Below are 288358 nucleotides of genomic sequence, written 5' to 3' on the forward strand. Positions count from 1 at the left end.
CTGCGAAACCATAGCTTTGTGTGACTCACTTTATTGTGATAGCTATTTTATTGTGATGGCATGGAAACAGACTTGTAATATATCTGAGGATCTGAGGTATGCCTATAATTCTATTTAGAGTGTGTGTGTGTGTGTGTGTGTGTCTTCCAGTCTTCCCAAAAGCAGTTATCAAGAAGGAACAAGGTACATAGGACAGTTGTTGGAGGAAATGCCTGTGAACAAAGGGTAGAAAGCAGAGGTAGTTGTGGAGACTTCAGACCACAATGCAAGGTTGACCCCTTTGAAAGCAGAGAGAGGTGTAATGAGGGCTGCATAGAAAGAGCCTCTGATTAGAGTGCAGTTCTCAGAGAATTTCAGCCAGGCTAATGAGGATCTTCAAAGCAAAGACTGCCTGTTGACTAAGTCCTTCATTTGTCGGGAATGGTCCAGCTCCAATTTCCCTGCTTGCTTAACCATTGGCTGGGAGCAGCCCAGCATATATGTGAGGACAGTGTAAACTCTGCAGCACACCTTGAAGGTGCAGCCGCTGGAGAATTCCAGGTTATCAAACTTCCCCCAGCATTTCCTCCCTTTAAGCGCAGTCTCCGCGGCATATTCCCATGACTGCCACAGAGACCTGGGGGGTTGTATGCCCTTCTGGCCTTTAGCCGTGCCAGGCTGGCTGACTGATTATTCCAGGTATAAACCCACCAGCATGAAAATTGACCCTGGGATCACCGAGAGAATTTTAGACTGTAATCAGGACCTTATATTGCCTATTCCCCTTTATTTGGCTATGATTAAACAGCCAGATACCCAGTCCTCAGAGACGAAGAAAGAGTTTCACCACTAAATCAACTGCAAACCAGTTCTATTTATACTTTTCTAACCCTATATTCCATGAGAGTCATTCTTTGCCCAACACCATATTCAACAGAGTACTTGATATTCTGTGGATATATATGTGCTTTGTCTTAGTAGACATTTCCTTGCCACTTCTCTAGTCATTGCCAGTTACTGGAGTCCTTAAGTAAATAGATTTTTGTAAGTGCATCTATATTCTCCACTGGGCCATGACTTTCAAGACAAAAATAAAATCTAACTCATTTCATAGATTTTGTTCAATTACTGGAGCTAATTTTTCAAATGAAAAGAAAAATAAACAAGAAAGTTTTTAGTCTGTTCGTTAGGCACCAAAATAAACCATTTCACCTTAGAATCATGATCCACTATTTGACACTAAAGATATAAAAGTAAACATATTTTACTCTCTAGTTTTTAAGTTCCTACATTCCATCTTGTAAAAGAGTCTTTTAAGTATACCTAATCAGAATATTCCATGCTCTTATCCTCAGCATTTAGTCTACTGAAATTAGAGCTAATACTACTGAAATCTATTTTAACTGTCAATTGCAGCTTCACAAAGTGTAATGAGTTAGAGAGATGTAAAAGCAAAAGCGGCAATTGGTAACAATTTTCTGAATGAGAGGAGGAAAGTTCTTGTGCAACTCAAGTACTGTGCATGTAATTATTGTCTTTAGAATGATTTGAATGTGCTTTTTGTGATTTAAGTTCAAGATAAGTACACAATCTTATTCCACATTAATGCAAGTAGGTTAGCAGATATATTAAGAAGATTGTCAGTGTTCCATTTGAACTATTGCCATCTCTTTTGTACTTAATTTATAATCACTGACTCTTGATTTGCTACCTGAGCAGAAAAGTGTAGCACATGTGGTACCATGGATAATTCTGTTTCCTATTCAAGACTAAAGAACATATAAAGAATTTACTGTACTTATGTTTTTGAAAGAACATTGGGCAATATAAGATCAACAGCACCTGGCTTTCAGGGGAAAAAAATATGTTAAAAAATCAATTGTCAACCAGCCACAATGGCTCATGCATGTAATCCGAGAAATTTGGGAGGCTAAGACGGATCACTTGAAGTCAGGAGTCTGAGACCAGCCTGGCCAACCTGGCAAAACCCCGTCTCTACTAAAAATACAAAACTTAGCTGGGTGTGGTAGCATGGGCCTATAATCCCATCTACTTGGGAGGCTGAGGCAGAAGAATCGCTTGAACCCAGTAGGCAGAGGTTGCAGTCAGCTGAGATCGTGCCAATGCACTCCAGCCTGGATGACAGAGCAAGACTCCATCTCAAACAAAACAAAACAAAATAATGCATTATCCAAAATACATTTCTTTGTAAATATAAGACATGCAATAAAGATAATCAGCCCCATGGAGTAGTCAAAGTAGCATAGTTACAAGAGTTAGAGAATTTAGACTATAATCTCAGTATTTTCATATTATTGGCAATAATTTTTGTATTTAAAGTGTTTTTGAAATCATTACTTTTTTTTTTTGAGATGGAGTCTCTCTTTGTTGCCCAGGCTAGAGTGCAATGGTGCAATCTCGGCTCACTGCACTTCTGTCTCCCAGGTTCAAGTGATTCTTCTGCCTCAGCCTCCCGAGTAACTGGGACTACAGGCGTGCACCACCACGCCTGGCTAAATTTTTGTATTTTTAGTAGAAATGGGGTTTCACCATATCGGCCAGGCTGGTCTTGAACTCCTGACCTTGTGATCTTCCCACCTCGGACTCCCAAAGTTCGAGGATTACAGGCATGAGCCATCATGCCCTGCCTTGAAATCACTATTAAATCAATATGTTATCTTGAGGTGTGCTACGATTGGCACCTTAAAGAAAATGGTTGATTCTGTCCTTTCACCTGATCTCTGTGTTGCTTCTCTGCACATGCACCAAGAAGTAAGAGATTACATTTCTAACAGATATGTAGGCTTCATGATGCAGAGAATGTGTCTCTACTTACTACTCTATTCTCAAATATCAATCGTGTTTGGCACATTGTAGGTACTTAATAATTACTCGTTTAGTAGACTCAATGTACAATTATTGCAAAAAATAAACCTATTTTAACTAGATTTTTCAGATAGCTAATGTCCCCCTCATAAATATGCTGGGAGAATCTGATTTTCTAAAGCTGAAAAGAAAATCACTCTAAAACTTAATAAAAATAATCACTTTATATTTCTTACAACTTTTGTGGGTCAGGAATTTAGAAAAATCCTTACTAGGATTTTATGCCCTCTGCAGTAACACAGTGACTATATCTGGACTGAAAGCGACCAGAGCTGCTGCAAGCTTGCAAGCATCTCTCTCAGTCTCTCTCTTAGTCTTGGTGATTCCAGTCTAGTCTTTTCCAGTGGACTATTTTTGGCATCTTCACAGCATGGTGGCCTTAGGTCAGTAGGGTGTGTATATGCTGGCTGAAGATTTCAAGAAGGAAAACTAGTGTGAATATCACCTTTTATGACCAACTCTCAGAAGTCACATAATTTCAGTTGCATCATAAACAAAAAAGTTTCATTTGTAGAAAAAGTTATAAAATCCAATCCAGTTTCAAGGGGAGGTAACAAAGACCACTTCAACATTCACTGTGAGAAATGTCAAAGAATTTTTACACAAATTTTAAAACTACCACAGAAATTAAGAGGATGTATATAAAGAGGTCTTGGGCATAGTCAGCATTTAGTAGTCATTTGACAATATATGATTAATTGAATTAAATGAGCTGTGTGAATTTCTAAGGAGATCATCTATATATGACTATCCAGTCAAAATAATAAAATTAACCCAACAGCTGTTGTAAACTTAAAGTATAAATTCCAAGCAGGATTTTTGTATAAGGGTAGAAGTTTCCTATAATTATTAGCTTAGGTGTATGATTAGATATTTTTATAATCAAGTTGATAATTGAGTAGAAGTTTCAAATATTCATCACGCAAATCAGATAGTCATTTTAAAAAACCCTAAATAAATAAAAATGTACAAAGCTGTTGTTTTGTATCTGGGGGGTCTCAGATTTCCCTTCTCTCTATATATATTTTTTAATTTATTGACCATATTATTCAGGATAATGGAGAGCGACCAGTATACCTCAATGCTCATAATGCCATTTCCAACAAAAGAAAATTACTAGCAAGCCTTGACTCCAATAATTACATTCTCAATAAAAATGTAAGCTGGAAGTTAATTCTGAGTTAAAAGTAATAAGATTGAATCCACTGAAACTATCATATAGTAACTCTGTGTCTAAGTGACTAATGTTTTCAAATGAGTAAGAATTATGTGCAAAAATTCTTCTCATCTAAACCAATTTATTCTAGTAATTTTTTTGTTCCAATTCCCAGCCACAATCATGCTGAGATCAAAAGACAGACAAAAACAAACAAAATAAAACCTCCTAAAACTGTCTCTTCTTTAAACTTGTGACACAAGCCTTCCTTCAAGGGCACCCTTGAAAACGTATACAGTAGCAAAATGTAACTTGCTGCTAAGATTGACGCATTCTATCAGCCAAACCATCACAAGGAGGAAACAATCTTCTCTGAAGTCAACCCCCTAGGGCTTCTTTTTATATGAGTTGCTGGTACACTAGAAATAAGGCATACAGAAAAGTCGGGCACTGCATTTTTTTGTTGTTTAAAGAAAAGAAATGGCACAAAAGTAATTTAATATTAAATCAAGATGGCAACATTGTATTAACTCCTCTGGTTGAACCTGCCCATGCACTGAGAAGTAAGAGATTACACGAAAGGGGTCCTTGCAAACCGAACAAAGAATAGCAACAGACAATGTTCATTTGTGATACAGCATTTATCTATTTATAGTAACAATAGCATAGAGAGAGATGGTATAGTTGGCATCATAGCTTTCATCTAAAACATTTTGAATGATGAGAGGGATAAAGTGATACAAAGGCTGTATTTCTTTATATCTGAAATCCTACAGAAGTCCTAACACTATTCCCAATAGCTTGATTCTGAGTCCTTTAAATATTTGACATTTATATTTTCCTCAAAGATTATCTAAAGATACGCTAGTGGAGGGATTTAAGCTATATATATAAAATCAGATAAAAATCTGGTTATTTAGCATTGTATAGGTAGAACAGATTAGGGGCTGATATTCAACATATTGTTTTATTATCTCAGAGAAAGTCTTACTTTCCCTTTTAAAATATGACGTTTGAAATTAATAATTATGCATTTTCAAGAAAAGGAAAATGTAGTTTTATGGAGCAACCAAGAAAAGTAGGTAATTCCTAGCCACTCTTTATATATTAGCTGTTTTAAGAAGTTTAGGGGAAAAATTACTCATATCTGTCATTAGATAGTTACCAGTGCTTTGCTCAATGGGAAGGAAAGAGTTAACTGCAGTCCGATAAGCCATTTACTTTGTATCTGGCACTGGGCAACCAAAAGAAATGAAGAGCCTCAACTATATCTCCTCATAAACATAGTAATGTAATAACCCCCCACCCTGCCTTTTCCCACCAGATCTCCTGGTCAAAGTGCTAATTTTATTTACTAGTGGACACTGAAAAATTATCAGAGTTACAATCAGTTAAATGTTTTAAGCAGCTTTTACCAGATATGATTAGATACTTTATTTGTAAGTCAACTTGGAAGTTAGGAGTTTGTAGGGAATGGCTGGCTGGAGCCTGGAAGCTAGTCAAGTAAGCTGTGTATTAGTTGGGCATAGCTGGGCATGCCTGTAGTCCCAGGTACTAGGGAGACTGAGGGAGGAGCATAACTTGAGCCCAGGAGGTTGAAGCTGCAGTGAGTCAATGATTGCACTACTGCACTGGAACCTGGGGGACAGAGCAAGATCCTGTCTCAAAAAAATAAATAAATAAATTAATTAATTAATTAATAAAGTACACTGTGTAATTAATGGATTATAGAATAAGAATGTTCCAAAACCTTAAGCACTCCCTCTGTGTGATTGATCCCTCTCCATAGATTTCTCAAGAAACACATCTCTTAAACCTAAAATTAAAATAGCTCTGAATCTGGGAGAAAAGGTGCATTTTTGATTAGTCTCAGACTGCTGTAAGAAAGGAGTGTTTCTCCTGACCTATGAATTGCTTGTCTCTTTTGAATTATTAGTCAAGTTTAGCATTGGGTAAATCTATTACTCATGAATGTGTGATATACAAATAAACAATATGTCAATATTATAAAAAGAGGTAAATGTTAAATAACCTAGTTAAAAACCTGCCCAGCATTCTGACTCTTGAACTAAGCTCAGTCTCCGATACATCATGTTGACCTTAGCATACAGAGGTAGAATTCTTTATTTGCACACATTTCTTTAGACAACAAACTATGAAACCAGACTTCAATGCAAAATATAAGTTCTTTTGCTAAAAATTAATCAAAAATTGTCATAGTTGATCCTTTGATTTATAATATTAACTTATGTTGAGATATGATTTTACAAACTTTTAAGTGACTCAAGTAATATTCTCTACACTTATGTATCTTGTGATATTTAAATGCTTTAATGGAACAATTACCAAAATTTGGAAAAGCTGATTTTAACCAAAGGGGGAGAAATAGGTCAACACAAGAAGCAGCAATAGATTTAGCACCACTGGCATAAAACATTGCTATCATTAGAACACTATTAAAAACCATATTTCTATTTTGCCTTTTGGGCTTTATTTCTTTGGATAAAAATACTTAATAAAGAGAAAAGAAATAATTCAATGGAAGCTTTAGGCAATCTATAAGAATACGGGTTACAATTACTTTTTTCCTATTTGGAGTATATTTCATTATTATATCTCATTTTTCCCCAAAATGTTATAGTCTTCAGTGCAGAATCATTTTAAATTAAAACAAAAACGCAAAAGCAAAACATAAAAACACTTCATCCCACTTAAAATATAAATGAAAGGAACATTTTGTTTCCTGTTTTTTGGTATTATAATCTATTTATTGAATCCCTAATGATAAATGTCATACCCCATCCTAGGCTCTGAGAATACAAATATAAACTAATTAGACACATTATGTTCTTTGAAAGCCTTTATGGTCCAGTGGAAGGGACATAGTGGAAATAAAAACTGATAAATGCAAAAAAAATGTAATTGCTAACCATATTGGATGATATAAAAGAAAAAAAGCTCTCTGAAAAAGATTAAAGTAGATCCTGTATCCACTTTATTTAATGCTTTTAGAGAAAATCCTCTGAATGGTGACTATTGTTAAGTATGAACATAAGCTCACTTATTTTTATTGAATACAAACTGAATTGAGTTACTTTCTCTGTATGTGGAGATTAATAATCTAGTATCTAAAAATCTGTTAAAATATATGCAAAGGATTTTAATAGGACATTTTTGTGAGAAGTCTGACATAGAACACAAACTATTTAATTTTTATAGGTTGAGAAATATCAATAAATATTGGACTCAAAGTTTTTCAAGGCAAGGCCAATATCTTATTAATTTTGTTCTTCTAGTATTAGCTTAGTGCTAATTCTCAATATGAAACAATGGAGGCAATTCTACAATAGAACTAATCAGCAAGTTCTCATTATTACCCTCCTCTAATAAAAGTTTTACCTTTTAATATACTTTAAATATAGGTGATATTTCTCTGCTTGCAATGAATATAATAATTCAACTATCATAAGCTACTTCACTCTATGAGAAAGTTAAAAATATTTGAAAATTATATTTACACTTTTGCATATGCCATTTTAATGTAGTCCTCATTGCACCTCCAAGCAGCAATCAAAATGATTTGGTCACTAAGGACTGTGTTGTTTTGTAGAAAAATGTTTAAATAATAGCTCACTGCCCCCTGAAAAATAGAACATCAACGTTCCCACCCAAATATCATGTCGAATTGGAGGAGGGGCCTGATGGGAGGTGACTGGATCATGGGACCAGATTTCCGCCTTGCTGTTCTCATGATAGTGAATGAGTTCTCACGATAGTGAATGAGTTCTCACAAGATTTGATTGTTTAAAAGTGTGTGACACTTCCCCCTTCTCTTTCTCTCTCCTGCTGCCATGTAGAAAGGGACGCTTACTTCCCCTTCACCATTCGCATGATTGTAAGTTTCCTGAGTCCTCCACAGCCAACTGTAACTGAGTCAACAAAACCTATTGCTTTCGTAAATTACCCAGTTTCAGGTAGTTCTTTATAGCAGTGTGAAAATGGACTAATACAGAAAATTTGTACTATGAGTGGGGCACTGCTATAAAGATACCTGAAAATGTGGAAGTGACTTTGGAACTGCGTAGCAGGCAGAGGTTGGAACAGTTTGGAGAGCTCGAAGAAGACAGGGAGATGAGTGAAAGTTTGGAACTTCCAAGAGACTTGTTGAATGGTTGTTATCAAAATGTTAATAGTGATACGGACAGTGAAATCCAGGCTGAGGTGGTCTCACAGGAGATGAGGAACTTGTTGGGAACTGAAGTAAAGACACTCTTGCTACGCTTTAGCAAAGAGACAGGTGGCATTTTGCCCCTCTCCTAGAGATCTGTGGAACTTTGAATTTAAGAGAGATGATTTAAGGTATCTGGAAGAAGAAATTTCTAAGCAGCAAAGCATTGAAAATGTGACCTGACTGTTTCTGAGCGTGTAAACTCAAATGCATGAAGAAAGAGATGGTCTGAAATTAGAATTTATATTTAAAAGGAATAAAAGTTTGGCAAATTTGCAGCTTATCCATGCAGTAGAAAAGAAAAACCCATTTTTTCTGGGGAGAAATTAAAGCCTGCTGCAGAAATTTGCATACGTAACAAGGAGCTGAATGTTAATAGCCAAGAATATGGAAATATGTCTCCAGGGCATTTCAGAGATTTTTACAGCAGCCCCTCCCATCACAGGCTTGGAGTCCTAAGAGGCAAAAATTGTTTTGTGGGCCAAGCCCAGGGCCCTGATGCTCTGTACAGCCTCAAGACATGGCACCCTCTGCCTCAGCCATTCCAGTTCCAGCCATGGCTTATAGGGGCCAAGGTACAGCTTGGGCCATGGCTTCAGAGGGCGCCAGCCCCAAGCTTTGGCAGCTACCACAATGTGTTGGACCTGCGGGTACGCAGAAGGCAAAAGCTGAGGTTTGGGAACTTCCACCTAGATTTCCGAGAATGTATGGTAATGCTTGGATGTCATGGCAGGAGTCTGCTACAGGGCTGGAACCTTCATGGAGACCCTCTACTAGGACAATGCAAAGGGAAAATGTGGGGTTGGAGCCCCCACACTGAGTCCCTACTGGGTCACTGCCTAGTGGAGCTGTGAGAAGAGGGCCATTGTCCTTCAGATCCCAGAATGCTAGCTCCACCAACAGCTTGCACCATGTGCCTGGAAAAGCTGCAGGCACTCAACACCAGCTCTGAAAGCAGACAGGGGAGCTGTACCCTGCAGAGCAATAAAGGCAGAGCTGCCCAAGGCTGTGGGAGCATACCTCTCACACCAGTATTCTCTGGATGTGATTCATGGTGTCAAAGGAGATCATTTTGAAGCTTTAAGATGTAACAACTGTCCTGCCGAGTTTTGAACTTGCCTGGGACCAGTTTCCCCTTTCTTTTAGCCAATTTCTCTCTTGTGAAATGAGAGTATTTACCCAATGACTGTACCCCCTTTGTATCTTGGAAATAACTAATTTGTTTTTTATTTTACACACTCATAAGGCAAAGGGACTTGCCTTGTCTCAGATGAGACTTTGAACTGTAGACTTCGGTGTTAATGCTGAAATGAGTTAAGACTGGAGGACTGTTGAGAAGGGATCATTGTATTTTGCAATGTGAGAAGGACGTGAAACTAGGGAGGGGCCAGGGACAGAATGATATGGTTTGGATTTTTGTCCCTGCCCAAATCTCATGTTGAATTGGAGGAGGGGCATGGTGGGAGGTGATTGTGGATCATGGGGGTGGATTTTCCCCTTGCTTACCTCATGACAGTGAGTGAATACTCACAATATCTGATTGTTTAAAAGTATCAGGATTTTTGAGATGAAATTTACCTACTCCTCATTTAAGAATCTTATCAAAAATTGGTTTCAATGCCTATATCTGAATTTTCATCATATAAAACAAATTTTATACATTTTAATGAGAGCTTGCATGATTAAAATTAATGATAAGCAAAAATAGTTATCTGATTCTGTTCTATACATTTCCATTTTATTATGATAGACTAAAAAAATTAATGGAAAATGAAGTCCAAGACTTTATTTTCATTGCTCAACTAATGTATTTTAATTACTAAATACAGGCACATGCATACTGACATACCATTGGCACTTTTCTGAAGAATTAAATTAAAAATTACAAAGTGCACAAGATTAAAAAATTGGGAGAAATGTATAAAACTTTTTTGTCTTTTATTTAATTTATATATCATATCATAGTTCAGCTCTGACACTGTTCCTAAGGAATCACATGGACACAATTATGTGCACACAAACAAAATAAATAGATTCATGGATGCAAATAATTTATAATGATAATAGTTAAAGTTTGTTGAAGAGTTTAAACATTTTTTTAAAAGTGCCTCCTGAATTTTTTATATTTTAGAATTGATTAAAAAATAAGGTCCAACAGGCAAAATTTTAATACATGAGACTTTACTATCTTCTCCTGTAAACCCCCAGAAGGGCCACAGAAAACTTTTAGACAATAACTGCATCACTCCAGCCAAACCACAGAAAACAGCAGTCCTACCCCAATCCTCACCATGGTGTGACGCCTACACTTTCATGTTTGTCTGACTACAGCAGGCACCTCAAACAACCTGGTGGTGTCAGAGAAGGCATATTCATTCCTGTGAGGCAGTACCAAGCCCCTCTACCTAATGTCAGTCGAGACCGGGTGAGGAGCCTGCACTTCTGATATGGACAGGAGAGAGGGAAATATTGGGTAGAAGAGGGCAGATTCCTGGCAAAGGCCCCACCGTAAAGCCTGAAGACCTGTGACCCTAAATGAGAACAGTCTTTTCTGTCTTCACACCCAAAAAGTTGCCTTTTGGCCCACCATACCTTCATCCTCCCCCCATATAAACCTGAGACCTTAGCAGGCACACACACAAGTGGCTGAACGTTGGGACCAGCAGATCAGCAATGGCGTAACAATGTGGCAGAGAAAGAGAGAAGAGGAGGGATGTCTGGATGCAGAGGGGAGTTCAGTGGGGGTGGTCAGATAAGAGTCCGGTGGCTGGGCAACCTGACACCAGGAAAAGAACATCTTCCCACTCCGTCCACCCATTCTGGCTTCCCATCCATCTCGCTTCGAGCCACATCCATCACTCAATAAAATTTTGCACTCATCCTTAAAGCCTATGTGTGATCTGAGTCTTTCGGTACACTGGGCAAGGACCTGGGATACAAAAGGCTGTCACACTGGTGCCTGCCCTTGCAGTAAGACAGAGGGTCCACTTAGCTGATTAACACACAAGTGGTCTGCAGATGGCAAATCTAAAAGCACTTAGTAACATGTGCCCACTTGGACTTCGGGAGTCACAGACACCACCCCCTAGACGCTGCTGTGGGGCTGGAGCCCAAAAGCGCTCCTGTAGGCCTCTCCATCTGTTGTCTGCATGCATGCTTTCCCTAGGAGTTTGAGCTGCAGGGTGACCAAGCAGGTGACACCCTGTCACACATCCCGCAAGGGGAATCAGGGAACGCTCCCATTTCACTCCCACAGGTACTCAGAGGTAAAGAGACACCTTTTGCCCTTCCTGTTGGGGTAGGTCACAGTAGAGGAGTAGTGGAGAACCAGGGTTGTATCAAAGCAGGCCTTCAGGAGAGTGAAACTCCTACACCAGCAGCAATAATGCAAATCTCCTCCCCATCAGGGTCAATGGAGGCCAAAAGTAAAATCTAGACTTCCATCAACACTGGGCAGTAATGTTAATTAACTTACTATGAGTCATAGATAGCTTAAAAGTAAGGTGAAATGGCTATAGAAAATAAAACAATAGGACATCCATAATATTCCAAACAAAAATCATAATCATCCCTCATAAGTTTATTCAGTTCTATGCAATTGATTTTTGTCCCACAAAATTTTGTGTTAGCAGTCTCACGAACCTATCTGTTTTCAGGCTAGAGTTTTCAGTATTCTGGGTCAATCCACTTGTATCACTAAGAGTTGTTTTTTGGTTGTGTGTGTGTGTGTGTGTTTGTTTGTTTGTTTTGTTCTGCTTGTTTTGACAGGGTCTCGTTCTATCACCCAGGCTGGAGTGCAGTAGTGCAATCTCGACCCATTGCAACCTCTGCCTCCTGGGCTCAAGTGATCCTCCCACCTCAGCCTACTGAATAACGGGGACTACAGGCATGTGTTACCATGCCTGGCTAATTTTTTTTTTTTTTTTTTTTTTTTTTTTTTTTTTTAGAGAGATATGGGATTTCACCCTGTCACTCGGGCTCGTTTCAAACTCCTGGACTTCAGTAATCCACCTGCCTCAGCTTCCCAAAATACTGAAATTGCAGGCATGAGCCACCGCACATGGCCTGAGAGTTGTTAAAGTGATGCTATCAGAATCCTGAGGCCAAAATCACCTGGCATAGTCGTGTTACATGGGGCTCTGAGACAATCTATCTATTAAAACCAAAGCATGCTGGCCTGCAGCTGATTGCAAGAGCTTGCAGGAAAGCATCAGAGCAAAATAAAATACTGTCTATAGATCACAAGACACTTAAAATGTTCACGATTATATGTCCATGATGTGCTATTTCATACAAATTGGATGACTTTTTGTAACCAGCAAAAGAACCCTGAAACTCATTTCAAAGAAATAAAGGGACCAAAAATAAATCAGTGTAGTTATTGTTCCTCCAGACCTCCATTTCGAGCAGCACACTTCTTTCTCTGCACACTTGTACTGACAACCAAGAGACAATGATGGCAGCAAATCTCAGAATCCTCTAATGCTTGAATTTATGGGAATAGCCTGTTCTTAATTTGATAGAATTTGGAGGAAAAATGGTGGCACATGCTTAGACATGGCAATGAATAAAGGGCCCAGGGGTTGTTTGAGAGCTATTTTTCCATTTTGCAGAGACAATAAAACCATCTCTTTCTTTACTATCAAAAAAGGAAACAATATTCAAAATGTCTACTGAATTCTGAAGCCAATGAACACATATTTTCTTCTGACTCTAGCACACACGCAGCCTGTAAGTTCATTTTATTGGTCATAATCTGTAAAGCGGTTGCACAATGCCGCACTGTTTTCAATAGTGATAAGGAAGTAATGATTTCTATTGTGACTGTGAAATTTCTTTAGCATATCACAACTAAAAATGTATGTATTTACATCTGTATGTGTATATATATTATTAAGTTTTTGTGTGTGGATAGGTGCCATCATTAAAAACAATACATTCTGTTGTTTAAGTAACTTTGACTTTTGGTAAGCTCATCTATAGAAGTCACCCAACAGGTTCTGCAAGAAAAGCTAGTTTTCAAGATAAGTCTTTAATTTTTTGTGTGTTTTTAATATAGCCCCTCCAGATGAACACAATGGATTAAACAACAATCAATTCAAATGAAATTTATTCTCAGTCAATTATAGAATGTCTCATAAGACCTTCTATTTATATACATACCTTAGTAAATGAATCACAATATGCAATGTTTTAATAGAGTATTTCCTAGTGTGAAACAATTAATTTTAAATGAATCTTTTTTTTTTTTTTTTGAGACAGAGTTTTGCTCTATATTTAATCTGTAGATCACTTTGGGCAGCAATATGGTTTGGATTTGTGTCCCCATCCAAATCTCAAGTTTGAATTGTAATCTTCAGTGTTGGAGGTGGGACTGGTAGAAGGTGATTAAACCATGGGGTAGATTTGTCATGAATGATTTAGCACCATCCTCCCTTGGTACTGTATACTGATAGAGTTCTCACAAAACCTAGTTGTTTAAAAGTGTGTAGCACCTCCCCCTTCTCTTTCTTCTTTCTGTCCTGGCTATGCAAAGTACTGGCTCCCCCTTGGCCTTCTGCCATGATTGTAAGTTTACTGAGCAATCCCCTAGGAGCTGAGAAGATGCCAGTGTCATGCTTTCTGTACAGACTGTGGAACCACGAACCAAGTAAACCTCTTTTCTTTATAAATTTATCAGTCTCAGGTATTTCTCTATAGCAATATGAGAATGGACTAATACAGAAAAATAGTACTGAGGAGTTGGGCATGGCTATAAAGATACCTGAAAATGTGAAAGCAAGTTTGGAACTGGGTAACAGGCAGAGGCTGGAAGAATGTGAAGAGTTAAGAAGAAGACAGGAAGATGAGAGAGAATTGGAACTTCATAAGGACTTGTTGAATCATTGTGACCCAAATGCTAATAATGACATGGAAAGAGATGGCCAGGCTGATGAGGTCCCAGTGGAGATGAGAAAATTATTGGGAATTGGAACAAAGTTCACTTTTGATATGCTTTAGCAAAGAACTTGGCTGCATTGTGCCCCTGCTCTAGGAATCTGGGGAAAATTGAACTTGAGAGTGATGGTTTAGGGTATCTGGAAGAAGAAATTTCTAAGAAGCAAAGCATTCAAGATGTGCCCTGGGTGCATCTAACAGCCTATGTTCATAAGTGTGAACAAAGAAATGACTATTACAGGTAGTATGAATATTTTAATGGTATTTATTTTTCCACTCTATGAACTTGGGATATCTTTTCATTTCTAGTTGTGTCTTGTTCAACTTCTCTCATCAGTGTTTAATGTTTTTCAGGTTACAGGTTGTTCCTTGGTTAAATTGGTTAAATTTTTCCTAAGTATTTTACTCTTTTTGTTGCTATTATAAATGGGATTGCTTTCTTAATTTCTTTTTTGAGTTTCAATTGTTTTAATAGTCCTAATAATTTTTTGAACAGTCCCAATAAACTCCATCCAGCAGTTTAGTAGCCCTTTATATTTGAAATAATCCAAAATATTTATATTTTGAGATACTTCCAAAATGTACCTTGTTCCAGCTCACTCTGTGTAGTATGGAACTCTCAAATATTTTTGCTCTTCCAACTTTTATTTTAGGTCCAGGTGGTACATGTGCAGTTTTGCTATTTGGGTAAACGGTGTGTTGCTGGGGTTTGGTGTACAAATGATTTTGTCGCTTAGGTAATGAGCATAGCATATGACAGATAGCTTTTCAATCCTCACTCTCCTTTCACCCTCCACCCTCAAGTAAGTCCCAGGGTCTATTATATCCTTCTTTGTGACTATGTGCACTCAGTGTTTAGCTTTCACTTACTAAACTGTGAATAGAAGGTATTTGGTTTTCTGTTCCTACATTAATTTGCTTAAGATATTGGCTTTCTGCTGCACCCATGTTGCTGCAAAGGACATGATTTCCTTTATAACTGTGTAATATTCCATGGTATATATGTACCACATTTTCTTTATCCAACCCACTCTTGTTAGGCTATTGTGAAAAGTGCTGCAATGAACATATAAGTGAATGCATCTTTGTGGTAGAATGTTTTCTATTCCTTTGGGTACATACCCAGTAATGGGATTACTGGAGAAACCCTAGTAAATACTATTCTGGACATAGGCCTTGGCAAAGATTTCATAATGAAGATTCCAAAAGCAATTGCAATGAAAACAAAAATATAGCCTAATTAAACTAAAGAGCTTCTGCACAGCAAAAGAAACTATCAATAGAATAGATAGAAAACCTACAGAATGGGAGAAAGTATTCACAAACAATGCATTTGACAAAGGTCTAATATACAGAATCTATAGGAAACTTACACAACTCAAAAAAAGACCCCATTAAAAAGTGGGCAAAAGACAGGAACAGACACTTCTCAAAAGAAGATATGTAAGCAACAACAAACAGATGAAAAAATGCTCAACGTCACTGATCATCAAAGAAATGCGAATTAAAACTACCATTAAAATTAAAATGAGATACCATCTCACATAAATCAGAATGGCTATTATTAAGAAATCAAAAAGTAACAGATGCTGATGAGGCTGCAGAGAAAAGGAAACACTTATACACTGCTGGTAGAAATGCAAACTCATTCAGTCATTGTGGAAAGTGGTTTAGAAATTTTTCAAAGGAGTTAAAACACAACTGGCCGGGCGCGGTGGCTCACGCTTGTAATCCCAGCACTTTGGGAGGCCGAGGCGGGCGGATCACGAGGTCAGGAGATCAAGACCACGGTGAAACCCCGTCTCTACTAAAAATACAAAAAAATTAGCCGGGCGTGGTGGCGGGCGCCTGTAGTCCCAGCTACTCGGAGAGGCTGAGGCAGGAGAATGGCGTGAACCTGGGAGGCGGAGCTTGCAGTGAGCCGAGATTGCGCCACTGCACTCCAGCCTGGGCGAAAGAGCGAGACTCCGTCTCAAAAAAAAAAAAAAAAAAAACAAACAAAAAAAAAACACAACTACCAAATATTTTAAATGGTATATTTTAGCAAATAGAATAATACTCTATTAAAAACAGCTTGGAAATTACTTAAAGAACTTTTGATTTGTAAAGTGGTTTGGAAATTTCTCTAAGAACTTAAAATAGAACCACCAAATATTTTAAAGGGAAGATTTTTAGCAAATAGAATAATACTTGGCTTATAAATATGAAATAAATGAATATAGTTCTTCCATGGGGCAAGTTTAGTAGTGAAATAGGAGGAAACTTCAAAAATATCATAGTTGTTATGAACTGAGTGACATATTTTACTTTATTTGCCTTAAAAACTGAATTACCTTTCCTCCTATTTGAATACTCTTTATTTCTTTCTCTTGCATGATTGCCCTGGCCAGAACTTCCAAACTATGTTGAGTAAGAGTGGTGAGAGAGGGCATCCTTTTCTTGTGCCAGTTTTCAAGGGGAATGCTTCCAGCTTTTGCCCATTCAGTATGATATTGGTGGTAGGTTTGTCATAAATGGCTCTTCTTATTTTGAGGTATGTTCCTTCAATACCTAGTTTATTGAGAGTTGTTAACATGAAGGGATGTTGACTTTTATTGAAAACCTTTTCTGTGACTATTGAGATAATCAAGTGGTTTTGTTTTTAGTTCTGTTTATGTGATGAATTACATTTATTGATTTGCATATATCAAACCAGCCTTGCATCCTGGGGATGAAGCAGACTTGATCATGGTGGATAAGCTTTTTGATGTGCTGCTGGATTCAGTTTGCCAATATTTTGTTGAGGATTTTTGCATTGAAGTTTATCAGTGATATTGGCCTGAAGTTTTCTTTTTTGTTGTATCTCTGCCAGGTTTTGGTATCAGAATGATGCTGGCCTCATAAAATGAGTTAGGAAGCCAAACTGCCTTTGTTTGCAAATAACATGATTTTATAGCTAGAAAACCCCATTGATTCACCTCACAACCTTCTTAAGCTGATAATCAATTTCAGCAACATCTCAGGATACAAAATCAATATGAAGAAATCACAAGCATTCCTATACACCAACAATAGACAAGCAGAGAGCCAAATCACGAATGAACTCCCATTCACAATTGCCACAATGAGAATAAAATACCTAGGAATACAGATAACAAGGGAAGTGAAGGACCTCTTCAAGAAGAACTGTAAACCACTGCTCAAGGAAGTCAGAGAGGACACCAGCAGATGGAAAAACTTTCCATGCTCATGGATAGGAAGAATCAATATCATGAAAACTGCCATACTGCCCAAAGCAATTTACAGATTTGATGCTATTCCCTTTAAACTACCATTGACATCTTTCACAGAATTAGAAAAAACTATTTTAAAATTCATATGAAACCAAAAAAGAGCTTGTATAGCCAGGACAATCCTAAGCGAAAAGAGCAAATCTGGAGACACCATGCTACCTGACTTCAAACTGTACTTCAAGGCTACAGTAACCAAAACAACATGCTACTGGAACAAAAACAAACACATAGACCAATGGAACAGAAAAGAGAACCCAGAAATAAGGCCAGGAACCTACAACTATCTGATCTTTGACAAACTTGACAAAAACAAGCAATGCGGAAAGGATATCCTATTTAATAAATGGTGCTGTGAGAACTGGCTAGCCATATGCAGAAAACTGAAACTGGATCTCTTCCTTACCCCGTATACAAAAATTAACTCAAAATGGTTTAAAGATTTACATGTAAAACCCAAAACCTTAAAAACCCAGAAGAAAATCTAGGCAATACCATTCAGGACATAAACATGGGCAAAGATTTTATGATGAAATCACCAGAAGCAATTGCAACAAAAGCGAAAATTAGCAAGTGAAATCTAGTTAAACTAAAGAGTTTCTGCACAGCAAAAGAAACTATCATCAGAATGAACATACACCCTACAGAATGGGAGAAAATTTTTGCAATCTATCCATCTGACAAATGTCTAATATCCAGAATCTACTAGGAACTTAAGCAAATTTACAAGAAAAAAACCATTCCCATTAAAAAGTGGGCAAAGGATATGAACAGACACTTCTCAAAAAAAAAAAAAGGCATACATGTGGCCGACAAACCTATGATAAAATTCTCTACATCACTGATCATTAGAGAAACGCAAATCAAAACCACAATGAGACACCATCTCACACCAGTCAGAAGGGCGATTATTAAAAAGTCAAGAAACAGGGCTGGGCACAGTGGCTCCCACCTGTAATCCCATCACTTTGGGAGGCCGAAGCAGGCAAATCATGAGGTCAGGAGTTAGAGACCAGCCGGGCCGATATGGTGAAACCCCATCTGTACTAAAAATTAAAAAAAAATTAGCCAAGCGTGGTGGCATGCACCTGTAGTACCAGCTCTTCGGGAGGCTGAGGCAGGAGAATCACTTGAACCTGGGAGTCGGAGGTTGCAGTGAGCTGAGATCATGCCACTGTACTCCAGCCTGAGCGACAGAGCGAGAATATGTCAAAAAAACCAAAAAAAGTCAAGAAATAACAGATGCTTGCAAGGTTGTGGAGAAATAGAACACTTTTACATTGTTGGTAGGAATGTAAATTAGTTCAACCATTGTGGAAGACAGTGTGGCATTGGTGGTTGCCAGGGAATGGGAGAGGGGCAAATAGGAAGTGACTATTAATGGGGTTGGAACTTACTATTGGAGTGATAAAAAGATATTCTAGAATTAGATAATGGTGACTAGCATACAACCTGTGCACCTTCTAAAAGCTCTGAACTGTTCTCTTTAAAAGGATGAATTTTACGGTATGTGAATTGTATCTGCATAAAAGTCTTATAGAAGTATCAACCATGGCCAAGCAAAAAAAAAAAAAAAAAAAAAAACCAAAACTGATTAGTTAAAAAAGGCGAACAGTTTATTTCTTACTCATGCACATGTCTATTGAGGATTTACCTGGGGATCTAGGCTGACTGAAAAACACTTATATGAAATATTGCAGGAATAAATTAAAGAAAAATGGCAAAGCATACCCTGGATCTTAAGGCTTCTCCTTCAAGAAGCACAAATAACTTCCACATCCATTTCACTAAATAAAGCAAGTTTCATACTGATACAAATAGAACATGTTATATTTACAAATTCCTGTCATAAAACCTTTTAAATAATTGTTTGAAAAATGATGCTTAAACATTATTACCCAATACCAAGAAATTATCTGGTAAATACTCTTCAGATGAGGTAATAGAAATATGATTACATACACTTCTTACCTTTTCTTCAAGTAACCAGAGTATGTGAAAATTAACTTTCCACTGCTCCTTTTAAGCAGATGACTTTCTGTTGGCAAAATCCTATTTCTGCTCCACTCAGGGGACCTACTTCAGGTCGGACATTAAAAAAGATTGAAATCTCACAGAGGGACAAAAGCAGTATGGTAATATTTAATGTATATAAGTAAATACATATTTAAAAAATAAGTAGATATCATCTTTTTTTAGTAGAGAATAAAGGGACAGTGGACCTCTTCTGATGTCTACAAATCTGATATCCTAAAATTTTCTTCTCATTATTTATTTTTAGATTAATCAAGTAATAAGATTTAATCTAGAGATAGGTTTTACCTTTGATTCTAACATTTGGAATTCTGGAGAGTAAGTTTCAAATTATCACAGTTTTTTCTTCAGTTTAGTTTAGAACTATAAATATTAAGGAAGAATAGCTTATTTGCCTTTGACAGACCAATCAACACTTGGCCAGGGAGGACATTCCCTGAAGTCGGAATCTTTGAGAAAACTGCACAGTAATGAAACCACACTGGCACACAGCAGTGAGGCAGTGATTTAAAACAAATATATGAGTGTTTTGTTTTGTTCTTTCTGCAGGGAATATGGTTAAACACTTGTTTGTATTTATCCTTAGAGTTCACTATTTTTATTAGCATATGACTAGATGTGTACTTCTTTTTCTAATTCAAGATGATTTTGGTGTTCCCCTTTGATCTGCAGTCCTCTTCAAAGGCCAAGGACCTTTTCTCTGAGTATTTGTTTAATAATTGTCATTCTTTGGATGGTTAGGTATATATATGTGAATATCCTCTATGTCTCTTGTCTTTTATAATTTTTGATTTTTAGTATTTTTGTTGCTTTCTTTGTGAGATTTCCTGTACTTGGTTTTCAGGTTATTATCTTGGGTCTCAACAATAACAGTCCTTTCCCTTAATTCATGTACCATTTTTTTTTTCAAAATCATTGTTGAAGCCCCAGAAATGCATACACACATACACATTATGCTTGAATCTTTCATTATTATCATTTTCTAATTTAGTTATTCAGCTCTTTCCTTCAGCAACAGTTTTATTTCACTGGGTATAACAGTTTGTTATAGCCAGTATAGACATACTGCATATAGCAAAATAGACATAGTATATGTATTTTGGGGGATATTCAATATTCAATATTGTGGTTTACGTGAATATTGAAAAAGCTGGAGAAATGAAAGTCAAGGAAGATGCCAAAGAAAATCAGTGAATCTGTAGGTAGAAGGTCAGGAAAATATTGAGAAACTGAGCCTGAAGTATCTAAGCAGCTTGTTCCTTAAAGCACATTAGGAAACTACAGTCATTCTCAAGATTGCTGAGAGAATTCCTAAGATCTCTCTCCATCTGCGGCAGTAAAGTACTCACCAAGAAGCTGCAATTAATTCCATAGTTGCAACTTTTTCCAGAATATAATAAAACTATTTCCATCCTACCTTTATAATGTCACTTAAGTTTCTCTCATGGAGAAAATTCCACCTTCAGACTGAACAGGGAAGAGGAATCTGAAAAATACAGCTCTAAGTTTCCGCTCTTAAATGTAGAAGAGGTCTTAGAAAGAATGAGTGTGGTAGCAAATTAATGAGAGACAATTCAGGACTGGGCACATGGTATAATTGTTCTACTTGTGTCTTTTCTGTCTCAGATTGCTGGAGTCTTTTTTTTTTTTTAAGTTGAATGCTATTTTGCTCAGTTTGCTGATTTGAGGGTCTAATCTCTTAACTGACACATTCTTAATGGCGAGGATTGTGTAACTCGTGAAAGACAAAATGCTAGCTCTCTGAAATCATGTTGCATGGTGAGGTTTTGTTGCTTGATGGGATTTTGCATTCTAGATTAGTAGTCAATCTTCTAGATTAGCTTCTAGATTAGTAATCAATAAGACCTTATCTTAGCAGCTAAATCAGTCTCCACCATCTCTGCCTGATCCACACAAAGCTGAATGATCAGCTCACTCCAAGCAAGCCACATTCCTGTCTTTGAGCTCCACTCAACACTCCTGTAGACTTGTCAGCCCATGAAGAAAGCTACACTGGGTCCTACCTCTGGGGCCCAAACAACCGATGGCCTAACTCGTACCTAGTCAGCTGATGTTCCCCGTAAATGCTTGGTGCGAAGACAATTTAGAAGTTGGTGGGAAAGTGAACAACAGTCAATTTGTCATATTCTAAGATTGACTTATGAAATATGATTTTTATTTTCGCTGGTCAAGTATTTTTTAAAGGAAATAATATGAAGGAAAAAACTTTAAAACATTTTTAGGTATAGGGGAAGATGGTCTACTAGATGCATTTTCTTCTCACCTCCTCCACTAAGAAGAGCCAAAATAATGAGTAGATAATCATACTTCGAATAGATCATCCAAGAGAGAACACTGGAATTCTACAGAAACGTGACAGGAAACACCTAAGGCAAGGAAGGAGAGGGAAGTGAGGGAGCCTACTTGACCTAGTTCAGGTGGGAGACAGGAGGGACTTCCACATATGAGGGAAGGGTAAATGAAAGACCCTCAGTGGTCCACATTCTCACAGATATTTCTGTAATCTTAGTCATGAGACAGCCTCTTGATCCCCTGGACCTTGAAACTTACATAGGCAGCTGTGAGGAGATGGTGCAACAGCACCCAACTATTCTGGGACCCAATAGTTTTGAAGCTGAGGCACAGGAAAAGTACAGGCTATTCCCCCTGGAGCTGAGGCATGAGTGAGACATGGGCCACTGTCACTGGAAGTAAGGCTTGATTGCTGCAGTGGCTGAAGCACAAGCAAGGTGCATGTTCCCCACCTGCTAATCTGGGTTGCTGCCACTGAAAGAGGTCCAATGCTCCATAGTGGCAGGGCCACAGTGTGGTTACTACCATCCTTCAACCTGAGTATTCTGCCTGAGGCCTGGGGATCATACCTTCTCTGCCCACCATGGCTAGCGCCTGCCCACACCAACAGGGGGCCTCAGGACAAGCAAGCTCAGCCTGGCTTCACACTCCTCCCATGCCATGGCACAGAATCCAGGGCCAGGGGATTACCCAGCCTAGTCTGCCACTGAAGAGTGCACCTGCACACTCTTCCCATGGTCCTGAGCCTGGGCCTGTTCACTCTACCACTGCCATCACAGCTGACACCTACCTAAAAGTGCCACCTACGGATCTGGAGACTGCCCCACCCAGTCCATCACAGCCACCACCAACACCAATGTGCACTGCTTGGGATTCAGCAGGTTGTCTCATCATTGCTACTGTCATCACCCACACCATGCTAGCCACCAAAGAGCCCAGGGATCTGCCCACCTGCACGGCCCATTGCAGCCACTACTAGCATCCGAGCAAGCCATGTGGAGGCCCAAGAACTAGTCCACTTGGGACTTGCTAACACTGATCTCAGAGTGGTCTACTCTGGGTACAAAAAAACAGGCATGGTCAGTCTATTTTTGCCACCACTGGAGGCTAAAGACTAGCCTGCCAGGCATCCAAGTCCCCAGAAAACTTCACCACAGCCTCCACTAATAAGTGCATCCTAAGCCACTGAGAAAAATAACTTATACCACTGATGCTGTTTACAGTGAAATAAATCATACATATACTATACTACTGCATGAACCCAGAATTAAAGCCAAAAATCACCTACCCAACCAAAACCATAGATACATTTTCAGGAAAAAAATCTCCTCTAAAAGCAAATTCAAAAACATTAAAAGAAGCAACTGTTAAAACCAGTGCATGAGTATCAATGTAAGAAAACTGAGAACATAAATAAGGAAATATGATACCTCCAAAGGAATAAAGTAATGCTCCAGCAACAGATCCCAATTGAAAACAAATTTACAAAATCTTGTAAAAAAAATTATTCATTTTAAACAAGTTTAGTGAAATACAAGAGAATGCTGAAAAGCAATACAAATAAATCAGAAAAAAATGGGATAGGAATGAGAAATTTACCAAATACATATTAATAGAAGTGTAACAAAGAACCAAATAGAAATTTTGGAGTTGAAGAACTCAGTGAATGGAATACAAAACACATACGAAAGCTTTGACAATAGATAGGATAAAGCAGAAGAAAGCATCTCAGAACTTGAAGACAGGTCTTTTGAAATAACTCAGTCAGACAAAAAAAAAAAAAAAGAAAAAAATGATTTAAAAGAATGAGCAAAGCCTTCATGATCCATAGGACACCATAAAGTGACTAATTATTCTAGTTATCTGTTTTCCCAGGGGAGTGAAGAGAAACAGAAGGATTAGAAAACCTATTTAACAAAATAATAGATAAAAACTTGTCAAGGCTAGCAAGAGATTTAGACATCAGATACAAGAAGCTCAGAGAATCCCAAACAGGTATAATGCAAAAAGGTCTTCAAGGCACATTATAATCAACTGTCTAAAGTCAAAGACAAAAGAAAATTCGAAAAGTGATAAAAGTGTTGAGTAACCTTTAAAGGATTCCTCCATTAAACTAGCAGCAGATTTCTCAGCAGGAATCTTACAGGTGAAGTGAGAATAAAATTATATACTCAATTGTTAGGGGGTTAAAAAAACCCCATCAGCCATGGATACTATATCCAGCAAAATGATCCTTCACAAATGATGGAGAAAGAAAATCTTGCCTAGAAAAACATAACATGAGGGAATTCATCACCACTAGACTGAACGTCCAAGAAATGCTCAAGGAAGTCCCAAATTTGGAAGTGAATGGACAACATTCACCATCATGAAAACACATGAATATATAAAACTCACAGGTAAAGGAAACACACAAATTAGGAAGAGAAAGAACACAAATGGTGCCACTGCAGAAAACCATTAAATCAGAATGATGAGCAACAAAAGAAAAAGAAAGAAACAAACAAACAAAAAATCAAAATAACTAGAAAACAATTAGCATTAGGAGAAATACCTAATGTAAATGACTAATTAATGGGTGCAGCAAGCCAACATGGCACATGTATACATATGTAACAAATCTGCATTTTGTGCACATGTACCCTAGAACTTAAAGTATAATAATAAAGAAGACCAAATAGATATATATGTATGAACAAAACTTCACATATCAATAATAATCTGGAACATAAATGGGTTAAATTCTCCACTTACAAGATATAGACTGGATGAATGGAGAAACAAACAAACAAACAAACATGATCCAACTATATGCTGCCTATAGGAAATGGATTTTACCTATAGAGACACATATAGACTGAAAGTAAAGTGATGAAAAAAGATATTCCATGCAAATAGAAATTGAAAGCTAACAGGAATAGTTACACTTATATCAGATAAAATGGACTTTAATTCAAAACTAGTAAAATAAAACAAAGAAGATTAATATATAATGATAAAAGGATTAATCTAGTAAGAGGATATAAAAATTGTAAATATGTGTACATACAACACTGGAACACTCAGATTGATAAAGCAAATATTACTAGATGTTAAGAGAGAAATCAACTCCAATGCAGTAATAGAGGGGGACTTCAACATCCCACTCTGACCATCAGACAGATCATGTAGGTAGGAAATTGACAGAAAAAGTTGCATTTTAAATGGATTTTAGACCAAAAAGTCCTAACAGACATCTACAGAACATTTTATCGAACAGCTACCTAATAAAATGCTTCTCAACAGCACATGAAAAATTATCCAGGATACAACATATGTTAGGCCACAAAACAAGTCTAAAAAATTTAAAATATAAAAATAATATCAACTGTCTTCTCAGACCACCACAGTGGAATAAAACTAGAAATTAAACCCCATAGGAAGTTTGGAAAATATACAAATAGATAAAAATGAAACAACATGTTCTTGAATAACCACTAGGTCAATTAAGAAATTAAGATGGAAATCAACAAATTTTGAAACAAATTAAAATGGAAACAGAACACACCAAAACCTGTGGGATGCAGCAGAAGCAGTGTTAAGAGGGTAGTTTTTAACCAAAAATGCCTACCTCAAAAAAGTAGAATGATTTTTAGTAAATAACCTAATGATGTACATGAAAATAACTAGAAAAACAAAAATGAACCAAACCAAAAATTAGCAGAAAGAAGGAAATAACACAGAACTCTTTGGTATAGGATATATACACAAAGACTATTAACTTCAAGTCACTATACCATGCACTTGCTAGTTACATATTTAGATTTTTTACTACTTTATGATATGGTTTGGCTCTGTGTCCCCACCCAAATCTCATCTTGTAGTTTCTCTAATTTCCACGTGTTGTCAGAGGGTCCTGGTGGGAGATGATTGATTCATGGGGGCGGGTCTTTCCCATGGTGTTCTCATGATAGTGAACGGGTCTTACGAGATCTGATGGTTTTAAAAATGGGAGTTTCCCTGCACAATTTCTCTTTTTGCCTGCCACCATCCATGTAAGATGTGACTTGCTTCTCCTTGCCTCCCTCCATGATTGTGAGGCCTCCCCAGCCACGTAAAACCGAGTCCAATTAAATCTTTCCTTTTTAAATTGCCAAGTCCTGGGTACATCTTTATCAGCAGTGTGAAAACAGATTAGTACACTTTATATAGTATCCTTTCTTTCTTTTTTTTTTTTTTGAGGTGGAGTCTCACTCTGTTGCCCAGGCTAGAGTGTAGTGGCGTGATCTCGGCTCAGTGCAACCTCCGCCTCCCAGCTTCAAGCGATTCTCCTGCCTCAGCCTCCCGAGTAGCTGGGATTACAGGTGCCTGCCATCACACCTGGCTAATTGTTGTATTTTTAGTAGAAACAGGGTTTCACCATCTTGGCCAGGCTGGTCTCAATCTCCTGATCTCATGATCCACCCTCCTCGGCCTCTCAAAGTGCTGGGATTACAAGCGTGAGCCACCACACCCGGCCTATATGGTATCCTTTCTAAATTACGGGAATAATTGCGAGTTATTTCTAGAAAGTATGTGAATTAAAGATAATGTATTTTATTAGAAATTAGAGTATTAAATAAAAGACAAAATTACACATTTTGGAAAAATTAAATGATGGTTATATATACATGTTATTGTAGGTTTTAAGCAGTTAGATAAAATCAAAACAGTGCTTTATACTATGTCATTTATTTTGCTTTGACTCAAAATCCTTAAATGCATAGTATTAATAGAATTATCTTTACCCAGTTTTTATTGAATGTCTACCAGAATTAAGTATATTATAGAGAAAATGTTCTAGCAATATTAAAAAACACCATGGAAATACTATCAAAATATTTCCCTAAATTTTTGCGAATAAAGAGTTAAGGAATATATTTCAAAATATTTTTAATGATTTTGCTTCTATATTGTAAAAGGCAACTATATGCAGTAAAGTTTTTTTCAATTATGGCTGACGAAATGTTTGAACTATTTACAGCCTGCAAATCTTATCTACCTCCCACCAGTGGAATTTAATGACAACTTGTCTGTTGAATTAGCTTGTTCAGTGAACAAATCCAAAATGCAGCAATTATGCAAAAGCAATATCATACATACAGTGACATTTCCATAAACAAGTACCTACTGTGACAAAATTTTTCTATTATTATTTTTGATGTTTCAGATTCAATCAACCTGGAATACTCAATTTTGTAAGGTCAAGTTTTGCATGACTTTCTTTCTCATAATTGTAACAACCTGACTCTGCAAAAGTCATATAAGAACTGCTTATGACTTGGAGCTTGTTCTTAATTGTAACTAACATCTTCAAATGCACACAACAAGTCTTTCCACACTTGTAGTAAATTACTCAAGGCATGGCATTTTCTAGATTTCAGGAGATAATAGAGTATACTAACTAGATCTCTGACTATACAGCTTGAATGATGGGGTGCAATTTCTAGCTCTTGGAAGTAGAAACCAAGAGCTAGAAACACTAAAAGCCAGGTAACTTTAAACACATTAGGTAACATCTTTGAGGGACAGTTTTTTTATTTGTAAAATACCTAGCTACTTTGAGTATCTTTGTTCTAATTTGTAAAAAATATTATTTAATATTGTTTGGTAGATTAAGTATGGTAAAATACACCAAGCATGGAGAATATAGATAGCTCTCAAGTTATCTCAGTGACAAAATTATTATTATGAATGTAATTTGTATCAAAATCTAATTGTTTAAGAATAATTTGGGTACAGGGAATTGCTGAAAAACAAAACACTGCTTTGGGATAATGTTGGAAGGAAAGAAAGAAACCTAATATCCCTACCTGACACCTATTCTAAATAGATTTAAAATGTGTGTAAATCACTTTATGACTTTGCTTCTGATTCCTTTATATGTGATCTAAAGGGCTCAGATTTGATGATCACTTAAAATCCTTATTTTTCTGACAACCCTAAATTAAATGCACATTATAAATTAGTTAGGCATGTAGATGATATATGTCACATTTGACTAGATAACGCACAGATTGTCTGTGGGAGATCGTCTTATTATTCACTATAAGAAATTAGTGCTGTAAGGCTGATTAGAGCAGCTGAGTATTATAAATCTCACATCAGAAATAACTCTCCTTTCATGACTACTAATATCTACATATGCTGTTACCATAGAGACCATATAGATCTGCAGTATAGAAAATTATATCCCATATATGATGACTATTCAGTCAGAAGGACTTGCCAATGCCTTCCCTTCTGGCAGTATAGTTGAGAAGCTTTCTTCCCAGATCCAAAGAGCCAAAAGCTTTGTCACTGTTCCGTCTTATATATATCAGCAGAGATTATTGCTGGAAGGACACTGATTATCCTCAATCTTAAAGAGTCAAGAGTTGAGTCAACAAAATCTTGTGTATTAAGAATTTTTCACAATGTATCATAGTGACATTTGTAATATTCAAAGAACAATTAAAAATTTTATTTTTGATAAAGTATAAAAATACAAAACCACTCTTTGTTAAATTTATCTTTTTGAATAACAACTCTTTTGATATGTAATTAACGTAACTTTCAAACTCTCATTTTACATGTACGATTCAGTCATTTGAGTATATCCACAGATTTGTGCAATCATCAGCATAATTTAATTATTGAATATTTTCATCCCTCTAAAAAGAAACCCTGTACAAAATTTCAGTCACTTTCTCATTTCTGTCTTCCCCAAGCCCCTGGAAAACAGTAAGCTACTTTCTGATTATATGTATTTGCATGTAAAGAACATTGCATATAAATGGAATCATATAACATTATTTTTTGTATTTGTTTTCCTTCACTTAGCTAATTTTTAAGGTTCATCCATGTTGCAGCATATGATATATGTATATATATACACACACATATATATACACATTTACAAATTTATAAATTTCTTACAAACATGTTTACATTTTATGATTTTTATACATCTTCAATTTCAATATAAGGGGATACTTACCAAGTTGATGCAAATGATAGTCACCTTTTTAGAAGTGCTATTTTCTAAGCACTTTGTAACTGGTTATCAAACAAGAACGTTAAGGCCAGAATATACTCCAAGATCAACCACATGCTTGGCCATATAGCAAATCGCAATAAATTAAAAAAATTGAAATCATACTAGCCATATTCTCAGATCACAGTGGAATAAAAATAGAAAACAACACCAAGAAGATGTCCCAAAACCACACAATTAGATGGAGATTAAACAATTCCCCCCTGAGTAACTTCTGGTTAAACAATGAAACTAAGGGAGCCATCAAACAAATCCTTAAAATAAATGAAAACAGAGATACAATATACTAAAATTTCTGAGATGCAGCAAAAGCAGTATTAAGCGAAAGTTTATAGAACTTAATACATATCTCAAATAGTTAGATCTCTAACAATCTAACATCACATCTAGAGAAACAAGAAAAATAAGAACAAATTAACTACAAATCTAGCAGAAGAAATAACTAAAACCAGAGCAGAACTGAATGAAATTGAGAACCAAAAATTCGTACAGAGAATCGAAAGAACCAAAAATTGTTCAGGGTGAGTGCTTCTGGGTACCAGCAGGAGCAAATTCCGTGTGGCCTCACAGTGGCATCTAGGGGGCTGCCTGCTACCCCTGAAGCCTCTCAGGGTGTGTTACAGTGCTCTTTTAGCTATGTCATCTTCAGATGGCTTAAATGTTAACAGCTCAGTGGGCCCTCTGTCTTTTCGTGTAAGATGCCTTCCTTCTACCAGCGAGGGCACAGTGTCAGTGTGACAGCCTTTTGCATCTGCACTCATGGCTCCCGAGCTCTTGTCCAGCATCCAGGAAAAATAAAGTCACAAGAACAAACTGAAGGATAGTAAGTGCAGGGGATTTTATTGCTGATAAAGTGGCTCTCAGAGGGAAGGGGAACTGAAAAGGGGATGGCAGGAGGGGTAGGTAATCTTCTCCTGAAGGCTGGCCATCTCTGGCCAGATTATTTACAAAAGATACACCATCAAGCTGTCCCTCTGAAGTCAAGCTGTTTCTCTCCAATGTCCAGCTGTAGTTACCAATGTCCAGCTGCTTCTCCTCTCTGCCAGCTGAGTCTGGGGTCTTCATAGGCACAGGATAGAATGGGGCGGGGCCATGCATGTTTCAGGAAAAGGCAACATTTAAGTGGGAAAACAGAGATGTAAGTTCTCACTTTGGGCTGCAGTTTAACGCTTCTTGGATTGAGGGTGGGATTTTGTCAGGACGCACCCTTTTCTGCCTAGAATTTCTCTGCCTGCTGCAGCTATCAATATTAAGCACCTTTTTGTATACCTTGGGGCCCTTTGTTTTCTTTTGAAAAATGTCTACTGAAGTCCTTTGCCATTTTTAAATAAGTTGTTTGGTTTATTTTTGTTTTGAGTTGTGGAAGATACTTACGTGTTTTGGATATTAACCCATTATCAGATAGATGGTTTGCAAATATTTTCTCCCATTCTGTTGGTTGCTTTCTCACTCTATTGAGTGTTTCCTTTGCTATGCAAAAGCTTTTCAGTTCAATACAGTCAATCCTACTTGTCTATATTTATTTTGTTGCCTGGGATTTTGGTATCGAATCAAAGAAATTATTACCAAAAGCAATGTTAAGAAGCTTTTCCTTTATGTATTTTTCATGGAATTTTTTAGTTTTAGGTCTTCATTTAAGTCTTTAATCCACTTTCGGTTAATTTTTTGTGTATGGTGTAAGACAGAGTTCTGATTTTACTCTTTTGCATGTGGGAAACCTAATTTTCCCAACACCATTTGTTTAAGAAAAGATCCTGTCCCCATTCTGTTTCTTGGCACTCTTGTTGAAGATCAATTAACTGTATATGTGTGGGTTTATTTCTGGGCTCTCTATTGGCCTACATATCTGCCTTTATGCCAGTACTGTTAGTAGCATTCCTATTTTTATTTATCTGTATACTGTAATTATCCAATGCATTTTACTATTAAAACAATACAAAGTTATATTTTAGATCAATTAAGAATAAGAAAATATATATATACTTTTTACATAAAAATCTTTACCCTGGCCCGGCATGGTGGCTCACGCCTGTAATCCCAGCACTTTAGGAGGTTAAGGTGGGTGGATCACCTGAGGTCAGGAGTTCGAGACCAGCCTGACCTCACCCTCACACCTTTCTGAGTCCCCATTGTCTATTACTCCACTGACAGAGGCACATCATGCTACCATTTTTCAATTATATTTTCAGGGAATCAAATTGTGTTACCTCATAGCTTTCAACAATGGTGATTTAGTGGACTCATCTTTTCTGGGTCTTCTCTAAATCAGCTATCCATCAGCTTTTCAGCTTATAAAATTTTACTGGTTCTCATCTTCCACTTTACTTATCCCTGTCATTTAATGTTTCTAAAATCTATTTTTCTATCATTGTAATGGGGGTTCAGGAGGAAATAAAGCTAGATGTAGTTGTTCAATTCTCTACCTACAACCAGGACAGCAAAATGTGGTTTTGTTTCAAAAATATAATGTGCATATATGTATATGTACGGTAATTGTAGTAAAAAATAGAATTCCTAAATAACCTTAGTAATTGGAATATTTTATGTGTTTATTTATATAAATTGTTATGAATATAGATTTGTAATTATAGAAATTGCATCTAGCTTTGTATAAGAAAATTTTCAACACATTTGTTATACAAGTCTAAAATAAACGTGTCCTAAATTTTACTTAACTAATTAAGTGAACAAGTAAGATGTCACAATATTGTCATGGTAAAATTTAAAGAACCACACACTTAAAAGACGAAGAAGAAATGCTAAAATGAACTTACTTATGGTTGCACAATGTGTCTTTCCATTGGGCAATAGGCAATTCAATTATATTACACACAATTAATTTGCATTTTTGGAATAATAGTGATATTGGTTAACAGATTTTAACAAATTTTAGAGCTGACATATAGCTGAAATCAAAGAAAATGTTATGTAACTATGATGTGTGTACTAGACAGGACATACAAAAGCCTTTGCCCATTTCAATGTCATTGTCACTATATAATTAGTCAAATAAATGTAAATAATTTTAAAATATTATAAATCATTTTGTGTACTATGAAAGCTAAACAAATGTAAAATATAGTTTACTCAAAATATTTTAAATATTTTTACTTAAAAAAATGTTAGTTTGTGATGCAATCTCTTTTGTCTATTTTTCCTTTGATGCCTGTGCTTTTGGGGCCATATCCCAGACACCAAAGTTACTGTTCAGGTCAATATCACAGACTTTTTCTTCCATGTTTTCTTCTAGTAGTTTCAAAACTTTAGGTCTTAAATTTAAGTCTTTAATCCATTTTCAGTTGATTTTTGTATATTATGTGAGAAAAGGGTCCAATTTTATTTTTTTGCCTGTGGATTTCCAGTTTTCCCAACACAATTAATTGAAGAGACTATTCTTTTTCCATTGTATGTTCATGGCACCTTTGTCAAGAATCAATTGACCATAAATACATGAGATTTTTTTCTAAGCTCTTTACTCTCTACCGTTGCTCCATGTGACTGTTTTCATGATAGTACCATGGAGACAGTACCATGGATTAATGTAGCTTTTTAATATATTCTGAATTCAGGAGGTATAATGCCTCTGGTTTTGTATTTTTTTTCTCCAAATTACCTTGGGTATTCAGAGTCTTTTGGAATGAGAATTAATACAGGCATTATGGAATGCAGTATGGTTTTCAGTATGGATTCTCAAAGATCCTAAAAGAACTATCATATGATCCAGTAATCTCACTTCCGTGAATATACGCGAAGGAATTAAAATCAGTATGTCAAAGAGACGTCTACACTCCCATGTTTATTACTGTATTATTCATAATAGTCAAGATATGGAATCAAACTAAATGTCCCTCAGTGGATTAATGGATAAATAAAATGCTATATATATATATATATATATACACACACACACACACAGAGTAAAATATTATTTGGCCTTAAAAAAAGAAGGAAATCCTGTTACTTGTAACAACATAGATAAACCTGAAAGATATTAAGTGAAATAAGCCAGTACCATAAAATAAATACTGCATGATCTCACTTATACATGAAATCTAAAAACATCAGACTCACAGAAGGTGGCTGTCAGAGGTTGGGACAAGGGAGAGGGAATGAGAAGAGTTTTTCAGAGGCTACAAAGATTCCATTGGACGGGAGGAATAAGCTTTGGAGAGCTAAGTATGGTGACTATAGTTAACAATGTATTGTATATTTGAAAATTGTTAAAAGAATAGATTCTAAATGTTCTCACTACAAAAAATGTAGTGAGGTGACAGATACATTAATTAGACTGATTTAATTATGCTACAGTATACATGCATGTAAATATCACATTGTACCCCACATATACAACAATTATTTGTTAGTTAAAAATAAAATTAATAGAAATAAAATGGTGAAATTAAACAATGAGAAATCTTTACTTCATTTTCAAAAGTAACGACTATAAAATTCCAAAGTGAATGTAGAAATTGATTAAAATAGCAATTAGTCCACCATAGAACACTTAATAACACTTGATAGGCTCATAATTAGGTACAACTGAAAGAATTAACTAATTTAGCAAATCACACAAATAGCAGCATCTGTGTGTGTGTGTGTGTGTGTGTATGAGTGTGTGTGTCCATGAAGAGATAGACTGTTGTGTTTGTTTCACTAAATGTTGTGTCATATTACAAAGTAAAACTTCGCAAAATTTTATTGTATGCAATAACATATAATAGAAATGTAACAAAAGAAGTTAGCATAAAATAATGGCTAAAACATAGGATTTGAAATTCTCAAAATATAGCTTTGCCACCTATAATGTAAACTTTCCATGTCTCAGTTGTCTCAACTGTAAAACAGAAATATAAATTACCACCCTAGAAAATTGTTATAATTATTAAATACAACTTATTTTGGTGCAATTCTAAAGGGTAAACTATAACACTTAATATATTATGAAACTTAAAACATAATAGATTAAATAAACATGTCATTAAATATTGCTAAGTATTGGAAAAACTAAGAATATGTCAAAACCAACAAAACTGTGAGTGTAGACATCATTTAATAACTATTGTTAAAAAATAAAATGACTGCATACACGAGGAACTCTTACTCCTCTCCATACACTCAATTTTAGATAAATCAAACATTTATGAAAATCTTATTTTAAACGTCCATGAGAACACAGGATAAAACAGTTATCCTGGTATAGAAAGAGAAATAGAAAAAATGGTGGGTTTGATCATTTGGCACACCAAATGTATGCAAATATACAATAATAAAGTTTATATATCCAATATACATAAAATATATAGATTAAACGGCTACACAACCAAGTAATATGTTTGACAAAGTTCTAACCTGTATATGCTATCCTTTGTAGCAGTTTTCCATTCAAGTAAGCTTTAGATATGTTTGGACATGTCTTTCAAGCTAATCGAGAGGACTCTCTGTACTACCCACCAAATAACTATTTACAGGTAGCCTGAGGAACTTCTTGGTACATTTCATTCTTCAGAGGGTGGCATGGTGACTCTAATTCAATAATACCTTTTTAATGGAAGGGACAGCATGTCATTCAGATTATTTTGGAAACTTGGCTTAGTCTTATATGTAGCATAGTGAGCATAAATTCAACTGAAATTAAAACGTAAAATTAGCTCTGCTAAAGTCCTACTTTGCCAGGGTCCATTACACACCTTTGGTACTGTGCACCCAGTGATCACTGGGAGCACTGGAGACCAAGGTGCCCATGCAACTGCAGTGCACCTTAGAAGGCACTGGTAAGACACCCTTGGTGACTGTCACACGTGTTTCTCTGAGAAAGGAATTTATAGGGGACTGAGTGACAGTAACATCCTTTGTTATTCATTTAGATGCAACGCAACAGCAAAATGTGTGTTAATAACTGAGTTAATATGTTCCTATTTGTGCCCAAAGACTAGTACAATCTGGTTAAATTCTATATTCTAAAAGAAAAGGGATTAGGCAAATATATTATTTTCTGCAAACATTTTATGGGGAGGAAGAGGAGGAAATAGCTAGATATATTATTACTATAATGATGTTATATTATAATTATATATAACTAATAATAATATATTAATTTCTGATATATCAGAAATTACAGATTTAAAATTAGATTAATGTATAGACTTAGTAACACTTATAGAAATGCAATTAAAAGAACTCTCTAGCACAATTTCAGATTTCATTAAATTAGCTAAAACAAATAAAAGTGATAAAAACCAATATTGGCAAGTTTTACCAGTGACACTCAAATTTGGTTTCCTCTTTCTGGGGAGGAACTGAGTATCATGTAACAAAATCTAAAACAGCTCACATTTTTGCCAGGTGAATTTGACTGTATGTATCAGAAAAAACTCAGAGATATTTTATTAAAAATATTGTATCCAAAGACCCAAAGACAGTATTGTGTATAATATCCTAAGATCAAAACAACATGGCCAGACACGGTGGCTCATGGATGTAATCCCAGCACTTTGGGAAGCTGAGGCGGGCAGATCATGAGGTCAGGAGATCGAGACCATCCTGGCCAACATGGTGAAACTCCGTCTCTACTAAAAATACAAAAATTAGCCAGGCGTGGTGGTGCGTATCTGTAATCTCAGCTACTCGGGAGGCTGAGGCAGGAGAATCGCTTGAACCTGGGAGGCAGAGATTGCAGTGAGCTGAGGTTCCGCCACTGCACTCCAGCCTGGTGACAAAGTGAGACTCCGTCTCAAAACAAAACAAAAACAAAAACAAAAAGCAAAAAAGCAAAACCACCACAGAAACATACATTCCATAATTCCATGATAAACAATGGTATTCTATAAATACTAAAGTCCACAAGGAAAAAAAATCAATTGTATAGTGAGTTGTACCAAGGTGGTATGGTATCTATGTTAGCTCAAGGTCAGGTGGTTTTCAAAGTGTATTGAATTAATCCATAGGAATAGTAATAGTATGGTGATGCTGGAATTTAAATACTGATAATTTTATTTTCTTAGTATTAATCCCAAAAATGTAGTTCAGCTCCTGTGCCAGTTACCTCAGAAAACCATTTGATGGAATGATCACTTTGTGATGCTGCTTGGTGAAGGTCATTTAGGTCCACAGCATATGCAACTAACTAAAATCAACTTAAATGCATGCTGTGAATTAAGATATGATGTCTGTGTGTGTGTGTATTTATTGTTTGTTTGTTTGTTTCAAAACAGGGTCACACTCTGCCACCCAGGCTGAAGTGCAATGGCACAACCTTAAACAATGCAACCAATCTCTGCCTCCCGAGGTCAAAAGATCCTCCCACCTCAGCCTCCCAAGTAGCTGGGACTGCAGCCTAGCTAATTTTTGTATTTTTGGTAGAAACGGGGTTTCACCGTGTTGCCCAGGCTGCTCTCAAACTCTTGGGCTCAAAGGATCTACCCATCTCAGCCTCCTAACGTGCTGGAATTACAGGCATGAGCCACTGCGGCTGGCCTGCAAGAGTTATATTTTAGCAGATTTCATTATGCCTTATTTCTGAAAAGCATCCTGCAAGGAAATAATGAAGTACTAAAGCAGCAAAGAAAAGGTTTCTTCTGCTAAATCAAAATAGACAACAACCAGGCCCCTGGAACAAATGCCTCCTGCCTCCTTCCCCTATGTCCTTAGGCAGAGGTGTTCATTGGTCTGCTAATCTTCATCCAAAAAGCGGGCAAGGCTCATTGTTTCAGAGTTAGTGTGGATAAAATAATATTTCTGGCTTTTTCATCACTTGCCATATCCTACCCTGTGATAAGACATCAAACTCAGGACAGGCAACACAGTAACTTGATATAAAAGAGGAAGACAGGTAATAGTCAGATAGCATGTCCCTCTTAAGCTGAATTCTTTAACACTTGTCAACATAGTTATGAGAAAATTGACATGTTCATTTATACCACATTAACATCTGTTGGCACAGTCCTCAGGAAAATAAAAATCAGTGTGCAGAACTAGGTGATTGCATGTGACAATGTAGCCAATATTTGTCAGCTTTAGTTATTGTCTTTTGAAGTTGTATTTCTTTTGTTGTGTGAAGTAAAGCATCAAATTACACTCAGGGGATGGTGTATTTTTGTAGATAATACATTTCCAATTGAGATAAAAGTTATTGGTGACTTGAATTGTCCAGTAAGATGACTAATGTCAGAGGCCCAAAGGACATTTTATAAAAATGACCAGAAGCCTGAGGGATCCGTTTTAATTGCACCATTCCCATTTTTATAGACATTCTGCTGGTATATGGTATCACATGATCTCTGCCCTTCTGCTTTTATGCATTCTATTCTTAGAGCTGAGGAAGGAGACCTGATCTCTTACCTGTTAAGTTCTGTTCTGTCACAGAAATGATCCAGTTGTTTCTATTCTTAGCACTAGTCTAAATAAAATACGTTTTAATTGACCAAGGTTTAGGTAACAATGTAAATGGAATGGAAAACATTTGGAGTCATAATGTAGAGCCATTGATTGTAATTGTTGGTTTGGGTTTCCAAATCTTTGTCAGCACAGGCAATCTTCACCAGGGAAAGCAGATAAACACATGTATATGTTGATACATACAACTTGGAGTAAAGAGATCTACACTGAGCTGATTATTAAAAAATGTCCTAATGACATATTTTGCTCAGCATATTTTTGCTAACCCCACAGAATTCATTGTGTGAAATTGCTTATCATTCATTCTAAAACATTTCTAGACGTTGACTCATGACTTCTGGAATTTGCTTTATCAAGACAACTGGAGAACTATTTGAGAGGCAACATGAAGAGTGCTGGGCATACTGTGTAGTGGAAGAATGACACAAATAAAAATTAGACGTGGTTTCCACAATGAGTCCTTGAGATGAGGGTTTCGTACTCCAGTAGAATTCAACGAAAATATTTTCACCCGTTTTGGAAGTTGAGTAATAAAATTAAGTACTCTTTTCAACAGGAGAGCCCCTAACTTTAATTCTGGCCTGGCGCAGTGGCTCATGCCTATAATCCCAGCACTTTGGGAAGCCAAGGCAGGTGGATCACTCGAGGCCAGGGGTTTGAGACCAGCCTGGCCAACATGGTGAAACCCCATGTCTACTAAAAATACAAAAATTAGCTTGACATGGTGGCACAGGCCTGTAATCACAGCTACTCAGGAGGGTGAGGCACGAAAATCGCTTGAACCCAGGAGGCTGAGGTTGCAGTGAGCCAAGATCGTGCCATTGCACTCCAACCTGAGTGACAGAACTCTGTCTCAAAAAAAAAAATTAATAATTAAAAAAAGAGAATTTAAAATTTATAAATAAATAATTAAGTAAATAAATAAATAAATTCAAGTTGCCAAGCTCTGATAAATGACATCCACATGCAGGGCAATGGATTGTTTACTTTAGAGGGCAATGGATTTTTTACTTTAGAAGCCAATGTCCCAGTTCCATATGAAGATGCTTATTCTGAATATGATACAGTAGGGCACAAAATATAATAGGTACTTCCACATACTATCTGTCACTGACGTTTGATTATAGATGCATTGAATATCCTTCTTAATGAATATTTTTAAAAAGGATAGAAAATCTGCCCCTATTACTTTATTTTCAATAAAGTAGTTTCCCCTGGGTTCCAGAGTTTCTGCACGGGTTACGTAGCTAAGCACCAACAAAAAGAAAAAAATGTTATTCATAATCTCTAGAGTAGTGACTGATTGAAATATACACACATTAACTGTATTAATAAACTGATTGAAATATCAAATAAACTGATTGAAACATCAAATAAAAATATATCTACTGAGTCAGTGCCCCTCCCGCCTCTCTCTCTCTCTCTTTCTCTGTCTATCCACCTCTGTATCTATCTATGTAGATCTCTCTCTTTACATATTGATACGGGAGTGCTGCGAAGGGAAGAGCATGGTCTCTTTAAATGATAGGGAAGCAGGGAAGGGAAGTGCTGGGTAGAGGAGGGCGTGGTCCTGGCTAAGGCCCCACCCCCACAGACTTAAGTGAAGGCAGGCATTCCTACTTTCCATCCCAAATGTTGCATTTTCTAAGACCACTCTGGCCCGCCACAGCTCCATCCTGGGCCTATAAAAATCCGAGACCCTAGCAAGACAGAAACAGAAGCTGCTGGACTACGAGATGAAAATACCGGCGGCCGAAGATGACAAGCCACCGGACATTGAGAGGACGTCGAGGGGAGACCCCCCCTTGTCGCACGCCCTGCCACCGGGATGAGAGAACCTCTCCAGTTTCAATATGTATGTATATCTATCCACACACATATATAGCCATATATGTATATATAATTAGCTTAACAGTCTTTAGTAGTAAATATTATTGAGAGGTGACAGCATGTTAGCAGCCCTGGTAGCCCTCTCTGGCTCTCGGTGTCTCCTCGGCCCCGGCGCCCACTCTGGCCGCGCTTGAGGAGCCCTTCAGCCCGCCGCTGCACCATGGGAGCCCTTCTCTGGGCTGCCCGAGACCGGAGCCGGCTCCCTCAGCTTGCGGGGAGGTGTGGAGGGAGAGGCGCGGGCGGGAACCACGGCTGGGCACGGCGCTTGCGGGCCAGCGCGAGTTCCGGGTGGGTGTGGGCTCGGCGGACCTCACACTCGGAGCGGCCGGCCGGCGCCACCGGCCTGGGGCAGTAAGGGGCTTAGCACCCGGGCCAGCAGCTGCGGAGGGTGCGCCAGGTCCCCCAGCAGTGCCGGCCTGCCGGCGCTGCGCTCGAATTCTCGCGGGGCCTTAACTGCCTCCCCGGGGGGCAGGGCTCGGGACCGGCAGCCCGCCATGCCTGAGTCTCCCCGCCGGCCGTGGGCTTCTGCGCCGCCGCCGGAGCCTCACCGACGAGCGCCGCCCCCTGCTCCATGGCGCCTGGTCCCATCGACCGCTGAAGGGCTGAGGAGTGCGGGCGCAAGGCGCAGGACTGGCAGGAAGTTCCACCTGCGGCTCCCTGCAGGATCCACTGGGTGGAGCCAGCTGGGCTCCTGAGTCTAGAGGGGACTTGGGAGAATCTTTATGTCTAGCTAAGGGATTGTAAATACACCAGTCAGCACCCCGTGTCTAGCTCAGGCTTTGTGGATGCACCAATCAGCACTCTGTGCCTAGCTAATTTGGTGGAAACTTGGAGAATCTTTATGTCTAGCTAAGGGATTGTGAATACACCAATCAGCACTCTGTATCTAGCTAATCTAGTGAGGATTCGGAGAACTTTTGTGTCTAGCTCAGGGATTGTGAACACACCAATCAGCACCCTGTCAAAACAGACCAGTCAGCTCTCTGTAAAATGGACCAATCAGCAGGATGTGGTGGGGCCACATAAGGGAATAAAAACAGGCTGCATGAGCCAGCAGTGGCAACCCCATGAGGTCCCCTTCCACACTGTGGAAGCTTGGTTCTTTTGCTCTTTGCAGTAAGTCTTCCTGGTGCTCACTCTTTGGGTCCACACTGCCTTTATGAGCTGTAACACTCACCGCGAAGGTCTGCAGCTTCACTCCTGAAGCCAGCGAGATTACGAACCCACCAGAAGGAAGAAATTCCGAACACATCGGAACATCAGAAGGAACAAACTCTGGACAGGCAGCCTTTAAGAACGGTGACACTCACCGCGAAGGTCCGCAGCTTCATTCTTGAAGTCAGTGAGACCAAGAACCCACCAATTCCGGACACATCATTTCCATTTCATAGAAGGAAAAAGAGAGCTTAGCAGAGTTAAGTAACATTACCATGGTCAAGAAAATAGTTGTACTGAACTAATAAACAAAGTACAAGGCTGTCCAAGTACAAAGCATTGCTTTAAAATCAGGATATTATTTGTAAAGTCATTTCTCTTCTAAAGGAAGAATGATGTTCAGATTTTACAAATAATTCAGGGTCAGTATTAAAGATGCTTGGGGCCGGATGCAGTGGTTCACGCCTGTAATCCCAGCACTTTCGGAGGCCGAAGCGGGTGGATCGCCCGAGGTCAGGAGTTTGAAATGAGCCTGGCCAACATATTGAAACCCTGTCTCTACTAAAAATACAAAAAATTAGGTGGGCGTGCTGGCGGGACCTGTAATCTCAGCTACTCAGGAAGCTGAGGCAGGAGAATCACTTGAACCTGGGAGGTGGAGGTTGCTGTGAGCCAAGATGGTGCCATTGCACTCCAGCCTGGGCAACAAGAGCAAAACTCCATCTCAATAAATAAATAAATAAATAAAGATTCTTGGAAGCCACTGACAGTGCACTGGTATCTTAGCTGAAGAACATTTTGGTGGCACCCTGCTAGTTCTCTTGTCCAGATATAAAAACTTACTTATTTCGTGTATACAAAATAAGTAAAAATGTATCATATAAAAATCATATATGTATTTATATATGAGATATATGTCTAATATATATGTAGTAGATATAAATATCATATATATCAATTATATATAGCAGCAGTTCTTATGTGACTATGGTTAATGATCTTTGAACAGTATTAAACAATAGGAGACATTTTCACGTCAATAAGATTGCATATTAAAATGCACAAGAAAACTTTAAGACAACTAAGCTGTCTTCACATATATGGATACACATATTCCAAAATATATTTTTATTTTTCAATAGCATGTAACATAAAATCATAACATATATTTAATAGGCCCTACTTTTGCAAGATGACGTGAGTTTCTTTGCTTTGGAAGATATTCTGAATTCATCTGTGACCCTCCAGTGCTTTGTATAGTGCAATGGACTGGAAGTTTGCCCCCTAATTCATATGTTGAAAGCTTTTTCCATAATGTGACGGTATTTATAAGTGGGGCCTCTGGAAGGTAATCAGGATTAGATGAGGTCATGAGGGTGGAGCTCTTCATAATTGGGATTATGAGTGTTCTTATAAAAGCCCAAAAGTAAGCTTGCCTTTCTGCCCTTCACCATGTGGCCATACAATAAGAAATCAGGGCCAGGCGAGGTGGCTCAACGCCTGTAATCCCAGCACTTTGGGAGGCTGAGGCGGGCGGATCACCTGAGGTTGGAAGTTTGACACCAGCCGACCAACGTGGAGAAACCCCATCTCTACTGAAAATACAAAATTAGCTGGGCATGGTGGCACATGCCTGTAATCCCACCTACTTGGGAGGCTGAGACAGGAGAATCGCTTGAACCTGGGAGGCGGAGGTTGCAGTGAGCCAAGATCGCTCCATTGCACTCCAGCCTGGACAACGAGGGGAACTCCATCTCAAAAAAAAGAAAGAAAAGAAAAAGAAATCATCAGTCTGCACAAGGAAGTGGACTCTCACCAGAACGCTACAGTGCTGGTACCCTGATCTGGAACTTTCAGCCTCCAAAACTGTGAGAAATTGATGTCTGTTGTTTATGCACCACTGAGTCTATGGTAGGTTGTTACAGTAGCCCCAACTGACTAAGACACAGTATCAGGACCCAAATTGTAATTCTCAAGTTAGCATTGGTTTAAGGGCCAAAGACTTCACTTTGGCTTCTACTTTTTTACATTTCACAATAGTAAGGATGATTAAATTTCTTTCCTGATTTCTAACCTATACTTTATTAATAATGATAGTACAAGTAATAATTATTCAAATAGCAATACTATAGCTAAGATTTAACGAGAGTTCACTAAAGCAAGTATTTATTAAGTACTTTATATATTACTCATTTATATCTCCTAATAACCCTTCAAAATGCACACTATTATTGTGACTATTTTGCAGTTGAGAAGCTCAAGTTCGAATTGGCCAGAGCACAGAGCTAATACCTAATGAAACGGTGTTTTGCCTCAAATATCTTCCTATTCCTCACTTGTAGATTCATCCTTTAAGGACTGTGTTTCCCAACTGAAGGATTCAAGATCCTGTTCCATGTAGTTCATGTTTTTCAAATGTATTAAAGCTTTATTGCTGTTTTTTAAGGTAGAAATGAAATGATATTTAAACATTTTCTCATAGAAGAAAAAGAAACAAGACAAATACTACTTGTGTTATTTGTCATAAGAAGTCATCAGCAATGGTCTTAATGAATCCATTATCCTTTGGACCTCTTACTCATTTGAATACAGCTTACAATAGTGATAATTTTGATAATTATGTTATTTTTAATTGCATTCTATAATTTGCATGTATTGCTTAATTTATTCCACTATAACCACTAGTAAATTAGACATCAAAATCAAATAAATAAAAATTCAAAATAAATACAAATATTTTTAAATTAAAGAAATAAAACCACATACCAAAGATTGGCAAATATCCACTCTTTTTTTTTCCACTTATATAAAGTTTGGGTTCCCTCAGAAACTAACTGTGATATGAAGATTAAGTATTTTATTTTGGGAATTGTTCCAGAGAAAATAGTATGGAAATAGAAATACATGGCTCTTAATACTAGTACATCTGGCATTGAATAACAGTGCATTCGAAGCTCTATATATTGTATATGGTGTGATATCAACTTTCATTGGAGATTTGGAGAAAATAGAATATACTGAGCTGAAATTAGACCTGTTTCCATTTCTATTACCATGGCCTCTTCATATCTCTACTATTTCTTCTTTACTCCTGACATTCAAAGTGTTTTGCCTTCTATCAATATTTCAGAATTAATTTATTTAACCCTGTTTAGTAACTTCATAACTGAACTAAAGATAGATGACAATACTGTCAAATAAAGCAATGGAATAAATTCTGTTAAGAATAAAGAGATAGCAAATATCGAAATTGATTCATATTAGCAAGGACAATATCTAGCAAATTAGACATTTGGATTTCTTTCATGTACTTAGAATAAATAGCTCCTTTGGAGGGATAGGAGCAGTAAACAGATTTCTGGGGACGTAAGAAATAAAGGGGAGATAAGAAGCAATAATACCCTTTCAAGAAGCTTATCTATAAGAAGAGAATATAGTACCCAGTGGAGAAATGAGGTCAAAGGAGATATTTCTGGACTTATTTTTAAAGCCCGTATTGCTTTTTATAAAATTAAAAAGAATTCTTGTTGATTGTACAATACTGAAAATCCAAATGGCTTTTGGTTAATATAAGGAAATATCTTTTTTTAATCACTTAAAAATGGAAAGAGATGATTTATTAGCAAGTGAATTATCTAATGATGCTAATGATTTTTCAAATAAAAAGTCATTTCCTGAATCAAATTCCTTTCTAATTATGTAGAAATATCCTCCTGTATTGTTTGCTTGGAGCTGTTTAGCTATAGATACACTAAGCTGTGTCTATGCTCAAACACTTCTAGTTTGTGCTACAGATACTTTTTAAAAAAATATTTATGTTGTTTTCTATGTGGTAGATGAGAGTTACACTTCATTTTTTAGTATTTATGTAAGAGATTAACGATGTGCTCTAAGAATAACCACTGAACAGTATTTTAAAGAAAAAAGTTAGACTTTATATGAAGAAGAAACAAAAGTGTATATATAAAAGAGAAAACATAGAGATCTTTTTCATGGTTAATTTAATTTAATTTCCAGATGAAAATGAAAAGTGGGCATATCATCAACTTCTCTTAGTACTCCACTTAAATTTTAGGTTTGTTACATAGTATAAACATTTGTACTAAGAGCTCAGTCTCAAATTCTGGGATAGAGTTTTGTTCCTCAGAGCCTACTAAACTTTTGAAAAGCTGAAAATATTTCGCACAAGGGAAACTTTTTATTTGTTAAAGAAAAATGTTGAAAACTCCATTGTTCTCTCTCTATTTATGCCTATGCTGACACATTTTTCAATTTTTACATAGTAGGAGCTGGGATGAGTAAATAACTCAGGGCTGGTATATGATTAAATATATTTTACACTGCGAGAGGTTTTTATTTCTAATTTAAGATTATGTTGGCAAATTGCTTGAATAATATTGATCACAGTTTTCTGACCCCAAAGTCGTTTAAAATGAGTACAAATAGAAGAGTTACTGTGATGGTAAATTGTATATGCCAGCTTGATTGGGACATGGGTGTCCAGATTAAACATTATTTCTGGGCGTGTCTGTGAGCATATTTGCTGATGAGGATAGCCTTAGAATAGGTTGGCTGAGTAAAGCAGATTTTCTTCCCCAATGTGGTTGAGCAGCATCCAGTCCACTGAGAGCCTGAACAGAACAAATAGAACAAGAGAGGGGACTTCTCTCTCTCTACCTCACTGTTGAGCTAGGACATCAATCTCCTCCTGCTCTGCACTGAGACAACATCAGTACTCTGATTTTCCTAACTATGGTGCTAGTTTTCCTGGGTCGCTAGATTGCAGAGAGCAGAAGTGGGACTTTTTAGCCTCCATAATTTTGTGAGCCAGTTCCTTATAATAAATCTTATATATACTCTCTCTGTATATTTGTATATGTCTTTATGTGCATGGCTTGTTTCACTTAGCCTAATGTCCTACCAGGTCATCCATGCTGTATCATACGACAGCATATTATTTTTCAAGGCTGATTATTATCCTATTATATATGTACTACATTTTCTTTATCCATTCATCTTTATTATTATCCTGTTATATATAGGTACTACATTTTCTTTATCCATTGAAGGACACTTAAGCAGATTCCATATTTTGACTATTGTGAATAATGTGGCCATGAACATGGGAGTGCAGATATCTCTGACATACTGATTTCATTTCCTTTGAGTATATATCCAGAAGTGGGATTCCTGGGTCATGTGGTGACACTGTCTTCAGAAATATGAAAATTCTAAATTTATATGAAACCACAATAAAACCCAAATAGTCAAAATAATCTTGATCAAAAAGAACAAAGCTGGGTACATCACACTACCTAATTGCAAAATATGCTACAAAGCTATAGTAACCAAAATAGCATGGTATTGACCTAAAAAAAGACACATAGACCAATAATAGACCAATAATAATAGAATAATAGACCTATGGAACAGCATAAAGCTTCCAGAAATAAGTGCATATATTTTACAGCAAACTGATTTTTGACAAAGGTATCAGGAGTACACAAATGGGGAAAAAAAACAGTCTCTTCAATAAATAGTATTGGGGAAATTGAATATCCACATGCAGAGGAATGAAATTAGCCCATTATCTCACGCCACATACAAAACACAATTCAAAATGGATTAGAGACTTAAATGAAAGACTTGAAACTGCAACATTTGGAGAAGAAAACGCAGACAAATTGTATAAGTCTGTTCTCACACTGCTATAAGGACATGGCCGAGACTGGGTAATTTATAAAGGAAAGAGGTTTCATTAACTCACAGTTTTACAGGGCTGGGGAGGCCTCAGGAAACTTATGATCATGGCAGGAGGGGAAGCAAACATTTCCTTCTTCACATGATGGCAGCAAGGAGAAATGAAGAGCAAAAGGGGAAAAAGCCTCTTAAAAACCATCAGATCTTATGAGAACTCACTCACCATATCAGCAGAACAGCATGAGGGTAACTGTCGCCATGATTCAATTACCTCCCAATGGATCCCTCTCACTACTTGTGGGGATTATGGGAACTACAGTTCAAGATGAGATTTTGGTGGGGAAACAGCTAAACCATATCGGGAACATTCTTGATATTCCTGTAGGGAATAATTGTGTGTCTCTGACTCCAAAAACACGGGCAACAAGAGGAAAAACAGCAAACAGAATTGCATCAAACTAAAAAGCGTCTGCACAGCACAGGAAACAATCAACAGAGCGAAGAGACAACATATATAATGGGAGAAAATATTTGCAAACTATCTATCTGATAAGGGGTCAATATTCAACATATATGAAGAACTCAAGCAACTCGACAGCAACAAAGCAACCAGATGAAAAATTAGGCAAAGGACCTGAATAGATGTTGCTCTAAAATGGCATCCAGATAGCCAACATGTATATATTAAATATGTTCAACACAATTATCAGGGAAATACAAATCAAAACCACAATGAGATGTCACCTCACACCTGTTAGAATGGCTTTTATCAAAAAGACAAAAGTTTTGGCAAGGATGTGGAGAAAAGGGAACCCTGTGCACAGTTGGTGGGAATGTGAACTAGTATAGTCATTATAGAAAAACATACGGAGGTTCCTAAAAAAAATTTTGTTATTTTAATGTTAGACAAAAGCATCTCATTTTTTATATTAGTTTTATCACATGAAAGATGTGTAAAGTTTGTGTTGGTCTCAGAGCTTTGTCGCTAAAATGAAGGTTAAAATGAGATGAGCCATGTAACCCCCCAGAAACAGTGTCTGACATAGAATAACCATGATGGTGAGTGGGGAGGAGGAGGAAAAGGTGAATGCAAGTCTGTTATGGAATACATGGTTAGAAAAGCGGCATCAATGGTGTTGCCTTTCTTGAGAATTTAATTTCTCACGTTATATTGCCTAACATTAAGTACAATGAAGTATTGGACTTCAGGAGCCATTTATGGCACTTTGAAAGCCATTTTTTGTTTTCTCTCCTTTTTAATAATTCTGCTGTGGCATTTCTCTATTCATTATGTGTATACATGTCTTATGTATATTTTAAAAAGCAATCTTGAATTTTGTTGTCTAAGAGATTGGAATTTCTAGTTTTATTTTTCACTTTGTATTCATATTTGGCTTTATTACCATTTTTTTTTCTTGAGACAAGCCTCACTCTGAAGTGCAGTGGTGTGGTCTCAGCTCACTGCAACCTCTGTCTCCTGGGTTCAAGCGATTCTCCTCCCTCAGCCTCCCGAGTAGCCGGGACTACAGACCTGTACCACCATGCCTGGCTAATTTTTGTATTTTTAGTAGAGATGGGATTTTACCATGTTGGCCAGGCTGGTCTTGAACTCCTGACCTCAAGTGATTCACCCACCTCAGACTCCCAAAATGCTACGATTGCAGGCATGAGCCACTGCGCCTAGCCTTTTTACCTTTTTTAATGACTGTTGATATTACTTAATTACTTTAAAAACATTGTTTATTATATGTGTGTACATGACTGCATATATATATAAAGTTTGTGATAAAAGTTAATTCCCTTAAAGAGAGTTATACAATCTTAAGAGAAACCAGAGTATGTTTGTTTATTTTAAACACTTCTGCAGATTGTATTTTATTATTCAAACTAGTAAGAATTCATTTCCCAATGCATATCTCAAAATTATTGAGGCATTCATTTTTGTATTTCAAAACACAGAGTACTTTTATTATTTGTAATTTTCTCCTCTTCTGTTTTATACTAAGACAATTTAATTGTTGGTTGCTTTATATATTTTCTTTTGCTTTCCCTTTTTTCGTAGAAAGCTTTATTTTCCAAACTGTTTAGAGTTCAAGATACGACTTATTTTTTATTTTAATAGATGTTACTTTATTTTTTCCTTCCCTTTTACTCTATGTTTTCATTGTTGCTCAGAAAATGAAAACAAATATAGTAGGATTGCTGTATTTGGGTCTATATGAATAATGAACTTGTAATGTACTTAATCTGTGAGGCCATACATAGTAACTCTAACGCAGTCAACTTAGTGAAAATTAGTGCTCTAGACACTTTTCATACATTATTTTATTTAATCATTAAAGTGGCATCATTATTCCCACTAAAAGAAAAGTAGGAATGTGAGTAACCTTACTAAGATTAAATAGTATTCCCAGCAACAAATAGTTAAGGGAAGGGTTGGAGTTTCTAACCCGTATCTGTCCCATTCTAAAGATGGTCCCCTCCCCTCAACCAACCTCAACAGTCCATTCTTTCCTTTCAGCTGTGTATTTGCTTATTTCATTGATTTTCCAACTTCCTTAAACATTTAATGTCCTCGTTATAGGACTCATAATTATCCATGCTTATGTAACTTTTAATTAATGCTTATTAACTTCCTTCCCCATAAATGATTTAAATGTGTCCATAATACTGAAAAGTATCATTTTTAAACTAAAATATTTTAACTCCCACATTTATTTGCCACTTTTTCACTCCACGTTTGTTTAATTTTTAACTTGTTACACTTGAGAATATTTTGAAATTGATACATTCTTATTTTAGTGTCATTTTCTTTCTAAATAAAATGGAAAAAATATATATTAGACTTTCCCTGCTTTGCAATCAGCCCATTTTCTCCACAGTCTTGATTTCTTTTCCAGTTCATCTGTAGGATAAATTCTGCTGTTCTTAAAGTTCACAAAACCGTCCCTGCCAGGATTTGAATGATGGCCCTTCGGCTCATCCCACTAAACTCTCCCCCACAGTGGCTCATGCGCCAGAAGCCCACAGTGAGTTCCTTCCCCTTGCATGTGCTCCACTTTTTCTACATTTTTTTCTTTCTTTTTTACTTTTTGTTCCTCTGGCCTTTTTGCCTTCCTGTGCCCGAGACAAAGAGGATTTTCTTGTTGTCTTTCTACTTCCCCTCTTGTATTTCCTTCTCTCCATTTCGCATCAAACTTCCATGTTTCCCCATCTTCTCTGTTCGTAGTTAACATTTTCACCTTGCTGGTTTCATAAGATTAACAGTGAGCAATATTTTCTGAGTAATCTTAAAGAAGTTCTATAACAACAATTTATTTTCATTGTTTTTTCAAGTTCCACTGCCAATGTGCTCTTCCTTTTATTAAGTGAGCCAGACCATAGACACATGAATCCAAGTGGCAGTTGGTAAAATAGTGTGTACCACAGTATTAAGTATAACTTTCTGTGACAGGTCCTGGTGTTGGGAACATTTCTCCAGTAAACTAGGCACACTCTCAATGCAGAGACAAGCTCTCATTCACTTTCATGCTCAAGGTGCCTAGCAGTGTCAAGCCTATGGACATATTTGTTGAGTGAACAATGCATGAGTGGAAAAAAAAACAAAATCAAATCCGAGGATTTCCTCATAAATAACCAACTATAAAGCTATAGACTAACAAATGCTTGTCATTTTATAATTAACACTAGTATTTTTTTGGGGGGTGGGGGAGAGAGTCTACTCTGCCTTAGGATAAAATGAGCTTATTTAACTATATAATTCCATTGAATCATATGGCATGACTTTATTTTAGATAATTATACAGTCCAATGTATCTGGATATATAAAGTATCATATGAAATATTTACTAATATTTTTAAGTAGATGTAAATTTTCATGTCAATATTTAATTTGGATAAGCTTCTAGCCATTATTCATCATGGTTTTATTTTATGCATACTTTTATAAAGGTGTGATCAGTAAAAATTCACCCATATGAGAAGATTATAATATGTTGCAAATACTGTAAAGCTGAAAATGGCAGAAAAAGTAAAAATGAAATTATAAACTGAGATTTTGTTGTTAAGACAATGTGCTGTAAAGAGGAAAGGAGCAATAAAATAATAAAAATACAAAATATTTTTGTTTTATAAGTTTATTTTGGTAATTACATAAAGCTCTATAAGATGGTTCTACCTGTCATTTAGACAAGCCAATTCTAATGTCACCATCTGTGGAAGAGAACAGAAAAATAAAAATAAACAAATAAGCCAATTCCACCCCACACACTTGCCCCATGCATACACATACATACACATCTTTTAGTTTTATATTAACCTGATGCCTATAACATACCCATTAGGAAACTGGCGGATAAACAGTTTTCACATTCTAAAGTCCAAGACTGCATTAGTCAAATTGAACCCTTCAGCACTTACGCCTTTTCTGTGTTTTCTGTCATCAAACTGCTTAACTTAGTTTAAATTTTTATTTAGTTTATTTAACTATGCATACATTCTAAAAATTAAAAAGTATATACTCATATAAACTATCGAATTAATGAGTTTCTTCTAATTATTTGAGAGTTATTTTCTTTAAGGAAGAGAAAGAAAACCACAAAACTTCACTACTGTTTTCTTGTTAGATGTTAGACTCTTTTGTGTTTGAATAAATGGCCACTGAATGAACATTAAGCAAGGGAGGTTCATTTTTATGATTGAAGGCATAACAAAATATAGGACATAGTTTGCAGAGCACACCTTCAGTGAAAACAAGTCAGCTTTCCTTATATATCTATAACAAGAGAGAACAACCCAGTCCTTCTCTGGCTGCAGAGGTGAGCTACCTCATGGCCCCAGGCATGCTTTGCTTTCTCCTTTCCTGATCTGCCACTTTTGTGGCTCAGCTGTTTTCTCCTTATGCTTGTGGTGCTTTATGCTTGTGATGCTGACTCACTCTAGTTCAAATTCTAAAGGGACAAGGTGGCTGACTGTATTATTTTCAAAATATTCACTATCATGACCTACCATGTCTCTTCTATGGGCCGCTCTATGGAAAAACTGCACATGCCTGCTCTCTTGACCACACCTATGTCATGCCACTTGCTTGGCCAATGTAATGTGAGTAGAAGTGGTGTACGTCATGCCCAAGTAGGTGCTTCCATAAGTCAGAACGTGGTTTACTATGTCCGTTTCCCCTCAACCTGGAGATTGACAATGTTCAAATAGAGGCTTCTCTATCAATCTGTCTCCTGGACTGAAGACACTTGGAACAAATCTACAGTCAACCACAATGGATATGTACCATGAGTAAGACATTCTTGATTGTTATTTTCCACCACTGAGATTTTAGGGTGATTCTTCTATCATAGAATAATATAGTAAATCCTGATAAAGTCTATGATGGCCAGGTGCGGTGGCTCACGCCTATAATCTCAGCACTTTGGGAGGCTGAGGTGGGTGGATCATGAGGTCAGGAGTTCAAGACCAGACTGACCAACATGGTGAAATCCCATCTCTACCAAAAATACAAAACAAAACAAAAAAATTAGCTGGGCATGGTGGCACGTGTCTGTAATCCCAGCCACTCTGGAGGCTGAGGCAGGAAAACTGCTTAAACCCGGGAGGCAGAGGTTGCAGTGAGCCAAGATCACACCACTGCTCTCCAGCCTGGGCAACAAGGCAAGACTCCATCTCAAAAAAAAAACAAACAAAAAAGAAATTACAAGATCAGTTGCCTAGCATTAACCTAAGGAATTTATCTTGGATGGTGCTATTGTACCAACTTATGAGTTGATAGTCAGCCTGTACATTGGCTACCTTTTAGTTATACAGCTATTCCTCATTTAGTCATCTATGGCCAGCAGAGAAATTTCAGGTAGCAACAGACATGATGATCTGGTCATAAAGAATATCTCAGAGTAGAATTTGGGCATGGCATACATCCTTAAAAAAAAGGTCATTTAAATTGAAAGGCAACTTACTTATTCAATATTAATCCAGTGATACATGCAGTGTTTTGGAAGTAATTATATATAGTCTAGAGAAGAAATTCAGATATTAGGACATAGGACATAGCTATAAAAAGCATTTTTAAATTTAGAAAATAAATCCCTTTATAATTCCAACTATATCCATGTGCTAAATGTCATTGTGACATAATTTTAAGATTCACAAAATGAATTTTAAACTGTGAAGATTATATTTATAATGAAATCCTTTTTCTTCTTCTTTGTGAAGTAAAATGTCATTGAAGTAGGTTCAATGCGACCTTTACTCAGAGTTGCAACTATTACTCTATATAGAATGTTCAAACTATGCAGTGCCAGATGAAATTATAGCAAGTGAAATCATTAAAGCACTCGTAGAAACATTCAGACCATTATGTGTTTATACATTTTAATTCATTTAGCCATTCATTAATTTCTCCGTTTAATCAGTGAATAGTTATTGAATGTTTATTATGTGCCAAGGACTATGCTAACTATTCAGAAAGCATCAGCAAAAAGCATACAGATCTGTTTGGAAGTCTTCCTCCTGACAAATGTCTTTAAAATAATAAGCAGTAACTCTAGTTATGAGCATTCCACATTCTAAGAATTTCAGACAATTAAAACAAAACTAGCGTTTTAGACTAAGAGTAGACCAGAATAAGAATATGTCATAAAATATTCAGAAATATATTATATAATATATATTATATAATATATATAATTATATGTAATTATATATTTTATATAATATATATTATATATAAATATATTATATAAACATAATAGCATTTATTTACTTTCATGTCTATGAGAAATACATTGATTAATAGATAATATGTTCTAAATAGTACTAGTGAATATCTTTTTTGTAGGTAATTTTTTTTCTTTTTTTATTATTATTATACTTTAAGTTTTAGGGTACATGTGCACAATGTGCAGGTTTGTTACATATGTATACATGTGCCATATTGGTGTGCTGCACCCATTAACTCATCATTTAGCATTAGGTATATCTCCTCATGCTATCCCTCTCCCCTCCCCCCACCCCAGAACAGTCCCCAGATTGTGATGTTCCCCTTCCTGTGTCCATGTGTTCTCTTTGTTCAATTCCCACCTATGAGTGAGAACATGCGGTGTTTGGTTTTTTGTCCTTGTGATAGTTTGCTGAGAATGATGGTTTCCAGTTTCATCCATGTCCCTACAGAGGACATGAACTCATCATTTTTTATGGCTGCATAGTATTCCATGGTGTATATGTGCCACATTTTCTTAATCCGTCTATCGTTGTTGGACATTTGGGTTGGTTCCAAGTCTTTGCTATTGTGAATAGTGCCGCAATAAACATAGGTGTGCATGTGTCTTTATAGTAGCATGATTTATAATCCTTTGGGTATATACCCAGTAATGGGATGGCTGGGTCAAATGGTATTTCTAGTTCTAGATCCCTGAGGAATTGCCACACTGATTTCCACAATGGTTGAACTAGTTTACAGTCCCACCAACAGTGTAAAAGTGTTCCTGTTTCTCCACATCCTCTCCAGCACCGTTGTTTCCTGACTTTTTAATGATCGCCATTCTAACTGGTGTGAGATGGTATCTCATTGTGGTTTTGATTTGCATTTCTCTGATAACCAGTGATGATGAGCATTTTTTCATGTGTTTTTTGGCTGCATAAATGTCTTCTTTTGAGAAGTGTCTGTTCATATCCTTTGCCCACTTTTTGATGGGGTTGTTTGTTTTTTTCTTGTAAATTTGTTTGAGTTCATTGTAGATTCTGGATATTAGCCTTTTGTCAGATGAGTAGGTTGTGAAAATTTTCTCCCATTTTGTAGGTTGCCTGTTCACTCTGATGGTAGTTTCTTTTGCTGTGCAGCAGCTCTTTAGTTTAATTAGATCCCATTTGTCAATTTTGGCTTTTGTTGCCATTGCTTTTGGTGTTTTATACATGAAGTTTTGCCCATGCCTATGTCCTGAATGGTATTGCCTAGGTTTTCTTCTAGGGTTTTTATGGTTTTAGGTCTAACATGTAAGTCTTTTATCCATCTTGAATTAATTTTTGTATAAGGTGTAAGGAAGGGATCCAGTTTCGGCTTTCTAATAGGAAATTTATACTAGTGAATATCTGAAGTGAAATGTTTTCCCTTGAATCATTTTGGAAATTACATTTTTCAGTTAGCAAATATTTTGTTATATAAAATAATTTTAGTAAATCTCAGGGTATATTAAAATATTAATATTAATCACATAATATGTATGTTATTTTAGTATTATAAGATTTCCTAAGATGACAAAAGCAGTCTAATTTACTCCCTGAAGAAAGTAATATTTTAATATCAATGATGAAATAATATTGCATAGATTTTTAATACAAATAAGTCTATAACAAGTATTATAAGGGAAGTACAGGTAAATCATAGACAGTTTAGAGAAGAGCAAAATCACCCTTTGAGGTAAGATTAGAAGATATTTTTCTCGAAGGTAACCTTTATGTTTTGCCTTATAGATAAGAACAATTTCAATAGTCACAACAAAGCATAAATAAGAGATTAACGTAGGGTAAGATTGGCAAGGCTGTAACACAAGTGTGAGAAAATGTGAATGGTTCACTTTGTCTGGAGCATAGTTTTGCGTAAAGTGCAGAACAAAGTTGAACTGACGGGAGGAACTTGATGATAGGGCACCTTAAACATTAAAGAAACTCATTCTATTGGAAATAGGGAAACAGTGATAGTTTTTTCATAGAAAGCAGGATAAGCATAAGTTTTTCACTAGAAAGTTTAATCTAACAGCAGAGTACAGAATGCATTACAAATGGAAGATGGTAGCACTAGGAATAATATAAATAGAAGCAATTGAGAATCTTTAAAAATTTAAAGGAGCAGATAGGAGAAAATCAAAGATATTAAACATAATGATGAAGAGAAAATAGAGTAAGGCAGTAGAGAGAGGGAAGGTCAGAGATTCTTGTCAGAAAAGGGAAACTCAAAGTTCTTGATTCTGAATATCAAACAATTTCAAGAAATAAGTTTAACAGGTGACTATGTCTGAATCAGAATCAAAATATGTCTTGACTTATAGAATAAAATTAATTATGCTCATCCTAAGCTTATTATTTTTTCATAAATAAGGGTTTTCTCTTGACAATAGAACCAGATTGCTAAATACATGGACCTTAAGCTCAACATTTAAAAAAATAAGTTATATGAGGATATCAGAAGTGTTCCTAATATGATAAAACTGACCATGTATACAGTACACATTATTGTTTGTCCACATTTCGTAAGCATATACACACTCCATTATACTTTTTTCTCTTTTGAAAACTTTCTTGTTCTAAATAAGCAAGAACATAACAGCCAACATAATACAATTGGATTTTGATATGTATTTGAGTAAAAGACAAAATAATTTGGGAGCAACATTCTTGTCTAATAAAACTTGTGGCCAAATTATTTGTAAGTGGTGAAATTAAAAGTTCTTTGTACAAAAGACAACATGATTTCACCTATTCCAGTAGTCTCCATTATATTTTTCTCCTGCCTTGCCAAATATGAAGAATTCATTGCGAAATAAATACAAAATGCTAAGTCATCTTTTTAATGAAAAGATGAATACTTTTCTAGAAAATCCCCCTTAGTACAAAATCTTATAAAATAATAATTCATTAAATGAGATTTAGAAGAAACATTTTATTAAACATGCAATTTAAGCATCAAGGTCATATTTTAAGTAGCTAAGATGGTAATAAAGTGGTTGTCTAAAACTTTAAACATACTCATATAACTTTATTTTTGTCCATTTAAAACATAAAAATAAAAGTTCCTATTAGATTATTTCATATATATATAGTTGTTTTTTCAAAGGCCTAAATTTAACTAATGTTTCCCATGCTTACAAATACTGTTTAAACACTTTCTAAAATGATTATCTGGTTGTTTATAAGATTCAGGTGAGTGGTTACTGCTGAAGAAATATTACAATTATCCTTTACTTTATATCTAAATTAAGTCAGTATTTTAGAATACAATTAGTAGTCCCGTTTAATTCTGGAAGTTCTCTATCTTAAGAGAAGTAAATTGTTGCCCAAGTCACTTGAGACATCTAAGGTCTGCCACGTGGGACATAACCTCAGAATCTTGGCTGCCCTCCACTCTGGGCAAGTACTTTCTTCCTGCCTCAATTCTTTCTGCCATCTCAATTCGTGTTGTTTTAAAAGCTGCCCAACTCTGCCCTGCAGTCTTGTACAGCCTTTAGAATTGCCCTATAATGTTTCTTCATCTCAACATTAAAGTATCTACTAGTTAACTTTTCCTTCCAATTTTAGGGTGCAAACACATGCTTTAAGATAAAGGTTTTCATTGCTGTATACTTCACAGTGATTAGGGATATGGACTATACTAAACGACGTTTGCTTCACCCTTCTAGCCTGCCAAAAAATGGAAGAGTGCATGCCACCAAAGTCCATTTTAATGACAATTCTATAGGCTGTTTCAGATGATAGTAAATCTGTACTTTTCCTCTTGTATGATTACCTATTTCACACTTTATTAAATAAAATTTTTCTAAATAGTCTATTTCATTGTAGATACTTTTAGAAACAGAAGTCATAAAGTGCACTTTTGATGGTCATTTTGCAATAGTAAAAATGCCTAAAAGATGCATAGTTTTCTAGAGAAGAGTGGACTGTTCAAAAACAATTAAGGTGAAATAATTAAAGAGAAGAGATGCCTGACATAATAAAAGTCTGAATTATAAGGCTTGTAAAACTCTATTCAATTACTTTGAAATACATATAGTAATCTGAGTCAAATACTAATTAAGTGAATACAGATTAATTATATTAAGAGACAAGGATCATTTACAATTGGGCTAGTCAAACTTTTATGGTGGAAAATGGTAGGTAAATATACATTTTTTTTTCCCCTTTTCTTTCTTCGTTTTTTTTCTCTTTTACTATACTATTAATGAACAACCGCTTTGAAACCTGGGAATAAAGCTAAGTAGAATAACTTTACATTTGGAATTTAATATATATTTTAAGACACTTAGGTGTTATAAGGGGCCATTTTATTTTTTAAATAGCTCACAATTAAAGGCAAAGATATATTTAGGGATAATGTATTCATTTGTTTTCCTTCAGCTATGAGTAACAAATAGCCTTTTTCAAATTGGCTCTGGGAAAAATGGCAACATTATCTCATATAGCAGGATATCCAAAGGAAGGGCCAGTGCCAGATGTGGTGAATCTGAGTCCTAGCTCTGTTTCTCAGATTTTCACCTTATTTATCATGCCAATCTTCATTCAGTCTTATTGTTTTCATATTTGCAAGATGGCTATTAGCAGAACGTAGGGCAAGTGGCCTTTTTTTTTCTTTTCATGTCTAGGATGGAAAAAAAGGAAACTTCTCTCATAGCCAAGAGATTAAAGTTATTTCTTTATATGGATCAGGTCAGTATAGGAATTGTACCTACCTTTAACTACTGACGTTTATCTTGAGAATATTCTCTTCTGTGTCCTGATTCAATTTAGCCTGTTTCTATATCAATTACAGATAAGCATGATTGTTTAGACTGGTCAGGACCCACCTCTGGACAGAAGGATAAAGTTAGCTTCCTGTGATTTACAAAGTCTATGTAGGACACAAGGAGCCAGATGAACAAAATTGGGATTATTTTACAGAGAATAAGAAGTAACTAAATATCAGGTAAACAACCAATTATATCTACTACAGAAGGAATTTTATTTCTTCACTTTAAAACAAATACTTAAAAATGGTCATTTGGAAACAAATTTCGTAAGTTTCTGATATTTGCAAATAATTATATGTTCTCAGAAATATTTGTTTTTATTACTTATTCAATAAATATATTTTTACTACTTAATATGTGTTGGGCACTTATAGATATTGATAATATAACAGTAAATAACGTAATACATGTAGTCTAGCGACGGAGTAGAAAATGTTTACGATAAAGTAATAGAGTGGGGACCACACCAGTCCATGACCTAAACCTTTGCTGAACTCACTGCGGGGGGTGTATGCATATTACTTTATGACCCTCTTTCACATAGCCATCATGGGTGGAACCTTGGGCGAATATTCAACCTGAATATAACCACCAACTTACTCTCTTTTCAGACAGCGTGTTCTTCTCCTAGAGAAGATCTAATTTAGAACATTGCCCCCAAACACTGAATTTGAAATTGATTCCTCATGTTCAGGATATTCAAAACAGTTTTCTAAACTTTCTTTTAAAAAGTAGCCAACCACGTTGACCACTTAAGAAAAAGAAGCCTTGTATTATTAAAGAAGAATAAGGAGGAGGAAGAGGAGGAGATGGAAGAGAGGAGAAGAGAGGAGCAGGGGAAAAACATACAGACAGAAGAACACACAAAAGACTGAGAGTTGATTCTGATGACATTTTCTTTCTTAGGTAGTTTTTTCTAAGCTCCAGACTCATTATCATCCTTGTTTTCTACAAGCCACACTAATATCATCTCAATAAATTATTTTATTTTTTGCTGAAAAACATCTTGAGTCCTTTTCTGTAACTTGCAATGAATTAATTCCTAATTCATAATAATGCAGGTCACATGTGCTAATAACTATTGTTATATTTGTTGTGCACTTCAGGCAGTTTACATAAATGATGGGATATTAGGTCTGAACATTTATTCAAGCCAACCGTCTGGGACAATCAGTGCCCTAATCAGACATACCCACTTCAGGAGTGTTCATCTATTAATGAATCACAAAGGCCACTCTTGGGGAGATGACTGCAAGTCCTTCAGCTCTTGCTAAAATCCGAAGGAAAATAAAAGAGAATTTCAAAACAAGTGTGGCTCTAATGTTCGGGATGAAAATGTGAACCTGTCTTTAACTATATAATGTATTTTTCCAAGTACTTATTACCCCTTGAGGTAGTTATTAACACAGCTAAGAAATATTTACTACTTCTTGCCTCTATCCATATGGTGAGATTTCATGTCCAGCCCCCTATAATACAAGTGGATATATCAACAAGTTCCAGCTAAAGAATTATGAGTAAAAGTGACATGCTTCATGACCTATCATCTCCCCCAACTTTGCCATGGACACCAACAATGCTTGGGATGATGGCTGCTCCATCAACATAAATCCTTAAGAGAAGATGATGGGCTGAGTTGACAGCTAAACTCAGTATTAGGTAACAGAATATTTCATTTGATTGTGAAAATTTAGGGTGTATTTTTAATGAACAGTAAGTCACTAAATTCTATCATATTTTTCCATAGTTTGATAAGACAAGCAGAGTTTTTATCTTAAGATGACTATTCACAGCACAGATATACATATCAGTTTATCCCTGTATGATGCTTTACAATCATTTCACTGCCAACATTCAGCCATTGTCTCTATTTGTGTTTTGAAAAAACTTCACCTGTGATTAATGTGTACAACTGATTTTTGTTTATGTGTAGTTAACATTTGAGAAGTTATCCATTTATGAAAGTAACAGCACATTGAAAAGATTGGTCCTCTGGGTTTCATATAGCAAGGGAAAAATAAATGGAGCTGTGGGAAATTTCAGGAAGACTAAATAAACCAAATAAAGTTCATCTTCCATCTGGGTCCTACTAGTCAATATTTTAAGCCATCTTCCGGATGGAAAGGAAAGATGGAAATTTACACTATTGTACAGTTGTTATTTTGTTACATACTATCTGTACTAATAAACTAAAGGTCTCCTGTTTGGGGTGATTTGATATGCTATTAAATATAAGGAAATTAGAATGAATTATATTAAATCTACTGTGAGAATATGCCTTGTGACTTTTCAGATAAAGTCCAAAAATAATTTAAAATTTGGGATAAAGAAGAGGACGCTTATCATTGGCTTTTACTAGTTACTTGTTAACACATGCACAAAATCATATTTATTCATTTTTCAAACACTATAAATATTTTTCTTCCCTCTCTGTTGTGTGAAGTTAAAACCATCTCACCATGACCTTTTCAGTATTCTGTAATTTGATTTGCTTGCCATACCCACCTTTCCCTGTTTACCATCTCAGGAAGTGTGATTGGAACAGACAACCAGTCAAAATGGAGAATATTAAAAAGGTCAAAGTAGTAAAATTTACTATCCAACTTTTCCAGGAAATAAAAGAATATTTACAGTTTAATATGTGCCTCAGATGACAAGGTGTCCAAAGAAACAAAAGTGAGCAAGATTGTATTTAGCTTATGATAGCAAATATAACAGGCAAAGGGATTCAAGAAGGTATTATAATTAGTAGTTATCCGTATGTTTACTATTTTGGATGTTTAAAAGAAACCCTTCTTGTCGATATGTCAGAAGTAACTTTGAAACTTGAGAGGAGAAAAAGATAAAACAACTGCCTTAATTTTACAATTTTCTAACTGACAATGCATGAAATAATTCATGTTTTCACGGTTTACCAGAATTAAAATCATCATGTCCAATTAAATTGAAAAAATGCATACATAAGATAGAGCTGGGTCGTCAATTGACACTTATATTTTAGAGTGAGGAATTATACAGTTATATTTATTTATTTATTTATTTTAATAACAATTTTTATTGTAAATTGACAATTTATAATTGTGTATATTTCTGGGTAAAAAGTGATGTTATAATTTATAACCTATGTACATATTTTCTTTTCTTTTTTTTTTTTTTTGGTTGGGAATGAGGCTTTTTTTTTTTATTATACTTTAGGGTTTTAGGGTACATGTGCACAATGTGCAGGTTTGTTACATATGTATCCATGTGCCATGTTGATTTCCTGCACCCATTAACTCGTCATTTAGCATTAGATGTATCTCCTAATGCTGACCCTCCCCCCTCCCCCCACCCCACAACAGTCCCCGGAGTGTGATGTTCCCCTTCCTGTGTCCATGAGTTCTCATTGTTCAATTCCCACCTATGAGTGAGAACATGCGGTGTTTGGTTTTTTGTCCTTGTGATAGTTTACTGAGAATGATGTTTTCCAGTTTCATCCATGTCCCTACAAAAGACACGAACTCATCATTTTTTATGGCTGCATAGTATTCCATGGTGTATATGTGCCACATTTTCTTAATCCAGTCTGTCGTTGTTGGACATTTGGGTTGGTTCCAAGTCTTTGCTATTGTGAATAGTGCTGCAGTAAACATACGTGTGCATGTGTCTTTATAGCAGCATGATTTATAGTCCTTTGGGTATATACCCAGTAATGGGATGGCTGGGTCAAATGGTATTTCTAGTTCTAGATCCCTGAGGAATCACCACACTGACTTCCACGATGGTTGAACTAGTTTACAGTCCCACCAACAGTGTAAAAGTGTTCCTATTTCTCCACATCCTCTCCAGCACCTGTTGTTTCCTGATTTTTTAATGATCGCCATTCTAACTGGTGTGAGATGGTATCTCATTGTGGTTTTGATTTGCATTTCCAACTATGTGGTCAATTTTGAAATAGGTGTGGTGTGGTGCTGAAAAAAATGTATATTCTGTTGATTTGGGGTGGAGAGTTCTGTAGATGTCTATTAGGTCCACTTTGTTTAGAGCTGAGTTCAATTCCTGGATATCCTTCTTAACTTTCTGTCTCGTTCATCTGTCTAATGTTGTCAGTGGGGTGTTAAAATCTCCCATTATTATTGTGTGGGAGTTTAAGTCCCTTTGTAGGTCACTGAGGACTTGCTTTATGAATCTGGGTGCTCCTGTGTTGGATGCGTATATATTCAGGATAGTTAGCTCTTCTTGTTGAATTGATCCCTTTACCATTATGTAATGGCCTTCTTTGTCTCTTTTGATCTTTGCTAGTTTAAAGTCTATTTTATCAGAGACTAGGATTGCAACCCCTGCCTTTTTTTGTTTTCCATTCGCTTGATAGATCTTCCTCCATCCCTTTATTTTGAGTCTATGTGTGTCTCTGCGCGTGAGATGGGTTTCCTGAATACAGCACACTGATGGGTCCTGACTCCTTATCCAGTTTGCCAGTCTGTGTCTTTTGATTGGAGCATTTAGCCCATTTACATTTAACGTTAATATTGTTATGTGTGAATCTGATCCTGTCATTATGATGTTAGTTGGTTATTTTGCTCGTTAGTTGCTATAGTTTCTTCCTAGCCTCGATGGTCTTTACAGTTTGGCGTGTTTTTGCAGTGGCTGGTACCGGTTGTTCCTTTCCATGTTTAGTGCTTCCTTCAGGAGCTCTTTTAGGGCAGGCCTGGTGGTGACAAAATCACTCAGCGTTTGCTTGTCCGTAAAGTATTTTATTTCTCCTTCACTTATGAAGCTTAGTTTGGCGGGATAGGAAATTCTGGGTTGAAAATTCTTTTCTTTAAGAATGGTGAATATCGGCCCCCACTCTCTTCTGGCTTGTAGAGTTTCTGCTGAGAGATCAGCTGTTAATCTGATGGGCTTCCCTTTGTGGGTAACCCGACCTTTCTCTCTGGCTGCCCTTAACATTTTTTCCTTCATTTCAACTTTGGTGAATCTGACAATTATGTGTCTTGGAGTTGCTCTTCTCGAGGAGTATCTTTGTGGCATTCTCTGTATTTCCTGAATCTGAATGCTGGCCTGCCTTGCTAGATTGGGGAAGTTCTCCTGGATAATATCTTGCAGAGTGTTTTCCAACTTGGTTCCATTCTCCTCATCATTTTCAGGTACACCAATCAGACGTAGGTTTGGTCTTTTCACATAGTCCCAAATTTCTTGTAGGCTTTGTTCATTTCTTTTTATTCTTTTTTCTCTAAACTTCCCTTCTCTCTTCATTTCATTCATTTCATCTTCCATCAGCGATACCCTTTCTTCCAGTTGATCGCATCTGCTACTGAGGCTTCTGCAATCTTCGCGTAGTTCTCGAAACTTGGCTTTCAGCTCCATCAGCTCCTTTAAGCCCTTCTCTCCATTGGTTATTCTAGTTATCCATTCTTCTAATTTTTTTTCAAAGTTTTTAACTTCTTTGCTATTGTTTTGAATTTCCTCCCGTAGCTCAGCGTAGTTTGATCGTCTGAAGCCTTCTTCTCTCAACTCGTCAAAGTCATCCTCCATCCAGCTTTGTTCCGTTGCTGGTGAGGAACTGTGTTCCTTTGGAGGAGGAGAGGTGCTCTGTTTTTTAGAGTTTCCAGTTTTTTTGCTCTGTTTTTTCCCCATCTTTGTGGTTTTATCTACTTTTTGTCTTTGATGATGGTGATGTACATATGGGTTTTTGGTGTGGATGTCCTTTCTGTTTGTTAGTTTTCTTTCTACCAGACAGGACCCTCAGCTGCAGGTCTGTTGGAGTTTACTAGAGGTCCACTCCAGACCCTGTTTGGCTGGGTGTCAGCAGCGGTGGCTGCAGAACAGTGGATTTTCGTGAGACCACAAATTCAGCTGTCTGATAGTTCCTCTGAAAGTTTTGTCTCAGAGGAGTACCCGGCTGAATGAGGTGTCAGTCTGTCCCTACTGGGGGGGTGCCTCCCAGTTAGGCTGCTCAGGGGTGAGGGACCCACTTTAGGAGGCAGTCTGTCCGTTCTCAGATCTCCAACTGCGTGCTGGGAGAACCACTACTCTCTTCAAAGCTGTCAGTCAGACAGGGACATTTAAGTCTGTGGAGGTTCTTGCTGAGTTTTTGTTTGTCTGTCCCCTGCCCCCAGAGGTAGAGCCTACAGAGGCAGGCAGGCCTCCTTGAGCTGTGGTGGGCTCCACCCAGTTCGAGCTTCCTGGCTGCTTTGTTTACCTAAGCAAGCCTGGGCAATGGCGGGCGCCCCTCCCCCAGCCTCGCTGCCGCCTTGCAGCTTTATCTCAGACTGCTGTGCTAGCAATCAACGAGACTCCGTGGGAATAGGACCCTCCGAGCCAGGTGCGGGACACAATCTCCTAGTGTGCCGTTTTCCAGGCCAGTTGGAAAAGCGTAGTATTAGGATGGGACTGAACCGATATTCCAGGTGCCGTCTGTCTCCCCTTTCTTTGACTAGGAAAGGGAACTCCCTGACCCCTTGTGCTTCCCGAGTGAGGCAATGCCTCGCCCTGCTTCGGCTCGCACACAGTGCGCTTCACCGACTGTCCTGCACCCACTGTTAGGCACTCCCTAGTGAGATGAAACCGGTACCTCAAGCAGAAATGCAGAAATCACCCATCTTCTGTGTCGCTGGGGCTGGGAGCTGGAGACTGGAGCTGTTCCTATTCGGCCATCTTGGCTCCACCCATATACAGTTATATTTATAACCAGCCAAAGTTTTATGAGAAGGATTTACAAAATTTTGTATTTCTGCTAAGTAGAAATTATATGCTTTCTATGAATATTTTTTAAATATGTATTTAATTTGCATAAGTGCCTTTGATATTATTTCAAACCATAGAAGCTCAGCACAGGCTATCATAGCCTAGCATTTTATAGAGGTAAGACATTCATCCTCTTACACAGTAAGTGTTTTTTAATATTTAGTACTGTATGTTCTCATAATTCTTTGACTAATTTGCAAATATATGGTAGCAGCCAAGATGATTTACATCTTATTAAGACATAAAACATTAAGGAAGTTAAGAAAGAAGCATAAGCTGATAAAAAATCACCAAAAAAAAGAGGATAAAAAAATCCTCATAAGGGCATCAATATTTGTTATTTAAAGCCTACTAATTTTTAGTTAGAACTTGAAGAAACAGCATTAACCAAGGTACAGTTAAAAAAGTGAGAATTTTCAAATTTGAATAGAGGAAAGAGTATACTATAAGAATTGGAACTAATAGAAGCTGTCTACAAAATGTAGGTTGGGCTTGAATAGATTGTTTTCAATATCAATCTCCAGATTAAACAACAACTAAACAAGTTCTAATCATTTTGTAAAAAGGATTCCAGTGAAAGAACATTATCAGAAAGAAGTCAGGGTATTTTATTACCTGAAACACATAGGTAGTAGTAAATGTAGGTCAGATTCTTGTCGTCCATACCAAATGGGTAAAATGAAATGCATATAGTACTCTTTCTACGACAGAAGCAAAACTGAATGACAATCAAGTTGTATAAGGAATGCTGCCATACAAAGACCATTTTTAGAAAGTGGTGTATTTATTTTTAGAAAATCTTCAAGTTCAGCTGTCTTTATTAAATATAAGGCTACCATGAGAAGGCAAAGATGGAGATAAGTGAACAACGCAACAAAACCAAAATTGCCGTGGGTGTAAAATCTTCATTGCGGGCATAAAATAGAGAAGGTAATTGAATTACTGATGCATAAAACAATAATTTAAAAACTAAGAAAAGTTTCTAGATTTCACAGGAAGTTAATTTTTTAAAAATTGAAAATAGTAACAGATAGAGTACACATGGAACCAACCAATATTGGTTGAATAATTAGTATCCCCATAAAGAAAAGAGATAGTAAGAATGAGGCCATGATTTAAAAAAAGAAAGAAAGAAAGAAACTAAAAAGCATTTTAGACATAAGGAAAGCATCCATCGGCCATTGAACAATCATAAAACAAGCAAAATGCATACCAAAGCAAATCTAGATTTAGAGAATGCATTGAATAGTCAAACAAACTAATGTAAAGATAGTATGCTATGAAATATTTTGAAAAGTGTTGAAGCAAGGAGAGAATAAATCCCATGCAACAGGATAAAAATCAAATGAAATTCAATTGAGGATACTGAAAAGATAATTTCCAACGTGTGATTTCCAGTGAAGTTGTTTGCAATTTATAAGAACATTAAAGAAATATTGTCAGTAAATACATAATCCACCAACTTATTATTCATTAAATATGAAATAATTTTTCCAAATTACCAAAAAAGTTTAAATTAAAGATCTCAACATAGAAAAAGTTTATAATTTTTTTAAACTACCTTGCAGAAGTTAAGCAACTGTAAATGTTAGTTGCAATTATATATTTCCATGCAGGACTTCTACTGGAGTACAAAATTTTTGTGACAGAAGCTGTGTTTTGCTTTCCTTTAGTCCTAAATTTTTAGCAGAATATCCCTAAAAATATATTTTAAATGTTAAAAATATATACATAAGTGAAATGCAATGGAAAAAAATCTGTGTACATCTGCTATTTTATAATGATTTTTTAAAATTTTTACATTTATTTTACAAAGAGAGTAAATTAAAAAAATGTCAAAGGAATTGGAGAAAATCTAACTAAATAAGCGGAGACATATGCCAGCCATGTTTACGGACAGGAAAATATTGTACATGTTGCAATTCTCTCCAAATTGATCTATAATTGTAAAGCAATTTTAAAGTGCATATGAATGTCTAAAAAGGCAAGAGTAAGAAAAAGCCCTCTGAACAACAATAAGGGCTGGGAATGTTAGCTATAAGGTATCAGGGTCCCTAATAATTCATAATGGATTTCTCTGAAACATGATGTACTAAATTATCCATGAAATAGAATGAGTTCAGAAATGTGTATCTGCATGGACAAAATATTGATACATAATATAATTGGCCAGCCATATCGTAGACCACAAGAAGGATTTTACAATAAATGGAGGTAAAATATAATTATTCTTATAAAATGAAATTAATCCCCTACTTCCCCTCATAAATAAAAATGAATACATTCCACACAGATTAGGGAATTAGATATTCACATAAGACCTCAAATAATGATAAATGTATTTATGAAAATGTGTTTAACACCACAGAAACACTGCTGACTCTAAAACTTGATGAGTTTGCTTAAACATAAAATAATTCAAGACACTTTAAGTAAAATGATAATTGTTGACCTGTGGGAAAAAACATAATTGAAGTTAAAAATCCAGAGGATAAATTTCATAGTAGGTAAGACAGCTGTAAAGACAATGAATAATCCAGAAGACAAGTTAAATAAAATACCTGACTTAAGTATGGGAGAGGAAAAGAATGTGATTGAGCAGATATAATGTTTGAAGAGAAAATGGCTGAAATTCAAGAAACATGAGAAACCAAAGTAGGATGAATGCAATAAACTATTCTTAGACTCATCATAGTAAAACTACATGGAATCAACAAAGAGAACAAATTTAGGACAGTTAAAGTGCAAGGTTATTATTTGCAATGGGATGAAAATTATAATGATAATGGACTGAAGGAAAAAAATAGGAAGACAAATGACAATGGAATGGTATTCTGAAGTACTAAACACAAAATTTGGCAACCATTAATTCTACACCTGATATAAGTATCTTGCAAGAATAAAGGTGAAGTAAAAGCATTTTCAGGGGAAGAAAGAGAGACTTTACAAATATTGATTGCATAAATCAACAATCCAACAACAGCACCAAAGACAATAATAATATCTAGTGAGTTTTCAAAATACATAGAACCAAAATACAAAGCAAAAATAGCAAGTAATTCAGGAAGGAAGTAACCAGTTAAAATGATGTATGGTCTTTTTATTGTCTGAGAAGATCTAATAACTCTTATTTCAATTAGACTTTGTTAAGAAAGATTCATTTTTTTCATCTCCAAGTGTTGACTGAATAAAATACAGTCATTCATTTGTCATTGTTAGGCAATTATGTCATTGTGCCAACATTGAAGAGTGTACTTCCACAGATTCAGATGCTATAGCCCACCATACACTAAGACTGTATGGTGTAGCCTATTGCATCTAGGCTGCAAACCTGTACAGTATGTTACTGTACTGACTACTGTCTACAGTTGTAACACAAGGGTAAGTATTTGTGTACCTAAACATCTAAATGTAGAAAAAGTACAGTGAAAATACAGTATCATATTCTTAGGGGAATGCTGTCATATATGTGTCCAGTCTTGACTGAAATGTCCTATGGGTTGCATGGCGGTAATAAGTAATTCTTGGTGTAACAAATGATCCCCAAACTTAAAACAACAAATATTTATTTCACATGGTTTCTGAGAGTTCAGAATCCAGGAGGTCATCTGAGTCATCCTGAATTTGGGTCTTTCATGAGGGTGGCTGTGCTGCACCTTTGGAATTGTAACTGGGACTGGAGTTTTCCGTTTCCAAGATGGCCCATTCATATGGCTGTGGCTGCAGGTTACAGAACTGACATAGGACTGCTTCGATGTCCTCAATACACTGAAGCTACTTACTTGAGAGAAAGAAAATCCAATAGAAAGCATAAAGAAGAAGTAATAACGTCTTTTATTTCTAAATCTCAAGACACCATGCAGTCATTTATACTATATTGTATTGGTTAGAAGCAAATCAAATAGTACCACCCACACTTAAGGAAAGAGGAATTGGGTTCTGCCTTTTAAAGGGGAAGGCTATTAAATAATAGGTGAACATCTTTTAAAACCACCACATCATCCTGCCAGAAAGTCCAAATGAGAGGTCATCTACAGACACAGCTAAAGCTATTTAAGGCCAAGAATGTCTTTCAGTAAGGAATGATGTGCTCAGAATGAATTACTGAAATGGGTCAAAACTTAAAATAATAAGGCCAAAACACAAATAGCTTGTCAAGATTCAGCATGCATTACCCTTCTGCTTAGCCGACACAATCACTAGCAAAATTAAGGAAAATCCTATCACTCTCCCTCCATATAATATAATTTCTGGATTGTTTTCACAAGGACTGGTTAGATTCCTTAAAGATTAAAATAAGAGCTATTTAAAATTATATGTGCTTTCATTGTAAATGTCCTACTAGCCAATCTCCTGTTTATAACATAAAGAACATACATTAAAATTATGTTTTTGGGGGTAATAAAATGGTATTTTACAGCAATTGTGATTACAATAACATTCTTGGCTTATACTTTATGCTCACTTTTTATGACTATGCTCACTTTTTATGACTTTACATTGGGCAAAGGAAAAAAATGCAGCTATTTTACTAGGATTGTATTTTAATAACTTGAGCTAACGGATTTTCTACATTTTGTGCACAGAACAGAACTGATTTATGAGTAAGGATGAAAGGGTGTTCATCTTTTATTCCCCAAATACTCCTGTTATAGCAAAATGTCAATTTAAATTGATTGGTTAGCTAGTGCAGCACATTACAGGATACAACTCAGGGAATGGTATGTTCACCTAAAGCTTGTAAAGCTAACATTTTACTAATTCCGAATACATTTTCCAAAGGTTTAAATGAGTAGTCTTTTTATTTTACATGTATTTTTTATTGTAGTCTGTTAGTTAAAATGACAACTTGTGCTTCCTTGATTTGACTACTAGTAATCATTTCATATGAAGTTATTTTTATGAAAAATTTTATTTACTAATTGATATTCATTATGAGTTATAAAAGATCAAGTACTATAAAAGTGGATAAAGTAAATTTATAATCAGAAATTGTATACAGTTATTTTACCACACTGTTAAGTTTCATGAAAATATAGAATCCAATTTTTCAAAATAAAAATGCAGTATATTTTAGACTATATTATTATAATTAACATGCATTTTAATTCTAGTTTTTTTAGTATCAATGTGGTTTAAAAATATTTGTGTTCACTGGAAAAATTTTGTAATCAAGTTAAAGTAACAAACATGTTAAAAGCTCCTAAGATGCTTTCAGTCTTAGTAAAATAATGCCGATTTTAAGTTCCATGGAATCAAACAAGATTCTAGGTGCATATGCATGATGATCGATAGTTGATGCATCTCAGGAATGAGTAGCAATAAAGACATCTATTTTCATGTCATCATTTTCTTAATTTTTCAAAATACTCATGAAGTTAATTTCACTTGTTTACTATGTTACTGATAGAGAATTGGTACTCCATATTTGAGTTGGATTTTTGAATTGCTCTAAAATTGGATAGTCAGTTATTTTCATTAATTATGAATGTTCTTTCGCCCACTTTGATTGTTCTACTTAAAATTAATGTATTGGTATATGAACATTAGACATTTAGATGGTTTATTTTCACTTAGTTTACTCTAACAACAAAGAAAAATATACTCCTTAAATTTAAATGAAAATATTGAAAACATGCCAAATTTGATATACTTTCATGCTGCAGAGATTATTATAAATATTTTACTGGGTTTAACTGGATTATAATGAAAATTTATGAAAAATTCTGAAAACTTTCTTCTTTTTATCTTTCCTAATGTTAATACTAAAGATGTCTTCTCACTGTTTTGTAAATATCACCTTTTTATTCAAAGTAGTAACCTATGTGGTGCATCCATACTATTACAAACTGATCAACTTAGAAAATAACCAATGCACATCTTTCAAACCTTTGCATAGCATATATAATTCATATTAATATTAATGGGTTATGTTCATAGTATCATGATGATATTCAAGCCTGTTCTGCAGTGAAACTTAAGCACTTATTAAACAAGATAGTAAATAAGCACTTGCTGATCCTAAGTCATTTGGGAGCAGCATGTCTTCATCTTCACATTGGTGTGCTTCAGTAAATAGAATTAACTTCAGGCAGCTTTGACCTTCTGTGCTGAGGGGTCACAATTGGCCAAATTCTTTATACTCCATCATTTTCTTAAGGAACCATTTCTGAGTTCCATTTTCACTCAAAAATCCTCAGCTTTTCTCTTTGTTATACTTCTGCTTTTAGTCTGTAGAGTCAGAAAGTAATGGGAGTCTTATGCTGCTTCTTATAAACTATTCAAATAAAGTCAATTGCAAAATTACCAGAGTCTGCCAACTTTTCAAAGTTACTTTAAATATTCTTAAATCTTATATTGAAATTTGGATAATTTTATTTTAGTTTGTTGATGGATTGATAGTGGTGTTTGAAAGCATGTTACTCAGTGTCATAGCATATGATCATCTGAATCTTTTCAGGCTAGCTAAGATTTGTCCTATTTTATTTTAAAACACTCGGAATTGGTCAGTAATCTTTTCCTGTGTATAACTATATTTTACTTTCATATTTAATATTATTTATTAATAGAATTTAATTCTATTTTGAAAAGTCACAATTTAGACTATATCAATCTTGAAAACTAGAATTCATCAAGTTAAGGGGAAGCATGATTGTTCAAAAAGGAAGTTAGGTGTAAAACTTGAAATGAAAATAGCTACTTCCAAGTCATATAATTATAAATTATAAACAGTTTTACAAATCCTTCTATTATTAAAATACTGTTTTTTTATTTTTTATTTATTTATTTATTTATTTTTGAGAAGGAGTCTCGCCGTCTCCCAGGCTGGAGTGCAGTGCGGCTAACTGCAGGCTCCGCCCCCAGGGTTCACGCCATTCTCCTGCCTCAGCCTCCTGAGTAGCTGGGACTACAGGCGCCCGCCACCTCGCCCGCCTAATTTTTTGTATTTTTAGTAGAGATGGGGTTTCACTGTGTTAGCCAGGATGGTCTCGATCTCCTGACCTCGTGATCCGCCTGCCTTGGCCTCCCAAAGTGCTGGGATTACAGGCGTGAGCCACCGCGCCCGGCCCAATATTGTTCTTTATATAGCAAAACAAGAGCAGATACTTGGCTTGCTTCAGTTCATTTTATGATTATATAACATTTATATTTAGTGCTGATATGAAACGTTGTCTTAATCCATAACATTTAATTGTATTAGAGTAAATAACATGTATCATTTAACAGCTGCACACCTACCCCCGATTCCCGCAGAAATAAACAGAACACAATCGCAGCTCTGTCAGGGAAATTGTGCCCTTCTCTTTCATACCTTGGGCACATACTCAGTGAACCACACTGCCATTGTTATTGTTGCTGTTTTCTTGCTTTGTTTTCCTGAAAAGCCAAATGATTTTTTCCCTTTAATTTTATCAGTGTTTGCTTTGTTTTAACCAGTATTTTCAGCTTCATTCTCTTATCTCTTATTATTGATGACATCAGTGCAGGATTTTATAATTTCTGATGAGTTATTTTTAGAATTTTGAACCTCACTATAACAGTGGATAGAATGAATATTCTTTCTAGCTCAATTTCTATGTTTCTTTTTTTCTCTCCCCTTCCTCTGCTCTAGCCTTCCTGTCCTGTCATGATGGGCAGGTTTAAAAGTGATTTCATTATTCATAAAATGAATGATTACAAGACATGAGAATTTCATGTTTGTGTCACGGTTTACTATTGATTGATATATTTGCTGTGCAAAGTAAAATTGAAGGTGAAATAGCTGGGAGAGTATCTGTCTTGCTTTAGATAGAAGATAAAATGAAACTTTCTTAGAGGGAGAATATTCTATTATTTTGGAATTACTTCATTCTATCATTTTGGAATGTTGGCCTCTGGCTGTGATTTTTCAAATGCTTGTTAATGCCTGAATCCATCTAATGGACTCTCCATTCACTGGATAGCTCACATTCTTTATGTTCTCCTCTTGCTTAACTTTCATTTTATTTCCATATGCTCCTTAAATTTCAGTTGTGGCCCTAACTTGTTTGCTATCAAACTCCAAAATGATGTTCAGAAGAAACCCTTAGGACCATCTGATTTTAAGGAGCAAATGCTCTTTTGCATGGCCTAATCATATATAGAGACATATAAGTTGAAATTTTAAACCAGAGATATTTCTCTATATGTACCTGTTGTTGTTTCTTGCTCCTTTCCCAAAAGATCCACACACACATGTACACACACACAGGATATTAGCACTCATGAGAATTCTATTCTGTATTTTTGCTGGTGAAGTGGCTGAATGTAACTTTCTAACAATAATATTTCCATTGATATGTCTGTGACTAATGCAAATTTCTTGGGTAAATATTAATCCCTCACATTATTTTTTCCATTTTATTATATTATTTTACATGGTTGTCAAAAAATCTTCCATTTGTTATTTATTGAATACTGATTAAATGAATACATTTTTGAAAAATCGATTTAACAGATTTAAACTACTACTACCTTAGTGTATATGGTGTTCTGACAAATTATCATATCTGATCTTTATTTCTTGAAAACCCTATATATATAGGAGGAAATATTCTCAGATAAACTATTAGAAACATACGTTAAATTTTCTGCTTGTTGCCCACATGATACTTCTAGCCATGTGTCCTGGAATGATTATCTTCATTTCTATAATCAGTACATCCAAGCCTAGGTTAACTTTTTTCTTTCTCATCCACCTTTCTTTTAGTATTTCTGGTATCTACTTTATTCTCTTAAATCCATTTCTGTTTTTTAGGTGACATGTTACTTATATTTTCTGATTGCTGATTTAATTTTCTTTCTTTGCAAAATAGATACAGAACAAGATTAAATATTTTTCTTCTGACATTTTTTCATATTTTAAGTAGTTTTCTCAAACTAATATTTTTAAATGTTTTTGTTTTAGATATTACCAACTTTTGGAATATGAAAAAAATTAGATCTTATAAACCTCCATGTACTATATTTTCCTCTAATTTTCCAATATTGCCATTTCGAGCTATTTTTAAAATTCGTATTTAATTTGGTGTTAAACAAAATTTTAAGATGGTCCCCAAGATGTTTGGCCCTTGGTGGTACATCATGTAAAATCACCTCCTCTTGAGTGTGGATGGAACCTGTTACTTCTAGCCAAAGCAATGTAAGAAAGATAATTGGTTGTGAGCCCTTTGATTTGATTACCTTATATGAGACTCTGTATTAGCAGACTGCAGAAAGAAACACTCCTTCTGGCCTTGAGGAAGCAAATAAACAATGTGTTAGCTGGGTGTGTTTCTTCCTGGAACTCAGGATTGTTTTACAGGAAGTAGACAGGACCACATGGTAGGGAACTGCTGGTGGCCTCTAGAAGATGAAAAAAAGACACGAAGAAGCCAGGGCTCTCCGTCGTACAATCACAAGGAAATGAATACTGACAACAATAACATAAATCATACATGTGTATGTCTTTAAGATGCTACGTTTTCTAATAATTTGTTATACGGCAATAGACAACAAGTATTAATACAATTCTTTACACTATCATGGCTAAAAATATAAGTTGCAGCTCAGCTTTGCAAAATAAATTTACATTTTCTTTCTTGTACAACATTTTTTTTCCTTGAAATTAATGATTAATGTGCATTTCTGTTGTTTTTAGTTATCCATGTGCCTATGATTAATTATCACACAATTCTCTGCTAGGCGCATAATCCTTCTCTCAAGGTATTCAAACACCTACACCTGGGGGATTCTCTCCTAGAGCCCCTCTCTTCATGCTCCTGTAGAGAATGGCTTCCCGTATTAGGGTTAATGAACAAATGCCATTACAGCATTTCATTTTCACATCAACCTGGAATGTCCTTTTTCTCTCTTCCATGGTGAATTTTTTGTTTCTTATTGAAACGTTCTTGTATTTGTTCGAACCTCGAGAGCGCGCCAACAGACATTAAACACGCTGTTTTAATGAGCACCTGGGTGCAGACGGGCTGAAGCCTAAAATGGCGTCAGCCCCAAATGAGGATGGGGAGGAGTTTTATAGTCCTCTGTAAACAGGAAGTGTCCCAGTCTGACGTGACTGCTACATAGTATCGGGTTGGCCTCTTCCTCCATCTTCAGGGATTCGTGTCTTCCGGGCAGGGTAGGTGTTTTCTGGCGAGGGTAGGTGTCTTCAGGCCATGGTAGGTGTCTTGGCTGGCTCTCTTCCTGTTTCTGCTGTCTTGCTGACGCACGCTGCTGGCACAAATAGCCTTGTGCCTTGGGACTGGGCCTGAGCAGGGAGGAGTTACTCATCCCTTCAAGCTTTCAGGCCCCTGGGAGAATCTTTCACTTATGTCTCATGTGTTCTATTACTTCGTTTACTTTTTGTGTTGGCAAAAGACAACCTCCAGTAGTCTCCCAAGAAAGTGTACAAGGGAGATACACTTTGTAGCACAACCAAAATCTTCAGATGTCCGTGCAGCACTGACAGTCACTCTGATTAATTTTCTCCAGAATGAACTCTCACTCCTGTTTCAGAAGACAAGCATTCCTCTTCCTGAGACGACTGAGAAAAGAAATCTGAATCTCCCTACTTTCAGTACCCCTCCCCCTCCACATTAAAAGTTTTCCATGGCTACCAATTCCTGAGGCTTTCAAGGATTTCATCTCAAGATCAAATTTTTAGAGTCTTCCATGCCTTCAACTTCATCTCTCTTAGATTTACTATTTCAGGCAATATTTACCCAACTTTCTTCCAGCTTTCAAATGTTGTTGCCATCTCTTCTCTCATTTTCTTGTCATCAAGGATTTCCACCTTTTTATTTGTATCCAACTAGGATAGTTTCAGTTGGGTTTTAGGGAGTGAGAAGGCATTCATGTGTTCGGTGTGCTGTTTTACAACATAAGCTCTGAATTATTTTACAAGACTCATAATTGTTCAGCCAACCACTCTGTGCTAGGATATAGATATTTTTTGGATTAACAGTCCAAATGCAGATCATTATTTACGAATACAAAGATGTCACACTGCATACTGTATATATAGTATATTTTTGTTCTAAATTATTTTGTTTCAAAGTCAAAACAAAGCTTTTTAACAATACACATTGTCTATTTGGTTAAATCATGTGTGACGTACATGTTTCTAGTTTCTAGAAATATGTTATATCAGTTTTGCAATTCATCATGGAGCTAATAGGAAGAAATAGCACAATGTTTTATTCTGTTGTATCAATGTACTTGTGATGGGAACATCTTTGATTCAATGCCTTATTTTAATGAAATTGCAGTTGCTTTGTAGCTTGAGGTTTCAAAACTCTTCAAATTCACAATAACTTGCTAGTTGATGATGCCAGCTACCTTTTATTACACTATTCAGAATAAATTATTGCTGCAAGAACTGCTCTATTAATACAGAACACATTACCTAAAGCTTGGGTAATTTGGGCTTAGGAGTTCTTTGTCATCTTTACAGTCTAGTGTTGCATTCACTGAAATAACACATTAAATTTGTATGTTCTTAAGCACCTGGCTTAGTTGAAACCCATGGTAGTGACAGCAAAATAACTGGCCTGGATAATAAATTATAGACAATCACTGCAATGAAAGGTGTCCAAAACATGTTTATATGGAGTCAAAGAACAGGGGCCCTTTATTTGATTCAAAAGTAAGGGCAGAATTGGAATTTCTATCCCAATATTAAAGTGCAGATTGAAAGTGTGGTAGCTTGATTTTTTAATTTAACATTGCTTTGCTTTAATTATGCATCAAAAAGGCATGAAGATGCTGATATGTTTTTATTTCTTTACACGCAGTGTCTATTCTGACTGAAAAATAAGGGGCCATGGACTTATTTAAGGCATAAGAATCTGTGGAGCTTGAACACAAATAGTCCAGAGCACAAGGAGGCTTTGGGTCTTTTAATAATGAGTTCTATAGCTAAAATAAGAAGCAAAAAGCAAATGATTTGGGAAGCCTAATAAAGAATCCAGGAGTTGTAAGTATTTTATTAAAAAGAAGATCAATTCATGACAGATATTCCCTAGATGGCTCTGAAATTACATGGAAAAATTTTCAAACATTGTCATCACATAGAGTAATTGGTAATACCAAAACCCTCTAATTTCTTATCAAGCTCTAATTGGGCTCTAGTCCCATATAGATAGCACCATAATTTAGCTGAATTATAAACACATTTTTTCCCTCACCAAATCGAGTTGTTTTTGAAGATATGTTTTCCCAATGAGGCAGGAAAATAGGATCTGGAGGCAGGAAACATAAGGCTGATTCCACACTTCAGCTATAACAGGAAATATCTTCTCCATAAGGCGTAGGCCAAGTAAATGACCTTGTAACTTAATTTCATCCTCTCCTTTTACATAGCGTGTACCCCAGTGGAATCCTCTAGGGGGTTTTTCACTCCCCAAAATTCTGTAACGGGGCCTTTGAGCGCCTATGCGCAGGCCCGCTCCCACACTGTGGAGTGTACTTTCATTTTCAGTAAATCCCTGCATTCCTTCCTTGCTTTGCTTTGTTTGTCTGTTTTGTCCAATTTTTTTTTTCAAGAACTGGACACCCTTCTACCGTTAGCATATTTTGGTGAGCCAGCCAGAAGGAAGTGGTAAGCCCAAAGTTTGGAATTTATTCTTCTCCTTTCTCTTTTTCCTTTCTTCTCCATACAGGCAAGCTCTTTTCCTTTCCAACCTGGGACCCTTGGTGGGCAGCACCTAAACATGGAAGCAACTGCAGGATTCTGGCCATGGCCAGTGAAACTGAGGGGTTTCCATGTGGAGAATCCTGACCACTACCACCCAGTTTACTTTAGGAACCCAGGTCTTTTCCAAATTTTTTTTTTCTTTCTTTTTCAGTCTTTCAGAGGCTGTTTCCTAGTAGCTTCTTGGAAATTGAGGGCAGTTGGCTGGAGTGACTCCCTAGTACTGCCTGAAGGGCCTAGAAATGAATGGGAATAATTGCCTTGCCCCAAAGTGGGAAAGACTTTTTTTTGTAATCTTTTCCACTTGTGGTCCCTGATCCCTACATGTGGCACAGCTTGAAGCAAATTCGCACATGTTTCAGGAGACTTAAACCTTCTTTTCTTTTCTTTTTTTTTCTTTTTTTTTCTTTTTTTTCTTATTATTTTACTTTAAGTTTTAGGGTACATGTGCACCCATTAACTCGTCATTTAGCATTAGGTATATCTCCTAATGCTATCCCTCCCCCTTCCCCCCATCCCACAACAGTCCCTGGAGTGTGATGTTCCCCTTCCTGTGTCCATGTGTTCTCATTGTTCAATTCCCACCTATGGGTGAGAACATGTGTTGTTTGGTTTTTTGTTCTTGCCATAGTTTACTGAGAATGATAGTTTCCAGTTTCATCCATGTCCCTACAAAGGACATGAACTCATCATTTTTTATGGCTGCATAGTATTCCATGGTGTATATGTGCCACATTTTCTTGATCCAGTCTATCGTTGTTGGACATTTGGGTTGGTTCCAAGTCTTTGCTATTGTGAATAGTGCCGCAATAAACATACGTGTGCATGTGTCTTTATAGCAGCATGATTTATAGTCCTTTGGGTATATACCCAGTAATGGGATGGCTGGGTCAAATGGTATTTCTAGTTCTAGATCCCTGAGGAATCGCCACACTGACTTCCACAATGGTTGAACTAGTTTACAGTCCCACCAACAGTGTAAAAGTGTTCCTATTTCTCCACATCCTCTCCAGCACCTGTTGTTTCCTGACTTTTTAATTCTTATGTGAAATTCTTCCCTTCCCCTATTCAACTGGCTAAGGACAAAGGAAACCCACCCAGGCTCCAGTTCCTATCATTAAAGTTCATGGAACAGGAAGCATGGGAAAGCATGGCCTTATCAAATTATAAAGATGCTAAAAGTCGAGGATTACACCCAGGTACTGAAGGAAAGCTCATAGCAGACTCTGGTGGGAATGCATGCAAAGTGGCACTGGTTTCCACCTAAGTAAGGTCAGAGACATCTGAAACTCTAAGATTGGACCCCACAAGAGGATGCTCTGTGGATCCTGCAGACCTCAACCTGCACAAAGGGTTCGTGCTTGGCAGAGGTTCTGAGGTCTCCTTAGAAGTCTATCTCACAGTTGCAATGCTGCTTGACCCTAAAATTGTTTAGAATCTGAAGTTTACTGTCTATTAGGATAGTGGGATGGTGTTGCATGTCTCCAGGCTTTTGTGCTGCTGTTGTAAGTAGGGGGCCTGCTTAATATATGGTGCCCTCCTTTGGTACTGTGTTAGATATGAGTTCTAAATTTCTCTTCAAAGAATGAATGTGTCAGTATGTTCAATTCTTTGCCTTCTACTTTTAAACTTGACTTCCTCATAAAGCAACCTTTTTCGATTACCTGCCCACCCTGACTCATTCCAATTACCTGCTCCACCCTGACTCATTCGGATTACCTGCTCCACCCTGACTCATTCCAATTACCTGCTCCACCCTGACTTATTCTGATTACCTGCTCCACCCTGACTCATTCTCATTACCTGCTCCACTCCGACTCATTCCAATTACCTGCTCATTCTCCACCTTGACTCATTCTGATTTCCTGCTCTGCCATAACCATTTTTCCCACCAAGCCACTCACCCCATCACTCTCTTTAAAAATTAGCCAATCAGAATTAGTTTAGCCTGTGCGGTCTAACCCTAGCCAATAAGGAAATGACACAGCTGCAGGGGCCACATTTATCAGGGATAAGACCCTCTTCCCCTCCATTGTCCAAGTGTGCACTCACCATTGCTCCATCTGTAAGGGTGCACCCTTCTATAGAAGTACATTGCCTTGCTCAGGATTAAAAAGAAAATTTTATATTCGAGGGCTTTTTCTTTTGCAGCATCAAAACTTAATTTATAACAACTGTTTCGTCCCAGTGCTCCTTGGAGTCTGGGAAGATTTAGCCTTTAAAAATCAAACTGCTGGCTGGGCGTGGTGGCTCACGCCTGTAATCCCAGCACTTTGGGAGGCCGAGGCAGGTAGATTACGAGGTCAGGAGTTCCAGACCAGCCTGAACAATATGGTGAAACCCCATCTCTACTAAAAATACAAAAATTAGCGGGACATGGTGGTGCACATCTGTAGTCCCAGCTACTTGTCAGGCTGAGGCAGGAGAATTGCTGGAACCCAGGAGGCGGAGGTTGCAGTGAGCCGAGATCATGCCACTGCACTTGAGCCCAGGTGACAGAGCGAGACTCCATCTCAAAAAAAAAAAAAAAAAAAAATTCGAACTGCCATGGAGACTGCTTTAGCCGAAATTTTGGTTTGCAGCCTTCCTTGGATTATGTATTAGGGTAAAGTAAAAATGGCAAGCTCATATTGCTATCTTATGGCTAAGATTCCTAGCTATCGGATCTTCATTTATGTGTGTGTATATATGTCTAAATGTGTTTATTTGTATGTATACTTAATGTTACATGTTTTGTCTGCCAAAATGGCTTATAAGTAAAAGCACTCATAAATTAAGCAAATAAGACTAAGCAATTTTCAAGGCCATGGGACCTAAGTATAACTTTACTAAACAAGCTGTCTTTAAAATTATTTGTGGAATAAAAATAGAAAAGCCTTCAGAATTGTCAGCATACATTTTGTCTGAATTTTATGTTTGTCTTTGCTAGATATTTTAAAATGTCAGTGTTAATTCAAGCTGGGAGCTTCTTGGGGCGAGCCTGCCTCCCATTCTGTTCAAAATCTCAGTGAGATAAATGCATATCCGACTGCTTCCTTTGAAGAAAGGCTAGTCAGAAACTCAAAGGAATGCAACTGTTTGTCTCCCACCTGTAATCTGAAAGCTTCCAAGCCCCCTCCTCACCTCAAGTTATCCTGCCTTTCCGGACCAAACCAATGTTTGTTTTACCCATGTTGATTGATGTCTCATGTCTCCCTTGCTAAAAGTAAAACATTAAGTCCAGTGAATGGGATAAACATTTTAGGTAAACTTTCTTGTAAATTAAAATCTTAAAGTTAATTTTGATACTCAATATCTCGGTCATTTCCAATTAAGAAAGGGTTATGATAGGGGAAATAGTTCTAAAATTGTGGAATTATTATTATCTATAAATGCCCATATCTATGTTGGAAATAAATTTTCAGTGCCACAAAGGAAATAGCACTTGAACATGAATTTTCTCAAGAAGGCAGTTTTACTTCTATAGAAGTGTGTGTCTCACAGATGGAACAATGGCAAGAGCACACTTGAACAAGGGACAGGAAGGGGTTTTTATTCCTGACACAGGTGGCCCCTACTGCTGTGTCATTCCCCTATTGGCTAGGGCTGGACGGCACAGTCTAAGTTAATTTTGTTGGCTATTTTAAAGAGAGCAGGGGTACAATCCAGAGTGGCAGAGTGAGTAATTTCAGTGGGAAAGACGGTTATGGACTAAAAGTGACTCAGGTCAGAGCAGGTGACTAGGGGTGACTCAGGAGGGAACAGGTGACCAGGGGTGACTCAGAATGGAGCAGGTGACCAGGGCTGACTCAGGACAGGGCAGGTGACCAGGGGAACAGAAGTGAACTACTGAGTAGAACTGGTGGGGAGGTAGTTTACTGAAACTAGAGGCAAGGAGATGAGGAGAACGAGGAAGTTAAACTTTAAATTGGAAAACAAAGAACTGAACACACTGACATACTGATTCTTTGAAGAGAAACTTAGAACTCACTGTATTTAACATCTAACAGTTCAACAGTTCAGGATTTCTTGCTTTTTAGGGTCTCACTAAAGTTTTAGGTTACTATGGATAAAATTCTAGTTAACACATAATTCTATATACAAAATATGCCAGAAAGGGTTATGTTATTCATGGAGCAAAAAGAATAATTTTGTCTAATTCAAAAGTTATCTAAAAATTAGTTCAAATTACAGATTTGAAAAGATTATTTATGAAACAATGTAGTAAGGAATAATTAAGCAGAGGAGAAAGATGTGATGCGGAAAAAGTTTAAATAACAAAATATTCTTTAAAACCTGATAAAGAATTGGAAACATTTGGCTAATTAACATTTTCATAGTTAAAGCTGTTAGTCTTGATTAAAGTAAGAAGTATTGTAAATATGCATCACCAGTTTAGCATTTCTTTTTTAAATATAGTTAAGCATGAAGCTGGGTTTAGTGTGGAGCCAAATCTCACATACATGCTTACATTGCTTCACACTATGTTTACTGTTTTGTGTGGATAGTGCTAAGGTAGTTATTGGTCACATGCCTAAGGTGAATTTCTTGATTGCGCAGAATTTGTAATGATAATGGTGAACTTAAGGATATCAAATTGTATATCAGGAATAAAATATTCAATATGTGTGGTTTTTAGGGCCCTAGATAACACTGTAGGCTCTAGGGTAAATTGAGTAGGAAAATGTAGGGTTGGTTTCCTGTTTATTTGTTTTTGCTTCTAGTTTTCATTCATTTGCTGTTTATTCTCTTCTGGCTTTGCTTGTGTATGCATATATATATGTCCATGATGCTTTTTAGTTTCTAATGGAAGGATTTTATTTTGTTCTGTGAATAGTTACTTTATTTCCTATGCATTTCTAGCATGTCATCATTTGTTCCATTTATCTGGAATTTCTAAGCTACCTTTGTGAGGCTACAGTAATTTATGTAGCACACGAACTTTTCATCCTTAAACTAACTTTTTGGCTTTAGGCTGCCTGATACTTTAAGTGTGTGGAGTATACTCTTACAAATAGAATTTAAGTCATATTTCTGTCTCTGCTTAGTTTCTCCAAAATTTGTACACTATATATGAATATTCTTAATTCATGGCGATGTGTCTGTTTGCATACAGTCTAGCAGGTTGCCAGAGCCACTCAGGGAGAGAGAACACAGAAACCAGGCATGCCAGCAAAAGGATAACAATTTCCTACTAGTCAGTCTTTGGCCTCTTTCTCTCTGTGTAAACTGGATAATCAAATATTTTGTCAGAAAAGTAGAAAGTGTAATGCATTTTAGTTCACGTGACTTTAGCAATCTTTGGGAAATAAAACAGCTTTAAAGATTATTGGTAAAATACAATTGTCTTCCAAATGTAAACATGTGGTCTAAATTATGTTCAAATACTAGGTTTGCTAAATGCTTTAAGGTCATAAACTGCTTCTTTGAATTTTAAAAATTGTTTAACTTGCCTGCCTTCCAGCTAGGTAAGGCCTGGGGACATGTGGAGTTGGCCATGCCCTAACTGTGCTGGAAACAGTCAAACTATTAGAACATAACTTACCTAATTTTACATTAAAGTTAAAATTGCTAAGAGTCACCATTGTAACATGCAATTAAGACTGTTGGAAACAGTTTTACATGCAAGGTATGTAAAAACAGTAGAATGTATTTTTTAAATTTTTTTTAAAGATTATAAAAGGTTTTTGCTTCTTTACAATTTCTGAGTCATCATTTTGGTAAAATAAATAATATATAGTAATCTGAAATTCCAAAATGAAGCTTCAGTTTCAAAATTGAATTTCCTAATGCCTGACTTTCTGAATGGATGTTTTACTGAAAACATTCAGAAAAGAGGTAAACAGGATTATTTGCCATGTTTAGGTACATGGGATTGCCAAAATGATGTTCAATCTTCTTTAGGTTATATGTTGTGAATAATACTAATATATATACCAAAGTTGTATGGGATTTCTAAAATTCTAATGTCTAAGTGCATGCTACCAATCACAATTATAGTTATTATGTTAAGTTATTGTAAACTACAGAAATAACCAAATTTCCTTGTATAAAGCTACTAACCCAAGTAAAACAAAAATTGAATTAAATATCAAGAAAATAGTTTCGTGTTAAACAAGCTAATACTGAAATTGTTTAAAATAGCTTATAACCAATGCTTGATCCCATATTTCTGGAAAAACAATTAAAGCTTCAGGTACATTTGGTCACCTAGTGGGCCATTTAAACATTTTATAAAGGGATTTCATTCCGTTGTTATTTTCAATGCATGTTTTCTGGTTGTATAAAATCTTTCCCATGCAAGAGGGTTGACGTTATAGCAGTAGATTAGTATGCTACAGTGTATTTTCACCAGGTAAATAAAGCTTTTTATGGTTTGAATCTTCTGGCAACATCAGAGAAAGACTGAAACTTCAGGACTTTGGGCTTTGGGTTCATGGTCTCGCAACTGAGAAGGGTCCCTCCACGCTTTTGGAACTGTGCACCCATTGGAACCCTTGAGGTAAAGCTAACCAGGGAAATTTCTCCCAAGAAGAAGGTGGCATCCTTGATGTGAACAGCTTTTCTCAAGTTCGCAGATTAAGATTTTTATTGTCATGAAACTCTTATCTTTGAACGTTTTTTCTTGCTTATGCCTCTTTGAACAATAGAAGTGGAAAAGGGGTCTGTTATGTGCACTAATGGGGTGTAATTTTATTTGTGTGGAGTTTGCAGCAAACTAGACAGAACAGGGAGTTCTGTGATCCCCAATAGGTAGGGACTACGCCCCAAGCCAGCATAAACCAGTTACAGAAAAAAGACCATTGATTCCTCTGCCTCCCATAAAGATTTATGGGGATCACATTTCTCAGAGGGAGATGAGGCAGGAAAATAGGGTCTGGAGGCAGGCAACATAAGGCTGATTCACACTTCAGCTATGACAGGAAATATCCTCTCCACAGGGTTCAGACCAAGTAAATGAGTTTGTAACATTACTTCACCCTCTCCTTTTATATAGGGTGTACCCTATGTAACCAAAGGATCCTCTAGGAGGTGTTTGAACTCCCAAAATGGTGTAACAGGGCCTTTGAGCCCATATGCTCAGTCCCACTCCCACACCGTGGAGTGTACTTTCATTTTCAATAAATCTCTTCATACTTTCCTTGCTTTGTTTGTGCATTTTGTCCAATTCTTTGTTCAAGATGCCAAGAACCTGGACACCCGTCTACCATTAACATCAATACCAGCATTATTGTCTGTGCTAATGTGTATGGTATTTTGTTTGTTGTTCTCTGATAGGTGATCATTATTTTTTCTGGTTAGGAAGAAAAGAAAAACAATATCAATATTATGACAAAGGCTGATATTAAGGGTTAGAGAAGAAAAAAAATGCTTTGGGGCCAGAAATTGGTAAATCACAAATTTGAATTTCAAAATTCAAATTTGAATATGAATGGAAAGTATATTTAATTGTGTTTAATAAATTGAGACATTACTTTTGAACCTGTAGCTAAAATATTTATTTTAAAATATTACATCTGGGGCTGGATGCAGTGGCTCAATCCTGTACTCCCAGCACTTTGGGAGGCTGAGGTGGGCAGATCACTTGAGGCCGGAAGTTCAAGACCAGTCTGGCCAACATGATCAAGACCCATCTCTACTAAAAATGCATAAATTAGCTGGGCATGGTGGCACACACCTGTAATCCCAGCTACTTGGGAGCCTAAGACAGGAGAATTGCTTGAACACAGGAGGTGGAGGTTGTGGTGAGCCAAGATCGTGCCTTAGTGACAGAGACTCCAACTCAAAAATAAATAAATAAAAATAAAATATTACATCTGATACTCTAATTTTGATACTGTTGTTTATGTGTTTGTTTTTTTAGAAAACAAAAGAATACATTAAAGTAGTTTCATACATTTTCATTTAAAGAGTATATGAAAAATGGTAAGATCTACAACAAGAAGACAGATGATAGGGAGCGGAATAGATGACAAATATTTGTGAAGATAACATATACATGTGGCATTACAATTTCAGATACAAATAAAAGAAAACCAAGTAAAACTTGATCAAATCCTAAGAAAAATTGTGGGCAAAATATCCAACTTACAAAGGATGTGAAGGACCTCTTCAAGGAGAACTACAAACCACTGCTCAATGAAATAAAAGAGGATACAAACAAATGGAAGAACAATCCATGCTCATGGGTTGGAAGAATCAATATTGTGAAAATGGCCATACTGCCCAAGGTAATTTATAGATTCAATGCCATCGCCATCAAGCTACCAATGACTTTCTTCACAGAATTGGAAAAAACTACATTAAAGTTCATGTGGAACCAAAAAAGAGCCCGCATCGCCAAGTCAATCCTAAGCCAAAAGAACAAAGCTGGAGGCATCATGCTACCTGACTTCAAACTATACTACAAGGCTACAGTAACCAAAACAGCATGGTACTGGTACCACAACAGAGACATAGATCAATGGAACAGAACAGAGCCCTCAGAAATAATGCCACATATCTACAACTATCTGATCTTTGACAAACCTGACAAAAACAAGAAATGGGGAAAGGATTCCCTATTTAATAAATGGTGCTGGGAAAACTGGCTAGCCATATGTAGAAAGCTGAAACTGGATCCCTTCCTTACACCTTATACAAAAATTAATTCAAGATGGATTAAAGACTTACATGTTAGACCTAAAACCATAAAAACCCTAGAAGAAAACCTAGGCAATACCATTCAGGACATAGGCATGGGCAAGGACTTCATGTCTAAAACACCAAAAGCAATGGCAACAAAAGCCAAAATTGACAAATGGGATCTAATTAAACTAAAGAGCTTCTGCACAGCAAAAGAAACTATCATCAGAGTGAACAGGCAACCTACAGAATGGGAGAAAATTTTTGCAACCTACTCATCTGACAAAGGGCTAATATCCAGAATCTACAATGAACTCAAACAAATTTACAAGAAAAAAAAACCCCATCAAAAAGTGGGCAAAGGATATGAACAGACACTTCTCAAAAGAAGACATTTATGCAGCCAAAAAACACATGAAAAAATGCTCATCATCACTGGTCGTCAGAGAAATGCAAATCAAAACCACAATGAGATACCATCTCACACCAGTTAGAATGGCCATCATTAAAAAGTCAGGAAACAACAGGTGCTGGAGAGGATGTGGAGAAATAGAAACAGTTTTACACTGTTGGTGGGACTGTAAACTAGTTCAACCATTGTGGAAGTCAGTGTGGCGATTCCTCAGGGATCTAGAACTAGAAATACCATTTGACCCAGCCATCCCATTACTGGGTATATACCCAAAGGACTATAAATCATGCTGCTATAAAGACACATGCACACGTATGTTTATTGCGGCACTATTCACAATAGCAAAGACTTGGAACCAACCCAAATGTCCAACAACGATAGATTGGATTAAGAAAATGTGGCACATATACACCATGGAATACTATGCAGCCATAAAAAAATGATGAGTTCATGTCGTTTGTAGGGACATGGATGAAAGTGGAAACCATCATTCTCAGTAAACTATCGCAAGGACAAAAAACCAAATGCTGCATGTTCTCACTCATAGGTGCGAATTGAACAATGAGAACTCATGGACACGGGAAGGGGAACATCACACTCTGGGGACTGTTGTGGGTTGGGGGGAGGGGGGAGGGACAGCATTAGGAGATATACCTAATGCTAAATGACGAGTTAATGGGTGCAGCAAACCGACATGGCACATGGATACATATGTAACAAACCTGCACATTGTGCACATGTACCCTAAAACCTAAAGTATAATAATAAAATAAAAAAAAAAAAAGTGAAAAAAGATAAATAAGACAATTTTTTACCCCAATATGGAAAAAACAAAACAAAACAAAACAAAAACAAAAACAAAACCTAGCCCAGTGATATCGAAATTTTATTCTAGCACTCAAATTGTAACTTTGTGGGTCACTGAGGGAAAACCAAAAATGCCACTGCTTTCAAATTCAGTTCTGAATTATATTTCTATTCGTAGAAAATAAAAAAAAAGTTAAAAGCACTCAGTAATAGAAAAGTTAATTACAATTAAACATACGTACCAAAAACTTATACTCTGGATAACATTTATGCAATTATGAAAATGTCTTATGCTTATCAAGTTAAAAAGCCAAGAAATCAGAAAAAAATAATACTTTGACACTTTTGTTTTAATAGATGGAATAAGGTAAAAGTCATTGACCTTAGAGTTAAGTAAATGAAGGAGTAAATCCCAGTTCTGCCAGATTTTAGCCATATTCAGGATTATTATGTTTCCAAGTGACAGAAATCCAATTGATCTACCTTAAGTAAGAATGGAGAAGTAATATTCTATATAATTGGAAAAGCTAGGTTATATTTGGCTTACAGTATAGCCAGACCCCAGGAATGCAAACAATATTTTCAGGAAGAGTGAACATATAATCCATTTTAAGACATGTTTCAGAGTAAGAGACAATTTCTAAAATTAATTTTAAAAGCATGAATTTTTCTACAACAAGGGTAAAATTCCCTGGCAAATCAGCATGTATGGTTACTCCACTTTTTTCTGTTTTTTTTTTTCTCTGTTTGTCAATCAATCTCTCTCTCTCCCCCTCCTTCCCTCCCCAACTCCACCCCTCTCTCTCCCTGTTTCTCTCTCTGCCTCTCTTCCTATCTGAATTGACTTGAGATGCTGGGCTTTAATCTTCAAAGACACTTTTGCATTTTAGGCAAGATTGGTATTATACCTGCAGTTACTGCTTCATAGTTTTTTAACTTCCCAATCATTGGAAGAAGAGGGCTTCTCTCTGCCAACATCCATATATCTATCAGAGAGACTACTTGGCTCTTCCTCATCTACACATATACTTGAAAGAAATGTGTGTTTTCAATATGAAAGAGTAATACAACTTGTTCAAACTAGGGACATTATTATACCAGCAAAATTGATAGACTCTGTAGCCAAGACTTTTTGGAATCACATTTTACATCGGAAGAGTAAGCTTTCTCTGTTTTTTTTTTGTTTTTTTTTTTTTTGAGATGGTGTCTTGCTCTGTAGCCCAGGCTGGAGTACAGTGGCACAATCTCGGCTCACTGCAAGCTCTGCCTCCCCGGTTCAGGCCATTCTCCTGCCTCAGCCTCCCGAGTAGCTGGGACTACAGGCGCCCGACACCACGCCCGGCTCATTTTTTGTACTTTTAGTAGAAATGAGGTTTCACCATGTTAGCCAGCATGGTCTCGATCTCCTGACCTCATGATCCGCCCGCCTCGGCCTCTCAAAGTGCTAGGATGCTTTCTCTGAAAAAAGAGATGATGGTTAAAAAAATACAGAGAAGTGCTATAATTATTCTTTGCCTTAAACTTACTAATTAAGCCCTCTTCAGTCCCCACTTCTAATTAGAAGGTAAAAACTAACCTACTATGAAGTAATTTGTGCAAGGTTTAAGTGACTTAATGCATGGAAGAACTTCCAAGCTTGCTTCATGAGGAAAGCATAACCTAATAAAAAAAAAATGACAAGAATATTATGAAGAAAGAAAATTGCAGAACACTTCAACAAATGCAAATAATTCCTCACAGAATTTTCTGATGATAAATCCATCAATATGTAATAGAAGTAACACATACTAACTGATTGGTGTTCATTCCTAGAATGTGAGGTTGGTTCAATGTTCAAAAGTCCACCGTTGCAATTTACTGTATTAAGAGATGATAGGAGAAAGATCCTGTGATCACCCCAACAGGTATATATAAAAGACCTAGTTTCTATTCATGTTTAAAAAATTTGATAAATTAGAAATACAAAGGGATTTCTCAACTAAGAGGACTCCATGAAAGACCTATGAATCACATTATAATTGTGGTGAAATAATGAATGCTTTAAGTTTGGGAAAAAGGCAGTAAGGCAAGAAAAATATAATTGTATGTGGATTGAAAACAAAAATATGAATGTATCTCTATTTGGGGATGGCATGTTTATTTTTTTTCAAATTTAAAATAAGCACATTTTAATGATCTACTCATTTAATGTGGTTACCAGACACATGTTATAACTGGTTCAAAGCAAATGGTATAAGCAGGCACATTTATATATCAGGAATGTTGAAATAAATATGTAAAGGGTGGCAAAACTGGTCTTAATACAGAGTGGAAGGGAAGTGTGTTGAACCTCTACTATGCAAGACATAATTTGCAGGTCTATTAGAGACCTACAACTTATAGAGTTGAAAATTAGCTCAGTCAATAAAAGGCTAGAATTAAGTAATGCTTGGAAGATTTTCCTGTATGGGGCAATGCGTAGTTTTCTGTTGAAAAGTTTCCCCTCTGCCCCCACAGTCTCCATTCAAATAGCATTGTTTCCCTAAATTCTGATCTCCTCTCATTCTGCATACACCCTGTGCTTATTAATACTTAATTTAGATATGTTGATAAATTGCCCAGATTTTTTCTTTTTTTTAATTATACTTTAAGTTCTAGGGTACATGTGTACAACATGCAGGTTTGTTACATATGTATACATATGTAATACAACCACCATCAACAACAACAAAAACTGTTAGCATTCTAACATTCATGAGCCCCACAGAGTTCATGCTGTGTGATAAACCCAGACACATGTTATAAACATTTATAATTCTGTTTATACAACTATTGGGAGATACAAATTTCATTAATAGTTATTTTAAAAACACAGTTGTCTATGTTGTATATTTACCTAAGAAAGTAATGAAGAAAAATTCAGTATTTCTGTAGACATATGACTTGCACAGGTCATCACATGGCCAAAGCTCAACATATTACACAACGTGCAACGTATTGCACATTGAAGATCTGTGCCTTCCATATTATATAAAATCAACTTCAAAAACAAGCATCAATAACTATTAAAATCTAGTTATTATGTGCTTTTCATGGTGGTATGTATTGATGATTTTGAAGTGTGTGTGTGTATTCTGGGAAAGTACTTAAATATATTTGGAATATGACGGTCAGGTTTTTTTTCTGTTGGAAAAGGGAATTGTAAATATAATGATAAAGAGAAAAGGGCAGCATATATCCTATAGTAAAGTATTAGAATGGGTGGTACCAGTATGCTCATCATTTTGAATAGATAAATGGGTATGTATATATAGATAGATACAAAGATAGATCACAGATGACAGACATATGGAAACACAGGTATATATACAGAAGTACATATACATGCATTTCTTAACTCTGCCCCCCTGAAACTGATTGATTCAATAAGCACACACCTTGGACTCAGATCTTGGTCTCTAAATATAAGTATCTAGTGAAAAGAACAAGAGTTCTTTTGAAAAATAAAAAAGATGATTCCAGGAGTAAGACAGGGGAAGTATACAATGACTTGGTAAAATCTGCACCAGAAAGTAAGAAAGTGCTCAAAAAAAATGACAGGGACACCGAAATGACACAAAAAAAAACAACTTTAAATGGGTCCCTCTGACCAAACCTGGGACATTTTGAGAATCAAAAATAAATAGTTATTGTAATGGTCTCTAGCCCATTAGATAAAAAAGAGTCTATCAGTTAATAATTACATTAAGTAAGTAAAGCAAGAGAAAAGAACTTTCTTTCAGTGGAATTCCTGTTATTAAACATAGGAGGAATGTGGAGTTAGAAAAATCAGTGCGTGCTAAAAATAACATGGAAAGTTTTGATGAGGAACAAAAGTTTACTCAGTCTCAAAGTATTGCATCAAAAGTTACTTATCAATTACAAAGGAAAACATAATCAAGGTAATCACCACCAATATTGTTTTTCTTTATATGATGCACTGAGGACATATTATCACTTCTGTGATATATCTGGCGAATGTATAACTAAGTCTGATAATTAAGGGAGAACCTGGTAAACAAGCACTCAAACAAAACAAAACAAAAAAGCAAGCAATCAAATAAACAAGAGCCTGGACTTTGTTTTCAAATAGGTCAAGGCCGAAAGGAAAGAATAAGTGTATTAGGCTGTTCTTGCATTGCTACAAAGAACCATCTGAGATTGGGTCATTTATAAGAAAAGAGGTTTAATTGGCTCACGGTTCTACAGTCTGTTCAGGAAACATATTGCTGGCATCTGCCTCCTGGGAGGCCTCAGGAAACTTAGAATCACGGCCCAAGGGAAAATGGAAGCAGGCACTTCATCTGGAGAAAGCAGAAGCAAGAGGGAGAGACAGTGCAGGGGTGAGGTGCTACACATTTTTAAGTAATTAGATCTCCATGAACTCAGAGCCAGGGCTCAGTTATCACCATGAGGATGGCCCCCTTTGTTTGGATTTAGTTTTCTGTTCTTTTTTTTTTTTTAAAAAAAAAAAAGAAAAACTTTTTAGAACACATAACCAGGTTATCAGCTTTTTGTTTTTCTATCATAATAATAAATGTGTTTGTTTATAAACTTTCCTCTAATTCTGATATATAGTATTTTTGTTATCAAGTTCATAATATTTTCTAACATTGTGACTTTTTGCTTTGACATATTAGTTATTCAGAATGAATTGCTTACGTTTCAACAATATAGACTTTCTAGTGATTTTTTAATTTTATTTTTAACTTTATTTAGGTGTTGTAAAGAAAACATATTCTGAATGGTTTCAATCATTTCAGATTCTTATAGTTCAAAATATGATTTATTTTGATAAATGTCTTCTGTGTACTTGAAAAGAACATGAAATCTTATTGTAAAAAAATGTATCTTGCTTTTATTGTTTTTCTGTGGATGTTCTCTCTTTTGAGAATTAAAATCACCAATTATAATTGTGAATTTTCAGTTATTTTATTAGTTATTTATTATTATTTTATTAGGCTATTTTTTGTATTTTAGAATTGTTTTTATCTTCTTAGTGGACTCAGCCTTTATAATTATGCAGTTAGTTTTCATGCTAACTAATGTTTCTTGCTTTAAAATCTACTTGGACAAATATTTGTACAATTATATGATTATTGTCATTAGTTTTTGCATACTCGATCTCTTTTTTTTCTCATTATTTTACTTTCAACCTTTCTACATCCTTTTATTTAAAGTGTGTCTCTTGTAAGAAACATATATTATTTTATTTTAATCCAATCTGACAATTTATGTCTTCTAATTGGAATACTTAGTTCATTTGCATTTCATGTAATTACTGACACATTTGCATTCAAGTCTACAATGTTGTTATTTTCTATTTATCATTATGCTTCTCTAATTTTTCCTCTACTCTCTTGCTGTTTCAACTATCTACTGCAGTACAGGTAATTCTCCTACAAAACAATATTTTAAAGAAAGAACCATTATATTTTTCCTTGTAATTTTCAAGGCTGGTGGACTAGGTATAGTAGGTGGTTCTTCTGTTCTTTGTGGTATCAACTGGAGCTTTGGGGCCAGTCATGTGAGGAATTGTCTGGCCTGGAATATCCATGATGGTTCACACTCACATGGCTGACAGTTGATGTTCAATGTCACCTGGGAACACAGCTGGGGCTTTTAAGTGGAACACTGTAGTTTTCTACAAATGGTTATCCACATGGCTGGAGCTTATTGCAATATTGTGACTAGGTTCCAAGGAAGGACATCAGAGTTGTGATTGATCCAAGAGGAATGGCAGTGAAAGATGACAATAATCTTAAGGTCTGGGCTCAGAATTTTTTCTTTTGTTTTTTCTTTTTTTTTTTTGAGATGGAGGCTCACTCTGTAGCCCAAGCTGGAGTGCAGTGGTGTATGATCTCGGCTCACTGCAGCCTCCACCTCCCAGGCTCAAGCAATTCTCCCTCAGCCTCCCAAGTAGCTAGGACTACAGGTGTGCGCCAATACTCCTGGCTAATTTTTGTATTTTAGTAGAGATGTGGTTACACCATGTTGCCCAGGGTGGTCTCGAACACAAGACCTCAAGTGATCCACCCGCCTCGGCTTCCCAAAGTGCTGGGATTATAGGCATGAGTCACTGTGCCTGCAAGAATTTTCAACCTGTGGTCTCTACTATATTCTATTGGTGAAAGCAATTTCAGAGATAGCTTCAATTCATGGAGAAGAGGAATAACCTCCATCTCTTGGTGTGAGGAACAGAGAAGGGAAGAATTGCTCTGAGTCATTTTTGGAAATTACCTATAACATCCATCTTCTTTTTTCTTTTATTTATATCATTATTCCTATGTATTACCAAGATAGTTATGTGTTATTTTATTATTCTTTTAAGAATAATACATTCTTGGATGGCAGTTATTTTTTAGCCTATTAAAGATATTATTACCTTGTCTCCTGACTTACTATTTATGGGGAAGAATTAGCTCTGAAGTTTTTCTTGTGCTTTAAAGGTAATATTTTTCTTTAATCTCTGGCTGCTTTTAAGATGTTATTATATTGTTTAGTTGTCAGAGTTTTATTGTGATTAGGCTAGTTTTTGTTTTCATTTGTTTTGTTTAAACTGCTATTTACCTAACTTAAAATTTATAGTGCTTCTCTTATCTGTGACTTGATTTCATTTTTCAGTTTTGAAAAATCACCAGAAATTATCTCTTGAAAATTGAATTTCTGCTTCATTTTCTCATTCCTGTCTTTTTGAGCGACAGAATTTCCATGTATTCTTTTGGGTATATCCCGGATTAATGCAGATTAATGGTTTATTCCATTTCATTTATTTTGATTGTATCTGTTTCTATTCAGCTATTAAATTTACTTATTGAGTTTTAAATTTCAGTTATTCTAAGTTCCAGAGTTTCTATTTAATAATTTTTTCATAATTTTATATACTCTGTTGAATTTCTCCACTTTATCTTTAATTCATGTTAAATGTATTGAACATTATTTTGAATTCATTATGTGATAAATTTATTTTTTGAATATGCTATGATTGTTGATTCTACTGCCTATTTTCTGGATTTTCTTTTGGCCAAATCTTTTTATTTAGAAAAGTGTTGCAACAACTTGAGGCTTTCTCTGTTTTATTTTATTTGAAAGAACCAGATAGAAATGACAGAATAGCAGAGACAAAATAGACTGAAAAAATTATCAGCAGAGTCTAAGGGATTTTGGGGATTGTATCTAAAGATTTGGCATGTATGTTATTGGATTCCCCAAAGACTAGGAGAGAGGAGGGATGAAAGCATATTCAAGGAAATAATCGTTGAAAATTTAATTTTGCTTTTGTCAAAAAGCACTCGTCATTATAGATCGCATGTTCCTACTCAATAACTGAAGTAATTTGAAGCTGGCTTTAGTCCTGAAAGGGCTGGTCTATGTTTGGTTCATCTTAACATCAGTTCCAATGGGAAAGCCTGGAGTTGTTAACAATGCACCTCATTTTTATTTGGCTTTGAGCTTTATTTTTTTGAATAATCCTCCCTACCACAGTTCTGTGTGTAGGTTGAGTTTGCTGAACTTCTCTGTATCTGTCTCATAGTTTTGAGATGGACAAATACTTCAAAGAGGAATACAATATCAAACACCAGCCTTGCCCTCTGGAATTATTTTGCTCTTTGATTCAAATTCTAAAACTCTTCTTTCTTTGGAAATACCTATTTCCTTGATAGTATTCAGAAATATTTGTAATCAATTCCTCAGCTTTTTAAATTGTTTTTCATGGAAGAATTGATCTGAAACACTCTATTCTCGTAGCAAGTGTAGTTTTCCCAGTGTGCTCTACTCCTGTGAATTTTATCTAAATTATTTTTCCCTTTGCTTTAAGTAACACTTAACTTACTGTACTATTACAATGCCAAGAGTTGGAAGATAAGAAAAGTTTGCATTCGTTATTTTATCTGCTTTTTAGAAAGGGAATGGATCTCTCTCTCTTTTTTTGAAGTGTTTTTAGAAATTGGTCTTCTCTCTCCAGTATGTGACCTCAGCCAGAACTTAAAAATAGAAGAAAAATTCTCAGGTATGATCCTACTAAAACTGCAGTGATAAGCAATTCCCTATTTGTTGTTCGTTCCCACATGGTTTATTCTCCATTTCTTTCATTACTCTTTAATATGTATAAAGTAGAGGATGGCGGGTTTGATATAATGCCTTTGATGTGAAAAATATTTTCCTCAAAATAGCCTAAAGCTATTAAAAATGTAGATATATGTATGTTTTGTACCTACCTTCTATACTCTTTCTTTCCAGAAAATAAGAGCACTCTTACTTTAGAAAATAAGAAATATCTAGTAATTTATGTCTTTCTCATTATTATTAATTATAAATATTTTAAAGCAAGACTATCCTCAGTAGTAATGATTGTCTTTAAGACACAATAACCAAAAACAAAATAGCAAGAAAATTAACACATAAGTATAATGATACCATTTAGTCTTTATGATAGGCAGTGTTAATCCCTTTATATACATTATCTAAAATAACTTGCAGAACTTATTTCAGTATTAAAAATCAGAAATCAGGGTTAGGAATCTGCAAAAGGTTACATAAATAGCAGTAGACACAAAAATACAACTTAAATTTGACTCAGAGTTCTCCTTAAGCACTATATTAGTCAGGGGTCTTCAGAGAGACAGAACCAATAGCATGGATGGACAGACAGAGATAGATAGATAGATAGATAGATAGATAGATAGATAGATAGATGATAGATGTATAGATAGAGAGGGGATTTATTAGGGGAATTAATCATTTGATTATGGAGACTGAGAAGTTCCACTACAGGCCATCTGCAAGCCAGAGATCCTGGGACACTGGTAGCATGGCTCAGTTTAAGGCCGAATGCCTGAGAACCTGGCAGGGCACTTGTGTAAGTCCTGGAGTCCAAAGGCCAGAGAGCCTAGAGCTCTGATGTTCAAGGGTAAGAGAAGAGTGTACCCAAGCTCCAGGAGACGGAGAGAGCACAGTTCACCTTTCCTCGTTTTTGCTGCTTCTGGATCTCCAGCCATTGAATGGTACTCACCCACATTGAGGGTAGATGGTCCCTACTTACTTAGTCCACTCATACTTACACAAAATCTCTTCCGGAAGTGCCCTCACAGACACACCCCAAAATAATGCTTTACCAGTTCTCTGGATATTTCTTAATTTAGTCAGATTGACACCTAAAATTAACCATCACAAGCACTTTTTTTTTAACTTTCCCACAATTAAACACCATTATTTGAAAGCAAATGGCTAACAGTGAAGGAATTCTGAAGATCAGTGTTTGAACACTGAGTGTCGAGTGAGAGAGAGTAGGAAGAACTAAGGAAAGAAATAAGTGTTTAGATGCTGGGAGCAGCATATATGCAGAGTGGCTATGGTCTCTAATGAGTCGCCTCTTCTACCCCTACATTATGCTTTATCTGCTGCATAAAAATAATTACATATTTTGACTTAAAGAACTCTGAGTTCATCGTAATTCATACTTTCTTAAGATTGATGCGCTGGTATATCACAGCAATAGAACTGATCATATTGTTTATGAAATGCAGTGTGCTGGAGGAATCAAAGAGGGTCATTTTACCTCAGACCTAGAATTATTTTGGATAGTAAAAACCATTGAAGATAAATCTTCCTGTGTGAAGTATTATCAGTGTATGACACTGCAAATAATAAATAGATATACAGCATTAAAAGAAATGAAGTTAACATAAGAATATAACAAAGGTGCGAAATCTTTTGCAGCTTAAAAGTTCATAAAACAAATAGGCATTTGATTATTTTTAATATATTATACATATATATACATTTGTTTTGAATAGTCAAGGGATTCAGTAACAAATTATAAACCAAAGTATAAAAATTATATCAGGAATTTTAAAGGCAATTTAATATAAAAAAACTATATAAATGTGTGTATGTACGCCTATACATTTATAAATATATATTTCCATATTTCTATATAGGCATACATTTATATGTGTACATAATAATTAAGCAGTGTATATATATAAAATTTAATGTACTCAATAAATCTTGTTTTGCTACTCTATTTGGCCCTATTTGCTATATATACTATTTTCAGACTTTGCCTTATATGATATAAATATCTTCTTTAATGTTGCTGATGGAAATTTACAGCAAATTCTCATAATTTCTGTTTGTTATTTATCTTCTCAATATAAGTGAATTTTTCAAGCTAAGGCACCACAAAAAGTGAACCAGCATATGTGCATTGAATGTTTTCTCATACAGCTTCCTGAATAAATAGTCACCAAAAAATGTTATAAAAACAATCTGCCAAGCAAGGAACACTGTGCTTATTGCTTTTGGTTAATGATTTGTAACTGCTATTTGCTTAAAAGTATAATTTATGTCTCTTCATAATATTAAAAAAGAAAAAGAACAGTAAGGTGGGAGTTAAGAAAGAGGAGAGAAAGAGAATGAGAAAATACTTAGATGATTCAGAGATTTCTTGAGATTTTATTTGATGACTAATGACTAATGATGTTGAACTTCTTTTGTACATCACTTATCTTCTGTATGTCATCTTTAATGAAATGTCTATTCAGACATTTTGCCCAATTTTTTTTTATGAGTTTCAAAAGTTTATATTTTCCTGGTATAAATCAAGGAAATTTGTAATTTCCAAATATATATATCTCAGTCTATGGCTTGCCTTTTCATTCCATTAAGAGTGTCTTTGGCAAAGCACAATTTCTGATTTTGCTAAACTCGAATATATCAATATTTTTCTTTTCAGATTTGTGTTGTTGGTGTCATAGTTAAAAACTCTTGCTTAATCTAAGGTCACACAGGGTTTCTCCTATATTTTCTTCTATAAATATATCTTGTATTTTTATACTTTCTATTAGAGTCTATGACCCACTTTGAGTTTTGCGTTTTCTTTCCTTTAAGCTGTGAGGTATGTGTCAAGGTTCCTGTGATTTTACATGTGGACATCCATTTATTTCATTACCATTTCTTGAAGACTCTTCATTCTCTATTGAGCTGCCTTTGTATCTTTGTTAAAAGTCATTTACTGTATTTGTGTAGGCACACTCTGTTGACTACTATAGCTTTTTTGAAAATTATTTTGGCTTTTCTAGATCCTTTTATCTCCATATATGTTTAAAATTAACTTGACATCTGAAAGAAACCCTTCTGGGATTTTGACTGATTGGTTTAGATTAAATTGTGGAGAATTGACATTTTAATAATATTGATTGATCCAATCTCTATACGTAGAGTGCCTCTTCATTTATTTAGCTCTTCTTTGATTTCATTCATTAGGACTTTTTTATTCTTTTCTTTTTTTTTTAAGTTCATAGCATCACAACCGAGTATGGATTTTTATTGAGATAAGTAGAAATTCACAGGCAGTAGTAAGAAGTGACACAAAGAGCTCCCAATTACATAGTTTCCCCAGTGGCACTATTTTGTAAAACTATAGTACAAAGTCACAACCAGAATATTAAGGGTAATAAAATCCACAGTTCTTATTCACACCATCCCAGTTTTACTATTTATTTATTTATTTGTGTGTGTCTGTAGATTTGGTTCTGTAGTTGATCACTTGTGTATCACCACCATTTTGACGAAGATTCTGAAAAGTTGCATCATCACAAGGATCTCTTGTGTTACTCTTTTATAACTACATCCCCTTCGGTGCTCCCACCCCTGTCCCTCACCCCAACAACCACTCAGTTGTTCTCTATTTTAAAAATAATGTCATTTCAAAATGCCATATAGATGGAATCATAGAGTTTGTATACCACTGGGGTTTTAAAAATCATTCAGCATAATTTTCTGCAGTTTCATCCAAGTGTTGCACATATTAGTCACATATTTCTTTTTTATTACTGATATTTCATGGTATGTATGTACCATGGTTTGTTTAACCATTTACCCAATGAAGGATATTGGTCCGTTCTTAGTTGTTGGTTCTCACAAATTAATCTAGTATGAACATTTATTTACAAACTTTTTGAGCATAATTTTCTTTTGAAAATGCCAAAGAGTATAATTTCTGGTTATATGGAAGTTGCTTGTTTAGTTTATTAAGAAACTGTCCATTATCAACTTTTAGTTAACTTATTTTTTGCATAAGGTATAAGTAAGGTCTAGATTGGTGTTCTTTTTTCTTTCTTTCTTATTTTTTGTATGGATGTCTCATTGCTCCAGCTCTAGCCCCTATTGTTGAAAAGGCTTTTCTTCCTCTAATGAATTGAATTTCTTTTGAAAATTTGTGAAAAATCAGAGGAGCTTATTTGTGTACGTCTATTTTTAGGTACTCTACTCTGTTCCATTGATCTATATATCTATCTATGCATCTATCACCAGTCTTAGCTACTGTCACTGTATAGTAAGGCTTAATATTGAATAGTGTCATATACTTTATTTTTCTTTGTCAAGGCTGTTTCAGCAATGCTAGATACTATGATAAGCTTATCTATTTGTACAATAAACCAGATGAGATCTTGATAGAAATAGTATTAAGCTTATAGATCACTCTGAGAAAAAATGACATCTATGCTTTGTTGAGTCTTCCAATATATGAACACAGTATGTCTCTTCATTTATTAAATCTTATTTGATTTATTTCATCTATATTTGTTAACATTCAGCATATAGAATTTGTACAAACCTTTTTAAGTATATACTTGAGATATTTCATTTATTTTGAAATATTATGAATGACACTTAAAAAATTGTTTTTATATAATCATTTACACAAAATGCAATTAATGTTTGTTTCTGGCTTTTGTAATCTGCAGTCCTGATAAACTCACTTGTTGGTTCTATTAGGTTTTTGTAGATTCCTTCAGATTTTCTATATAGCAACCATGTTTGTTTCCAATCTTTATGCCTTTCTAATTATTTTTCTTGTCTTATTGCAGTGACTATAATCACTTTGTGTTGTATAAGTACTATTTTGAATAATAGTGGTGAGAGCAAACATCCTTGCATTGTTCTTGATTTGGGGGGACACAATATTTCACCATTAATTATGTTAATAGCTGTAGCTTTTCTAGATGCTACTTATCAAATTGAAATAATTCCCTACTAATTCTAACTTAGATAATTTTTGCTCAGAATGGATGTTGGATTTTTAAAAATGCTTTTCATGTATCAATTGATTATTTTCATACAACATTTCTTTTCTAAACGTTTGATATGGTGATTATACTGACTGATTTTTGAATTTTGAATCAGCCTGGCATCGTTGCAATAAACTATACTTTGTTCATGGTTTAGAATTCCTTTTGTACATTTCTTGATTTTATTTTCCATTATTTTTGAGGATATTTACTTCTATGTTTATGAGATATATTGTTCTATAGTTTTTCTTAATTTTATTTTTTATGGTACTCTCTATGGTTTTAGAATCATGACAATAGTGATCTCCTAAAATGAATTGGGAACTGTTCCTTTTCTTACATGTTTTGAAAAAGATTTACATTTACCCAGTGAAGGATACCTAGTCTGTTCTATGGAACTAAATGTACATACACATACAAATGAGTAGTAGCTAAACTGTGAAAATGTGAATAAGATCTGTTGATTTTATTACTGTCAATAATCTTGTTGTGACTTTGTACTACAGTATGTATATGAGATATGTATATGGGAGCTCTCTGTATTATTTCTTTCAGGGAATTGGTGTTAATACTGTTTTAAAAGTTTTTACACTTCTACACTGATAAAACAAGAAACTCTGGATTTCCTTTTAGAATATTCTAATTAAAATTTAATTCTTTTAATGATTAGAGAACCAACTGGATTAGCTATTCCATCTTGATTGAGTTATTTAGTAGTTTGTGGTTTTGAGTAATCAGTTTACTCCTAACTTAACACATAAGTCTGTAAACATAAAGTTATCTATAGTATTCTCTTGACAACCTTTGAATAGCTGGAGTCAATTTGAAGGAATGTACTTTTAAGCGATGTACTATTGTATTTGTGTGTGTGTGTGTATTTTATTCCAATTTCTTTTGATTGATATATTTAGGCTATTTCCATTTAAGGTAATTATTGAAATGTCAGCACTTAAGTCTTTTATATTATTTGCTGGCTGTTGGGTTCCTCTATTTCTAGCTCCTTTGTTTCTCTTGATTTATTTATAGTGTCTTTGAGTTTATCTCTTCATATAGTTTTAGTGGTACTTACTCTGGATATTATAATTAAACCGATAACGTCAACTGATGAAAACCTCACATCCATTTAGGTCCCTTTTGGTTCAATTTACATCTCTAATCCCATTTAATATACCTTTCCCACTTTCAAATATTATTGTCTTGAGTATTAGATGGTGGTATAATTTTTGTTTCAATCATCAAATGTGATTTAAAATATTAAGGAAAAAATAATCTATTTTATACACTCACATTTCTGCTTTTACCATTGTTTTTCTTTTCTGATGCTCTAAGAGTTTTTCCTCTTGTCGTGTCCTGTCTTTATGAGGAACTGCCTTGAGCTAATCCTTAAAAGTAGGTTTGCTAGCTGCACATATTTAAGTTTTTCTTCATATGTGAATGTCTATTTTACTTTTATTCATAAAGGAGAGTTTTTGAAGATGTAGAATTCATAATTGATAGGGGTTTTTAGCTCTTGAAAAATATAATGCCTCTTGTTCTGAACTCCCTGATTTTGGATAGGCAAGCCACTGTCATTTGATTTAGCAGTCCTCTCTAGGTAATGCATTGTTTCTCCCTGGATACTGTAAAGATTTTTAATTTGTATTTGGTTTTCACAGGTTTAATTATTATGTGGCTTGGCATGGATTTCTTAGAATTTATGTCATTTGACATTCTGCTTCTTGAATTTGTAGGTTTGTGTCTTTGGTCGAATTTGGGAATTTTTCAACTATTATTTCTTTGAATATGCTTCCATCCCTACTCTCTCCTTGTCTTTGGGGAATCCGATCATATACATGCCAAATTGTTAGATACAATCCCTCAAATCCCTTAGACTCTGGTGATAATTTTTTCAGTCTATTTTGTTTCTGCTATTCTGTAATTTCTATCTGGGTCTTTCATTTAACTTCTATCTTTTTCTTTGCTGACATTTACTTTTTTATACTTTGAAGAAAATTTGTAATTGATTGTTGCAGTTTTTTTTTTCATTTTAGCAGGCATGACTCTTTAGATTTAGCATGCAGGTACAGGTGTATATTTGTGTCTGTGGTTCTGATAGAATTTTAATTTTTAGGGCCATTTCAGTGATATTGTGGCCTACTTTGTTTTACTGAGGCTCCTACCGGTCCCTGCTTGTGCTGCCTGACTTGGCAAAAGGAGTTTCTATAGGATGGGCTGTCTGGCGTCTCTACGACAGGCAGAAGAGTCTCAGCCTGACTGGAACGATGAGGTTCTTGTTTTAGCACGTTTCTGTGTGGTGTGCCTTCACCATCCTGACAGCTTTGATCAGGGCAGGGGCTTCTTAGGCTCACAAAGACACAAAGAAGTTTCCCTTGTTGTCCTGCTTGTGATCTCTGTGTGATCTCTTTGCCAGTGTCCTTCAGTCTCTCCAGTGTCTCTAGGCAAAGGAGGGAGTCTCAGGCTCATGTGGACAAAAAGACTTTTCTGGGCCAAGTTGCTTATTGTGTCCGGGTCCTCTTTGCTGGTGCTATCCAGCCACCAGTGTCTCCTGGAGAGCCAGGGGAGTCACAAACCAACGGAAGCAAAGAGACTGCCTGGGCCAGGAGTTAATTTTTGTGAAAAGCGTGTTATCTGTGTCTAGATTCACTTTTCTTAATGAGGAAGTCCAGTTGTTCCAAAAGCATCTATTGAAATAACTATCATTTGTCCTTTGAAATGCCTTTACCCTTTGTCAGTAATTAGATGGGTTTGTATGGGTTGATGTCTGGAGTATGTATTGTGTTCTGTTGCGTTGGTCTATTTGTCTTATTTTTTCACTGCCAATACTATACTTTATTATTTTCTTATTTGTGCCACCATTATGTTTAACCTTTTCTTCTTTCTCATAGTGTGTAAGGTGAAATCTTATTTATTTCAGATCTTTCTTCTTTAATATAATAACTATATTATATTACTTTAAGAATTGCTTTAGATGCATCCCACACATTTTGATGCTGTATTTTCACTTTCATTTTGATAAAAAAAATACTTTTAGGCCTTCTTTGAGACACCCTCTCTGATCCATGAGATTTTTAAATGTATGTGTAGCTTAGATTCCCAATACTTGGGGATTTTCCAGATATTTTTCGGCTACTTATTTCTAGTTCTATTATAGTCTCAAAACATATTATAGTCACAAAACATACTTTGTGGCTATAATAGAACTAGAAATAAGTAGCTGAAAAATATCTGCTTTAAAAAATATTGGCAGGCCGGGCGTGGTGGCTCGCGCTTGTAATCCCAGCACTTTGGGAGGCCGAGGCGGGCGGATCACGAGGTCAGGAAATCGAGACCATGATGAAACCCCGTCTCTACTAAAAATACAAAAAAAAAAATTAGCCGGGCGTGGTGGCGGGCTCCTGTAGTCCCAGCTACTCGGAGAGGCTGAGGCAGGAGAATGGCGTGAACCCGGGAGGCGGAGCTTGCAGTGAGCCGAGATTGCGCCACTGCACTCCAGCCTGGGCGACAGAGCGAGACTCCGTCTCAAAAAAAAAAAAAAAAAAAAATATTGGCAGGCATGGTGGCTCATGCCTATAATCCCAGCACTTTGGGAGGCCAAGGTGGGAGGACCACTTGAGGCCGGGAGTTTGAGACCAGCCTAGGCAACATACCTCATATGTACAAAAAAGAAAGAAAAAAATTAGCCAGGTATAGTCGTGTGCACCTGGATGATTGCTTGAGCCCAGGAGTTCAAGATTACAGTGAGCTCTGATTGTACCACTACATTCTGCCTGGGTAACAGGAGACTTTGTCTCTGGGAAAAAAAAATTGCTAAGGCTTTTTTAAAAATAGCCACAGTATGTTCTATTTTAGTGAATCTTTCATGTGCATTTGAGAAAACTGTTTTTCCTGCTTTTGTTGGGTAGAGTCTTCCATAAATATCAGTTGGGCCAAGTAAATTGAGTCTTTTCAGAACTTCTGTATCCTTATTTATCTTTTAAATATTTATTATGTTAATTAACAAGAGAAGATGATGAATATTCTGTTTATTTATTGGGGTACTTTTTTTATCTTTCTTTTTTTTTTTTGAGTCAGTGTCTTGGTCTGTTGCCCAGGCTGGAGTGCAGTGGCACAATCTTGGCTCCGCAGGCAATTCTCCTGCCTCAGCCTCCCAAGTAGCTGAAATTACAGATGTGCACCACCCTGCCTGGCTAATTTTTGTATTTTTTGTAGAGACGGGGTTTCACCATGTTGGCCAGGCTGGTCTTGAACTCCTGACCTCAGGTGATCCGCCTGCCTCAGCCTCCCAAAGTACCGGGATTACAGACGTGAGCCACAGTGCCCAGCCTGGAGTTCGCATCTTATCTCTTCATCTGTACTGCTGTCTTAGGGGAAAATTGCTTCTATTTTATCTTTTATCCTTAAGTCTCAGCCAGTGTCTTCTACATTGGCACAGAGTACATTTTTATTCAATGCACTTTGTATGAAAAATGTCTTAACTTATGTATAGTTTACTTTGGAAAACTATATATATGACCACAGAGATCCTGAATGGCAAAGAAGCACTTTTATCCAATGACGTTATGGTTTTATACATGCATGTGAAATGGATTCGACCAAGTGGTAAATTAGAATTTTACCTCGAACATTTTTTAGAAATATAATAAAGTTGCATCATACAATATATTTTGCAACTCATAGTAACCTTACGACCATTTTTAAATTACTTAAGCCTCTCCAGAAAACTCAGAGGGCTATCCAAATTTTCATCTGAAATGAAAGAATAAATGCCTCACTAAATGCATTTGTATTTTAAGGAGGCAATGTAATACATATTTTTTTCTCTACAATTATACTACCTCCATCTTGCTTATCCAAATTACACAAATATATTTAAATGCATATTTATTTTTGTCCTTTAAACTAGTGGATGTACTGAATTGTATAGTATAAAATAGAAAGTAAATGTAGAATATTAGCTCTGATTAGAATGTACTCATCAATTTGTCCATCCCCTTCCATGTGGCTGTATAGAAAAACATTATAATTACAAAATCTATGTTTCAGTAGAGTAGTTACCTAAAGGCTGTATTAATAGTAACTGGGTTTTCAATAGCTAATGCAGTTAATGTCCTCTTTCATGTTGCCACTGGGAGTTTATATCTGGATTTTAGGCATTTGAATGCTATAAGAAATCACATTTGGTAATACCTGAATCAGCAGTGGGCTTTAACAGAACCACACGTAAAATTGCTTTAATTTTCCATCTTACATATTAACAGAGGTCAAGCCACCCGGTAATATTTCACAGAATGGTATATTTTGCAGTCAACTCATTATTAGAAGTGTCTCAGTTAAGATTCTTACAGTAGCTTGGCTTTTTGCTAGGCTGTTACTCTTTGCTGTTTCACCGTCTTTAATTATTCCTCCCCCTGCATGTATTGAAATGGAATGCCTCAGGGATACCGTGGTGGCAACACTGAGCAACATTGTTTTCTACATCTTGGGGAGGATATTGTTAGACCACTAGGCAAAATAGAAAGGTGGATTTAATTTTAATCAAATAAATACATTAAAGTTAAATGAATCAAAGATGCAAATACGTATTAACATCCAGCTAAGAATGCTTAGGAATTGTTTTACTTCTAAGTATTCAATCCCATCACCTCTACAGAAAGAAGTGTAGCAGTCTCTTCTCCAGTAGAGCATGTGTCCTGTTGAAACATTGTTACTTTGGATACAAGGTCAGAATGTAAAACACATGTCAAGGCCATTGCTTCCTCCTCCTCTGTGTAGTGTAGCAAGTTGTAAGCATAATATTTTCCTGATTCATCTTCCTTAGACAAAATAAGTACTCCTTGGTTTCTGTGATTTAAGCAAAGGGAAAATAAGAAAGAAAAATATTGCTTTGAAGGGAAGCTTTTTAAAAAAGTAATTAAATAAAATGTTCCCTTATAAATTTCAATGTGCCATTGATTTTTTTATACTAGAGACCCAAAAATATTTCCATGAACTGAATATTTACTATATTTGGAAATTATATCATTTTTCTGCAAGCATTATATGCACAGGCTTAAAAATGAAGTCCATTTTCTAAAAACCGCATTAGATAATTTAAATGACCAATTCTGCAACAACCAAAAATCATGCAGTTAGTAACACTATTTAGACTTATAAGTAATCTATATGATAAATCTAACCAATTAACGTTTCCATTATCAGTAGTGATTTTCCAAGATTAATACTAGTATTGGCTCATCTTTTCAAGCTCTCTTATTAAAGTAAGACATTTATTTCTGTAATATGATTTTTTTCGCAATGATATAAACTGAAGTTTGAGTAAACCTGCTAGATTGTATTTGAGAGACATGTATTTGAAAGAAGCCTTCATATGTAAATTTTTTGGGATTTCTTGTTCTGAATAGCAAGAAAATCATGTTTTCTATGACTCATACAACTGTGCCTCCATATTCATGGGTTCTGCATTTGTGGATTCAACCAATCACAGACTAAAAATATTTTTGAATAAATTGCACTTGTACTGAACACGTACAGGCATTTTCTTGTCATTATTCCATAAACAATTCAGTATAACAACTATATATTTAGCATTAAATTTTATAGGTAATCAAGATAATTTACAGCATATGGGAGGATGTGTGTAGGTTTTATGCAAACGCTGTCATTTTATATCAATGACTTGGATATCCACAGATTTTGGTATCCAAGTGACATACTGGAACCGATTTTCCATGGATATCAAGGGATGACTGCAATTATATTTCTTCAAATATATGAATACATTCTATTTTTTGATTTTTAAGTCAAATTGATTATTGCAAATCAATTGCCTACATATACATCACTAGGTAACTACAAATGGGATGGGGCTTATCTTTCATATCAGGGAACATATGAATCATTAATAAATATTTTCTTAGGTAATTTGTTGGCAGACTTTATTAGCTAACTACTGTGTGAAGGTACCAAGATATTGAAAACCAAATCAATTTTACATTTAATTATGTAATCTAACGTCTATTGATTTTCATTCATTCACTCATTCATTATGAAATTATTTTGCAAATAAATAATGAACCATTTTCCTTCTCAAGAACTTACATATCCTTCAATATTGATATTAGAGAAAAACTAAATGAAAATAGATAATGTTGAACAGTATGTGACCTGAAGCTAAATGATCTAGTTCTGAATTCACAGGTCTTAACAGCAAAATTTCAATTTACAAAGATTAGAGGGAGCTTAAAATATTTTTGAAAATCATAGATTTATTCCATAAAGAAACATAATTGAACATAAAATTTAGAAGAGGAGAAAAAGTCTATAAAGTAAAATCACCATGTAATAAAATAGACAACAAAACAGGAAAAAATCTACTAGATGTGACACAAAGATGTTATGGTAAATAGGCAGAACATAATATGGGTATTAAACACGTATTTACAAATAATGAAATAGCTACAACCATTAAACATTAGAAATACATTTGCCCTTACTATTAATAAAAGAGTAGACATTAAAATCACAATAATAAACCATTTTACCTGTGAGATTGGAAAGTATCAACTGAAATGTCAATACCCATTTAGGAAATGGAGGATGAGGTAGTGAACAATCTGTATAATTTAGATTGTAAATTAGAAAAACTTTATGTCATATAAATTTATCATATCCTATCAAAAGCTTTTAAATTGCCTTTTTTGTCAGTCCAAATGCCCATCAGTGATAGACTGGATAAATAAAATGTGGTACATATACACCATGGAATACTATGCAACCATAAAAAGGAATGAGATCATGTCCTTTGCAGGGACATGGATGGAGCTGGAAGCCATTATCCTCTGCAAACTAATGCAGGAACATAAAACCAAACACTGCATGCTGAATAATGAGAACACATGGACACAGGGAGGGGAAAAACACACACTGGGGCATGTTAGGGGGTGGGAGAGCATTAGGAAAAATAGCTAATGCATGCTGAGCTTAATAACTAGGTGATGGGTTGATAGGTGCAACAAACAACCATGGCACACATTTACCTAGCTAACAAACCTGCACATCCTGAGCATGTACCCTGGAACTTAAAATAAAAATAAAAATAAATAAATAAAAATAAAAACGTTTAATAAATAACGACGGAGGAAAATATGAAGAAAGCTGAATACAGAGCTAATTTACTAGGGAAAGTAGGATAAAGAGTTATTGATGATAGTTGAAATTTATTTTTAAATAAACGTTTTATAACTTGGTATTTGTGTAAGTTGAAAGATTGTGCTATAGTGTATACTTTCTTAAACTATATAAAACATTATGGTAAATATTAACATTAAATAATTCCAGCAGATAATTTTAACTAGTTCTTAATTAACAGGGAAATTACAATTGATTAAAGCTAAGCTAAAGATGCCTAGGCAGTTACAACCACAGATAAGCATCATTATAAAATAAAATAAAATAAAATAAAATGCCTTCATTTACCTCCAGTGTTCATAGTTTGTTTGTGATATCACTTTTGTAATCAGAAAATGCTATATAACAATGGTCATGTATTTTTATTAAATAGATAAACAATGAGATATCACTTGTAAAATAAGTTATTTCTCTGCTATGCTGTTAGAACCAGAAGTTTATACTAAAGGATTTCTGCTCTCTCTTTCTATTCTCGACTATGATTACAGCTGTCACTAGCATTAACACTGTGTATATAATCACTTTCCTGCTTTAAAAAAATAGATAATAGAAACAATAAATGACCAATTATGGCTTATTATTGTTTGAATGCCAAATTAGTTTTCTCCTATGCATGCACATGCATAGTCATTAACATAATTTATATGGCCTTTATAATCTTTTAATACAAATTGCCTCTCAAATTTCTGTTACATGCTCAGTGTGGCAGGGACAGCTTTTCGTTATGTAATATTCATTTTCCCTTTCTTTTATAATAGTAAAGTCCTAACATTACCTGGACATACGGTCATCCAGAATAAAAACTGAACTTCCCTGATGGATTTCCTCTGAAGGTTCCAGGTTGGATTTAGATTCCAACTAGATCTACTGTCATGAGTTTTGTAAGACACAAGGGAGCAGGGCTTTGCATCTGTTTCTTGTGTCATGATTGGTTTGAGCTTCAAGGTTTATCTGTGGCCACAGAGCTGAATTCTTGTTAACTAGTCAGCAGCATTATAAGCATAAAATAGTAAAAATCAAGGTAACCCCATCCTTCCTTTTTATTTGAGTCTAATAGGCCTTAAGTAGATCTGGAGTCAAAATCTTGGTTTCAGTGAGGCTTCCAGATTCCCTACTGTTTTAGCCAGCTTGGGCGGCTATAACAGAATACCAGAGACTAGGTGGTTAATAAAACAAACATTTTTTCTCATAGTGCTGGAGGCCAGGAAATCCAGGATCAAGGCAGATTCTATGTCTGGTGAGGGTGCTCTTCTTGATTTGCTGACAGCCGTCTCCTTGTCTCTTCACATTTTCTATGATTTGAGTGATGATGTCCCCTCAGAAATTCATGTTGAAACTTAATCTTCATTGCAACTAGGTGCACCTTTGGGAGGTGACTACTTCATGAGGAGTCTATTCCCATGAATGGAATTAGAGCCCTTATATAATGGCTGACGTTTAAGGGGAATTCTTCCTTGCCTTTCTATCTCTTTCATTGTATGAAGACACAGGATATCTTCTCTCCATAAGATGTAGCAACAAGGTGCCATCTTGGGAGCATGGAGCAACACTCACCAGACACCAATCCTGTCAGCTTCTTGACCTTGTACTTTCTAGCCTCCAGAAACATGAGAAATAGATTTGTTTTATTTATACATTACCCATTCCCAAATATTTTGTCATAGCAGCACAAAGGTACTAACACAGCTTGGCTAGGAAAAGGAAAAAGAGGAGACAGAAAAACAGAGAGAGAGAGAAGAGAGACAAAGAGAGAATTAAGCTATCCTATCTCTTCCTTATAAGAGCATTAATTTCATCATAAAGTCTCCACAATAATGATATAATTATAGTCTTGCATCACATGATGACATTTCAGTTTACAAAAGACTACAGATGTAATTGTCCCGTAAGATTTTAATACCATATTTTTACTGTCCTTTTCTATGTCTAGATATGTTTATATATACAAATTATATATATTGTGTTGCAATCACTGGCAGAATGCAGTACAGTAACATACTAGCCTAGGCGCAATAGGCTACACCATATGTAGGCTTTACCAGCTAGGTTTGTGGAAGTGCACTATGATGTTTACCTAATTACAAAATCACCTAACAATGCGTTCCTCAGAACATACCCCCATTATTATTAGATTCTTGACTATTTTATTCAATCAACAATTAGAGATATAAAAGTAAATCCTTCTTAACTTACCAAAGTCTAATTGAAATAAGAACTCCTATTTCTTTCCATGTAATGAAAAGACTATAAATTATTTTAAGTACTTTTACCTCCTTCTTAAATTACTTGCTATTTTTTGCTATGTATTTTGATTCTATATATTTCTAAATCTCACAAGACATTATTATTGTCGTTGTTCTTGCTGTTGTTGGGTTGTTGGTTTATGCAGTCGATATCTGTAAAGTCACGCTTTTTTTTCACCCTGAAATTGCCTTTACTTCACCTTTCTTCTTGCAAGATATTTATGACAGGTACAGAATTCATGGTTGACAATGGTTTGTTTTTACTACTTCAAGATACCACTTCACTGTCTTTAGGGTTGTTTTTTGTTTTGTTTTTTGTTGTTGTTGTTTTTTTGAGACGGAGTTTTGCTCTTGTTGCATAGACTGGAGTGCAATGGCGTAATCTTGGCTCACCCCAACCTCCACTTCCTGGGTTCAAGCTATTCTCCTGTCTCAGCCTTCCGAGCAACTGGGATTACAGGTATGCACCACCACTCCCAGCTAATTTTTTTTTGTATTTTTAGTAGAGACGGAGTTTGTCCATGTTGGTCAGGCTACCTTTTAATTTTTATTAACCTGCTATTTTAAATCTCTTCTTAACTAATATAGACTGTATTGTCTCACCTTCAGCTGTAACTTTTTAAATTACACCGACGTTTGTAAATGTCCTAGTTAGTGGTAATCAACTTTTTTAAAACAAGCATTTTAAAAACACTATTATCTTGAAACAAATTAAATAGATAATATAACCTACAAATATAATTTTAGTAATAACCAACATAATGTGCTAAATACAATCTAAAGCATATACAATATAAAATTAATTTGTAATAAATATAAAATCATCAGTATGTAAATACATAGAACCAAAATAAAGATAAATTTAGGCATATATATATATATATATATATATATATATATATAAATCGTAACTAGTAAAACAGCCACAAACATACAGTGATACAAGTATGTTGTGCTGGGATTACAGGCATGAGCCACCGCGTGCCCAGGCTAGTTTCTTTTCTGTATGTGTAAAAAGTTAGTTGATTATTGTCATCTTCTGCATTAGCTGCAATCAGTAAGGCTTCATTTAAAAAGAAAAATCACGTAGATTGTAAAAACTTTAACTGGGGAATTTTATTCAATTTTTCAAATACAGGAAAGAATACATTTAATTCACATTAACATAATTGTCTTTTATTATGTATTAATGACTTTAAAATCCTAACATATATAATAGCTGGCATTTACACTAAAAGGAATGCATCTTTCGGTATTATTCTCATATTAAATATGTTAATTAATAAGAAATAGCTGAGAAGAAGTATATGAAGGACTAGGATGGAATTTATCTGAATCATATTTCATCCTGAAAGCTCTCAGACCTCATAAACCACAGTTTTCAGGAAGGAGAGTTCTATTGATAGTACTGTAATTCTTTATAAGTAACTTTTCCATTTTGTTCTTTATCATCACTTTTGTTAAGCTCTTAAAAACGAATCAAGCAGAAATATAGAAAACGTACATTTATTACCGTGTATCCATCATATATTCACCAGTAGCCAAAAGGATAACTTCAATTTCCCTAGAAATTTGACATCATAATGGCCTGCAACCACTTAGAATTTTGTCTAAGTGTTTTAGAAAATTGTTATCTTTGCAGTTTGTGTTGAGTGGGTGTTGCAATAATAATTGCAGTAATACTACAGCTTGAGTTAGATATATGTATTGTATTGTAAGTCTTGGCTTAGCCATTAATTAACTGTGTGGCAAAAAATTTAAATTCTTGGAAGCTTGGTTTTGTCATTTGTAAAAAAAAAAAAAAAAAGAAATAATAAAATATAGCCTGGAAGAGAATTGTGTTGAATATATGTGATAACTCATACAAAATGTAAAACGTATACTCAACTTTTGCTAAAATGTGAAGATCACAATCATTTTGAATCCACTAACCTATATCTGGTTCCATTTTAACCAATTTATGGCTCAACGAGGTTTAGAAGTGACAACTCACAACTGGGAGTTAAGTTCATCAGTTGGATTAATTAGATTCCTTCGATATTAACATTTTGTGATTCACTAATCCTATCAGTATGCTGCTAGACTTAATTCTCAAAGCGTGTTTGAATCCTCCCTTATTGGAAAAGGGTAACTGATCTGATGCTGGAAATTTCCAAGCCTTAACTTGAGATTTTTAGCTAGGGTTCATGCTAACCTCCAGGGTAGTGTGATGTAATGATGTAATGGGACAGTAGTAGTGGAGACCTCAGCCTACCTTGGCTCTAACTATTGCTGTGCTACTTTCCAGCCCTGGGGCCATGGATGAGTCACTGGGGCTTTATGGAATTTAATAGCATTTTATGTAAACTGTAATCAAATCTTCCTTTGCCTCCATTTTATAATATTTTACTTATGTGTATGTTTATATTTTATATTTAAAGAAGTATGTAACTATATTTATAATTTAATTATATATTACTAGTATTTGGAATTGTGAATATGAAGCACCAAATGGCAGAGAATATTACTTATTTTAGAAAAATATATTGACAGGTATGCCTCAAAGAACACAATATTTCACTGGTAAAAGAAATAAAAAACAACAGCTAATAACCAAAAAATTGAAACCTAAAACTCCACAAATTTACTGAGCATGAATCAAATCATACTGAGTGATAGCTCTTGAACATTTTCCAAAAAGTCGTTTAAATCATACTCAGTGGGGTTATAGCTAGTACACTGTATTTTTAACTCAGTCATCCTTGATAAAAAAAAAGATTCTATTTAGTCAACTGACAGGATTTTTTTTCCTTTTTGTCTATAATAAACTGATATATATTTGGAAAATACCTTAGACTCTTTATGTAGACAAGTACAATTTTGAAGCTAGGATACTGTTGATTATGTATTATATGTATTATGCGTAAAATAAAAGTGTCATATAGAAAAAATTAAAAAAATTTAAGTCAGCCATATCCCAGGTCTCTTTTAGGGGAATAGACTGAATGTTAACATATATTTATTGACTTTTTAATAAAAGCCATCCTGACTTGTGTGAGATAATATCTTATTATGGTTTTGATTTGCATTTCTCCAATAATCAGTGATGTGGAGCCTTTCTTACATATACTTTTTGGTCACATGTATTTCTTCTTTTGAAAAGTGTCAGTGCAGAGTAAAAAAGAAATGCTTATACACTGTTAATAGGAATGTAAATTAGTTGAACCTTTGTGGAAAGCAGTGTGACAATTCCTCAAAGAGCTAAAAACAGAACTACCATGTGACCCAGCAATCCCATTTCTGGGTATGTACCCAAAAGAACATAAATTTTCTACCATAAATACACATGCACGTGAATGTTCATTGTAGCACTATTCACTATAGCAAACACATGGAAACAACCTAAATGCCCATCAATGGTAGAGTGGATAAAGAAAAGGTGCGACATATGACATACACCCCATGGAATACTGTGTAGCCAAAAAAAAAAAGAAACAGAGATCGTGTCCTTTGCAGGAACATGGGTGGAGCTGGAGGCCATTATCTTTAGCAAACTAACCCAGGAACAGAAAATCAAATACCGTATGCTCTCACTTGTAAGTGGGAGCTAAATGATGAGAACACATGGACACATAGAGGGGAACAACACACACTGGGGCCTACCTGAGGGTACAGGGTGGAAGGAGGGAGAGGGTTAGGAAAAATAACTAATGAGTTCTAAGCTTATTACATGGGTGACAAAATAATTTGTACAACAAACCCCACAACATATGTTTTTCTATATAGCAAACCTGCACATATACTCCTAAACTTAAAATAAACTTAAAATACTTATCTATATAATAAATATTGACCTCCAGTTCTCTAACACATGCTTGAATATTTTAAATTGTATCATGTACCTTGTGATTGCCCACTGTTCACAACTGCTCATGTTTCCCCTTTGCTCTGTGTTGACTGAACTTTAGTCAAGCTACTCTCTTTCTCAAAGTTCAAAGTTCCTTGAACTTTAACTTGCTCCAAAGCCTGAGCAAGATGCAGAAAATGCTTCCCCTATCAGCTAATTCTGAGGTAAAAGACACATTTACTGTCAAACTGCACTGATCATACTGTCTACTCACTTCTTCTTGCTTCCTGAACCTGAACTTCTCTCTATCAGTTTCTGCTAAGTTCTACTCACTTCTCATTATCAAATAATTTACCATCACATATTACAATTTATAAGCAAATTTAGTAGTGCTAAATAAACTTTTGTTTTTAGAAAGAAAATCCTCTGTTAAATGTATTTAAACTTGGTTCCACACTTGTCAAAGCCTGTTGATGCTATCACTTTAATGTATGCGTTAGGGGATGAGGTTCTTCTTGAAACAAGTTGTTCTTTTTTAGAAAATTTAACATTAAAAAAATACTATAGCTTGACCCTTGCATATATTTACTGCCCTTCCTTGGCAACTGGCTTTCAGAAAAATCTTATATAGAATGATTTAAATGTCACGATTTTTTGCTATAGACTTTGTCACATCTAACACAATGAGAAAATTTGACAGTTCAATGTGGGGTGAAAAAAATGAGGAGATAAAATCAATAGTAAAGAAGAGGAGTGGATACTTTCCTTGCATGTTTCACAACTAAGTCTGGACTTAAGGACAGTTAGATATATTGGATTTATTATCTGAATCTTATCTCATTGCATTAGGTAACAAAAAGGCCAGTTGTAGAACAAAGAATCAGTAAATATGTCACAGAGCACAAAGCTTAACCTGAAAGGAGTCTATTTTTTTTCTATTCAGCACGTCTCAGTTTGCAAAAAACGTTTCAATAAAGTTTCTGTGCAACAGAGGGTAATTAGGAGAAAATGACCTTGAGGTTTATACTGCTTTTAAAACAGCCACTTGGTAAATCTTTGCAGGCATGAATGTCAGCTTAAGATAGATGTTTATAAGAAAACTGTGAAATGCAATATATGAATGGAAACTTCATCTTCTGGTCATGTATGGCAAATCTTAGGCCTAAAGCTCACTCTTTATCCTCTGATACTGATAAGCATACAACAGCTTTCGTAAGAATTAGTATATGAGTCAGTTAAAAGAACTAGTTTAAAGCTCCCATTTTCAAAATAGGTTCTGCTTTTTTAGAAAAATCATATCCTTAAGTCTAAATTTTGTATCAAAGAGATTAGTACTCTGATAATTAATATGTATGTCAATTTTCATATACACTGACATTTTATAATGTGCCTTAAACCTCAGCTTTTCAAAGCAGTGTATCTCCTTCAAATGCAACAATTTTTATGACATAATATTTTCATTTTAAGCCAGTATTTTTGACAACAAAGAATGGTGATTTCTGTCTAAAACAATAACACTTTCTTGACGATCATAGTTTTCATCTCACATTATTGGTGTAACATATGTATTGTAGGGAGAAATGTTGAAAGTGTTTCTATCACATTTAGTTTTCCCAATCCAACTAGAGTGTCAAGAAACAATTTCTACTGAAACCAAAATGCTCAAACATCTGGCAATTAGACCCGGATCTCTATTATCTATAGAGAGTAACATGAATCGAGATGTGATTACTATCACCTATATCAGACTTCTTATTTGTGATTTTAAAAAAATGTACCCCTGAAACATGATAGATTTAGTGAATGCATTTCAACTGTGAAGAAGTATGAAACAACCTCTGGTTGGTATGCATTGGAGTACAATTAATGACATGGCCTGGTAGTATGATAAAGCGGGAGTTCAGAAAGAATTCGAATAGAGGAATCAGAAAACTGTAATTTCAATTTTACACATCAATCACTAGTTGCGGGTCTGCTAATGTTACCTACTTTCCACACCCTTGCTATGAGGATGAATGAAAACAATTTGAGTTAACGTGATTTAAAACCAAGGTATATACCATTGAAATGGAAAAGTTCCCTGATCCCCATCCTAGGACCTGCCGCAGGGGTGTGGCTCACCTGCTTGGTTGCCCGGCTGGCTGTTCAAAACCTTTATGGGAGGGGGAGCATGCAGATGGGCAGGTGAAGAGGCCAGGACCAGTGCTTTGGGCTCCAGCCCCGTGGTAGTGTCTAGGGGTAGGTGCCTGCAAACCCAGTGTTACAAAGCTTTTTCAGCTTTGCTGCCTGCAGAAGGCTTGAGTGTTAACCAGCTCAGTGAACCCTCTGACTTTTCACAAGGGCAGAGGGCCAGCGTGACGCTTTCTGTATTCCAAGCCATTGTCCAGCATCTGGGAAAAATCGGGTCACACACGGACTGGAAGGATGAACGTAAGGATTTCTTGAGAGGTGGAGGTGGCTTTCAGTGGAGATGGATGGGGAGCCTGAATAGGGAGATGGAATGGGAAAGTGATCTTCTCCTGGAGTCTGGCCACCCAGCAGCCGGACTCCTTTCCCACTGCCCCCAGCCGAACTCCCCTGGGCATTCCAGTGTTCCTCCTCTTTTCTCTTTCTCCACCCATCATTCCACTGTGCGTCTGCTGCTCTGCTGGTGCTGGTCGCTTCTGGAGGTTGGGGTTTGGGGTTTATATGGGTGCAGGATAGGGGACATGGCGGGCCAAAAGGCAACTTTTTGGGTGTGAAAACAGAAATGCTTGTCCTCATTTAGGGCAGTAGGTCTTCAGGCTTGAGGTTGGGGCCTTTGCTGGGGAACTGCCCTCTTCTACCCAGGATTTCCCTGTTTCCTGTCTGCATCACCATCAAAGTAGAGCCTTATCAATATTTGACAGTCCTTAACAGAAACTGTAATTCTTCAATAAAAAATTTTGTAAAGACAGTTCCTTACATCACTCCAATGATTTCACTTCAATTACAAAGCTAGCATCAGTCACTATGAAGATAAAGAACACCCACATAGAATTTTGTATAGAATTTGATCCCAACATCTATAGTTATACCCAGATTTATGGGGTAGATGGATAAATCCTTGTAAGAAAACTCTGTAATGCAACACATGAGGATTTTGTCTCCTGGGAATAACTTATAAAATAGGTCACTGAATCCAGATAAAATATTTATATTGTGCAATGTAATATTATTAAATGAACAGTATTTAATAAAGGAATTAATAATGAACTAATTCCTAAATAAAAGTGAACAAACCATAAATGTTCACCTTGATGAATCTGCATAAAATAAACACGATGGAATCCCCCCTGCAGCAAAAAATAAAATATTACCAACAAATCCAAAGGTTTTCTTCTGCCCTGTCATTGTCCCTCTTTTATCCTGTACAAGTTAATCACTATTTTAATTTATAAATTTATAAATTAGCATCACACAATATGTCCTTTTGATGTCTAGATTCTTCCACTCAACATTATATGTAGGAGATACATCCATGTTGATTTGGTGGAGTGGATTATTTATTTTAATTGATGAGTAGTGGTCTGCAATTGTAGTTCATTCATTTTTATTAGCGGCATGGTATCAATATATCACAATTTATCTCTTGGATAACTTAAATTGTTTCCAATTTGGAATTATAAATAATGCTGCTATGAACATCATTCTACCTGTATTTTGATAAACATGTATACACATTTCTGTTCAGGAAAACAATTAGAAGTACTAGAATATCCATATATTAAGCATTAATAGATATCCCTAGACATTTTTTACCCAAGTGACTGTATCAACTTACATTTTTACTATTATTGTTGCAGTTGTAATTATAATTACTCTCTGAAGATAAAAAAGAAGAAAAATTTAGAAGTAGAAGGAAATAATACCAAAGGTAAAAACAGAAATTAATGAACTAGTCAAAAAGATAAAATAATTGTAATGATAACAGAAATAACAATTAGTATGGATAAATCATGAAAATGTTTTTAATACAAATACTTTTAACAAACTGCAGAAAATAAATGCATTGAAGTTGATCATTGTACTGTATGTAAGAAAATATTACTGATTTTTTAAAAATATACATTAAATTATTTAGAAGAACTGATATATTTAAATTACTTTCAAATGGTTTATAATAAAGCAGTTTGGAAAAATATTAGCAACCAGTAATCTGTGTAACGGTTATATGAGGTTCTTTGTATTACTCTTACAACTTCACTGTAAATATGACATTATTTCTAAATAGAAATTGAGGAAAACCTACTGTGTATTTGTCACACCAATAGATTAAATAATTTCAAGGTTAGAATGAAAGGATTTGATAAAATTCACTCAAGATTTAGAACTCTTAAAAATAAGAGTAGAAGGGAGTATCTGTAGCCTGATAAAGAGCATCTAACAATATATTCACATACTTTCATACTTTATTTTACTTTACATACAATGTAACATATCCATTTTAAGTACAAGTTGAGATTTGACATCTGTGTAAGTCCTATGTAATCACCAGCACAATCAAGAAATAGTGTATTGCTGTTGTCCCACATAAATTCTCTGATTCTCTTTTGCACTTAATTCCTACCAACCACACCCCACCCCTGGACAAAGACTAATATTCTTTCTGCCACTATTGATTAGTTTCCATTTCTATTACTTTAAATAACCGGTTTCATATAGTTTGAGATCTTTTGTGTCTGGCTTCATTTTAACAGGATAATGTTTTTTGAGACTATTCAAGATTTTTGCAGTTTATTTGAGACTCATCAAGGTTGTTACAGTTTCTTTCTTTTTGTTGCTGACCAAAAAAAAAAAAAACATTTTAGGTATTTCCACTTCTTGGATAAATACTTAAAAGGAGAACCAGTAGGTCATAGAAGTCTGTTGCTTAACTTACAAGAAACTGTTAAAGTATTACCTGAAAGGATCATACTATTATAGTTCCTCCAGCAATGGATGAGAGTTTATCTACTTCCTCTGCAATGTTTGGTACTTGATTTTAGTCATTTTAGTGGATATGAATTCGTATCATATTATTTATTGCATTTCTCTGATGCCAAATGATGTTGAAGGTCTTTGCTTGTGCTTATCGACCATTCTTAAATTTTCCTTTCTGAAGTGTCTTTTCAAGTCTTTTGCTATTTTATAACTTGTTTTGCTATTTTCAAGTCTTTTGCTATTTTGCTATTTTGCTCTTTTGCTGTGTTTCGTTTTATTATTGGTTCTAACAAATTATTTATACATAGTTACAAGTTTTTTATCAAATACGTATCTTAAAGTAGTTTCTTCTAGGTTGTAGCTAGAATTTTTGTTCTTTTAAAAAATGTCTTTAACACAACAGATAATTTAATTTTGATAGAGGTAAATATTTCATTTCTAATGATTTATACTTCTTGTGTACTATTTTAATCATCTTTGGCTATTCCAAATCTGTAAAACATTTGTTGTATATTTTGAATTAATAATTGTATAGAGCAGTGGTCACCAACGTTTTTGGCAATATCCATACATAAAGGATTAAAGAGAATATAATGAAAAATGCATGCCAATAAATATGAAACAGGTAAAGTGGAAAAATTTATAGAAAATTATGTACTACAAAAGATCATTCAAGAAAAGGTAGGTCATCTGAGTAGCCTTACAGTAAAGAAATAGACTGTATTCATGTTTGAAAATTCAGACCATAAACAATTCAAATCTAAGCACAAATGGCTTCATTAAAAAGTCAATCAAATGTTTAAGAAAGAAATAATCCAAATTATACAACGTTTTCCAAAAAAGCAGAACAAACACTTCTCAACATTGATATCCTTCATGAGATTGAAGAGGTTTAATTTGAATAGGTGTTAATTTTTCTTTGCAAATTTTCTTTCTATATCTATTGAGAGGATCATATGTTGATTCTTTTTCATTCTCTTAACAGAGATAAACATGCTTTTATTTTTGAATATTAACTTCCATTTCAATTGCAACTTCAATTTCAATATAAAAAATCAACATGGCATTTTATGCTGTATTATACTTATACTTAAATTTGAACCAATAATAATTGCTATATCCTGAAAAGAATAGTTTTTAAAAATCAATAATAAATAAAATGAATTAAATGGACTTGCAAATAAAATACGGATAATTAAAAATTAATTACATATTTATCATGCAGAGTGTGAATACTCTGTACAAATATAATTTTTTTCCTTTGAAGAAATTTTACTGTATAATGGCCTATTTTTTAAAGATTGTATTGTCTGACCAAACCACACTCAGGGTAGTAAAAGGAAATGAAGTTATATTGGGAGTTAAATTATCTTAATATTAGAAACCAGGCTGGGCGCGGTGGCTTAGGCCTGTAATCCCAGCACTTTGGGAGGCCAAGGCGGGTGGATCACGAGGTCCAGAGATCCAGACTGTCTTGGCTAACACAGTGAAACCCCGTCTCTACTAAAAATAGAAAAAAATTAGCCGGGCGTGGTGGCAGACGCCTGTAGTCCCAGCTACTCCGGGGGCTGAGGCAGGAGAATGGCGTGAACCCGGGAGGTGGAGCTTGCAGTGAGCTGAGATTGTGCTACTGCACTCTAGCCTGGGCGACAGAGCGAGACTCTATCTCAAAAAAAAAAAAAAAGTGAGAGAAACCAGACAATAGCTAACAGGTTTTAATTTTTAGATGAATCATACAAACGCATGGGCTATTTGGAAATATAGCTTTTCAGTTTTTACATTCTACCTTGATTTTGAAGAATGATGTCTGACATTTGTTAATTCAGTTGCTTATATATTTATCTCATAATTATTTATTGAAAGACTACTAATGTTCTGACCTTGGCATAAACTTTGGAGATATAACAGTAAATATGAAAGACATAATTACCACCTTTCTACAGACTAATTTAGAGAGATGGGGAAGATTATAAGAGATAAAATATAAACAGTGTCATTTATGCTATTAAAAACAGGCAGATAGGCTGGGCATGACATTTCATGCCTGTAATCCCAGCACTTTAGGAGGCAGAGGGTGGTGGATTGCTTCAGCCCAGGAGTTTGAGACCAGCCTGGGGAACATAGTGAGACCCTGTTTCTACTAAGAATACAAAAGTTAGCTGGGTGTGGTGGCTCATGCCTCTGGTTTTAGCTGCTCGGGAGGTTGAGGCGGGAGGATCACTTGAGCCCAGGAGGTTGAGGCTGCAGTGAGCCTAGATCACACCACTGCACTGGGCAACAGAGTGAGCTCTTGTGTGTGTGTGTGTGTGTGTGTGTGTGTATACAGCTATAGAAGCACATGATAGGGACATTTAATTCAAGCAACAACTTTGATGAAGAAACTGCATTTTGACTTAGTTTTGAAGGATGACTCAAATTAGCCTGGTTGCTGGAGCTTGTACATGGAAGGAAGAACATTCAGGCAGAAAAACATCAATTTCTAAATGAGACAGAGAGCATTTGAGGAAATACAAATCACAAAATTAAAAAAAGAAGTTCTTATGGACGTAGCGTGGACTAAGAAATCTTAGGAGGTTGTTGGAGGAAACTCAAGATATGTAGAATGTAGTAGGAGAAGAAATGGTTAAAAAATGGTATTTGACAAATGTGAATAGTTGATATGAGTGTAGAGGGTAAGACAGCCTCAAGGATGACTTTCACTGCTTTAGCCTTAGAAGCTGAGTTGATTAGAGATAGTATCTTTGAAAGCTGAACTTATGAAGAGGAAGACTTTCATTTTGGGCATAGTGACTTTGAGGAGCTTGTGATACACCAATGGTTGGTGGTTGGATATATGAGTCTGAGTGGAAGAGGAGACTGAGCAGGACATAAAGATCTGACATCATCAACAGTTAGGTACACAATGGAATTGTGAAAATGAATCAGTTCACTAGAAGGAAATACAGAGAAAGAAAAATCTTGATGTCTACATTTTAGGGCATCAGAACTTGATTATTATTTCAAGGTATGTTAGTTACTAGCCACAGATTTAGAGTAAATTATATGACTTGTTAGGACCTCAGTGTTATTATATGTAAAATGCAGGGTCTGAGCCATATGATAGAACGTATAGCTCTAAAATACAATGAATCCAAGACTCTGTTTTAGCCCATTGTTTTAGATAGTCAACACAAAAGTTATATATGCAGTTATCCTTTGTTATCCATGGAGGAATTGGTTCCAGGACCCTGTTTTACACATGGATATCAAAATCCATTGATGCTTGTAAAACGGCATAGTATTTGCATATAACCTTCACACATCCTTCCATATACTTTAAATAATAGATAACATATAACACTTAATACAATGTAAATACTATTTAAATAGTTGTTATAATGATTGTTTTGTATTTGTATTACTTTTTATTGTTGTGTTGCTATTTTCATAGTTTTTTTTTTTCTTTTTGGAATGTGTTCAATTCATGCTTGGTTGAACCCACAGATTTGGAACCCTCAGATATGGAGAGCTAAATGTATAGCCACAGTGGCTAAATGTATATCCACAGCAGCTAAATGTATATCCACAGTGGCTTGGATTGGCTACATCTAGACTGAGAATTTCATAGTCCCAATGCCAGTATATATTTAATAATATTGCATTTATATCTGAGGAACACTGAAAGAATTGTTTACCATTCTCTATAACTGGTACAAATATCTTTGTTATTTTCCAAAGATGGTTGAGAGAGAATGCATTTATCAATTACCTGCTTTATGCTGAACACTATTAAGAGAACTTTTACTTACCAGAAGGATTGGTCACTTTAAGAGAGCTACAAAACTTTTAAATTTCTTTATTGATATATTATTTGCCTTTTCGTAGATTTAGCACTTGAGGTTTGCAAAAACAGTAATTTTAATGACAAATATAATATTCTCAAAATATATCTCATATTATTCACATTAGAATTAACGGTTATCAACAAAATTCAGTTAGTTAAAAGTAGCAAGGGTTAAATTTAAGCTGGTTCCACACGAGTGAAGTCCTGGTAATCAACTTTCAAACCCATTGCTTTTTCAAGTGCTATATTCTCTGAAAAGAAGAGAACCAAAGAAAACTCCACACTATTCACAAAGTTTAGTAGCTTTTGTAAATGCTATCTGCTTCGTCTGTTCAGAAAAATCACTTTCATTATATTTCAAGTCCAAAGTCTCTTTTCTTTGTCTGTGACACTTTTTTTTCTTTATCCAGTGAAAGAATCCACATCAATTTTATGGTGTTTTTCTCCTCTTCTCCCTTATAGAATTCTTCATTTTGCCTGGTGGAAAGGAGCACAAGAACTACTGGTCAATTGACAATTCATTCAATTTTACAAGGCATATTTATTTCTTCCTTTACAATTTCAAAGAGTTTTGGGGGAGGAGAAAAACCTACTTCTATTCACAATCAGGATGGCTTTGTTTGAGTTAAAAATTCCACCCCGTGAAATATCTTTGCTGAGACTTAATGAATAGTGTTAGTAATGTGGAAGAGGCTCAAGTGGATAGAAAATTATCAAAACTTTCAGTAATCAATAGGAAAATTGTGCTTTAGCCTGAATGACTATTACCAAATAGGCAATTCATCATTTGTTAGCATGTTACAGCTTTGGTAAGAAAATTATTGTAAAACTGGAGCTCTCCCACTTCAAACGTCACTGTTATTTATTAATGGATAATTATGAATAGTATTGGGGTAATAGAGAACAGCAATACCTGTTATCTATCTATGTCACTATGCATATTTATCTGTATCTATCTATGTATATAACATTTTGGAAAAGGCAAGCCTATAGTAAGTTCTGTAATTTTTATTAAAAATAACAATACTACAAACATGCAAACACACAAATAAAATAATAAGATATGATATCTAAAACTGATAATTCCTATTTATTTTGACCTCCTCTTTCTCGCTTGGCATACATTTGAGAAGAGATTAGTGGATTGCAACAGTTATATTAAAATTATAAAAAAGAGTATTAGGGCTCCATAGAGTAACCCACGACAGTTAGGAAGACAGACAAACAGCAAGTTCCTCAGAAAATTAGATTTTGTATGTCTGATAAGGGTGTGTACCTCATGTGAATTCATAGATACATGTTTATTTTGTTGCTATAAGCATTTTTAAAATTATTTGCTTGCATATTTCAATGTTTTTTCACTGAACAAGAATTACTGATTATAAATAAAAGAAATACAAACTTAAACATCAGAGTAGAGTGATCATCATTAAGGCTGTATCAAGAGTATTTTAATTTTGGTGGGTACAAAAATAGAAATTTGGATTACATATTACTACTTTGACAAGGTGTGAAATTTGTTTATTGCATACTTTACTGTTTTAGAAATAATAATGAACTTATGCATGGAAAAAAAAGCCTTCATGACACACTCCCTGGATGTAATATGATAGGAATGATATTAGTGCATTGAAAGATAGATCAAAATATGTAGGACTTTAAAAGCAATGGAATCAAACACCTGTAATCCCAGCACTTTGGGAGGTTGTGCTTGGTGGATCACTTGAGGCCAGGAGTTCAAGACCAGCCTTGCCAACATGGCGAAACCTCGTCTCTACTAAAAACACACAAGAAGAATTAGGTGGCATGTATCTGTAATCACAGCTACTCAGGAGGCTGAGGCAGGAGAATCACTTGAACCCGAGAGGTGGAGGTTGCAGTAAGCTAAGATCACGCCACTTCTTCCAGCTGGGGCAACAGAGCGTGACTCTGTCTCAAAAAAAAAAAAAAAAAGAAAAGAAAATATATGAAAGCAACGGAATAAAGAACACAGTATCATGTCAGAGTTCTTTCTAATTCTTTTTGGGCAGCAACTATCATTCCACTCTATTTTCATCTTACTCTAATTAACTTTTCCTATGTGGATTTTTTAAAAAAGAAAATTTGTAAAAATCTATGAAAAAAACTTGCAATGGAGAGACTCAACAAACTAAAACAATTTAAAATAATTACTAAAATAATCTTGTAATAAATGTATTTCCCCAGAACACTTTTCCCTATCATCAAAATTTCTTATACAAAGGAAATGTACATATAGGGCCGAGAGAAAATATATATATTTAGATACTTAGAAAAACAAATAATATTAGAGAGAAAAATTATTTTGAAAAGAAAAATAATAAAATGCACAAAATACAGACAAATATAACTTCATAATTGTAATAGAAACATTTTGAGTAAGCTATCAAAATTATTTTTTAACAGTTTTGTAATTTTATGATGTCGATAGACCCAAATTGTTATTTCATCAACATGCTTTTTCTCATGTGTAGACATTCTTTTGTTATTACTCACAACTGAGTTAAGAAACAGGAAACAGATGAAGAAAACTCACTTAAGTTAAATGAAGATGCGTTAAATATTTATCCTACAGAGAAAACTGTGAAAATAACTCAATAAATGCATGCTAAATTTCACTAATCTAAAGATTAGTGATCTATTGATACAAAAAGGAATAAAAGAAAGAAACAGAGTTATGAGAGAGACAGACAAACAATTGCAGAATATACTGAGACTTACTTGCCTTTATCTCATTCTAAATTATTTTTTCATCAGGTTCAACTATTATACAGTGTCTTAGGAAATTAGAGACTATTTTTGAGTGATTTAGGAAATTAGTTTCTCAGAATGATTTGACTACATTATGAATCTTCAAGTAACATTTTATTAATTTAATGTAGCTTAAGATATTGGAAATAACTGAGGCATAAATAAGAAACAGCACAAGGACCCTCTGCAGAAGAAGTCAATAAGTACTGCAGTACCAAAGAATGGAAAGGCCAAGCATCAGCAGAAAAAAGTGACTATGTAACACATGGAAGGAAAGAGCTTAATTTAAGCCATCCATCCATCCATCTAGTGTTTAGAATGGATTTGAGGTTCAATGGACACCTGTTAAGATATAAACCATATTCTAGTTTGTAATTAAAATATGCTGGTCTTAGATTTCCACCGTATTTTATTGGAACCTTGACTTAATAGTGCAGTTGCCAAATTGTGCCACAATTAGCAAGAGTAGTCCTTCACTCGACAAGTTACAGGGAAATTATCAATATTACGCTTCCCCCATATAGCAGCCTTACAAACAATTGCACAATGCAAATAGACCACAAATTATCTTTTGGACTTTTCAAATACGCATTGGTCTTCAAAATTTATTTCTCTTCTACATTTGAATCTCATAGTTCTTTTAACTAGTATCGAGTAATCTTGAAATTAAAGAACCCTTTAAGTTTTCCTGAGATTAATTTTTTTCCATCAAGTTTAAAGCTGTAATTTCTAGGAATGAAAAAATAAATTCCCATGATCTGAGCTCAAAAAAATTCAATACGGTCCCTATGATAGGCAGAATTAAGATTCCTGATCCTTGGTATACATGCTCTATATAATCCCCTACCTTTCAATGTGGCTGCGACTCGGGAATATGATAGAATATTATTGTCATGTTTAGACTACTTATCAGTTGACTTTGAGTCAATCGAAAGGAATATTACAATGAGTCAGCCTTACATATTCAGGTGAGCCTTTCACGAGACAGTGAAGTATTAAAGAAATGCTCTCCCCACGTTCTAGAAGAAAGCAAATGGCAATGTTTATTATTATTATCATTATTATTGAGATAGAGTCTTGCTTTGTAGCCCAGGCTGCAGTGCAGTTGGCACAATCTCGGCTCACTGCAACCTCCACCTCCAGGTTCAAGCGATTCTCTTGCCTTAGCCTCCCAAGTAGCTGGGATTACAGGTGCACGCCACCACGCCTGGCTGATTTTTGTATTTTTAGTAGAGACAGGGTTTCACGATGTTGGCCAGGCTGGTCTCAGACTCCTGCCTGCACTCTTGACCTCACTTGATTCACCTGCCTCTGCCTCCCAAATGCTGGGATTACAGGCATGAGCCACAGTGCCTGGCCAGCCACAAACGGCAATGTTTAGAACTCCTTATGAAGAGGGTTGACCTCTAAGATTTGGGCACTTTATCCTAAAACTATATTGAACTGTATTCTGCCGGCAATCTTAGGGAGCTTGGAAGAAGATCCTAAGCTCTGAATGAAATCCTAGCCTTCCTGACATACTGGCTATAGCTTAGTAAGACCTTGAGCAGAGCATTCAGCTAAGTCAGGTCCAGTTTCCTAACCCACAGAAATTGTGAGATAATAAATGTAAGTTGTCCAAAGCTGTTAATTTTGCAGTATTTTTTTACAGTCATTGAAAACTAAAATAGCTCATTTTCTGCATCTACATGAATTAAATTATGATTTGTTATAACATACCCACAACCATATACAAAAAATGTGAAACAACTGTCTACATTATAGTTGTTTCTCGGCCAGTATTAATCTCTCTCACATTTTCTTTGTCTTCTTTTCTGAGCTTAGAATTTTCACAAAATGACTACCAACAAGTGAGAAGTGAGCCAGTCATGAACCTTTAGGCAGGACTCTTTAAACTGCTGGGTACAAAGTGCTGCTTACAGTGGTCCAGGATGCTTGGAAATCATGCAAATGTTACAGTAGAGGTGTGGTCATCTGGAGTGCTGTGGGCTGAATTGTGTCTTTCCAAACTACCAGTGCCTCAGAATATGCCTACATTTTGGGAAAGGGCCTACAGGAATAATTAGTGTAAAAAGGAGGTCCTATGGCCGGGCCTTAATCCAATGCAACTGATGTCCTTATGAAAAACATTCGGGCACAGACAACACAAAGATCGAGGGATGACCATGTAAAGACGCAGTGAGAATGTGGCCATCCACAAGACAAGGAGAGAGTCCTCAGATAATCCAAATCGAATGACACTTTAATCTCGGACTTCTACTCTTAACACTGTGAGAAAATAAATTTCTGCCGTGTAAGCCACGTACTCTGTACTATTAATATTTTGTTGTCTCAGCCCTAGCAAACAAATACACGGGGTAGTAGAACTGCTTGAAAAATGATTTGTTTTGGGGAGATTAAGTATTTACATCAATAAGTATTGTCTTTTATAGGAAAAAATAACCCTGTTTTATAAGCATATGGTAAAAATGCCTACTCCCTTACTACAGGTTTTTCAACAGCACAAACATGCAAAGTACAGAGGAAATTACCTGGCTTACTAAAGGTTTTAATTCTCTTCTGACTTATATGAGGCTGTTGAGATAATGGTCTATTAATGTAAATTTATAAAAAATAAGTTTGATTTTGCCTATTTGAGATTTATGACAGGATGTTACAGGATATATATAGATAATAAAATGGTTGCTATAATGAAGCAGATTAACAGATCTATCATCTCACATGGTTATTCTTTTTTTTTACAAGGGGAGCTAAAATCTACTTATTTAACAAAAAACTTTAGTCCAACATGATTTTATTTACTACAGTCTTCATTTTGTATATTAACACTCTATTAATGTAAATTTACACTGAACAACTTCTTATTGAAGATGTAAGAAAAATATTCCATTGTCTTTTTGGTGTGCAGTAAAAGGCTCACCGAAAAATACTTCACACATTTTTTAGGAGACTACATTAGAATTGGAATAGAACTCTATTTACTCAAGAATTCTAATTCTTATATTCTAATATGTAAGAAAAATGTGTGCAATATCTAGTGTCTTAAACAAATGTAATTTAAAATATACTTTAATTTTTAAATTAATTTTTGTGTATATGCATTTAATCATCTTTCTGTTTTTATTTGCCTTAATGTTTGTTTTTTTGTGCTTGACTTTTAAAGAATGAACATTTTAATCTATTTAACAATCCTATCATTTTATGATTTCTAAACTATATATCTTATACTTAAATTTTAATTTTCCTGCTTTCCTTAGTTGAATATTGATATTGTGATAATTTCTCCAACATTTTTCACTATATATAATTTATTTAACTTGTTTCTTGTGAATGGATATTGCTAACAGCTAGAAATAAAGACTGAAGCTTATTAATTTATGATATTATCCTTATAATTAATGGAGGAAAATTGCTAATTGATTTATGTAATCATGCAATTTTCCTTTAGTTGATATTCACAATCATGACTTTTTTTTTTTTTTGAGACAGAGTCTTGCCCTGTCACTCAGGCTGAAGTGCAGTGGTGCTATCTCAGCTCACAGCAACCTCTGCCTCCGAGTTCAAGTGATTCTCCTGCCTCAGCCTCCCCAAGTGGCTGGGACTACAGGCACACACCACCATGCCTGGCTAATTTTTGTATTTTTAGTAGAGATGGGGTTTTGCCATGTTGGCCAGGCTGGTCTCGAACTCCTGACCTCAGGGGATCCACACACCTCGGCCTCCCAAAGTGCTAGGATTACAGGCATGAGCCACTGCGCCTTGCCAATCATGACTTTTTAATGAATGAAATCATGCAGGCATATTTAGTAATGTTTTCATGGCATGTTTTAACATCTCTAATTGTATTTACTTGGGTTTTCTTCTTATAATCTTCATGGTTTTATGTCTTTGCAGCATTTTAAAATAAATATTTTATTTGTATTAATTTTACAGTTACCAAAAAAATGGCAAAGATAGGACAGAGAGCTCTAATATACACCATACACTATTTTTCCTATTATTAACATTTTATCATTTTATGGTGTATTTATTACAATAAATGAGCAAACATTGATACGTAAGTCAACATTTTATTCAGATTAGTGTTCCACATGTCCCTTTTTCTTTCCCAGGTTCCAGGACTCTATCCAGCATACCATAATACATGCTATTGTCATGTCGAGTCGTTTCAGCTATAACATACTGAAAAGTGTTTCTCATACTTTGCTTGTTATTGATGACTTTGCCAGTTTTGAAAAGTACTAGTCAGATATTTTGTAGAATGTCCCTTAATTTGTATTTGTCAGATGTTTTTCTTAGGATTGAACTTGAGTTGTATAGTTATATATATAAATATATGTATGTAATATATATGTGTATATATTAAAATAATATATATATATATATTTAGTTCTATGAACTTTTTATAGTTCTTCTATAAGGGATAGTTTGACTGAACCATGTTTAACAACTTTTCTGGAAGTGGATATCCTATAACCAAGTGAGTATGCTAACCAGGATTAGACACTCAAATCTCTTCGGGGGGCCAGATTGATGCAGTAAATATTAAAAGTAAAAGCTTATAAAATAATAGTAAGCAAAGTCAATGAAAGATTTTTTTCTTGGTCCCTTCATCAGACTCGTGACAGGGGCGAATGTTTACTTGGCCGGCCACGTTCAACCCATTGCAGGAGGGAGCCCATGAAAGAACAAGTGAGGACCTGGCTGGCTGCTCTGGGCACCAGGAGCAAGTCCCTGCCCCATCAGATGCAATCCAGTGAGTGAGGATCCAGGCACCCACGCCAGGCACCAGCAGGACCAAGTTATGTGGGGGACCTGTGGTGGTGCCCAGGTGGGGGTGCCCATGAACCTGAAGCCCCAGAGAGGCTGTTCCAGGGCTCATGTAGTTTCACTGTCCACAGACGGCTGTGTGTTAACAGCTCAGTTGGCCCCTTGCCTCATCGTGTGGGGTTGCGGCCCTCCATCGGTGAGGCGAAGGGCTAGTGTGATAGCCTTTTTGGGTACCTGCAGTCAGTGGGTCCCGAGCTCTTGTCCAGCATCCAAGAAGAATGAAGTCATATGGACACTTGAAGGATGGTGAGGGTGGAGAAATTTATTGAGCAGTGGGAATGGCTGTCAGTGGAGAAGGGAGCTGGAGAGCGGATGGGAGGGTCAGGTAGTTCTCCCCAAAGTCAAGTCTCCCCAACTCTCCTACTGACTGAGTCTGTGTTCTTTATAGGCACAGGATTGGAGGTGCAGGGTAGGCTATAAGCAGTTTTGGAAAAGGCAACATTGAATTGGTAAAAAGACATTATTCAGAAAGAAACAAACTGGAGAGAGGGGACACACAGGAATAGAAGTTCCCACTTTGGGCTGTGGGTTTCAGGCTACTTTGGCTTGAAGGTGGGGTTTCACCAGGAACCTTCCCCTGTCTGCCTAGAATTTCTCTGCCTCCTGCCTCTGTCAAATGGTCTTAAGAAAACTAGAGTTTAATCCAACCTAAAGATACTAAATAGCACACAAACAAATGAAGTATCCTTTGTACTGGCCATATAAAATGCATTAACAAGATATCCTATCCATGGTTTTCAAATTCAGACCATTCAAATCATGCATGTGAATAACATAGAAATTTAGAATGTCTTACATTTGCATTAGTTATTTTCTGTTTTTCTGCTAGTTTGTAATGGCAAACTACTTTAATGGTGAATCACACTTTTATGTCCAAATGACTTCTCCTAACCCCCTTTTCTCCTTATGAGAGTATAAACATTCCAGAGGTATTTATTTTAGCGTGCCTGGAAACTAAATTTGGACATATGAATATTAGTATGTTTTCTTTCACTAACTACAAAAGATTATGTAGCAAAATGATTATATGAATGTCTATAATGTGAAAATATATAGTGACAAAATGTTGAGAGATCAAACTCAATTTGAACTGTATATAACATCCTTTGCAGTAGCATGCTCACATATATTATACAATACAAAAATATAAGAATTTGGATTAAAAATTCCAAAATTAAATTCCAGAGTTTTATTTTTATAATTTCGTTAATGGTGAAACTTTATTTTGCAATGTGAATGTGATTATGAAGAGAGGAGCCTGCATCCTATGCTGTGAAAGAAGATGTTATAGTAAGGACCTCATGAATTCTTTGAATACTTTCATTCAACATTATTAGATTTCAATTTTTCATGTTACAGTTCCCATGGTGACAAATGAGCTTATAATGTTCATAAATCAGATTGATCTTTGCTTTACTTACCTTTTTTATAGGTTCCAAGAACTTCTTGGGGACTCTATTTTAAGAAAATTACTATTCATAATGATTTGGCAAACTTCTTGCTAAATGTATGATTAGTTTACTATTATTTTTTGTTACTATTGTGAGATAACAATTTTCCTTGTAATTTTCAATGTTCTATTACTGATAATAAAGACTAATAATGATTTTATCTATACTTAATTCCCTTGAGTTTTCCAGCAAGACATATCCCCTGAAAATCTGCACAGTAAATGACTTAAAATAGAGTATAAATTAAACAATGTTGCCCCTTTATTTTTCTGAAATAAGAAATTAAAATGAAAAAATACAGCAACTGAATATCAGTCAAATGATCTTATTTAATATATCTGTTTTACTCAGTGAGAGCTTATGCTCACTGAGGAAAATAAGCATTCCATTTATTTTGTTAGTTTTTTTGCTTTATTTTGTTTGGTTTTGTTTAGAATATGTATCCTGGCTGGAAATGGTGGCTCATACCTGTAATCCCAGCACATTTTAGGAGGCCAAGGTGGGTTGATCACTTGAGGTTAGGAGTTTGAGACCAGCCTGGTCAAAATGGTGAAACCCCGTTTCTACTAAAAATACAAAAATTAGCCATGCATGGTAGTGGGTGTCTTTAGTCCCTATTACTCGAGAGGCTGAGGCAGGAGAATCACTTGAACCCAGGAGGCAGAGATTGCAGTGAGTCAAGATTGTACCACTGCACTCCAGCCTGGGCAAAAGAGCAAGAATCCATCTCAAAAAACAAACAAACAAAAAAGAATATGTTTCTGGCCTAACAAACAACCAAACACATGAATTAAGATAATGCTTTAGAGCAAAGGCACATGGTTTGGTGTGTATTGAGACAGAAAAGAAAAATCGGCTTCCATCACCTCTCTGTACAGATTGTGTCCTGCTATGCAGTATACTGTCATTATAGCGCATTGTTTTTGGTCAAGTACTACATTTGAACCTTCCTCAGAAAAGTGCATGCAGAAGGGATTATTTTTTGTCAATTTCCATAAATATCACAAGTTAAATGACAGTGTTTAGATCCGAAAATGTTGCAGCTTTCAAAAATCCGATACATAAACTCAAAGGAAAAACTATACCTTGAGGACATTGTCGGTCAACAGTAATTGAGGATTAGTTAAAGGGTGGCTGAGAGTAGGGATTTGTTGGAATTTAACTTGGGAGGTGTGCTGACATTAAGAGGATTGGTAATGGATGCTATGGAAAGCATTGGTAGAAGGAGCAAGAGATGTTTATTGCTATCTGGTAGTTACTCATCCCTGAGTTTTCAAAATATCTGTCCCATATTTGGCTATTATGTATCTTTATTTCGAGGTAGGCAGAAGGGAAGCTAATGAGAAAATTATCTTTGTCTTCCTTTGCACTGAATATTGCAGGCTTTGATGATGTTCCTATATTTATTAAATATATAGGTATCAAAATAAACATTTGCAACAGTCTTTAGATGCTAAACTTCAGGAAACTTATTGAAATAATTTTTCTGACTTCAAACCAGATTATAGAAAGCTTCCACTGAGGCAAACACCAACCAGATGGTGGTATGAAGAATAACTAAGCTTTTGCATCAGGGAACTTCCACATTCAGAATAATGCACACCTAAAATACACATCAAATGGTTATTATATAACACTCTGTTCCTTTGCAACACTAACAAATGAGTTGTGAAACTAAAAATGGCAACAGTACCACATTTGCTTTGGTGTCCTGATTAAAGTGTTGTCAGATGTGTGAAACCTTGTTTTCTGTGAGGACCAAAATAATCTTGCACCTTTTCTTTCTGCACTTGATAGCGAAACTCACTTATGAGCATTTTAGCTTGGTAGCTCAGCAGTGACATATTGCAGGGGTTTTGAGTTATCAGAAAACTTAACAATTTTTATGTGACTGAGTTCCAGTGTGCTTTCCATTACATGGAATTGCCTCTACTTGTTGCAAGTGTATTGGTTTGGTATTTATACACACAATATATTTAAAATGAGCATTTGGAATAAATTCATCTAATGATGGCATTTAAAAAGAAAACACCTTTCGTTTTCAGTGATACATTGGTCTGCTCTTCTTCCGCTATTTTTTTGTGAGACTTGCCTGAAGTTTCACTATCATTACCAGATAATAAATTGGAGCAGGGAAATATTTAGCTCAATTCATATCTGATTTTACTTTATAAATTGTATAAATGTCTTCAAAGTCAAATAACACATAGTATGAAGAGTTTAGAAAACAACCACACTTAGGGGAACTTTTATTTTTTTCAAGCCATTCTCATTCAGTTTTTTTTTTATTGTTGTTGTTAGATGCTCTGATGTATTTGTCATTCAAGAAAGCTCATCAGCCATTTTCTCCAAAAAAAACTATTCAATAAAAGGAATCAAACACAACTTTCCACTGAATGTGCCTAGCTTTATGATTCAGTATTTTTATTCTCCTGGTTCAAGAAGAAGTTGTTATCAGCCCATATGAATCTGGTTTTGACTTTATATTGTGTCAGGATTTCTATTGAAAAATCAAGATCCAAACTTATTTCTGACATACTGGTGTGTGACAACGGATTCATGGCAAATTTCTTTCCAGAATGATTATTAAATGTGAAACAACTACCCAGAAACTGTAACACATTTAACCCTGTGTGGCATTTTTTGGGAGTCCTGAATGTAGGTGGCTCCAATAGCAGCTGAAAAAAGACCATTTTATAAAGTGATTCAGATATGTGACCAACTCTTCATTTCCATATCTCTTTTCCAATTACATTCCAGGCTCAAAACACCTGTAAAAACTCATTTCCTACAAGGTTGCTACTTACCTCAACTGACGAACTTCTCCCTTGGAGGTAAGATTTTCTCATCTCTGTGCACTTTATAAGAAAGGGGGATATAAAATCAGAATAAAGTGTTATCTGGATGAAATGGAAATAATGTGGAGACTTCCTTAGCCATGTGGAATGGAAATACACTTTGTTTTAAAATGTGGGAAGCAGTGCCTGCTGATGCAGTAACTTGGGCATTATATGAAAAGATAAACCTAGTGGACAGCTCATCTGAATAGATGCTAATGAACATCCATCACTAAAGTACTTAGAGCTGTGACAGGAAATAAAATTTCACAAGAAAAGAATCCATGCATTCAAAAATATGTTTAAGGGAAAACTTTCAGAAGCATTCCATGAACAATTATAAGCATGGAAGTGAATGAGGAAAGAGAGAAACAACAAAATGAGAGAAAAAATGAGAACAGAATGATATTTTATACCTCAAAAGTAAAATATGAATAAAAAAGCAAAAAGAGCAAATAGTGTAATTTTTCATGCAAAGACAAAATGGCAGAGAGAATGTGAAGAGGCTACTGGATTTGGAGATCTAATTGCAAATTTAAAAAAATTTAGTGTATTTCAGCAGAATAAGGAGACGAGAGAAGTTTAGTAGGTCAAAGAGTGAGTAAGATGAAGAGCCAGAATGAAGCACATATATTTTACCATTACAAGAGGAAGATGATAAGGAGAGATTAGAGTTGCCTCTAGAAGGGAGAAACATAAGGAAGAATTGAGACTGTATAAAGGAACATGAAAAGACTGAGAAAGTTTATATTGAAAATAAAGTGGAAGAGAGGCATATATATGTGTGTGTGAAACACACACACAATATGTACATACATATATGTGTGCATATATATATATATATATATGTATGTATGTATCTTGTATTTAGGTGAGGCATGCAGCAATGTAAAAGAAAACAACCAGAAATCCTTACCTAATATTATCTTTGAAAGAATTTAAGCTTTAGGTAAAAAGAAGGGAGTGGGGGCCACAAAAGCACAGGAAGAGTAATTTACCTTGAACCCAAAGTAGATTCTTCTGAATTTGAAACAGACGGAATTAAGAATTAAAACAAGGAGTTGAAAGTGGGAGATATGATACATAAGGGAAATCATACATAATATACTCAGATTTTTCATATGTGGACCCCATATATTTGCTGACAGTAATGAACAAGCTTTGAAAAAGAAGGAAAGTTTGAGACTTCTGTGATGGAAAATGCTCGAAAAACTAGAAAATGGTATCTTTCAGACTACATTTTCTGCATTGCAATTTCTGTGACCCAAGTTACTGAATATCAGTGCAACTCGGTACTCACAGTACAGGTATTAACTTAATTTTATCCCCATCTCCCCTGCTTGTTGCAGGCTATTAATTTAGAAGGAGATAAGAAATAGGAAACCTATCTGGTTATAGATTTGTATTAACTATGGTTTTTTTGTCCACTTGGGTGACGAGATGAGAAACTGATGATACATTCATTTAAGGTTTATTTGATTGTTTCATGTTTATGTTTTAAATATTTGAATGCTGCTTCTTGAAATCAGTATGTGTTAAACAAATGTAATCTTAGAAGCTAAAAACTGTATTTTATCTATTTCTGTATTTTATCTATCTTTGACAATGTTGTTTAACCAACTGAGATATAAGCCTCTTGCTGATAGGAGTAAATATTATTTAACTAAATGCTTTGGCAGTTAAGCAGTTCTATATATCCTACCTATGCTTTTTTAGGAGGCTGCTTTTTTCATTCATGAGTTAAATGGACTCTGTGTTATTCATAATACCATCAATATTTATTTGCTTTTTTGTGAAATATGTAGTAACACTAATAAAACTGACTCTTGCTTTGTAAAACTCAATCATTACCTTTAAAATTGAATTCTGCTGTATTCAAAATGGTTTAGGAAATTATAATATGGTATCTAAAATTTGAAATAAACATTTATTTCAAATGTAATTATTTTACACTAAACCTAATACAATAAATAATGACCCTGAAATTTCTGCATTGTATGAAGCCAGTATTGTTGGTTGCTTTCTTATATTTCCAGAAAGATCTTATAATAAAAATCTATTCTAAAATATAGCAAAGAATTAGAATCTATGCAATAAATTAAACACAATAGTATAAAAAGTTATACTGTCTTATTTCAGTAGCAGTTGGGTTATATTACTTTGAAACTTCTGATGATTCGGGGCAATGTTTCAAACTTTAGTCAGCATTTAGATGCTGTAAATGAAACTAAGTATATAATCTTCTAAACATGCACAATGTGAATGTTCTTAACTGAACTGTACATCTAAAAATGGTTAAAATGGAAGTAGTTTCAAAATGGCTGACTAGAGTCATCTGGTACATGCCTCCTCCACAAAGAAGAACTGAAATAGCAAGTAGATAACTACTCTTCGAATAGATCACTTAAGAGAGAATGCTGGAATTCAACAAATAAATGACAGGAAATAATTAAGGTAAGGAACGAGAAGGAAGTAAGACAACCTGCTTGGTGAGATCAGCTGGAAGTCTGGAGAGGCTCCCCAATGTGAGGAAAAGGTAAGTGGGTGACACTCGGTGGTCCACATTTTCACTGTGGACTCTGCAAACCTAGCCACGAGAGAATCCCTCAACCTACAGGGGTCTTGAGGTTAAAATAAGGGGCTGCCTAGAGACTGTGCAAGGGTATGACTCCCTAGAGGAAGCTCATGCAGGGTCCCACATCACCACTTGAGTCCTAGGCAGCTATAACAACGTTCCATTTTGAGAGCTCAGCCTTCATCGTACTGGATCTTGTTCTGGGCCCCAACAATACTTACATCTTCACATCCCTGAAGCACCATTAACATCTTCTACTTGCAGCCAATTGCCTCTTCGGGCTACTGCTAGCAAGTTAAAGCATGAGCCAATGGCAGTGACCCCGCTACCCCCAGTAGCAGGGCCATGATATATTGAAAATCACACCAAGGAAGGGATACCTCACTTATAGCCACCACCTGGGGCTGATGCATGTACTCCTCAGCCACCTGTTTACAGTTGCTATCACTGAAAGCAACCCTCCCTCCCAGCAGCAGGGTCACTGCCCCAATCCAAATATTGTGCTGGGAAACTGGGAATCAACTCACTTCTCCTACCACAGCCAGCACCCATACACACTAGTGGAGGGCCTGAGGACAGGCCCACCTGGCCAGGCCCCACCAACCCTAGTACCCAAGTTTACCAAGTAGAAGCCTGGGGATTGCCCTGCCCTATCCACCACCATTATTAGCACTTGAGTAATCCTCAAAGTGGCCTGAGTAAGGACCTACCCAACCCGACATTACCACCATAGCTGGCACCCACCCGCATGCCACTCATAGGTCTGGGGACTAGTTTACCCAGCCCATTGCAGCCACCGCCAACACAGGTGTGGACTGCTTGAAACTTGTCCTGCCATTGCTATTGCCATTGCCATTGCCATGCCACACTGGCTGCCCAGGGGCTCATGGATGCACTCAGCAACCCCACCTGCCATTATCACTGCCAGCAACCAAACAAAACACCTGAAAACCCCAAAAATGGTTTATCTGGACTCACTGACGCTTTTGCCAGCATACACCACCCTGGGACTCAAAGATAAGGAAGCTTGGCCTGCCACTGCCACCAATGGAGCCTGAGGACTGGCCAACTTGATGTCCCCATCTACAGGAAAACTTCATCACAGCCTTCATTGGCAACTACACCCTAAGGCAGTGAGGAAATCACAGACACTACTGATACTGTTTACGGCCCAAAAATCATATAGAGACTGTGCAGAATCAAAGCCCAGGTGCCCCACACAACCAACACCACAGATATATCAAGAAAAAGTCCTCACCCAGTAAAGCAAATTCAGATGATTGGATGAAGTGACTATTACCCCATGTGCACAGATATCAACATAAAGACACAAGGAAAAAAAAAAAGAAATATGACACCTCCAAAGAAACACAATAATTACCCACCAAAAGATTCCAGTGAAAAAAATCTTTTTATGAAATCCCAGAAAAGGAATTTAAAATAATGATATTAAAGAAGCTCAGTGAGATATGAGAGAACTTGGAAAAAATAAAATGAAAAACAGAAAAATATTCATCATGTGAATAAGAAATGTTCAAAAGAGTTAGAGATCATAACAAAGAACCACACAGAAATTATTTAACCAAAAGATTCATTGAATAAAATATAAAATACATTTGAAAGCTTCAACAATACACCAGATCAAGCAAATGAAAGGATTTCAGAACTAGAAAACAGTCATTTGAAATAACCCAACTAGGTACATTTAAGCGAACCACCATAAGATTAACAGCATATTTCTCCATAGAAACTACAAGGCCAGGACAGAATTGGACAATATATTTGAAGTGCTGAAAGAAGAAAAAAAAAACTTGCCAGCTAAGGATATGGTACACTGCAAAGTCATTCTTCATAAATGAGAGAAATAGTCTTTCTGAGACAAGCAAAGTTATGGGAATTCATCACCACTAGACTGGACCTACAAGAAATGCTTAAGGGAGTCTGACACTTGGAAGTGAATGAATGATATGTACCATCATGAAAACACATGAAAGTATAAAAGTCAATGGTAGAGCAAACATACAAATGAGAAAGAGAGAGACCTCAGATGTGACCACTACAGAAAACCATGCAACCACAATGATAAACAATAACAGATAAAGAAAGTGATGAAAGATATGCAAAACAATAAAAAATCAATTAATAAAATGACAGAAATAAACACTCATATATCAAGAATAATCTTGAATGTATACAGATTAAACTTTTCACATATAATATATAGGCTGACTGAATGGATTAAAAAACATGATTAAACTATATGCTGCCTAAACGAACCTCATCTCGCCTGTAAAGACACATATGGATGGACTAAAAGTAAAGAGACAGAAAAAGATACTCCATGCAAACAGAAACCAAAAGGGAACAGGAGTAGCTATACTTATATAAGATAAACAGTAAAAAGAGTAAAAAAAAGTCATTACATAATTATGAAGGATCAATCCCTTGACATCCAATGACATTACATCCGATGACAAATTACATCCAATGACAAAATCATAACATAATCACAGAAGGATTAATCCATCAGGAGGATATAACAATTCTAAACATATATGCACCCAACACCTGAGCACCCACTAAAATAGAGCAAACACTATTAGATCTCAAGGGAGATATAGACTCTAATACAATAATAGTTGGAGACTTCAACATATTTCATGATTAAAACTCTCAACAAATGAGGCATGGAACATATCTCAATATAGTAAATAACACATGGGACAAACCCACAGCTAACATATATATATGTCATTTACCTTATATGTGAATGGGTAAAAGCTACAAGCTTGCTTCTAAGGATTGAGACATGACAAGGATGCCCATTTTCACTACTCCTATTTAATAGTACTCAAGTCCTAGCCAAAGCAAACAATCAAGAGAATGAAACAATGTCCAAATTAAAAAAGAGGAATTCAAATCATCTCTCATTGCAGATGACGTGATCTTATGTAGAGAAAAATCTAAAGCCTCCATCAAAAACTCTTATATCTGATAAATAAATTCACTATTGTTGCAGAATACAAAAACAGTCTACAAAAATGAGTTGTATTTCTTTACACCACTAATGAACTTAATGAGAAAGAAATCTAGAAAGTAATCCCCTTTATAATGACTACCAAAATATAAAATACCTGGAAATAAATTTAACCAAGGATATTTGAAGACCACTACAAGGAAAACTATAAACCTCTGATGAAAAACATTTAAGAGGACACAAGAAAATGTGAAGATATTCTATGCTGATGGATGGGAAGAATTAACTTATTTAATTCTTCAAATTGACCATACTATCTCAAATAATCTACCAATTCAATACAATCTCTATTGAAATGCCAATGTCATTTTTTACAAAGAAATAGAAAAAATTCTAAAATTTACATGGAATAAAAAAAGAGAAATTCTGAGCAAAACAAACAAACAACAACAAAAATTAGAAAACCTGGAGGTATCATATTACCTGACCTAATTACAAGGCTGTAGTAGCCAAAACATTATGGGATTGATATAAAAACAGACACAGAGACAAACAGAACAGAATAGAAAACTCAGAAATAAATCCACTTATTTATAGCAAACCAGTTTGTAACAAAGTTGCCAATATCATACATTGGGGAAAGGATACCCTCTTCAATAAATGTCAAGGGGCAAATTGGTTATCTATATGCACAAGAATTAAACAGTACCCCTATCTCTCAACATATACAAAAATCAATTCAAGATGGATTAAATGTATAAATCTAAGAACCAAAATTGTAAAATGTCTAGAAGTAAACCTAAAGAAAACACTTCAGGACATCTATCTAGGCAAAGATTATATGACTTAGACCTCAAAGTCACAGGCAACAAAACCAAAAATAGACAAATGGGACTATGTTAAACTAAAACAGCTTCTGCACCGTAAAAGAATCAATCAATCGAGTCGAGAAAACCTGTTGAATGGGAGTAAGTACTTGCAATCTATTTATTCAAGGAACTAATATCCACAGTAAAAAAGAAACCCAAACAATTCAACAGAAAAAAATAAAATATAGCCTATTAAAAAGTGGGCAAAGGATATATATATATATATATATATATGGGTATACACATATACATTTCTCAAAGAAAACATACGTGGCTATCTGGTGTATGAAGTATGCTCAACATCACTAATCATCAGGGAAATGCAAATCAAAATCACAAAGAGATTATCTTATACCTATTAGAAAAGCTATTATTAAAAAGACAAAAAATACATTGCTGGCATGGATGAAGAGAAAAGGGAACTCTCATACAATCTTGGTGGGAATGTAAATTAATGCAGCTACTATAGGAATGAGTATGGTGATTTCTCAAAAAACTAAAAGCAGCACTACTGTATGATGTAGTAATTCTACTACCGCATGTTTACCCACAGGAGAAAAATCAATATATCAAAGGAATACCTGTATTTGCATGTGTATTGCAGCACTATTCGCAATAGTAAAGAAATGGAATCAAACTAAGTATCCATCATCAGATGAATGGATAAAGCAAATGTGATCTATATACACAGTGGAATACCATTCAGCCATATAAAAGAATAAAATCATATCATTTGCAGCAACATGGATAGAACTGGAAGTCATCATGTTAAGTGATACAAGCAGAGCACAGAATAACAAATATTACATATTCTCACTCATATGTGGGAGCTCAAACTATTGATCCCAGGAAGGTGGAGAGTAGAATGATAGATATCAGAAGCTGAGAATGGTGTGTGTGAGGGATAGGGAGATAATGAAAGAGCTTGGTTAATGGGTACAAACATAAAGTTAGATAAATAAGTTTGATAACAGGGTTGGATGACTATAGTTAACAAAAAGGTATTGTGTATTTCAAAATATCTAGAAGAGAGGACTTGAAATGTTTCTTACACATGGAAATGATAAATACTGAGGTGATGGATACTCTAAATATCCTGACTTAATCATTACACATTCTATGCATCCAGCAAGATATCACATGTACCCCGTAAATATGTTACAAATATTATGTATCAGTAAAAAATATTGAGAGTGAAAAAATGGTTAAAATGGTAAATTCCATGTCGTATAAATTTTAACACCATAAAAAACTTCTAAATTTAAAAACAATTTAAGAATATACACTTAATTTATATTTATGATTTAGAAAATTGTATCAGATGTTGACAAGGTAAATTGAGCACTGTTTCAGTATTTGAAATGTAGTATTTTGAAATGTACTAATAGTAATTATTTATTATTTGGTTTCTATTTTCTAGTGAAATATTGTGTCTTTGCTATAAAAATAGTCTTGCCATCTCCATTTTTACTAGGATTATAATGATGAAAGCATATATACAAGCTGTGTATTCTAAATTATGGTTATGATTAGCAAATATATTGATACCACGAACAGTCCCATCACATTTGTTCAGAAATATTTTGACAAATATAATAATATCAATATGTGATCATTTAATATTTATTTAATTAAAAAATATGAAATTATCCTTAGTTCAAGGAATAATAAAAATAAAATTAAAAATGAATTTTCAAATTAATATATAAATATATGTACATCTGTGCTTAATTAAAATAAATTATTTAATACCTATTGTGTATATTCAATATATAAGAAATAGAAAAATGTGACATCATCACATCAGTAAAAAGTCCAAGGCATGAAAAAATGTAGACCAAACACTATTATTTGTAAATAAGCTTTTTCTATATCCTATGTGTTGACAGAAATGATGACTCATGTAGCATATATGTGTTCTCAATTTGCATAGTACATATATAAATTTTCCAAATACATAAAAAACATACTGAAGACTGGGGGAAAATAATTTAGTTGTACTACAAGTGTGTGCCATAACCTCATTGAAGGAGGTGAGCAATAAAACGGAACTGATAGGAGTAACCTTGTAAAATATTGTTTTGACTGAAAGCTAAAGAGAAAAGGAACTTTATATAAACACTGTACTCTAGTTGGTCTTTTCTCATGTGGTTTCAGGTTAACAATTCTGAAACTGCTTTACATATACATTAGGGCTGAACAAATGGAAGGTAAAGGGCAACAGTGAGTTTTCTCACTGTCTGGGAGGGAAGTTACAGGTAAACAAAGGATGAAGCCTAGAATGAATCACGTGGTGCTAAGTCAGTATGGGAGATATCAGTATAAATTCACGTTTTGCTTAGTATAAGTACATACGGATTTACAGACAGTATAGATATAGATGTGCATACACAAATGTGTGAATGCAGAGGTTAGTATTCATACATATATTTCCTAGCTCTGTCTCCCGAGGAGTCCCAGGAACAGTGGCACCCAACCAACACTGAGCAAAGACCTGGGTTTTTTCATTTTATTCTCAAATATAAAGATCTAAGGTCTTTGTAAATATGACATTCTAAAAATAGAGCTAGAAAAAAAAAAAAGATAAGTCTGTAGCATCTTGTAGTATCTGAAAGGAAGGAATAGCTCCCAAACAAAAAGATGAGCAATGACAAAGATCAGAGAAGCCAAAATAAAACAGCTCCTAATGGATACCTTTGGAATGATTTGAGCAAAACATTAATAATCTTGCTTTGGATTATAATAAAAAAAGATGTGATAGCTCATATGTGTATAAATAAATGACTGAATAAAAAAAATGAGGAAGGAGAAATAGAACACTGTGAATTTGGGCAGTGTACCTATATAAGGCTTTATATGATGTAGTATTACTTCTCACATTTTAAAATATATTTCAGAAACCATATTGTGTGAGTATGTCACCATTCACAATTCTTCCTAATGATTCTTTAAAAAAAAAAAAAATGTGTTCCCATTTTCTACGTCTCTTAGCACTGATGTTTTTCTAGTTTCAGTATTCCAAGGAGTAGTTCTTCCTTCAGGGGAATAAGGAAAAACAGATAAATAACAACATAATCAACAACAAAATAATTGCCCTATTTAACTGGAAGCTAGGACTTCCATATGGATGTCTCCATACTGTTTGATGGATGGTGTTGACTGAAGTTGCTTAAATAGTGAGAAAAATATAAATTACAAAACTGAATTTCTTCAAGCTTCTCTTATTAAACAGTCAACCCTAGTTTTAGTAACATATTTTTGTCTTTCTACCCAACTCTTTTGCTTTTTCTTTATTATAGGTTATAATAATGCTTAGAGAATTAATAAATGAGGGCATGTAAAAACCAAAAAGAGATCAAAACATGAAAACTAATATTTTCAAAGGAAAGCAAATAAGAGAGAGTAACTGCAACAAGAGTGTATTAATATGTAGTAATTTGGTGGTTGTATTAATCCATTCTCACACTGCTATGAAGAAGTATCTGAGATTGGATAATTTATAATACAGGATTTTAATTGGCTCATGGTTCCACAGTGGCTTCTGCTTCTGGGGTTGCATCACTTCCATGGCCAGATCAGGAGGAAGAGAGCAAGGTGGGGAGATGCAATGCACTTTTAAACAGACAGATTTCATGAGCACTCATTCACTATTGCAAGGAGATTATCAAGGGGGAAATCCACTCCAATAATTCAATCACCTCCCACCAAGCCCCACCTCCAACACTGGGGATTACAATTTGACATGAGATTTGGGTAGGGACATGGGTCCAAATAACATCATTCCACCCCCAATCCTTCCCAAATCTCATATCCTTCTCACATTTCAAAATACAGTCATGCCTTCCAAACAGTCCTCCAAAGTCTTAATTCATTCCAGCATTAACTCAAAAATCCACAGTCCTAAGTCTCATCTGAGACAAGGCAAATCCCTTCTACTTATGAGCCTGTAAAATAAAAAGCAGATGAGTTACTTCCAAGATATAACGAGTATATAGGCATTGGGTAAATATTGCTCTACAGCCTTCAACTGATTGTTTGAAGCCCACCCACATTAGGGAGTATAGTCTGCTTTAATTTAGTTCAACTGATTGTAAATATTCATCATGTAAAAATACATTAATAGCAATATCAAGACTATTGTTTGAACAAACAACAAGGCACCATACTCTAGCCAAGATGACACAAGAAATTAACCATCGCCTGAGTTCTTGCAAACTCTTTTGTTCATGTGGTTCTATGAAATTTATATAAAGTGCATATTTATTTGAAGATTCTGTGTCACATGCCATACACAAATATTCCTGGTGTCTTCCTTTCCTAGCTTGAGATCTGTATTTCATCTTTATTATGAGAAAAACGGTCACACTCAAATGTTTTAATCTGTAATAAATGATGAATATTGAAAATCAGAAAATACTCTATAATCTATAATTGCTCAACAATCTACATAAGCTAGAATGTTTCGTACTATTATTTTTTAATTCATAAAGGCAAGAATAATTTATTTGTATCCTGTAGACAAGTATTTAAGTTTGGCTTAATGACAGTGCATATAATCAATTACAGCTCTGTAATCTACCTAAATCAGTTGATAGTTTCAATGTCATTCCTAGCAATCATTTCTAAGTCATCATCACATCAAGTATTTTAACAGAATTAATAATTTAATAAATATCATAAAGATATGTTTTCACAGAAAAATGGTATATATATATACACACACACACACACACATATATCTGCCTCCCTTATGTCTATCTTCTATGTACCTATTTATCTACTATGACCAAAATGTCTGTATTCACTAAAAAATCATACATTGGAGTCCTAACCACCAAGGAGATGGGGAACATGAGAGGTGATTAGATCATGAGAGCTGAGCCTTCATAGTGGGATTAGTGTCCTTATAAAAGAAGCTCCAGTGAGTATCCTTGCCACTTGTCATCAAGAAGATACCATTTATGAGGTGAAGTGAGGCCCTCACCAGACGTGAGACCCTGAATATGCCAGTGCCTCGATTTTGAAGTTCCAAGACTCCAAAATAAACATGAGTTGTTTATAAGCCAACTAGTTTATGGTACTTCTGTTAAAGCTACCCAAACAGACAGATTCTCTCTCTCTCTCTCTCTTTCTCTCTCCCTCTCTCTATTTATATCATTCATCAGATACCATTATACATGAAACACTTAATTTACTTACAATTCCAGAGAAATATTTTCTCTGAAAAATATGAACTTTGAAATCATGTCCTTCTTGAACACTTTAGTTGCAGACAACTTTTAATTAAAATAAACATTACCCAGCATAGGCTTCTGATTACAAATATGTTTACAGTTAAATTAATGAAATACAGCTACCACAACTCAGAAAAATTTCAGGCTTTTTTGGTTATAAAATGGCAAAATTACACCAATCTTTTTAAAACGTGGGCTATGACTACTTACTCCAGGTATCTAAATTATGCACATTTAACTAAAATAATAAAGTATCTATTTGCAACTTACCAGTAGAGCCTGGAAGGTGAAGAATTGTATTGATGTTTGTCTTTATATATAATATATTATCAGGATGCTAATATTATTTTATAACAAATATTTAAATTAAATTATTTTTCTCTACTACAAAAAGCTATGATGAAATACTCATCTTTGATATGTTAACTTTTATATAGTTAGATAGCAAAAGTATTAAAAGAATCATTGCTGTTGATTTTAATATTATTCTCTTCTTTGAAAGTAAAGCTTCGATTTATACTTTAGATCTTGCTTATTTTTTGCAGAAAGAATAAGGGTGGATTTATTTATAATTAATTAATTAATTATTTTTTGAGACAGAGTCTTGTTTGGATACCCAGGCTGAAGGGTGCAGTGGTGCTATTTTGGCTCACTGCAACCTCTGCCTTCGGGGTTCAAATGATTCTCACGCCTCAGCCTCCCAAGTAGCTGGGATTACTGGCATGCGCCACCACACCTGGCTAATGTTTTGTATTTTGAGTATAGAGGGGGTTTCACCATGTTGGTCAGGCTGGTCTAGAACTCTTGACCTCAAATAATCTGCCCGCCTTGGCCTCCCAAAGTGGAGGGATTACAGGCGTCAGCCACCACGCCTGGCTGAATTTATTTTTTAAATGTTGTATAAGCAAAAAAAACAAATCACTCATTAATTAGGATGGTAGATTTTGGGGCAGGAGGGGCTAGAGATTCTTTCTAATAGTTCAAATTGTTTCTATAACTTTAATATACGTATTTTTGAAAACATATTTCATTTATATGTAAAATAGGACAGCCTTTCTCCTGTCTTTTGCCAATCAGTGGTTTTTCCACTCAAGCAAACTTGTATTTATTCTGTGAGAAAATATCTATTCATGTGAAAAAAAAAATCTGGTTCTCCCAATTTTTATTTAATTTACATTGGTATCTTGAAGTTACTCTGGAATCTATTTTTCTTCCTCACTGTAAATGTCATTTCTTTTCATGCTGCTTGAGTTGCAATTAATGTTAGAAACATGATGTACATAGAATAAGAAGATGTAAAAATATTTCTTTTGTCTATGAATTTAAGTTCAGAAGAAAAGGACATATCAGCTAAGCAAAAGAGTAAACCTTGATAGGGAAAGAAATGGAGAGAAGTGGAAGGATAAGTATTTCTACATACTACATTAAAAGAGAAACTAAGGAATAACTGAAGCCTGAAATGCTAATCTAGGTTCAATTTTCTTGAAGCATTTCTTATTCTAATTCACTGTGAAAGAACAAGCAACTCAATATTAAACATCTTGCTGAAAGTCATAATATACAATATTCTATTGAAATTGTGTTACTGGCTACATACTGCAGAGTCAAAGCTTGCATATTTCTGCACGAATAACAAGTGACATTAAGGGGGTAATATAGCAAATCAAACTTCATTATTATCCATTTTTACTTAAGATCAAATACAGGTCTCTTTCCTACTGGGAGGTTATTGTTATAAGACAAAACAACTAAACTTATGTCAGTTTCATAACTGTGCTTTTATTCACTTCATGTTTTATTTATGTATGATTTACAACCATGGGTTCTTTTAACTTTAGACCATAGGTTAGCACTGTTTTTCTGCTCTACCGTAGCAAAAATTATAGTGAGAGAGAAAGACGGAGGAAGAAAGAAAAGAGGGAGGAATAGTGGCAGATGGAAAGGCAGAGAGAGAAAGGAGAAAGAGAGAATCTAAAAAACTGGAAATATTACTAACTCATATATATAAATAATATCATTTAAGGTCATTCTGAAAATGCATTATATTCAACAAATATTTAATGAAAATCTTAACATAAAACAATAGCTCATGGAAGGTGAAAATAATATGTCTGCCCCACCAGGTCTGCCTCAGTTCCCTTCCCCAGCACATAGACTGAGACAGAAACCCCCAAAATAATCTAATAGTTGATTTTGATTTGTTTAAATGTCTCAGGGGTGAGGGGGAACTTAGAACACAAAGCCAAAATAAATTTCTCATTGTTCAGAGATAATACATAAGATATTTTTAGTCATATACTGAACAACTGGTTGAATTAATAAGTCTTTTCAATATTTAAGAAATCTAGGAGGCCGGGCGTGGTGCCTCATACCTGTAATCCCAGCACTTTGGGAGGCCGAGGCAGGTGGATCACCTGAGGTCAGGAGTTCAAGACCAGCCTGGCCAACTTGGAGAAACCCCATCTCTAATAAAAATACCAAAATTAGCTGGGTGTGGTGGCGCAGGTCTATAGTCCCAGGTACCTGGAGAGCTGAGGCAGGAGAATCGCTTGAAACTGGGAAGCAGAGGCTGCAGTGAGCCAAGATCATGCCATTGCACTCTAGCCTGGCTAACAGAGTGAGACTCCATCTCAAAAAATGAAATCCGGGAATCACTTTTTATTACTTCATCTCTATTTTTCCTTTATATTTTTAGTGTAGTAATAGTTTTAGTGTGGTAAAATATACATTGTATAAAATGTACCATTTAATCATTTATAAGTGTACAGTTCAGTGGTATTAGGTATGCTCTCACTGTTGTGCAGCCAATCTCCAGAACACTTTTCATATCTAAACTCTATATCCATTGAACTCATTATATCAATCTGTGCCAACTACACAGTAACACCCCATTTCCCCACTATAACTCTTAGCTGTATTCCTCCCTTATCTGTGGCTTTACTTCCTGTGGTTTCAATACTTGCAGTCAATTGTGGTCCAAAAATATTAAATGAAAATTTCCAGAAATAAATAATTCATAAGTTTTTAATTGTGTACTGCTCTAAATAGTGTGATAAAGCCTCATGCACTATATATTGAGAATCTTTGATGTCTGGTGAATATATAATTCTTAAATATTTTTGGTGAATTGTCTTGTTATTATGTATATAATAAAACCATGTAATATCCTCCTTTTTTCTTACAACAGTTTTTGACTTCTACTCTGCTTTGTATGATCTTTGTAAATACATCTTTGCTTTCTTTGGTTATGATTTGCATAGAATGTCTTTTTTTCATTCTATCACTTTCAACTATTTATGTTCTTAGGTCTAAAGTGAGTCTCTTGTAGACACACATAATTGAGCTCTATTGTTTGTTTTATCCATGTTGTCAATCTTTGTCTTTTGATTAAAAAGTTTAACCCATTTACATTTAAAGTGATTAACTGATAGGAAGGGACTTTTTGCATTTTGTTATATGTTTTCTGTATGTTATATGTCTTTTTATGTCTCTCATTTCCTCCCATACTACATCCTTTTTGTTTAGTTGAGTTTTGTAATGACACGTTTTGACTCCTTTCTTATTTCCTTTGGCATATACTCAATGTATATTTTATTTTCAATTACCTTAGAAATGACATATAACATCCTAAAGTTATAAGAATATATTTAGACCTGATGCTAACTTAGCTTCAGTTGCATATAAAAACTCTACTCCTTTGTAGCTCCACCTCTCACATTTTATGTTATTGGTGTCACAAATTATATTTTTTATACAGTGTACCTTTTGGTGGCTATTTATATTTAGTTTATACACTTTTGTGTTTTAAATCATGTAGATGAATAAAAAGTTAAATTCCAAGCCAAAATTAAATTATTATTTGTTTCTATGTTTGTCCATGTGTTTTTCTTTACTGGAAAACTTTAATATTTTTGTATAAATGCAAGTACTATCTAGTCTACTTTCATTTTAACTTAAAGGACTCCCTTTAACGTTTCCTGTAAGACACATACATGGTAATGAGCTCAGCATTTGTTTATCAAGGAGGGTTTTAACTTATTTCTCATTTCTGAAGGACAGTTTTAAATGTAGAATCCTTAGTTAACAATTCCCCCCACCACTCCAGCATGTTAACGATGTCATTTCACTACCTTCTTGCCTCTAGGATTTCTCTTGAGAAATCTTACTGAGCATTCCTTGGATATAATGAGTCACTTTTCTCTTGACACTTTCAAGATTCTCACCTTGACTTTGGTTTCCAACAGTTTGGTTATAATGTGTCTTGGTATGAGTCTCTTTGGGACCATGCTGCTTAAAGTTATTTGACCCTCTTGTGTTTGTATATCTAAGTCTTTCTTCAAATATACAGTCTTCAGCCATTGCTTTTTAAATAACCCTTTAACTTATTTCCCTGTCTTTTCTCGTTCTGAGACTTCCATAATATGTATAGTGGTCTGCCTACAATTTGGTGTTCCATAGCTCCTTTAGACTCTGTTTTATTTTCTTCATTTTTCTTTTTTCTCTTCCAATTTGGTAATTACAAATTACTTGTTTTCAAATTTGCTTATTTTGTCTTCTGTCTGTTCAAATCTGACATTGAAATTCTCTAGTGATTTTTTTTCCATTCAGTTATACTTTTCAGCAATTTTATTCAAGTTATTTTAAAAATAATTTATTTGTTGATATTCTCATGTTGTTTATATATCATTTTCTTGATTTCTATTAGTTACTCATCCATATTTTTTTAGCTCTTTGGGCATATTTAAGACAGTTGTTTTAAAGTTTTTGTCTAGTAAATCTTAAGCCTATGAACAGCCATCTCTTCCAGTTTTTGCAGATGGGCTCCATGCAAAAGACAATCCTAACTAATCAACTTGATGTCATGGTCTTCTCAGGTCTTGTCTGGGCATGCATCTTCCCTGGGTATATGTCTGTCTTCTTAATCCAATGCTGCTATATACATGGCTGTTTTAAAATTTCTTTATTTCCATGTGTCTCACTCCTGCTTCATCTTGGGAACTTTGATGTTCTATCACATTCCTAAATCAAACATCTTTTGCACTTGGTGTATGTGTGTCTTTGGCATCCTGCAGTTTTCACTAGCCAGGCCCAGCTGCTTTTCATGATTTCTCATAGACTGAGATCTGAGCTACTGTAGGCCATATTAAATTTGAGTTAGGTTTCACAGAGATCAATCTCTCCAGCAGCCGACATACTGGTTATAGCAATGCAAATTTGTTCTATTCTGCTCTCTGCCATTTGCAGAAGAGAATTAGAATTGGACTGCTAAACTCCCCAATTCACACCATTTTAAAGAGGATGTGGGGCATGAATGAATAAAAATACTAAGAAATTTTTCTGTTGTTTTAAATATGTTTTTTTGTTCGTCAGGCACTTACTTGGTTGTTGTAGATTTGGACTCATTTTTAGAGCTCATATAAAGTTATTTTCATCAGGTTTAGCTGTTTATTTAATGTTTCCATTGGGAAGCAAGGGCCTGTAACTTCCTAGTATGTTATCTGACATCATTTCTCTATCATTGCTCTTTAATTGACATCATTGCTAATGTGATTTTACATTTTCCCACAATGCCCAATGCATATCTCTATCTTAGACACTACTCATAAATTGGATCTGATTTTTTTTTGTCTGTCTGTCCCATTTGATTGTAAAGTAAATTATTCTGTGTCCTCAGTGCCTTACATGTGATGGAGTTGTGGGTTTTTGGAAGAAAGAGCCTGTAGTTGTCAATAGGGTAGCCACCAGCCACATATGACTACTAAAATTTTATATTATGATCATGGCAACTGAGAAACTGATGTTTTAATATTGTTTAATTGTATTTAACTAAAATTTTAAAATCAATTTTTGGTTTTGACTGGAACATTTGAAGTATATTTGGAGCAACCTGTGTATGTGAATCTACTTTTTATATTGTAAATATTATGAAGTCTGCAATTCAGATAAAGTTTTCTGATGGACATTTGCTACCAAAATTAAGTAATGCTCTAGGTGTAAAATAGAGGATATCAAAGAATTTTAGAGAAAAAATAATGTAAAATTGTTTTTAATATAGATTATGTAAACAATTATTTGTTGATGTAGTGAGTTAAATAATTTCACATTTTCTGTTTGCTTTTTTTAATGTAGCTATTAGAAAATTTAAAATTAAATCTGAGCCTCACATTACACCTTTATTAGACAGCATTGATCTAGACTTTCATCAGAATTCCAGATTTAATACTTCCCCTGTATGAAATAATGTTAAGTACCAGTCTTTTCTGTGTTCAATATATCTTTCATTCATGACTAATTTCCTACTTGTTGGATCAGAGTATAAAAGCAATAAGTTTTTTAAAGCAATAAGTTAATAAGTAACATGTGAGAGAAAAGGAGAGCTCATGTACAATCAACATATAGACCATTGTCTAAGGAAAATAATCCTAAATATTCTTTCTCCTGGTGATGATAAATAATGGTATTTCTAAGATTTAAACTTTTGCTGATAAAGAAGAAAGTTTAGTTAATCAGAGCAAATATTTCTATGTACTTAATAATCCATTAACATTTATTTTAAAATTATACTACAGATTGATTATTCATTAGTATTAAAGGGTTTTTTATTGCCCTACATCAAATTGCTTATGACATTGTATCTAAGATAAAATTAAAATAACTATATAATTATTCAATAATTCTAATTTTGATTTTTCTAATGTGTGTTTAGATTTTTTAATGTTTATTTTCTCCTTCATGGGATTTTCCATTTAGGTTTTTCTATCAAAAAATGCTTTTTGTATTTCTTTAGGTATTTCTTCTTACACAATATACAGCAGAGAAAGTAATCACAAGAGACTCTAAACTGTGATTTGAAACATTCAACTTTTCTATGTTGGTGAAAACCATCAGTACTCTAGCTCTTTTCATGTTTGGAAAGGGGATCACTAATGTCATGCGTGTCCATGTGCAGAGACCACCAAACAGGCTTTGTGTGAGCAATAAACCTTTTTAATCACCTGGGTGCAGGTGGGCTGAGTCTGAAAAGAGAGTCAGCCAAGGCAGATAGGGGTGGGGCTGTTTTATAAGGATTTTGGTAGGCAATGGAAAATTATAGTCAAAGGGGGTTGTTCTCTGGCAGGCAGGGGTGGGGGTCACAAGGTGCTCAGTGGGGGATCTTCTGAGCCAGAAGGAATTTCACAAGGTAATGTCATCAGTTAAGGCAGGAACCGGCCATTTTCACTTCTTTTGTGATTCTTCAGTTACTTCAGGTCATCTCGATGTATATGTGCAGGATTAGGCTCAGAGGCCTGACAGTCCTCTCTTCTTATATCGATAAGAAAAATAACGTAAAATAGTATTGAAGTGTTGGGACAGTGAAAATTTTTTTGGGGGTGGTATGGAGAGATAATGGGTGAAGTTTCTCAGGGCTGTTTCAAGAGGTATTGGGGCAGTGTGGGAACATAGAGTGGGAGAGATTAAGCTGAAGGAAGATTTTGTGGTAGTGGGCGATATTGTGGGGTTGTTAGCAGAAGCATTTGTCATATAGAATAATTGGTGATGGCCTGGATGCAGTTTTGTATGAATTGAAAAACTAAACGGAAGACACAGGTCCGAATAAGAGAAGGAGTAAAACAGGTATTAAAGGACTAAGAATTGGGAGGACACTGGACATCCAATTACAGAGTGCCCAAGGGAGTTAAGCATAATTACTTGCTTGGTTGGTGAGTTTTTGGGCTCTATCCTCGAGTTTTTTATGTTGTTATACTCCAGGCCAGATTGATTTAGGTAAAAACAACATTCTTAATTTAAAAATATACAGCGTCCTCCTTTTTTAGCAGTGAGTATGCCGAGGCCTTGGCGATTTTGGAGGAAAGGGAAATGCAAAGCCAGCAATTGTTTGTTAAAGAAGGATTAGAAGCAGCTAGGAGAGAGTGAGTGAGATTGATAGTGTGGTGGAGATATCTGGCGAGAGGTAGAGGGTGGCATGAAAACGGGAACGAGAATAAGAGTGAGTATAAAAGTAAAGAATAGGACTTCATCAGGGTGAAAGTATTGGAGTGTACCCTGTCAGCAAATATCATTTACCCACTTTAAGAGAGACTTAAGGGTAGTGGTTTGAGGTAAAACCAGGAGATATCAGTTATGATGGTTTGAAGGAAAAGTGTAAACTGGCAGTTTAAACAAGGGCAGGGCACTTATGAGTAGTTGAGAATGGTGAATAGGAGTATGACCAGACAGAAGATAGTAGGGATGACAAGTTTTTGGGGTGCAGTTCAAGACACTTTCTATCTCATCATAGACTCTATTTTATACAAGATTTCTCATGATTACTTTACCCATGAACAAGAAATAATACACCATAATATACATAAAATTCTATATATATACACACACACATGTGATTACACACTTTGAGCTAAATAAAAATCTTTTAAAATATATAAATTATCAAATACACAGCTTTCCAGAGACAATGGACTAGAAACAGAATTTATTACTTAGACCAAGAGCAAGTTATCAAAAGTGCACAACAATTTTTTAAAGAGATATTGGTACTAAAGATTTTCATTATTACTTGCTATTTTATTATTTTATTTTGTATTTACTCAATTGAATGTGAACTTTATTTTGTTCTTCTAAACAAAATTAACTGCTAAATATAATAAAGATAAAATATTTGTAATAAAATGGTTATAAAGCTTTATAAAATATCAACTAAAGTCAACATGTGACAGTTGTGTAATAAAGTATACTGTCAAAATGAGAGGGATGATTTAATACGTATACAATTTGAATAATCTATTCCTTATTTTCATATATTTTAGTAAAAGTATTCCAGAATTTTCTCTAGAGGAAAACATTCTAGACACCTGATTTCTGCCTAACTATTCTCATACCTCTTCTCTATGAATGAGTCAAGATCAAACATTTTATTCTTCCCTAAGATGAAAAATTGATCTGTCATTTTCCAATATATTTTTCTCTTGTCTCTTTGCTCTGTGTGGCTAATGTGTGCCAATGCTTAACTGCTAAGTTTTTCATGGTAAAATGAGTAAAACTTGCTTTTTAGAATTCTCTTGTGTTCTCTCTTTATCTGTATGTCTGTGTCTGTCTGTCTTTGTCTTTACTTATCTCTCCTCCTATTTCAGTCCCTGCTGTCTCACTCCTCCCTACATTGTCTTTTAATAGCAATTCCATATGTAATCCACCTAGCAAAATCATTGGCTGACTAAACATTGAGACACATGCATTCTTTTTTACCCCCTAGTTCCCTTAGTTGCTAAATTATAAGATCCATTAATCTACATGCAAACATTAAAAGCTCAGATTCTGGGGGCATGAAATACAGCAATTTTCTCTGCTTACTATGAACTCTTTACTTAAGCCTGAATCACTTAAGTAAAAGAAATGTCCTGAACATTCTAGGCCAACTTACCTGCATCCTCCCTCTCATTCACAATCAAAGTGCTCAGTGTGCCTGATACCAGAGTCCATTTGCTACATGGTGAATTGTGGTGCTCTTTTATGAGGTAATAAATGCTAGACCCAAAAGTCTCCAGTAGAAATGGTCGACTGGGAAAATGAACCAACAAAGAGAAATAAATAGAAACTCAACAAAATAAAAGAAAAATACCACGTGTGTTCATGCTCAGTAATTGTCCTGTGCACATATATGACTCTGAAGCTCTAATGAGTCTGGGGCAGAAATCGAATAAGCCTGAGTCTATTGTCCATAATACCAATGTAATTGGACTATTTTCACTCCCAATTTTTAAAACCTCCTCACCAATAAAACACCTGAAAAAATCATCCAATAAAACACCTGAAAAATGATAAATATTTGAAGTATGCATTCTTTTGAGTTGACTTGAGAGATTTCCAACTATACCTACCAGTAAATTATAAATGCAGCTGCGCTCCATCAGGAAATAAGAAAGTAAATGAACAGTGGAAGTGGAAAAGAAGAGTTAACAAGAGATACAAAAACTCCACATGTAGTTTCAAATAAAATAAATACATGTAGATAAAGGAAATAATTTGATAAAGTAAAAGATGCAGAGTGCCATTTCCGTATTGTGTCTTGGGACACTCTTGGCACTTAAATCTTGCCGGCAATTTCAGAGGAGGTCTTGAAAGAGATTTTGCCACAATATCTTCATTTGAGCAAAAGAAGCCAGACAAAATGGGTAGATATGGCATAATTCCACTTAAATAAAATCATAGAAAACATAAGGGTGGGTAGTAGTGGCAGGAACAGGTATTTCAAAGCATTACAAGATAACTTAAGGAGGTAACAGATATATGTATTTTCTTGACAATGGTGGCAAGGTCACAGGTATATATATATATATATGGTGAACTTATCAAATTATATAATACAAATATGTGCAATTCATTATATGTAATTATACATTCAAAGCTGTTAAAGATATGAATCCACTACTGAGAGATGGATCCACTTTTGGTGTAATTGCTAAATGAAGCTTTTGATTGCTGTTGACCATCCCTGCCATGTGATGGACTCGCCACATCATTAATCTTGATAGATGATCTGGGTAGTTTCCTTTGCTGTCTTTAAATTAATCTTGTTTCCAGCAATGTTTGATTTACTGTTAATTTCATCTAGTGTATTTTTTCATCTGACATTTTAATTTTGCTTTCTAGAACTTCACGTGTGTTTTATTTTTTTAATATGTCCGTTGTCTTTTTTTAACATGTAATCTTTCCTCTGACTTCCTCTTATAAAATATTGTTAAAATAACTATTTAATGTTTGACATCCTTGTCTTCTAATTCTAATACATACCCATTTTCAGTCTGGTTTTATTCAATGATTTTTTTTCTCCTCATGGTTTGCTATGGTTTGAATATATTTTATTTTTTCATTTTTATGAGTAGGTATATATATATATATATATTTATGGAGTCCATGAGATATATTTATATAGGCATACAATGCACAATAATCACATCAGGATAAATGGAATATCCATTACCTCAAGCATTTGTTATTTCTTTGTGTTACAAACATTCCAATTATATTATTTTAGTTATTTTTAAATGTACAATAAATTTTTTGACTGTAATTACTCTGTTTCGCTATCAAATACTAGATCTTAGTCATTCTATTTTTGTATTCTTTAATCATCCCCACATCTACCATTACCCTTCCCAAACTCTCATAACCATCATTCTACTTTCTATCTTCATTAGTTCAATTGTTTTAATTTTTGGCTCCCACAAATGTGTGAGAACATCAGAAGTTTATCTACCTGTGACTGGCTTATTTCACTTAACCTAATGTCCCCCAGTTCTTTTCATGTTGGTGAAAAAGGTAGAATTTCAGTTTTTTATGGATGAATACTATCCTATTGTGTATAAAAACCACAATTTTCTTTGTCTATTCAACTGCTGATGGACACTTAGTTTGCTTCCAAATATTGGCTATTGTGAAGAGTGCTGTAACAAACATGAGAGTATGGACATCACTTTGATATACTGAGTTACTTTTTTAAAGGCATGTATCTAGCAGTGGGATTGATGGATCACATGGCAATTCTACATTTTCATTTTCTGAGGAACCTCCATACTGTTCTTCATAGTGGCTTTACTAATTTATATTCCCACCAACAGTGCATGAAGGTTCCTTTTTCTCCACACCTTTGCCAGCATTTGTTATTGCCTGTCTTTTGGATAAAAGCCACTTTAGCTGCGGTGAGATTACCTCTCATTGTAGGTTTTTCATCAGGAAATTTCTCTGATGATCAATGATGTTGAACATCTTTTATATACCTGTTTGCCATTTGTATGTTTTCTTTTGAAAATGTCTGTTCAAATCTTTTGTCCATTTTTAAATCTGATTATTGCAATTTTTTTCTATCAAGCTTTTTGAGCTCCTTACATGTTCTGGTTTTTAATTAGTTGTCAGGTGGATAGTTTGCAAATACTTTCTCCCATCCTGTGAGTTGTGGATTGTTTCACTTTGTGGATTGTTTCTTTTGCTGTGCAAAAGCTTTTAACTTGATGTGATTCTATTTGTCCATTTTTGCATTGGTTGCCTGTGCTTTCAGATATTACTCAAGATATCTTTGCCTAGGCCAAATTCTGGAGAGTTTCCCCAATATTTACTTTTAGGAGTTTCGTAGATTGAGGAAGAAAAGTTCATCATAGACTTAAGCCTTTAATCTCTTTTGATTTTGTCTATATGGTGAGAAGTAGGCATCTAGTTTCATTCTTCTGCATCTGAATATCCAGTTTTTCCAGCACCATTGATTGAGGAGACTGTCTTTCCCTCCAATGTATGTCTTTAGCATCTTCGTCAAAAAATTAGTTCACTGAAGATGTACTGGTTAATTTCTGGGTTCTCTGTTTGTTCCATTGGTCAATATCTCTGTTTTTATGTCAGTGTCATGTTGTAGTGGCTACTATAGCTCTGTTATATAATTTAAAGTCAGGTTATATAATTCATCCAGTTTTGTTCATTTTGCACAGGAGACCTTTAGCTGTTTGGGGGCTTTTTGTGGCTCCATATCAATTTTAGAATTATTTTTGTGATTTCTGTGAAGAATGTCATTGGTATTTTTATACAGATTACATTAAATCTGTAGATTGTTTTGGGTAGTGTACCTGTCCATTCTTACATTGCTACAAAGAAATACCTGAGACTGCATAATTTGCAAATAAAAGAGGTTTAACTGACTCATGGTTCTGGAGTCGTACAGGAAGCATAGTGGCATCTGTTACTGCCTCAGTAAGCCTCTAGTCATAGTGGGAGGTAAAGTGGGAGCAGGCATATCAAATGGTAAAAGCAGGGGCAAGAGAGCAAAGGGAGAGGTGCTGCATGTTTTTAAACAGCTAGATCTCATGAAAACCCACTCGCTTTTACCAGGACAGTACTGAGGAGGATGGGGATCAACCATTCATGAGAGATCTGCTGCCATGATTCAATCACCTCCCACCAGGCCCCACCTCCAACCTTGGGGATTACATTTCAATATGAGATTTGGGCTGGGGACACACATCCAAACTACATCATTCCACCCTGACCCCTTCCAAATCTCATGTTCTTACATTTCAAAATACAATCATGTTCTTCCAATAATCCCCAAAGTCTTAACTGGTTCCAGTGTTAACTCAAACATACAAAGTGTCATCTGAGAAAAGGCTAGCCCTTCCATATATGAATCTTGTAAAATCAAAAACAAGTAAGTTACTTCCAAGATAAAATGGGAGTATGGTTATCGGGTAAATACTCTCATTCCAAAAGGGAGAAATTAGCTTAAATAAAAGGTGGAGGCATGCTATAGACCCCATACAAATTCATAACCCAGCATGGGAGTTATTCAATCTTAAAACTGCAAAATATTTTTTTGACTCTATATCTCACATCCAGGGCATACTAGTATGGGGGGTGGGGGGCTCCCAAGGCCATGGGCAACTCCACCCCCGTGGCTGCTCTCATGAATTGGCATGGAGTACCTGTGGCTTTTCCGTGTTGATGGTACAAGCTGCCCATGGATCTACCATTCTGGGGTCTGGAAGATGATGGTCCTCTTCCCACAGCTCCACTAAGCAGTGCCCCAGTGGGGACTCTGGGTGGTGGCTCCAACCCACATTTCCCCTCTACATTGCCCTAGTAGAGTTTCTCTGTGAGGGCTCTGCCACTGAGGCAGGCATCTGCCTGGACATCCAGGCTTTTCCATATATTCTCTGAAATCTAGGCAGGGGCTACCAAACCTCATGCACTCTTACCCTCTGTGTGCCTGCAGGCTTAACCCCACATAGAAACTGCCAAGGCTTATAGCTTACATTCTCTAAAGTGGCAGCCTGAGCTGTACTTGGACCCTTTTAAGCCATGGCTAGAGCTGGAGCAGGGTGGATGCACAGAGCAATGTACTGATGCTCCACAAGACAGCGAGGTCCTGGGCCTGGCCAGGAAACCACTCAGTGCTCCTAGGTCTCAGGGCCTGTGATTGAAGGGCTGCTCGCAGATCTCTGAAATGATTTTGAGGCCTTTTCCCGTTTTCTCGCTTATTAGTATTTGGCTCCTTTTTAGTTATAAAAATTTCTCTAGAAAGTGGTTGTTTCTCACCCTGCTTGAATTCCTCTCACAAAAAGGCTTTTTCTTTCTCTGCCACATGGGCAAGGTTCAAATTTTCCAAACTTCTTCTGAGCTCTCCAAACTTCTAACCTCTGCCTGTCATCCAATTCCAAAGCTGTTTTCACATTTTCAGGGATCTTTATAGCAATGCCCCACTTCTAGTACCAATTTTCTTTGTTAGTCCATTCTCATATTGCTATAAAGAAATAACCTGAGGCTGGGTAACTTATAATAAAAGAGGCTTAATTGGCTCAAGCATCTGCAAGCTATACAGGAAGCATAGTGACATCTGCTTCTAGGGAAGGCTTAGGAAACTTCCAATCACAGCAAAAGGCAAATGAAGAGCAGACACATCACATGGTGAAAGCACGAACAAGAGAGCAAGGGGAGACGTGCTACACACTTTGAAACAACCACATCTCATGAGAACCCACTCACTATTGCAAGGACAGTACCAAGAGGCACGGTGCTAAATCATTCATGAGGAACCTGTTCCTGTGATCCAATCACCTCCCACCAGACCTCACCTCCCACCAGATCCCACCTCCAATGTTGGGGATTACATTTCAGTACAAGATTTGTGTGGGGACATACATCCAAACCTTATCAGATAGTATGGACATTTCAGCAATATTGATTCTTCCAATCTATGAACATCAAACATCTTTCCTTTTTGTGTGTGTGGCCTCTTCAATTTCTTGCATTACTGTTTTACAGATTCCATAGGAGAGATATTTTACTACATTGGTTAAAATTATTCCTAGGCATTTAATTTTATTTGTAGCTATTGTAAATAGGATTATTTCTTGTTTGTTGTTCACACATAGAAATGCTACGGAGTTTTGTATGTTGCTTTTGTATCCTACAATGTTACTGAATTTATTAGTTCTAATAATTTTTGTCACATCTTCAGCTATTCCAAATATAAGATCTGAAACTACCAGGAACTGACTCCATTTCCACTCCCTGTGCTGTGCTTTAGAGTCTCTCAATGTAGTAACGAACGCAATCATAGTGGGAATCTCACATTTCATCAGTCTTTCAGGTGTAACTGAACTCTTATGCCTGACTTCCAATGTCTTAAAAATATTGTTCTATATATTTTGTGTGTATATATATTTTTTAACTTTTAAATTTAGAGGAGTTTTGATTTACAGAAAAATTGCAAATGTGGTACAATTACCATACTTATCCCACATCCACTTTCCCCTAATATTGCCTTTCTTATAGGATGATACAGATGCTACAATTTATGAACCAGTATTAAGAAATTATTATTAACCCAAGTACACATTTTTTTCAAATTTATTTAGTTTGTACCTATAACATCCTTATTCTGTTCTGGTATTCCACCCAGGATTCCACACTACATTTAGTCATCATGTTTCCTTAAATTCCTCTTAGCAGTGGCATTTTTTAGACTGTCCATATTTTTAATGACCTTGACAGTGTTTCAGAGCACTGGACATGTATTTTATGGAATGCCCTTTGTAGACATTTATCTGATGTTTTTCTCTTGATTAGACTTGTGTTAACAGTTTGTGAGGAAGAACACAGAGGAAAGTACAGTTCCCATCACGTAATATCAAGGTTACATACTTTCAACATGACTTATCAGTATTAATGTCAACCTCAACTGCTTGGCTGAGGTTGAATTGCTCAGATTTCTTAATTGTATAATTACACTTTACCTCCTTCTTTCCATAGTTTACTATTTGGAAAGAAGTTACTGTGTTCAGCCCATACTTAAGGAATAGGAATTTATGTTCCACCTCTTGAGGGCACAGAATCTACATAAAATATTTGTAATTTTCTGGACAGGAAATATCTCTGTTTGCCTATTCATTTATTTATTTAATAACTTATTTATATCATTTGCACTGGTGGATGATTATTTTATAATTTGAGTTGTTATTCATTATTACAGTATTTTGTCGCTCAAAGTGTTTCAGTTTTGGCATTGAGGGCTCTTTCAGATGTCCCCTTTGCGCCTTTTATATAGCCTCATTATTGTGGAGTTTTTGTGGGGTTTTGTGTTTGTTAACACTTCCTTATAATTCTGTTACTTTAAAAATGCTCCAGGCTCAGCTTGCATGTTGTCTGTCTCAGTTCTAGAATGGCACTTCTGCAATAAGTGGTTTCTTTTATTGGAGAATGTTATTAGAAACCAATGGCTGGGCCCTAAGTATGCTAGTTGCTATTTTGGTGCAGTTGCTTTTAGGTCTTCAGCTGAAAGAGGAAGGAAATATATGTGAGTATACTTAGCAGTGTATATACATGTATCTACAAATATTTCCATATGTAATTATTTGTATCTATGTTAAGCTAAACATGAATTTTTACTGATGCTGCCAACTTTACTGCATTATCATGTAGATATTTATAGCCTCCTCTTTTTGCTTGTCTGTAAATTCCCTTTCCAACAGTGAGAAACCTGGCTCCCACCATCATTCTTCCATGTGCTTCATTGTTCCATTTTTAGCGTATATTATATTTATATATATCAACAACTTCGAGAGATATATATTTACAATTATTAACACTTACCCCACTTTAGCAAGTAGAGCGCAGTGATTTCATGTTCCTCTTTTGTCCTTAATCTTGCAGATTCATTTCCAAAATCACTTCAGTCAGCACATTTTCCCCCATCTCCTTCACTGAGGTTGTATCACCTATTTATATTACAGTTAGATTTTCTTGTCACATATTGCATTCCATTGTGGGATTCTTCAGGTTGTCTATTTTACAGATATGTATACATTAAAGTTCACTCTTTGTGCTGTGGAGTTCAATTAGTATTGACAATTACAAAACTATATCCACAATTACAATATAATACAAATAGGCTGACATCCTAAAATCCGCTTATGTTTGCCTACTCAGCCAGCACATTTCACACCCAAACCTCTGTCAATCACTAATTTTTTAATTGCCTTTACAGTTTTGATTTTTTCAGAATGTCATATAACTGTAATCATATATCATGTAACATTTTTACATCAGCTTCTCTCATTTAGCAATATACATATAAAATTTATTTGTGACACTTTGCATTTCAATAACCTGTTTCTTTTTATCACTAAGTTCTATTTCATTGTATGGCAGTACCATTGTTTATTTATACTTATGGAAGTGCAGTTTGGTTGCTTTTAGTTTTTGGCAATTGGAATAAATTATGAACATTCAGTTATAATATGAATAATATGAATATCTGTAATATTTATAATACTCATAAATATTCAAATTAGACATACATGTAAATTAAGAATAAAGCTGCTATCCACATTTATATGCAAGTTTTTATGTGGAGAAATTTTTCATATCAATTGAGTAACTACCTAGGAGTGTAATTGCTGGATCATATGGTAGGACTATTTTCAGTAATATAAACTTCCTGGTATGATCTGAATGTTTGTGTTCTTGCAAAATGTATATGTTAAAAACCTAGCCCTCAAGGCAATAACGTTAAGAGGTGGGTCTTTGGGAGGTGATTACATCAGGAAAAACTCTACCCTCTTGAATGGGATTAGTGCCCTTATAAAAGGACTTGAGGAAACTTGTTTTCTCCTTCCTCCACGTGAAGACACAGCAAAAATGCACCATCCATGAAGAACAGCCCCTTACCAAGCACCAAATCTGCCGTCACTTTGATCTGGAACTTCTCAGTCTCCAGAACGGTAAGCAATATATTTATGTTTATAAATTACCCAGTCTAGGGTATTTTGTTATAGCAGTCCAAATGAACTAAGATAGACTGGTAGCAGGAAGTAAGGTGCTAACATAAAAAATGCCTAGAAAAGTGAAAACGGCTTTAGAATTGGGTAATGGGCAGAGACTGGAAAAGTTTGGAGGTGCACATGAGGAAAAACGTAGATTCCTTGAACTCAGTGTTAAAGGCAATTCTGGCAAGTGCTCAGAAGAGGGGAACTGTAGAGAGAGCCTCATACTTCTTACTGATTATCTAATGAGGCTGTGAATGGAATGTTGACAGACATATAAATAATAAAGGCCATTCTGATGAGATCTTAAATGGGAGTAAAAAGATGAATTATTAGAAACAGGCAAAAAGTCATCTTTGTTATATAGTGGCAAATAATTTGTCTTAATTGTGTTCCTGTCCTAGTGTTTTGTGGAAGGAGAAAATTAAGAGTGATGAAATTGGATATTTGGTGGGAGAAATGGCTAAGCAAGGTGTTGTGGATGCCACATGGCTTCTCTTGACTGCTTATAGGGAAATGCAAGATGAGAACAATGAATTAAAGATGGAACTTGTAATCAAGATGGAATCAAAACTTAAATTTTTGGAAAATTCTTAGCCTTAACATGTTGTAAAGAATGAAAAAGCAGGATTAGGAGAGAACACCAATGATGTTGTCAGGTGAACAATTTGATAAGGAGATTAGTATGGGTGGAAGACAATAGAGTTACCCCAAAGGCGTTTTGAAGATTTTCACACTGCCAAGCCAATCATGGCCCCAGAACACCAGGGCTTTGGTGGAGAAATGATTTCAAGGTTCCTCTCCCTACATTCTGTTACAGTGCGTTTTAGCTCTCCCAGCTTTGGCTCAAGTGGGTCCAGGTTTGGCTCAGGCTGCCTCTCAGGAGAGCAGCAAGTTGTAAACTTTGGCAGCAGCCATATGGTGCCAACTCTACAGGTGCACAGAGTACAAGAGCTGTGAGGACATGGCTGCTGATATGGTTTGGCTGTGTCCCCACACAAGTCTCATCTTGAATTGTAGCTCCCATAATCTCCACATGTCATGGGAGGCACGTGGTGGGAGGTAATTGAATAATGGGGGAGGGTTTTCCAGTGCTGTTCTGGTGATAGTGAATGAATCTTACATGATCTGATGGTTTTATAAAGGGCAGTTCCCCTGCACATGCTCTCTTGCTTGCCATCATGTAAGATGTGCCTTTGCTCCTCCTTCACTTTCCACCATGGATTGTGGAGGAAATTGTGAGGCCTCCCCAGCCATGTGGAACTGTGAGTCCATTAAACCTGTTTTTCTTTAAAAATTACCCAGTCTCAGGTATTTCATCATAAGAGTATGAAAATAGACTAATACAGCTGCTTCCACCTAGGTTTTAAAGGATGCCTTGGAGAGTTTTGGGGCCTAGGTAGAAAACTGCTGCAAGGGTGGGGCCACTGCAAAGAATATTCACTTGGGCAATGCCCATTAGATACATGGAGTTGGGGGGCACTCCTGAGACAATAGATTGGTAGAGGCACTGGCATGTGGCTCTTGAAAGTGGCAGTCACTCCAGTTGTGAGAACTATAGCATGAGCTATTCCTACCAAAGCCACGGGAATGGGGCACTCAGACTGTCAGGAGCTCCACCCCTCTCCAGGTATATCTAAAGGGTGGTGCTTTAAGTCAAGTAAGATTATTCTGGAAACTTTAGATTTAATGTTGTTTGCGTTGTTGGGCTTTGCCAATTACCGCTTTCTTCTTTCCTATTTTTTCTTTTCCATGACGGGAATGTTTATTCTATGCTTGTCACACAATTGTATTTTGGAAGCATGTAATTGGTTTAATTTCGTGGGTTCACAGCTGGAGGAAAATTTGTCTTGGGATGAATCATACCTTGCATCTCACTCACATGTGATTTAGATAATATTTAAATGAGACTTTGGAGTTTAGACTTTCGAGTTGATTATAGAATGACTTCAGAATTTTGAAACTATTGGGATGAAATGAATGTGTTTTCCATGTGAGAAGAACATAAATTTTGGGGGACCAGGAATAAAATGTTACAGCTGGAATGCTTTTGTTCCTTTAAAATGTTGAAAACCTAACGCCCATGGTGATGGTATTAAGAGGTAGAGCCTTTAGGAGGTGATTTGGTCATGAGAGCTCTGCTGTCATAGACAGAATCAATACCCTTGTATAAAAGCTTGAGAGTGTCTGGCTTTTCTGCCATGGGAGGATGCAGCAACGAAGACACCATCTATGAGGAAAAAGCCCCCACCAAACACTAAATTTGCTGGTGTCTTAATCTAAGACTTTCCAGTATCCAGAACTGTGAGCAATAAATTTATTTATAAATTCTCATGTCTACAGTATTTTTTATAGCAGTCCAAGGCACTGGTTTCCAAAGTGACTGTAACATTTTCTATTCCTTCCAGAAATAAGTGAGAATTCCTCTTGCTCCACATCCTCACAAGCATTTGGTATCATCAGGTTTTTATTTTATTTTGGCCATTCTAACAAGTATAAAATGGTATTGAAGTACTATTTTAATCTGCAATTCCTTAATGACAAATCAGACTGATTTTTCTATTAGACTGGGTCATATGTTTTCTTATTGTTAGATTTAATAGTTCTTTGTAGATTTATGGATATAAGTATCAAATATATGTTTAGAAAATATTTTTCTCCCATTCTGTATCTGGTCTTTTTATTCTCTTACCAGTGTCATTCACAAAGCAGAAATCTTTTAATTTTAATAAAAGCTGACTAATAAATTTTTTTCTCTTGTGGATTAAGCTTTTGGTGTTTTATCTAAAAACTCATTGCAAACCCATAGTCATTTAGATTTTCTCCTATGTTTTCTTCTAAAATGTTTACAGTTTTGTGTTTTATATAGTAAGCTCTGTGATCCATTTTGACTTTATTTCTCTAAAAGATGTAAGGTCAATACATAGATGCATGTTTTTTAACATATAAATGTCCAAATGTTTCAGCCACAGATGTTGAAAGACTATTCTTTCTTTGTTTAATTGCCTTTGCTCCTTTATCAAAGGTCACTTGACTATATTTGCATAGATCTCTTTATGGGCTGTCTGTTCTATTCTATTGATCTATGTGTCTATTTTTCACTGATGCAATGCTGTATTGATATTTGTATCTTTATAGTAAGTCTTAAATTCATATAGAGTCAGTCCTCCAACTTTGTTCATTTTTAATATTGTATAGGCTATTCTGGATCCTATGTTTTTCCATATCTACTTAAAAATTATTTTGTTGATATCTATAAAATAGTTTTCTGGAAATTCATCTGGGCTTGTGTTGAATCCTTATATTATGTTGAGAAGAAGTGCTATCTTAACAATAATGAGCATATAATCCATGAATGCAGAATCTTTGATTAGAGCCTCTATATATTTTTTAGATTTGTACCTGTTTTTAATATTTTTAAACGTTATTGTAAATAGTGTTGCCATTTTAATTTAAATTTCCCATTTTCCGTTGATGGTTTATAAGAAAGCAATAGACTTTTGTATCTTAACCTTATATTCTGCAACCTTGCTATACTAATATATTAGTTCCAGTATATAGTTTTTATCAGTTCTTTGGGATTTTCTAAATGGACAATTTTATTATCAGCAAACAAAGGCAACAATATTTCTTTCTTCCCAATATGTATCTAATTTTTTTTCTGTTTTATTTTAACAGCTAACACTTCCACTACACTGTTGACTAAAAGTTTTGGGAGATGACATTCTTGCTTTGTTTCCAATATTAGGGGGAAGATGCCCATTTTTCTACAATTAAGTATGATATTAGTTTTGGATATCCCTTTTGTTGGTAAATGTTTTCTGTTGAGGAGTAAATTGTTTCTAGGTTGCTGTGCTATCCAACACCATGAATGAGTGTTGGATTTTGTTAACTGCTTTTTCTGCATCAATTTGCACAATTTTATGATTGTTCAACTTTGGCCTTTTAATGTAATTGGCTACATTAATTGATTTTTGAATATTGAATCAGCCTTAAATACCTGAAATAATTATTTTCCCAGCTTGTGTATTTCTTTTTTAGGCAATGTTATATAGGATTTCCTTATATATTGTTGAGCACATTTTTATCTATATTCATGTTAGATATAAGCCTGTAGTTTTTCTTTCCTTTGATGCTTTACATGCTCACTTCTGTTTCTGTGTCCTGGAAGATCGTTTGAAGAATTTGTATCATTTAATTCTTAATTATCTCATAGCATTAACCAGTGAAACCATCTGGCCTGGTGCTTTCTTTCTTTGGGAACTTATTAATTTTGATTAAATTATTTAATAGATATAGACATCTAGATTATATATTTCTCTTTGTATAAACGTTGGTAATGTGTATCTTTCAAGGAATTCATCCGTTTTATCTAAGTTACCAAATTTAGGGGCACAGATTTGCTCATTGTATTTCTTTATTATCCTTTAAATGTCACGTCTTTGAAAGTTTTTCTCTTTGTCTTTGGTTTCTTGTAGTTTGAATATTATTTTCCTGGTGTAGATTTTTTTTTTTTTTTTTTTTTGGCATTTATCCTGTTGGCTTCTCTGAGCTTCTCTGAGCTGTAGTGTACTGGTTGTCATTAATTTTGAGAAATTGTCCACTACTGTTACTTCAAATATTTTTTCCACTCTAGTCTCAATTTCTCCTCCTTCTGGTATCCCAAAAACATGTATGTTATTACACCTTTAAAATTGTTCCAAAGTTCTTGGAGGTTGTCTTCTATCAGCATCATCATTATCATTTACTTTGCAGTTTAGTTTTGTTTTTCAAGATTCTATTAACTAATCATTAAGCTTACTAATTATTTCCTTAGTTGCATACAGTATGGCGATTAACATATCAAAGAAAGACTTAATTTCTATTACAGTGTGTCTGTTTCTTAGCATTTTAAAAATTCTTTTTTAGAGTAATTGTCTATCAGCTTCATGACCCATTTGTTCTTATATGTTTTCTATGATTTTATTGGAACCCTTAACATACTAATCATAGTCATTTTAAATTCCTGGTTTGAGGAGAATTTTGTTCTCAACATCATATTGGAGTCTAGTTCTGGTGATTTTTTTTTAAAACACAGATTGCTTTTTTTTTTTTCGGCATGCTTTATAAAATTCTGTTGAAAGCTGAATACCGTGTTTTGGGTAACAGAAACTGAGGTAACTAAACCTTTAATGTTAGGATTTATGTTAATCTGGCTGCATTGGGATACATTTAATATTTACTGTAACTGAAGCAGGAGAATAGGGTCCGGAGGCAGGGAACATAAGGCCATTTCACGCCGACTTCCTAGAACTAAACTGAAAGGAAAACCGAACTTTCCATGCCTAAGTAACAAAAGGACTAGAGGCTACTCCTTTTGACCTTTCCTGCGTGGCAGATGGGAGATGGCTGTCCGCAACAAATCATACTGAGTGCCGGTCCAGTCTTCTTTTCCAACTTCATAACTTCAATCCAGCCTCTGAATGGTTGCTGCTGGCAGCCAATCAGACTGATTGAGGGCTAACATTTCGGTTACAAGAGGTGAGCATGAAGTGGCCAATGGCAAACTTCTAGGAGATATTTGCACCCAATAAGATTCTGTATCCGGGCCCTTGAGCAGCTGCTCGGTCCGCTCCCACACTGTGGAGTGTACTTTCCTTTTCAATAAATCTCTGTTTTCATTCTTTTGTTGCTTCTTTCTTTGCTTTGCTGGGCTTTTGTCCAATTCTTTGTTCAAAACACCAAGAACCTGGACAACTTGCAGTTACGACCCTCTACCAGTGACATAACTACTGCCAAAGGTTTCAGACTCATCTAACATTCTTGTAGTTTTCTTCCCAGGTTTCTCTGTGCTTCCCTAAAAACTACTCCTCAGTTAGAATCTGCATCATGTGGCTCTGTCAGCTACAACCCATGGCTATTATACTGAAGCTCTGTTGATTTGGTGGGAACCTGTAGGGAGAGATGCATTCTGTCATCTTTCTACTTATCCAAGTGTAAAATTGGTGTGTGTTCATTGGCTGTTACCTTCACAATGGTTTCTTAACTTTGATTTCTCTCTACACGTAAAATATCAAGGTAGAGATCTCTGGAATTGGCCAAATGCCAGTGCCCAGATAGGATGAGCTTAGTCTCTTTCTTTGGAGACCTTTGTCCTTTTTCATGGAGAACTGAGACACCCAAGCACAAAGGGGTCACCGGAGAACCTCCAACCAGCCTGCACACTGGGAGGCGTGCACACAGGGGTGGAGCCTCAGGAAGTTTGTGCCCTTTGCAGGGGGGAGGAGCCTGGCCTCTCCTGTTCCGGAGTGTACCGGGGATTCAATCTGTGAGGCGGGAAACCGGCTAGCAGGACTCTCACTTTGCTGAGAGAGTTCCTATTTTCCTTTTGGTTTTTCCTTTTCACAACAAAAATTACATTTTTCTCACCCTTCAAAGTGTCTGTGAGCCTAATATTTCATGGCTGTGTGACAAGAACCCGGCTTTTAGCTGAACTAAGGAGAAAGACCTGCTACAGAATGACCTGGGAGGATTTCACAGTGATTACTTTTCCCCTCCACTGGACAAAACCAGAGAAGGACATTTCTTGGATCTTCGCTATGAGAACCTAGAGGTATCCCTATATATACAGCTCATAAACATATGGGGGCTGTTACTGATGGCAGAGAAATTCACTTGGAAGAGATCCCAGAGGGTGCCTGAAGGTCAAAAAGAGAAACGAGCTTTTAACCTTGATTCTAGGACTTTATAGAGTTGCCTCTTTCCAATGATTCTTCTCTTAGGGTGGGCTTCTCCCATGTGCAGTGCCCTCCTTACCCTTGGGAATTGAGCACAGACAGTGTGTTTAGGAAGTTGTATGCATGCCCAGGAAGTTTATTATCCCAGGCACCTGCATTCAATTAACACTTTAATGTTAATAGCTGTGGATCATCAGGAAATGGCCTCTCCCTGGAGCCTTGGGTGGGCTGCCAAATTACCATTTCTAGAGAGGCAGTGTGATAATTGTCAAACCATCACCTGACATTCCTGGTGGGTAAGGGGAGACCCCTCTCCTGCCCTGCTCATGCCTATCTAACTACCTGTAACAGGGCCAACTAAGAATGTGGCACCCAGGAATTTTAGGCTACATTCAGCTTCTAGTAATTCATCAGAATTACCTTTAAGTGTTCAAACACATTTATGGCTTCAACAGCTTCTGCTCCACATAAGCAGATCTCAGCTGTGACTCTGGATTCACCTATCTCTTCAGGTTTCCCTGTTACTTCAGTTTTATGATGGGTTCAAGAAAAGATGTTGATTTGCCATTTGTCCAGCTTTTGTTGTTGTTGTGAGGATAAGAGTGATTGGTTCTTTAGTTGTTTCAATTGTGCAAGTAATTCCTGTTTCTGTTTGGGTGGCGGTAGAAGATGTGTATGTGTGTGTGTGTGTGTGTGGGCTTTATTGTGATTCTTTTGCTTGCTTTTAAGCCAGGGATATAACTACTAGTAAAGTAATTGGAGATCAGCTATTAGACAGTTACTAAAACCTTGGAATTTTCAGGATAGCACCCACTAAATGTCTCAGGCATAAATTGTTATTATTTTTTTACCTCGTTCCTCCTTTTCTATGTAACTTGTTTAATTCTGCAGTGTCATTTATTCTTGAGTCCTTTTTTTCCCCATCATCAAATCGTCCTTTGTCTTTTTTACTTGCTTTTACCTCTGACTCCAGTCTTTCAATATCTAGCTTATTCTCTTGTTCAATTATTGCCTCTGCTTGTATTCGGCTTTTGATACATCAAGTAAGTACCTCCTTTGTCTCTTCGGCCCTATTGCATATGTTTGTTATAGTAACTATCATAATAGTTTATAACCACTGGTTTTATTTTTCTGTTTCCTATTGGAATATGAGTCTCCTAGGCATGACAGTATACAATATGTCAGAATCCTGACAAGCAGATGCTTCTAGGATTTCAATATATGGTCTAGGTAGTGCTACTCAATGTGTACTTCTCAGACTGACCATCTGTCCCCAAAGTGTTTGTTACTGGTTGATGAGGATGTAAGGTAATTAGACAAAGTGTAAATCAACTGTTATTTGAATCACATTTGTTGGTTCAGATGAAAATTATTTTAGGCAAACTTTCTTAAGGACGGAAGCAGTGTCTTATATTTTATTCTTGGATAAGCATTTTAATTTCTTGAAAAATAGCTCTTTGGGCCAGGTGCGGTGGCTCACCCCTGTAATCCCAGCACTTTTGGAGGCTGAGGTCAAGAGTTAGAGACCAGCCTGGCCAAATCACTTCCGTAAAATAAATGTCCTGCATGTTCTACAGTAATTAGCTGGGCCTGTAATCCCAGCTACTTGGGAGGCTGAGGCACGAGAATCAATTGAACCTGGGAGGCAGACGTTAAGGTGAGCCAAGATCAGGCTATTGCACTCCAACCTGGGAGACAGAGTGAGACTCCGTCTCAAAAAAAGAAAAAAAAAAGAAGAAGAAAAGAGAAAGGAAAGGAAAGGAAAGAAGGGAAAGAAGGGAAGGAAGGAAGGAAGGAAGGAGAAGGGAAGGAAGGAAGGAGAAGGGAAGGAAGGAAGGAGAAGGGAAGGAAGGAAGGAGAAGGGAAGGAAGGAAGGAAGGAAGGAGAAGGGAAGGAGGGAAGGAAGGAAGGGGAAGGGCAGGAAGGAAGGAAAGAAGGAAGGAAGGAAGGAAAAAAGAAAAGAAGGAGGGAGGGAGGGAGGAAGGAAGAAAGGAAGGAAGGAAGGTAGGAAGGAAGCTCTTTGAATAGTGCTGGTCTAGAGTGAGATATTTTACTGGAAGCCATAAAGATTATACAGCCAGAGTCTCATGGTTCAAAGCTCCTGGTAAGTGTCTAAGAGTTGCTACTTATGTAGTGGAGCATCCCCCAGTTATTTTCCTGATTCTCTAGGTAAGTCAGTATTTCTACTACGATATTTTAAAAAGAACAACAACAAAACCAAAATTAAACAAATTTAAACAAAACTAAAATGAACTGTCCTTTGGTACCACTAATGTTATAAGGAAATAAAATCATATTCTAAGTATCATTTGCCTTTCCCATTATTTCTCTTTTTCTCATATTCTTGCAGAAAATACCAGATTGAGAAATACAATTTCAAATAGCAAGATGAGAGAATAAAGATATTTTAAAGCACTTAGAAAATTGCTAAACTTATCTAATTTAATTTTTAGGCACAGCAAGGTAGAAAATAGGTCTTATAAAGTGTCATTATGGAAGTGTTAGAGTCTGATTAGTTAACAGCTCTTGTAGTGTTCTAGATTACAGTGAATTTCGGCAATTGAGCCTTTTTGATAATATCAGAGAATTTTACTAGGTTTACTAAGAAAAATTTCCCCAGGCTTATCTTAAGGGATTTAAAAGTCACTTCGTATTATTTATTTTCTGCACTGTAGAGCACATGCGGTCTTCACTAACACTGACAGCAGCCCTTTCTTTCATCTCTCTCATTCTGCCTTGACTTTCAGTTCCTCCCTAAGTATTGACTCCACCCTGATTCTTAAACCCTCCTTTGGTTTATAGTTTACTGTACCTGGCTCATCAAGCACATGATACATTTCTCTCCATGTATGTTACTTATTCAATCCTAATTCTTTACTTGGTGAACAATAAAAATTTAGTTACCAAGTAAGAAAATACATATAACAATGTTGTTTGAAATTGTAGGAGAAAGGCAAAGTACTTTTGATGTTAATGTTTATTATGGTAATTTATTTTATTTTATTATTATTATTATACTTTGTTTTAGGGTACATGTGCACAATGTGCAGGTTTGTTACATATGTATCCACGTGCCATGTTGGTGTGCTGCACCCATTAACTCGTCATTTGGCATTAGGTATATCTCCTAATGCTATCCTTCCCCCCTCCCCCCATCCCACAACAGTCGCCAGGGTGTGATGTTCCTCTTCCTGTGTCCATGTGTTCTCATTGTTCGATTCCCACCTATGAGTGAGAACATGTGATATTTGGTTTTTTGTCCTTGTGATACTTTACTGAGAATGATGATTTCCAGTTTCACCATGTCCCTACAAAGGACATGAACTCATCATTTTTTATGGCTGCATAGTATTCCATGGTGTATATGTGCCACATTTTCTTAATCCAGTCTATCATTGTTGGGCATTTGGGTTGGTTCCAAGTCTTTGCTATTGTGAATAGTGCCGCAATAAACATATGTGTGCATGTGTCTTTATAGCACCATGATTTATAGTCCTTTGGGTATATACCCAGTAATAGGATGGCTGGGTCAAATGGTATTTCTAGTTCTAGATCCCTGAGGAATTGCCACACTGACTTCCACAATAGTTGAACTAGTTTACAGTCCCACCAACAGTGTAAAAGTGTTCCTATTTCTCCATATCCTCTCCAGCACCTGTTGTTTCCTGACTTTTTAATGATGGCCATTCTAACTGGTGTGAGATAGTATCTCATTGAGGTTTTGATTTGCATTTCTCTGATGGTCACTGATGATGAGCATTTCTTCATGTGTTTTTTGGCTGCATAAATGTCTTCTTTTGAGAAGTGTCTGTTCATATCCTTTGCCCACTTTTTGATGGGGTTGTTTGTTTTTTTCTTGTAAATTTGTTTGAGTTCATTGTAGATTCTGGATATTAGCCCTTTGTCAGATGAGTAGGTTGCGAAAATTTTCTCCCATTTTGTAGGTTGCCTGTTCACTCTGATGGTAGTTTCTTGTGCTGTACAGAAGCTCTTTAGTTTGATTAGATCTCATTTGTCAATTTTGGCTTTTGTTGCCATTGCTTTTGGTGTTTTAGACATGAAGTCCTTGCCCATGCCTATGTCCTGAATGGTATTGCCTAGGTTTTCTTCTAGGGTTTTTATGGTTTTAGGTCTAACATGTAAGTCTTTAATGCATCTTGAATTAATTTTTGTATAAGGTATAAGGAAGGGATCCAGTTTCAGCTTTCTACATATGGCTAGCCAGTTTTCCCAGCATCATTTATTAAATAGGGAATCCTTTCCCCATTGCTTGTTTTTGTCAGGTTTGTCAAAGATCAGATAGTTGTAGATATGTGGCATTATTTCTGAGGACTCTGTTCTGTTCCATTGATCTGTATCTCTGTTTTGGTACCGGTACCATGGTGTTTTGGTTACTGTAGCCTTGTAGTATAGTCTGAAGTCAGGTAGTGTGATGCCTTCAGCTTTGTTCTTTTTTTTTTTTTTTTTTTGAGACGGAGTCTCGCTCTGTCACCCAGGCTGGAGTGCAGTGGCGCAATCTCGGCTCACTGCAAGCTCCACCTCCCAGGTTCACGCCATTCTCCTGCCTCAGCCTCTCCGAGTAGCTGGGACCACAGGCGCCCGCCACCACACCGGGCTAATTTTTTTGTATTTTTAGTAGAGATGGGGTTTCACCGTGGTCTCGATCTCCTGACCTCGTGATCCGCCCGCCTCGGCCTCCCAAAGTGCTGGGATTACAAGCGTGAGCCACCGCGCCCGGCCAGCTTTGTTCTTTTGGCTTAGGATTGACTTGGTGATGTGGGCTCTTTTTTGGTTCCATATGAACTTTAAAGTAGTTTTTTCCAATTCTGTGAAGAAAGTCATTGGTAGCTTGATGGGGATGGCATTGAATCTATAAATTACCTTGGGCAGTATGGCCATTTTCACAATATTGATTCTTCCAACCCATGAGCATGGAATGTTCTTCCATTTGTTTGTATCCTTTTTTATTTCATTGAGCAGTGGTTTGTAGTTCTCCTTGAAGAGGTCCTTCATGTCCCTTGTAAGTTGGATTCCTAGGTATTTTATTCTCTTTGAAGCAATTGTGAATGGGATTTCACTCATGATTTGGCTCTCTGTTTGTCTGTTACAAGACAGGGATGCCCTCTCTCACCACTCCTATTCAACATAGTGTTGGAAGTTCTGGCCAGGGCAATTAGGCAGGAGAATGAAATAAAGGGTATTCAATTAGGAAAAGAGGAAGTCAAATTGTCCCTGTTTGCAGATGACGTGATTGTATATATAGAAAACCCCATTGTCTCAACCTAAAATCTCCTTAAGCTGATAAGCAACTTCAGCAAAGTCTCAGGATACAAAATCAATGTACAAAAATCACAAGCATTCTTATACACCAATAACAGACAAACAGAGAGCCAAATTATGGTAATGTTTTAATAGGTTTCTAATTTGGAAACAATAGAAATTTAACAGAAGTCAACAACAGAGATCTAAGACTGTAATTTATAATCTATAAGGTTTTATAGTTATTACATTTCTGGGAAGACATTATGAATTCTTTAAATTATTTTAATGCAGCGGGGTAAGAAAATCTGATTTTAGAGCCATTTCAAAAGTTTGTGAGTAGCTTTGTCATTTCTCATAAGTTATAGTTTCCTTTCTTTTAAGTTAAGGAAGTTTCTTGATTTCTGCTTAACAAGTGGCTCAAATTGGAAAAGTTTATAACTGAGAAAATATATAGATATCTTATAAAAGAATGTTTAAGATGCGTGACTGAATTATAACATGTCGGACCTTAGTAAGAGTCACTCAGTTTATTTGCTTTGATTAATATAAGGCCTAGAGAAGATATTAGATTGATTTATACTATTTTATAATACCTATCTCAAGTTCCTTCTAAATGAAAATTTGAGATATCAATGAAGTAAGTAGACAAAAATCATAATAATTAAGCATGACTGCATAAGGAAAACTGGGTATGAGAGAGAAATATATTTACCATGTTTTAATAGTTGTCTAAAGTTGTTTATTTCTCTACATAGAGGACTGCCTGGAAGATACATAGCCTATCTCTTCCTTTAAATACTTAGAAACCTATCTATATGTAGGTTCTCATGAACAAAAGTCCATAGAATCAGATGACATTTTTAACCTTTTTGTTTCAATATTGGCTTAATGAAATAAGCAAATACGAAAGGACTTTGTAAAAAAGTATAACTAAACCAATCGTTGTGTTTAAGGCAACACTTCTAAAATGTATTCCACATGTGCCAGATTTCTTTCTATAATTAACCATCTTTTTTGTTTATGCACCTACCTCACATTTTGTGTTACTTCTTAAAACTTTTTTTTCCTCTTCCCATTTAATTCTTTAGGTCATTAGGTCTTTAGATCCTACGAACTGAGGATGTGAGTTAGAATAAAGTAAATAGAAGTTCTTCTGATTTTGTGGTCAAAGCCTTAGCCAAATGGGAAATATTTAGTTAAAGAAGTAAAGTAATATTTTATCAAATCTTATTTTATAAGATTAGGACACAAACACCATGCCACAATTTCTGTGCATTTGCTGGACATGGATACATAGTTAGATTATGTTATCCAAGGCACATATGAAATGCAGTACCAAGATTGTTAGCATCACTGCTAATATTTCAATCGGGGAGAAATTTTCTCTTCAGGTCTTCATAAAGAAAAGTTTTCAAAAAATGTTTAGTGAAGAATGCTTTTAATGTAACACTTTTGAGGGCAGAGAGACAATCTGGGTTTAGCTAAGAGGGTAAAAGGATTAAATATGTAGAGGGAGAAATTCCTCCTGCTCCTTCCTTTCTTTTTCTCCCTCCACAATTTGAAGTAGTTTTCTGGACTGAAGGTAAAGAAAGAGAGACAGTTGATTTAATAGAACCAGACAGAGTATGTGCTGAGAATAAATCTGATCTGAAGGGGCCAAAGGCAAGTGACTAGAGCTTGTGGTATCAGATTCAGACTCCTAGAGCAAGCCCCTGACAAAGCCCTCACAGTGTCTTTGTCTTCCCAGGCTCTTGCTGTGGGAAGGCTTTTTTTTTTTTTTTTTTTTTTTCGAGACAGAGTCTTACTCTGTTGCCCAGGCCGGAGTGGCAGTGGAGCAGTCTCTGCTTACTGCAACCTCCGTTTCCTGGGATCTAGCAATTCTCCTGCTTCAGCCTTCCCGGTAGCTGCGATTACAGGTGGATGCCACCACACCCAGCTATTTTTTTGTATTTTTAGTAGAGACCACATTGGCCAGGCTGGTCGTGAACTTCTGACCTCAAATGATCCACCTGCCTCGACCTACCAAAGTGCTGGGATTACAGGCTTGAGTCACCATGCCCAACCTGGAAAGGCTTCTTTATAACAGCAACCATGACTCAATCCTTTCACTGTTCATGGCCCTGATTCCTATTTGTGCCTTGAGCTTTGCCTATGGCCAAGGCCCCATTATCTATGTGGACATGTCTTTGATCCTATCCATGCCCTAAACCTTGGCTACAGTTAGGTTAGCATTAGTTCTCTGGACACCTTTAAGGTGCCCCTGATTCCCAGAGGAAATGGGTGGAATTCTGCAAACCTGCAGCTGATTATGGTGAAGAAGAACACACTCTGAAAATCTTTTTAGATGTGGTTGTATAAAATGTGTTTTTGCTTTCCTTTATACACAGTCTGTAGAAATCAACTCCACACTCTTTCTAAGCTATGTTACACACCAACACTAATATCCAAGAAAAACTGTCAGACGTTGGGAAAACGAAGGGTGTTTGGGAAAATCCAGTTTTTAAAAATTAGGTTAATTGAAAATAAATGTTTTAATATGCTGATATCTGCTATGAATCTAAGAAAGTTTAAGGATGGAGTGAGGTGCTATATATGTAAAATTTTCAAAATGCATTTTATCAGAAACCCTTTTTTCTGTGTTTGTGTGAAGCATCTAAAAAAATGTTACTGGGAACATTAGAAAATGCTACCCAAACAGCATGGTTTTCTCTTATTTCTGAAGACATACAGAGAAAATTTCTCTCTGATTGAAGCATTCATAGTGGTGGTGATGGTCCTGTTATTGTGTTTTACACTTGCTCTGGAAAGCCTGTATCTAAATGCCTATCCATGTCTGGCAACTGCACAGAATTCGTGACATGATGTTTCTGTTCTGACCTTGCATTTGCCAAAACTGTATTGTATTTTCTTACAATTCTTTTCCATTGGGCTAATTTGTCTTTTTTTACTTTTAAATTATTTTATTTTGTTTAATTTTGTGGTATCTTTGGGAGCTAATAAATAGTTATTTGGGAAAAGGAACCTAAATATAAAGAGCAATATGTAAGTAATAAGTGAATAAAAAGATAAATGTTTATGCTATAGTGTATTTTATCAGGATTTCATTTTAGTTAAAGGATAGTCCTTCTTTGTATTCAGACTTTAAGATTAAACCAGTGTATCTGTTCAGTTCATATAAATGAGAGGAAATGACTGGGTGTGAAGAATCATTCCTGTCTTCCTAAAAGTTTTAATATCAGAGCACTTGGTTTCTTAGCATTTCACTTTGTTTCTTTATACTTCTTTATGATTGCTGTGCATATATGAAGGTCAAATAACATTTTGTAGCAATACATTTATACCTTAACATTTCTGATGAATTGTGCATTATTCTGTTTTTTACTTTGATATTATATAAAATGTAATAATTTCATTGCTATGTTTAAAACACTTTAAAATATGAATAAAGGTTATTAGTTATAGTGACTCATGTAAAACGAAAAGTTGTACTTATCTGAAGAAGTGAGTTTATTTTCACATGATGCACACCATATCAAGAACGTTGTTTAAAAACAGAAAATTACTCTAAAGCTAAATTTTTACATCACATTAAACTTTTCTTAGATTGTTTTTTTCTGAATAGAGTTAATATAGCATAATCACTCCATAAGAACAAAAATATTTGAATATTTACTTAGAGAACTGTTGAAAGACATAGTATTAGTATATATTTCCTAGCATTTATTTGTAAATTAGCTTTCTCACAGAAAGTGTTGGTTCCATTTATCATGAATTCAGATGTATGTCTATTATGAATGGCTATTAGCACAAGCCTATCTGTGTTCCATAATCTAAAGTACTTTGCAGGAACTCACATGTTACTATACAGTACTGTCTTACTGACATTTCATTTTCTCTTTATTTATAATATATTGACATTTAAATAGATGAATGATAGGCTGTAAAATTAAACGTTGAAGCATATGTACACTTTGTTTTTCAGATACATCCATATTATTGCCTCTTTAAACAGCGTATTTTGTTCTGTGTCAATATAGGTAAATAGATTTGAAATTGATATTTTTAATAACTTCTATATCTGATATTTAAAGGTCAGAATTTATAAATGTATTAGCTAAATATAAGATGCAGTATTAACTAGTATTTCTTTTCTGTTCTCATTAGAAACAACAAATGAGAAATATTTTACGTATCTATTCGGATAGGGTCCCTTTTATGTTATGCCATAGAATAGCCATATAAACCTAGATCCATTTGTTCATAACTGGTTTACAAAGAATGTCATATTTCAATAACTATATCTCTTTGACTTCATAATGCTTTTGAATGGCTTAAAAGTGCTTTAAATGCTCTAAAACTGATGTTATCATCTTAAAAATATGAATGGTTTGAAAGATTTCTGCTAGGTAAATCTGAAGACCCATAAAGACTACTGCATAACTTGATAAACACTTATTTTAAAATCCTTTGAAGTTCATGTCTATAATTTCAGTAGGATGCCACATATTATGCATTTGAGTGATGATAATATACCTGGGCATTTATTTTGGGTTAAATATGTACCAGGAAAGTTCATAGGTATTTAACATAAGTAACTCATTTAAATATATATGAAGTTGAAACAATTCCATTTTGATATTATAAAAAAGAAAACTGAAGCCCAGAGAGATGAAGTATTGCCAAGTCCTCACTATTGTGTGTAAAAGAGTTGACATTTATTCCCAGAAATGCTGATGTCCGAACCTAAACTTTTAATTCTTCTGTTTGCCAGTATACAAATGCATATTATAGGAAAGAACTATAATAATGTGTTTCAGCAAAATCACCATAAAAATATTATTAGCATTAAGAATAACATTGACATAGAAATTATGCAATCAATGTCACCTTCTTTTGTTATTATGTGTATGTTTGTGTCCCAAAATATTATATCTACTTCTGATTATCATAAAAATATAATAAATTATAAAAATATATATTATAGACAAAGATCAAGACCATTACTTGCTAAATTTGTACATATTCTTATTAAAACATGTTAAGTGAATGACTTCTACTATTGAGATTTATAAACAAGTAAAATAGAGTAAGTAAAGTATCTCAAACAATTGACAAGTTAATTGGAAATAAGAATGTCTCAGTAATATAAGGAAAAGTAAAATTAAGTGATTCAAATTAAATTCTAAATTGTTTGTTTCCATAAGATAAAATCACAAATTTTATCTCAATAGACTCAATAATTATGCATATCTTACTGAAACCTGTAATACCATGGATACAATTTTGACAATATTTCTGATGAGTTGCTGATTTCAAATAAAACCTTTTTTAATCCTATTTTTCACTGAGGCAAAGTATACATAACATGAGCTACCATTTTAACCATTTTCATGCATGCAGTTCTGTGACAGTAAGTATAGTCACATGGTTGTACAAATATCATTATTATTCATCTCCAAACCTTTCTCATCTTCCCCAACTACAACTCCGTACCCATTAAACCTTAACTTCCCATTCCTTAATTCCTTTAAACCTTGGTGACTGTCATTCTACTTTCTTATCTTTATAAATTTACTACTCTGAGTACCTTATATAATGGAATCATACACTATTTGTTGTTTCATGATGGGTTTATTTCACCTAGCTTAATATATTTCAGGTTCATCTATATTCTAGCACATGTCAGAATTTCTTTCCTCCTTAATTAAGGCTGGATAATATTCCTCTGTGTGTGTGTGTGTGTGTGTGTGTGGGTGTGTAGATAGATAGATACACAGATATATATATATACACACCCACCCACACACACACACATACACACACACACACCATAGTTTCTTTTATCTGTTGATTTATAGGTGGATTAAATTAAACTCTCAAGATAGGATGGAAATATTTTTTTTCCCAATAGGTAAATGCTTGGAGAATTTTATGCATTTTGTTTAATGGTATATTTCTTATTTAGTTGATTTGTTCACAGCTAATTTATTCTATGAAAGACTATAATGAATTTCTGATCGAAGTTAAAAATACTTGGAAGACTCAAGAAAGCATGTATTTGAGATTTACTTTCCAAAAAGAATAGTGCCCTTAGATATCTCTCTTACAGTCTCATAACTTACTGCCAAGTTAAAAAGCACAGTGAAAGATCAGCAGACAAATGACATCATTAAAATTTTTGAAAATAATTTGTTTTTTGGAAAGTTTTAGGAATTGTTTATAATTTTTTTTCTGTTTAGTTTCCCTTTTCCTGAGTATTCAGCTTGCAATCCTTTGAAAGTATTTATTGAATACTTCTAATGTATCAGGCATAGTATTCTACCTGAAAATACAATTTAGCAAATGATTAGACATTATTATGCACATATTTTTACGAACAATTACAATCAAGCACAGTGTCATAAAGGCAAAACCGGACTCCTGTGAGGATTTGAATAGTAGGGGATATCCTGGTGTGGGCTCAGGTAGGGCTGACTTCTCTTGCCACACAACCTCTGTGCTCACTCTCCTGACCATGTTTTCTGATCTTGCCCCCAAGTTTATGGTTCTATTGTGTAATATTGGCAGAGTTTTCTCACTTTTGATATTCTTATTTTCATATACTGAACAAAATTGTCTCCATTCTGGCTTAACATAGGTGTATGTAGGTTGCAAGGGTGTATATGATGACCAAGCCTACTTTTCTTAAAGGGTTAGTGACAGAGTATTAAGAGTATGGGCTGCCTGTTCTCAAATGTTAATTATTTAATAAACTATCTGTGTGGCACTTAGGTAAGTCACACTGACTTTGTGAGTTTTATCACCAATAAAATGTGAATAATAATAACACATTTTTCATTAGTTGGCAAAGATTGAAAGAAGTGATACGTGTAAAGCAATTAAAAGAGTGCCTGATGAATAATAATTACTATGTATTTGTTATCTATTACTAGACAATTTTTCATTCTCTATACTGGCTACAATTAAGCTACAAGTAGAGAGGATATGATAGCCTTTAATGACAAAAACAGCTTTGCTAATACTTAAGTTTTTTACTCCTTTAACCTTTGCAGCAAGAGAATATTATCTTTGTCCTTTGCTAGTCAACATATTCAAGAAGCAACAAATGCACCTTTGTTTTGTTTTGTTTACTTTGAAATGCTGCCATGGTTTTATCATCTTGTTCTTTGCTCAATGCAGATAATTTGTTATCACTGCTTAAGTCATGTTAAATAAGTTCCACTGGCTGGGTGTGGTAGCTCATGCCTGTAATCCCAGCACTTTAGGAGGACGAGGTGGGCGGATCATGATGTCAGGAGTTCAAGACCAGTCTGGCCAACATAGTGAAACCTCGTCTTTACTAAAAATACAAAAAATTAGTTGGGCGTGGTGGTGTGCACCTGCAATCCCAGCTACTCAGGAGGCTGAGGCAGGAGAATTGCTTGAACCTGGGAGGCAGAGGTTGCAGTGAGCCGAGATCGTGCCATTGCACTCCACCCCGGGTGACAGTGCAAGACTCCTTCTCAGAACAACAACAACAAAAAAATTCCACGTCTTTTCTGGCCAAAAAACAAAACAAAACAAAAAGAACTGAGTGGTATGCCACATGAGGAGTCCTCTTTGTGTGATTGTCTATGGGACTCTTAGTGAAGATGTTTAGGTATTCCATCTGTGAACAGAGAGAAAATGCAGACTTCTGTTGATATACACTAGTCTCTTATAATATTGATTTTAAGAACCAAAGAATTTAAACATTAACATGACAAAAAATTTAATGGGTATAGTTTGATCAAAAGCCAAAGTACAGTAAATTGATATCACAGACATGCAATCTTCAAAAATGAATGTATTCCAGCCAGAAAATTGAATAATCTGTCTCTAAACAAGCCATTTCCAGGAATCATAATATCCATCCCATTTTAATAACAGACAGATGGAATATTTCTTTTGTAATTACTTACTTCTTTTTAAACTGAGTTACTGACTGTAAGATTCTAGCTGGCATCAAAATAAAATCTTCTAAAAAGATGTATCTTCCCTTGTGGTTGATACCTCACAGAAAATAAATGTTTCATCCTCTCCCAGCTATATGAGTTCTTTGATTTTACCCAAATAAGACATGAGTGTCAGTGTGTTAGCTTACAGTTGCAGTGTGCTTAGAAGTTATTTCATGCCAAGTCTTAAAGATTTTGAGGTACTATAGTGTACAATAGTGAACTCCCACAGACACATTCTGTTAAGTGTCTGAGGTCTTCCTGTCTCAATACAGCAGTTCAACATATATCCTACAATTCCATCTTGTGAGCTAACAACGTCCTCTAGGAACTGCCATTACTAGAAAAGTTTATTGCACTCACTACTAGTTTATAGGATCAGGGAAAAATAAAAGTATTGCTTATACCTCTTTAGAAAAAAAATCATATGAACAGCACATACCAATCAATGATTAATGAAAGATTTGTGCATCACATATTGAGAACAATATTTAACTGTATGTTAGTAGAAAATCATTTCAATAAATGGATATCTGTATTGCCCTGGTTCTATTGAGTGCTGGAAAAGAATGTGAGATGCCTTTTTTGTCTCCTTTTAGAAAAATGGAGAATCAATTTGTATTAATACCACCGTATAAAAATAATATACTATATAAAAATATTCAGATCATTTCTCATTTTGTCATACTCTTCATTGAGGTTTATAATTTTATTATTTGGTTTCAGAAGTTACTTGATATAGAAACTAAATTTTTTTACTTAGCATGGCAATGTGAAATCTAGGACATACAGAAACCATCAGTCAAATCGAATGTTAAGAATTTGAAAAATGATGAAAAACACCAGGTTGGGACTGTGCTGAGCTAGCTTATTTGGGTTCCGCTTGGTTAGGAAGCAGAACTAGATAAACTCTAAAGCATTTGCTTCCTTTGATCACTTCCAAGTATTAAAACAGACTGCAAGGCATCACTGAATAATAAACTAAATTGTATGTGCTGAGTATTTAAGGTTCAGGAGTAACAGACACCATTACACAGGACTGAAAAATACACATTATATTATTTTTATAGGTTTACATATGGAAATAATTGAAAAACAGTGTTGTTGAGTTAAACAATGTCTAAAATGCATACAATTATGCTTATTTCCAGATATGCTTTATTTTTTGTAAACACTAGTGCCTTAAACCTGAGCAAAACTGAGCCTCATGTTATAATTTGCTGTTTTTTCAAATGGCTGAGTAGGAATGCATCACATTTCTGAAATTCTTTCACTCTAAGTAAATATTTAGAAAAAACTTAAAAATGGGAGAGAAATCTAAACATTTTTTGAATATGGTTACAAAAACTTGTAATAACATCTTTGTCTTCTTTATCAGTTATTACATGAAGTTATTACAACTTTATGTAATAAAATAATACATTTTCAGCATTAGATTTTATATAGAGATTATACTTCTTAATCAATTTTTAACAACAAGCAAATGTTCTTCATAGAATGGTGACTTGGTCAATATCAATTCTAGCTAGTACCAGAGTTTGTAATTTATTAACATTTTCAAAATCACTCCATTTATCCACTTGTAAATCTCATTCACAAGTTATCAAAATATGCTGAATGAACTGCATTATATATTCAAGTATATATCAATTATATATATGTAAGTACTTATTAGTATACTTAAGTACTTATTTATATACTTAAATACACATAATTTATTTAACTATATTTAAATATCTAGATATTTAAATATAACTGTGTATGTAAATGGCTAACATTACAACATTAATAGCAGTAATATTATTAATTAAAATATTAATTTTATTACTAAATATTTAGGCTGAAGTTCAGGAAATCAGACCAATGCAACTTAGAACCTAAAGAACTGGCCTAATCTGAGTGATTCATTTGACTACTTTACACTTTTTAAATTATTAAACAATTGAAATTAGGCTAAATAATGTTTAAATTACTTCGTAGCTTGAAGTTTGTATGTGTCTGTCTCCAGTGTTTGAAAACCTAGATTCCAAAACCGGCTCTGCCACAATTATCTAAGTGGCTTTGTCAGTTATTTAAAGTCTGTCTCAGTTTATTCATTTGTCAAATGAAGATAATAACAGTATTTCCTTCATAGGTTTTTGCAGAGATTGATTGTGCAGCTCTTATACAGTGCCTCGCATAATAAAAAAATTCAATTAGTATTAGCTATGTTGGAACTTGCTGTTAGCATCAAGTTTAATTTCTGAATGATATAATGCCTATTTATTCTAGTCATTTTATTTCTATACCACACAATGGTGCTTAGTTGCTTATTCTTCTTATATACCTGTTAAAATAAATTATTCTATATACTTCAGTTTCTTGTTGCATGGTCTGATGTTTACTGTGTTATCTACATGCTAATTTCTTTTTTAAGAACCAAGATTTCTTCCGGACCTGTAGGCTCTCATTGGCTAGTGGAATTACTTGTTGGACAATTAAAGATGATATTCAGCCACATTTATGTGAAGAATTTTTTTTTCTTGACACTGAGTCTCTCTTTCACTGGCTGGAGTGCCATGGTGCAGTCATCGGTTCACTGCAGCTTTGAATTCCTGGGTTCAGGTGATCCTCCCACCTCAGCCTTCCTAGTACCTGGAATGACAGGCCCATGCCACCATGCCCAGCTAACTTGAAAAAAAATGGTTTCTAGAGACAGGATCTCACCATCTTCACCAGGCTGGTCCCAACTCCCTGCTTTAAAGAATCCTTCTGCCTCAGCTTTTCAAAGTGCCCAGATTATAGGCATGAGCCACCATACGCAGCCAAGACTCTTAACATAATATTCAAAAATTATTTTATTGATTAAAAATAAAAGACACATGCAAAATCAAAATAAAATTTACAAACTTTACAACTTCTGTAAATAAGAAGTTAAATAAGTTAAAACTTCTGTATTAAAACTTTCCTGCCCTGAGAAAGCTAAAAGTGCTTTTTGCACTGAATGGATCAGTAACATAATAAAATAACTCTTTCAGTGTCCTTATAGGTTTCTTCCTGATACATTTCATTTGAATAATTCTACTTTCTCTAAACATAGTTTTCAATTTTCAGGTTTTCTAGAAATCTGGAAAACAGCAACATAATAGGTCTCAAGAATATTAATTACAGAAAATATGTATTATTCACCCCAATTAAATTCAAAATCAGGAACAATTTCACAACCTCTGTTTGTTAACATTCACAACCCTTAGGAAAAAGACTCACACTAAAAACTTTGCAAAAACAACATAACTGTTGGGATGATCAGGCCGAACACCAAGCTGTGGGAGCTATAAAGTCTGGCAGAGTCAAAGAAATGAGAAAAGACAAGTTAAGAGTACATAAAGTGGGTCCAGGGGGCCAATGCTAGATTGGAGGCTGTGAAGGCCCTGAGCTCTGGGAGCCCACACTATTTATTGGTGATCAAACAAGGAAGCAGGTGATGAGGACGTGCGGATGTGAGGATAAACAGGCGAGGATGTGAAGATGTGGGGGTAGAAAGGTAGCGGTGCATTAAGTGTAGCTGTGATGGTTTAGCCTTTTCTTTGACACATATAGAATATGTTCTGCTGCTTGAGATAATAAAGGACATATTTATGAGTAAGAAGCAAGGAACTAACAAGTCTGTGCACATTCCAGACGCTACGAGGGGTTTTATGCCCTGAGCCCTGGGTTCCATCCAAGCCACAAGGGGTTTTATGCCCTGGGCTTAGATTTGTGGTGCGGCAGGGCAGCCTTCCATCCTTTGGTAAAGAGCTTGGAGTTCCAAAGGCCATGACAGGTTTTAGACCCTGGACCCCGGACATCTTCCAAGGCTCTTTTATATTATGACAGACAAGCCAGTCCTGCCTCAGCTCTTCTACCAACAATAACAAGTTTTAAACAAAGACATAATTCTCATTTAGTGTATTTAACAAAATCTCCTTCCAACTTCCTTCTCTCTCTTCCTTCTTCTATTTCAATGTTTGTTACTTGGAAACTATGGATGTCAGGGAAGTTACCTAACCCCACTGCAATTCAATTTGCTTATCATTAAAATAGTGATAGCACAGTAAAAAAATATGTATACTAGGCTGGGCGCAGTGGCTCACAGCTGTAACCCCAGCACTTTTGGAGGCCAAGGTGGGTGGATCACGAGGTCAGGAGATCAAGACCATCCTGGCTAACACAGTGAAAACCCATCTCTACTGAAAACACACAAAAAAAATTAGCTTGGTGTGGTGGTGGGTGCCTGTAGTCCCAGCTACTTGGGAGGCTGAGGCAGGAGAATGGCGTGAACCCAGGAGGCAGAGCTTGCAGTAAGCCGAGATCGTGCCACTGCACTCCAGCCTGGGCGACCAAGTGAGATGCCATCTCAAAAAAAAAAAAAAAAAAAATATATATATATATATATATATATATATATATATATATATACTAGTAGAAAACTGCCAAGGGTTAAATCAGGATTAGTTAATACTACTAAATAAAGGTTAATTTTCTGGTTTCTGTAATTAAGCTATAATTACATAAGATATTATCATTAGAGGATGCTGGGTGAAGTGGGTGAGGGAATTCTCTGTATCATTTTTGCACATTTGTAAGTCTAAACTGATTTCAAAATAAAAAAGTAGAAGAAAACATGTATCTAATAACCCAAATATTTCCTGACTATATTAAGAACTCATAACTAAATAAAATAATGAATTTGGTTAAAAATTATGGGCAAAAGATTTGAACAGACAGTTGAACAAAGAAAATACAGATGACAAATAAGCATGTGAAAAGATGCTCATGGGAAATGCAAATTAACACCACAGTGAGACACCATTGCAAAGAATGGCTAAAACTAAAATAGCGTATGTTAGAGCTACATCACATCATGTACCTGAAAAGAGGCATCCACTTTGGGGAAAAAAATAAAAAATGGCACTTTTTTTTTTGAAATGGAGTTTTGCTCTTGTTGCCCAAGCTGGAGTGCAGTGGTGCGATCTTGGCTCACTGCAACCTCCGCCTCCTGGGTTCAAGCAATTCTCCTGCCTCAGCCTCCCGAGTAGCTGGGATTATAGGCACAGGCCACCACGCTCGGCTAATTTTTGGTGCTTTTGGTAGAAACTGGGTTTTCCCATGTTAGCCAGGCTTGTCTAGAACTCCTGACCTCAGGTGATCCACCCACCTCAGCCTCCCAAAGTGCTGGGATTACAGGCGTGAGCCACCGTGCCTTGACGGCACGGCACTCTCATATAAAGTTAGTAACACACTTGACATACCAAAGACCAATCCTACCCTTAGATATTCACCCAAGAGAAGTAAAGGCATACATCCATCAAAACTTGTAGCCCAATGTTTATAGTAGCTTTATTTGCAATTGCCAACACCTGGAATAAACCAAATGTTCATTTACTGGTAAATGAATTAAAGAAATACTATACCCATGCAATGGAATATTAGTAAGTAATATAGAAGGAACTACTGACACATGCAATAGCATGGAAGAATATCTAAAATCAAAACAGAACAATAATACTATGATAAGTAAAATATTCTAATGAAAGAAGCAGGCACAAAACCTATGTATGTTGTGTTTTCATTCATATATAATCCAGAAAAGCAAAGATGTAGTGACATAAACCAGACTTGTGGTTGCTGGACCTAGGGATGGAGAATAGCATACTAAGTAGGACAAGGCCGTGAGATAATTCTTAAAGGTGATGGAAAGTTATATATGATGATTGTAGTAATATGTATATGATATCATGTATGTGTCATAATTCCTTAATTTTTACACCCAAATTTATTGAATTTTATATATAATACCTCAATAGACTGATTTTTTAAATAATTTAAATACCTAATGAAAGATAGAACCAAAAAGCACACATATCTTCCTTTTAAGCTAATGACAATATATTTATTATTTATTTATTTGTTAAAAGGGCTAACTTACAAAATAAAATAATGTTTGCGGTGTAATATAGAAACAATTGTAAGTATTTAATCAGAAGTATAAAAGAGGCTATGCTGAAACACAAATTCATAGAAGAATATAATATATCAAGAAATAGGAAAAAAGGAGAGGAAGAAAATATGAAATAAGTAGTGTTATAAGAATTTTTCTGAAATTAGCTTAGATTCATAATGTGTATTGTATAGTGAAATAAATGAGAGAGATGTAAAAGTTCTGCATATAACTACACAGTGTTTTCGAAAGGGAGCAAAATTCACTGAATTACTCTTTCATATATATTTTTTTTATTTTAAAAATGTTAAAAGATGATGAAAGTGCTTACTTACCAAATAAGGTGGTGCCTCTTGATAATGACCTTCCCTTAAAAAAATAACAAAATAACTTGTTTGTGGGTTGTTTCTTCTTTTTTATGTTCTTTTTCAAGTTCATATGTGATCCTAACAGAAAAAGAAAGGCGTTCTTACAGTGATTCAATTCATAGGGTTTCTAAATAATATAGATTGTCTGGTACTGAGATCGTTAAAAAGCTACATGTAAAGGTCTTACAGCCATAGCATTCATTTTAAAGTTGCTCACTGAAATGAATTCTTTGTTGAGAAATAATTCTTGAGTATAACAAATTTTTTCCAGAGCCATAAAATTTTTATCCATGTTAACCATAGTGAGAAAGGTTTCTCACCAGTTATCACCTGTGGGGTAGCCAGTAAGATAGGAACCCTTCTCAGATGCTTTTTCACATTTCTTATAAGAGTTTCTTGCCATTGTAACCAACCTGTGCTTGGGAAGTCATAAGCCATGTTGAAAGGGCTTCTGACATTCCTTGTATTCATTGATTTTCACCTGGATGAATTCTCACATATCGTGAAAAAAAACTGTCAACTGTTAAAGGCCTTCACACATTTCTTGTATTTCAGGGTTTGTCACAATTGTACATTATCCAATGATAAAATAAACTGTATGTATGGACTAAAGGCATATCTAGATTTTCAACATTCATATAGTTTCTCACCAGAAGGACTCTCTGATTTTGAGTAGATCTGAGCCAAAAATACAGTTATTTCTATAATTTTTACCTTCAGAGCATTCCATTCATTATTAATAGTTGTGTGTAGGATAAAGAATGTATGCTGAGAGTGAACATGTCTAGGTGATTATTACATAATTGAAATGTCTTCTTGAGATCCATTATTTTTGTTTGTTTGTTTCAAACTGGATATTCTATTTCTAATAATGTCTTCAGCAACAGAATTCAGATTCATCTATTTGATTTTTCCATTTTTTCATAATTTTCCATTTGAATGATTCTATTTCATTTATTTCAGTTTTGCAAGATAATTTCTTGCTCTTATCCCTTCATTTTTAGTCTGACTACAAACCTCTTGTCAGCTTTCTATCATCCATCCTTCCCTTATTCCACTAAGGGGGTTAAAAAAATTAGAAATATTAAGTCCCATTAACATCAAGTATCTGAAGGTTTCCTGTATAAAACCTCTGATTAGAGTGATTCTCATTCCCCCTGAGTGAAATCTGCAATCACACCACTGAAAATGACTGGTTCATGGGCCTTGTTGTTTACATTCTCAAGAGATGATTGATTCTCTTTGAGACTATTCTGTTTTGCTTTTTTTGGGTTTTTTTTTTTTTTTTTTTGCAAAATACATCCTGAGAAGTCAAGGCCACATGACACCTTGTGTGTTATGCGGTCCTTATAGCTAGGCTGTATGTCTTTTTAAAAATTATTTTCTATCTTTTTGTTGAGACAGGGTCTCACTCTGTTGCCCAGGCTAGAGTGCCATGGTGCGATCTTGGCTCACTGCAACCTCTGCTTCCTGAGCTCAAGTGATTCTCTTACCTCAGCCGCCTGAGTAGCTGGGACGGCAGGCACATGCCACCACGCATGGCTATTTTTTTTTTTTTTTAAGAGATGTGTTTTGCCATTTTGTCCACGCTGGTCTCTAACTCCTGAGCTCAAAGTATCCTCTTGCCTCTGCCTCCCAAAGTGCTGGGATTACAGGTGTGAGCCACCATGCCTGGCCGTATATGCTTTTTTAAATTGTAGAAAAATAATGACGCTATGAGACCATATATCAAATTAGAGAAAAGATTATTATTTTAAAATTCAGGACTGATATTCTACTCAGTAATCCTTATCTTATTTGCTCTTGGCTTTGTATGTGACTCACTAATGACTAAATAAAACAATATTTCTTATTTCCAACCAACCATGATGAGTTTCTGTCTGTATCCTTTTTATTAATCCTGAATTTCAGGATAATATCTAAAGGAAAGTTTTTTTTGTTTGTTTGATTGGTTTTATTGCTGTTTTTGGTGGCAGTTGAGGTTGTCATTATTTCACAATCTGCCTTCTTAAAGTTTATTTTTCTATGCATGTGCTTTCTTACATTTCTAATGATGAGTTGAATAGAAATGCTAAAGATGTTGGGAATGTATGATATTATGGTCATACAAAGCACATGTGATACTAGTCAATAACTTCCATCACTAGAGATACATTTCGCTTGTTCAGGAATAACTGCACTTTCTTTCAAGGAAGGCAACACACTTAACTGGAGACCACCAGCAGACTGCTCCTAAACCACATTGGTTTGAAAATGATCATTGAACAGCATGCAGCCCAAGAGTTTCCACAGTGCCTCAGTTGTCTTTCTTTGATTTTATTAGATTGTTTGGGCAGCAGGAGACTTAAAAACTTGACCATTTCATTCGAAGTAATTAGCCTTTGAATTCACAGCTTGAAAATCTCAATTGATAACATACTATAGCTTTGTAGATAGACGACTATATATATATATGTATATATATTATATGTATATGTATTATATGTATATATGTATTTTATATATATATATATATGTTAGTTAACTCCAAACTAGATACATTGACAAGTCTTAATATATGGAAAAAGATAAAGTCCCTCAGAAAAATGACATCATCTTTGAAATAACACTGTGACAGTATCAGTTGTTAGCTTAAAATAACCCTCAAAATAAATATTTGTGAATAGCAGCTGATTGCTACATCAAATGCTACTACAAATGCTACCTATATTGTACAATGCTAACACAAAAAGATACCTCCCATCTTCAGTGTCTTCTTTACAGATCAAAACTTCTCTGAAACTGTAACATTTTAATAAATAACACCTTCTATCCACAATTTTTTTCTTAAACAGAAATTTTAATGAATTCATCCTTTCTGACATTTGCATTTGTCTTTAAATGCCACAAGATAACAGAGTTTTAATCATTCCAAATAGCTTTTTAATTATAGACCTAATTACTTTTGCAGAAGGTTAAGCTCCACAAATAGGAATAAAACGATTTGCTTGCACTTTGTGTGAAGAATGATGTTGTGCTTTTGATTTAGGTGTCTGGTAAATTTACTCGGTCAGTTTTATCTGACTTTTTAGTATTAGGAGGAAGACTTGAGTTTTAAGAGAATTTGACATTATGCAGTGTGAACCAAGCAGTGTTATTTTAATTAATTATAGAATCAGAGAAGGAGTTAGAGGTGCTCTGCACAAGAAATAACAGATTAGTAACTGTTAATTCCAGCCTCTAACGCAGCACCAGAGGCATGAGTATTTCAGTCTCCAGGAAACATTAGGTTGTTTTTCTTCGAGTTAATGAAGGAATTTACTTTTATAAAGTTCTTGTCAAAAAAAAAGATGAGGCCGGGCGCGGTGGCTCACGCTTGTAATCCCAGCACTTTGGGAGGCCGAGGCGGGCGGATCACGAGGTCAGGAGATCGAGACCACGGTGAAACCCCGTCTCTACTAAAAAATACCAAAAATTAGCCGGGCGCGGTGGCGGGCGCCTGTAGTCCCAGCTACTCGGAGGCTGAGGCAGGAGAATGGCGTGAACCCGGGAGGCGGAGCTTGCAGTGAGCCGAGATTGCGCCACTGCACTCCAGCCCGGGCGACAGAGCGAGACTCTGTCTCAAAAAAAAAAAAGATGATTGCTATTTTGAAGCTGGATTCTGAGTGAGGAATCAACTAATGATCTGTAGAAAAAAACTACTAAATTATTTATTTTAGTAGGTGTTAAAGATTTGTTTCTCTCTTATATGATTCCAATAGCCAGCCTCAAACAGATAATTTTTGAGAGTATAGTAACAGATAAATGAGAAATTTGTTGTCTTTTCTTCAGCTGTCCTGCTTAACTTTTGTAAAAGCTGATTTGTAAATACTGAAAATAAAACTTAAACAGGATAATTTTTTTAGAATATGCAATCTCCCTTATGGAAAATTATTCATGTGTACATTCCTGTTTACTGTAGGTAAAAATGGTCAAAGTTCATGACAATTTAATGTGGTTGTTAAATAACTATGGGATATATTTTCACATTTCTTACACTAATTATAGCTGCAACAGGAAAAAAATCATACCCAGATTGAAATCCACTGAAAGATAATCATGAATTCCCTAATTGTGCACCTTGCTTAACAGTGTCTGGTTAGATGAGGTCAATTCATCCACCTCTCATACTACAAACCAGACACAAATCTTGATTTGTGGGGAATTTTGGTCATTGAGGAGATCTATGACATGTACGTGACATGTAGTCATCCCATTTCCTGATTGCAGAAGGATGAAGTTTCCCTTGCCGAAGATCATTAAATCACATTAGGAGAACGAGACAACTTAAGATGGAACAGTGATAGAACAATGTTTGTAAACACTGCCAAATACATTTTAGTGTGAAAATAAGTATTAATGTATACCTTTTACAATAAAGATGTTTCAGTTTAGCTTAGTGAACCAGCTTTTATTGTGTTTCCACTATATATCAGACCCTATGCTGTATGCTTGAGATACAAGAGTAGATAGCATTTCTGCTTGAGCCTTCTTGCAGCCTATCCTGCAAAAATAAAAATAAAAAATAAGTGTGAGGTGGCAAATGTTATGATAGACTATGTTTAGCAGAACAGAGTATGGACTTGGTTCAAATTGGGGATTCAGGACAGGCCTCCTAGAAAAGCTGACTCTAGCTGCCCAAGAGATAACCAAATTATGTGGGTGAAGTTGGTCACTGTTTCCTGACAGAGAAAAATCATTAGCCAAAAATGAAAAGCTTAAATTCTCATTCCATATGGAAGTGACATACGTGTATGAAGTGGGAGATAGAAAGTGGAAGCAGAAAAGCTTATAAAAAATGCAGGGTGTGGCTAGATAAAAAACGTTTTCTAAGCCATACCAAGAAATGTGTGCTTAGGGACGGAGAGACATCGAATAATTGTAAGTGCAGATAATATCATGAGATAAAGAAGCTTTTATCTTGGATGTATTATGTTTACCTATAAAAGACATTAGATTGCATATAACCATTTTGAAATGTTACAGTCTTAGTTCCTACCTCCACTAATTATAGTTGTATGACCTTGGGTGAAATAATCCACTTCTCAAAAGATGTCATTTACACTTCAGCAAAACAAACAACAAGAACAAAAAATGTCCTACTTGAAAATTTTCTGTAAGGATCAAATGACATAATCTTTGTTTAGTACTTGATACATGATAATAAGTAATTAAAACTAATAGTTGATCTCTTTGTGTATTCATGGAATGATTGACTTGGTAGTATGGGATGGATGTTTTGTCTCCTGCAAATCTCAAGTTGAAATTTGACCTCCAATATTGGAGATGGGCCTAGTGAGCATGTTGGGTCATTGGGGTGGATCCCTTATGAATGGCTTCATGCCCTCTTTGAGATAATTAGTTCATGGGAAAGCTGGTTGTTTAAAAGAGCCCAGCATCTCCTCTCTTGCTCCTTCCCCTGCTACATGATATGACTACTTTCCTTTTGCTTTCTGCCATGAGTGGAAACTTCCTGAGTTCTCACCAGAAGCCTAGCAGATGCTGGTGCCATGCTTGTAAAACCTGTAGAACCATGAGCAAAATAAACCTCTTTTCTTTATAAATTACCCAGTCTTGAATACACCTTTAGAGTAACGCAAAACAGACTAAGACAGTTGGTATCACTAATCCATGCAGATACTGTTTTCTAAATTTAGGAAAATGTCATTACTATTAAAAAAATAGGACTTACTTCACACAGGATCCAACAAATAAATCAGATGTGTTAAAGGTTTGATGTGAAAGTAGAAACATCTAAAGCTATGAGAAAAAATGTAGTAGAATAGTGCTATGTTTATATGATGAGGAGTATTTAAATAAGACACTGAACTGAAAAGAAATGGGGAAATTTTATAGTATCAAAATTCAGGAAAGCCAATGGCAAAATTTAACAAACAAATGTACATTAGGTGAAAATATCTGCAACATTAAACTATTAAAGAGTATTATCTAATATTCAGAGTATTTGTATTTGTCCATTTTCATGCCTGTGTTAAAGACATACCTGAAACTGGGAAGAAAAAAGTGTTTAATGGACTTACAGTTCCACATGGCTGGATAGACCTCACAATAATGGCAGGAGGCAAGGAGGAGGAACCCACGTCTTACCTGGAAGGCAGCAGGCAAAGAGAGAGCTTGTGCATGCAGACTCCCATTTTTAAAACCATCAGATCTTGTGAGATCCATTTATTTTCATGGAAATAGCATGGAAAAGACCTGACCCCATGATTCAATCATCTCCCACTGGGTCTCTCCCACAACACGTGGGAATTATGGGAGCTACAAGATGAGATTTGGGTGGGGACACAGAGCCAAACCATATCATTCTGCCCCTGGCCCCTCCAAGTCTCATATCTTCACATTTTAAAAACAATTATGCCTTCCCAACAGTCCGTCAAAGTCTCAACTCATTTCAGCATTAACTCAAAAGCCACAGTCCAAAGTCTCACCCGATACAAGGCAAGCCCCTTTTGCCAATGAATCTGTAAAATCAAAAGCAAGTTAGTGACTTCCTAGATACTGTGGGGTTTATAGGCATTGGGTAAATACAGCCATACCAAATGGGAGAAATTGGCCAAAACAAAGAGGCTACAGGCCCCATGCAAGTCTGAAATCCAGCAGGGCAGTGAAATCCTAATGCTCCAAAATGATCTCCTTTGACTGCATGTCTCACATCTGGTCATGCTGATGCAAGAGGTGGGTTGCCATGGTCTTGGGAAGCTCTGCCCCTGTAGCTTTGCAGGGTACAACCTCCTTCCTGGCTGCTTCCATGGACTGGTGTTGAGTGTCTGCAGCTTTTCCAGGCACACGGTGCAAGCTGTTGGTGGATCCACCCTTCTGGGGTCCGAAAGATGGTAGCCCTCTTCTCACAGCTTCAGAAGACAGTGTCCTAGTAGGGACTCTGTGTGGGGGCTCTGACCCCACATTTCCCTGCCACACTTCCCTAGCAGAGATTCTCCATGAGTGCCTTGCCCCTGCAGCAAACTTCTGCCTGGGCATCCAGGTGTTTCCATACATCCTCTGAAATCTAGGCAGAGGTTCCCAAATGTCAATTCTTGACTTCTATGCACCTGCAGGCCCAATACCACATGGAAGCTGTCAAGTCTTGGGGCTTGCACCCTCTGAAGCTACAGTCTGAGCTATATCTTGGCCTTATTTAGCCACAGTGGGAGCAGCTGGGACGCAGGGCACTAAGTCCATAGAGTGCATACAGCACAGGACCCTGGACCCAGCCCATGAAACCATTTTCTCCTCCTAGGCCTCTGGGCCTGTCATGGGAGGGGCTGCCGTGTACTGTTGGTGGGAACACAATGTTGGGAGAAAATAAATATATTTTATCAGATTTACTGTGCTCTTATCACTCAGAAATTCCTTTTCCAAGTACATACCCAGAGAAACTTGAGTATAAATATTCAAAAAACTATGCATAAGTAAGATCATTACTGTAAAATGTATCATAGCAAAGTAATGGAAACCACCCAAATGCCCATTAAAAAACAGAATCAATAAAATGTCATATATTATGAAAGTTTTGTTGTAGTTACAGGAAGTAACTAGATAAGCCTGCACCATTATTGAATTTTTAAAAATATATAATATTCTTTGAAATAATATAAGACATATAAGATATCATTTATGCAAACTTAATATGCAAATTTAACATAAAACAGTGAGTTCTTTATGACAGAGGATAATGTAATTATAGATAAACATCCAATGGACAATAAATATAATAAGAAAAAGCAGATCTCATATAGAACGATGAAAGTATATTGCTAAAGATTGCAATGCAATTTTGTGAATATAAAGTTCAAAACAAAAGAGGAAAGCAAGATTAAATAAAATGTACAGTAAATTTATTTACAAAATAAGCATGTGAATAAGCTTGAAAAATATTGTAAGAAAAACAGATTTTATGCCACATATAAACTCTTCAGTTATCTTGATAATAGTATGGAAAGATTAAGAAAATCCCATTCTGTAGGTTTCCTGTTCACTCTGATGATAGTTTCTTCTGCTGTACAGAAGCTCTTTGGTTTCATTAGATCCCATTTGTCAATTATGGAAACTCCTCAAGGATCTAGAACTAGAAATACCATTTGACACAGCAATCCCATTACTGGGTATATACCCAAAGGAATATAAATCATTCTACTATAAAGACATATGTACACATATGTTCATTGCAGCACTATTTATAATAGCAAAGACTGGGAACCAACCCAAATGCCCATCAATGATAGACTGGATAAAGAAAATGTGGTATATATACACCATGGAATATTATGCAGCCATAACAAGGAATGAGATCATGTCCTTTGCAGGGACATGGATGAAGCTGGAAGTGATTATCCTCAGCAAACTAACACAAGAACAGAAAACCAAACACTCATGTTCTCACTCATAAATGGGAGTTGAACAATGAGAACACACGGACACAGAGAGGGGGACACACACCAGGGCCTGTTGGGAGGTGGAGGTGAGGGGAGGGAACTTAGAAGACGGGTCAATAGGTACAGCAAACCACCATGGCACATGTATATACCTGTGTAACAAACCTAGCACGTTCTCCCCATGTATCCTATTATTTTTAGAAAAATAAAAAAAAGAGTCAAAAAGAATATGATTTTTACATTTAACAATATTGAAACATAATATTGTGAATAGCAAGATGAAAACATACTGAACAAAAACAGGTTATAAAGTCACTTGATCAACCCCTGGTTGTATCAATGGTAGGTAATTAATTTATCCAGTTTCTAATTGTCACACTGTTAACAATTCCTGTAGCTAGAACCCCACTGTATGTGCTATGATTCCTAGATCAAAATATATAGATTTGGTCAGGCCACTGGGACAGGAATACTTGTGAACTTAGATGGGTAAATACTAAATCTCCGAGTAATAGAACATGGCTACTCATCTTGATTTTTAAATTTACCTCCTCTATGTCTACATAGAAATATCTAATGCACAATTATCAACAAAGGAATAATTTCATTGAAGACAACAATTATGTTTCTTCTAAATTCAGTTTTTTAAAACTTTGTAAGAATGGATTGGATGTAGCACAGAAAGCATGCTCAGGGTCCCTAAATGATTCAAATCATAGTCATGTCTCCCCGAAGGGCACAGAATCAGCCTTTAGAGAAAGGCAAGAGAGACAGATAGAATCAACTTATTGTGCCGTTATCCAAAGCCAAATAGATGACTTCATGCTCGTGTAGCTCATAGTACTGTAGGAATATGAAAGATTCATTGTTATAGAGGATATAATCAACAAATTCAGAATAGTAAATGAATGAAATCAGGTGTCCCGTGGGCATGTAATAAATATTTCATGAAATATTTGATTCAAGAGGCCTGTAAATATAATCCTTTAATTACCACAATGAAAGGAAGGAAGTGGAAATGTGTCTGCTAAAGGTGATTTTAGTGTCTGGTAAAAAAATAAAGAGATTTTAGACAAGCATAGAAACATGGCCATGTTAAATTATAATCCAATTAAATCCACATGCTTTAAAAACCACTAAAATGAGAAAATATTAAAAAGAACATCAATGATTGCACATTTAGATTTTTAAGTATAATTTGGGATGAGGTATTTTTTAGAGGAGGAATAGCCAAATTTAGTAATCTGCATTTGGCCACATGTTTAATAAAAATGCTACCTTAAAATTGGAGTACTTAGAATGTAATATTATGACATTGCCTTTTGCAGATCATACTTCACAACAAACTAATCACTTCAACTCAATTGTATAGTGATTTCTCCTTTTCCCTATTGTGTCAGCATCTATTCTTCATATACAATTTTAATAAGATGAATTTATTAAATCATTTTTATAAGCAAAATTTCACATCACTTAAATCTTGAGAAATAATTATACTAAAATACCAGAAATTTGGTTTTAAATCCCTGTATGAGACATGGATTTTATAATTTGTATTAAATACAGATTAATAGTCAGATTTATATTTAGAGTGTTTAGTGGTTATTTTTGATGGATTTTTATAAACAATCCAACACATTTATGTATGTTTTGCTAACTTCAAAGAAAGCATTTATAATTTTTTTAAATGCATACAACCTTTTCATATTGAGGAAGCAGGTTAACTTTTTCTCAGGTGGATCCCAAAGGAAAGTTAAAAATGAACATCTGAAATTATAAAAGTTTATCTTCAGAAGGTTAAAGTTTGACTTTTTTATTTGAAAAATCATAGATTTATTTTTTGCCAAGAATTTTATCCTGAAGCAATGAAAAACTGAGTAAATTTAAATTAGATAAAAATAATTTCAACATTTTAAAAATTAGTTCTTATTTTAGAATTTAAGTGTAGGAACTTCAGTAATTTTCCCTACTATAGAAATAGAATAAATTACCTTAATCTTTTTGATTGATAGATCCATTTACTCATTAATATCCTTATGTAAACTTACTCTATTCTACAACTATGTAACAGTATTTTAAATCTAACATCATGTGGTTCATTTATCAGAATATTTTTGACTGAGAGATTTTACCCAAGTAAATTCTAAACATGTGTTTGCAGAAAAAATATGTGTATAGTATAGTATGTGATTTAGATATCTTGGTTACCTTTTCACAGATGTTACAGTTTTCTTTACTCAACAATAAATTGTATTTAAGGGCAAGCCGCCAAAGAATACTATTATGCAATATGCAAGACTCGAGCACATGGGAAAAAGAGTAAGTCGTGAGAACTATTAACAGACCCTTTTTTTTTTTTTTTTTGGAGACAGAGTCTTGCTCTGTCGCCCAGGCTGGAGTGGAGTGCAGTGGTGCCATCTCAGCTCACTGCAACCTCTGCCTCCCAGGTTCAAGTGATTATCCTGCCCCAGCCTCCTGAGTAGCTGGGACTACAAGTGCATGCTGCCACGCCAGGCTAATTTTTTGTATTTTAGTAGAGACGGGGTTTCACGACGTTGTCCAGGCTGGTCTTGAACTCCTGAGCTCAGGCAATCTGCCCACCTCGGCCTCCCAAAGTGCTTGGATTACAGGTGTGAGCCACCACGCCCGGTTGACAGACCATTTTTAAGCAATTTTTCTGGAAATGGATATCAATTTTTATAACTATTTGTATATCTCCATTATACTTTTAAATAAAATTAAAGAACACAGCAGGATAGAACCAAAGGTTTCAAGTTTTAAACTTCCTTGTAACAACTGACTTGAATGTATATTAGTGATGATGAGACAGTGGGACATTTGGTAAATTAGGTTAAACTAAAAAGCATATGTTGAAGTTTATTATTACTGTAATGCCAACTTCAGGCTGTTAGTCACACAGAAATTGGATCAAGATTTTTTAAAAAAATTATCTGTATGTGATAAAACCTGAAGATACCTTTTATACATCATAAATTATTATTGTTTTCTTCTTTTCAATATTTTGAAAATGTTGTTTGCATAGGCGTTTTTCTTTTTTTTTTTTTTTTTTTTTTTTTTTGAGATGCAGTTTCACTCTTGTTGCCCAGGCTAGAGTGCAGTGGTGTGATCTCAGCTCACCACAACCTCCACTTCCCGGGTTCAAGTGATTCTCTGCCTCAGCCTTCTGAGTAGCTGGGATTACAATCATGCACCACCACACCCAGCTAATTTTGTATTTTTAGTAGAGAGGGATTTTTCCATACTGGTCAGGCTGGTCTCAAACTCCTGACCTCAGGTGATCCGCCCACCTTGGCCTCCCAAAGTGCTGGGATTACTGGCATGAATAGACTTTTTAATTAATAGATGTTTGTATATTTTAAAATACTGAATGTTTAAATGTTAAATTTTAAAATTTCCTTGGCTTGCTCTCCTTGCCTGAGGTGTTAGAAGACCTCCTCTTTCAGACCAATCTCTTGTGCAGCACACTCTCACAGTAACTGTAGTCATGTTTCCCCAACATACAAAACTACAAAATGAAAAGCTCTAGTTTCTGCCCTTCTTATTGCATAGTTTTTTCTTGTCTATCAATATATGCATGCTCATCTATTTTAAATCCAGCGGAATACGAGAGTCACATATAACCCCTTTCCACTTAGCCTACAAATGAATTGAGGAAATAGATCATTTTTTCCTCTGCCGTATTTTTTTTCTTCATTTGTTCATACTGATGTCATTGTTCTAAGCTGTTTTTCCTCCTTTTTTGCCATGAAATTAGTAATTTTTACTCTTCCTCAGACTCTTTCTTAACAAATAAACTTCACAATACCCAAATTAACCCCAACACACATAATTAACATGATACATCCTGTGTCTTATTGTTTCACTTGCAGTTATTGTATAATAACAAATATGAGGTTTGTTCTAGCAAACATTTATGTGTGCATTACAGAAATTATCCACAAAAATTTTTCTAAGTAAAAGACAGTACACAATGATTTAATTTGGATCTTTGTTTGGAGACCTTACTTTTCTATTCTACCTCACCAAAACCAGATGATAGTTATTTAAATATTTTAAAAAGCACTACTAAATCTTTTAATATTCTTTAAAATAAATACTATACCAAGTTTAAATATTTCATTTATTCTCTGTGTATAGTCTCATCAATAAGTCATGAAAAGACTAGAGGGCATTCATCTGTGTCTCTTAACAGTAGGGTGCTGCCATATATAGCAGCAAAAGTTGCTATGTATACAATTGTGAAGTCTGATGAAGAGTAGTTTTCAAGGCATTTCTATTCCAGTCATAAACCTAACTTTAAAATACATAATTGATTTAGATCTAATTTCTTAAAAACAGTTTACCTCTAGGCTTAGATTATAAAAAAAGTTCATCCCCAAAAAGAAGACCCGAAAAATTATGTGAGAAAACTGGGCAAAATAAAGGACCTCCCAGAGGTTTTAATCATAGGGTTTCTTACTGAAAACTATAATATTATTATATTACCCTACCACTCAAATTCTGCTGTTTCCTTCCTTGATGGTAAAATGCTAAGCCACAGCTTAATATTAGGCTATATTTAAATGACAAAATATGTGTAAGTTCTCACATATCCATGACAAACATAAAAAGCTTCACCCTCCAATTATATTTTATATTTATTGACATATTTTCATAATAATTCAAACTGTATAAGTAATATTAATACAAATCTAATCGTTTATTCTACGGAATAAATATTTGATAATGTAGTATCTGAACTTTGAAAAAATATTTTTACTACTAAAATTGCTGTGGATTTTCCTCACTTTCAATTTTAAACACATATTTGAAATGTGTATTGAGTACAGGGTATATTTGTTTTTCATATATTAATATTAATTTTCTCGACTTTTACAAGCATTTTTTTCCTAAGGAGAACATAAGGGTTTTTTCTCCCACTGGGGGTTTAGAGCATGTCTTATAAGAAGGTAAGATATTTTTTCCGAAAAGTACAAGTCAGTTTTTAATAGACAAATAGAATAAACTACATTATTTTTAAATTCTCAAATTGTGCTAGGTTGTACTTTACAATATAAAATATAATTTTCTATCTCTCTCTCTCTCTCTCTCTCTCTATATATATATATATATATATATATATATATACATATATTCCACTTAGTTATTATTAGGAAACCCACTTTGACACTTCAGTACTTTTCTAGTTTACTCCCTTCCATGATGATGATCATATGAGGTTCTAGTTAACTGTTATTGAAAGCACTAACATTTTTACTCATTACTTACATTTTGTAAAGCTTTTGCCTCATGCTTACTTCAGCTCATTTTACCAGTTGTCAAAGATATTTATTCTTAATTGTCCATTAATTAAAAATTTAAACTTAAATTAGTCATAAAAATAGGATTTGTTAGTTTCATCTATCACATCTTAAATATACTAGGAAGACCTTTTTAAGAGGTAAACATGTTGAACTCTTTTGTAAATAATTAGTATAACTGACAACCTACCTAAAAGTAATAAATGCAGATTAAAAACTAACAAAGTAAATAAAAATGAAGAAACAGAGAAACAAAAATGAACTTTATTGCAGAGTGATAGTTGTATAAGATTGGCCTTCCAAAATTTTATTGATTTACCAATGAATTAGAGCCAACAGGACAACAAACTCAGTACATACTCATAATACATCACCCGTCTAGTGTTCTGAAACTTCTAGCAACATGAGGCAGAAATATGGGTGCTTGGCTCACAGCTATGTATGTTGTCTCACAGGAGGGGTACAGATTCTGTTTTGAAGTTTTATGACACAATTTGTATTTTCTATATACATCAAGGCGGTCATTAGAAATTGAGTCTCTCTACATTTTTTAACTAAGAAGAAAATTATCTTGACATGTCTCATTATTTATTTATTTCTACTAATATTGTTTACTTCACCAGATTATAGAAGGCATGCTATAAATAAATGAAGAAATGGAAAGCAAAAGGATCTTACTTACATATTTTCAAACAGAGTGTAAACTTCTTGAGGACAGGACCCTCTCGTACTCATTTTTTTATTTAACACAGTCACTAGGTTGGTGTTTTCTCTAGTGAAACACTGAGACTTTGAGATGTGAAACTACCAGACTGCGATATTAAACTAAACATACTTGACAGGTGCAACCATTTTATGTAAATTACTCAATCCAGCCCACAAGCAGTCTACAATTTTTAAGGGTGTCTAATGATTGACTTAAAGTAGTCTCAGAACTCTCCTCCTTCATACAATTTTGGCAACCTATTACAATCGTGAGGATATATTCATTTCCCAAGGAAAGTGCCGCAGTTTTCATTGGGTTTCAAATAAATAAGTTGTATTTCTTCATTTTTTTTTTTTAAAAAACATAAATTTTGCATGTTATCTGAAGATTTTCCTCAAGAAATATAGCTTGCAGTCAAAATTCCAACTATTAGCTCAAACACAACTTGTGGCATTCCTACATCAAAGAGAAGGAAGTTGTTTTAACAGAAAAGAGGGCCACAGGAAATGTGAGTTCTTAAGGTGTTAGAAGCAGGTGTTGTGCATAAGTAGAGTACATGAGACTCTGATTCCTTAGCTACCAAAGATGAGAAACACATGATCATGAGAAACTCATGATCAACCTATTTATAAACTAAACCCTCTGCGTAACTCAACCACAGGACAACTAGTTCATTTGTTAGTTTAAAATTAAAAGATTTGGGTTATATCTCTTAATGCCATCCCGCCCGTAAATGATGAGTTAGTGGGTGCAGCACATCAACATGGCATATGTATACATATGTAACAAACCAGCACGTGGTGCACATGTACCCTAGAACTGAAAGTATAACTTAAAAAAAAAGAGAAAAAAAAAGATTTGGGTTATAGGCTTCAATTACTGTGAACCTGGTCAGTATAATTAGGACTGAATTTTTATCCTAATAATCACTTCTTAAGTAAAAAACAAACTGTGTAACTTTATTGCTCATATTACCCCACAACTTTGTACACACAGTATTTGCAAGATATGTAATTTTGAATTCTTTATAAAAAGCAAGGCTCTGAGAGCTCAGATGTGGTAAATTTGTCTAAAGCCTTGTTCTTTCAGATCTTACACATGTATCATTTGCAACAACACTTGGTGATATTGCTTAAAGGGCAGAATTCTAGGCACCACGCAGACATACCAGATGAGAATCTCTAGGTGTGAGAATCTGCAATCTGTGACTAAATAGGCTGAGCTGTGATATGTAAGTGATATCCCAAATTGAGTCACTTTGCACTGTTCTAAATTGTCTTTGTTTATTACAGGTTATTTTCCTGAAAAAACTGAAGACTACAAAGTAATTTTTAAAAGTTTCATTCTGGTGTTACTTGTGGAAAATCTGTTATTGATGCGAGTTTACTTTTAGGCATGAATCTTATGCTTCTATGAGTTCTGTGGCTCATGTCGTCTTCAGAAGTGTTCATTGAGACAGGGCAAAGAGTGGATTAATCAAGAGCTTCCAGCATATAGTAACTGGGTGTCTCACCGTCAATTCTTTTGGATGCATTAGTCTGTTGGACTATATCCTGCAATCAGGCCTCCTGTCATGATTATGTCTGCTTAGAGTATAGAAATATTTGAGAGAGAAAGAAGGAACACATAGTGAGCACTTTTATTAGAGACTCACACAATTTTCCATGTCCAGGACTGTGTGGTCAAATCGATTGCTGCATATTCTTCATCTCATGTTGGAACTGTGTGACAGACCTTATGGTGCTTTGGTAAGACTTTGGCATGCTCTAATATTGATTAATTGGTGTTTCCATAGCTAGATCATTACCACATAAAGTGAGAAAAGATCTCATTGTTCTTTGTAGAAATTATGCCATATAAAATAGGAAATCCAGAAAAATAAGTCACTTGCATGGGTCTTCATGCCCACTGTGTGTACATTCTCATGCCAACACTGACTGGTGAACAAAGAGGAAATTAACAAAGAAAAAAGACATTAGACAGACGTGTTTTTTATTTTGTTTATTTGGTTTTGTTTTGTTTTGCATTTCTGACTACATATAAGAGGATCATCAACTAAAAATGCAACTTTATTCGAAGAACTCTGAGGAAGACTTTATTAGAGTCTAATTTTTGTTCAATATATCACAAATGGCAAGGGAAAGTTTCTTAGTAAATCAGCAAATTGATTAGCTACAAATAATAAATATAAAAATATAAAGAAGATAGTAGATGTTGTTTTGCTATAATGTATGATTTTACAATTTAGAAAACTGGGATCTAAGCAGATTAACTGGCTTATCTAAGGTCACAAAGAAAATTAGTAAAATGGGAGACAAAACCTCTGGTCTACTGTCTTCTAGTGATCTTTTGAATGTGTTCCACTGCTTTCTTGTTTTCCAGAATTTGGGGCAGTGCAAACACATTTGGTGGTGACAGCCAATGGGTTGTACCATGAAAATATCTTTCTGTGGAAGTAGAAACTCAAATTTGAAACTTTGCAGGGAGAAAATGTCATCTCTATAATTATGTGAGAGAGAAAAGATGGCTTGGAATGTTGATTACCTGGAACAGAGCATTGACAGGAAGTTTGCAGTTACAGCCTCAAACAAAATATTAACAAAGGAAAGCAGAAATAATCTATTTCAGGTAGCTAATACCTTGGATGTTGTCAGAAGCAAAGTGATTTCTTTCACCAGAGTATCCCACTGCTTTAAACAGACAATTAACTCATAATTCTATTTCAGCACTATAGATAATATGTATTTTTTTCTCTTGAGTTCTATAAAAAATTCACTTCATTACACTAATGACAAAATTACTATCTTAATTGTATAAAATTATTTAGAGAAATGCAAAAATAGTACCTCTATATGTTATCACCAATATAATTATGTTTAATTATCTATATATATGTTCATTTTATTAGCTAACAATATATACACGTACATGAATTTCAATCTTAAAATATAAAAATATAATAAAAATATCATCCCTCTTATATTTTGTAAAAAGGACTAAAGTATTATTAAGAAACACCAGGTCAGTGTGTAACCTGTATTTTTTCCCCGAAGACTTGCAAGGATGGAAAATTTAAAAAAAAAATGTTGAATCTTGTTTTTACATTTTTAGAATTTTTTACTGAACGCCAAGCCCTGGTATATCAACTTGAAATAAAATGAAAGGCATTGGAGGAATATATTTATTTCTCTATTTTTATTGCTTATTGAGGTGAATTTCAGATAATTAAAAAAATACAGATGACATATTGGAAAAAACTATACATGCACTGTAATCAGAAACATACATACTAGAAGAGTGCCTGGGATATGGCCAATGTAGGGTATGTTTCTGATGATGAAGAGATATTAATCACTAGACCTCTAAATAGTTTACATTTAATATTTATTAAAAAGCATTAAACAGGCTGGGCACGGTGGCTCACGCCTGTAATCCCAACACTTTGGGAAGCCAAAGCTGGCGGATCACCTGAGGTCGGGAGTTCAAGACTAGCCTGACCAACGTGGAGAAACCCTGTCTCTACTAAAAATACAAAATTAGCCAGACGTGGTTGTGCATGCCTGTAATCCCAGCTACTCGGGAGGCTGAGGCAGGAGAATCACTTGATCCCGGGAGGCGGAGGTTGCGGTGAGCTGAGATCAAGCCATTGCACTCCAGCCTGGGCAACAAGAGCAAAGCTCTGCCTCAAAAATATAAAAAAATTAAAAGCTTTGAACTTATTTTTTTTAAATTAAGAATATTTTGGGATACAAAATATTCTTAGTAGCTGGACAAAATATACACAATATTTAAGTATATGTTTACCAGCTCTTGAAAGAAGATGTGAGGTCATTGTAGGTAAGATTTTAAACACCCAATGTTGTGCTTATGTGAGATTGAGTTGGTGTAACATAAAATTAAGCTCCACAGGGAACTGGTAAAACAGAATTAAGATACATTAAATAAATGGAAAATAATATATTTATTTTTTTCTCTACAATCTGAAATAAGGTTGAAAGGCAAAAACGCAATCAAAAGATGCAGAAGCATCATGAAGAGATTGTTCTAAAGAATAAATGTGCTATTATTTTGATTATTAACATGAATATTTTATAAACACTAAGGAGTATAGAATTTTAATTATTTTCATTATCATAATTTATGAGTTATGGATACATTTTTTAGCTAGAATCAGATTTGCACTTCATTACATAAATGAGTATTATGTGAGATAGTTTGTTCTGAAATTAAATATACATAATATGTGTGTTTGGAGGGACTATTCATTGCATTGGAATAGAATTACACTCTAAAACTTAAAGCCAGCTTGATATAAATTTACCTTAATAAAAATCTAGTCAAAATTTTATTGCTCCAAAGATGATCCCCTCTCTTGAATTCTTTAGAACTTGGGTTTTGCTGAAGAATTGTATGTACCTCATAGATCTTTTCTTTAGAACTTGTATTTTGCTGAAGAATTGTATGTACCTCATAGATCTTTACAGGGAACCTCAAAAGACTGTTTCCAATAATAGTGCAAGTAGTATTAATTTCTTTGGTCGTTTGAATTAAAATTGTGGTTAAATTTAAAAAAATAATTACAATTCCAAGAAGTTTAGGTTCAATCAATTTAATCCTAATTTTATATAGTGCAATTATAATTTACAGCAACTTCATCATTAATATTTTTGACCATTTGACACTTAGCAAAAGTCAATCAAAAAAAACAATTTCTGAAAAAAATGTTTGCTCATGAGGCTCGCACGTATATGACAATAGGCCTCGAGGTTTAATGAAGCTTATTTTTTTCTTTATTCTGATCCTTTACTTAACAATAATCACAGTGTCTTTCCTTTTCTTTTTGAAACTTGTATTTTCCGTTCCTCAAGCTTTTGTTTTCATTGAAAACTCCTATTATTCGCATGAATCCATCTCTCTGCCCATGACTGATTAGTTCAGGAGAGAGCTTAACCCTCACAGAGATTTTCCCTGGGAGTTTTCAAAATATTGAGGCTTTGTGGTAGCAGATGTTATTGGATATAATAATATCTATAAGAGGCTTGAGATCTATGAGAAGTCAAGTGTCCTCCCATGAGAAATAAACTTGCAGGCAAATAAAACATACAAGTGGGGAAAAACATAGTTGGAAAACTGAAAGGGAGGTCAAATGGCATTCAAGTCCCTGGCTCTAAAGTGGTTTTGTTTTGTGTGTGTTGGTTTTAAGGTGTAAAAATATTCTTTTCTTACTTTATACTTTGATTATTCAAACCATTTTTCTTTTTGAATTTACTGTTTTTCTAAGTGAGTTAAAGTTCAATTTCTGTAACTTCTAATCCAAATAATCATGAACAATAGAATAGACCTAAATAAGATTTTATGTTTACAAATATTTTTGCAGGATGGATTCAAACATTTCTGTTCTTTGACGAAAAATCTCATTATCTCTTGTAGATTAATTTGATGTCACCATTGCATTAATATTTTATGCATAGTTGTTATTATTATCTCTGTAGTGGCAGAAGGTGACTTCCAGGACACCACTTTCTTCAGTTACATTCTACCTCACCACAACACCTTTCTTAATTTGTATTAGTGGTTCTCTTTTCTCTGTGTCTTCGGCCTCTGAAGTTTTTAGGAATCTTGGAACCTCTGCTCTTTACAATTGATAATCAATTCCAAGTGACTCAGCACTTTAGATATTATCTATATGGTAAATTCAAATTTAAATCTCCAGCCCAAGCCAGACATATCTTTGGAATGCAAGGCATGTATGCCAAATGGCTTATGTGATACCTTCACTGGAGCTGTCTAGTAGTAATCATCCAAACTTATCTTCAGATTCCTCATACCCTAAATGTATCGCTCCTGTAATCATCTTCATCTTGGCAAATGCCACTTCATTCTGCCAGCTATGCAAGCGAAAAAAACGAAATAAAATAGAAAGACTTGGAGTAATTTTTGAGTATTTTTCACAGGCTATTTTATGTCTACAAGCAAATTCTACTAGTTCTAAATTCAGTATTTTTTCAAAATCTGACCATAACTTATAATTTAATTTGTTACTTCTTTGATCAAAAATCTCATCATCTCTTGCCACTTTCCCAAGAGCCTCCTGACTTCTTACCCCACTTCGACCTTCAGCAACTGAATTATTGTAATAGCCTCTAAATGACTGTCTTCACTCAGAAAAAGAGATATTTTAGAAAGATTATGTCATTACTCTATTCAGATCTCCCCAAAGCAGCCCATCTCTTTTGAACAAAAGCCCGAATCCTTACAAGGACCTTGAAAATCTTACTTGATCTGGCCACAGGCTAACTCTGATTTTATGTCTTGCAAGTCTCTTCCTCTCTAAACAAACACACTTGCTTTCATGCTGTTTCTTGAATAGGTTACATATGAACCCACTTTTTGATCTTGAATTGTCTGCCTGTCGGTCTAAAAGGGATAGAAATATTTGTATGACTTGCTCCATTAATTCCTTTAACTATTGTTTCCCCTTAATACAATACCCTCTAATTTTTTCTTATCCATGATATGTTATATATTATTTTAAAAGGCTACCTATATTTTATTTTATTTTAAAACTTCTCAGTGTAGGTACCTGCACTTTTCCTCATTGTAAATCGTATATTTATAATGTGTAATTTTTAATCTCCCATTGGTTTCAATGAATGTTTTCCCTTTATTATTACAGTTTTCTATCATTAAGCACCATACATACTGACTTCTACATAGTTCATATATTAAGTTACAGGTTTTAGTTAAGCTTTGTACCTCAGTGGATTAGACCTTAAATTTTTATTTCACAGAAACCTAAGACTCAGAGAAATTCCATCAATTACCAGAAGTCATACAATTAAATATTTGGGAAACAGGGTTCAAACACACATCTTTTGTTCCTTAGACAAATGGGCTTTCTTATTAGAACATAGTTCTGTTCTATATTTTTCAGAGGTAATAGAGATTTTGTCTTTTGTCACCTCTCAATTTAAATATTACTCCATAAACTTAAAATTTTTAATGTAATAGTTATGTGTGCAAACTGATTAATTTCTCTGATCTTTAACAATTAAGTTTAATTAATGAATTGTGGTATATATGAAATTATGTGATACCCACTGCATACATGGAATATTCAGTTGCACTATTTAGTATTTTATATTTCATGACAAGTCTTATAAAATAACAAGATTTATAACTAACAAGATATTTGGAATTAAAGATCTGATTTTTGACCTTATTAGAATCTCTTTTAGAACAAGATCCTTGTCTTTGATGCAAGTTATTGCTTTTTATTTAATACAAATTACATGGACAACAATATCAAACATATTTTCTGTCCTCAGCACCATCTGACACTCAATACAAACAATCGGTTTTTATGGTTTTACTACTTTGAAGTGTTATTTTAATAGAAGTTAGCAACAATTCATAACAACATAATGAATTTATCATATAGAATAGCTTCAGTGGGAGATGTTTTAATTTAGTGACTGTCAGAGAACATCTTAAAAATGGCAAATTGTTAATTCTCAAATTATTTATATTATCCGTTTAGTTTAATAAGTGTTCACCCTGGTCGTAGCTAAATATTTTTCATTTTAGTAATAATGTTAAATTGTTCCAATTTTAAGGTCTTATAATATTCTATCATGTTTGATTTACTCTCAATTCTATGACATAAGGAGGAAGAATAAATATTAGGTTGCAAAAGTAATTGCGATTTCAGACTGTGAATTTTAAATCATTATACCTAGGCTCAAACACATATTTATTATTCAAAATAGGAACCATTACAATCAACACATTATTGCCAATGAGAAATAAGTTTGTTTACTCCTGTAGTGTAAAAGTCTGTGCTTCAGGATTCAACGAGCTCTTGGAAAGCATTTTCTGCATCCTGCTGGTTGTGGACGTGTTTTCCCTGCAAAAAGTTGTCAAGATCCTTGAAGAAGTGGTAGTCAGTTGGTGAGAAGTCAGGTTGTGTCTGGAATTGGTGGGTTCTTGGTCTCACTGACTTCAAGAATGAAGCCACGGGCCCTCGCGGTGAGTGTTACAGTTCTAAAGGCGGCGTGTCCGGAGTTTGTTCCTTCTGATATTCGGATGTGTTCGGAGTTTCTTCCTTCTGGTAGGTTCATGGTCTGGCTGGCTCAGGAGTGAAGCTGCAGACCTTCGCAGTGAGTGTTACAGCTCTTAAGGCGGCACGTCTGGAGTTGTTTGTTCCTTCTGGTGGGTTCGTGGTCTCGCTGGCTTCAGGAGTGAAGCTGCAGACCTTCACGGTGAGTGTTACAGCTCATAAAAGCAGTGTGGACCCAAAGAGTGAGCAGTAGCAAGATTTATTGCAAAGAGCGAAAGAACAAAGCTTCCACAGTGTGGAAGGGGACCCGAGCGGGTTGCCACCGCTGGCTCCGGCAGCCTGCTTTTATTCTCTTATCTGGCCCCACCCACGTCCTGCTAATTGGTAGAGCCAGTGGTCTGTTTTGACAGGGTGCTGATTGGTGCGTTTACCATCCCTGAGCTAGACATAAAAGTTCTCCACATCTCCACCAGTCTCAGGAGCCCAGCTGGCTTCACCCAGTGGACCCGCACCTGGGCTGCAGGTGGAGCTGCCCGCCAGTCCCGCGCTGCACGCTCGCACTCCTCAGCCATTGGGTGGTTGATGGGACTGGGCGCTGTGAAGCAGGGGGTGGAGCTCGTCCGGGAGGCTGGGGCCGCACAGGAGCCCATGGAGGGGGTAGGAGGCTCAGGCATGGTGGGCTGCAGGTCCCAAGCCCAGCCCCGCGGGAAGGCAGCTAAGGTCCGGCGAGAAATGGAGCGCAATGCCGGTGGGTCGGCACCGCTGGGGGACCCAGCACACCCTCCGCAGCCGCTGGCCTGGGTGCTAAGCCCCTCACTGCCCAGGGCCCACAGGGCCGGCCAGCTGCTCTGAGTGTGGGGCCCGCCAAGCCCACGCCCACCTGGAACTGCAGCCGGCCCACAAGCGTCGCGCGCAGCCCCGGTTCCCGCTGGCGCCTCTCCGTCCACACCTCCCGCAAGCCGAGGGAGCCGGCTCCCGCCTTTGCCAGCCCAGAAAAGGGCTCCCACAGTGCAGCAGTGGGCTGAAGGGCTCCCCAAGTGCCACCAAAGTGGGAGCCCCCGCAGAGAAGGCGCCAAGAGTGAGTGAGGGCTGTGAGGACTGCCAGCATGCTGTCACCTGTCAAGGTGAATATGGAGGATGAGGTAAAACTTCATAGCCCAATTTGTTGAACTTTTTAAGCCTCGGTTTTGAAACGTGCGGTCAGGCATTGTAGCCGAGAAGAATTGAGCCCTTTCTGTTGACTAATGCCAGCGGCAGGCATTGCAGTTTTCGGTGCATCTCATTGATTTGCTGAGCATATTTCTCAGATGTAATGGTTTTGCCAGGATTCAAAAAGTTGTGTAGTGGATCCGACCGGCAGCAGACCACCAAACAATGACCATGATTATTTTTGGTGCAAGTTTAGCTGTGGGAAGTGCTTTGAAGCTTCTTCTCAGTCCAGCCACGGAGCTGAGAATCACCAGTTGTTGTATAAAATCCACTTTTTGCTTCACATCACAATCCAATTAAGAAATGGTTTGTTGTTGTTGTGTAGAATAAGAGAAGACAATGCTTTAAAATGACGTGTTTTTGTTTGTTTGTTTGTTTTTAAATTTTTGCTCAGCTCATGAGGCACCCACTTACAGAGCTTTTTCACCTTTCCAATTTGGTTCAAATGCCAAACGACCATAGAATGGTCGATGTTGAGTTCTTCAGAATGTAGTTGTAAGAGGATCAGCTTCGATGATTGTTCTCATTTGGTTGTTGTCAACTTTTAATGGCCAGCCACTATGCTCCTCATCTTCCAGGCTCCCGTCTCCTTTGCAAAACTTCTTTAATGACCACTGCACTGTATGTTTGTTAGCTCCTGGGCCAAATGCGTTGTTGATGTTATGAGTTGTCTCCACTGCTTTATGACCTATTTTGAACTTGAATAAGAAAATCACCCAAATTTGCTTTTTGTCTAACATCATTTTCATAATCTAAAATAAATATAAAATAAACAGCAAGTAATAAGTCATTAGCAAAAAAAAGCAAGAAATGCACATTAAAATTATGTATAATATAACCACATTTATTTAAGAATGTATTCCAATATCAAATGGCAAATTTCAATATTGTGAAAACCACAATTACGTTTTCACCAACTTAATATTAACCTAATTTTATGGATTAATAAACTATACCCCAAGATGTACCCAAAGGCAAATAATTAGTCCATGAATAATTTAAATTAGAACAAAGTTATTTGGACCTTTAGTCTACTGAATTAGAATATTATGCTATATAGTACATCACTGAATACTTAAATGCTCTCTTCAGCAACAAAATTCTGCTTGTATTTTTACATGTTTTCCATGTTCAATAATTATATAAAGAATTTCCTACTTACATGTATAATAAAATATTTTAAACTTTTTATATTAAGATAATATATAATGGCCTTTGAATTGATAAAGTAATTAACTAGCACCAGTATAAGAAGAGGCTAATATAACTGACATTTAAATATTATATGGCTTTTTTTTTGAGAACTTTAAAGGTATTATTAACTAAAATATTTATTTATGGCTTTATACAACTATTCTTTTGGACCTAGACACTGCTTCTTCAAATAGAGTAAGAAGAGATAAATGATAGAGAGCAAAAAGTAATCATAATTTCCTCTTTTAAGACATGATTAAAAGGGCAATTTAGAATGTAATAATTAATGTCAGTTATAATTGCTTTACTGTATAACATGCTGAGACATTCTGTGTCATTTAATAAGTTTGAATTTGCAAATCAAACTTTAAAAAGCTGGTTAATTCCTCCTAGGCAGTATGCCTACAATTTAGATAGGAGCCAATAAGTGCATTATTTTGGATGCAGTGGGGTAGCCATAAATGAATTCCTTCAACTTATACTGGAAGTACTCTTTGAGAAGACTCTTTACAACCTTTAGTAAGTATTGCTTTTTCTATAGGGTTATAATTTTAATTAAAACAATACTATAACATGCAACTATCAAGTTAAAGTTGTAGATATTATATTAAGTAATCATTAAAACACTGATATACACGTGCTTATACATACATACTGCAAAAGGTAAATATTTATATTTATTTATTGACATATATTATTTTGAATACTTAATAACTAATATAACCAGCAAGAAAATGTACATTACTTACATTTCAAAACTAGACCAAAATATTTATTAGACTGATTAATACTATGATTGAGATTATCAAAGAGTCTATGGAAGTAAGAGCATAATATTGATAAGAAACCTAAATTTTGGATTTAGGAAAGACTTCCAAAAAGTGATATTTATATAGATGGATAAACAATAAGTACATAGTAACTAGGTAGAGATGGCACATAAATGAGGGAAAATTCCTACATATCCAAAGGAAAGAGAAAATACCGTATTCTCCAGGAACTTCATGTCTATCTATGTCATAAATCACTAGAGGATAAATGGAGAGATATCAGGAAATAGATCATGAAAGCCCTGGTGAAACATGAGGAGGTTGGACTTTATGCTGAAGGTAATAGGAATGATTGAAGGGATTTGATAGTAACTATAGTCAGATTTGTCTCTTAGTATGACAATGCTGACTGCAGTGTGGAAAATGAATGGAGTGAAGTCACTTCAAAATAAAGAGGAAGTCTTTATGAATTTATTGCTATCATCCAAAAATGTAATGAATCATAATGGGGAAGTAAAAGTGTAAGTGGGGAAAAGTAGATAGATTTCAAAGATAAGAAAACAGTTACCACAAATTATATGATGTGCGGGTAAAGGAAAATGTATGTTTCCTATTGAAACCATAATAAATCACCAGCAATTTAGTAACTTAAAACAACGGCTGGGCTCGGTGGCTCATGCATGTAATCCCAGCACTTTGGGACGCCAAGGCAGGTGGATCACAAGGTCAGGAGATCAAGACCATCCTGGCTAACATGGTGAAATACCATCTCTACTGAAAATACAAAAAATCAGCCAAGCCTGGTAGCATGCACCTGTACTCCCAGCTACTTGGGATGCTGAGGCAGGAGAATTGTTTGAACCCGGGAGGTGGAGCTTGCAGTGAACTGAGATTGGACCACTGTACTCCAGCCTGGGTGACAGAGCGAGACTCCATCTCAAAAAAACAAAACAAAACACAAAAAACCCACAAAACTGCTATTTCATAGTTTGGTAGATTAGAACTCTGGCACAGGTCTCACTGAGCTAAAATCAAGTTGTCAGCAGGGTTGAATACTTTTCTCTAAGGCCTAGGGGATAATCTGTTTCCTTCCCTTTTCCAACTTCTAGGAATAGTCTTCATTCTTTGCCTCCTGACACCTTCCTCCACCTTCAAAGCCATTAATGTTGTATCTTTCAAGTCTTGCTTTTATAGTCACATTGTCCTCTCTTACCACAGTTGGGAAAGGGTAGAGGATTTTAAGGACTGAGTTAGGTTGGGTCCACTTAGGTAGTGCAAGGTAATCTCCTCCTGTTAGGATCACTGATTTAATTATGTCTTTGCAGTTCCCATAGCCATAGAAAGCAACAAATTCACAGGTTCTGGATATTAAGTTAAGATATGATCCTTGAAGGCCATTATTCTGTGTACCACAGAAAGAAAAAGGTCAAAGGTGAAACACTTATTTCTGAACTGGAAAATCTGAGGCAAGGAAAGTAAAAATTTTGTTCCCTGAGATAAATAAGAAGAGAATTAGAAATCCTAGGACGTTATGACTAACGTAACGTGGAGAGAGAACAGAAAGAAGAGGAAGATTATGACAGAGGAGTGAGTTGATGACTGAGTAACTAGAAAAGAAAATATATAATTAAGACCAGATTTGGACAAAAAGATATTGAAATATTACTTTTGTAATGGTCTCCCTCAGACCCATCCATCTGTGAATCATTAACTTTTGTTAGAAAGTGTGAAAGTTTTGGACTTGGATTTCCATAAAACAACTTTAAAACAACTTATTGAGGTAAAATTCATGTACCATAAAATTAACCATTTTAAAGTGGATACATTCACAATATTTTGTAGCCGTTACCTTTAGCTGTATCCAAAATATTATTCTCATCATCCCAAAATGAAACCCCAAATCTATTAAGCAATCACTCCCCCCCTTACTCCCTGCCCCTGACATGCACTAATTTGCTTGCTTTTGTGGTTCATAATAGTTTTAACCCTTGGGGGTATAGGTGTCTTTTCTTTTTCCTTGCAAAAATTGAATGGAGAAAGATCTACATGAATAATGGTAAACATGTTACAGAGTTTTTGGGAAATATGCCTGATCTTCATAGGCTATTTTCATTAAAAAGAGTAGATAGATGTATCCTTGTGTGCATATTATATATATGTAATTATATATGTATGTATATAATAATCTGGTAATATTTTTGAGGATTCTAATATTATTTAGATTTCTATAACAGAGAGAAATAGGCAACTATCCTGAGTGATCTAGAAGCTCAATCAGCACATTAAAAAAAAAAAAAGATATGGCAAACAGTTTGATTTATCAGTAAAGAGAACACAGCTTATGTTAAAAGAGAAGTGATTTGCCACTTAACAATGTATTTACAATTTACATTATTTAAGATGTGTAAATTCTTTCTCCATTATTTAACATTTAAGAAATTCTTACACCTTGGGGGTTTTACAAACGAAATTTTCAAACTTTTTTATTAATTTGTTTTTCTATTCAGATTTATAAAATAATTAGGATTGAAGATTCTAAGTGGTATCAAAATAATAATCTTTAAAAGTGAGGCCAAAGTTTAGCCCTAGCACCTCAGTATGCACATTATACAAAATGTTTCTCTTTTCCTCTGGACCCTAGCTCCCTAATATTTTCATCTTACTTTCTTACTTTCTGTATCAAATTTTGCTTTCATAAGTGATTTCATATTTATTACTAGCAATGTCTGAAGAGGTAACATGAGTTCAAAATAAAATTAATTATAATTTAACATGGATTAACATCTTAATCTAAATGGATACATTTCTTATTTATTTATTTATTTGTTTTTAGACAGGCTGGAGTGCAGTTGTTTGATCTCGGCTCTCTGCAACCTCTGCCTTCCAGGTTCAAGCAATTTTCCTGCCTCCGCCTCCCAAGTAGCTGGGATTACAGGTACGAGCAACCACATTTGGCTATTTTTTTGTAATTTTAGTAGAGACAGGGTTTCACCATGTTGGCCAGGCTGGTCTCGAACTCCAGACCTCAGGTGATCTGCCAGCCTCGGCCTCCCAAGGTGCTGAGATTACAGACATGAGCCACGGAGGCTGCCGTAAATGGATAAAGTTCTAATAGTGAAATTGCTCAGAGCAAATAGCAGACATATTGAGGGTCCCAGGAAAAAGTACTGAGGCATATGCTAGTCTATGTATAATAGGTCTTTCTTAGACACAGATTAAATATGACAATGGTCTATCTCAGCAGTTAGTGAGTATACATGAATAAAACAAGAAATGCCATAATCTGATTGTTGTTTAACCTTGCTTAACAGTGGGGTAAAATAAACTATGTCTTATAATTCAGTGATCATTTATTGAATAACATCCTAATGCATGTAAGAAAATATGTTGGGGGAAAATATATAAGATATAGAATACATGTTAAAACTTAAAATTCCTGAGGAAAAGTATCTTGATAAAGTACTATATTAAAGGAAGTATTTACAAGATGCTGTAAATGTGGTACAAGAATGTTATTGGAATTCACAAGAAAGAGAAAAAAAATTCACTGGGTTACTGAGGGAGCCCGAATAGAGGTGGTAAGAAGAAGTTGGAGGTGGAAGACAGTCTGACTTCTAAACAATAATGACCCTAATCAAAATAGTGCAATATGACCAAAAACAAAGTAATTATTTATAAATGATATTGCATCCTCTAGATGAGACTTGTATTTGTGTTTATTATCAATGAAACACATTAATGACCTTTGAGAGATTCACTGGAATCCAGGATCTGTGTGTAATTTATTGAATGATGCAGCATTATGAATAATAATGTAACTTGAATTAAATAAATAAATAGCATTAGGAAACTGTGGAGGCCAGATCCATATTGTTGCCACATAAACACATTTTTAAAAACCCATGTCATTGTAATAGCAGTGTTGCCACCTTTTCCTCCTTCTGAGACAAGTGAAATTAGTTAGGAGCAACATATTTAAAAATAAAGAACAAAAAGAGATTTTTCTCGACACTATGAGAATCTTCACATGCACTGATTAGACAGTAAGTCAATACATAACAATCTCTTCTCTATCCGTTATTCTAAATCTTCATCATTAAATTACTATACCCCACACAATCCTATGAATTTTGGAATATATTTTTTATTAACGTCTTTATATTATAGGGGATTCTGCAAATACTTTTGGTAAAGTGTGAGCATTTTCACAAATTTAACATTAACAAAAAATAATGGTGTGAAAAAATAATACTTGACATTTACTCAGTGCATACAATGTAGCAGATCATCTTCTAAGCATTTTACCTAGAATGTTCCAATTTAATGTTTAGGGCAACACTGTAAACCAAATGCTACTATTATCATTATTCTCTTTTGGCAGTTAAGATAATTAAAGGCACTGAGATTTCTAGAATTCAATACATAAGTGTTCTGTATTTCAGGTGCCAGAATCTTTTTGTTCAACATAACAGATTGGCAGATGTGTGCCTTCTCAGCAACTCTGCAACGTTCTTTTTCATCTGACTCAAAACCTGCTCTCCTTGGATTTACAGCCTCTTTCAGTCTCTCTTGACCAATACATCTTCCCTGAATCACCCATATCTTGTAAAAATAAATGACTCTTTTAGCTTCTGATCTTTGTTCTTGTAAGGTGTTCAAGCCCATGTGAAGGAGAAAACGTATTTTTAAAACCCACACCCTTTGTTTCTGGGCCAGCCACCTATTCACCAGCCTTCCCGTTACCTCTCTTCCAAAATAAAGCACAGAAGAATCCCCCATACATCTCAGTAATGAAGATGGTGGGGTGCCATTCACTGCAAATACACCACTGGCCCAGGCTGGTAGATAGTATGCTATCTGTGTGTAATCCACAACTCTATCATATTTAGACATCTTTTGGCAGGTATTAAGCACTTTGGTTTTTACATAGAATGAAATCATCTATTAGATAAAATATGTCTCTAAATATTTAGTTTTGCAGAGATTGATTTTTTACTCTTAATTTTCTTTCTAGTATATTGTACATTGGTTTACAGCTTCAGAGAGCAAACACCTATCACTTAAGTAAAAGCAAGTATACAAATATACTTCCAGTTATTATTTTGTAAGTAGAAAACATTCAAAAGAGAATCTAAGGCCAGGCACAGTGGCTCATGCCTGTAATCCCAGCACTTTGGGTGGTTGAGGCCGGTGGATCACTTGAGGTCAAGAGTTCAAGACCAGCCTGGGCAATATGGTGAAACCCCAAATCCACAAAAATATAAAAATTAGCCAAGTATTGTTGTACATGCCTGTAATCCCAGCTACTGGGGAGGCTGAGGCAGGAGAATTGCTTGAACCTGTGAGGCAGAGTTTGCAGTGAGCCAAGATTGTGCCACTGCACTCCAGCCTGGGCGAGACTCATCTCAAAAAAAAAAAAAAAAAAAAAAAAAAAAATCATGCTGAATAAAGCTCACACCTCTTTATGCACTTCTTTAAATAGAATACATCAAGTAATCTATAAAGGGATAAAGGGAACTATGGGGAGAACATTAACTGATATGACAAAAATAAATGGTTCAAAATCATTTCACAGGTAAAATTTATTGTATGAATATTCATCATTAATAGACATTTTAATATTGTTTACTACAGGTACAGTTTCCTAGCATTCAACGTATGTTTCAATAGAATTCCAAAACAACCATTTTGTTATCTTTGGAATGTAATTTGTCACTACAAATGGGAAAATATAGAGAAATATGTTATGTACTGCCCTATAGCTTTAAAAAGTCTGTTCAGAGTGCTGGATCCTGTCGCTTAGTTCTGGAAGGAAATGTCTATGTCTTTCTCCCACCCTCCAGGTTCCTCTGCCATATTTATCCAGCAGCGGCAATGACCAAGAATAAGAAGCTCCCGTATCAGTGCAGCTCATGGGAGTCGTTTTAGCAGACAAGCTTAGAAATTGAGGCTTTAGCCAGGCGCAGTGGCTCACGCCTGTAATCCCAGCACTTTAGGAGGCCAAGGCAGGTGGGTCACTTGAGGTTAGGAGTTCAAGACCAGCTTGGCCAATAAGGTGAAACCCCATCTCTACTAAAAATACAAAAATTAGCCGAGTGTGGTGGCACGTGCCTGTAATCCCAGCTACTTGGGAGGCTGAGGCATCAAACGCTTAAACCCAGGAGGCAGAGGTTGCAGTGTGCCAAGATGGCACCACTGCACTCCAGCCTGAGCAACAGAGTGAGATACTGTCTCAAAAAAAAAAAAGAAAAAAAAAAAAGAAAGAAAAAAGAAAAGGAAAGAAAAAGAAATAAGAAATTGACGCTTCACACATTGCTTTGAGGAGAGCCCTTGCTTGGGGAAAAGGGTCAGATTACATATAAAAAAAGTGGTGAGTTTGTTATCTAAATATAAGACTATTGCCACTGCAACTGACTGCCAGATCCTATGCTCTATTCTCTCCTTCAAAAGAAAGAAAAAGGTAAACGTCTACCTATAGCAGGGATACATTTCAAAAATGTTCTGTTCATCACGTCTTAAATAAAAGTAGGAGATTAGGCTGAATTCAGACGAGCACTTCTTCTAGCTTCAGCATCTGGGAATTCATTTGTTATCAGAGTTTCCTTATATAAAACAAGTTATTCCATGTGCATAGTGATGTTTCTTTTATATCGCCACCTAGGCAGCCATTCATTTTATTTACTTATCTTTTTTATTGTTACACAGTTTATTCTGGTGCTGGGCTTCCAATTATTGAGAGGATGTTTGCTTATATTAATCTTGGTTTTTTTTCTCTTCATGCCCCACCCCTTGGGGCCAGCTAAAAATCTAAACCTATAGTACTTTCCTCAAATCCTCTAACATTTCTGCTTTATCTTCTAAAACATGTCTGTTATTATCACTGTGCTTTGTGTTTTGTTTCTACTTTAAAATTGGATTGGTGAGAGCATGCCTGAGGCAGTGAAAGACAATTATTTCTCTGATGTTCTGCTCTTGGTGATTTTTTTCAGAAATTCCTTTTAAAGATATGAACTCCTAGCATTTTAAGTGCTACAAAAGCCATCATGAAATTGTCACCAATGTGATTTTAACATAAGCGTTACTAAATGTCTTTGTGAGAAATGCTGACAAAGTCATCATTATAGGCTGGAACTTTTAACTAGGATATATGTTTGTAATGTTACAACCACATGAGGCAGGTATTAGCCAAGAGATCTGATGTGCCTGCAAGAATAAAATAGTCATAACATTTACTTCTTTATGCACAAGTGAATTGACTGTCTGCCCACTATCACCCCTACCCCCAAGCCCCCATTTATTGGGGAATATCTTGGCTATCAAGTTCAGCAGCCTGTGTCTGTGTATTGTTGGAGAAAAGATGGTTACTCTTTATAAAGTACAAAACAAATATAAAATCAGACTCCATGGAATATCTTTTTCAGATTTAACAACAACAATAAATGCACTGGCCACAGACTCAACATAGTCTGAGTTCAAATCTCAGTTTACTGGGAGTTTAGGCAATATTCTAAATGTCTCAAAACTAGAAATGTTTCCATTTTGAGCTGGAGAAAAAAATAGCTATCTAAGCAAGGATTTTAGAATAATCAAACAAGATAATACATAAAAATGCATATCATAGTACCCAGCATACATTCAGTTAACAAACACGCACATGAAATTTATGTATGTTAAGTATTATTATATGTGTTTTACATATATTATGATATGAGTTTCATTTTACAGATAAGAAGATTAGGGGAAATAGAGCTTAGATAATTGAGGTCTCACAGCTGATGAATGGGTATATCACGACTCAAACCCAGGCAGAAAAGCTCCAGAATCCATGCTTTCAATAGTGTCTAATCCCTGTCTAGTCTTTATATATTTTTTTTGTTTTTTTGTCTTTTGAATTTCATTCCTTCTCTTGACAGGAATCAAAGGTTTCCAAACTTTCCATAGTCCTCCTAAAAAATTCAGTGTAAACCCTGAACGTTTTGCTATTTCTACCCCAGATTCTTATAATTCATAACTCTCAATGGAATTCTAGAATGCTGATTTCCTTACTCTTCCCTAGAACAGCCTAAATGGTTTAATATTTCTCCAGATGCCAATAAGATCTTTCCTTTGGCACTGAAAATGGCTTCAATTTGACATCAGGTACCTGTGAAACACTTGTGCTATTTCAGAGCAACCACAAAGCACCTTGGAAGAACTGATTGGGTCAAATCCCATTATCCTTTCTTTCAGTGGATTTTGGTGGTTCACAGAGCTTACAAGGGTAGGAAGTCTAACGGGTTTTATTTGTACCTCTGAGTACATTCCACTCCTCTGTGAGCATCTAATTAGACATTTTTTATTTCTGTTTTATTTTTCTCTTGACAAAAAGGAAAATAAAGTGCAAGGAGAAGAATGAAAAAGAAGGTGGTTGGTTAACAAGAATTTAGTGATAGGAGGGAGGGAGGTGGGGATTTGTAGATCTTGTAGCTTATTTTTTATTTTATACAAACTGGTATTTGTGTAAATATTAGGAGAGTATTAGGCCTACCTTCTTTTTGATTAACACTTAAAGCGAACGCCTTGGAAATATAAGTCATCATTTCATAGTTTCATTTATTATCGGAATATTATAATCTCCAAAATATAATCACTTCTTATTTACCTTGTATCATTAATATAGGCAAAAAGCAGGCTACCTATTCTTTCACATATGCTATGATGAGTCTCTGGATTTATTCAATCTGTTAAATTGGAATATTTTGAAGATACTTTAGTCTTTCAATTATTTCCTCCAAACCTACTCCCATAGTCTTAAAAAATTGCAATTTGTCTTTCAGCCGTCAACATATAGCAAGGGATTATGTGATAATAAATCCTCTAAAACTTGTCACTGGTTTTATTTGTGAGGAAGTATTAGAGAATCTTGTTTTATTTAACAGATTTGTGTTTCACCATAGCTATGTTTGTATTTAATTTAGTGAAAATAAAAAAAAAATCATGTAACTATTTTTAAGTGATTGCCACAATAAAACTTAAAGCCAAACCCTTTGTGAAGTGTATAAGACATTATCATCATGATCACAGTTAGCATTTATTTAACATTTCCTATACTTCATGAACAGGTTTACATGCTTTGGGGCATTTTATAATTTGATTTTTATACAATCTCCATTAAGCAAATACCAATATACCAACTTATATTTGAGACTGTTGAATCTTAGAGAGTTAAAGCAATCTTTCCAAAGTCAGGTAAGTTTGCAAAAAGGAATTCAAACCTATTTTAGTTTAAATTTGTGCTCTTACCCACAATGTTATATTATCCTACCTTGCATAGATTGTTTTCCTAGTAAACTCACTCTTACTTTCCTACTTCCTTTTTTCATTTATTTCATTATCACCTAATTCAAATATTTTATCTTGCTAAATTATATTTATTTCACTATCCATATATGCATAAGCCCACATGCTTAGATATCTACATGACACTAAATCTATATGAACAAAGGCAGAATATGTCAATAATTAATAGGGAATGGTTAACTGTGGCTAATGGAAGAAGATGATAGTTATAAAGGAGCAACAAATAAATAAGAATAAAAATAGTGAGAAACAAACACACAATCTTAAAACATTCCTTGATATCCAGAACTGAAATGCAATATAAATTGCAGAAACATATTTCTAAACAATGTTATTCAACTTTTTAAAACCAGTGTCAAATTGATCAGATATTGAAATCCAGCAAGGTATTTTGTACAGTCAGTCAGTTAAATCATAGTTTTTGTCCAGTCATAATACCTTTATTTATATAATTTTATAAATTCCTTTTCTAGTTTCCTTCCCATTTTTGAGGAATGAATTAATTCTACTTTTATGACAAGACAACATGTTAGAAGCAACTATGTTAAATGTTTAACAACTTGTCTTTTTAGTAAAACAAAAATCCTAAGATAAAACCCTTGTTATTGAGAGAGCAGATTATATTTCACTTCCATTTAAGCTATTGGCCTTAAAATATGTTTCTTTGGTGAAGTTTTGTAAATTCTTTTTTTTCCTAGTAATGTTGAGAACAAAGCCTTAATCCGTATTAAAAATACACATTTTTTATAGAATTTGATAAGCTGCTCATAAAATTATATAAACAGGTTTTGGAAGAGTGCTCATAATTCTCTATCATTTTTTCCTGAACATATTTTATTTATGAGCAATATAAGATGTGAGATATTTGCACAAAATTCATAGTTAGATGTGACAAATTTCATCTAATTAGAAATGAGTGATATTAATATTTGTGACTAAGATTTTGCTTATGGATGAAAAAAAATGAGTAAAGACAAATGCAGCAGAGGTAGAGAGGGAATGAGATACCTGAATTTACAAATGGATGGTGGGTGGCTTGCCTTTCTGAAGTACATTATCTAGTTAACTTTTAAGACAGCATCTGTTTTCTTGGTAACCTTTTAAAGCATATAATCAGAACATCTCATGAGTGTAGGGAGGATGCTGAGTGAACACGTTTTTGGCGCTCCATTAACGTCCTGATATGAGCTTTGTTCAACTGAACCATGAAAAAAAGGGCAGAATATATGCACAGCAAAATGTGGAAAGGAGGATGATGTGACTGTTTGAAGCTTATTTGAATGCAATTTATGTCCTTCATTAATATCGAATGTACTGAATAATATTGTATGGGAAGGAAAATTGCCTATGCAAAATTAGAGAAATCTAAACAAATTAATGGAATATTGAGTGCTTATACGTTAGGCTTTGTTTTTTGTCTCTTCTGTGTATTATTTTATTAATCTCCCAAGTACTCTATGGTGTAAGCAGTAAAATGATGCCACCTTTTCAAAACACTGGCACAATCCTCACAGAAGGTATAGCAAGCCAGGCACAGAGTAGGTATCCAAACTTGGGCAGAGTCACTCTTCACTACTAGGCAATACATTATTTTTGGTTCTGGGTTGTTTTAAATAACGATGATCTCTTTGAAATCTGCTGTTACTTTTCAACCTTTCCTTAGAATTATTATTAAAGGTTTATATTTCCAAAATATGCTGAAATCAACTTAATATTTGGTAAATAGGCGTTTTACTAAAGAGTAAAACCACAAGGTTAACTGGCATATAAAACGATCTCATATTTGGTAGTAATAAGAAAAAGAGTGAATTCATAGAAAGAGAGAGAGAAAGAGAGAACATTTTATGCTTTCTACATTTATTAAAAAAAAGAGAGCTGAATAATGCTATTTAGAGAGTTATAATGGGAATGTTGATATATACATACACCCATGTACCTATCAGAAATGTCAACATTTGTAGGCATTCTAGCAACAAATCTGACAATAGTCAAGATAAAAATAAAATAATCTCTTCTATAAATAAGCAATTTCATCACATATGTGTGTATATGTGTGTGTAAGTATATAATATATAACATGTATAACACAACATATATAGTATATGTTTGTTTTGTTTATTCTCACATGGATCTGTTAAGGGAATATGCAAAAGGGTGTTTCTTGCACTGATGTTTGAGGTGGGGATTTAGAGTGTGGTAGGAATCTGGGTAGGGTATCCATCATTGGGAATGACACCAGGCAAAATGTAGTGTATGGACACCAGAGTATACAACTGTGCTAAAAAGAATTGCTGAGACAAAACGTTAGCTATGTAGATTAAACTTTAAAAGCATAAGTCTGCGCGTAATAAAAAGAAACAATGAAATATATGGAAGATTACCATTATTGTGTGTTGACAATATCACAAAAGTCATTTTCTGTGAACAAATGCAGTCTGTGTGAATAGTTGTCAGGAGGATGGCAGATAAATAGGGGAGTTATATCGGAATAAAATCAAATTAATAGTCAAGGGAGGGTCAAAGTCGGTGCTTATGATGATATCATGTCAAGAACTGAGGGTATGATTAACGTAGCTCTTTGCATTATGCTCTAACTAGACTTGGCAGATTAGCTGGAATGGAGAGACTATTTAGTTAATCTCATTCAGTGGCCTCCCTTACACACACGTTCTAACATGTGATAGCAGCCTATTAAGTCTGAACAAGTCTGCATTTATCATAACTAATTGACCTAATGAAAACACATTTTCTCTCTTTAAAGTTTGTAACAGGTGTTGCAAATTTACATAAATTTGAATATTTGTGATATATATTACTTGAAACTCCAAATTTGTTTTACTTCACTTAGCAGATGGTGTCTTTGTATGGGACTACCTGTTAGGCTGAACACAAGTGAGTTTCTGAGCCAAGATACGTAAATACTTTATCTCTTTAGGGGATCCATCTTTTCCTTCTCTGTTTATACTGTTTGTTAATGATCTGCCTACTAGGTGATTTGTCATGAACATATTTCTTCATGCAGGCAACCATATTTTTTCATAACAGATTGTCTGAAATTTTTGAGATACATTTCCACAGGACACTTTTGGATCTTTGGAATTTGCCTTTATGTTCTAAATAGAAGTTACTTTAATTATGCTATTTTAAAAATGAGTTTCAAACAGGGCTTTCCTCTATGTAGTCTATACTTTCAGAAATCATTCCATCAAATAAATAATAATTGTTGTTTAAAATCATTTATCTTCTTACTTTTGGTGCATGACATGATTCTAGATAATCATAATAATCATACATTTTCAAGTGTAAATGGATATCACTTAAATATAAAACATATATTGCCACATCTTCTAATTCAATTGTGCTTGTTAATGTAACTATAGAGAACAGTTATTCCAGGTCAATATAAAATAGGTATCAGTTTCCAAAAGTTTAAAAATTGTCTCATTTTTGAAGGCAAACTCAAGTGTAAGAAAAAAAATTGTATTTACTGTGGCTAAATCTGATTCACATCCATTTTTTAAAATCGACCCTGAATTCTACTTCTAATCACTGTGCTTTATTATGATTGAGATTGATAGTAAGTCTAGACTGGATCAGCTTTCCCTATCTTCATTGGTTTTCTCAACTCTATATCAGTTCCTATCCAGAATATCTTCAATCTGGACATCATCATCATAGTCGTCTTTTCTCTCTCCAAATTTGTGGATGGGCATTTTCCCCATAAATTATAATCTTCTTACCTTCATTTTATTCAGGCTCCCCACATTATTTATTTATTTTTAAAATTTTTAATTTTGATGGGTGTGTTAGGCCATTCTTGCATTGCTATAAAGAAATAGCTGAGACTGCATAATTTAAAAGAAAATAGCTTTCATTGACTTATGGCTTTGCAGGCTGTACAGGAAGTATAGTGTCATCTGCTTCTGGGGAAGCCTCAGAAAGCTTATGATCATAGCAGAAGGCAAAGGGAGAGCAGGTACATCATGTGGTAAAAGCAAGAGAAAGGGAGGCAGAGGAGGTGCTACACACTTTTAAACAGCCAGATCTCATGAGAACTCACTATTGCAAGGACAGCACCAAGGGGATAGTGATAAATCACTGATGTAGGGCCCACCCCCATGATCCAATAACCTCCCACAAGGCCCCACCTCCAATACTGGGGATTACAATTCAACCCAAGATTTGAGTGAGAACACAGATCTAAACCATGTAATTTCACCTCTGACCCCTCTTAAATCTCATGTCCTTCTTACATTTCAAAATATAATTATTCCTTTCCAACAGTCTCCCAAAGGCTTAGCTTGTTCTAGCATTAAACCAAAGGTCCTGAATTCAAGTACAAAGGCTCATCTATCAGATGAGCCTCATCTCCTTCCACCAAGGGGCAAGTAAAATCAAAATAATTTAGTTACTCCCAAGATGCAATGGGTGTATGTGGGTAGGCACTGGGTAAAAATTTCTATTCCAAAAGGGAGAAATCAGCCAAAAGAAAGGGGCTACAGGCCCCACACAAGTTTGAAATCCAGCAGGCAGTCACTGAATTTTAAAGCTTCAAAACAATATCCTTTGATTCCATGCTCCACATCCATGGTACACTAGGGCAAGGAGTGGGATTTCAAGGCATTAGGCAGCTCTGTGGTTTTGCACGGTGCAGCCCTCAAGGCTGCTCCCACGAGCTAGAGTTGAGTGGTTACAGCTTTTCTGGGTACAGAGTGCCAGCTGCTGGTGGATCTGCCATTCTTTGGTCTGCAGTATGGTGACCCTCTTCTAACAGCTCCGCTAGGAAGTGCCCCAGTGGGTGCTCTGTGTGGGAGCTCCAACCCCACATTTCTCTTCCACACTGCCCTAGTAAAGGTTCACTGTGAGGGCTCCATCCCTGCAGAAGGCTTCTGCCTGGACACCCAAGCTTTTTTGGAGGCTCCCGAGACTTAACTCTTGCACTCTGCACCCACAGGCTTAATGCCATGTAGAAGCTGCCTAGGCTTACAGCTTGCACCCTCTGGAGCTGTAGCCTGAGCTGTACCGTGGCCCCTTTGAGCAGAGGCTGAAGCCCCTGCAGTCAGGATGTTGGGAGCAGTGTCCCAAGGTTGTACAGGGCAGTGGGGCCCTGGGCCTAGCCCACTAAACCATTCTTCTCTCCTAGGCATTAGGGCCTGTGATAGGAGGGACTATCATGAAGTTCTCTAAAATGCCATCAAGACCTTTTTCTCATTATCTTGACTGTCAGCGCTTGGCTTTTTTTTCTTGCAAGTGATTGCTATGCAGCCTGCTTGGCTTCCTCTCCCCCCAAAAAGTTTTTCCTTTCTCTGCCACATGACCAGGCTACAAAGTTTCCAACTATTCATGCTCTGCTTTTCTTGTAAGTAATAATTCCAACCTTAAGTCATCTCTTTACTCCCACACCTAAGCGTAGGTTCTTAGGAGCAGCCAGGTCACATCTTGAATGCTTCACTACTTAGAAATGTCTATGACCAGATATGCTAAATCATTACTCTGAAGCTCAAACTTCTATAGAGCCCTAGGGGAGGGAACAATGCAGTCAAGCTCTCTGCTAAGGCATAATATGCATGACCTTTGCTCCATTTTCCACCAAATTTCCTCATTTCCATTTGAGACCTCAGAAGACTGGACTTCATTGTTTATATCACTGTCAGCATTTTGGTCACAACCATTCAACCAGTCTCTAAGAAGTTCCAACCTTCCCCTCATCTTCTTGTCTTCCTCTGAGCCCTCCAATCCCTTCCAACCTCTGATCATTACCCAGTACCAAAGCTTATTCCATATTATCAGATATCTTTATAGCAACGTTTCATTCTTGCTATCAATTGCCTGTGTTAGACCATACACCTCATTGCTAAAAAGAAATACCTAAGGTTGTGTAATTTATTAAAAAAGAGATTTTATTGGCTCCATGAAAATGGAAGAATTTCATGTTACAAATGACAATGAAAACACAACATACCAAAACCTATGGGATACAGCAAAGCTGTACTAAGTTAATATTTATAAGTGCCTACAGCAAAAATGTAGAAAAACATTAAACAAACAAACTTACCAGGCGCGGTGGCTCACACCTGTAATCCTAGGACTTTGGGTGGTTGAGGCAGGTGGACTGCCTAAGCTCAGGAGTTCAAGATCAGCCTGGGCAACATGGTGAAACCCTGTCTCTGCTAAAATACAAAAAAATAGCCAGGCGTGGCAGTGTGCACCTGTAGTCCCAGCTACTTGGGAGGCTGAGGCAGGAGAATTGCTTGAAACCAGGAGGTGAAGAGTGCAGTGAGCTGAGATCACACCACTGCCCTCCAGCCTGGGCAACAGAGACAGACTCCATCTCCAGAAAAAAGGAAACAACTTAATGATGCATCTTAAAGAACTAGAAAGGCAAAAGCAAATCAAAACCAAAATTAGTAAAAGAAAAGAAATAATATAGATTAGAGCACAAATAAATAAAATTGAAATGACTAAAACATTTAAAAAGGTCGACGAAACCAAAAGGTGTTTTTTTTTTTTTTTTTTTTTTTGAAAAAATAAAATTGACAAACCTTTAGACAGGCTAAGAAAAAAGAGAAAAGACTCAAGTAAATAAAATCAGAGATGAAAAAGTGTGTACTACTGGGCTGCTGCTGCTAATTATTCAAGGCTCAAGGGCTTTTCAGTTAGCAGGTGATGAATACTGCCAGGACTCAGTGCTTTCCTTCAAGGCTATGGGTTCCCTTCTGGTCCAAGTGTGTCTAGAAATGCTATCTGGGAACTAGGGTCTGGAAAGGCTGCCTCACAATTCCACCCAGTGGCCTATCCTACAGTGGCTGATCTAGTATCCAAGTTGCAAGACAAAGTCCTGTTTGCTTTTTCCTCTTCTTTCCTCAAGTGGAAGGAAGGGGCCTTTTCTGGAGCTGCAAGCTGCACTGCCTAGATTCGAGGAAAGGGTGGCACAAGCACTCCACTGGCTGCTTCAGCTGTTACCTCACTAGGTCGCATGCTCCCCAAGTCCAATGGCTCTAAGCCCAGCACAGCATTAGCACTTGTGCAGGAACTGCACAGTCTAATCCTTTTGGCGTAGACTGTCTTTCAAGTCTATTTAGAACCCCAGAACACTTTAGCCCCAAGTGGCAAAGTTTATCAGAACTTAGGTTCCAACCACTGGGATGGATGACTCCCCTCTGGCTAGGGCTGGTCTAAATGCTCCCTCCATGGGTGTGAGCTGAGTTCTGCATGGTGTTGTTTTCCACTGTGTCAGGGCAGCACTAAATTCCAATGCAAAGTCCCACAGTCACTATGCTCTCCCTCCCCTAAGCACACAGATTCTCAGTGCCACACAGCTGCTGCAGGTATATGTGGGAGGGTTGGCATTGGCAATTCAGGGCTGTCTTTACTACCCTCTTCAGTGCTTTGTTGAGTGATATGAAGTTAAAACCAGGTACTGTGATCATTCACCTGATTTTTTATTCTTAGGAAGATACTTTTTTGTGTCAATAGTTGTTCAGTTTGGTGTTCCTGTGGGTAGGATGATCGGTGGTGGCTTAGATTCGGCCATCTTACTCTACCCGCCTGTCCTACACTTATTTAAATTGTGGCCAGATCACCTCACATGATTCTGTACATTAGCCTGGTTTTGACTGCACTTCACATCTCATCCAGATGAGGGTTACATTATGGCACATTAAAACCATGGGAACGCTTGCCATTTTTTGCATGTTTTACTGAAGCAGTCTATACTTTAAAATTTCTTCCATCATTCACATTCATTTTTACATATATACATACACTCACAGATATATGTATAGCCAGAGCACATTATATACATATGTTAAATATATATACATTAGAATATCAATTTTAAGAGCATGTATGTGCAATGAATAACTTGGAAAATACAGACAGTATGAAATACAAATCCAACCAATTTAAATCTAACAAATATTAAGATTTTTATTTTTGATAGTCTTTTTTTCAGGGCATACATAAAGTGCATCAAAATATGCCACTGGGACATATACTTTTAAAAAGAATATTTAATTAATTTAAACAAATCTGATGAGCACACCTATATCTATTTGGAATATACCTGAGGCTTATAAAATCTGAACAAAATAAGTTATCAAAATCATGTTTGTTGAAGTTGATAGGAATATCCAAAAACTCTCCCTTATTAACCTTTTTACATTTTCTCTATCAGCCCCAATGCTTATATAAAGCAATCTATAAGTTTATCTTTCAATTTAGTTATAATAAACTCACTGAATTGAAGGGGTATGTAGGCATGGAGTTCCCAGTATATTTTCATATTTACCTTAGATTAAGGTTTTATGCGTTATTTGATTTAAATACATTTTGAATGTGTTTATATGACACTCTACATCATAACTGACGTGAATTGTGCAGTTTAAAAAAATCTTAGTCCATCTCTATATTGTATCTCTTTCCTACTCCATTACTTTCACATCCATACCTCTTAAAACTCTCTTGTACCCAACTATTTCCCAAAATACACTCTAAAGAAATAGTTTTCTTACTGATAAAAAAAACCGTGATTGCTTTAAACATACCAGTTACTTTGTATTTTTTCTCTGTTACACAAACATGTCAGATTTTAATTGGGGAAAATGGTAAGCCATGAAACTTTCACCTATTACGTGTTATGGTTTCTGTCTTCAATAATTTCCTGCGTTTGATGCTCAGTAATCCTCACAGAACTATATTGAATTTATCATTACGCTTATTTCTCGAAGCCTTGATGTCTTCAAAACCAAAATCATATCTACTTTTGCAGTTCTCAGAAACAGAAAACAAACTCTGTTCATTGAAGACTGAAGTCCATTTTCCCTCCACTTTCTAACATGTCAGTGTATATATCCATACTTTATCTTTTCTTCATTTGTCTAGATGTTGGTCCTCCCTAACCTGCTTCTTCCACTAAGATCCTCACTGTGGAAGATCAGGTCTATTCCTGAGGATTAATGGAGGCCACAACAAGATGTGGAATAAAGTTGAAAAGCCACAGAACACTCTGAAGTGAAGCCAGATGGTAGTGGGATTTTTTTTATGTCAATGGGGCAGGAAAGCATCATCTGATTTGCCTAGTTTATGGTGGGAAATTTTAAGGGCCCTGAGACTCAAATCTTGCTTCCAGAGTCACATCCCTTTCCCCTAGACTCTCTTGGCTGGCATGACTAAGTCTCTATCTACATTCATATTTCCATCATTTCTATTATCTAATTCTCCTATTTTTAAATAAAATCTTTGTTTCTCTCTTTAATGCAATACTGTGTCTCCACAGCATGCAAGCATAACTGGCTACTTCTGTAACCTACAAAAATTCGATTCACGCTGATGGTTCTTCCCTACACTGATTTATTTTTCTCCTTCCTTTAGTGATTCATAGCAGTGGCTCTATTTGACAACTTTGTTTTATACATATAGATGCATAAATGAATGCACCCATGAAAGTCACTGGTGAAATTTTCATTTGTCACATAAACTGGATCATCTTAATTTTTAATTTTCTGCAGTATGTGAAAACTTTAACCATTCATTATTAAACTCATTTGCTATTCTTCCCCAAACTAATGTAAAACCTTAAACTGGCAAGAAAATAGGAAGTTATGTTTATCCTCCTTCAAAATGCAAATTTTTCTTTACCTTCAAAGTCAACCTTTGGGTGAATATTCTAGTGTCTTATTTGTGATAGCAAACTCATTATTTTCAAGCAAAGTGTATTTTTTCAGCAGCCTTAATTACTAGAAAAATCATGCCTCACATTGAACAAAATCAGTGTCCCAAGCTTGTAGGCTGTCTTAGGTATAATGAAAAGCACAATATATATTTCCATTCATTCTTTCAGTATTTGGAGGTAGCTATTGCTATTAATATGTCTTCCCTCTTGCCACCAACTCCCCTATTATTTAGGAAAAATGATTATAGTTCTCTCAGTGATTACTCATTTGATACTTTCCAGGCTTTTTACTATCATCGTAGCTCGCTTCTTAATTTTTAGTATCTTCTTTTAGTGCAGTGCCTAAAATTCAATGCAATAATTTTTGTTACGATATTAACAAAACCATTCTGGACTCTACTCCCCATTTTTCTCCAGACCACAGGATGATGGCAGCTTTCTGCTGTTGCTAATTCCTGGATTGTGTCACATTTTCTATTTGTTCTTTTAGCTCTTCTGCTATCTCATTTTAAAATTTTACTTAGAACTTATACCAACTGTGACTTCCATACTGATCCTGATTTATATAAATTCAAAAACTTAAAATAAATGTTAAAAGGAAAAATAAATTACAAGGAAGCAAAACTCTAAATATAGCAAAAGGAAACAAAAGACATTATTAAAGAAGAATCAACAGTCTGGATGTTAGGAAGTAAGAATAAAGGGTATAATATAGAGAGAGTAAAAAGTTATATCAATATTTTAGACTTTGGGATAAAAACATTATTGATAGAGAAAGTAAAGACAGTCAAATAGAACCCAATAATTTAGTTTTTGAGTAAGAGTTGTGAGTTTGTTTTTTAGACCTGATGAGAATGCAGTGATGGTAGGTAGAAAGTTTAAGTCAAAACTGTGAGTAGACAGTAGCAAACTGTGTCAGAATTAGAGATTCAAGATTCATCCAAATAAAACTAATGTGTTCTCTAAGACATTTTGTAAGATGAAATAAGAAGCATGAATTATGAACCTTGGCAAAAGTCAGTGCTATGAGGAAAAGAAAAAGAGCTGGTGGAAAATAATACACTAATATGTGAATAATTCTTTACAGCTTGCAAAACACTGTAAGATGCAGATGCTTATTTTGCCTTCACAGAAATCCTGTTAAGTTGGCAGTACAGATGGAACGGTTCTTGTTTATAGGCAATGAATGAAAATGGAAGAATAAGAGAAAGAACAGCAAAACATGGAAACAGGAAGTGGAAACAAAATCAGATAGAGTCATGTAACAGGAAGGTAGAAAAATGGTTTAAATGCTAATGACTTTATTTCTACTTATAGGGAATTAGTTGAGGTGCTGAAGTATTGACACTAATTCTGAAGTACTGAATTTAATTCTGGTAATGATTATTTAAATCTAAAAACAGCATTAACGGATAAGGAGAGGGTGATTAGGATAATAAATGGCCTGGAAACATACCACATTAGTAATAATTGGTTTTAGAATGTGGGTTCAGGAGGGAGAAAAATATTTCCAACTCACATTGTGGATGAAATTAAAAGCTAAAATCCTTATGTTGTATCACTAATGCTTTGTATGGCAATTTATAACCATAGTGACACTTTCCTAAATGTTATTTCTTTGATCAGGATCTATAAAACCTAGTGCTGCCTAGTAGTGAGAATTAGAAACAGAGAGGCAATTCGCTTCTGATTATGATGAAGCAGAGATGAAAAAAAGAAAGAAATATCTTGGCTTATATTTTACTCTCAACTTCCAATTTTCCACCAGGACTGCCATTGCCTATGCTGGAGGCCAAGGGTCATGAAAGCCTGAGAAACATAGGCTGTGAAAGTTTAGCCCCTGAAATAATAGATTGGACGAAAGCAAAGTAATACATCTTTGAACAAATCACAGACACCCTTTTGGTGTCATTTAATCATATCTCAGTCTCATGAGAAAGCTATTATTTTCATTTTGCTGAAAATAAGACTCAAGTAGTTTTTTTCACTACATATTCTGAGATGCTACATACACTAAATTAAATTCAATAAATATTTATTATTTCAAATTTGTTATCATGTCTTGCAGTATTATTTTAATATTTCTCACTTTTTTTTTTCAGAGCATGTAGGAGACACTATTTGGACTCCAGTATTTTTTCTAGTAACTAAATAAATAAAAGCAAGGACAAATTTTCTGCAACAGAACATTGGTATTCAAATTGTGATTGTAATTATTTACATTATATGCATTCAAAATTAATTGGGATTTATTTAATTTAGTAGTTAATTCTACATTCCCAGGAAAAATCTAGATAAGACAAAATTATATTGAACTATCAAATATTTAGTCAGTGGCATGTTTCCTGCATTGCCTTTGATTTATGAGTTCGAAATTTTAGGTTTTATCCTTTATTGAGATGAATTGTGTAAAGAGCATGGAATAATTTATATCTGTGCTAACGATCAGTTTTAGGATGTGGGTGGGAAAAAGGAAATGATTCTAATTATATTGTAGATGGAGGTAACAGCTAAAATGAATAAACCAGTGTACAAATAACATTTACACAGCAATTTATAACAAAACACTTTCCTAAATATTATCTTTTTGTCAGAAGTCACATTAATCTTTTTTATCACTCTTTGTGTTATTTCAAAGTCTATGTTATTTCTTAGGCATTATGAGAATAATGTAAAAATTTGTATACTCATATGTTGTTACCTATTTCAAGTTATTTTAACACAATGTGTTTCTTTCTCTGGAAGGTAAACATATTAGTTTCCCAGGGCTGCCATAACAAATTGCCACAAACTGTAGGCCTTATAACAACAGAAATGTATTATTTTCTCACAATTTTGGAGTCTGGAAGTTTTATATCAAAGTATTGGTAGATCCATATTCCTTCTAAAGTCTTAAAAGAGGAATTTTCTTGCCTTTTTGTAGCTGTTGGTGTCTCTAGACAATCCTGGCCTTGGTCTATAGCAGTAACACTCCAGTTTCTGTCCCTATCTTCGCATGGTCTTCTTCCCTGTGTGTGTGTCTCTGTGGCTTCTCTCCTCTTCCTATGAGGATGCCACTTATTGGATTTAAGGCCCATCCCAATCAAGCATGATCTCTTCTTAACTAATTACATCCGCAAAATCCCTATTTGCAAATAAGGTTACATTCATGGATTCCAGGTGGACATGAATTGTCAACACTGTTTAATTCAGTAATGTAGTGATTTAATTTAGAAATCAAGTCTAAAAGTAGCAGTGACCAAAACAAAGAGGGCAAGAAAGCAATAGAGTAAAAGAAGTCTGCAACCAGGAATGAGGCTTTGCTTCCAGTAATTCATCACCAAAGCATCCTAGGAATCTATCTGAAAAAGAAAAAAATTATAACTCAATTGAAGTTGTATCTATAAAATACTTTTTCTAATTAGTTATATCACTGCTAAAGCATTAATTAAGCAAAAGTATGTATGTCTCTTAAAATTAGCATCCATGTTTACCTGAAGGACTTGTAAAGATAGGAAGTAAAACATCCATGATATGTTTAATTAGTATTTTTAATTAAAAACATCAAATCTCTGTAGTTTCCTAGTCCACAAATAATACCTGTAAATTTGAATGAATTTATATTTTGTAAATGCAGGTGTGTGGGTGTACATTTAGGAAAAATTATACTCTGATTGCAAATTAATAGTATTTACATTTAATTGAATAGGTTAAATACTTATCTATAAAAGTAAATATTATTTGGAAAAAACATTCATTTTTTTTTTTTTTATTTTATTTTTTATTATTTTTTTTTTTTATTATACTTTAGGGTTTTAGGGTACATGTGCACAATGTGCAGGTTTGTTACATATATATCCATGTGCCATGTTGATTTCTTACACCCATTAACTCGTCATTTAGCATTAGGTGTATCTCCTAATGCTGTCCCTCCCCCCTCCCCCCACCCCACAACAGTCCCCGGAGCGTGATGTTCCCCTTCCTGTGTTCATGAGTTCTCATTGTTCAATTCCCACCTATGAGTGAGAACATGCGGTGTTTGGTTTTTTGTCCTTGCGATAGCTTACTGAGAATGATGTTTTCCAGTTTCATCCATGTCCCTACAAAGGACACGAGCTCATCATTTTTTATGGCTGCATAGTATTCCATGGTGTATATGTGCCACATTTTCTTAATCCAGTCTATCGTTGTTGGACATTTGGGTTGGTTCCAAGTCTTTGCTATTGTGAATAGTGCCGCAATAAACATACGTGTGCATGTGTCTTTATAGCAGCATGATTTATAGTCCTTTGGGTATATACCCAGTAATGGGATGGCTGGGTCAAATGGTATTTCTAGTTCTAGATCCCTGAGGAATCGCCACACTGACTTCCAAAAGCAATGGCAACAAAAGCCAAAATCGACAAATGGGATCTCATTAAACTAAAGAGCTTCTGCACAGCAAAAGAAACTATCATCAGAGTGAACAGGCAACCTACACAATGGGAGAAAATTTTTGCAACCTACTCATCTGACAAAGGGCTAATATCCAGAATCTACAATGAACTCAAACAAATTTACAAGAAAAAAACAAACAACCCCATCAAAAAGTGGGCAGAGGACATGAACAGACACTTCTCAAAAGAAGACATTTATGCAGCCAAAAAACACATGAAGAAATGCTCCTCATCACTGGCCATCAGAGAAATGCAAATCAAAACCACAGTGAGATACCATCTCACATCAGTTAGAATGGCCATCATTAAAAAATCAGGAAACAACAGGTGCTGGAGAGGATGTGGAGAAATAGGAACACTTTTACACTGTTGGTGGGACTGTAAACTAGTTCAACCATTGTGGAAAAACATTCATTTTATATCCTCCATGAATCTGGCAAAAGGTTGCTGCTTACTATATATGTGAATTTTGTGTTTTCTATGTTTTCGTAAGTATTTTTGGTCCATCTTGGGGCATTCAACACTAAGGATGTCAGTTAAAGAAATTGATTTGAGCTGGTTCTCAATTTCTCAAGCCACTATAAAAGTTCTGCACCATTGCTCAGACTATTATATGAGAGAGAAATACATTTTCACCTTGTTTAAAATCATTGTATTTTGTTATCTCATATTACAAGAACCTAGTCAGCTTCATATGTAATTTTGAGTATTCAAATATCAACTAAGTTGTTTTGTTAAACAAAGGGAAATCTAGTTTGAATCTGCAGTTTTTGTCAGTCTTTCTTCTGCCCCTAAATAATGACACATTGAAAACGCAATCTCATGGAACTATACTAAGCCTAAGCAAAAAACTGTTGTTTGTGCCTGGCTGGCTTCAAAATTGCTATGGACCAGTGACTGCTGCATCTCCCACATCCTACCTTTGTGGATAGCTTGTCTGTTAAGCTTATAGTATGTCAATTCCACCATTGTTTGTTGGGCGAATAGGAGAAAGATATGGCTTATTCAATGTGTTTTTTTTTTTTTTTTTTTTGAGATGGAGTCTCGCTCTATCACCCAGGTTGGAGTGCAATGGCACAATCTTGTCTCACTGCAACCTCTGGCTCCCAGGTTCAAGCGATTCTCCTGCCTCAGCCTCCGGAGTAGCTGGGATTACAGGCACCCACCACCATGCCCAGCTAATTTGTGTATTTTTAGTAGAGGCTGGCTTCACCATGTTGGTCAGGCTGGTCTTGGACTCCTGACTTCAAGCAATCCACCCGCCTCGGCCTTCCAAAGTGCGGCTTATTTGTTTAATTTACAGTTTTTCAGGTTAAGAGAAATCAAACTTCAACAACCAAACCCGAGCAACCTCATCTGCAGCTGAATCTAATTTAGATTATGAAAACTTGGGCTTTACGCCTGATTCTGTAATTAAATGCAACTTAAAATGGGTGCTGTGTGTTGAAAGTGGAAACTTGTATTTTATATATATGAGAAAAGTAATAAATTGAAGTCAGAAGGCAGGCTATGGTGGTTTTAAAACATGGACCGTAATTTTTTGACATTTTTCTCGTTGAGTGGTAGGGTCTGTGTCCCTTCCCCTTGAATCTGGTTGGGCTTGTGACTGCTTCAACCAATAGAGTAAATTAGAAGTGACACTCTGTGACTTCTGAATCCAAGTCATTAAATGCATGAACTTCCTGCCTTTTTCACCAGAGTGCTTACTTTTGGAGCCCTGAGGCTTCATGTAAAAACCTGGATACTAGTGAATGGCAAATCATGAACTTGTAAGCTGACAATATACTAAGCATCTGTACTCTAGAATTCGTACAACTCACCTAACCATATTGGGTGCTGGAGAATGTCAGCTAACTACTTTCTAGGTAAAATTCATCTTCTGATTTGGGTTGAGGCAACCCAGGCCATAAAGGTTTCTGGACTCCAAGATTTGCTTTAGTATTACCAATATCTATCCTATTAGGCTCTAACAGTTAGTTAAAGTTGTTTTATATCCCAATGGTAAGTAATACGCTGACAACAGAAGGTCCTGTAAGAAAAACCAATAATAGACTACCTAACCAGAGGAGATAATAGGATTAGTGTGTGCTTTTTGTAGAGGACATTACACAGCATTAACTTCCCCCCAAAAAATCATTCACTGATAATATTTTTTAGTCTTATTTTTGCTTACTAGACATCTTAGCCAATTTCTGCAACTATGTGATAGTGGAATGGCTTTCTATGGGAAAATAAACACTGTGTAATAATTAGAATCTGTTTAGATCTTGAATTTGTGCATCAGCTTTTTCATCAAATATAGGAAGTGTTTGGCCGTCACCTCAAATGTTTTTTCAATGATTTCTCTTTCTGTTCATTTTCCAGGACTCTCACTATACATGTGTTGGTAAACTTGATGGTGTACTACAGGTTTCTAAGGCTCTGTTTATATTTCTTTATTCTTTTCTGTTTCTCAGCTTGGATTATCTATTTTACTTTATCTTCATATTCACTGATTATTTTTGGCATGTCACATTTACCGTTAATCTCTAGTGAATTTTTATTTCAATTATTTAGCTTTTTAACTCCAAGAGTTTGGTTGGTTGTTCTTTATAATTTTTATTAATTGTTGTTCTGCATTTGATAAGTTCTTATTTCCCATCCATACCTTCATTCTTTGCACATAGTCTCCTTTAGTTCTCTAATTTATAATAGCATGTTTGAAATTTTTATCTGCTAAATCCTTCATTAGTGACACTTCAAGACCATTTCTGGTTAGTTTTGTTCCCTGAGTGCATAAGTTACAGTTTTCTGTTTCTTTGTGTATCTTATTATATTTTGTTCAAAATTGCATATTTTAGCTAAAATATTGTGGCAACCCTAGATTCTAATCAGTGCTGATTTTGTTTGTTTTTTTTGTTTCAACTAATTCAATAGAGTAAGTCTGCCCCAAATGAATTGCCACTAAAGTCTCTGCTCAGTTTCAAAATTTTTATTATTATATTTTTAATTGACACATAGTAATTGTACATATTTAAGGGATACAGTATGATATTTCAAGACATGTATACAATGTTTACTGATAAAATCAGGGTAATTGCTATATCCATCACCTCAAGCATTGATCATTTTCCTGTATTGGGAACAATCAAAAATCTATCTTCTAGCTATTTGAAAATATACAATAAATTAGTTAACTATGGTTACCCTACAGTCCTATAGAACACTAGAACTTATTATTCCTATCTAGCTGCAATTTTGCATTCATTCACTGTCCTTTCCATATTTCCCCTCCGTCTATACCTCCCAGCCTCTAGTAACCACCTTTGTATTCTCTACTTCTGTAAGATAAACATTTTAAGCTTCCACCTTTGAGTGAAAACATGGAGTATTGTCTTTCTGTGACTGGCTTATTTTATTTAAGACAATTTTCATGCCGACTTCCTAGGGGTTCCTTTAAATCAGCATAGCTTAGTCATCAGCCAATGAATGGTGAGTAGTTAATACTTAAAATTATTGTGCAAGTTGTCTTTTACTATTTGCTGATAGATTTGTACATGAATTAGGAACACATTCAAATTTCAATGTTTTTGCAATTCTTCCCCAGCCTTTAGTTTCTGTATGCTTATGGCCTCATAGTTATCCACATACAAATAGACGAATAAAGCTGTGTCTGTTTTTGTTTCCTGATTGTGCAGAGAACCTTGCACAAGTGCACAGAATTCTATACTACCAGGGTTATATGAAATCTTATCAGGGCTCTTTATACCAGTCTGGTTACCCAGAATTTCCTGTTACCTTTTGACTCTTCTGATGGTCTATGCCCCAAACTATCATGGCAAAGTCTAAATGTGATGTTGGCCCTCTCAGATTGTTTACTATTCTTCCGGAATTGTTTCCTTATGGTTTCAACTGTCTTTCCTTGAGTGGACTTTTCCACGCTCTCATATCAAATCAAATCAGGTCTTTTTGTCAATAAGGATGCAAGTTCCTGTTGTCTGCACTTTCTCCATGCATTGAAAATACAGTGGGGAAGATGGTTACCACACCAGGCTAAAACACCACAGACTCCCACCATTCTTACAGAAGTTCAGGACTTCATCTTGAGTAAACATTTCTCAGTTTTTGTATGCCTTTGGTCAATGTCCAGAATCCTAATGTAATTGTTTTTGACAATTTTGCTATGTTATTACTTTTTGGAGAGAGTATTTACAAGCTCCTTACTCATCCATTCTAGACGTGCCCCCTACTCACATATTTAAAATACAGCTTGCAAATCCCAATCACCTAGCACAATGCCATGGACACAGGAATTATCCTATGATCTCAATTGAATATATATGTTTGTTTGCATTTGTAACAAGACATTTGTCCACTTATATTTAATGTCTAAAATGTGTTTCTCTTTGTTGATCACTCTCCTTCCTGCATCATTTTTAAAAACTACTAGAACAGAATACACTCTTGATTTTTGCTTAACCCCTTGTCATTACCTTCTGTCACCTTAGCTGACTCTTTCTCTCATGTCTGTCTTTTATATGCTAGAGAATTCTAAAAGCTTGATCTTCAGTATTTTTCTGTTCTGCTTGCTACACTTTTTTTGAGAGACATAATCCACAGATCTAGATTCAACTGCCCCTCCTTCTCCCTCAATTGCAGATGATAGTAATGCTCAGGCCACAACTATGAACTCCATGCTTCCAGCACTTTTCAGTCTGATTGATACCACCTTTCTGATGCCATAAATATCCCTCACCCTCTATATATTTAAGTTTGAACTTGTTTTATTCCTACCAGAAGTGAACCTCTCCAAGTTCCAATTAATGAAATGGCATCACAATCTATCAACTCAAACCATTACATAGCACATAGGCTATTCTTGCAATTGTGCCTATTTGTGATTTCCCAAACTGGTCATCACTACAATGACTTTCATTGATGCTTTTAATTCTACTCCAAGAGTATATGATGTAATGTATAAGCCTTCTCATAAAAAATTAATATGCCTTTCCAAAATTGTACAATCATAAGCCCAATTTTTAAAAAACAGCATTTTAGTGTTGTCCCCATAACGAATGTAAATGTTCAACTATCACTATACCAGAAGAGTAAAAGGATACAAACCTTAACACAGTGCTGTTAAAAGGTATGAGGTTTTCTGGTTATGATATTATGATATTAAAATACAAAGATGGCAATATTAAGAACTGTTCTGAGATCATCATTTTCCCATTTAGAAGAGTCTAACTTTTCCATGTATTTTAGATTAGCATTATGTCTATATCTCTATCAAAGCATTTAAGAGTCATATAGATGTCTGGAGAGGTTCCCAAAGAGGTTGGTAACAATGAGTAAGAGGTAAATAAATTAACAAATATATAAAAATAAATAGTGCTATAAAATGAACTGCTAAAGAAGTATAAAGGGGGTTTTACAGCAGTTTTGAAACAGAATTACATTGTCTTTGTGTTAACATTCAATACTCAAAATCCCATCAAGGATTATAACCATAATAATCTTGATGAGTGATAGAGGAGGGATCGTCATTGCAACTACACAGATGAAAACAATTGTGGTTGAGGACAGCTGGCTCTTACAAAGACCAGAGAGCTATTGTGGAGGAGAATTTCTGCTTCTAAATGTTGATCTTTTTTACTCTAACAGCAATTACATAGGCAATTGTTATACTCATTTGCTCACTGTAAAAAACTGGCAAAATTTTTCAATTAGCAAAATTGATATAATTTAAACAAAAAATCTTGTTTAAATTAAAAATAATACATTAATTTGCTCAACAGTGTTTGAATGAGCCTGTGTTCTAAACATAAATCTGTCTCAGGAATTAAGTTGCACACAATTAAGTGTTTTTGAAATAATTCAATCTTTTAGGGCAGAGGTAACTCCACATAGTATTCAGGAAACCTTAACACCCTTAACAATGAAAGAGAGGATTTTGGGCCCTTTCAGAAACTTTGACTTTTCTCGTTCCACTAACATATCAGAATATAGGAACCAACAAGCATTTTAAAACCAAGCAAACTTTTAAAGAAACACAGCTTCAAATATGTATTTTTCACTCATTTTCAGAATTAAAAAATAATAATTTTTATCAAAAGCAGTGGTGATATTCCAATTAGCAATAAGGAGAAGTAATTTCTTAAATATTTATCATTCTAAAACATATTATTGAAGTTAATTTTTAGGAAAAAATCTGAGGGAGCTTATGAATATTTCTACCTAGATTGATAGAGATAGAACCTGAATTAAATTACAGAGGATATCATTAAGCCTAAAATATGATGTCATTGTTTAATCTTAGAAAAAATTTTGTATCCTCTTTATTTGATATTACATTCTAATATTAATAAGTAGGTGGTTGTTTATTCTGTCACTGTATCCTTTAAAGATCCTTCTGCCACCTGTGGTCTCTAGATAGAGGATGTGTTTGGTGGAAGAAGGTCAACATATTTGGGGACTGAAAAAGAAGAATAAAATAAAATCTTGCTTTTGTACCACTTCAAGTGATTTATTTTACTCAGCAGGTCTCTCGTATTGGCCTGGGAGTTGATATTGCCCTGTGAGCCAAGCTGGGTTGGCTGCAGAAGATCCTTAGAAGTGCCAGACTCACAGTGATCCAAAAACAACAACTATCAAATCAATTGCCTCTATGCTTCTGGCAATGGCTGTGGGCACTCAGCACCACCTGAAAATTTTATATTTGGTTGACGAACAAATAGAAGTTGGAAAGACATGGAGTAACATAATATTTGGCTCAAGGATAGAAAACAATAAGTTATTTAAACAATGAATATAAATTACACCAAAATTAAAGGAAATGAATAAACTACTATTTGGCAAGGTGATATGATGGTTGCTATCTGCTATCACACGGCACGTCACACAATCACCACAATTGCTATATGAACATTTTTACTTTTTACAGATGAGAAAATGAGCCTAGATATGTAAATACTGCCCTAATTAGTCATGGGTTCCACATCCATGGATTCGACCAACCACAGACCAACAATATTTAAGTATACTGCATCTGTACAGAACATGTATAGATTTTCTTGTCACTATGTCCTAAACAACACAGCATAACAAATATTTACATAGCATTTACATTGTATGTGGTATTATAAATAATCTCGGGATGATTAGTATGTATTGGAGAATGCGCATAAGTTATACACAGACACTACATCATTCATGTCAGGAACTTGAATATCTGCAAATTTTGATAGCTGGAGGTCCTGGAAGCAATCCCCAGGGGATACCGAGGGATGACTGTAATTTGCTAAAAATTGTATATTAGGTAATTATCAAGTTGTTATGTGAATGAACAAATTAAAAATATGTGTTTTGTGTGGCAAAATTAGGAGCAGAAGAAAATATATTTACTTGTTTCATATATAAATTCAAACTTACTTCCAATTCACCATTACTTTTAATATAGAATTAGGAGAACAAATAATTATGTAATTTAAACAACCCTAGATTTTTACAAGTATAACATAAATACGTATTTAAAATTATTTTATTTCACACTTCATATGCTTGAAATTGATTTAATCTATCTGTCTTTTGTTCTCTGATTGCATTTTTATGTACCATTTTTTCAACTTAATAGAATCCATCCTTCCTCAGGATTGGATATGTGTACATTAAGCTGTAGCAATTACAAGGTGCTATTTGTTGAGAATAATCATGGCTTCAGTCTCAATGTAAATGGCTTGCAAATCTGTATCTCTAATTAGAGTCTTCCTGATACCTAGTTTCCTATCTATAAATACTCACTGAGCATGCCTATTAAGTTACTTCACCGTTACTATTAATCTAGCAAGCAAATAACCCACAACTCTCCTTCTTAAAAGGCCTTCCTTTTTGTCTTCCTTATAGAGAGACAGCCAATAGCCCTGGCTAAAAAAGGATAAAATACAATATCAGAAGGTTTTGGTTTTTGTTTTGTTTTTTTATTTTTATTTTTATTTTTTTATTTTTATTTATTTATTTTTTATTTTGTGTGTGTGTGTGTGTGAAACTGGCTGAAAGGGAATTAGAGAAATATGTACTCAGTAACACATGGCCTTGGGGCATGTGAAATCAGAGATCAGAACAGTAGAAATAAGAGTGAGTCCACAATGTAGTTTGATTAGAGAAGGGTGACCCCAAATGATAATATAACTCACTTGTATTCTTTGGTAGGGGAGGTCGTGCAGGTGAAGAGAGATGTTTTAAAAAGGTAGAAAATATAGGTAATCTACAGGCAATCCACAGTTGCTTAAAGCAAGCTTTAATTTTATTTATTTGAAGATAATATATTTCTGTGTATTTTGCTTTATGTATAAATATGAGTATGCACATTTTTATTAAGATTTGATTGAAGCTGGAAAAGTCAAAATGTATTATATCTCTTAACTGCTTCTCTGCCTCAAAAAATTACTATTTTCTCAAGAAAACAGGTGTGAAGAATAATTCAAAATTTTTCATCAAGGATTATATCTCATCTAATGATAAAGTAGCACTCCAGTGAATTTCTTAAAAATAAAAGAAATCATAAAGGGCCACTGAGCCTTGCAATCCAATCTTGCCATGAAAGGAAAATTAAATGAAAAATCAATTTTCCAGGGAAAACTCACCCTTACTCTACAGATTAGTTGTAGCACATATATGCACAGCACAGAACAAAAAGAAAGGGACAAGCAGTTGGTATACTTCAGTTCAAGAGGTAGATGTCTCATGGATTATCCTGTTGATTTAAGGCCATGAATAAGCCATTTTCAGGACCGGTCATATAGTAAGAAATCAAAAGTAAAAGTCTGCATGTAACTTTAGTATTAGAAACACCTCATATTGCTGACACGTTTTCTTCGTGCCCTGATTGCTGATATGTTTTCTTCATGGGCTGATTGCTAATAAGTTTTCTTCTGGCATAACGGTTTAAACTTCAGAGTCTTGGCTCTTTTGATCTGTCCTGCTTTTTTTCTTCGTGGGAAAAAGGAGAATTCAAGGATCTATGTAGCTGTTATATAGTATAATGTTTGTATTACTTGTTTTCTAGTTTTGTAGTGAACCTATGAACACCAACCTAAGCAAAGGTATGAGTCTGGCTAGAATTAACATGTTACATTATGAGTACATTCATTATATTGCCCTTTGAATATGGAAGCTGGAAATATTTGTGTTTTTAGATGTTTCTTGGTTTGGAATCTAGAATATTATTCCAAAAATATGCCCAAATCTGTTATTAAATTTATAATGTGACCTGGTGGAAATATTAGATCATTTCTGTGGCTCTCTTGAACTAATAGAAAAAATGTATAATAAAAGTGTTAAGATATATAATCATGTAACTGTTTGAAAAATAGCCACCTCTGGTCATGCTGCCTGTTCTTTTATTATCAATTGTCCCAGGTGCCTGAGCACATAATTGCAATCATTGATTCAACAAATAAATTACTGTTTCTATGAGCAGGCACTGTCCAAGGTGCTGAAGAATTACAAATAAATCAGGTTTTATCCATTCCTCAAAGACAAAACCACTGAAGAAATGACTGAAAGTGTTATGATAGAAATAAGGAGAACCATGAGGGCATAACATAAGTAGTGAACAAGTAATTTATTTTCATTAATTTTAATTTTAATACAAAATTTAGATTTAAGCAATCACTTGTTTCAGCAGTGAAATACTCTCATGGGTCAGACTCTCCTGCTAGAATTTAGGTAGTAGCTCATTTTACAACTACAGCAAAATTAGCCAAACAGTTTGTGCTGCCAAATAAGAAATCTATAAATTCAAAAGATTAGTGTCAGGCCTAGGGCTTTTTCATTTACTTGAACTGCACAAAACTTAAGTTGCATGCCCAGGTTCACTTTTTCCACATGGAGAGTTCAATCAAATGCAAGGATTAAGTCTCCAAGTATTGAAGTGAAGCATTTCTTTTCTCTTATAGTTAATAGAATTAGTAATGTGCACATAAGAGGAAAGATAATAATAATTCTATTGAAGTTCAAGTCAGAAACCACTCTATGATAAAATTGCCTGAATGTCAATAATAATTCACCTGGACAAATAACTATTATCTTAACACTAGAACTTTTTTATTTCCCTGAGAATATTTAAGCCATTTTTGAGGCCAGTAATAGAGAAAACTAAGAATATGATTTTAACTATTGCATGTATAGAAGTCTTCATTAACTATTAATGCCATTAAAGCAAATATGTAGATTGCTGTTATTTGTTTCAGAGAACCAAAATGCTTACACATTTAGCAACAAGTTATAAAGGTGAAACTTAAATGGAAAAGGAATCATTTATATTTTTCCTTATAATTATACTAGATAGAGCATTAATAAACAGCAATGCTTTAAAGAAAGTTTTACTTTTTAATAATGAAATTTAATGTTTCCATTTCTTTTGCCCATCTCAGTTTTACAGACAAAAGTACTAAAATAAACGGACTTCCTCCAAGCTATTAGTAAAGTCTCTCTTAAGTTTCCACTTTACATAAGTCTCTTTTTACATTATCATAGAGAAATTAAATACTACAAAAGGAATATGTCAGAATTATTTTGAGAATAAAAATATCCTGCATGCAAATTACAGGATATTTAATGCTGCTCTCATGAATTCCACTTATGAATATCATTTATGAATCTCTGCAGAAGTTATTTTTTGAATAAACTTCATTAAACAAACACGAGTACAATTTGTTTGCAAAAACCAAATAACAGAGAAATACAATTCTTGAAATAATAAATTTATGAAATTTTAATCTCTCCACCTCTAAATAAGAATGTTGTAGCTTACTGCTATTTCTGTAAATTTATTTTAGGAAGCTCTGTTCCAATTGGCTTAAATGCAGTTTTGTTTCTGTTTTTGTTTTATATTTTTTTAGTGCTTACTCATTTATAAGCTGTAGTTTTATCATATGTATTATAATGTGCAAATCAATTTAAAAAGCAATTATTTTAGCTTTCAGTCATACTCTGTGGAAAATAATTATATTAATATTTCAGATTAGATTTTTTCATAAAATTTATTCTCTACAGAATTAACTGTTCAATAATTGCTTTTTATTGTTTAGTGCATCATATTTTCAGGATACGTTTCAGGTTTTTCAACAACTTTATTTCAAGCAACTTAAAAATTACTGCCTGTACTCCTTTTCAAACCAAGTGCTTGTCCAAATGCCCATGGACTTCATTATGAATCAGTTCTAGTTGAGTGACAAATTATTTTACAAGCCAGCAAAATCTCAGGAAGTCCGAGTATCTGTTCCGAGTATCTGTTCTGGTCATATATTGTCCACTAATTCAATTCATCTTTTCCGTTACCTTATTTTTAAAGGTTAAATCCAGTTGTGGTACTATAAAAAATATTTTATTTTCTCTATACTTAAGGATTTTCAGAAAGCCATAAGCATAAAGAAACATAAAATATTTTTTCTATAGTTCCACAACTGGCTTCACAGTGGCAATAAAAAAAAGAATCATATCAGTGGACAATATATGACTATATATTTGAATACATATATTTAGAGTAATTGTCTTTTAATAACTATCTGTCTTTGATTTTTTTATTATAAAGTAGAATTTGTAAAAGTATTTTATGAAACTAGGGAAATCATTAGAGGGAACCTCTCTGTGCCCTCAGTAAGTTGCTGATGCTCAGGGTACCTGACTGAATTGTTTTGACCAGGAAATATTCATCTATGCTTAAAGATACCACTATATCAGAGAAGTCAAAATAAAAATAAAAACAAATAATAGGCCGGGCACGGTGGCTGTAATCCCAGCACTTGGGGAGGCCGAGGCGGGTGGATCACGAGGTCAGGAGATCGAGACCATCCTGGCCAACATGGTGAAACCCTGTCTCTACTATAAATACAAAAAATTAGCCAGGCGTGGTGGCAGGCGTCTGTAGTCCCAGCTACTTGGGAGGCTGAGGCAGGAGAATGGAATGAACCTGGGAGGCGGAGTTTGCAGTGAGCGGAGTTTGCATAGCACCACTGAACTGCAGCCTGGGCGACAGAGTAAGACTCCTTCTCAAAAAAAAAAATAAATAAAAATAAAAATAAATAAATTAAAAAAATAACAACAGCAATTACAAACATTTAAAAGTGTATTTTCTGGGAGCTATCCTCATATAATGTCCCTCCCATTTAACATAAAATAAACTGAGGCACAAGTAATTTTGGTCAAGTTTATACAGCTACTAAATGGCAGAGCTGCAATTTGAACCCAGGCAAAATTTAATCCAGATGTTGCATTTTTAAACATTATTCTTAAGGATTATCAGATATCAAAGAGTAGGCATGAGTGGGTTAGGGACATTGGTATGAAGGACCCCGTTACCGGAGTTTGGAAGTTTCCCCTGTGAATATTTATTTTAACCTTAATTAATTTTCCCTCCGCTTCTGTGGTTTTGCTTTAATTTTAAAGAAATATAAACAATTGATATTGATCCTCATTTTTTAAAATTAGTTGATGCATTCTTTCCTGAACGCCTATTAATATACTATGTAACCTATTGTATTTTTTTATTTGAAAAAAGCAGTAAGACAAAGGCTTAACTACAAATAGAATGTCCTCATTCAGTGATTTAAACACATACAGACAGCGATTACAATTGGCTGGTGATCAGACATCCAAGATATTAGTACCGGTTCTGGCTATGACACTAGCTTCCCTTTTATACCTTAGGAAGAAAGATTAGAATACTAATACCTTGGATGTCTGACCTCCAGTCTAATTTAGGTCATAATAAGGTGCTTAAGTAGGTGATATTTATATCTTTGTTTCAAATGTTCTACTTACAAGTAGTTTTGACTCTGCTCTATTTTTTCTACCCTATGGAAATGTTATAATTAGTATGCTGAACTAAACTAAATATTCTTCTATGCATGAGAATGTGAATTAGTCACAATTAAAGAACCCTCCTGCATTTATAGGATCCTTCCTGTGATTCTTGGACAATAATACCAATAAGTGAGAATGTGTCTATGATATGCTGAAATCATTAGGGAATAAACAGAGAGCACATAACCTCTTAAATTTCATATAAAAATTCTTGCTGACCTTGTATATATTAATATACTTATAGATATAGATAGAAATATAAGTACATATTTAGTTCTTAGTGCCACTGAAATGGGCTACCTGTTGTAAAAATTTTTCCTTTACAAGGATGAAAATGAACATCAATACTACCTAAATGCTATTCTGATAAATTGACTAAATAAAAACAATTAAAACTCTAGGCATAATAGAAAATCAAAACTTGCAAATAGAGTGGCATAGTTTAGAAAACTATAATGTCAGTAGTCAGCAACTTTAGAAAATTTGCAAGTCATATAAATGATTTGCCCGCATAAAATACTTTTTTTCTTCCTCTTCAGCTGAGAAACAACTAAGTACCATATGTTGAAACAAAAAATTATCTTGCTGATTTCAAAAATAACCACTTTTTAAAAGCTACTATGGAGATACCATGGGAATTTAAAAATTGCATTTTCTCTGTCCTATATAGAAAAGAAAGCAAAGCATAAGGTGATTGCATATGATCATCTCTTACCCTCTGCATTAAAATGCACAAAAGAAAATGGGTTTATATTATGAGCATGTAAGTCTAGGTGAGATTGTAGGAAGAAAGGCAACTTTGGAATTTGTAAATCAGAGTTTTCCAGATTTCATTTTAGTACAATAAATACACATACTGCAGACTATCAAAATCTTCATACATCAACACTTATCAAATATTCATTGAGAATCTGGTTGCCATATTTTGTCGATCTTCTTTTCATAGTGAATATAGCCTCTAAAACAGTTTGAAGGAGCTAATTAAGGTGGAGTTTAATATAATTATTTGTAGACCAAATGGATAACAGATCAACAAACTGGATCTTCTAGAAGAAATTGGAAGTATCAGCTTGAAAAACCCAAGGTTACAAACCAGAAATCATTTGGGAAAAATAGAGTTTATAAAAGACAATAAACAAGCTATGGAATTGCATAGTGTATTAGTCCCTTTACACACCGCTGTAAAGAAATACCCAAGATGGGGTACTTTATAAAGGAAGGAGGTTTAATTGACTCACAATTCTGAATGGTTGGGAGGCCTGAGGAAACTTACAATCAGAACAGAAGGCAAAGCAGAAGCAAAGGCGCGTCTTAAATGGCGGCAGGTGAGAGAAGCAGGGGAAATGTCAGATGCTTATAAAACCATCAGATCTTGTGAGAACTCACTATCACATGAACAGCATGGGGGAAACTGCAGCCATGATCCAATCACCTCCCACGAGGTCCCTCCCTTGACACGTGGGGATTATGAGGATTACAATTCAAAATGACATTTGAGTGGGGACACAGAGCCAAACCATATCACATCGCATCTTACTTCTATTAAGAAAATATGCCTCAATTTTCCCTTGGTTTACGCCTCACTTCTTCCTTTCTTTCCTCTCATTTCCTTCAGAGTTTGTTTGTTTGCTTGTTTTTTCATCAAACACGAGGAGAAATTTATGGCACAACTTACTGTTTCTTCACAGTTTAATGTATGCTACAAATATAAACAGATTTCCGTGTTAAATGGTAACTCATCATTTGTCAACAGATCAACACCTATATTAGAATTGATTTACTGCCTTCCAAAGCAGAGGATAAAACACAACTCAAATAGGCCTGTCACTGGGAAAACCTTGCCTCATCCCTCCAGGTATGAGCGTAAGTAGGCTTTTATTATAGTACATCCTCATAGGCCTATTAAAGCAATTTAAGAAAAATCAATTCAGCTTTGTCAAATGATCTTTATATTTCCTACATTAACATACTATAAATGAGCTCAGCTTTTAAAACATTAAACTCAAATCTGTCCACAAGTGCTAGGTTTATTAAGTTATCCAATCTGTAGAACTGTGCTGTTCTATGTGGTAGCCACTACCTGCATGATGCTATTTACACTTTAATTATAAGTAATTAAAATTAAATACAATTAGCTGGGCATGATGGTGTGCACCTGTAGTCTCACCTACTCAGGAGACAGAGCAGGAAGATTGCTTGAGCCCAAGACCAAGAGTTCGAGACCAACCTGGGCAGCATAGTGAGAACTCATCACTAAAGAACAAATAATAAATAAAATTAAAAATAAAAAAATTAAATACAATTAGATTCTGTTTTTCAGACACTCTAGCCACATTTCAAGTGTTTAGTAGTCACAAGCAGCTAGTAAGCATTATATTAAACACTAATATTATAGAACATTCCCATCTTTACAGAAAGTTCTATTGGACAGACCTGCTCTAATATATTTTTAAAATTTATTCCAATCTGTTATTCTACTATCACTTACTTTGCTATAACTGAGATTGTATAGACCCTCATTATAGAGTTGTACCTACACTTTTAACCTTTTGACTCCTGCTATTCATTTCACCATTTATAGAAATGTCAAACACTGTATCAACATAAACTTCCATCTTTTATTTGCCACATGAATGCTGAACAATGCAATAGAAAAATCAGAAACAAACAAAAATGATGTGGAGTGAACTACAATAAATTCATCGTTTTCATTTTCACTTGATCAGCCTGAAAACACATATAATTAGGCCCCCATCACATTCCCAACAGTCAAGTTATTCTCAATCTATTCTGACTCTTCTTAATATTTTTCACTTCTTTCTGCAAGTATATTAGCTTCTGTGAAACATCAAAGATAAGTATAGCCAGAACACATATTCAGTTGTTTTCCTACTGTTGGGACTTCAAGGGATTTGGGGGATGAGTAAGAAAGAAAGATATAAAAAACAGGTTGCAGTAGATCACACAAGCTTGATTTGGGGGACTCTTTGAAAAGCTTGCATGTGAGGAGAGTCCCTCAGAGGCTATGGCAACATGGGGGCCACCATCCAGAACGGAAGGAGCACAAAGGGACTCCTGGAGGAGAAGGGGATTGGAGAGGAAGGTTATATTGTCTACATAATGTTTTTTAGCAGCACGGTGGGAAGTCTTTGGGTTAGGGAGCTCCAATGGAATGCAGTAGCTTGTGTCTTTATAACCCTGGGTTTTACATTATCTTTGGTTAGCAGATGTTGGGCACAAACTTGTGGGTTATGCAAAGCAGGCAGGCTCTAGATGGCTAAAAATATGCTTATTTTAGCAATGCTAAAACAATTGGATGTATAAAAATCTGAGTTTGGCATGAGCAGGCTTTTGAGCTAAAAGGTCTGAGCTCGCTGTGAAGAAATAACTTTGAGACCAACATACAAAGGCCATCCTAGCTCTTTTTTATAACACCTACCTAGTTAAAACATCCACATCCCCCACACAGGCCTTCTTCCTTTGAACTTTCATTGATGAGGACCTTTCCTTTTTTGCAAAACTGTTACCTCTTCTGATATCTTGGATTCCAGACTTCTTGATTCCTTGGGAAATGAGAGTTACCAATAAGGCCCTCCTTCATCTGGAATATCTAGGTAAAAATATATGAGAAATAACCTTTGCTATTGAGAAATTAATGCTTCTGCTTTGAAATGCATAGGAAAACACTATATTTACCTTGAGTTATTGTTGGCTACTTTGGGTTAATTAGGAGGAAATAAGCATATTAGATGCCTTTGCTTGTTACATTTCCTACAGAACAAGGTTGTGATTACAGGCCTTTAGATCAGCAGAGTTTACACCTTAGTGGAATAGAGGTGACCAAAAATAACATTCTTAATTCTTTGCATTGTCTGTCCCAATATGAAAGTTTATCTTTTATTTATCCCAAGGGTGAACTTTAAACCTATTACCTCTCTTTGATATCTGTCTCAACTCTTACTTAATACACACATTTTTAAGTTTTTACATATAAATATTAGAATTTTTCATTTTTTTTTAATTTTATTATTATACTTTAGGTTTTAGGGTACATGTGCACAATGTGCAGGTTTGTTACATATGTATCCATGTGCCATGTTGGTTTGCTGCACCCATTAACTCGTCATTTAGCATTAGGTATATCTCCTAATGCTGTCCCTCCCCCCTCCCCTCACCCCACAACAGTCCTCAGAGTGTGATGTTCCCCTTCCCGTGTCCATGAGTTCTCATTGTTCAATTCCCACCTATGAGTGAGAACATGTGGTGTTTGGTTTTTTGTCCTTGTGATAGTTTACTGAGAATGATGTTTTCCAGTTTCATCCATGTCACTACAAAGGACATGAACTCATCATTTTTTATGGCTGCATAGTATTCCATGGTGTATATGTGCCACATTTTCTTAATCCAGTCTATCATTGTTGGACATTTGGGTTGGTTCCAAGACTTTGCTATTGTGAATAGTGCCGCAATAAACATATGTGTGCATGTGTCTTTATAGCAGCATGATTTATAGTCCTTTGGGTAAAAACCCAGTAATGGGATGGCTGGGTCAAATGGTATTTCTAGTTCTAGATCCCTGAGGAATCGCCACACTGACTTCCACAATGGTTGAACTAATTTACAGTCCCACCAACAGTGTAAAAGTGTTCCTATTTCTCCACATCCTCTCCAGCACCTGTTGTTTTCTGGCTTTTTAATGATGGCCATTCTAACTGGTGTGAGATGGTATCTCATTGTAGTTTTGATTTGCATTTCTCTGATGGCCAGTGATGACGAGCACTTTTTCATGTGTTTTTTGGCTGCATAAATGTCTTCTTTTGAGAAGTCTCTGTTCATGTCCTTTGCCCACTTTTTGATGGGGTTGTCTGTTTTTTTCTTGTAACTTTGTTTGAGTTCATTGTAGATTCTGGATATTAGCCCTTTGTCAGATGAGTAGGTTGCAAAAATTTTCTCCCATTTTGTAGGTTGCCTGTTCACTCTGATGGTAGTTTCTTTTGCTGTGCAGAAGCTCTTTAGTTTAATTAGATCCCATTTGTCAATTTTGGCTTTTGTTGCCATTGCTTTTGGTATTTTAGACATGAAGTCCTTGCCCATGCCTATGTCCTGAATGGTATTGCCTAGGTTTTCTTCTAGGGTTTTTATGGTTTTAGGTCTAACATGTAAGTCTTTAATCCATCTTGAATTAATTTTTGTATAAGGTGTAAGGAAGGGATCCAATTTCAGCTTTCTACATATGGCTAGCCAGTTTTCCTAGCACCATTTATTAAATAGGGAATCCTTTCCCCATTGCTTGTTTTTGTCAGGTTTGTCAAAGATCAGATAGTTGTAGATATGCAGCATTATTTCTGAGGGCTCTGTTCTGTTCCATTGATCTGTATCTCTGTTGTGGTACCAGTACCATGCTGTTTTGGTTACTGTAGCCTTGTAGTATAGTTTGAAGTCAGGTAGCATGATGCCTCCAGCTTTGTTCTTTTGGCTTAGGATTGACTTGGCGATGTGGGCTCTTTTTTGGTTCCATATGAACTTTAGTTTTTTCCAATTCTGTGAAGAAAGTCATTGGTAGCTTGATGGGGATGGCATTGAATCTATTAATTACCTTGGGCAGTATGGCCATTTTCACAATATTGATTCGTCCTTTCCATGAGCATGGAATGTTCTTCCATTTGTTTGTATCCTCTTTTATTTCATTGAGCAGTGGTTTGTAGTTCTCCTTGAAGAGGTCCTTCACATCCCTTGTAAGTTGGATTCCTAGGTATTTTATTCTCTTTGAAGCAATTGTGAATGGGAGTTCACTCATGATTTGGCTCTCTGTTTGTCTGTGATTGGCGTACAAGAATGCTTGTGATTTTTGTACATTGATTTTGTATCCTGAGACTTTGCTGAAGTTGCTAATCAGCTTGAGGAGATTTTGGGCTGAGACAATGGGGTTTTCTAGATATACAATCATGTCATCTGCAAACAGGGACAATTTGACTTCCTCTTTTCCTATTTGAATACCCTTTATATCCTTCTCCTGCCTGATTGCCCTGGCCAGAACTTCCAGCACTATGTTGAATAGGTGTGGTGAGAGACGGGATTCCTGTCTTGTGCCAGTTTTCAAAGGGAATGCTTCCAGTTTTTGCCCATTCAGTATGATATTGGCTGTGGGTTTGTCATAGATAGCTCTTATTATTTTGAGATACATCCCATCAATACCTAATTTATTGAGAGTTTTTAGCATGAAGTGTTGTTGAATTTTGTCAAAGGCCTTTTCTGCATCTATTGAGATAATCATGTGGTTTTTGTCTTTGGTTCTGTTTATATGCTGGATTACATTTATTGATTTGCATATGTTGAAACAGGCTTGCATCCCAGGGATGAAGCCCACTTGATCATGGTGTATAAGCTTTTTGATGTGGTGCTGGATTCGGTTTGCCAGTATTTTATTGAAGATTTTTGCATCAATGTTCATCAAGGATATTGGTCTGAAATTCTCGTTTTTGGTTGTGTCTCTGCCAGGCTTTGGTATCAGGACGATGCTGGCCTCATAAAATGTGTTAGGGAGGATTCCCTCTTTTTCTATCGATTGGAATAGTTTCAGAAGGAATGGTACCAGTTCCTCCTTGTACCTCTAGTAGAATTTGGCTGTGAATCCATCAGGTCCTGGACTCTTTTTGGTTGGTAAGCTGTTGATTATTGCCACAATTTCAGAGCTTGTTATTGGTCTATTCAGAGATTCAACTTCTTCCTGGTTTAGTCTTGGAAGGGTGTATTTGTCGAGGAATTATCCATTTCTTCTAGATTTTCTAGTTTATTTGCATAGAGGTGTTTGTAGTATTCTCTGATGGTAGATTGTATTTCTGTGGCATCGGTGGTGATATCCCCTTTTTCATTTTTTATTGCATCTATTTGATTCTTCTCTCTTTTCTTCTTTATTAGTCTTGCTAGCGGTCTATCAATTTTGTTAATCTTTTCAAAAAAACAGCTCCTGGATTCATTAATTTTTTGAAGGGTTTTTTGTGTCTCTATTTCCTTCAGTTCTGCTCTGATTTTAGTTACTTCTTGCCTTCTGCTAGCTTTTGAATGTGTTTGCTCTTGCTTTTCTAGTTCTTTTAATTGTGATGTTAGGGTGTCAATTTTGGATCTTTCCTGCTTTCTCCTGTGGGCATTTAATGCTATAAATTTCCCTCTACACACTGCTTTGAATGTGTCCCAGAGATTCTGGTATGTTGTGTCTTTGTTCTCATTGGTTTCAAAGAACATCTTTATTTCTGGTTTCATTTCATTATGTACCCAGTAGTCATTCAGGAGCAGGTTGTTCAGTTTCCATGTAGTTGAGTGGTTTTGAGTGAGTTTCTTAATCCTGAGTTCTAGTTTGATTGCACTGTGGTCTGAGAGATAGTTTGTTATAATTTCTGTTCTTTTACATTTGCTGAGGAGAGCTTTACTTCCAACTATGTGGTCAATTTTGGAATAGGTGTGGTGTGGTGCTGAAAAAAATGTATATTCTGTTAATTTGGGGTGGAGAGTTCTGTAGATGTCTATTAGGTCCACTTTGTGCAGAGCTGAGTTCAATTCCTGGATATCCTTGTTAACTTTCTGTCTCGTTGATCTATCTAATGTTGACAGTGGGGTGTTAAAATCTCCCATTATTATTGTGTGGGAGTTTAAGTCCCTTTGTAGGTCACTCAGGACTTGCTTTATGAATCTGGGTGCTCCTGTGTTGGGTGCGTATATATTTAGGATAGTTAGCTCTTCTTGTTTCATTGATCCCTTTACCATTATGTAATGGCCTTCTTTGTCTCTTTTGATCTTTGCTAGTTTAAAGTCTATTTTATCAGAGACTAGGATTGCAACCCCTGCCTTTTTTTGTTTTCCATTCGCTTGATAGATCTTCCTCCATCCCTTTATTTTGAGTCTATGTGTGTCTCTGCACGTGAGATGGGTTTCCTGAATACAGCACACTGATGGGTCTTGACTCCTTATCCAGTTTGCCAGTCTGTGTCTTTTAATTGGAGCATGTAGCCCCTTTACATCTAAAGTTAATATTGTTGTATGTGAATTTGATCCTGTAGTTATGATGTTAGTTGGTTATTTTGCTCATTAGTTGATGCAGTTTCTTCCTAGCCTCGATGGTCTTTACAATTTGGCATGTTTTTGCAGTGGCTGGTACCGGTTGTTCCTTTCCATGTTTAGTGCTTCCTTCAGGAGCTCTTTTAGGGCAGGCCTGGTGGTGACAAAATCACTCAGCATTTGCTTGTCTGTAAAGTATTTTATTTCTCCTTCACTTATGAAGCTTAGTTTGGCTGGATATGAAATTCTGGGTTGAAAATTCTTCTCTTTAAGAATGTTGAATATCGGCCCCTACTCTCTTCTGGCTTGTAGAGTTTCTGCCGAGAGATCAGCTGTTAGTCTGATGGGCTTCCCTTTGTGGGTAACCTGACCTTTCTCTCTGGCCACCCTTAACATTTTTTCCTTCATTTCAACTTTGGTGAATCTGACAATTATGTGTCTTGGAGTTGCTCTTCTCGAGGAGTATCTTTGTGGCGTTCTCTGTATTTCCTGCATCTGAATGTTGGCCTGTCTTGCTAGATTGGGGAAGTTCTCCTGGATAATATCTTGCAGAGTGTTTTCCAACTTGGTTCCATTCTCCCTGTCATTTTCAGGTACACCAATCAGACGTAGGTTTGGTCTTTTCACATAGTCCCAAATTTCTTGGAGGCTTTGTTCATTTCTTTTTATTCTTTTTTTCTCTAAACTTCCCTTCTTGCTTCATTTCATTCATTTCATCTTCCATCAGCGATACCCTTTCTTCCAGTTGATCGCATCGGCTACCGAGGCTTCTGCAATCTTCGTGTAGTTCTCAAAACTTGGCTTTCAGCTCCATCAGCTCCTTTAAGCCCTTCTCTTCATTGGTTATTCTAGTTATCCATTCATCTAATTTTTTTTCAAAATTTTTAACTTCTTTGGTATTGTTTTGAATTTCCTCCCATAGCTCAGAGTAGTTTGATCGTCTGAAGCCTTCTTCTCTCAACTCGTCAAAGTCATTCTCCGTCCAGCTTTGTTCCGTTGCTGGTGAGGAGCTGTGTTCCTTTGGAGGAGGAGAGGTGCTCTGCTTTTTAGAGTTTCCGGTTTTTCTGCTCTGTTTTTTCCTCATCTTTGTGGTTTTATCTACTTTTGGTCTTTGATGATGGTGATGTAGAGATGGGTTTTTGGTGTGGATGTCCTTTCTGTTTGTTAGTTTTCCTTCTACCAGACAGGACCCTCAGCTGCAGGTCTGTTGGAGTTTGCTAGAGGTCCACTCCAGACCCTGTTTGGCTGGGTGTCAGCAGCGGTGGCTGCAGAACAGCGGGTTTTCGTGAGACCACAAATTCAGCTGTCGGATAATTCCTCTGGAAGTTTTGTCTCAGAGGAGTACCTGGCTGAGTGAGGTGTCAGTCTGTCCCTACTGGGGGGTGCCTCCCAGTTAGGCTGCTCGGGGGTCAGGGACCCACTTTAGGAGGCAGTCTGTCTGTTCTCAGATCTCCAGCTGCGTGCTGGGAGAACCACTACTCTCTTCAAAGCTGTCAGACAGCGACATTTAAGTCTGCAGAGGTTCCTGCTGAATTTTTGTCTGTGCCCTGCCCCCAGAGGTGGAGCCTACAGAGGCAGGCAGGCCTCCTTGAGCTGTGGTGGGCTCCACCCAGTTCGAGCTTCCTGGCTGCTTTGTTTACCTAAGCAAGCCTGGGCAATGGCGGGTGCCCCTCCCCCAGCCTCGCTGCCACCTTGCAGTTTGATCTCAGACTGCTGTGCTAGCAATCAGCGAGACTCTGTGGGCATAGGATCCTCCGAGCCAGGTGCGGGACACAATCTCCTGGTGTGCCATTTTCCAAGCCCATTGGAAAAGCGCAGTATTAGGGTGGGAGTGACCCGATTTTCCAGGTGCCGTCTGTTACCCCTTTCTTTGACTAGGAAAGGGAACTCCCTGACCCCTTGCAGTTCCCGAGTGAGGCAATGCCTCGCCCTGCTTTGGCTTGTGCACAGTGCGCTGCACCGACCGTCCTGCACCCACTGTTTGGCACTCCCTAGTGAGATGAACCCGGTACCTCAAACGGAAATGCAGAAATCACCCGTCTTCTGTGTCACTCACGCTGGGAGCTGTAGTCTGGAGCTGTTCCTATTCGGCCATCTTGGCTCCACCACCTCATTTTTTTCTTTATTCTAGCAAGAATAGGTTTTCTCTGTCTTTAAAATCAATGATATGTAAGCACACATATACACACAAATGACATTTAGATCTTAATATCTAGTTTCCCATAAATAATGGGTCCCTTGAGGGAATACAAGTGCTAGCAAATATCTATAAAATAAGTTACACTTCTTTTTTTATATCATAATTGATAAGTGTATATATTTCTAATAATGCTTAAATGCTTAATTCATGATATAATGCTTTATGCAAAATATTAATTCATATTTTATTATTATATATACTTTTATGCTTCATATGTTTTGTGTTCTAGTTGTAAACTCTATATATAAAGAAAATTGTGTACATATCCAGCATCATTTTGCTGTTTTCTTAGGTTAGTTACTTGATCTTTCAGCTTTTTTTTTGTTCACATGTGAAATAGGGATAATAACTGAGTAAACTACATACCAAGTTTGGAAGAAACTTAAATGTGCATAGTGTGCCTGGTAAATGAAAAAAGTCTCCATCAGTATTTACTACTGGAACACAAATGGTTGATTCCCCGCCCAGCAGTCATTTCCACTTCACTCTACCTCCCTCCCTTACTAATCAAACCTCAAGGGGATGAATCACACTTGGTCATGGCTGCTTGTGGAGTTTCATCCCATTTTTGCCCTTGATTCACTTAGGGTTGTGAATATGAACAAGTTTGGCCTTTGGAATGTAAAGAAATGCTGCTTGGAGTTTTAAGAAATATTGCTATTCCTGACAGAAAGAGGAAGAAGATTATAAACAAAATATTTACCATATTCTCCTGCCTTTGGGCATGGCTGTCTGAGAACTTGATGGCCTGGAGTCCTCTTACCATCTTTGGAGGAACACCGTGGCACAGCCTATACCTGGAAAGTGCCTGGGCCCTGAACGACCTCACTGAACTGTGGAACCAGACGCATTCAACCCTCCTAAACCCCTGTGGAAGAGAAAAAAACAAAAAGTTTATTGCTTATGTTAAATTTAAATAAATATTGTCTTTCTTACAGCATTCTAACTAATATAGCTGCTAATGGTAGTAGAAGTAGTAGTAGTATTTCACACTATCTTCAAAACTGAGTGTTCATGCCTACAAAATTGAGGGCAGTTGGTGATTTCTTTCTGTTTTTAGTGTACTTATTTTTCTTAGCCCCACTTCCAACCATATACTATTAGGTAAGTACTTACTTGTTTTCCTAGTATATTTTTCTTGTTTTCCTTTTGGAACTGAAAAAATGCATATATAATGGCTTCCTCATATTTTACTAAATTATTTGCTAGCATTCCAAAGGTTTGCAACATATGTCTCTGATCTTTTACTTCTGATTCACTTCTACAATTCCCTTTTTACATTTCCTCTTTTACATTGCCATTTTTTAATTTTAATTCTCATTTTTTAGTTATTTTCCATTTTTTTCTTCTCACTTTCTTGTGTATTTTTCCTTTTAGTTTGTCTTATATATAGAACTTATTTAATAGAAGTGACAGAGCTGATTTATATGTACGTTTATATTTATATTTTTTTATTTATCTCATTATTTCCCTGTTATTTCTTTTAGCAGTCACACATTGCTTTTTCTTTAGAAGTTGTATATTCTATGTTCTGAACAATTTATTTAGATCTCTACACATTCTCACATAACTAGTTTTCCAATGGCTTCTCTTCTGTAACGCATAATTTTTTAAAGTCAAACAAAACAAAATACACTAATCAAGTAGAAGCACATTTTTTCCTAAAATAACACTGAACACAAATTATAAAAAATTATATGAAAACGCCTAAAGAAAAAATACAATTTGCTTTAACTATGACATTGATATGGAAGGGAATTGCTGGGAGGGGAAGGGCAGGGTTCCTTTAAATGATACAGAAGGAGAGAAGTGCTGGATAGAGGAGGGTGTGGTCCCTGGCTAGGGCTCCACCGCCGGGCTTGTGCCCAGGAACCTAGGTGACGACAGGTGCTCCTGTCTTCATGCCCAAATGTTGCATTTCCCAAGACCATCCTCGCCTGCCATGCCCCCATCCTGTGCCTATAAAATCCCCGGAGACCCTAGTAGGCAGACACAAAAGTGGCTGGACGTCAAGAGGAGCTGATCGGCTAAAGAAGACACAGAGGCAGGTCAGGTGCAGTGGCTCAGGCCTGTAATACTAGCACTTTGGGAGGCCGAGGTAGGTGAATCATCTGAGGTCAGGAGTTCGAGACCGGCCTGGCCAACATGGTGAAACCCCATCTCTACTAAAATACAAAAATTGGTCGGGTGTGGTGGTACATGCCTGTAATCTCAGCAACTCGGGATGCTGAGACAGGAGAATCCCTTGAACCTGGGAGACAGTGGTTGCAGTGAGCCAAGATCACGTCACTGCACTCCAGCCTGGGCAGCTGAGCGAGACTCCGTCTCAAAAAAACAAACAAAAAACACACAGAGGCAGCTGCACATGGAGAGAAGCACATCAGCAGAGGAATACACAAGCGGCTGGACGTCGAGAGGAACTCACCGACAGGCACTGGCATGCCGGCAAGCCACTCACCGGCAGAAGGTGGAGTTTGGCCAGGACAGTCAGAGAAGAGCCCGGCTGCCAAGCGGCCCTACTCCAGGGGGAAACCATCTCCTTTCTGGCTGCGCCATCTGCTGAGAGCTACTTCCACTCAATGAAACTTTGCACTCATTCTTCAAGCCCAGGTGTTATCAGATTCTTCCAGTACATGAAGGCAAGAACCCGGGATACAGAAAGCCCTCTGTCTTTGCAACAAGGTAGAGGGTCTAATTGAGCTGGTTAATACAAGCCTATAGATAGCAAAACTAAAAGAGCACCCTGTAACACATGCCCACTGGGACTTCAGGAGCTGTAAACATTCACGCCTAGACACTGTTGTGGGGTTGGAGCCCCACAGCCTGCTGGTCTGTATGCTCCCGTAGAGGTTTGATCAGTGGGGCACTGAAGAAGCGAGCCACTTCCCCGTCACATGCCCTGCGAGGGAGACAAGGGAACCTTTCCTGTTTCAACATTGTGGTTAAGAAATTATAAATCTGTACTGAATAAATATGTATGTACTTACTGTATTCAAAACAACCAAATGAGATATTCAAAACAAGCAAATGCGATATTAATAAAACAGATATGGGCCGGGCGCGGTGGCTCACGCCTGTAATCCCAGCACTTTGGGAGGCCGAGGCGGGCAGATCACGAGGTCAGGAGATCGGGACCATCCTGGCTAACACGGTGAAACCCCGTCTCTACTAAAAATACAAAAAATTAGCCGGGCGCGGTGGCGGGCGCCTGTAGTCCTTGCTACTAGGGAGGCTGAGGCAGGAGAATGGCGTGAACCCGGGAGGCAGAGCTTGCAGTGAGCCGAGATTGCGCCACTTGCACTCTGGCCTGGACGAAAGAGCAAGACTCCGTTTCAAAAAATAAATAAATAAATAAATAAATAAATAAAACAGATATCCCTTTCTATAGGAGGTACACATCTAGGTTTATCTATTAGATTGAAGAGAAGAGGAAATATAAACAATCTGGGATTTTTGTTTGAACTGTACTTCATCAAATACTTGGGGGAACTAAGTTTTTAACTAGCGGTAGAAAATGTTAAATCAAGCAAACTTATTAAAATTTATCCCAATAGTATCATAGCAGTGAATAAAAATGTAGCTCTCCCTAGAAACTTACAGATAGTTGATGGTTTTCTGAACGTACAAGAATACAAGTTGATACCTGTTTATTCAAAGAAATCATGGAGATTCTGATATTTATATTTTCTTTCTTTTTACCTAATATGTTGTGGATACTGCTGATAACTTAGAAAATGCTAAAATTCTTTCTCATATTAAGACTGTCAGAATTGCTCTTTAATGTTGAACAAAGTTTAGTCATTTTCAGCTTTTTCAAAGCCTTACAAAGTAGATAAAATGCTTTCAAAGGGTAAAACACCAAGTGTCTATTACACCATCATTTAGAGAAAGTTGGTGAATCTTAGATATTTCCTGAGACAAGCTAATCTTTGACGTATTCTTTTAAGAACTTCCTCATAAGACTTGAATTGACCTCTGCTGCTGACTCTACCAGGTCTAGATCTAGTTATCTTCTTTGTAATGTCTCAAATAAGAGTCACCTAATGATCAGAATGCTGAAATAGGAGTTCAGAATCCTCTACTGTAGAATTCCACACAAATGAAGCATCTCCCCAGACTGTAGAGACTCCACTCAATGTCTGCCTTCCCAGACACTTCCCTTACAAAGCTGCATTGCTTGGTGAGTGTTCATGAACTTGGTATCTGGTTTTCATTTTGAAATACTAGGCCAGCTTCTTGTCTCCTTTCATCACTTGTTAATTATCAAATATTAAGGCCCTTTATTTTTTGTATCTGCTTCTTACAAACTTATGTTTACATTTTTTTCTAACTCTCATGTCACTCCTAAATACAATAATTAGGTCTTTTGGAAATTTTATTCTAGGAAAACCATCCTTTGGTACTCTCTAAATTAAATGTTTTCTTTGACTTGTACACTATTGCTTTGTTTTGCCTACAACTGGACCTTTCTATAGTAATCTTATCACCTGGAACCAGGTCCTATCTTATGGCATGTGATATATTCAGTGCCTAGGGTCCGGTGCTCAGAAGAACCCTGTGTTTTATTTAATGTAATGATGTCACTGTCTTAATATCCTTGTTAATTTTATCTTTGAATTTATTTTTTAATAAGTCTGATGTATGGCATATATATTATGTAACATATTACATAATATATGTATATATTGGCATGTGTATATGTTATATAATATATTGTGTAAAGGCCGGGCGTGGTGGTTCACGCTTGTAATCCCAGCACTTTGGGAGGCCGAGGCGGGTGGATCATGAGGTCAGGAGATCGAGACCACGGTGAAACCCCGTCTCTACTAAAAAAATACAAAAAATTAGCCGGGCGTGGTGGTGGGCGTCTGTAGTCCCAGCTACTTGGAGAGGCTGAGGCAGGAGAATGGCGTGAACTCGGGAGGCAGAGCTTGCAGTGAGCCGAGATTGTGCCACTGCACTCCAGCCTGGGTGACAGAGCAAGACTCCGTCTCAAAAAAAAAAAAAAATATATATATATATATATATATAGTGTAGTATGTGTATATACTGCATGTATATCCTCTGGTTGTTTCTTGTCACCAATTTACATGTAGCATTTGTCATGCTTAGGAACATAGTTCCAATGGACTTATGATTTATGGGAGTTCAACGAGGCTCAAAGTGAGTACAGATAAATGTGGATTCCTTCAACTAAGTAAGTAGAGGCACTAACTGTCCCAACACACCTAGCAGGCAGTATTTCATATTAAAAGCACAACTAGCTTTGAATACAAAAAGAATGCAATGGCATTCGAAGAAACACAAATGATCAAGTGATTCAATCATACCTTTTCTTACTCAGGTTACTTTCCTGTATAATTCAACTAAAACCAATTCAATAGTCCCATAGATAGTTTTTTTGGATAAACATAGAAATTGACCCCTCTGGTATGAAAGCTTGAAACTTGTGTATTTCATCTGAGTTCCTTCCTCAGGAAATAGCCTTTAGGCCTCTTCACAAAATATCAAAGAACTGAATCTCACCAGGTCATGACATCCAGACAAGGAGATGCTGGACACCTCATTCATCATGATTCCCATTTACTTACACATTGTTTCATTTCTTCCCTATTATATAAACCCCTTGCTTTAGTTGGTCAGGGAGATGGATTTGAGACTGAGCTCCCATCTCCTCAGCTGCAGCATCCGATTAAAGTCTTCTTCCTTGGTAATACTCACCATCTCAGTCATTGGCTATTTTTGTGGCAAGCAGCAGGACCTAGCCCGAAACCCTGGTGTTTCAGTAACAGAACAACTTAAGCTGAAAAATGACATAGAAGGAAAGGGAAAGAAGCCAATCCATTTCTTTTTTCCTTTAGTCCTTCTATATTCATTAGTAAACCTAAGGTAGAGAACATTGGTAATATGTGTGCATTATCAAAAGATAAAATGAAAAGACTGGAGTCAAGTTTTGTGCAGTATTTCCATTATACTGGTAAGAACAAAAATACCACCAGGCACAGTGGCTTACACCTGTAATCCCAAAACTTTGGGAGGCCGAGGCAGGTGGATCACCAGGTCAGTTCAAGACCAGCCTGGCCAATATGGTGAAACCCTGTCTCTACTAAAAATACAAAAATTAGCCGGGCATGGTGGCAGGCTCTTTTAGTCCCAGCTACTCGGGAGGCTGAGTCACGAGAATTGCTTGAACCCATGAGGCAGAGGTTGCAGTGAGCCAAGATCTCATCACTTCACTCTAGCCTAGAAGACAGAGCAAGACTCTGTTTCAAAAAAAAAAAAAAAAATACATATGCATGCACACAAACTGTGAATATGAGTTACTCATACTTGCATTTAAAATTCCTTGGATGAGGGATTTAGAGTTACATACTATTTTAGAACATTTTTTTCTCTTATAACAAAGTCACTCATACTATCCGAGCCACCAATTCAACACACCTGTCACATTTCTACTTATAGATGCAAGTATTTATTTCTGGATGCCATCTAATAGCTGCACTTGGACATTGATCTGCTGAGATACATATTATCCTGGTTACCTTTACACAAATAAAAATGATTTATTCTTAGTTCTTCATTTGAACTGCATCATAATATATTTATTAAAGACATAGTATTGCTTAAAGACAAATTTTAAAATTCAATTATATTACAAATAATTATTGAAAGCATATATCTGTGTGTATCTATCTGTCTGTCTATCTATCTATCTATCTATCTATCTATCTATCTATCTATCTATCTCCAAATGATTCTACAATTGATACATACACAAAAAGGTTTCATCATGTTTTCTTGGAAAGTTACAGTTAAATCTTCTGTAGACACATAATAAATACTAATAAATACAATGTGTTTGAATTGTGCACCTTCTAATTCCACCTTTGGAAAGAGCCTATGCATTTCTGAGTTAGACAGAAAAAGACACAGGGGTTTAAGCTATAATTAAGCTGATAAGGATAGAGACAAAGGCATTATTAGTCACCTCTACAGTTCATTTGTCAAACTATAAAAATGTTTAAGGTCCTGCCCCAATTCTAACAATTTATTTTTATTGATTAAATTATAGGTGTTATTATACAAAGAACTTTAGACAGGTCAAATGTCTAAATTAATACAATAGTTCATTTAAATGTCAAAAGGAAACCTTAAACCATAGGGTTGTCTATTTAAGACATGATTGAAAAAAAAAGGATAGTTTATCAAAGACGATTCTAAGTGAGTTCAAATGAAAATCTGGTGAATCCATAGCATCCTAATATGCTATTCACAAATTAACACATATGTAATTTATAAACTATGAACCATAAAACTCAGTGATAGTTGTTTGCCCAATTCTACAGAACAGTTTGACAAATATTGGACTTTTTTTCAGTAAAGTTTAAATAAATAACATGGTTTTACAATTAATGGGAAATAGTCCAATTCTCTTTTGACTTTTAAGTAATTGAAAATTAACTTATGAAGAGATATTCTAGTGAAGCTAGGATCATTGTGTTATAAAAAAAAAAAAAGCATGTCTGCCTGACCAATATTTTTTCCAGAAAGGAATCTATGCAACGTGTGAGCTGGAAAGTTGCAACTGCAATGTAATCATGTCTATTAGAGCTATTTATAGGTAAGGAAATGGGTTGCTATATAAATTCTGTCACAGATATCTTTTATACATTTCAGTAAAATGTTCATAAAAAGTTTTATTTTTTATTTCTTCCACCTTTTTAGGAAAACCTACTTTTCTTTAAGATACATGTGTATTTCTTATTCTGAACACTTTACAAAGTTAATAATTTGATCATTTGTAACAGTTTAATACAAAGTTTATATATATGGTAAAAATTGTGACATAACATATTGACTCCATGTTCAAAATAGAGCCCCTGCTGGAGGCAAGGGAAAGATGGTATTATACGTTCTATTTCCAGAATGTATAATGCCATCCATACATTCTATTTTATTCTATAATGCAATTCTATTGTATATATTGTATAGATATAGTATATATTGTATATAATACAATTCTATTGTATTCTATAATGTACATTCTATTGTATTCTATAATGCCACCATACATTCTATTTCCAGAATGTATCCACTACTGTGAAAAAAATACACGACCCATTCATCTTCACCTCAACTATTTCTTTTTTTTTTTGCAAATAGCACACATTAGCATCACATGGGTAGCTTTAAAACATGACTATCCTGCAAGCTTCACCCCTAGATATTTTAATTTAATAGTTTTGTGATGGGATCTAAGCTTGTAGGATGATTGTACTGTGAAGTTGGGTTTAATAACTAGATTGGTACAAGAAAAGTGGATAATTTCCAGCTGCTATTTTTCATTTACCAGAGTTCACTGATATACATTAATTTTTAATGTTGTAATTGACAGAAATATTATTTCTCTTTTTACTTTTTGGAATATGTGTTTGAGCATTTAAGACTTAACCTTTCATTGCTCCAATATCAAATGTACTATAAGATTCACAAAGGGAAAGTAAACAAAATAAAGTTACAAATATCCATATAACAATTTTCTAGAAATTTAACATTTGCTGTTTTAGCTGTTTTTTCAAGGTAGTAAACCACTTATGTTTAACAGACAACTACTGCCATTTAAGAAAAATGTAAGAAATAATACATTTATAAATGTTAGAATTTGTAATTTGTTTTTTTTTTTTAAAGAAAGAAGATGAATTAGAAATCCACTCACTTACATTCCTTTTTTTTTTTTTTTTTTCTATTAACACAGACATAACAAGTACTTTGTCTTTCGGCCTCATTTTATAGTATGGGTTGTAATCTCAGCACTTTAAAGAAAGAAATCAATCCCAGATTCCACAAATTCTAGATCAGGTCAGGCATACAACATTTGAGTATCTCTCAAAGTGGAACATACTTTGGAAAATAAAAATGTAGGTAAACACCTCCCTTCCCTAATAGAAATATTGACACATTGAAGGGATATTCACTGACTTTTAATGAAATATGTATTTGGAAAATTAAATTTAAGCAATAAAATTTATTAAATTCTAAAATGGATTTCTTAGAAAGATTTAAAAAGTCTTTCTCTTGGACTTCATAATGATACACCCTTCTGAACCACGTTAGACTCATTTTTAATTTCCATTGATTTTATGTTTTCAAGTGAGTATATTGTCAAAAACTTAAAATCAGTGAAGATGTGACCTGCCTAAAGAGCCCAGGTCTAATAGAGATGGATAGGTAAAAAGATGGTAATAAGAAAATACCATCTGGAAGCCTTACAAAAACTTAACAGAGAGTGTAAGGAAGTCCCAGGAACTTGTCATATATATTTCGCCTAGCAATTGGACTGGCATTAGTGTGTTCCTTTTTTGTTTTATTTTGTTTCACTCCATAATGAAATAATATTGGAAAACCACTTAAATTAAAACATTAAACATTCAAAATTGTTTTCCAAAATATAAACATTTTAGCCCTTGTGTTTTAAGATACTAGGTAATAAAATATTATTAAAACCGTCATTAGTATCATATTTTACTATATGGAAAAGTTTGTATGGCCAAATATCATATTCAAATAAGGCTTATAATGCCTCATAAATTGTTACTTTTAATGTGTTATCAATTTGAGTGATCTTTTATAATCTATTGGTATATAAGTTCCTCTGTGGAATCTTAGTGTTGAATTCTGGATAATTGTTGCCATTTTTAAAAATAGGTATGTTATTACTAAATCTATTTCCAGAAAATGGATTATTTAAAAATTGGTTACATGTATACATTATTCTAATCGTGTTTACATTAAAGTCAAAAGCTAATTTGTGGTCAATTCAATTTAACAGGAAAAAAGAAAAACAAATTACAAACATGCAAATAAGCCATTTGGATCATAAATGTACCTTAGTGTAGACAGGTTTGTAAAAGCTCAGGAGATAACTTCTGCTTCGGCATGGACACCTCTAAACTGTATTTTCTCTTTTAATCTGGGATATGGCATAATGAGATAAAAGAAGGTGAGCTAATACACTTAATATACATGAGTGGTGGAAAAACTTTGCGTGACTATTCTATAAGGCAACATGACTCTTGAAAAAATAATGCTAACACATTGTATACCTAAAAGAGTTACACCTTAAATATTTATCTTCTTCAAAGGTCATTCACCATGTTTTTTTTTTTTTTGTAAAATTAGCTTAAGTCTGTGTTTTAAACTTGTTAATTTTCTTTTTACTTTCCTGCCTCGCTAATTCCTAATAAATGATTCTAAATTCATTTGTAGTACCTTTCTTAGTGAAGACGTTTCTTCTTTCTTTAGACTATAAGACAGCGTACATACACCATACCGTTCATTCTCAATAAAAATGTGTTGAATTTTGTGGACACACTTTCCACATAAGAAGTTACATGATGATGCCTGGCTTACCATAAATGTTCAAATTACCTGTATTAAATATGTTTTGGACAACACTATACCATTTACTTTCTCCTACTCTAAAATTCTCTCATTCTCCAGGTACCCCTTTGTCTACTCACTAGACAATAGGCTATTTCTGGATTACTTGTATCTTCCTATAAAAGCTAAAACCTCTAAATGAAGAGCAGCACACTCATGAATTTTCATATATTTATGAGCATTTTAAAATTATGTACAAAGTATAAATTTTATTAATATATTACTGACATATTAGACTATGCTAAGAAATTAGTTCCTCGAGGCAGTACCATGTGAATGACAGTGACAAGACTTGCCAAAAGAAAATGGACACTTACTTCTAATATTTCCCCAATGCCAAACAAAACAAAGCAAGCAGACAAAAATATCTCCGTCTCAAAGACATGTATTTCTCTTGCCACTTTATACAGAAATGGGCACTCATCTCATTGTTGTAAACATTAACTTATAATTTAAAAAATTAATTGCCAAAACTGATGTCAATGGAGACAGCAGAATGATTTCTTCCTGTAGGTAGATAGGAAAGCAATGTTGCTGGAGAAAAAAAAAAAAGAGCAAGCGAGAGATAAACATCTTGGGATTATGTTCTGTTGTTCTGATACCTTCCAGGTATGTGGCTTCAGAATGTTACTGAGCCTCACGGAAAATTAACAAAGTAATATCTTGAGTTTTGTGTAAATTAACTGAGACAGCATATGAGAAGAATGTATCACATAGCTTGTGCTCACTAAATGGCAACTACTCCTGTTTATAATGAAAGAATACTGAAATGTAAGAAAAGATCAATAGACACATGTATTAACAAGAATGCCTTTAACAACTATATGTACCATGTTAACATTGGAAAAAATAATAAATTTCATTAACATAGATATTTTAATTGAGGTTAGAAAGGATTTTCAAATTTAAGGATGAAGAATGTGAATGCCTTAATGACAGTTTTAAAAATCTTTCCGTATATTTTCCTAATGCAATCTAAAATTGGAAGAAATTTATGCCTGGTTTGATTTTGATAATTTTATCTAGGCTAATTGATTGCCTATTAGTTATTCTACATGTCTTATATATGTCATATGGTGCTAAAACTGTATGTCTTCTTCTTCTTTTTTTCTGTATTTTAACTTAATGATTTAGACCACAGCAAGGAATAATTCTTTCAGATTTTCCTTTAGTTGAAGTATAAATAAAGTGTCCACTGTTTTTATAGCTTAAGTGTCACAAATGGCAGTGCACACAAAATTTACATCAGAGTTGGTGCTCAGTTTCATTAGAGCCTTTGGAAAAGGAATTCCACAGTTTAGCAGACTCCACAGCTGATTCATATATTCTTATCTCTCATCTCCTCCAGTTAAGCTGATACACTGACGTTCACAGCTTTACTGAGTCACTACATGAGCGAATATGGAACAGAAGTAATCAGTTTTCTGTGTTAAACAAATGGTGTGTGAGAGAGAGCACATAGGAGACAGCGAGAGATGGAGAGAGAATGAGGACACTCAGAAGGTAGTATAGATACATCAATATCTTATCAGCTATGAAATTTTCATTGTTCCTTATCAATTTAACACAAGAACAATTTGTTTAAGTGCATGCGAAGTTTCATATTAAATCATTACATGACTTAATTTATATGAGTTTGGAATGATCATAATAAGAATATGGATATTTTAAGGTTTAAATAATTACGTTATATTGCTAAAATTATTGTTTCAAAGGAGTTTAATCATAAAATGTAAATATTCAATAAGAACTAAATAAATTCAGTGATGTTAACATTACATTCAAGATTGGTGAGTTGGACCCCAGAGTGTTAGCAGAATTGATAACTAGTTCTTCAAAACTAAGCTTTTAGTGTCTTGGAATTAGAACAAACTGAGTGAAAAGAGCATTGCCATTTCTTTTTTGTCTCTGAAAACCCAACATGAGCTCGTTTTTCCTCAGGCGTGAAAGTGAGGAAAAGGTTCACCTACTGGAGGCTGGGACTTTTTGATGTCAGATCACTCCACATGACACCACATTATATGTAGAACATAATGTGAGAGTTCAGAAAGACAACCTTAAATACCATGAAAAAGTCTTATTGTTTACTTTATGCAACATTGCTCAATGAAAGTTACTTTAATTGTAGTTTGTATGCATTAACACTGCCCTAAAAGAAAAAAAACGTTCTGAAACATGTTCCTCCAAGATATAATATTTTTAATTTTCTTCATCAAAATGTGAATGTTACATGTTCTCTCTGACTTTTAATACTTTGTTGTCATTAAGTGAATATTGAATATATTATGTATCATTTCTATTAAAATTAATTGGCTATAAATGTTTCATGTACAAATTTTCCAAGTTGCTTTTGGTGAGGCATGCTAGTGATACAATCATCCCTGATGGCCAAAATAAAAACAATTCATCTGGAAGAATTAATACAAATAGAGAGAAAAGAGAAGATGCCCCAAGACTCGAATTAGACTCTTTCAATTCATTATAATTCCAGTACTAGAAAGGAACTACTGTTGAGAAGCTATGTCTATCCCCATGACAACGTCTGTTTCTTCAGACACTAGAATCACTTATTATTCGTTCTCTATGAGGGGCAACCATTTGCTGAACAATACAGGGAAATTACTCCTTGCCTGCCTGCTATCATCAAGGCTTTATATATGCATAACAATATTTTGAAAAACATCACAATTTTCTGACAAAAAAATTGTCAGAAAGTTGTTTTGCTTTGCCCTTAGTTCTTTACTGTATCATCCACAAATCTAGCAGAGAATTTCCCTTCAGGAAAGCAATTTGGACTCCAAGCGAGCAAAGCGATTATGTATCACCTCGTTCATGTATGTTTCATGGACCTTGTCCCGTAAACACGTTTGTTTCCCTTTTTTCTTGCCCTTTATGCTGCATGGCTCTTGATAGCAGGAATCATAGTTATTTCCAACAAGTTCTTCCAGAGGGCTTGCACAGAGTAGCTGCTGAATGAATAAATGCATAAGTGAATAAAAATAAAAGAAAACATATGTGTGTTTACCCCAAAGTCCAAACTTTAAAAATAATTTACAATAGATTATTGCCTATTATTACCAATTTCACCCTATATTATTAAACTAATTCCAAAATACAATAATTTTATTTATTTTTCCCTATTGTTCATCTCCATTGGGAATAGAAGAGATAAAATAATGTTTTAAACAACTATTTGCCAATTCTGTACAATTGTATGTCTCATTGCAGTAGAAAATGAGAGAATGACATCGTGTTCATGAAGGTATGTAATGTATCTGTAACTTTGCTGGATATCTTACATGCTATTAATATATCAGAAAAACATTAAAATCATAAATCATAAAACAAAAAACAAAATATAAAAACATTAAAACATTAAATCATTAAATATTAAACATTAAAATAAAAATAAATAATATAAATAAATAATAATAATGAATCATAATAAATAAATCATAATAAATGGTGCTGGGAAAACTGGCTTGTCATATGCGCAAAGCTGAAACTTGATCCCTTTCTTACACCTTATACAAAAATTAATTCAAGATGGATTAAAGACTTAAATGTAAGACCAAACACCATAAAAACCCTAGAAGAAAACCTAGGCAATACAATTCAGGACATAGGCATGGGCAAAGACTTCATGACTGAAACACCAAAAGCAATAGCAACAAAAGTCAAAATAGTCAAATGGGATCTAATTAAACTAAAGAGATTCTGAGCAGCAAAAGAAACTATCATCAGAGTGAACAGGCAACCTACAGAATGAGAGAAAATTTTTGCAATCTACCCATCTGACAAAGGGCTAATATCCAGAAGCTACAATGAACTTAAATTTACAAGAAAAAAACAACCCCGTCAAAAAGTGGACGAAGGATATGAACAGACACTTCTCAAAAGATGGCATTTATGCAGCCAACAGACACATGAAAAAATGCTCATCATCACTGGTCATCAGAGAAATGCAAATCAAAACCACAATGAGATACTATCTCACACCTCTTAGAATAGTGATCATTAAAAAGTCAGGAAACAACAGATGCGGGAGAGGATGTGGAGAAATAGAAATGTTTTTACACTGTTGGTGGGAGTGTAAATTAGTTCAACCATTGTGGAAGACAGTGTGGCAATTCCTCAGGGATCTAGAACTAGAAATACCATTTGACCCAGCCATCACGTTACTGGGTATATACCCAAAGGATTATAAATCATGCTGCTATAAAGACACATGCACACGTATGTTTATTGCAGCACTGTTCACAATAGCAAAGACTTGGAACCAACCCAAGTGTCCATCAACGATAGACTGGATTAAGAAAATGTGGCACATAGATACCATGGAATACTATGCAGCCATAAAAAGGATGAGTTCATGTCCTTTGCAGGGACATGGATGAAGCTGGAAAACATTCTAAGCAAACTATCACAAGGACAGAAAACCAAACACAGCATGTTCTCATAGATGGGAGCTGAACAATGAGAACACATGGACACAGGATGTGGAACATCACACACCGGGGCCTGTCATGGGGTGGGGACTGGGGGAGGGGTAGCATTAGGATACCTAATGTAAATGACGAGTTGATGGGTGCAGCAAACCAACATGGCACATGTATACCTACGTAACAAACCTGCACGTTGTGCACATGTACCCTAGAAGTTAAAGTATAATAATAAAAAAACTCTATCAAAAAAATCAATAAATTAATATTTATTTTACAAAATGAATTTGATGAAAAACGTATAGCTTTTTTCTATATACGATGTGATTTTTAAAGAGTTCAATTACTAAAAGGCAGAAAAAAAAATTTTTTTGTAAACATGTTTTAAAGATATATCTATACTGTTTATTGGACATATGGATTTTGGTTAGAATTAGGAAATGTTTATATAGTTCTCAAAATCTTTGGTTCAAATTAAACAAAATCTCTCAAACTACATGACTTTCTATCTGTGTCCTTAAATTTTGTGAATAGAAATGGATTTATTTCAAATTTTATATTCATCAACAATTAATTATGTAATCTGTGGAAATTTAATGAAATTGACTAATAATTATATATTTTCAAATTGAATAAAATCTTGTATCATTGATCATCTAAATAGCCAAAATTGTAATGACTATTCATAGAGTCATAAAAAAGACATTAATTTTTTCTCATGAAAACGAGATGACTAAGATAGCAAAGGTTGATTCTGAAAAAAATTAGAAACATTAAAGTAAGATTAATAAAAAGATGCTAGGGTTTCCATCTACTATTATTTTTATAAATGCACAGATAACATGCATGAATAGTAAAAACTTCCAAAATAATAGTAACTTCTGTTAAAATGAAAAAAGTTATAATAAATTATTCTATTTATATTCTATTATTATTATTTGATGATATTATTGCTATTTTTTATTAATGGCAGTGTTTTTAAAACACACAAAGATATAGCTTATACAGGAAAGAGTCGTATGGTAAAAATGAGGAAGAAGATTCTACCTAGCATTAGTATTCCAAATCAACAAAGCCTTGAACCCTTTCCTGTAAATGGCTCTCTAATGTAAACAACTTTATCTCTGACTTTGCAACACTGACACCTACAAGTATGATAATCACATGGGGGGAAATTATTGTTTTATCCACATGAATAGACTCACTGTAATCTTGGTAACCTAGTGATTTTTCTCTCCTTTAAATATCTACTGGGTCATTTAGTCAAGAAAACCTTTTTCTCTCAAAACAATTCATGTATATATGCATATATACATATATGTATATAAAGATACATACAACATACATATGTATATGTGTGTATATATACACAGAAGATATTTGGAAAGAAATCATGGTTTTCTAGAATGTGGCATCAAATGTCTGTTAGTGAAAAATTTACTAAATGGCATATTTGCCATCAAAATAGCTTAAATTACAAAGGTCCTTGATGATATATTTTGTCCTAGTGTCTACTCAATAATGTATAAAATAATCACAGTGTCAAATGGGATTTCAGTATGTTCCTATAAATTATTTTTCTTCACCGAAATGAGAATCCTGGCAAAGTTGGTCAACAAGATGCCCTGTGTTTTAATTGCCTGTAGCTGTGTAACAACCATACCAATAAGTAATGACTTACGATAGCAATAGTTTATTACTTCTCATAATTAGGTGGATTGGCTGGACTCAGCTGAACAATTTTGCTCCATGGGGAGGTGATTTGGGTTACTCGCGTCACTCAGATGCTGAGCTGAACTAAAACAAAATCTAAACAGACTTCACGCATACAATTGGAGCCTTGTTATAAATATCTGGGAGGCTATAGCCCGGCTATCTCTACCTGTGTTCTCTGCACATAGATAGCTTGGGTTCCTTAAATGAAGACTGTAATGCAAGAGAACAAGCCCAGTTTGCAAGTGTTTATCAGGCTTCAATTTGTGTAATGCTTATTATATTAAATTGTCTAAAGAAAGCCACATAGCTAAACCTAAAGTTAATGCATAAAGGTACCATATAAAGCATAAATATCAGGGGAATGGTTCACTGTAAACAAATAGTGTTAACAGTTACAACAGTTTACTTTCACTGATGTGTTACTACCTCAGTTGGTCAGTCAGTCAATCAAAATCCATTAATTGTGTCTCCATGCTTAGGAGCACCTTTGTCTCTGAACCGTTGCTTCTAAAATAGTGTCTGCAAAAGGCAATCCCACTATAAGAAAAAATGGTCTTCTGCGTCTCTTTTTGAACCTTCTCATGTACGAGAACTCTAGAAAATTTGTTATTCCAAAACTTTAAAGGAATAATGTGATGATTTTTTTTTCAATATAAGGGAAGAACTATAAAACCAGACAGCACAGGTTAAAATCCCAACTGCCATTTCCCAGCTATGTGACCTTGGGCAATTCCTTTGAAATATCTCCATACAGTCATTTCCTCTTCCATAAAAATCTAATTTCTTCTTTGGAAAATCTGAGTTAACATACATGTGATTATTAAAATAATACTTGGCAACTAGCTTTGGTGATGATAAAAATGAGTATGGGGATGATGATGAAGATGATGATGAAGACAGTGTTTTGGATGATAATGTGCATAAACACATACTGAGACTTCCTCTCTCCTGATCAAAACTGCTGACAATGATTGGAAAATTTCCCATCCATTTTCAAATTTTACCATCTTTAGTATCATATAAATCTGTGCATATGGATTTCAAAATGAAACTAATTTTTCACACCCTTATTTGCTTAATTTACCAAATATTTAATTGGTATAGAATTTCTGCAGTTTAGCGGCCTGCCCTGTCCCTTCCCTAAACATAAATGGCAACATTTTTCTACTGAACATAGTTTGCTTTCAGCTCTGGTAAAAATGAGCAATTTAAATGTGAACTTCTCAAGGGATTTTTCAGATTTCACAGTTATGCTGTAGACCGCTTGCCACATGAAACTATTTAATAACTTATAACTTAGAGAGTAGCTGCTGAGTCTGTATGTAGGGGTAACGTGGGTAGTTTTGATCCATTCATTTTCTAGTCTGAGGATACACTTAATGGCAGAAACATCTAAATATTCAAGGCACCTATCTACTCATGTGGTAGATTTAATATAACCATTGAAAATATTAACTTGAAAATAAAAGCTTATAAACTAGTTTTACAACTTGTTTTACTTCCTCAGTTATCATAGTCATGTCAAAATGTCATAATTTAAACCATAACACTGGTGTCTTATGAAGGTTTATCCAGATTTCCATTTGTGAATTAATTCGTTTAAGGGAATTGTCTATAGGTAAAAGATATTTTTTATTTTAATTTTGTTTTATGTGGAATTTAAATTTCTTTCCTTAATAATGGGACTAGTGATATTTTAATAAATGTAAATAACTGATTGAGGAGATGGAGGCCCAATTTTTAATGATGTGATTATTACTCATTGCATTCATGTACACAAATAAACATATATACCTATGTTCCCACAAAAATTAAAAATAAAAAAATTAAATGAAGTAAACAAATTTTAGCTCTTGTTTAACTATATTTGACTCACTGAGACAGAGACTATATCTGTCTGTCTTCTATCCTCAGCATCTCACAGAGCCTAGCTACATGTTAGGCACTCGCTAATTATTACTGAATAACGTGCCTACATGCTACAAGACTCCTTAGCCAACTATTTTTTATTTTTTCATCTATTTCTGTTTTCATTTTAATACTAATAAAATGTAATAAACTGATAAATGATCACTTAAAGAATGAAGAATAAAGTAGAAATCACAACGATCTGAGTAATGGTGCAGTAGTGGAAACTTCCACATAGAAGGTACACTGATGTTGAAAATTAATTGACATTTGAGCTAAGATTCTGAAATACTGGCATATGACCTACCCCCTGTGAGTTATTAAATGATGTAGATTTTCATATTTTAGTGATAAACAAGAATATCTTTCTAAAAATCTCTGCATTAAATTAGACTAACAGTGCTTAATTTGATAAATGAGTAGCAACCATATTTTTACTGATAAATCTAATGATTATTTTATGAAACTTTAAAATGTAACCAACTTACTTCATTGATGATATCTAACAAATATTCCATTTGTGCATTTATATGTGGTCAATGTTGTGAATAACATTTTTGTACATGCTTAATGAGTTTTTCCCTTCACATTACTTCAATGGCTGCAGCTGAAATTATGTGAAGTTATATGTATTTATGATGATCCATATGAAATTGCATATGTGTGAACATTTTCAAGGTACAAAAATGAAAATTTCAAATGTTTTCACTAATATGTTGTCTATAACTTTTAAGGATTACTTCTAATCTTGTAAGTATTATTTTGAGTTTGTGACAGCCAACATATTATGAAATACAAGTTGATCAATTTTTTCAGCTTCAATAATTGAGAAAAATATAATTATAGATTATATATAATAATATATATACATACACATACACATATTATTCACATTTTAGATTGCTTCTTTGTCTTGTTTTCTTAACTGGAAACTGATCTCAGGCTGTCCTTTGATCTGATGACCTCACAATTGTCACAGTACTCTTTGCAGTAAAAAATAAGCAAGTGTTCTTTCATCTACTTCTGAAGCAGCAACTACTATGATGAGGACTTTTATATATCATTCTTTTTAAGCAGAAATCATTCTCCACAGAAAAATGGAGGATGGCTATCTTTGCACTTTGCTTTGCTGATGTAATGTTAACGGCATTTAGTCAGTGCTGATCTAGGTCACATTTGAATTAACTACTAGTTGTTGTGAGGCTCTGCGTACTTGCTTCTGCAAATCCCTTGGCACAGCTTACAAAAACCTCCGATGCATTTCACAGTCCATTCTTGATGAAATGTGCTTCCTTCCTTTTGAACTCTTATGTTATGAGCTAAGGAAAATGAGTGTGAGTGTAGTCTTCTCATTTTGTGGTTTACTTCTTACCAGGAGAGCTTCAGAATTTGGATGTAAGTTAAATACGTGTCTCTCTGAATGGCTGTTTTGGCCTTTGATACGTGAAATGATTGTTTTAATAGAAAAATACCAAAATAGTTGAGTTGGGTAGCTTACTGAATAATTCCAAAAAATTATATATATATATATATATATATATACACACATATAAATACGTTACACATTTTTTTTTTTTTTTTTTTTTTTTTTTTTTTTTTTTTTTTGAGACGGAGTCTCGCTCTGTCCCCTAGGCTGGAGTGCAGTGGCACGATCTCGGCTCACTGCAACCTCTGCCTCCCGGGTTCACGCCATTCTCCTGCCTCAGCCTCTCCGAGTAGCTGGGACTACAGGCGCCTGCCACCACGCCCGGCTAATTTTTTGTATTTTTAGTAGAGGCGGGGTTTCACCATGGTCTCGATCTCCTGACCTCGTGATCCACCCGCCTCGGCCTCCCAAAGTGCTGGGATTACAAGCGTGAGCCACCGCGCCCGGCCCGTTACACGTTTTAATGTTAGTTATGTTTACCATAGAGATTAATATTTTTCTATAGTAATTACTTCAATTTTACATTTAAAGTAATGTATTGCACTACTTGATTGCTATACAAAAAAGCTTTAACATAAAACACATTAAAATTGAATTATAAAATCTATATGGTAGGTTTATATAAAATTGAAATTTAATATATTTCTTAAGCATTTACTTCAATAAATATGTATCAATGTACAAAAATGGTCTGGTAGGTGCTATAGCCTATGAGAAAGTGAAAAAAAATCCTCTACCTCTCATTTTTAAAACTACACTTTAAAAGGCAGATAAATGCACAAATAACCCGAATACAAGAAATAGGATGATGAGTTATCACAGAAGCACAAACATCTACTTTAGCACAGAAGAGGGAAATAGTAATATCCACATAAAACAAATTTATCATAGAAGCCTCCTTTTTGTAGGCTCCCTATGGAAAAAATAAAGTTGTTTCTATATTATTTGTACTATAAATTAATAAATATGTTTTATATATGTACATCCTGAGAATAGAATTATATAGGTCTTATAAAACAAAATATTCCGGATGGTTGTGATATAGAAATTTCAGAGTATACATGAGACTCATACTATATTATAAACACAAAACTACTGGAAAGTATAATAACTACTTTTGAAGAAATTGTTACCCTATCATCAACCACAATGTTATCATTAAGAAACATCAGTCTTTTGGAGTGATATGTATCAATGACAAATGGCCCTGGTGGTTTTATTATTTTAAAAATAATACCTTTTTTGATATTCAGTAAAAGGTATGTGTGTATGTGTTCAGGAAGGAAGAGTTGCTATTTTAAAATTTTTATAAATTATGGTGAGAAAAAGTGACAGTATTCAAAGTGATGATCAATTTTTATAGTTTTAACAGAAAAATTATTTGCAAACAAACATAAAATGGAAATATTGTTAATCAATCCATTGGTATCCATAACAAAAAATGTATGTCAAGAGTATACATTGTAAATATTGAATTTTAAAAATTATTCTCTGAAATCCTTTTCAAGCTGTCTTTAGAGGAAAACACAGATGTTACTCTTATCTTTTAGGTAAGCTGTGTAAAAACATTTTTTATTATATATCTAGTGCTCAATCTTTATATATTTTCCATCTAAGCTGTAAATCAAAAGTGTACATTTCAGATTTCTATGCATCTCTACTGGTTTGAGAAGATAATCTTTTAATATTCTAAGTTATATTATTACCCCAAGCATTATTTATGAGTGTCCGGCTTTCATATGGAAATGGGTAGAAAGGAAAACAGGTCAAGAACATTAGAATTCTCACCCAAATGAGTTCACAATTCCAAAGGAGAAAGTTTTTATCAGCAGTTATAGAAACTGCTAAGGGAAAAAAAAAAAAAGACAAAAGAGCAGTTGAAGCAGGTGGGTTTTCCACTAAACAGATGGGCTTGGGAAGGAGTGCAGAGGAAAAGAAAAAATTATTTCAGACAGAGAGAAAAGAGTGAACATTAATCAGTATGCTATTTCAAGTATACAGAGTAGTGTGAAATGAGGTGTGAAGTTTGGAGTGAGTGGAGAAGACAAATATATAACACAAGGGCATACTTGAACTAAGTAGTTATGATATTTAGATTTCTCACTTCCATGCCATTGGAAGACCTCAAAATTCTTAAGAGCAGGCCTTAGGGATTGGTTACATATGCCTAAGAAAGAGTTGCATTTGTATTATTTCTTAATAATTTAAGAAACTGCTTTGTTTAAACATAAGAAACTGGAAACCTTAAAAAAATAGCTTTGTTTAAAGCAATACTTTATGTCTGCCTGAAAATCTGTCTCGCAAGATTATGAACTATATGAATAATGCTATTTAAAGAACGAAAATCCTGTAGCTTGATATTTAGTTTTATACTTCATGTTTTACATATATGTTTGTTTTCATTTGAGCTTTAAACTCAAATGCCACTATGGGTTAGGCAGTTTTCATTCATAGATAAAGAGGCTATATGAAGCAATAATGTGGTAGGAGGCACTGGAACTAAATATCTTGGAACACTTTTTTTAAAGTATTCTGTCAACCCAACAAAAACAGGTATATTGACTGAATTTAGCCCATGAGGACTGAAAAAAATTGGGATGACAAAGTTAAAGTGCAAGATTAATTAATAATTTCAGAAATTTACTTAAATAACTTTGTTTTCAAAAAAAGATTGAAACATACATACTTGATAACATTATTAACCTCACTTGGTTGAATGTAAACATGGCCACATAGAGCAACATTTACCATTCAATAATTTTCAACTTAACTCTTGTAAATACTTCTTCACTTTATGAGGAGCCATGGCCCAAGTGGCAGCCACTCTTCTGTCAGTACACCAAACTCTTTTACCTTTTTATCTCTCCTTTGTACCTGTCTATCCAGAATGTGGTATAAATTTCCATGGCCAGGAGTTGACTCCTGAACTTGTTGGTTTCGCTAAGAATAATAGGACAAAATGACATAATCCAGATCTGTGTCAATATAAAGTCATTGTTAGTTTCCATCACTATATAAATACATACACATATATATACCTATATATACACACACATACATACATATACATATATATGTAATGACAGTAGAAAGTCAAGCAAAAGAAGAGATGAGAAATATAAACTATATTTAGCAACATGCTAGTGATTGATAACATTAGTGAAAATAGTTTCAGTCAACTATCAGGGCATGGGGGACTACATATCAGCAGATGCTCCTTGTCAATCTAGCCTCCACGTTACCAAAACAGGAATTTCCTGATAATATAATTCTGATCACTTCATTCCCATGCTTTACATACTTAAATGGCTTCCAATTACTCTCAGGATAAGATCCACTTACCTTAGAAAAATAAGCTAAGCATAAATACATCCACTCAACTATGCCTCATTCTTTCTTGACTCTGGCCTTCCATGCATACTCTTCTTTTGGGACTGAATATTCTTAAATTCTTCTCCATTTTCTCCATGAAGACTCTGGTTAAAACACCACATTCTTTAGAGATGTTGCTGTTGTTATGTTTGTGTGTACATGTGTTAATATCTAAATAAGAAAAGATTCTCATTGATATGGTGTGGCTCTGTGTCCCAAATCTCATCTTGAATTTTACTCCCATAATTCCAATGTATTGTGGGAGGGACCCAGTGGGAGAGAATTTGAATCACTGTGGTGGTTTTCTCCATACGGTTCTCATGGTAGTAAATAGTCTCATGAGATGTGATGATTTCATCAGGGGTTTCTGCTTTTGCATCTTTCTCATTTTTCTCTTGCCACTGCCAAGTAAGAAGTGCCTTTTGCCTCCCACCATGATTTTGAGGCGTCCCTAGACATGTGGAACTGTAAGTCCAATAAAATCTCTTTTCTTCCCAGTCCCAGGTATGTCTTTATCAGCAACATGAAAATAGACTAATACACTCATGATATTTGTACTCATTGGTTCTAAAATTTTATTTTTAATACCTGCCACTTTCTTTATATTGTTTACACTGTTGAGTTTTGAACAACATTGGTTCAAATTGTGTGGGTTCTACTTATATGCAGACTTTTTTCTTTTTTTTCCATTTTCTTTATTATTATTATTATTATTATACTTTAAGTTCTAGGATACATGTGCACAATGTGCAGGTTTGTTACATATGTATACATGCGCCATGCTGGTGTGCTGCACCCATTAACTCATCATTTATATTAGGTATACCTCCTAATGCTATCCCTCCCCCCTCTCCCCACCCCATGACAGGCCCCAGTGTGTGATGTTCCCCTTCCTGTGTCCAAGTGTTCTCATTGTTCAAGTCCCACCTATGAGTGAGAACATGCGGTGTTTGGTTTTCTGTCCTTGCGATAGTTTGCTCAGAATGATGGTTTCCAGCTTCATCCATGTCCCTACAAAGGACATGAACTCATCATTTTTTATGGCTGCATGGTATTCCATGGTGTATATGTGCCACGTTTTCTTAATCCAGTCTATCACTGATGGACATTTGGGTTGATTCCAAGTCTTTGCTATTGTGAATAGTGCCTCAATAAACATACGTGTGTGTGTCTTTATAGCAGCATGATTTATAATCCTTTGGGTATACACTCAGTACTGGGATGGCTGGGTCAAATGGTATTTCTAGTTCTAGATCCTTGAGGAATCACCACACTGACTTCCACAATGGTTGAACTAGTTTACAGTCCCACCAACAGTGTAAAACTGCTCCTATTTCTCCACATCCTCTCCAGCACCTGTTGTTTCCTGACTTTTTAATGATCACCATTCTAACTGGTGTGAGATGGTATCTCATTGTGGTTTTGATTTGCATTTCTCTGATGGCCAGTGATGATGAGCATTTTTTCACATGTCTGTTGGCTGCATAAATGTCTTCTTTTGAGAAGTGTCTGTTCATATCCTTTGCCCACTTTTTGATGGGGTTGTTTGTTTTCTTCTTGTAAATTTGTTTGAGTTCTTTGTAGATTCTGGATATTAGCCCTTTGTCAGATAGGCAGATTGTAAAAATTTTCTCCCATTCTGTAGGTTGCCTGTTCACTCTGATGGTAGTTTCTTTTGCTGTGCAGAAGCTCTTTAGTTTAATTAGATCCCATTTGTCAATTTTGGCTTTTGTTGCCATTGCTTTTGGTGTTTTAGACATGAAGTCCTTGCCCATGCCTATGTCCTGAATGGTATTGCCTAGGTTTTCTTCTAGGGTTTTTATGGTTTTAGGTCTAACATTTAAGTCTTTAATCCATCTTGAATTAATTTTTGTGTAAGGTGTAAGGAAGGGATCCAGTTTCAGCTTTCTACATATGGCTAGCCAGTTTTCCCATCACCATTTATTAAATAGGGAATCCTTTCCCCATTTCTTGTTTTTGTCAGGTTTGTCAAAGATCAGATGATTGTAGATGTGTGGTATTATTTCTGAGGGGTCTGTTCTATTCCATTGGTCTATATCTTTGTTTTGGTACTGGTCCCATGCTGTTTTGGTTACTATAGCCTTGTAGTATAGTTTGAAGTCAGGTAGTGTGATGCCTCCAGCTTTGTTCATTTGGCTTAGGATTGTCTTGGCAATGTGGGCCCTTTTTTGGTTCCATATGAACTTTAAGGTAGTTTTTTCCAATTCTGTGAAGAAAGTCATTGGTAGCTTGATGGGGATGGCATTGAATCTATAAATTACTTTGGGCAGTATGGCCATTTTCATGATATTGATTCGTCCTTTCCATGAGCATGGAATGTTCTTCCATTTGTTTGTATCCACTTTTATTTCCTTGAGCAGTGGTTTATAGTTC

The sequence above is a fragment of the Symphalangus syndactylus genome, chromosome 1, assembly GCF_028878055.3.
Source record: "Symphalangus syndactylus isolate Jambi chromosome 1, NHGRI_mSymSyn1-v2.1_pri, whole genome shotgun sequence".
Lineage (NCBI taxonomy): Eukaryota > Metazoa > Chordata > Mammalia > Primates > Hylobatidae > Symphalangus > Symphalangus syndactylus.